This window comes from Pelodiscus sinensis, chromosome 25 (genome assembly GCF_049634645.1).
Source record: "Pelodiscus sinensis isolate JC-2024 chromosome 25, ASM4963464v1, whole genome shotgun sequence".
NCBI classification, from domain to species: domain Eukaryota; kingdom Metazoa; phylum Chordata; order Testudines; family Trionychidae; genus Pelodiscus; species Pelodiscus sinensis.
In genome coordinates this window covers 10177891-10463873 of record NC_134735.1, presented here as the reverse complement: position 1 = coordinate 10463873, position 285983 = coordinate 10177891, and the positions used below count along the sequence as shown (strand labels likewise).

Genomic DNA, 285983 nt, shown 5'->3' with positions numbered 1-285983 from the left:
CTGTGCCCTCCATCCATGTGTGTGTGTGGAAGGGAGGTTGTGGAATCTCCATCACTGGAGTTATTTCAGAGCAGGCTAGACGACATCTATCAGGGATGCTTGGTCCTGCCATGAGGGCAGGGGACTGGACTTGATGACCTCTCAAGGTCCCTTCCAGTTCTATTGTTTGATGAGTCTATGATTCTATCTTCCCGATAGCTCACTCCTGGAGAACCGCTTCCCTTTCCCTGTCACGGACCTTTCCTGTGCATCTGTGTCCCCTGCTCAGGGAATTTCAGATGCTCTGTCCCAGGGCACAGTCCTTGCTCATCCCTGCCCTGTTCTTTCTTTCCCAGGACACTGTGCCTGCTCCAAGTACACATGGACAATGGGGCAATTTCTGCCAAGGGCTCAGAAATCAGAACAAAAAGCCCCCAATGAAGGGGGAGAGCACAGTCTCTTCTCTCCTTCAATGGTCCCTCTCCCCCACCTCCCGCATGCCTCAGTTCAACACGCCGTGGGGTGCAAAGCAGGAGCAGGTAGCAGCTTCCTCTGCTGCTCCCTCCTTTCTCTCTCCTCTCCCAAAGCCACTTCTCCCCCATGGACTGGTGCTTTTGGCAGCTGCAAGTGGTGGAAACCAGAACTGCTGCAATCCCAAGACACCGGGAACTTCTCATGAGATGGTGAGAAATGAGAATCCCCCACCCCAGCAACCTACCCCCTGCGCAAATGCAGCAAACGTGCAGGACTCCTGAAAACATCCCAGAGCTGGCCACAGTCCGGAACCATTTGGTGCAGAAGTGTCAGCTACAAGGGCTCTGCACCAGGTACGTCCCTCTAGCCCTAGTGGATTTGCATGGATCAGTGCTGACCTGGGACTTCAGCGCTGTCCCCTTTGTGCGCGGGAGAAGGCCACGCAGAGCAAACGTTCAGACTGAGGGGCACGTGGTCTCACGTTTATTCCATGTTGTGGGTGACTGTCCTTCAACAGACACTAAACATCTTCAGTGGACTTCCCTCGCTGCCCCTCACACTGGTTTCGGCTGTAACGTTTGTCAACCTTCCTCATGGTTTACCTCGCTCTGAAGAAAGGAGATGCCAGGGTGTGGGGCCAAGAGCGGTGACTAATTGTATGCTGTCTCCTTATCATTGAATGGGGCTCTCTACAACCATAGATGCATATATCCCTGTGAAATTATATACAGGTTGAACCTCTCTGGTCCAGCACTTGCTCATCCGGCAACATCCATGGTCTGGCATGATTTTAGTGAGCCTCATGTCCACTTATCATGAATGTGGCCAAGTTTCCCGTGATCCCGTAAAGTTTGTTTAGAGCCACCAGTCCTGGCTCTCAGTGTTCTGTGCTGTTATTTCTCTCTAATTTACCCCTAAGTGTCTTCTAAGAGCCCAGTGAGCAGTGGAAGTGTTGGTGATGCTGCTGGACCATATTGACCTCCCATGGTTCAGCAAATTCTCAGGTTTGGCACCAGCCAGGTCCTGAGGATGCCAGACTAGAGAGGTTCAACCCAAACCTTGCTATGGATAGAAGGGGAAATTCACTCCAGTGAAGGCCAACCACAGGCCATTGCACCACTGTTGAAGCCTCATTTTGAGGACTAAACTGGACCTTAAGTGGCTGTCGGGGTCTTGTGCTGCCCCTTTGTCTGAGGGGAATTTGCCCAGAGTGAGCAAGACAGTTTGATTTTGATGACAGCCCCAGATTCCAAGAGCCTCAGTTGCCTGATTTTTTTTAATGCGTTTGCATTCTGGCGTCTGAGGAAGAAATGTTCTGCTCATTCACTGTGACATAAACTATTGTATTTTGGTTAAAATATTACAAAGCGACACTGCTGTGATGGAATGTGCAACATTATCTCTAATAAGCAATTATATTTCATAATACGAATTAACTGAAATCTTGCACTTAAAACTAAACAACTAATTACAGACCTTTTAGCTTAATAAAGACTGAGTGGGGGAAAGGAATAATATATACAGTAATTATTGAGTTAAGCAGAATGTAATGTGCATCCAGGGCTCATTTAGGACATTCTTAGTCAATACTTAATTACTGTTACTGCTCTCGGAAGTCTGCATTATAAATGCCCGTTGTGCTCGTCAAAAGCATCCTTGTAGCTTGCCTCACCTGCAGCTGTTGCGCTGTAAGTTACTGACTGTGATGATGCCTCAGACCCATTTGTCTGACAGATGCCAGGGTGGGAGGGGAAGTGTCACACTGGGGAGCGATGCACCGAGAGCCCCGCGCTGCCAGGTTCTCAGCCCCTCCTGAGAAATGCGGAGCCGCCCTCCTCTGCCGCTGCAGGTGCCGCATCTCTCGCTTTGCCAGGGTCAGGCAGCCATTTCATCCGCTGGCTGGCTCCGCGAGGGAAGCTCACCCTTCAGCAGAGCTCTGTTCAGCATGGTTGCAAACCCACCCCGGGCACAAGCCCAAAGCAACACCAAGTGGTTTGTTTGCCCTGCGTGGGGGAGCAGCCAGGCAGTTTGCGGGGGAGGGGGAGAGTACGTTTGAGCTGACAAAACAATTGTCCCCCAAGTGTAACAGCATCCGGGGAGATGCCAGGCAGCTCCCTGGGAAGCTACACCCCCCTCTGGTGTCCTCCTCAATGATATTAGGGACAGAACAGCGCCTGCTCTGCTGTCCACTCCGCTGGCTACGGTGCTGGAGAGCTGCTTGGGAACTGGGCTGTTTCCACTAGAGGTGAGCTTGGGGCAGCTTGCAGATTGGTTTCTGCTAGGGCTCCCTTGGGCTGTCCTTGGGCGATCCTGCCTGTCTGGAAATGCTTTGGGCATTTCCTGGCTCCTGTCGCTGAGCAAGGACTCCTTGTGCTTTCAGGGTGTGTGTGTGCAAAGTCTCCTCTGACAGGCGAGTCTCCCAGGAACAAAGGCAGTTTGATCTGCAGCCAGGGTCTAACATGCCTTGTAATTGGCAGCGTCCTACATTCAGACTAGACTTGGTGCCAGCAACTTCTCCTCTGCCGGGACTTACATGATACTTCACTCTGGAGCAGATTTTCGGTGCAATGCCCAGTGCTTCTGCCAAAGGAGTTGGCATGGTCTCAGCTGGAGCCCTAGGAGTGAGTGCAAGTGCTATGCCTTTGTCCTAGGTCTCCCTCTGGTTCTTAAACAGTGAGATGCAGTTGCCTATTAAATATGTCTACACGGGGAAGGTTTGGTAACAAAAGTGCTGTGAACATGCAAAAATTGCCAAAAGTGAAAACCGGTCAAACCATTTTTTTTTACCTCCCATTGTTGACATTTCATGTCCACGTGGCTAGCAGCCTGTCGACAGAGCAAAGCATTGCGGGTAAGCATCCCATAGTGCAGCATTGTGGGAAGGCCGAGCTGATCTCTACACTTCATGGGATTCCCTCGTAGCTCTGTGAGCTCTCTGTGCTGAGGAATGTCAAAGCAGCACCTCAGTGTCTCCACTCCTCCTCCTGCAGCCGCAGCCTGACAGCCACTGTGTTCCGAGTGCAGTGCAGAACAGGAGCATTCCAATGATTTGTTCTTTGTTCCCCAAACAGAGCAGCTCACTCAGCTGTCGGATACTTCCCGGAGCTTTGAAAGGGAAGACATGCCTGCAGGGCAGCAGAGTTCTCAAAATACTAAGCAGAGCCATCAGGACAGGCATTGTGGGTTATAGGTTGAAGCCAGTTCTCTTGACGAAACAAACATCAGAGTCCACACTGGCTCTTTGTCAACAAAAAAGGGAGGGGAAAAGAAAAAGTCTCTTGTGGGGTGGAAGTATTTGTTGCCAAAACTGGGTGTTTTCCCCAACAAAAGTTGCATTGTAGTGTAAATGTTCTCACTGTTCTGTCGCCAAAAGGCAGGTTTTGGTGACAAACCATGCCAGTGTAGACAAGCCCTTAGAGGATTTGATAGACGCATGGAAACTCTCTCTCTCTCGCTCTCTCTCTCATTGGCAGCAGAAACCCAAGAGACATGTCACAGAAGGGACACTGGTTATAAGCTTAGATGTCACATCAAGTTGTGAACACCATAGGCCTGGAACAAAATCCAAGTCCCCTTTTTATGGAGCTGAGGTGTAACTCTTCTCCCAGCCATGTGGGTGTGACAGGCACGCACTCAAAAGTCTTCTCACACATGACAGGGCTCCCTCCTAGCAGATCTATTGATCCCTAGCCTTTGCCCTGCTTCTGGTCATATGTTTACTGTATACACTGCAGTATAACTTCTTGGCATGTTTCTCTCCATCTCGTTTCTTCTGCCTTAGATAGTGGGGCCATAGCTGCAGCGAGGTACCCATAAGTTTGGAGGCAACTCCTAAGAATTCTACCCGGGTGACACCATGGTCACACAAGGACACTCTGAGAGAACCCATGGGCAGGGTGTTCCAGCTGTGCTGCAGGTGGATTTTGACACCTAACCATCTGGAAGGCTGGCTGTTGTATCCTTAGACAGCAAGTGTCTGGGTGCAATTTACAAAGCTTGTCCCTGATCACGGGTGCAAGTCTCCTCTGTGCAGCCAACCCGTCCATGGTCTGTTCTCCACTTCAGTCCAGCATAACCCTTGTGCAGTGCTGGCTTCTCCGCAAAGAACGGGTGCCAACTATGCATCCCGTGCTCTGGCAGCACGTTGGAAGAGCAGGGATGGACGGAGAGTGCCCCGGAAGTGCGTCACTTGGCTATTTATCCTTGTCCTGCCAAAACTTGTGTTAGTTACACAAGATTCCCGCTCAGCTGAAGGGGCTGCTTATCGCTTCCCAGCCGCGATCGGTGAAACGGTGACTTACAGCTGGTGGCAAATCCATTATGGATCCTCGCGGTGGGAAGGAAACAGCCCGAATGCTCCTGTCCAGACAGCAGGGGGGCTTTCCTCCTTATTGCAGCAGACCCTTATTCCCAAAAGCCCGGAGGTGCAGCGATCCTGTGCCGGGGGATGTCACGCTGACCCTTTGGCAGCAAAGGAAAAGTCTCCTTCCAAAGCAGGGAATCCCTGGAAAAAGGATGGTGTCCACCGTAATGGTGAAAGAACCCCCTGTTCCTTTGCAGTAAAACTGATGCGGTATCTGCCAAACACAGCAGCCTTCAGCCTTTCCCCAGGCACTGCTGGGACATGCAGCTGCCAGGGGAGGGCTAAGCTAGTGGCTGAGATTAGCAGACATATGTATATGCCAGACGGGCAGGTCATGAAACCCAAGCACTTCACCTAACAGTGGCCCCGCTCTTGATATGCCGAAAAGTACCTGCTGGATGTCTGAGGGTGCAGTTAATGTCCGGGGTGCTGGAAGCCAGATGAGCATAGCAGAGGTGATGGAGACATGTCTCTGCACTCCTGGACGTGCAAGCCCTCGGAGTTGAGTGGTCACCGTGCAAAGCCCATTCCTGGCTGCCCATCTGGATGGGGCTCTGGGAATCCTCTCCCACGCTGCGAGGGAAGGAATGTCAGGGCAAGAGGAGTACAGGACGAGCCTACATTACAGGAATGTCTCTGCCAATACCAGCCCCTGGCGCTCAAGGACCGGGGCTGCAGCATGCTAGGGGAACACACCCACCACACCTCGGGTGCCTTCAAAGAGAAAAACGCACATTTTTGCTTGAAAAAGACGAGTTCCTAATTATATTTCAGCACCTTGCTTGATATTTGATGGGGGCTTTACACAGTTTGGGGCTTTACGCTGCTCCCCATGCAACTGGTTTTGAAGAAGGAAGCAAGGCCCCTCTTAGGAAGAGAGGTGGCACCTCAAAGCGGGTATCTTTCCTTTCACTGAAGCGTTATGCTGCTTAGCAGCTGCTCTGTGGCTGGGATAATTATATCAAAGCCTGGGGTGTCATCAAGGGTCTCCAGCCATCTGCAAGTGAAGAGCCCTTGCTTTCAAATGATGAACATTGGCATCTGATATCCTCCCTGGGCCAAATGAATCCTGAAGGGCGTTGGAAGAATGAGCAGATTTCGTTTCCTCTCAGCCTGTCCCAGGTGACAGCAGAATCAAAGTGAAAAGGCATGCTCGTGTGCTGTTGATTTAGGCAATAACCCAGTGGTATTAACGGAGGGTTTATCACGCTGGGACCTGCACTGATTTGGAGAACACAATATCCCAGGTAACAAAGTCAGCCGCATTAAAAGCTTAGCAGCTTAAAAAGGTATTACAGCTCAACAAATTCTTCTGGAACTGGTTAGGGCTGTTCCACTCCTTCTGGAGAGCGGAGACGCTTCCAGAAACCATAATCCTTCCTTCGGATTTTGCTTTCTATGAAAGATTTGTTGACAGGAACCCAAACCTCTGCAGACAGGGCTTTCACATGCTGTTTCTCTCATCAGAACCAGGAGACGAGGAAATCTGAGCTCCGTCACCCCGGTCTGTCCTTGTCAGACTGAGACAGGTGCACCGCTGGGACCCAATGAGCTCAGGGAGCAAACTCTGCTGTTCATACAGACATGGGCGTGAGGCTGGGATCTGGAACCTGTGAGAAAGCCAAAGGACTTGAACCGTGTTGCCACTGCCAGAGGTAGGTGTGGTTTTATGTGGCGTAAACCGCCAGGGGTGGGGAGGCCCTGTGGGCTGACCCCCACTAGCGGTACTGAGGAGACTCTGTTGTCGTGTTACCTGGCAAGTGCTGGTTCCAGGTCAGAACACACCTGTTGTGTCAGGGAAGCCAATGTGATGAATCCTGTTATGGATTCCAGCGCAGGAGCCTCCTGCCGCTTCTTTTCTGTCACCAGCACTGGGTGTTTTTCCTGACAAAAGTCACATCACAGTGTAAACGCGCTCACTGTTGTGTCACCCAAAGGCAGGTTTTGGCGCCAAACTGTGCCCGTGTAGACAAGCCTTTAGGCTGAATTTTAGAAACTGGCCACACTGGTGGGAAGATAGCAGGAAGGCAGAAGATTTTGTTACCGTGCAGAAAACGTGGGGGAAGGGAGAGATGTCACTCCTGGGCACAGCCCTTCTGGGGACGAGGCCCTAGCCCGGGGCTGAGGGATGCCTACTGGGGATGGTGGGACTCTTGTGATCCCCTCCTGATACAGACATTCCTGGTGTGCGCCAGGTTCTCCCAGCAGCACCTGAAGGAGCTCACGCCTGGGTTATTTGGCAGGGCAGCCGTGTGGTGGGAGCCGTCAGGCAGGGGCGGAGGCCGGCTCGCAGTGCCAAGCAGCCATTCGTCACTGTCCGACTTCGCTTTGTATCCCCTCAGCCGAATAATAGAAACAAATGGACTTTATTTCGGGAGTTGATACTTGTGCATTTGTAACTCGGCGGAATGAGAAATCCCGGGGAACAGTGCAGAATGGAGCGTTCGCGGCCTCTGCCTCTGCTTTCCCCGGGTGGCAGGAGAAGCTGCCTCCTCTCATTTGATGGGAGTGTTTCTAGGGACCCGAGCGCCATGGTTCAGAACACTAAGGCATCAACCCTGGGCTATGAGCACTATGGCTACGTCTAGACTGGCATGATTTTCCGGAAATGCTTTTAATGGAAAAGTTTTCTGTTAAAAGCATTTTCGGAACAGAGCGTCTAGATTGGCACGGACGCTTTTCCGCAAAAGCACCTTTTTCGGAAAAGCGTCTGTGCCAATCTAGACGCACTTTTCCGCAAAAAAGCCCCGATCGCCATTTTCGTGATCGGGGCTTTTTTGCGGAAAACCAATCTGAGCTGTCTGCACTGGCCCTTTTGCGCAAAAGTTTTGCGCGAAAGGACTTTTGCCCAAACGGGAGCAGCATAGTATTTCCGCAAGAACATTGACAATCTTACATGAAATCGTCAGTGTTCTTGCGGAAATTCAAGCGGCCAGTGTAGACAGCTGGCAAGATTTTCCGGAAAAGCGGCTGATTTTCTGGAAAAACTGACCAGTCTAGACACAGCCTATATGTCTTGCACTCCCAATGGTGTCCAGGCACAGGCTCCCAATCCCTGCCCTGACTCATTCCATATCATCCTGCTGGTCTGTTGCTCTGACTATGTCACTGCCTTCTCCCCCCCCCCCACCCCGCACCCCGGTTTCAGTGCATCGAATTCAAGCTTGTCTTTGCCTCCAAGACCCTTCCCCCATCTGCCCTTCCTCGCTCATCTCAGACTGCATTGACCCAGCCTGCTTCGGCCAAAATCACGCGGCACATTCCTCCAATCTGGCTCCCTGCTCTGGTCTGGAAGGGTACGTCTAGACTACTGCGTTTTGTCGACGGAAGTTTTGTCGACAGATACTGTCGACAAAACTTCCGTCGACAACGAGCGTCCAGACACATTGAGTTCTGTCGACAAAGCAAGCTGCTTTGTCGACAGAACTCCGTAGTCTGGACGCAACGTTACAGGCAATAACACCTTCTGTCGACAGAGTTCTGTCGACAGAAGGTGTTATGCCTCGTAAAATGAGGTATACCAGCGTCGACAAAACTGCTGAGTTCTGTCGACGTTATGTCGACAGAACTCAGCGGTAGTGTAGACGCTGGTATAGTTTTGTCGACAAAACTAGGTAGTCTAGACACACCCGAAGAGTCCTGCCCTCTTTGCCTTCACATGCCTCATTGACTCAAGCTGTGAACAAGGAGCCAGCTCTCAAGCCCAGATGTTCCAGCCAGGCCCTGTTCAAAGTCACCTCCAGCCTGGGATGCTAATGCCCTCACTAAGGATGTTAAGTCTCAGGTAACTGACGAATCGAATAGTTGATGCATTTTGCATCAACTATTCGATTAGCTAATAGGGTGCCTCCACTTTTGAAGTGTAGCAACAACCCTATGGCTGTTGCTACACTTCAAAGGTACAAGCGCCGCGTGGAGCCTGGGGTCAGCTGGGGACTCCCCCGCTGACCCCAGCCTCCATGCAGCGCCGCCACTTGGAAATGCCCTGAGGAACCTGACGCCGGGCTCCCTGCGGTGTTTCAAAGTGGCCGCGTTGCATGGAGCCTGATCCTGGGCTCCATGCAGCACGGCCACTTTGAAATGCCACATGCAACCTGGGAACATGCCAGGCTTCAAGCGGTGCTGCCTCTTTGAAGTACTCCCTCTTCTTCCCCCCTCTTGCTGCTGCTATCTGATAAAGGCAGCAAGGGGGGGAGCAACTAGTAAACTATCCTGTTGACTTGTCTTTCACATCTCTAGCCCTCACTAGCACCTAGAACAGAGTGCTGCAGTGTGTTGAGAAAACAACAAGAAAGCTGGCAAACAATATCCCAGACGTCTTTGGCCTGGAGAGCCTTCTGGTCCTGAGGCTACGCAGTAATGGTGCTGTGTTGTGTAGCTGCTCAGAACGCCACACCTGTTTCCTCTGGGTAAGCCTCCAGCCAAGAGATTTGTTACACAGACAGATTTAGAGAACTCCCGTCTCCGAGATATAATTACCATGCTCTTTAATTCCCGGAAACGCAGAGGGAGATGGCAGCTCACAATTCATCTCTTTACTGGTGCTTGTGTTTATTTATAGGGGAAAAGGAAAAGTTTATTCTACAAGGGAGAAATCTCACACCGGTGACAGACAGTCGGTGTTCAGAATCCCTCTCCCAACACTGTTGTGTGGGACTGAAACCTGGACAACCTACAAACATCACTTGAAAATCCTGGAGAGGTATCACCAACGCTGCCTCCACCAGATCTTGAAGATCAGAAGGGAAGACAGGTGCACTAACAACAGTGTTCTGGAAGAGGCAAAGACCACTGGTCTTGAGACAATGATCCTCCATCAGCAACTTCGCTGGACTGGTCACGTTGTTCGGATGCCAGACCATTACGCTCCCAAAACAGGTCCTGTTTTCTGAGCTGAAAGAAGGACACCATAATGTGGGAGGACAACAGAAGCATTCTAAGGACTTGCTAACGCCATGTTTCTCAAACTGTGGATCCCAACCCCCTGGGGAGTCGCAAGCAACTTAGAGGGGGATCACGAGCAACTTAGAGGGGGGTCGCAGTATCACAAAGTTTGAGAACCCCTGTGCTAAAGGATAACTTAAAGAAATGCCACCCATTGGCACTTGGGAGAGACTTGCCCAGGATTGCTCAAAATGGAGACAAGTCCTACACGATGGCCCCCTGCATTTTGAACTTGCCCGCCGGCACGCTGAGGAGGAGAAGAGGCACAGGAAGGAGGGGAGACAGGCTTCTAGTCATGCCTCCTGCTGTACCTGGAAACATCTGTCCTCATTGTAATCGAGCTGGTGGTTCGAGGATCAGCCTTCTCAGCCACCTGACGGTCCACAGCTCCCATAGAAGATGAACCTACTCAGCAAGGAGTGATCGCCCATCCAAATCACCATTGACAATCAACTCTTCCCTCTGACCACTCAGGAATCAATGTTTCCTTGGGAAGACACAGTGGCTTCCCACCATTCAGACTTTGCTGGCGTTTCCTGGGCTGGTTATCTGCTTGCCAGGGCTGGAGTCCCTGCTGCTGTGCGCTTGGTGTCCAGGACTGACCTGCGTCCGATCAGGTAGCGTTTTACACACCATTTGCCCAAATTCAAACAATGACCCCGGGCGACAAGCTGGGAAGAATCCAGCCTAGGATCCCTGTCAGGAGGAGGAGCCGAATTTCAAGGAGTGAACTCTCAGTTGTGCATTTACATTTCCAAGCCTGCCCATCGGCTCCTTCATTTATTGCAAAAGCTTTCTCCTGCAAAATGCTTTTTGCGGGGTCTGTGCTCTGTCACTCCCTCCCACAAGGGGATATGCTCTCCGCAAAGCCCTGCCCCCGTGTATAGGGCATATGGATGTAGGGGCTTGCTTCCCAGATGGTGGCTTTTTGCGCGTCCACAAGGTGCAGTCAGCAGAGCCGTGGCAGGTTCCTGAGGCCTGGTCGGAGCCCCGTTCCCTCAGCTCTAAAAGGGATAAATTCACGCCTCTGTGCCCAGCAGGCTGGATGTGACAGGGAAGAAATGCTGCTGTCAGAGCCCTTGTCAGTCAGCAGGCCTGCTTCTGCTTCCAGAGGCAAAGTGTCTCGGAGTCCCCCCCAGAAGCCTTGCCTCTTCCAAACAAGAACCCTTCACGCAGGCCGGGGCCAGGCACAGGGCCTCTCTGAAGGTGAATCAGAGTCATCCAGGACCACCCCTCCCCCGTATAACCGAATAGCGAGAACAAACTCTGTCAAGCTCTGTGCCCAGAGGCGAGGGCAGCGCCTGCCGCTAACAGGAGGAGAGGGTCATCCCCGGTCTCCGCCACGGGGCTGCTTGTGTGGGGTTTACACTGGGTTATTTGGCTGGTTCGCCTGCAAAAAAGGCAGTGCGTTGGCTTCCTCCCCTGGAGCCATAGGACAGGTTCCCTAGAGCTGACCTGCAACGGGAAACCCTCTCTGGTTCCTTTCCTCCTCCTCCTCCTCGCTGACCTACACTGGCAGCTGGGAAAAGCCTGCCTGGTTCATTGGAAGCAAGGGGGTCTCAAGTCTTGTCTCCCCTGTGAGAACGAGAGGCTGGTTTCAGAGCCTTCATCTTTCCCCCATGAGCTCCCTTCCTCCTAAGGGCTCGGCTGTTGCAGCTGAGTGCCTGGGAATGAATCACAGTAACTGCAGCACAGGGGCACGGCCGTGCTGTGTTCCACCAGCCCAAGGCGCAGATGAGAACGGGTGTGTCAGGACTGAATCTCAGCCTCACATGGATCTTAGAGGTCTATAAAATCCTGACTGGTGTGGAGAGAGTGAATAAGGAAAAGTTATTTACTTGCTCCCATAACATAAGAACTAGGGAAATGAATAGGCAGCAGGTTTAAAACAAACAAAAGGAAGTATTTCTTTGTGCAGCGCACAGTCGACCTGTGGAACTCCTTGCCAGAGGATGTTATGAAGACCAGGACTTTAACAGGGTTCAAAGAAGAGCTAGATACATTCTTGGAGGTTAGGTCCATCAATGGCTATTAGCCAGGATGGGTAGAAAAGGTGTCCCTAGCTTCTGTCAGGGGCTGGAAATGAATGACAGGAGGGGCATCATTTGATGGTTATCTGTTCTGTTCCCTCCCTCTAGGGCACCTGGTGCTGGCCACCGTTGGCAGACAGGACACTGGGCTAGATGGACCTTTGGTCTGACCCAGTGTGGCTGCTGTTGTGTTCTGATGTTCCTACGTCCTGCAAAGATCAGGGCCACCTCCTAGCCCAGCTCACGAGGAGGTGGAATAGGGTTGGCTTGGGCTCTGTTGTTTCTGAGGCCTGTGCTGTGTGTTTGGGTGACTCGGAGCTGAGGGTTAGTTTGCATCAGTGGCTCCCTGGGAAAGGTGGGGACACTCAGAAGCCCCTGTAACCCTGGCAAAGAACTGCTCCCGGAGCCTGGGGGATAGGTGAGAAGCTGCTGGAATGCGCTTGACCCCTTCCTCCTGCCTCTGCCTCAATTAATTCCAAAACCTCCTCTAATGACACTTCAATCTGTGGCAAGTCCTCAGATTTGTCACCTACAAAGGACGGGTCAGGTTTGGGAATCTCCTTAACATCCTCAGCCGTGAAGACTGAAGCAAAGAATTCATTTAGTTTCTCTGCAATGACTTTATCGTCTTTAAGTGTCCTTTTGTATCTCGATCATCCAGGGGCCCCACTGGTTGTTTAGCCGGCTTCCTGCTTTTGATGTACTTAAAAAACGTTTTGTTATTACCTTTGGAGTTTTTGGCTAGCTGTTCTTCAAATTCCTTTTTGGCTTTTCTTATTACATTTTTACACTTAATTTGGCAGTGTTTATGCTCCGTTCTATGTACCTCACTAGGATGTGCTTTCTCCCTTATGATTCCCCACCCGGGGATAAAAGGCCCTTGGCTGATTTTCATGCCATCTCTCCCACTCCAGTGGAGTTCAATTGCGGAGAGGGGGGGAGATTTTTTTTAATCAAAGCTGATTGAGCTGCTTCCGGCCAAGTTTGTGATTAGTTTCCCAGCAAACATCTCAGTGGCCAGCCACTCTGGGGGCTCTGCTGTGCCTCCCCCCACTTTAGCAGGACATGCCAGGAACCAGGGGGAAGAATGCATGGCTTTGGCCTAACCCTTCATTCTGGTTCCAGATGCTCCGTCCTCTCCCTGGTTTTACTTGTCCATCCCAATGATGCCCCGGAGCCAGACCTCTCATCCCGTGTCCTGCCTGGCTCCCAAAGCCCTGGATGAATTCCCATCCTAGCCCCGGTCTGTGGTGGGGAATGGGAGGGAGGCACTTTACAGCACATCCAGAGGATGCTCATTCTTTCCCCATCCAGGGGCTGCTCTCAGGGTGATTTTATAGACATCCAGGTTCGGCTCCATGACTGCACTGGGGAACACGGAAGGGGAGGTGCAGAAGTGGCTCTGCTCCTCTGCCAGGATGGGCGTACATGGGTGTGAGGCCAGATTGGAAAATGTCTGCCCCCCCCACACACAGAGGGGTCACTGCGGTGAGCCATTTTGGCTCAGGATTTGGGGGGTGGCTTGGAATTAGCTAAATGAACTGGGGAGGGCAAATCAGCATGAGAAAAATAATACTACTAATAAAAACCCCTCTCCAAGCTGTGCCCATGCTTAGCTCCCACGGTGCATGAGTGTGGTTCTGGTTCCTGACCTGGCAGCAGGAATTAAAAACCTCCCAGCTAGTAGAGGTGCGCCCGGAACAGAGACACCCCTGAGCTTCTTGCTGCTTATCCACATGGACTGTCTGGGGCTCCCCATTGCTACCAGTGGAGCACAAGCCCTGGTATGACTGACACTTCCCGGGTCACTGTGGGGCCTTTGGAGTTCGTTGCAGGCCACTTGCTCCCTCCAGAATGCCTGGAGTGCAATGCGCCAGCCGGCATTGGCTTGGCCTTCCCCAGCCTGTAGGAATCCGCAGCTTTCCAGCACCAAACGAGCCCGGCCTGGTGTTTGTATCCTGCAGTCCCAGGGTAAACCGCAGCTTTGGAGTGTGCAGGAGAATCCGAGTCCTGAATGCGTCTGCAAGAGGGTGTGCCGTGCAGATGAAGGCAGGAACCCAAGGGGCAGGCGGCAGAACAAATGGAAACATTTTCTTGTTTCTAATCAAGCTTGGATTGTGCTAGGGGCTGAGGGCTCATCACAGAACAGGCCTGAGCCGGGAGAACAGCCCCTTCTGGATGCATTGGCCAGGCTCTGAAGGAGCTGGCTAGGCGGGGCTGAGGAATTACACACACTGGACCGGAGCAGCCTTGGAGCAGGAAAATGGTCGTTTTACAGAAAAATGGTTGTTTCTGCCGCAGAGCGGAGGATTTAATGCAAAGATTGATGCTGGGACTGTAGGAAGCATTGTGAGTTACACCCAGATTCACATTTTCAGTAGGGTTGCCAGGTGTCCGGTTTTTACCCAGACTGTCCATTATTTGGGTCCTCTGTCCGGTAAAAAAAAACAACAGAAAATACTGCACATGTGAAATGTCCGGTATTTCCTGTTTCCCTCGGACGGAAGCCTGGCAGGGACCACGTTCCCCTCCTGTGTCTGGTAGGGGCAGGGGAGTGAGGAGTGTGGCACCATTTAAAGGCGCAGCACTCTTTTTTTTTTTTGCTTAATTTCCCCCCCCCCCCCTTTTTTTTTCTCAACAGAATTTTTCCTGGTGTTTTTCTTTTGGGGGGAGGCAGGGTTTGGTATTTTTTGTTAAACCATCTGGCAACCCTAGATCTGAGCTACCTATCAGTCTCTTGTAAGAGGCTGTGTCCTCGCAGCCATCTTGGGCTGGGCAGAGGAGTGAGGGGCGGATGGTAATTGAGACATTCCCTTATCCTTCGGAGAACCAGCCAGCAAAGCCTTATTTATGTCACTGCATTAGGTTCCACTCCAGCTTAAATAGCCATTACCGAGCAGATCCAACCTGAAGCAGCCTCTTCCAGCTCTCTTCTGTCACTCTAATAGATATTAGCTTCCTACGGCCCCTCCCTGCAGTAGGGCTATTCTTTATTTTAATTACTTGGACGTATTCCCATTATGAGCCATTAGCTGTTATGCAGAGAGGTTTTGATCTCAGAGCCTCATCAATCCTGACATCGCAGATGCACGGAAGAGGAGAAGCCGTTTCGTAACCTGTGCAGCTGCTCAGAAGGGAGCTGGGACTCTGCAGGGACCCCACAAGCTGGTAACCCCAGGGCTCCAAGGCAGGAAAATCAATGTTGGGGCTTAGGGAGGGAGAATGGTGCCATTGATGTGCAGAGGCCCAGAGCTGGTTTTAGAAGTGCTTGACTCACGCAGCCAGAAAGGGGTGTCTGGTCCTAAAGCGAGATCCCATTTGGGAGCAATGTTTCTTGCGGGCTGGGTGATGCCCGTTACACCGAACAGGCGGGGAAGGGGAGAATTGCCTTTCCCAGGGGCTGCGCCCACCCGCTGTCACGCCGGGTTATATCTCAGTAGCTCCCTCTTCCTTTCTCTGTAGCATCTCGTCCTGGCGCTGGCTGGAGATAGGACACTGAGCTACCTGGGCACCACTCTGATCTGGCCTGGCAGTGCCTATGTGCTCTGGTGTGAAGTCACCACAGTGCCCCTCTAAGCAGCCAGGCATGGGGCCTGGGCCCAGTCCATCTTGGGAGAGCCCCTGGGGTCCGGATGAGGCTCTCACCTGCCTATCCATGCACAGAGACCTTCTCTCCTGCTCCAGGAGTGGTTAGAGGCCCAGCAGTGCAATGCTGGGAAGGAGGAGACCCCCAAAGGGAGGGGTTGGGGCTGTGGGCTCCTCATGGGGAGCTCACTTCAGGGCACAGGCGAGAATCAAGCGGAGCTGCTGGGGAATCAGCCAGCGAGAAACAACGCTCCCAAATGGGGCCTCGCTGTAGGAGCCAAGCCCCCTTTCTGCACTGACAGCGCGAGCTCCTGGCGCTGCTCCGCCCCTAACGGGCCTGGGAGGGTCTTTAATTAAAAGTCAGGGATATTAGAAAAGAGAAATCAATTCCTGTCACAATTAAGATTCGTTTTAAATAATCGCTGCATGTTTCAGGGAAGGATCCTCTCTGGACTCATTGACCTGTAATGTCATATGGGCCGCTGGCTCAGCCAGCCTTCGGTAAATATTTCATCTGAATTATGCATGTCAGCCGGCGTTCAGGAGGAAGGGCTCTCTTGCCATGAGGCATCAAGGCTCGGTGTGCCACGCCCGGGACTGAGGGGAATGAATTTCACAGTTTCTTGCTCAGATGCACAGCTGGGAGCAAGTCAGCCCGTCTGCCCAGGACTGGTTTCTATAGCACACGGGCCTGTCTCTGAGCCCTACGCTCTGAGCAGGGCTGTGTTCCCCACAGGGCTGCCAGAGCCAAGGTGGCAGAAATGGACCCATCATGTCCCTCGCCTACTGGGCTCTGCCTGGCCTTGCCGCATGGGGACTTGCGCTGCAAACTCCAGAGCTGCCCCTCCAGCTGACATTCTAAGCGGGACTTGCTTGAGATTTCAAGCCAACAAGATGACCTCCCAGAGCATCCTGTGACTGCGTGAGATGGGAACCTGCCCCCGAGTGGGGGATGAGAATCCCAGCAGCCTTTGAAAACAGACCCCACTCCCTTCTGAGCCCCGCCCGGCACGGGGGATGAGGCCAGATAATTCCAGCAAGCAACCCAGACAAGAAGGGCAGGAGACGAATCAGAGCCGGTGAATACAGGCTGCAGCTCCCATTCAGGCCTATCCAGCCCCCCAACCTCCAGAAGAAGCAACCGTCCCATTGTGTGAGCACAGGAGGAATTTATCAGCTGATGGTGAGGGGGTGCAGTCACAGAAGTCCCTATGGGGTTGTCCCCCAGTGAGCTGATCATGCCACTGCCATCTCCCTTCTTGCTTTCCGGAGCTCTCTGCCACCCTGTCCTGCTGGGCTAGATCCTCTGGTCTCCCCCAGCCAAGACACAGAATTGGGGTTACCACCCCCCTGCAGAGCAATGCAGACACCGAACCATTTCAGCTCTGGGAGGGCGCAGTTCTAGGGCTCAACATCCAGGAAACCAACCCCCCAAAGGGATCAAACTCCCAAATAAATCCACCTTTCTCTCTGTAAAAGCTTTTCATAGGGAAAGCTCATGAAGATGTCTGCCTTCTTTATCAATGAACGAGAGAGTGGTTGCTCCCAGAGGCAACAACGATTTACACTGGGCCTGATAATAAACACAAGTATTTTTATTAAGGACAAACAGTAGGATTGAAGTGGCTGCAAGTGAAAACAGACAGATCAAAATAAGTTACTAAATCAAAATGAATAGAGCACCCATGGCCTTGAGGGTCAGTCCAAGGATTCATACTAAAACCAACTGTGACTTTGCGAGTCCCTGCTCTGATTCATTGAGGGTCTTTGGCAGCATTACGTTCAGCCATTTAATCAGCAACGCCCTCACAGGGCAGGGTCTCTGGGGCTAACCGTAGAGACAGGATGGGGAGCTGGGTGAGTTCAAGGTAAGACAAGGAACCAGGCAAGCTCAGGATCGACTCATGCCAGTTCCATGGATCTTTCCTGCCACATCAAAATGGGCCAAATTCTTCCATCCCTAACTCCAGGGCTGTGTCTAGACTGGCCAGTTTTTCCGGAAAATCAGCTGCTTTTCCGGAAAAACTTGCCAGCTGTCTACACTGGCCGCTTGAATTTCCGCAAAAACACTTGACTTCCTACTGTAAGAAATCAGTGCTTTTTGCGGAAATACTATGCTGCTCCCGTTCAGGCAAAAGTCCCTTTTGTGCAAAAGTTTTGCGGAAAAGGGCCAGCAAAAATGGCGATCGGGGCTTTTTTGCGCAAAAGCGCGTCTAGATTGGCCACTGACGCTTTTCCGCAAAAAGTGCTTTTGCGGAAAAGCGTCCATGCCAATCTAGATGCTTTTTTCCAAAAATGCTTTTAACGGAAAACTTTTCCATTAAAAGCATTTCTGGAAAATCATGCCAGTCTAGACGTAGCCCAGGTGAGCCAGTGGTAGCTTGCAGGGAACACTGGTGCTGGCTGGCGGGTGGGGACAGGGAGCCAAGATGTGAGTGCGACATGCAGCAAGTCACTCCCCATATTCATGAGTTGGATTTTCTGCTGGGGAAGATAAAAGAGCCATGCTGGGGATCTGGCCTTGTGCCTCAGTTTAAAAGAGGGGTAGGACTATTCAGCCATTGCAGTGGGAATTCAGGAAGCTGTACTGATATTTGCAAAACTATGCAGATGCTTGGAAAAAAACCTCTACAGTGGGACAGAGCAGTTAGCACATTGTGATTAACAAATGGCTTCATCTCGGAGACATGTTTCCCTAACAGATGGTCACATTTCCAACATGTGCTGTGGTTAAGACTGGGCCCCCAAACCTTTACAGCATCGCTGCAAGATCTGCCCGAGGGAACCATTCACCAATAAACAAATATCTGCTACTGTAAGCGGGTTCTCCCCTCTCCAGTGAAGGCTGCAGGGAGATCTCCAGATCTCTCAGCTTTTCTGCCTAAGAGGCAAGGCTGGGAGCAACTATGTTTGAGTAATGAAAATATAAAATGATGAGGGGGTTTTACAAGATAAGAAATATCCTTGTTGGTCTCTCTGCCCTTTAAAAGTTCTTGAAAACTTGGGAGTATTGGAGGAAGGGAAATCGATTGTTTTAAGGTTTCTTTTGTACCTCCGGGCAGAAAGTAAATTCAAAGAGGCCCTGACACGAAAGGTCAAACTCTCTACTGAGGAGGCTGAAAATAAGATGTCACAAAGATAAATCAAAACCTGATACCTGGATTCCACAGCAAAGATGCCACAGGTGTTACCCAAGGGCTTGTAATTAGAATAACAGAGGTCAGAAGCTAAAATCCAATCTGCCTTGGAAATGGAATTAGGAGCAGCACCAAGGACCCTGGATAAACTCAGGATCAAAGGGCTACATTCTGCTCCCTTTTGCATTGGTTTACATGCACTGGAACTCCTGGGCTTGCACCAGTGTCAATCTGGAGTCACGGGGAGTAGGATCTCTCCCCAGGGAATACCTGGGCTGCCCAGGGAGTCCAGGCTCCATTCAGTTTTGTGCACCAGGTTAGTGGAACGAGGTTTATCTGCAGGCTGAGTGAACGTCCTGCCTGTGACCATCGGAGAGGAAGGGAACATGGTAGAACTCCAATAATGGAGCTCATGGGAGCTGCATCTGCTCATGCCAGGGCTGAGTTGGAACCTGCTTCCGGCAATGCAGGATTTGCAACCTTCAGAGGGAGCCAGCTCCAGTGGTAGGTACTAGAGGTGCCCCGAGCTAGAGGACAGCCACATAGCAAGAGGTTCTCTCTGGATGCCGGGAACCACAAAAGCAAAGTGGCGGTTGTGTTCCTTCTTGCATCTCTGAAGGCAGGAAGACAACCCATGGGTCTCGGTTAGGCCCAGCCCGTTCATCTCCGCTGCTGCCGCTAATGGAAAAGGATCCTCTGGCAATGTTTGACAAAGTCTCTGAGCAGCTTCCCCTGAATGTACGATGCTGGGCAGGAGGCATTGCTGACATCTCCAGCAGGAGACCAGCTGGAAACACCCGGGGCCAGAGACAACAGTGACTTTCTAAACAGAGTCTCCTGATCTTTCAACCTAGTCAGTCCGTTTGCTCTGTAGGTGGGGTAGGATTTAGGGCTCTTTTGACAGCGAGTTCTCTTCATGCATGTGGCAGAGCACTTATTCCAACTGCCCCTCCAGGACAGGGGCTCCTGAGCAGGAAGTGTTTGGCTTTTCCTTACTGGTCTCCCACGAAAGCCCCATTTCTACTCCCCCGTGTTGTGTCTGTGTCTCGCAACCGCTTCTCTCCTGGTGCTTCTAAGCCTGAAACCTGCATGGCTCCCGCCCGTGCTGAGGGCTGCCTGCTCCTGGTCTTATCTCAGCGTGGAGGAAAAGTCATGGCGTAGATGCGGGGGAAGAGCAATAGGAGCAAATGACGTGCCATCAAATCACATGCACTATGCAATGAACATGCTTGAAGTAAGGACACCTGGCTCTCACTAGTGCCTTCCGGCTGCCAGTCTCAAAGCACCTGCCCTGCTCCACAGTCGCTTTGCAGAAGAGAGAAATGAAGTGTCCTGGCCAAGATCACTGGCAGAAGGGGAAACAAGAGGGCCCCCTCCTGCAGCCCAGGCCCGTGCACTCCACATTGGACCATGCTGCCACTTTTGCTAAAGCTCGTTACATTTGTCTCCTAGTGGGAGCCTTTGAAATGCGCTGCCCCAGAGCCTGCAGCTCGGCAGCAGGACCGCTCTGCCAGGGCAGCTCTCTGGGAACGTCTCCTGACCAGCCAACTTTCAGAACCTGTGGCCAGCCTTGACCAAACAGCCAACCCGAACGCTGAGAGCACCTGCGCTCGCTCCCTCTTCCGGGCTGCCCAGGGCTCACCAAGCGGCTCTGAAGGGCCTCAGGACAGTTGGTGCCATTGCTATCCCCTCTCTCTGGCCATGTGTAATGAGCCCACCGCCTCCACACTCAGGAATAGTCTCTAGGAACACAGACAGCTGGATGCCGGGGCTGCTGTATGGGGCATGGGCAGCCTCCCTCATGGTGCAGCTTGTTTATCTGCACTCCCGGTAACTCCACTCTGGGGTCTACACTGGGCCTGGGAGGCACAAATTATCCTCAGCCGTGTGCCCAAGGGGCAGGGCATTTTGCTGTCCGGCTGAGAGCAGCATCAGCCTGCTGAGGCATCCCTCTCACCCTTCCCTTAGGAGAATATCCAGCAAGATTTGCTTGTTTGTGTGTGGGGGCTGGTGGGGGTTGTGTTCCTTCTTGTATCCCTGTCGCTCTGCCTCCTGTCCCATCTTCCTCTGGGGTCCATACAGGCCGCACCCTCTGGAAAAGCATCGGCAGCAGGGCAGGCCCTGTGCTAGGACGGGAGGGAAGCTGCAATGCCAAAGGCTGACTGTGCCAGGAGGAGAGTGCCAGAGGCACAACACAGATTTCCTGAGGCCTGAATCAGGGATGGGAAGTGTGCGAATGGAGCTAGGGAGGAGCCGTAGGGAGTAACATGCCCAGCTATTCATAATTTTGGAGCCAGGCTTAGTAACGGGCAAAGCCCAGCCTGGACCCCAGATCCCATCTCGACCGGAGGAAATAGTCACAGCTGTTCTGACCCGGGAAACGGCCACGAAATTCATAATTCCTGCTGCCAGTAGAGACGTCACGCCTCAGGCCGCTCGGCTTTGTTCTCTAGCGCTGGGACCCTGGGGCGTGGGACGCAGCAAGATTGGAAAGTGCACAGGGAGTGGAATTTCTGGCCACTTTGGATCCTGAGGTTCAGAGTCTGACCCCCTTGTGCAGCCACTGAGAAAGGTGATGGAGGCCCCAGGCCCTCCGTGCCCGAGCATTTCCTGTAGGCTCACTAACAATATTCTGACCCTCGCTGCGTCCTCTCGCCTCCTCGGAGAGGCTGGTGGATTGCAGAAAGGAAGAGACGTGCACCAGGTGATTTTGTCCCTTCCCTCCCTGGGAGAAGGATCCATCTCTGCAGCAAATCTGACATGAGCTGTCCAGGCATGTAGGGCTGGCCTGGCCTCCTTCCCTTGGTGAGTGTGGAGTTCCCCGTGTGGATTGCTTGCTAACCACAAAGTATCTTTCAAGGCAGGACCCCCGTGGGGGAGGTCGAGGTTGGATATTAGGAAAATCTATTTCCCTAGGAGGGTGGGGAAGCACTGGGATGGGTTCCCTAGGGAGGGGGTGGAATCTCCATCCCCAGAGGTTTTTAAGTCCTGGCTTGACAAAGCCCTGGCTGGGGTGATTGAGTTGGGGTTGGTCCTGCTTTGGGCAGGGGGTTGGACTCGATGACTCCTGAGGTCTCTTCCAGCCCTGGGATTCTATGACCCTGCCCAGATATTTCAAACTTACTAGCAACGTAATTCAGCCCATACAATGAGTCTCTGATGCTAAGAGCTTTCTCTGGTGCTGAGACGCCACCATAAAGTGCCTGCCATACCCCCAGGCCCCTGTGGGTGTCAGCAGTGAGGTGAGTGGCAATACGCAAGGGCAGAGCAGAGAGAGGGATGAATCTGCGTTATCTCCAGACGGGGTCACTACCCCACTCAGCTTGGGTCACTGGCAGCCCCAGCCTGGGTCTCCACACCCGCCAGCCCCCCTCAGAGCACTGCTAGCTCCCCTACTCTTCCCCTCTCATGCCCTCTGCCCAAAGCGTGCTGGGCAACTCACAGCCAGGCCACTAAAAGCAAGTCTGGGAGAGCAAAGGCAGCGTGGCTGGGAGTCAAACGAGGCTGTTGGGACCAGGACCTCACCCCAGCTGGGCAGCCCGGGGCACATGGCAGTCACCTTGCAGAGACGACATTCTGCATTAACAACGAGACGTCCTGTGGCACCTTGGAGACCAACAGACCCACTTCGTCAGCCCACCAAAGCTTATGCTCCAATTAATCTGTTAGTCTCTAAGGTGCCACAGGACTTCTCGTTGTTTATGCAGATTCAGGCTAACACGGCGACCCCTCGGATACATTCTGCATTGATCCTAATCCTCCCGTGAACGGCCTAAGCAAGGCTCAGACGCCGCATTCCCACTCTGATGTGTGACTAACTGGAGCAGCGTGTAATCTCCTCCTCCGCCTGTGCTGCCGTTCTGCAGTCTGTGATTAACACGTGGCTGCTCACGTGGCTGTTTACAGATACCCCCCTGCGGCTTTCTCTGCCTTCTCAGAGATCCGCCTAGCTAGGAAGGGTCATAGATGAGTCAGTCTGGGCCTGGGAAACACCCCACTTGACTAGAGGGTTGACACCAAGGGGTTCATAGGTGTTGAAAATGGGATCACACCTGATCCGAACCCACTCATAGCTGGGGAGTTGGGGTCCAGGCCTACGTCAGCAAAAGAGACACTGGAGTGGAACCCGCGCTTATCGTTAGCCCTAGTGCCTGCGTGTGGGACCCCATGTGACGTGCCAAGGGACAACCCGACCAGAATAACAACGACTCTTCTGTGCCTGTGTACAACTCAGTGAGGGTGAGAGACCCTACCAAAATAACTCAGCGTACTAGCAACAAATAACAACCCCAGTCCAGGGACTTGGACCTCCCAGCCCCTGGGAGCTGGTCAGTGGCAGATGGAGACTGTGGGCCGTAGCAGTGAAATATGTTGCTTATGGTCACACAGAGTCAAAGTCCCAGCTCCCTCCATAGGTCTGATCACCAGACAATGCTGCCTTCTCCTCGAGCAGTCACACAACACCTCCAAGTCTGCCGCTCACGCTCAGCGTCCGGACACGTCCCACCTCCCTCCAAAACCAGGTGTATGACCCAAGCTTCCACATCTCACGGTGATAGCTGCTAACCAGCCAGGAAGAATCTGGACTCTTCCGTGGCCGGTGTCCTTTGAAAGCCATGCTCCCTCCTGCTGGTCAAATCCAATCTAGCCCCGGCCGGCTTGCTCCTGGATATGCTCTAATCAGTCTGAATGGGTTTTGTTCAGCCTGTGCCAGGTAATTACTCTTGCTGCCATGGAAATTAGGGCTGGAAATATGATATGTCACATCGTCATTAGACTTGTCCCGGCCGCCCCGCTGCTGCCCGGGCTGAGCTGGCATTTCCATTACAGCCCGGCCTGGCCTTCATTACCTGGGTCGCTTGCAATCGCGTTAGGCCAGAGCTGTGCAGAGGAGGTGTCAGCTGCTGCGGGAGCATCCTCCTGCCAGGAAATGGAATCGTTAAGCCAAGACTTGGCGGCTGTTAGGAACTGGGAAATGCCGTCACTTAGCCCTCCTGCCACCTGTTCTCCGCCCAGCGGCGGTCAAGTAGCAGCTTCCTGTGTCTGAGGAGAGATACTGCGGTTGTGGGGGGGAGACGTGGTTTCAGAGGGGAGGTGTGACAGGGCGCTGAGACCCCGCACTGAGCCCAGGGGGGTGAGCGCCCTATTGACGCTGTCGGGGAGCGTCTAACGGCTGTGAGCCAGATGCTCCCGAGCCACGGCACAGCTGGGGAATGCCGCGGTGGCCGCCGGAAGGGGGAGGGGCGGATCAGCCAGCCGGCCGGCGCAGAGGGCGGGACGCACGCCGGCGTCCAGACGCGGTGGGAACTTTAAAACCCGCCGGGCAGCGGAGAGGGGGGGAGGCAGGCGAGGGAGAGTGGACCCGCCAGAAGGGGGGGTAGTTGCCCAGAGCTGCCTCCCCGGAGAGATTGGAAGCATCCGGTAAGATTTAGAGGAGAGGAGAAAGGAAGTAGCCCAGGGCAGGGCGGCGAATCAAGCCCGTAGGCTGGAGCGTTTAGGGACACAACCCCGTGAGCCGGACTGGGACTGCCGGGCAGTCTGAGTCCTTAGGGCCCTGGGCTGGGGCCTGCGAGTGAGGGCGGGCCCGGGCCTCCCTTTCTCCTCCTCCTCCAATGGGGATCAAGTGACTAAAGTGTCCAGCAAAAAGGGGCTGAGCAGCCCGACTTCAGAGGGCCAGACGTCCCAAGACTGGGTAAAGGGCAGGAAGCAATGGGGACGTCAGACCCACGCTCCCCCCCTCCCCCCCGGGGGGGCACGGTTACAGGAGGGAAGGGGACGGAGATTCCTGAGGCCTCAGAGGGTATCTACACTGCATTTAACCCCCAGCCCCACCTATGGCTGGCCTGTGGCAGCTGACTGGGGCTCAGGCAAGCGGCCGAACGATTGTGGGGTAGGTGTTTGGCCTGGGGGTAGAACCCAGCTCCAGCCTAACCTTGAATGTTGATATCATGTACAACCCTGCAGGCTGAGCTGTGTGAGCAGGGCGATCCCCCCGCTCCCGGCATAAAAAGGGTTAAAACATGGTCAGCTATGGGCCAACCACGAGAGGCCTTGTGGTAACCAATCAAAGCCCAGCAGGGCAGTATAAAAAAGATGGCTGGCTAGGCTGAGCACTTTCTCACGCCTGCCCTGGAGGGAGAAGGACCTAGCTGCCTGCTAGCTGAGGTACCATGGACAGGGCAGTGCTGGAGAAAGGCAGGGAGAGCCAGGGGAGTTCCAGCCTGAGTAGTTGCAGGCTGAGGCCCAGGGAGAGGGGCCTAAGGGCAGCAGGTCCACACCCCCTTGCCTATGAAGAGTGGCCTTGTCAGGGTGCAGTTTGCCCCTGAGGCAGGGGCTAGAGGATGACTGGCAGGAGGGTCACTGAGGCAAGATGGGTACAGGGTTCCCTGAGGGGGAGAACCCCAGAGTGTGTGTGTGGGGGGGGGGGGGGGGCAGTACCCAGAAGGGAGGGTGCTGTGGCTTGGGAGGGACATGGGTCCTAATATAAGGTGGTTGAACACAAATAGGTAAGAGTAGGTGAGACACCAGCCGGAAAGGGGCGCTCCAGGGCTGAACTGAGCTAATTCCCACACGACCAGCAGGAGGCGCCACGATGGTGAGACCGACAGGTTACAGGCCCAATGGGGGGAAAGACAGAAATGCAATTTTTCAAAGACTTGTTCATGTCCCCAGGGCTCCCCGTAACTGGTGTCCCGTCCGGGTGAGCCAGGGCTGCCAATGTATGTGTCCCCTGCCCCTCGCACTGCACTGGGGGATCTCACTCCCCTCTTTTCCTTGGGCAGCAGGAGCAGAGAAGGGGAAGAAGGGGGAGGGGAGAGATGCTCTGAGGTCCCGCTCCCACCAGCTGGGGCATTTCACAGGATTCTGAAGGCTCAATGAAGAGCAGAGGATTTCCCCTGAGCCTGAGTCACTCTCAGAATGAGGGTGACTGTTCGGTCTGATCCTGCCTCTTTCCCCAAGGGCTCCCTCTGTGGTCGGGGGGGGGGGGGGAGGGGGAGATGACTGGTGCCCCACGCCCCCTGGCCTGTGGTGTTTGCAAAGAAGGGTTTGAGCTAGTGAAAAACAACAACACTAAACTGATTTTTTTAGGGTACCAGATCCATCTGTTGCCAAGCTAGTGTTGGGTGAACCCACATGGGGGGGGGGGCTCAAACCCTGGCTCTAGAGACAAGTACTTTAGCCACTGTGCCACTGGAGAAACCTCCCAACCATCAGGGCTCCCTTTATTCTTCCTTTGTTCCCAGGGTGTAAGCTCCATCCCTCGGAAGCTTGGGGGTGACTGCCCCCCAGCGGATGGGGCTTGAGCCCTCAAGCCTGAACGCCTGTCTGCCCGCAGCCCAGACACTGGTGATCCAGGGCACTTTGCATAACGGTTGGACTTTCACCCCCTGGCCAAAGTTTCCCTCTCCTCACTGCTGAGGGGGCTGCATTTCACGGGCGACGCTTCACTGGACCTGCTTTGAGATCCCTTTGGAATGAGAAAGGCGTTTGAAAACATCTGAATCTGATTGAGAATTTTAACTCTCTCTGTTGATAGTGACCCTTCAGGGGGCGAAATCCTTATTTTTTTTCCTCTAAATAGGCAGCATTTTACCAAGCTGAAAGGGCCAGGGTCAATAAGATGCTTTATTACCTCAGAACGGCAAAACGGGCAAGAATAACTGATTTTATTTTTCTTTTAAGGAAAAACTCCCCTATTTCCCGAGAAGGCTCCTGGTGTGGGTGGCGTGCAGCTCTTCCGGGTACGTCTACACTGTAAGGTAAGCTGAGGGTTAGAATTCAAGTTTGCAGACCATGGAGCTATGTCTAGACTGCAGGCTTCTTTCGGAAGAAGCTTTTCCGAAAGGGTATGTCTACACTATCCCCCTCGTTCGAACTAGGGAGGCTAATGAGGGTGACTGAAATTGCAAATGAAGCACGGGATTTAAATATTCCGCGCTTCATTAGCATGTTCCTGGCCAGTCGCCATTTTGGAAATTGACTAGCCTGGAAGAACTGCCCACGTCTACACGCGTTAGAGAAGCGCGATTCCAAAATAAACCCCTTACTTTTTAATTACCAGCTAAACCTCCACGAGGTTTCCATTCAATGAGGTTTAACTGGTAATTCGAAGTCAGGGGTTTATGTCGGAATCACCCTTCTCTGTCGTGTGTAGACGTGGGCAGTTCTTCCGGGCTAGTCAATTTTCAAAATAGCGACCGGCCGGGAACATGCTAATGAAGCGCGGAATATTTAAATCCCACGCTTCATTTGCAATTTCAGTCACCCTCATTAGCCTCCCTAGTTCGAACGAGGGGGCTAGTGTAGACATACCCAAAGAGATCTTCCAGAAAAACTTCTTCCGAAAGAGACCGTCCACATAGCAAAAGTGCAACAAAAAAGCGCTCTGCTTTTCCGAAAGATAGCATCCACATTGATTGGCCGCTATCTCGCATTTCAGTTGTGATTACTGGGGATGGAGTGGCCACCAGGGCACCTGTGCTCTTTCCTGGAGGCTTCTTCTGTCAAGAAAAACTCTCTTCTGCATCCACACACGTCTTTTTCCTAAAGTTTTTTCGGAAAAAGGCTTCTTCCTTGTAGAATGAGGTTTACTGCCATTGGAAAAACCCCTATGTTCTTTTGACTTTCTGTTGAAAGAACACAATAGCAGTGTGGACATAAGTGTAGTTTTTCCAAAAAACCTGGGTTTTTTTTTCTGGAAAAACTCTGCAGTGTAGAGATACCGTGGGTTTGTTAATCTAGAAGATTTGAGCATCTACAGTTGTTTGTAACCCCAGGGTTAGGAATTGTTGATCTCTGGTTCCCAACCTCAGGTTCCATCGTCTACACTGCATTACAATGGATCAAGTCAAACCGCCCGTATCCTAGACCTTCTAGTGTAGGGGTGGGCAAATACCGGCCTGCGAGCTGAATCCAGTTCATCAGTGTTAGCCCCTGGTGGGACCCTACTGCTATATTTACCTGCGCCTCCACAGGTACCAGCGATTGCAGTGACCGGTGGCTGCAGATCACCGTTCCCGGCCAAAGGGAGCAGCTGGAAGTGGTGTCCTGGTCCACGCTGCTTCCCACTTCTCCCATTGGCCGGGAACGGCGATCTGTGGCCAATGGGAGCTGTGATCGCCAGTACCTGTGGAGGTGCAAGTACATATAAAGGCAGCAGCCAGCCGATGGGCTAACCTTGGCGAACTGCTGCTGTTTTTATTGCCCATCCCTGTCCTAGCGCCTTCCCCAATTCAGCCACTCCAGCCATTTGGTCACGGTGCGAGGGGTAAACTCAACTGTTCAGAAAGTTGGCCCATGGAATTGTGGGATACCTTTGGGCTTCCAGGGAATGAGTCCAGTGGGGCAGTGTCTACACTGCAAAGCAATAGGGCTGAGACCCTGCACCCTGGGACCATGCTGTGGGGGAGTGCGATTTGGGTGTACAGCGAAGAGGCGTTAGAGCCTCAGTTTGAATGGTGGGGGCACCCTGCAGTGCAGCCCTCCCCGCACAGCCAGCTGGCACGAGCAGCAGCTGCGGATGGGAAAGGGCTGTGTCTGCCGGTGTTATTCTCCCCCTAATTAGCATGCAGATTGGACACTCGCTAGCATTTCCTCCCGTTCTGTTTAGTTAAGCAATATTTTTGCAAAGCTCTGTGGCAAGCTCACCTGGGACGCAAACGCCCCATTATCATCAGAGCTTATTGCAGGCCTTCCAGAGCCCAGGGCTTTCCCCCAGTGCTCCTAATTGGCTCCACATTTTAAACGGCAGAAGCAGAACGGGGAGGACGAGGAGTCACGGCGAAGGATGTGGGGCAGAGGCTGAGCAGGGAGAAGCAGATCCAACAGCTACCATGGGTCCTGGGGCAAAGTGTGTGTGGGGGGGCGGGGCCTGAGGCAGGAGGGGCGGGGCCTGAGGCAGGAGGGCAAAGCTGAGGGAAGAAGGGTTGGCGCCTGATGCAGGGGGCAGGGCCGAGTGCAGAAGGGGCGGGGCCTGATGCAGGGGGTGGGGCCGAGGGCAGTCAGCTTTGTGTGCTGACCAGACTGTGGTGCGCTCCTCCCCCCCAGCCCTCATTCCTGCCTGGGGCAGCACTCCCATGGCAATTCAAAGGGACTTGGGGCCCCTTTGAATCTCCAGACCCTGGGACAACTGCCCCCTTTACACCTCCCTTCACCACCCGCAGGTCTGGACACGGCCAAAGAGCTGAATTCCCCCTTGCTCTGAAAGCAGACAGCTCTGGCCGTGGCTGCCATTGGGGCAGGAGCAGGGCGAAAGGACTGTGGGTGCCCTGCCGGAGGTGCTGGCTGACCTTCTCAATGGGAGCCCGAGGGCTTCGGGCACTCACTGCACCAGTGCTCGGTGCCCCTGTCTCAGCAAACAGTAGGGATCAGGTGGCCTGTCAGGCAGCCTCCATTGGCCTCCAGCAGGGGGTGCTGTGTGGAGTCTGCATGCAGCTGGGCTGGGCTGGCAGGGCTGTTTCTGCACTGGCTGTGCTTGTGGAGAAGGGGCTCTTCATGCCGGCCAGCGTCCCCAGCTCCTGCTCCCTGACAGCCTGCGGCGGCCAGTGTGGTCCCACCATTGCTCAGATGAGTAACCACGGGCCAGGGCCCTCTCCTCCCCAGGGGCTGACTGAGCTACCCTCCCGGACCCGCCCAGAGAGTGACGCAGGGGCTATGGAATGAGCCCCGCTCTCTCATGGCCATGCAGAGCACGGCCGCCAGGCTGCCCCCGCCCGCCCGGCAGAGACTTTGAAATGAAGGTGTAAATTCAAAAGGTGCTAGTTACACCATAGGTACCCCTGGGAGAGGCCCTTATTCTGGGGCCAGCAGGGCGCTTTCTGGTTCAGCTTCACTGGGTTCAAGCAAAGAGAAAAAACTCTCAGACCAGGTGGGGGACGAGGCTGCCACCCCCTTCCCACGCAGCCAAAGCCTTGATGGGTGGCACTTGGCCGCTCTGGCCTTCAGTGCCTGTTGCAAGGTTTGTCTAGTCAGCTGAAAGCTCCTGGAGGGGCCGAGATTTCCCCCATTTCCGTTTGCTTTGGTGCTCCCTGGCCAAACACCGAGGCGCTGCCGTGGACGGAAATGAAACACATGTGTAAATGCCTTGCTGAATTCGGACCACGGGCGTGTGTGCCCGCTGAGGGAGCTCGGCTCATGATGCCGCTCTGCCCCCTCTGACAAATCCAGGAATAACTAGAACAGTGACGGTTCTTGCAGATCGTGGGCAGCTGTGCTGATAGGCAGCTAATGACGGCTGGGCCGGTGGATACCTGTGATGGATGGACTTGCCTCTCCGCAGTGCTGACTGTGGCAGCAGCCCAGATACAGCCGCACTGAAAATGGCAGAGAGCAAGTGCAGACTGCAAACCGGGGTGTGTGTGTGTGTGTGAGAGAGAGAGAGAGAGAGAGAGAAATGCGAGGGTCATGCCTGGGACCTTAAACTAAAACTGCATTTCTGGGTGTAAGGTTCCCAGGGTGGTCTTAACGCTGTTCTTTTGCACGGGCGCACTCCAGTAGCACCTGGGGACCTTGGCAGAGGACAGGGCCTCTGGTGGAGCATGGAGAGAAAGGGCTCATGCTCTGAATTGACAAAGGAGGGAGAGGAAATAGAAGCGGGCATGTGGATGGGTTCACACAGCACGCCAAGGCAAAGCAGGGAATAGAATCCAGCTCGCTGGAGTCCTTCTTGCTGAACGACACTGTCTCTGGTTAATACGGGCAACGTTCTGGGCAAAGTGACCTGCTCATTCGTCTTCCAGAGAGCTGGGAAATGTGAGTGTTTCTGATCTCCAAGGATTTGACTCTGGGTTATGGATCCCTGCCGGGAGAGTCTGTCGGACCCATCCAGCCATTCTTGTTGCCTTGGTTCAATGTGCCTGGACTGAGTGGCTGTGAGGAACCGCTCCTGACCATGACAGCAGCAGATATTTCACACCGCAGAGGCTCAGGCCCTGAGGCTGTGTGGGGAATTAGTTAGGGCTCAGAGGGGGAAATCCATCCTTGGGCTGTTTCCTGCCAGGAACAGCAGAGTCAGCCTGGAAAGAGCAGTGACCCACCCCGGAGACATCCCAGGCAATGTTCCCGCTAATTTCTTCCATCCATGTGCAGAATCAATTTTCTTATGTGTACCGAGTCATGTGCAGATGTGAACGACCAGTAGAAACACAGGCTGCTAGCTCTGGGTGCTCTGCTAATCAGCTGGGGGGCTGCCCAAGTGCCCAGCTTACAGGGCTCAGAAATGAGAGCACGGATCATTTCACTCCCTCTGGGGATGCAGAACTTGCTGGACACTGGAGAGGAAGTAGGCAGGCGGCTAGTCTCTGTGGGACCTTCCTGCGGGGGGCAGGCAGGGCCCAAAAGAGGATTTTGCTTGCTTTAGAGCAGTGTTTCCCAATTTTTATTTGGCAATGGAACCCTTTTCAGTTTAAAAGAATTTCAAGGAACCCCAGAATTAGTAGAACAAAAAAAAAAAAAAGACCGTCTCTTTAAGAGGGGACGGGGGAGTACCGGCTGCTCACAGAACCCTTACTTTTGCTTCGCAGAACCCCAGGGTTCCATGGAGCACCAGTTGGGAAACACTGCTTTAGAGGTTTCCCAGCCAGCTGAAATACCCATGCACAGCCACTCTGTGTATAGAAACTCCACTGCCTCAAGATGCGAATGAGCATCCCGTTACATAGTGAACGCTGGGTAATTACTGAAGGGACTTAACTCAGTATGATACACTACGTTGGCACTTTATTTAGAGTCTGCCCAAAGAGCCAAGTCCTAGGGTGAGAATGGAGTTGGGAATTAGCCCCAGCTGGAATACATTGCTGATTATCTTTTGCAATGTCTGTTACCAGCGTTTAGCAATGAAAAATAAAAAAGGTTTATTCTGCATGACCTCCCCACAACCCTAGTCCTGGGATAAGGGTTGGGCTGTTTGTGCTGCTTGAGTAGGGGAGCTATCACCGGCGTGTCCTTCTTCGTTAGCATGGTCTGCAACTTGCCTCTGTGACTGTCTGAAACAGGAGACAAAGCAACGTTCACCCCAGGGAAATCCACTAGGGCTGTCTGCGCAGGGAGTGATTGTTGTTAGGGGATATTTGCTTTGGAGTTATTCGAGAGCTAATAAAGTTAGAACTCATGATCATTAATTGTAAATGGCGAGCTGATGCAAAGGATCAGCTGCAAAACACAGAAGCTCCTTCCCCAACAATAAACAGGGGAACCACCGGGAAAATCCAAAACATAAGAGGAACCTTTGCTGCAACATCCAAAGCCGACTAAGGGCATTAGGCACAAATCCTATGGCAATGTGTGTCCAAATCCCCTTGGCAGCAGGAACACTCTGCCCACCAGTGTGAGACTCAAGTGACAGATTATAAGACTGTGTCAAGGTCAGGGCCATGTTCAATGCCAGGTTTGGAGGGAGAGCGATTTCTGAAATTAGGGGAGCTATTTTTAACAAATCATTTCGTTTCCAAATGTCACCACTTTGGAGTCACGGCCCTCCAGATTGCAATCTTCTCAAATGGATTCAGAATTCACAATTTCTTGTTCAATATTTTCCACTAAAAACTTGTGGGCTGTAGCTCATTGGCGAGCAGTTCTCAATATGTCTTGATTTGACACATGTCACCTGGCATGTTTTTAGTCCCTGACGGATGAACAGAGCTTCCTAGCACCCATTTTCTGGTGTGAACGTTCTTGAGCATGAATTCCAATTTCCCTCTCTGTAAGCTAATCGCTTGGCACAGTGTGGGCAGGGTCAGGAACAGACCTACAGCATCATATTTTACAACAGTCACTTAACAGTCGGCGTCAGTGACATTTTGGCCAGGCTGTTCACTGATTAGACACATCGCTGAAAGCAAATGCAACAGAGCTGTGTGGCACGGACATACCCAGGCACGTCCTGCCAGGTGTATTCGACCTGTGTCCAGCTGTTTTCTCAATAGTACACCCAAGGAGGACTCAGTGGGCTTCAAACGACAGGTCGTGTTCTAGTACCGGGTGGTGGAATGTTGGGCACTGGGTCTCTTCCTGCAGGGTGACCAGTGGGGGTGCTAGGGCAGCTGCCTGCCTGTCCTGGCACTGCAGACTGTGCTGTACCCCAGAAGCGGCTGGCAGCAGGCCCAGCTCTTAGGTGAGGGCGGGGGACAGAAGAGCGCACAGGGCTCTGTGCACTGCCCTTGCCCTGAGCACTAGCTCCACCCTCCTATTGGCTAGAACCTGCCGCTGGCTGCTTCTGGGGCGTAACATGGTCTGCGGTGCCAGGAGAGGCAGGAAGCTGCCTTAGCCCCCACCCCACTGCACTGCTGACTGGGAGCCGCTCAAGTAAGCCCCTCCTGCCCCAGCCCTGACCCCCCCAAAGCTGAAGCCCCCTCTTGCACCCCAAAGCTCTCCTCCTCAGCCCCACCACGGAGTCCGCCCTCTAGCCACATTATGTCGGGTCACTGGCATCAACAATTTTCTTCAACGGGATCCTGAGGAGAAACGTTTGAAAGCCACTAGTCTAGCTAATTGGTAATTGTGAGATGTTTATATGGGACACTGCATCTCTTCGGCGTTATGGAATATGTTGTTACTGTGCTCCAGAGTCCCGACCGGTTGGGCGTGAAACCCACACCAAGCAGGAGACTTCCCCAATCGACGTGAGACCAAGCAGCACCCGTGGAGACAGCCTGTCATTCCTGTCAGGAGTAGAGGCTGGTTGGAGCTTTATAAAAGAGAGTTTCTGGAACGTTCTGGAGAGTTTCTGGAAAATGGGGCCCTCTCAGCCAGGAGACAGCAGAGAACAGCAGCAGGTTCGATCTAGGGGCTGCTTATTACAGGAAGGGGGATGTTCTGTCAGTATGAGCATCTCTTGAAAAGTTGGATCCCAGCCTTTTGGACTGGCCAAGAATGGCCTGAATTAACCACTGGATAAGAAATGCCATGAGGACGGAGAAGTCTCTTGTTCTTATGGACAGGCTGTAGCTTGCATGGGATGCTTTTCTTTTACCTGTAACCTTATGTCTTCACATCTTTACATTTACTTGTATTTGATTCTTTACTTCAAGTTCTGTTAAATACATGTCATAGAATCACAGAATAATAGAACTGGAAGGGACCTCGAGAGATCATCAAGTCTAGTCCCCTTCCCTCATGGCAGGACAAAGCACCATCTAGATCATCCCCGAAAGACATCTGTCTAACCTGCTCTTGAATATCTCCAGTGATGGAGATTCCACAACCTCTCTAGGCAATTTATTCCAGTGTTTAACCACCCTCACAGTTAGGAAGTTTTTAATAATGTCCAACCCAAACCTCCTCTGCTGCAGTTTAAGCCCATTGCTTCTTGTCCTATCCTCAGAGGCCAAGAGGAACAATTTTCCCCCTCCTCCCTGTGTCACCCTTTTAGATATCTGAAAATCGCTATCATGTCCCCTCTGTCTTCTCTTTTCCAAACTAAACAAACCCAATTCCTTCAGCTTTGCCTCATAGCTCATGTTTTCTAGACAGACTTTTAATCATTTTTGCTGTTTTTCTCTAGACCCTCTCCAATTTCTCCACATCTTTCTTGAAATGCGGTGCCCAGAACTGGGCACAGTACTCCAACTGAGGCCTAATCAGTGCAGAGTAGAGCAGAAGAATGACTTCTCGCATCTTGCTCAATCATGTCACTCTGGTTCTCCTAAGAATCTGTCTACATGCCTAGTGCTAAGGAAAGTGTTGACCTGAGATGGAACTGGGAACGAAGGCAGCAGATCGATGTGCATTACAGGGGTCCAAAAGATAGGGGACTGGGTGCCATGTAACAGAGTGGGGTGCTATTCTGTACTGGAAACAAGGGGGCTCAAAGGGCTGGGAGCAGGGTGCCTAGGTTGCCAGCAGGCAGTAATTCCCCCCAGAAAGACACCCTACTACAGGTCGAACCTCTAGTCTAGAACTCTCTCATCCAGAAATCATCCAGAAACATCTGTGGTCCAGAATGATTGTAGTTAGCCAGATGTCCACTTATTGTGCGTGTGGCCAAATTTCCCATAATCCCATGAACTTTGTTTACAGCCACCAGTCCTGGCGCTCAGTGTTCTGTGCTGTTACGTAGCTCTAATTTACCCCTCAGTGTCCTCTAACAGCCCAGCAAGCAGTGGAGATGATGGTAATGCTGCTAGACTATATTGATCTCCCATGGTCTGGAAAATTCTCTTGTTCAGAACCAATCAGGTCCCCGGGTACTGGACTGGAGAGGTTCAACTGTTCCACTTCCCTGGCATGTTCTAAGCCAGCTCTAGAGGCCTTCAGAGGGGCTAGTAGTTGAAGGGACTAACATAAGAAAGGGTATGTCTACACTACCACACTTGTTCGAACTAGGGTTTTAGTGTAGACATACCCATAGTGACTGGGAGTACATCTTGGCTTCAGATGAAGTGCCAGCACTGCAGATGGGCTGGGCTGAGCAGGTGCCAGATTATCCAAATAGCTGGTCCCAACCAGTGCGAGAGGCCCAGTGAAATAGACAGAATTGTTCAAGCTGCCATTTAATGTTTAGAAGCCGTCTGGTCTGTGCCATCTGGCCAAGACGTGGCCCAACTAGGGTTCCAACATGCTGCAACCACATCCCACACTCTGTCTTGTAGTGGGGACCTTGCATTGTAGACATTTCCCAGAGATGCTGTCTGGTAACTGGCTTTTTGATGGTACCATAAGGAGCCGTCCTGCAAAGAAACCATACGGTTCCATTCTGTAACACAGAAACAAAAACCAGGGACTGGGTATTCTGAGACGCACGTTAACATCTTCCGTCAGTCTTCAGTGGCCTTGACTCAGAACATTGACCTCACTTTTCATTATGGGAGCAGAGCAGAATGAGAATGACACAACTGGAGCCATAACAAGATGAAGTCTGAAAATAGATCTGGTTGGAAATTGTGGCCCAGGAGTCACAGAGCCTACAGTAAAACAAAAGCAAGCACCTTTGAACTTATTTCTCTCCCCACTGAAAATGCAAATCCTAATGACTGTGCTTCAAATGGAGCTGCTGCGAATCTCTCTAACTGGCTTTAATAAAACCAGCCAGAAACACAAGGGCTGTGTCTAGACTGGCAAGTTTTTCTGGAAAATCAGTCGCTTTTCCGGAAAAACTTGCCAGCTGTCTATATGCGCCGCTTGATTTTCTGGAAAAGCAATGACGATCTACTGTAAAATCATCAGTGCTTTTCCGGAAAAACTATGCTGCTCCTGTTCGGGCAAAAGTCTTTTTCCAAAAGACTTTTGCGCAAAAGGGCCAGTGTAGACAGCATAGCACTGTTTTCCGCAAAAAAGCCCCGATCGTGAAAATGGCGATCAGGGCTTTTATGCGGAAAACTGCGTTTAGATTGGCCACGGACACTTTTCCACAAAAAGTGCTTTTGCGGAAAAGCATCCTGCCAATCTAGATGCTTTTTTCTGAAAATGCTTTTAACGGAAAACTTTTCCGTTAAAAGCGTTTCCGGAAAACCATGCCAGTGTAGACATAGCCAAGGGGAACAAATCAAAGCCAGGCAAAACTCCTTTGTCCAATTACTTATAATTGGGTATCAGAATGATAGTAATGGTGATTTGCACCATTGTGCTTAAGGTCGGTCAGTGTTTCCATCCTAGACCTCTAGACTCAAAGGCTCAGACACACATTGTCAGTAACCCAAGTGAGGAAAACATTGATGCCCCTGGTTTAGAACTGAGCACAAAGAAGCCTGTAGCGGTGACTCAGGATCAGATGCTATTTTGCATGCGTGTGGGTAAAGGGTGAGATTGGGCAAGTGATTTCATGCAGCCACAAAGCCACTAAGGTTTACTATGCCCAGAAAAGCCTCAGAGGGGTTGCCGTGTTAGACTGTAACTTTAAAAACAACGAGCAGTCCCATGGCACTGTGAGACTAACCAATATATTAAATCACCCCGGCCAAAAATACAGCACCATGGATAGCACCAGAGCAGCGGCCACTTTTGCCCTGTAGTGGGGGACCGTTGATTGCGGTAGCGGCTGGGACGCGTACAGGAAAGTGCTCTGGGGAAAATCTGGGTCTTTTGTAAAATGCAATTTTCTATGACCATCCTTTGTCGGAAAATCGCAGCTTACCGTTTCCCTGTGGATGTGCTCCGAGTTCAGCATGCTGGCACACTGCATGGCTTTTATGTCACACCAGGGGCATGACTTAGGGCACGAGGTGGTGAAATGCTCGTGACTCTCACAGGCTGCCTTGCTGTGCTGAGCAATAGAACTTCTTTGGAATTGTCACCATGAAATGCGAACCAGCCCACGTCCCGCCGTGCTGGAACTGGGAGCAGTCAGCTTTACCATGCTGGGACAGCTGGAGCATCAGATCCGACTGCCGATGCCACACACCGCACGAGATAGTTCAAGACGCTAGTGGCTGGAGCTGTGAGTGTCCTCCTCCCTCTTTAATGATAAGCCTCTCTCCATGCTGAGCCCACTGCCTCTTCCCTGCCCACCTGCGCCTCAGCAGAGCACCTGCTAATTGGTGACAGATACAGGCTGCTCCAAAATCCAATCTCACAATATCTGAGCAGCCCCCTGTACAGTGGGCAAAACACGGACCAATCAGCAGGGGCCAAGAGGTGCTGGCTGGTGAAGTGGAGGGCTTCGACTCGTTGCACTTGGTGCAGTTGCCTGAAAAAGCTGAGAAGCTGCCGATGCTCAGTCCTGATGTCCTAAATACTTAGGCCCAATGTTCTCTCTAATTTTTCCATCCATGTGCAGAATAAATTTTGTTCTGTGCACCAAGGCATGTGTTGATGTGCACCACCAGTAGACACTCATGCTGCCGGCTGGGGGCACTCTGCTAATCAGCAATGCCACATTTGAATCTCTCCTGGGCGGCTGCCCAAGTGCTCAGCTTATAGGGATCTCTACTTTGGCAAAACTCCCTTTGCCTCCAGCAGCAGCATCCCCTGAACTTGGTCCTTCTGAGACTCTGGCTCACACCGAGTGGCTGGTCAGGGATTCCCAGACCAGAGACCCTGTGCTGAGGGCACCTAAGGTCCTTGCTGATTTCACAGCTATTGCCTGCTAGGGTGATTATGCCGGTGCGGCAGAGTCCTTACCTATTTCCTGATAGTGCATGTTGGTGCCTCAGGCTTTCAGCATCTCATTTCAAGCCTCCTTTTCACTCCAAGCACCCTTGAACTTGCCTGGCTAGAAACCCCCCCACAAAACCTAGTCTGGCTCTCGCCCATCATTGCAGAGCCCTGGAAAAGCTGTTCAAAGAGGCAACAATCTACTTCCCCTAGAAGTCTGCATCTCTGGTTTATTGGTTGGTTTCGATCCCCTTGATCACTCAGGTTTGCTGGTAACGCTAGAATATGATGGGTCCCTTGGAATGCATTCCTCTGTGGCAAGCAGCTGTTCTGTGTGTGCTCCTGCTCTGTGTGTGGTGCTGGGTCTTGGGCTGCTCAGCTCCTGGCCTGGGCATCAGCAGCAGGCAGGGTGTGGTCCTGCACTTGCTCAGCTGATGTGACCCCCCCAAAAGCTAGCAGCAGGGGCGGTGATGCTCATGCTTTGCAGAGGGTCTCAGCTCTCCCCATAACACAGTTACACTATCAGGCCAAACCTACCAATTTCCAATCCTCAAGGGCCAAAAGCCCACAGACTCCCTCCTCTGCAAACCAGCGGAAGAGACGAATAGGAACAGCCCCCCGCAGTCTGCTCCTCCTGCCCACTCTCGGGTGCAGCCAGTGGGCGGTGAAGGGAGCCATGTACCTCTTGATCCCTACTGGACAACCTGGCATACGATGCTCCTGAGTTGTGTTAATGTGCATGTGGTTCCATCCTGCTCTGAGATGCTCATGCCCCGCGAGGGGATCAGGAACGGCCTGTACAGGGCTGGCTGGCCAGCCCACAGCAGAGGTGTTCTGGTCACATCCAGCGTGTCCTCCCGGAAGCTGCTCAGACAGCAGCCCTCTACAGAGAGCAAGGAGGGAGGAGCATAAACAGCACCTCACCCTGTGCTGCTGCGCTGTGTCTCCAGGTATCCCCCTCGAAGCGGGTGTCAGAAACCTGCTGCCCCAGGAAAAAGCCCGTAGGAGGCGATTCCTGGAGCCCTACTCCAGACCTGCAGGGATCTGCAAGAAAATCTCTCAACTACAAAGGGACATCGACACGGTTTCTGGTTGCAAAGGCATGCTCTGGCTATCCCGGCGCTTGGCCCCATTCCCTGTTCCACACTACCCGGGGGCTGTGGCGTTGGGTAAATTGCTAAGCCTCCCTCCTTTGTAAACATCAGCTGCTGCCAAATGTGGGGAACTGTTCGGCGGCTGCACCTGCTGCTTGGTGGTGCTTGACATTTTCAGATGCATTAGCTGCTATGACTCTTGTTATAAGGAAGAGAAATCCAACCATCTACACAGGGCCGGCGCAAGGTGCATGCATGACTTCTCGTCCACATTTGCTGCACCTTGAGGCCTTTGGTGGGACTTGAGTGGTGCCTGGGCCACATGCTGTCCGTCTGCATGGGGGCGACTCTCCAAGGCTGCCCAGACGTCTCTGAGTGGCTGAGGAGGGACCTGGCTTTGCAGCGCCATGTGATGAGGGAAGGAGTTCTGCGAGCTCTAGAATGTGCTGCTCTAGAATGAGCTGGCGCAGTGGAGAGACACACCCTGTAGTGTCTCCCGTGTGTCCCCATCTGGCCCTGTCAGGGGCCTCCTCTGCCCCTCCGCAAACAGGCTGAGCTGCTGGACCAGGGAAGACTCCTTATTTCAACAGTACCTCACGCCCCTGCTGGCTTAGAGGCACCCATTTGGAAAGGGAGAACAGGGACGAGACAATTGTTAGCCACAGGGATCGGGCTGTTCCGAGCCGAAAGCTGTTGAGTTGGCTCTTTCTGGTTTCTAGCCGTGAATTCGCTGCAAAGCCAAGAGGAGCCTTTTGATAAACAGAACTCTACTTTCTTCATTGGCGGCCTGTCAGCCAGTCGCATGCCTCATTGTTTAGGAAGATGTGGATGACCCTGCTCAGCCATTTGCACGAATGGAGCCGAATCGCTTCTCCACCGAGTCACCAGGCAGTGGCCGTAGGAGGTGGGAGAAGAGAGCAGAGTAGGTGCACAGATACCACGGTGTGCCTAGCCCAGGGAGTTTCAAACTTTGGGTTGCAGCTTGTAAGGGAAAGCTGCCAGCTGGCTGCCGGACGCTTTGATTACCTGAGTGTCCACAGGTATGGCCGCTCTCAGCTCCCAATGGCCACAGTACACCGCCACCACCACCGTCTGCAGCTCCCATTGGCCAGGAATGGAGAACCACAGCCCCTGGGAGCTACCTGCGGCCATACTTGTGGATGCTCAGGTAAACAAAGCATCCTGTGGTCAGCTAGAGACTTTCCCTTAGGAGCTGCGTCCCGAAGTTTGAAACCCCCTGGGCTAGACAGAGAGACAGACACAGAGACCTAGTGGTGTCTGTCGCCCTCATCAACACACACAAACTGGTCATAGACTTGAGCTAATGTTCAGGCGAAACAACTACCTGACCGATGTGGGTATTAACACCCGACCTTTCCACCTCAGCCTCCCTGTGAGTTAAATGGGGACGAGCCCTTCCCTGCCTCACAGAGATGTGTATGCAGAGCAGGGGGTGCACTGGAGAGGAAGATGGCAACCTCTCAGTACTGCCCCCAGGCAGAGAGAGCAGGGCAGGGCTTAGGGAACCTGAATCACTGTCTCGGTTTGGTGCTACGAAAGGTCCTGCCTGCTATGGTGGTTACTTCATAGAAACTGAACCATCCAAAGGGTGAAGAGCATCTTCTCCGATCCCACCTGCCCTCTTTATTACCTACTCAAAAGACCAGGAAAACTAACTCTAGAAAGACCCCTCCCCGAAACAGCATCAAGCACCAGATACAAAAAAACAAACACGAGGGAAAACCTCCGGAAAACCTTCCGGCCAGTGAATCAACTGGACGGAGCACAGTCCTCCGGACGGGCCCAGAGACTGGCCCATGGGCCTCTGGGCCCAGAGACTGGCAGCTCTGCATCCCAGACTCAATGGCACCTTCGCACAGCTTTGGCGGATCAAGGATTGACAGGCAGCTTTTCCAGGATCCAACACATTCATTCGAAGCTCCTTTCCCCCCTTCCCTTTCAGATCTTCAAAGCCAAACAGGCGCTGTCATCTCAGAGGAAGGAAAGACTAAATGATTGTGATTGACGGCACCACGGCCGATTGCTGCCGAGGGGCGGGTTCGCCTCCCCCGCCCCGTCTCTGACCTTTGGAGGGCTGCAAAAAGCCGCAGTTCAGTTCTCACTGTTCCTCTCACCTCCTCGACATCTGTTTCCAGTGAAGAAAGAGACTTGCTAATTACTGAGTGTAAAAAAACTGGATCATCTCCCAGTGGCCAAGCTGAAAGCTACTCTTAGATGTAGGGTTGCAGGAGGAGAGCTGTCTCAGAGGGAACTTCTAAGTTGTACCGGATCAGTCCTGAAGCTTGCCCCACACATTCCTAGATGCAGTGCGTCTGAAAAGCAGCCACCATTTTTTTTTCATATGAAAACACCTTTGTTAAACTATGTTCCAGGTATTGGTTCCTGGCTGGCTTGGCTGGACAATGCCTTCTTTTCCTAACTGGAAAAGAGCCGTTCCAAATGCAAAACCAGGTCCAGATGCAGCAATTAACTCTGGTGATGCAAGCAAGGCAGTTTCCAATAACATACAAAGTAGGGGGTCATCAAATGAAATTAATAGATAGCAGGCTGAAAACAATCCAGAAGAAGTATTTCTTTACACAGCACACAGTCAACCTGTGGAACTCATTGCCAGAGGATGTTGTGAAGGCAGGGTAAAAAAAGAGCTAGATAAATTCATGGAGGTTAGGTGCATCATTGGCTATTAGCCTGGATGGGCAGGAATGGTGTCCCTCGCCTCTGTTTGTCAGAAGCTGGGAATGAGCAACAGAGATAGGTTCACTTGAATGTGTTCTATCCCTCTGGGGGCACCTAGCATTGGCCACCATAGGAAGACACAATCCTGGGCTAGATGGACCTTTGGTCTGACCCAGTCTGCCTGTTCTTATGTTATGTTCTTATTGTGGCACATAACAGCCAGGGCATCCCCGAGCCTAGCTGATGACGGGAATTAAAAAAAACAATTTGCATTAAATAACATTAGTGAACTAGGAGATAAATCCACCCATGCTTGGAAATGTGAGGTTCTGCCAGCAACAGCAGGGACATTCCACCCCACTGTGGCTTGGCAGTTCAGAACACTCTTCTGCCAGGTGGTCCCGAAATGCACCAGGAGTTCATCCAGCGGGGGAGAGAGCAGGTTCCCTAGAACAGTGGTTCTCAACCTGCGGCGCAGTCAGCCCACAGCTGCGGCCCATGAGACATCCTCCGGGCCATAGAGGTGGTATGTATGTTGTGTGGCTGCGGCCCTCATTACAGAGTTGCATGTGCAGCCACAGCAGTAAATAGGTTGGGAATTGCTGCTCTAAAAAGAGAGAGCAGCAAACACTGATTCCGAGAGGCAGCTCAGTGAATTCTCTGTGACCGGGAATCAATGCGGAGAGGTAGCATTGGGGCATGAAGATGCTGCCCTGACGAATGGTGCATAAAGGTAAAAGAGAGGGCAGAAACATTTAATGGTATCCAGTGTGATGAGCGGCACTTATTGGATTAATTGTTCTCATAACTCACACACAATAGGTTTTCTAATGGAAGAAAAGCTGTAATATACCGGTAATTGTCTAATAACAACGGTGATGCTACGTGTCATTCCTCATCCCTATAGCCAGGCTGACAGCTCGTCTCCCCACATGCACATGCCTCCATACACACACTCCCCAAGGACTTGTCTCCACTTATGGCTGTGCACATGTACCACTCTTGCAAGGTGTGCATTACATGGCTTCCCCACATGGAGGATAGCAGCCTTCCACTGCTGCCAGATGGCGGAGTCTCTCCTCTAATTGAACTGGGGGAGGTAGAATGCTGAATGCTGGAATTCCTGGTTCGGACATGGTGGGAATAGTTACGCCCCTGTGGAGTTTTCTCCCTTTCCTACAGCTCTCCTACCCCTCCCACAGTTGCCTTCCGCTCACTGCAGCCTTGATACCACTTTATGTTATCTGGGGTGCCTTATGGAGGGGAGGGAGCTGGAGAGAAGACCAGGACAATGGAGAGGAAATCCCATGGAGTGGAGGGCAGGGGTCCCTGCCAGCCAGTGTGTCCGGGCAGGAGTCATTGGAAGCAGGTGTGCATCTGTGAAAATGGCTGATGGCTGGTGTCACTAATGAGCTGCAGAAGCTGTCTCTGCAGTGTTAGAAGAGCGTTAGCTTTAGCAATCCAGCCTCTTGCAGCAAATCAGCCATTCCACCCACAGCTCCTCCACCAGCCCTGCCCCACCTGCTTCCCAAGGACTCAAGCCCTCTGCTGGAGCAGGTAGGCAGAGTACCAGGCAGGAGGCAGGGAAGGGACCACGCCTGCCCTGAAGACCGGCAATGTCCGGGCAAATAGACGATTCCCCCAAGCAACACCGCAGGCATCCCGTGGAATGTTCCTTAGCTTGATCCGTCGGTTCTGATCTTAGGAGCTGGTGGAGGGGCCTTCCTGTGCCAAAGAGCAAGAACCCAGGTAGGAACAAGTGATCCAGAAAACCAGGACTTGCCTATTGTGTGAACCACAGCATAGTTCAACAGGGTGACTGTGATTCTGTCTTGGCTGTGTTTCTGGGAGTACTGCTGTCAGACTTTTCTAGGCAGTTTGAAAGAATAGCTTAACTCTTGGAAATAGCTGGGCGAGAGTGTTTAATCCTGTGGGACTCACCCCTACGTTGGTGTGGGTCATGATTTTCTGGCCCCACTGAGGTCCCTGGACAGATGTGAATGCAGTTGGATGAGCAGCTGCTCTGAATTCTGGCCTGTGTCTCACGCCTGGGTTTACCTTTGCCAAAATTTCTGGTTTTCTCCCCTTGGCCTGTTCCCCTTTTATTCTTTGTGTATTTTTCAGAGAAACAGCAAGTCAAATCTCAACCTCTCTCTTTTTTCCAAAAGCCGACATTTCCATTTCCACGCACGCTCAGTTTTTCTCGGGTGCTCTCGAAACCAACAGCACTTAGTGTTTCTTTGATCGACCTCTATGTACCGGCACCAATCACAGGCATCGCAGTATTTACGGGCAAAGAAGGGTTTCCTTTGAAATGTTCAATGAGACCATCCTGTAATAGGGATGGAGTAAAATGTGACTCATCCCTGCATTAAACCTTTGCTTTGCTGCAGACCCTGGAGGCTTCCCTTGCATAACTCTAAAGCAGCTACTTCTCGTCTCCTGCTATTAGTGTCTGTTATTTGTTTAATGCCAGAGGAGTGCTGGGCACTCTACAGACATGCGGGAGAGAAGGTCTTTGCTCCACACAGCCCGTGTGCACCGAGAGGAGGTCAGCAGGGAGTCGCACAGACAAGCGGAGCAAGGAAGGGCCCTGCTAGTGCTGGGACTGTTTTTAATCTCATTTATTTCTTCTCCTGCCGGGAGCTGTAGGGTCTGTAATCTCCTCTCTTCACAGGTTTCTGGTCCTTGTATTTTATTCCTCTCCCTGGATCACAGCGACTGGATTATTTAAAAAAAATAAAACGACAGGATTTTAGCATCTGTAGCTGAGCATCTTCCTGGATTTTAAAGTCCTGGGTTTTGCCCCCTCCATTCCCGTGCATGTGGCCTGCCTTCCCTTCCCTTCCCTTCCCTTCCCTTCCCTTCCGGGTTTCCCCTCTGTTTAAAGTTCCACCCTTGGCTTCATCCCCTGCTGAAGGCTGTGGGGAGGAGGGTGCGGGGGGAGGTGCTGCCTGTGTGGGGAGCCATGGCTGAGGAGACTTGGGCATACTCCTCAGGTCTGGCAGAGCAGGTGGGGCAGGGCCCATGGAAGCTCCGAGGGAGAACACGGGGCCAAGCCCAGCTATGCAGGTCCCATCAATGGCTCGGTGCTTTCTTCTCACCCTTCTCCATGCAGGTAGAGGGTGGAGTGTGCAGAGCAGGCTAGTGGCACCAAGCCGAGCCTTCCCCTCCAGTCCAGATCGCCCGCCCTCATGTCCTGCGGTTTGTACCTTGGAGCAGGACACCGTTTGGTCCTGCCTTGGGGCACTGCCTGGAAAGGCCGCCACGGCTACCCAGGTCTGCCTCAAAAGCCAGGGACTGGCAGACCAATGCGCTTCCTGCACCTTCGGACCCTGCAGGTCCCAGAGCCTGTGTGGTATCTCCCGGGTTCTCGCCCCACCTGCTTCCTGCTCTGCTGCTTCCCAGTCGTTCCATGTCCTTCCTGTGCCAGCGCTCGCTTAAGGCCAGCGTTTGTCACCCCCACCGGTGCTGCATAGCACCTCACAGGGCCTGCAAGAGCCTGCTTTGATTTCCAGGGGCTCAGTCTTGCTCAGTCGAAGCGCAGCTGACAATGCACAACAGGAATAGGGTCCCAGAATTCCCATGGAGTCTCATTGGCTCATGGGTTCGGGAGCAGGCTGCTGTTGCCTCCCCGTGTGCCCACGTAAACCTACCACTTTGGGAAACAAGCGACTAACACCCTCCACTCTCCCAATCCGAGCATAACAAGCTAGCCTGGACCCGCACACCCCATATTCACATAGCACCACTCAGTGCATCTACCTGTGCAGGCTGGAAGCCAGGCGCACACCAGAGAGCTGCTAAAAGACCTGCTCCTGTGAAAAGCTCCTGTGCCGGAGTGACACTCACCTCCCGCGAGTGCTCCCCTCTGTCCGCGGGTGTGTGCCTGCACTCTCTTGTGCAGCTTAAAAGCCTCTATGGCAACTCAGCCCTCTGGCTGCACCACCCACCCTGCGTGCAAATCACAACCCCCTTCCGGGGTACACATCTAATGGGGGCCCGTCTCGGTGCCCTCTGTGGTGTTTCTCTGAATCTGTTCCTCACTCTGAGAGAGAGAGGTGCCCCTGGGGCTTCCCATCCTCCAGACAGTGTTTTTGTCCTGACCTCATGGGTGGCGGGTGAAGGCCCAGCTGGGGAAGGTAAGCCCCAACCCTGCCCCCAGCCTAATCCTTCCTGGCCACCTGGAGGATCAGGATTGCCATTCTGCAGCCACAAACTCAGCCCTTCCCGGTGGCCGGGCATGCAGACAGTTTTGGGAAGGCTGGGCCTTCCTTTGCCTACATTACTGGCTGCCCGTGCCCTTATCTCAGGGCTTTAATTCAGAGCCCCATCATAGTCCTGTCAATAGCTCTCCACACAGCGCTGTCTGCCGTGCTCCCTTTCTCTCAGCCAGACAGTCTCCCGGTCTGCACACCTTGAAGTCTCCAGAGACACTGACTGCTCCTTCCTAGCCCCTGATTGGCTGCCTCCTCCATTGCCACGCTAGCCTGCTTGGAAGACTTCTCTGTCATCACTCCAGGGACAAGGTGCTACAAGGGCACAAGCCTCCAGCTGGGGACTTAGAAGCCTGCTCCACCCCGTCACGGTGCCCTAGATCTTTGCTAGCGATGCTGGGGAAACAGGGAATGTGAAGGTCTTATCTGAAGGATCCATTCTCCACCCACAAGTCAGTTCATCTGCATAAAAGGCAGACTCCACCCTGGTTTGATTTGTGATCTTCTGGAGTCTAATCCTGACACCACAAGGTATCCTTAATCCTGCAATGAGGGGTATCTCCAGGGATTAGCTGTGTAGGTGGTGCCTCCTTCTTGCTATGGGCGCCACAAATGCTAGACTCCTTTGGTCACAATATTAGGTGCCTAAAGCAGTGTCTCTCCAGCTTTTGAGATGACTCTCCCCCTTTTAGGAGTCTGATTTGTCTTGCGTACCCCAAATTTCACCTGGCTTAAAAACAACTTGTTTACAAAATCAGACAAAATACAAAAGTGCCACAGCATGCTACCACTGAACCATTGCTGACTTCCTCACTTTTACCATATAATTATAAAAGAAAACAATTGGAATATAAATATTGTGCTTACATTTCCATGTATGGTATACAGAGCAGTATAAACCAGTCTGTGTATGAAACTGTAGTTTGTACTGACCTTGCTAGTATTTTTTTCTGTAGCCTGCTATAAAATTAGGCAAATATCTAGACAAGTTGATGGACTTCCTGGAAGACCTCTGCCTACCCCCAGGGCTATGTGTATCACTGGTTTAGAACCTCTGGCCTAGGGCGTACCTGCTGGGCTGATCATCTCTTGAGTGACAAGTTCTGACGGTTTTGTGTTAAGATCTAAATCAGTGTTACTCAATGTGGCTCATGGAGCCACTCTGAAAAACCTGCTAACTGGCTGCTCCAGTTCGTTTCCTTACCGGCTCTATAGCCACGGAGCCTCACAGCTCCCATTGGCTCTGGTTCACCATTTGCAGACACGCGGAGCTACAGGAAGCAGCGGCGTGGCTCATGCCACTTCCTGCAGCTCCCCTTGGTTGCAACCAATGGGAGTTGCGAGGCTCCGTGGCTGCAGAGCCAGTAAAGAAACAAACCGGAGCGGCCAGTTAGCAGGTTTCTCAGAGTGGATCTGCAGACCACTTTGAGAAACACTGATCTAAAGCAACAACTCTGTCATGGTTTAGGATCCACTCCCGATCGTTGCTAGGTTTTGTCATTGATGCACCGGGAGCGAGGGACGTGGCTGCAAGGGAAGCCCCAGTTGCTGAGGTGTCGAAAGTGCCGTTGTCAGGAGAAGCAGGCTCAGAGCCCCAAGTGGCACATTTCTGCCTAGCAATGTGATTTAGCAGAGCAGGGGTGCAGACCCAGGGCTCCTTTGCTTTTCATCCTGTATGTCCGAGGGGACAATAGCCTGGGGTCAATGGCTTGAACCCTGGGCCCTGGCATCTCAAGGGCTGAGCACGGACAGGGAGGAATGGAGAAGGAGCAAGCCTGGAGGAAGAATGTACAGTCAAATGTGGGATGGTGTAGATCACAGAGGTCTCCTTGGGTATGTCTAGACTACATGCCTCTGCTGACAGAGGCACGTAAATAGGCTACCCGACATAGTCAATGAAGAGGGAATTTAAATACCCTGGCTTCATTAAAATAAAAATGGCTGCCATGCTGTGCCGGCTCAGCTGATCGTTGGCACAGCGCGGCAGTCAAGACGCGGATGGGTCGACAAGGGAAGCCTTTGTCAATTGCTCCCTTATGCCTCGTGAAACAAGGTTTACAGGAGCAGTCGACAAAGGCTTCCCTTGTCGACCGATCCACGACTTGACTGCCGCGCTGTGCCGATGATCAACTGAGTCGGCACAGCGCAGTGGCCATTTTTATTTTAATGAAGCCAGGGATATTTAAATCCTCGCTTCATTGACTGTGTCGGGTAGCCTATTTTACATGCCTCTGTCAGCAGAGGCATGTAGTCTAGACATACCCCCTGAGACTATCACTCGGTGTGCTGATCATACTCCTGAGCCCACCTACCAGCTCCTTGGATGACCCACCACCCGGTCCTACTGAGCCAGAAGTTCTGGTCTCCCCCAGCAAAGGCACATAGTTGGGGTAACAGCCCACAGCAGAGCCACACAGACACTAAATCAGCTCAGCTCTGGGAGGGATCAGTTACAGGGACTTGTCAGCACTCAGGAGCACAGCCCCAAATAGCACCAACCCCCCAAATAAATCTCTGTGTTAATGTTTTACACTGAGCAAGCTCATAAAGATGTTTGCTCCCTTTGTCAACGAAAAAGAGATGTGAAGAGCTGTTGCTACCCACAGGTAACAATTATTTAGACTGGGGTTTGATGATAAACAAAAGTAATGCTATTAAGCATAAAAAGGAGGATGTAAATGGTTGCAAGAGACGACAGATGGATCAAAATAAGTGACTGTGATGAATATGAGGGGTACCACCCTTTTCTGGACATTCCAGCCATTCGGTTAATGAAATTGCCTATAAGGGCTGAAACCATAGACAGGGAGTCCTAAAGAGTCTCCAGGAGTGCTAGGGAAGCAGGAAGTGAGTTGGCAGGAAGCCAGGAGAGCCAATGGAAACAGAGTGTGGGCTTTTGAATTGATAGCAGAGACCTTCCTGTTCCAGTCTTTGTGTGATCAGAGGAAAACCTGAATTAAGTCAAGAATCAAGGCATGGAGAATCCAACAACATTTTTGCTAAGGAAGGACTCAATCTTGGAACAACAGGCAGGTGAGTAGAACAGGGAATGTTTAGTCAGATACCATCAGGTTATTCCTTTATTTTTGGGTTTGTTGGACTTCTCTGTGCTGAGCACATGTAACTACCCTCTTACCCTGTAACTTTCCAAACTGAAACCCAGGGAAGCAATTCTTTGTGTTTTAGTCTTTTTTCCAGTTGCTCTGTAACACCTAGCAACCAAGTGATGTTTCACCAAGTGTGTTTTCTTTGTTTTGTTAATAAAAGGCCATGATCTGATTCCTGCATCCTAGAAGGCAGGAGGTTCTATGTGCACATGCCTAGGACCACATTAAGAAAAGTTTGCTTTTTCAAGCTCTCTCAGAGGGAGGGTTAAAAGCTTGAGGGTATCCCAGAGGAAGGAATTTCCAAATGCACCTTCCTGGGTTCTCAAAGGAGTTTTTGCATTTGGGTGAAGGCTGCAATATCAAGCCAAGGCCAGGGAATATGTGACCTTGGGGAGTTTTTAATTAAAAGCCTTTCATGGCAGGGTATTTTAAAAGTCTCTTGTGGGCCCTCAACTTCTGCACAGAGTGCCAGAGTGGGGAACAGCATTGACAGTTACTAAGCTAAAATAAGCAAACCCTAATACACTAAGGCTACGTCTAGATTGCATCCCTTTTTCGTAAAAGGGATGCAAATTAGACGTATCGCAATTGCTAATGAAGCAGGGATTTAAATCTCCCCCGCTTCATTAGCATAAACATGGCTGCCGCTTTTTTTCGGCACGGAGCTTTGCCGGAAAAAAGCGCCAGTCTAGACACGGATCTTTCGGAAAATAAAGCCTTTTCCAAAAGATCCCTTATCCCCAGAGGATCTTTCAGAAAAGGCTTTATTTTCTGAAAGATCCACATCTAGACTGGAGCTTTTTTCTGGCAAAGCTCCGTGCCGAAAAAAAGCAGCAGCCATTTTTATGCTAATGAAGCGGGGGAGATTTAAATCCCCGCTTCATTAGCAATTGCGATACGTCTAATTTGCATCCCTTTTACGAAAAAGGGATGCAATCTAGACGTAGCCTAAGGGAAATTGTTAGAAAGCAGTCTGACTTCTAGAGAAGCCAAGCCTTAAAGAACCTCTCACCCAGCGAAATTAGCACCAAGGCCAATAGTTCTCTGTGGGCTACAAAGTAGCATATAGACATCTGATTTTGAGTTCAAGAGGCCAGGTGATGGAGAGGCCACCCTGTTCCTAGGTGAGTTGTTCTTTGAAGCGCCCTAATGTTCCAAGAGTAGGTGCTTGGTCCTTGCTCAAAATCGAATCTTCTTAAGGTGTGTGAATCCAGGAATCCAAAATCCAGAGGGTGGCAGTGGGCTGGCTGATTAGGGTCGATGAAGGAGCTTGAGGAAATTGGGCTAATAAAGCGGCTACATATAGTAACTTCCCTTCCCTGCTGCTGACTGACAGACCCCTCGTAGCTGGAGACACATGCACATCCGGGGGCTCGTGTCTCTTTGGCTCTGGGAATGCAGGAATTTGATAGACTTGATGATGTTCATTCAAGACACATCTACACAATAGGGCTAAACTCGAAATAAGCTACACAACCTGAGCTATGCTAGTTGTGAAGCTTGTGTCGAAATAGTTTATTTCAACTTTTGGTGCTCTTTACACAGCCGTTAGTTTGAGACAGAGCATTCTTCCCCCGGCTTCCCTTACTCCTCATACAATGAAAGTTACAGGAGTCGGAGTAAGCATTCCTCCAGCTCAACAGTATTTTGACATTGTCAAAATAACTGTTTGTGTGTAGTGTGGACATCCGTTATTCCAAAATAGCGCTGCTGTGTAGACATAGCCTCAGAAACTATTTCAATGTGTAGGAAATAATTCAGTCCCAAATTCAAATTCAATTCTTTCAGTAACTGGACATTAATTAGCACTAAATTACAACCGGGTTCCTCTGGAGTGCTAAATTACATTTCTGTTAGCCCCCAGTGATTTCCTCTTGAGTGCTATCATCACAGTGAACATCAGAGCTGTTATTAATGGCTGGCCAATTATCATTGCAGGGCCATGAAAGAGGGAAGGAGCTAAAACCCTCATTGAGGTAAATCCATTAGCATCAGCTGGCCTGTGTTCTCTGCAGAATCTTCAGAGGCCTCACAAGGGTGAAGAACACTATAGAAAGGGGGCAGGTTCCCAGCAGGGCACAGGCTGTGCAGTGTGAATGGGAGTAGAAGGTGGAAGGGAACCAGGAAGAAGGCTGGTAAAGTGTCCTGCCCATTTAGTTGATGGGGATAAGCAGTCACCATCTGTAAAGCCCGAGCCTGACCTATCACATTCCATTGCCTCATCCTGTCTGTCTGTCCCAGAGTAAGGATCGTGTCATTCACTAATCGAATAGTCGATGCTTTTTTGCATAGACTATTCTATTTGATTAGTTGATAGGGCGGCGCTGCCCCTTTGAAATGCAGTGGTGGCGTTTCAGAGGGGCAGTGCCGCACTGAGTCCGGAATCAGTTGGGGATTCCCAAGCTAACCCCGGGCTCCATGCGGCGATGCTGCTTTGAAACTCTATGGCGGTTTCAAAGGGGCGGCACCGCATGGAGCCCAGGATCAGCTGTGCAGCACTGCCCCTTTGAAATGCTGCCATGCTGTTTCAGAGCAGCAGCACCACACGGAGCCTGGGACCGCAGGTTCTGTGTGGTGCTGCCCCTTTGAAATACCACCATGGCATTTCAAAGTGGCAGCGCCACATGGAGCCCAGCTCTGAGTGGTGCTGCTGCTTTGAAGTACCCCCCCCCCCTTGTCCTCCTTGCTGCCTCTATGGGGGAGGGGGGAAGCGACTAGTTGACTATCCTGTAGACTATCCGATAAGCCTTTGCTTATTGGCTAGTCAACTAGTCCTTCACATCCCTATCCCAGAGGCTGTTTCCACACCCTATGCTTACAGTTTTTCCTCTGGGCCATTGTTAGCGAGCGACATTATTGTGCCACAAACCAGCCTTGCTGGGATGCGGGAAGCAAGGCTGTCCCATACCTCACCCCATTCCCTCAGCTCCTCCCCTCTCTTCCTTCCTCATCGCCCCACCCTTGTGTTTAGTGTTAATGCACTTAGATTACGCACCACTTGCCTGTGTGAGTCTCTGAGCAGGGCCCGCTCTAACCCTGAGGGAATTTCCAGGCCCCAGAGTGCTGGTGACCCCGCTTCCCTTCGTGTTGTAATGATACTGGCTGGCCAGCTCCAGTCAAAGCTGTAGCTAATTGCTAGCAACACATTCGTTTTCGCCTTCCCCGGTATTTACAGCCCCCGGCTGGTCCTGAGCCAGGGGCTGCTGCTGCTGGTCCATTTATGAGCCGGGACAGAGTTGGATTTGTCTTGCTCTGCTGCTATCTGAGCTCCATCAGATCTCCAGCGTCAGTAATTTATATTTCATTGTGTGACTCTGGCGGAAACCTCCTATCAGATAATTGATTCCCTTTGTTTATTCTTAATCCTTTAAAATCTCCTTTCTGATACTAATTACCTGTCCGGGTCTCTATTGTCCGGCCAGCTCCACTCAGCTCCGAGAGCTTAGGACTCATTCGCCAGCATCTCACACCCGCCCTTCCTCCCACCGCCTGTCCTCAGAAAGGCAGCACCATGGCAGCCCAGTGCGTGGGCCAGCAGCACAGCACTCTGCCAGAGAAGGAGCAGGTCACAGCACTTCAGGGACTCAGCAAATGGGCTCTGTAGAGAGGTGAGCGGGTTGGGCAGAGGCTGTGTCTCAGCCTGTGGGGCTGGGGACAAAAGGGACAGTTTGGCTTTTTCCTTCTCTCTGCCCTGCTGACACTGAGGTGAGTCCAGAGGAGTCTGGAGAGCCCTACAAGGCATGGAGCTGCTCAGCCCGGGTCAGGAAGCCTCATTGCTGGAGATGCTGCATAAGCACTGCCTAGAGTCCCAGGGAAGTCCCAGCGTCAATGCCCCTCTGACCGCGGGTTGCCGTCGTGCTGCATGTGATGCTGAGGGGGCTGCTGGAACGTGGTGCCAATGGGAAACCGCCCGAGGCCCGATATGGCTGCAGCAGGATTGGGCCAAGAAAAAACAAAGCCATGAGGAGGTCACTGAAGTGACAGAGAAACGTTTCTCGGTGGAGCACCGTGAGCGTGTGGGGGAGAATCTCACTGTGCTCCCCTGAAATGGACCAGGGCTGGCAGGGCACGGAAGGGCTCATTTCCGCAGGCTACCTAGCAAGGACTGCTGCGTTGCCCATCTCAGGCTGCTCTGCTCTTGTTAAGAGAGATGTGGCTCCAGGCTTGAGTTGCTCTGCAGACCTGAACTCTAACCTGCCTTTCTGGAACACTGCCTGTGTTCAGCGCGTTATCAGCTGGGCCGAGTCCCTCAGGGCACGGGAGCAGGGAGTCTAATTATTTTCTATAATAAATCTGAAGAATTAGATGCCCAGTCCGCACTAAGGCATCCCTAAAGTCCCTCCTTTGAAGAGATAATTACAGCAGACAGCTCAGGAGACATGGAGCTTTTTCATTTAGAGGGATTTTGGGATTGGAGTTTAAAGCAATAAGCAACAATAGAGCAGACAGAAAAGGAAGCTAAGCCCTGGGCCTGAGCAAGGCCACCAGGGACTCTTCCAATTCTGCGTTGGCTCAGACAGGCCTCTCCTCCTCCTCCACTCGAAACACGGGGCGAAAAAATGCAGCCAAGCCTCCCTACCCCCGTCCCTCTTTCTAGCATGCTCCTGGGAGTTGCAGTTGGAAAGCAAACGCAGTGAGCTAACACAATTAGCGACACACTGCTCCCAACCGGCGGTGCAGCTGAAAACCCGGAGTGTAGACATGACTTACACTCATGCAACATGTTTTGAAAGTGGAGTTAGCTGCCCCAGGGCAAGCCACGCAGCACCAGTGTGAACGTGTCCTCACCAGAGCCGTGCTGTGGTGCAGCTGAAGCCCAGCGCACATCAAGCTCCATGGGGAGTTTACTCTACGGGTATGTCTAGACTACATGGCTCCATCGACAGAGCCATGTAGATGCGTTTACTAGGCATAGGAAAATGAAGCGGTGATTTAAATAATTGCCGCTTCATTTACATCAAAATGACTGCTGCTCTGTGCCGATCAGCTGTTTGGTGGCACGGCGGGGCAGTCTGGACGCGCCGTGGTCGACAAGGGAAGCCTTTGTCGACCGCTCCGGTAAACCTCATTTCACGAGGCATACTGGAGCGGTTGACAAAGGCTTCCCTTATCGACCACGGTGCGTCCAGACTGCCCCGCTGTGCCGCAAAACAGCTGATCGGCACAGAGCAGCAGTCATTTTGATGTAAATGAAACGGCGATTATTTAAATCACCGCTTCATTTTCCTATGTCTAGTAAACTCATCTGCATGGCTCCGTCGATGGAGCCATGTAGTCTAGACATACCCTACCTGCAGAGCCCCTCCGGGAGGTGAGAAGCTGCAGTACATTGGCTGAAGAGAAGCCATGGCAGGGCCATCTGAGGGTATGACTACACTTGTACCTTCTTTCAAGAGAGAGATGCAAATGAAGAGATTTGAAATTGCAAATGAAGCCGGGATTTAAATATCCCATGCTTCATTTGCATATTTACGTTATGGCGCTATTTCGAAATTGCACTATTTTGAAATAACAGACGCTGTTAAGATGCAGTTATTTTGAGAGAAAACCCTTCTCTCAGAATAACTGGTAAACCTCATTGTATGAGAAATAAGGGTTATTTCGAGAGAAGGGTTTTCTCTCGAAATAACCGCGTCTTAACAGCGTCCATTATTTCGAAATAGCGCTATTTCGAAATAGTGCCATAGTGCAAATATGCAAATGAAGCATGGGATATTTTAAATCCCGGCTTCATTTGCATCCCTCTCTTGAAAGAGGGTGCAAGTGTACACACACCCGCAGTGCGCTGGAAAAGAGAAAGACAGAAATAAAGAAGGGGGTGGCAGGAGGCTGGTTTACCGCAGTGGTTCTCAGCCTTTTCCATACCAGGACTCCTCCATACCCTCGCCAGGACCTACCTTCCCTGTACCCACACAGGAAGGGCAGGGCACCCAACCCACTTGTCAGAGAGGGCTGAGCAGTTTATAACCCAACTGGACCTGAATGCCCTGGAGTTTTGTCATGATTCCAAGCTGAACACACGTGCAGTAGCTGCAGCACCCCAAAGACTCAGCTATGCCAAGGGGAGGCCTAGTGTCTCCATCAGCACAGGAGCAAAGCTACTAAGTCTTGGTATGGAGCCAACGGGAGGTCTGCTTCAGCCATATCATCCTTCAACTAGACCCAGCAGCCCGGAGGCATTGACACCCACAAGCAGGTGGAACAGTATCTGCTTTTCTTGTCAACGATTCCCCCCGGCACGTCATGCAGCAGCAAATCAGGTACTGGCAGGGGCGTCTCATAGACTCACAGACTGTGAAGTCACGAAGGACCATCATGATTATCTAGTCTGACCTCCTGGACATTACAGACCTCCTGAACCTCATCTCCCCACTCTGGTCATTGACCTCTCACCTCTGGCTGAGTTACTGAAGGTCTCAAATCAGTGGTGAAAGACTTCAAGTTACAGAGAAGCCGCAATTTACACTAGTCTGACCCTGCAAGTGACTCATGCCCCATGCAGTAGAGGAAAGTGAAACCCCCAGAGGCTCTCAGCCAATCTGACCTGGGGGAAATACCTTTCCCAACCCCAAATATGGTGATCAGTAAGACTCTGAGCATGTGGGCAAGGCTGCAAGGCAGGTACGCGGGAAAGAATTCTCTGAGGTAACTCAGGGTATGTCTAGACTGCATCCCTCTGTCGGCAGAGGGATGCAGATTAGGCAGGTTGACATTGCAAATGAGGCAGGGATTTAAATATCCCGTGCCTAATTTGCATAAAAATGGGCACCACGTTTTGCCGACTCAGCACTTTGAGGGCAAAAAGCACCAGTTTAGAGGGGGATCTGTCGAGAAAGAAAGCCTTTTTTGACAGATCCTGTAAATCTCCGTGCAGGAGGCATAATGGCTCAATGATCAGTTTACGAGGAGTACAGGTAGTTCGGAATAGGAAGCCTAGTCCGAACTACCTAGTCGGTGCCGCGTGTAGACGCGCGGCACGGAGTCCGCACTAGCGGACATTTAAAAATGGCGGCGCCCGGCGAGATGCAAATGAAGCCCGGGAAATTCAAATCCCGGGCTTCATTTGCAACTCTGGTTGCCTACATTACCACCCTAGTTTGAACTAGGGTGGTAGTGTAGACATACCCGGAGGTATTTATAGAGAGCAGGCATATTTCTCTTCAGTCTGTTTGTTTAGCTTAAACAAGTCAAGCTCCTCTCATAAGGTGGGTTTTCCATTCCTCGGATCATCCATCTTTCTTATGCATGAGAGTCACACTGGACTTGCCTACAGTTGGGACATTTCACTACAATCCCCCAGTGTCACTCACATGATCCAGTGCTCCCCACTGCTGCTCAGGCCAACACGGGGTCATGTCACCCAGCTCTGAGCAGGCCCAATGTGTGGGCAGACTATGGCAGCCATCCCACCCCCAGCCATGACTCACACTCAGCAGGGGACATATGGGTATGGTTTGTTCCTTGGCGTTTCTGTAGCATCTGTCAGAAGAATGACGTGTTCAGGGTTACACAACAAGTGAGCGGCGGAGGTGGGCATAGAAGCCAGGCAACTTGATACCCATCTCCAGCTGTAACAGCCACACTCCCTCACCCCGCGTGGAGTGACAAAGAACTGGGACCCTGGGGTTCTCCTGGCTCATTTCAAAGAGGGATGTTTAAATTCCTCCTGGGCAGCCGCTTCCAGAGATGGGCTGCGGGGACTCCTGTTTGCTGTTGCACTGCTAGCCAGACTGTCCTGGGGGGCCAGCCTGGAATTTAGGAACAAGTCCTGGAAGCTCATGGCCACATCCAGTTTGGGCCACACAGATAACTTGTTCCACTTGGCTAGTCATCGTGGTTCCTTCCTGAGACGGGACGGGGAGGGCCAGGATGCTAGGAGGAGAAAAAAACCTTTGAAAGTCTGATTAATGTGACACAGGCCCTTAGGGTCAACAGACCTGCTCTACTGAGATCCTTATTTTATCTATATCTCCTCTTTTATTTTGACATTTAAGGGGACGTTAGACTTCACTGGAGACAAATTGCTGCTTTGCCTCAGCCACTCGTATATTAGACCTTTTCCTGCTTGTGAATATGGGCCATGTGGCTGCCGGGAAGGGCCATATGTCAGATAAAGTGGAAAGAAAAGGAGTTAATTTATTGTGTTCTAGACAAAGCAGCAGGATGTTTTGCATATTAACAGGTAAGAGTCTAACTTCAGAACAAGAGCGTTTTCCTCTGTGAGATCTACTGGCCCTTAGGAGAAAGATTCCAGATGGGTTCGCTCACGCATGCCCCCTCCCTGTGACATGCTTTATCCTCCTCCGCGCTGCCCTAGACACTCACCTCCGTGGTGCTGTCGCCTTTCAGACCCCCTGACGCCAGGAACGGTGAGAAATTCAAGGCCGGTCTCTGGGTGACACAACCTGAGAGCACGGAGTTTGACTGAGGTTTTCCAAAGTGGCCGGGGATGGTTACACCGGACATTTATTTGTCTCGGTAACAACCCATCCTGTCCTGATTCAGCTCTCCTTCAGTGTCTCTCGCAGCTCCTGCACCCAAGTGAAGTCAGGATGGCCTTAGCGTTATGCACTTGTTGCATCCTCTGGCACTAGTGAATCGTATTGGGGTGGAGGATGGCACGGAGGCTCAGAAAGGGGCAGCTGGATACTTCTTTCCACCCCTCCTTGGAAAACACACCTGGAGGTAACACAGTGTGTATTTCCTTACGGGCAGCTCAAAAGGGCTTTTTTTGTGATTCCTGCTTATCCCTACATCCCCCTTTAAAATGCACCACAGTGTGACTGGAGACAAATACATCCAGATGGGACAGAGCCCAGCAGGACCTGTCACTAATGCAGCGGAACAATCCATCTGCCAGAGGTTATACAGCTGGTTTCCCTCCAGCCTGCCTTTCAAGGGCAGCAGATGAGAGCAACAGAGGTGACCTGGAGAGCAGGCTGTCTGTCTGACTCTCAGGCCCAGACACAAAGTGACAGGGGCAATAAAGCATGTTAGTTTTAAGCCCAGGATTGCCTGCCTGCTGGTTTGTAAGTAGGTGCTCTAGTGGGCCACAATGCTTCCTGGGAAACCTCCACATGGCAACAGCTGCAGGGAGGGTAAAATTTGAAAAGATCTGAGGCCAGGATACATTGCTTCTGGAATTCCTACTGTCAGCTTCTCTGCATACACAGATCCCAGACTGCACTGCCAGCGGGGATGCCAGGTGCATGAACACACAGAACCCCTCTCATGAGCAGCTGGGAAGCTGGAGCCACCAAGGTCCACCTGGCATGGTCCACCTTGTACCCAAGGTCACCAGAAGCCAGCCCGGACTCAGGAGAAGGCTCCCAAGTCTAGGCTTATCTTCTGCAAATGCGGCCAAGTTTTGGTTTGGTCTTCAGCCCTGAAACTTCAAGATGAGACTCAGCAAACCAACTTCCAGAAACATCCATGGTCTTCCAGGCATGGGCTGTTGCATAAAGTGTGATTGTTTCATTCATTATAAGCCTGCATCAAAGCCCAACAGTTATCCATAGGAAATTTCACCTATGGGCCCTTAGAACCATTCTTTCTTCAGAGGCAAAACCTCCTGTACGCTGGTCTGTGCATCATGGTCCAGCCTTGGGAATGGTTGGGCCAAACCCTTGATTTCTGAGAGCGCCTTGATAGGCCCATATCTCTGTTTTCACATTTGCCAGTGGACTTGCTATGGCTTCCCTTGCCACAGCTCAATTCTCTTGTTTAAACTGAGGTATGCCCATTGAAAAAGGGGCCCAATTATGTTTGTTAGATGTGATCGCCGTTTTGTTTGGTTATAACTCCAAGAGTCCGCCATGTTGGGCAAGGTTCTTGTTCCTCCCGGAGGAGAAAATTGGCATGACGGTTGGAAAGAGCAGGAAAGTGAAGGCAGGAGTTGCTAGGAGACAGGAACCTATAGAAAGGAACTCTTGCTCTCACTCAGGGGCTCTCCAGATTTCTTCTCAGAGGTGGGCTTGTGGTAACCACCTCCCCGAGGCAACCTGTTTCTCTGTCTCTCTGAATGGGTGCAGTAGCTGTCAGCCTGAGGCAGCTGCTCACCAGTTGGAGTGGAACATCTCGGTGTTTGTTATTTTCTTAGGGAGCACACACACTCACAGATCTATTCCACTGAGGTAGGGCTCACTTGACCACAGGACGGCACAAAGGGGATAGGGTGGGGACTAACTAGGGAATCCTGATCTACCACGGTTCCAGTTCAGCATCAGCATCCTGCAGGCAGTGATCGCTGGCAGTCCCCACACTGACACCCATGAGGCAAGGTAGAGAGTTCTCTGTTTACCTTGCTGCGTGTTTTATGTGTGATAGTTTCAGCCCTCGATTTCTTTTATCCTCCCTCCCCTTTCCTTCCTAACTTGGTTCCTTGTATTCGTCTGTCCCTTTCCCCCTAGTAAATAAAGATATTTTGGTTCAACACCCAGTATGACTTAGGCTACATCGAGAGTCTAGACTACAAGCCTCTTTCGAAAGAGAGCGTCTAGATTACAAGTGGATTTTTCGAAAACACAAGCCACTTTTTCGAAAGAGAGTCTACATGCTGTCTTTCAAAAAAGCACAGTTTGCATTCAATAGCGCCTTTTTTTGAAAGAGTACGTTTGAAAAAAGGCGTGATTCCTCATAGAATGAGGTTTACCCCGATTGAAAAAACTGCCGCGTTCTTTCAATTTACTTTCAAGAGAACACGGCTGCAGTCGAGGTGAAGTTTTTTCGAAAAAAAAGGCTACTTTTAAAAAAAAAAACCTGTAGTCTAGACACACCCATATTTTATTTACTGGATCGGCTCTGAGAGATGGGCTTAAAGAGGGAACCTTAGCAGGAGGCCTGTAAAACTTCTTGTCAGTCTCAGGCCCGGCCAAAGAGTTTGTGGGGCCCAAGGGAGCGTGGCTGAGCCACGTGGCTGCTCCCAGTCAGCGCAGTCAGTGAATGGCTGGGTGGGTAGGGCCCAAGGCAACCGCCTCGCTTGCCTTGCCCAAAGGCTGAGCCTGGTCAGTCTTCTGCTCAGAGCCTTGGTCTCATCTTTTTACATCCTCTGCTGTTTTAGAAGGACATAGCACAGAGTCGTGAACGTACCCATCACAGTGCAAATGGGCTGGGACATATTTTGCTATGAACATCGGCTAAGCTGCAGAAGGCCTGCTGTAAACTGAAGGTACCACGCAGGACAATTCATAGCACAGCACTCTCAGGACAGCAGGACCACGCAGTGGCCTGGCTGCGAGTCGGTACGCTCTGGCACAGGGAGAAGGCAAGCTAGCCGTATGTTCACATTGTGCTCTGTTGATTTATGGGAGCTGCTTCGCTCTGCGACATTCTGGTATGAATCATCTTTCCATTACAGAGAGAGAAGGTGGGGGAGGTGATATCTTTTATTGGACCAACTTCTGTTGGTGAGTGGGACCACTTGCGAGCTAGACAGAGCTCTTCTTTAGGTCTGGGCAGCGTGCGCAGAGAGTCCCAGCTAGATCCCAGGTGGAAAGGATTGTTCAGCATAGGGAGCTAATGGATATGTCAAGAGACCATTCAAGGTGAAGTGGTCCATTAACCTCTCTCTAGTAACAGGGGAGAAAGGAATTAAAAAGCAGGGTCGGGGAGGAGTTTAGTGGGCTTCAGATCATGGTGCTAAGATATAAATCCAGCATCTCTATTCAGCGTGTGATTGTTAGGGCCTAGCCAAGTTATGAATTTCAGCTCTCAGGCTTGTCTTTTGAAGGCATTGTGCAAGTTTCCTTTGAGGATAAGGGCAGAGAGGGCCGATGTGGAGTGATCACCTTAGGAGACATGTTCACTCACAGGGGAGAGGGTATTTACGTCTGCGTGAGTTCATTCAAGAGCATAATGATTCACCCTCTTGTTGTTATTGGGGCATTTTGTGCTGTGGACAGGCATGGGTAAAACCTATGCATTTTGAAAGGTGTTTTGTGGGGGGTCTAGACCATCTGTAGAGGCACATCTACTGGTTTTGCAAATGTTCTGACAGCATCTGGGACCCTTTTGATTAGGGTGTGTCCTGGTTTGTGGGGAGATTGCTTCTGATGATGGGCTTGGAAAGTTCAGGAGGGGTTGTTTGAAGGCCAGAAAAGGAGGTTCTGGACATATTCCTCTCAGGATGCATTCCCCAGAGCAGATGGGTGGTAACTGATGACAACCCATATGGGTTTCATTGTGGCGTGGTAGGGGACAATTAGAGGTGTGAAGGAAACACCTGTTCTATGGCTGGAGAGCTGTTAATGGGCTACTTCACCTTGAATGGTCCCTTGAAATGTGTGAATTATGTATGCGAAACAACCCTCTCCGCTTTGTACAGTATTAGCTGTGATGCTCTGAGACCAGGTAGTGATGGTGCTATAAAGGCCTTAACTTCCCCTATGTTGGTGGGAGAGCTTCTTTGCTCATGTAGCCCCCACCTCTCATGGGGGTGGTTTTATGAAGCCACAGGGAGAACTCTCTCCCATCTGCTTTAAGTGTTTTTCCCAAAAGTGCTACACTGGGGCAGTTGAGCTAATGTAAATGTGTAGCATAGACCTGCCCAGTGTACTTTTCTCAGACTATTCTCAGACCCTCTGCATTAGCTTGCAAGCCTTCTCTTCCATCAATGGACGTTGAACCAGTACAAGATGTTACCTCACCCTTGTTTCTCTAATTTCCTGGGACCAGCACAGCTACAAGCTATGAAGGGGAGATGTGCTAGAGGTCTATAAAATCATGACTGGTGTGGAGAACGTAAATAAGGAAAAGTTATTTACTTGTTCCCATAACATAAGAACTAGGAGTCACCAAATGTAGTTAATAGGTAGCAGGTTTAAAAGAAACAAAAGGAAGTATTCCTTCATACAATGCACAGTCAACCTGTGGAACTCCTTGCCAGAGGATGTTATGAAGATCAGGACATTAACAGGGTTCAGAAAAGAGATAGATAAATTCATGGAGGATAGGACTAGCAGTGGCTATTAGCCAGGATGGGTAGGAATGGTGTCCCTCGCTTCTGTTTGTCAGAAGCTGGGAATGGGTGACAGAGAAGGGATCACTTGATGATTCCCTGTTCTATTCATTCCCTCTGGGGCACCTGTCATTGGCCACTGTCGGAAGACCGGATACTGGGCTAGATGGACCTTTGGTCTGACCCAGCCTGGCCGTTCTTATGTTCACTGCATATCACAGCCAATGTCAACTGGAGGTAAGCAGAGAGATTGATGCTGTAGGACTAATGAAGAAAAGCTGTCTGGGAGCATATCCCGAGACTGGGCCCCCCTAAGCTGCAGAAGCATGTGCCTCCACTCTTCCCTTTTTCACCCACATTGCGTGGCACAGCATGGAAGTCAGGGTAGAATTTCTACTGTGTTCATGTTCTTATACTGTGCCTGTCACCATGGTATCTGGCTGCCCAGACTGATGCACGCGTCTAGTGGTGACTGCTACACTGAATGAAGTCTCTTCAGGAAGGTATGAACTTCATGGCTGGTGACCAGAGGATATGCAGAGTGAAGGGAGCATTTGCTTTGGTTTACACTGAGAGACGGACAAGGTCAGACTGGCCTCTCCCCTTCACGACGCATAGAACAAATGGATCCATTCTCTGTACAGAGTAAAAACATCCTCTAGAACTTGCCTTTGAGACACTGTGAAAGATGTAATTAGTGGAACAAAATACAGACTACGTGGTGTAGAAACTGTAGAAACCATTTCATATTTAGCTAGAAGCCATCTTGTATAACAGAAACCATTTCAGCTTTTCTCTCAAGCAGGTAGACCAGAGTGAACTTTCTGTCACCCCGTGAGAAGAGGCCTACAGGATGGGCTATTGGTATGTGTTAATTGGGTTGGTTGGGACAGGAGATGCACTCCCTCGTACCTGTCCGCCATCTTGTTGATAAGGCTTTGTTTTTCCAAGTTTAATTGAGGATTTCTGTAATTGGATGCCCTGACGTGAGACTGTTTGGCTAAGAGTATAAAGATACTAGGATTGATTGTATTAGCAGCCTTACTGGGCCTGGCTTTGCTGGGACCACGTTTGGCTCATGCTGTGCTTTATTAATTAATAAAGCTGTTTGTTAGCTGCCTAAACAGAGAGGAGCATTTTTTTGCTTCAGCAGTGGTGTGTTGTCCTTACGGTCTGTGCGGCGCACTGACAGCGCTACTGGGATTGGGATGGGGGGCAGCAGAAGGAAGCAGGGAGGCTTTCTAAATAAGAGGATTATTAATCAAATCAAGCTGTAATTTCCGAGTCATAAACTTGTGTCTGGTTTGAACTCGGTCCCCAGTCAGCTCTCCTGAGTTAGTGCTGGCCTCCCATTCGGTACTAAGATTGCTCTGAACTGATTCTCTCTTTCCCCAGATTTGACTAGTGAGTCTGAAAAGAAGGAGGGAAAACAAATAGAGATGCTAGGAAGGACACAGGCTCTCACGCACTGCAGAAATGGTTTCTACTGACCCCTCACCTAAGCCAGCTTGTGGTTGGTTGACTGACTCTGCCGGTTTCCCAGCCAGGATAAATGATAGCAGTGTCATTATTCTCTGCAAGCCAGCGTGCTGATCCTCAAACGGAGAAGGATAAAGGGAGTAGAGGTTGTCATTTTCTCTCTGTCCAGGGCTCCTGAGCTGTGCTAAGTGCCAGGAGCCTGCGCTTCAGATTCTAACAGCAGATTGCAAACTAACAGATTCCCGCCTGGCTGGCTCTAATTAATAGCATGTGATAATATGTCCCTGATTGAGTAGTGCTGGGTAGATCCTCGCCTCTTAATGAAAAGACGGATTTTATACAGATAACGAAAAAGAGGCATGTATGTTAAAGGAATACAATGGTTTTACACTGCCTATGTCTGTGGATTTTCTCACTTTATGACAAATGTGAGGCATGTTAAAAAAAACCCCACAAGACACTCACTATATTTCTGGTACATGGGTCCCTGTGGGCTGCCTAGAAATCCATTAGCAAGAAATGTAAAGATGCTTAAAGGCATTTACCCAGATTAGCTGGCTTTATTTAGTCAAGGATCTTTCCTATGATTACATTAAAAGCTGAAGAGCTGCTGCAAAAGATTTATCCTATGGAGATTCCAGAGTGCATGAAGAGCATACATCTGACAGCAAATTAGGTTGTTAAAAACAAATGGATTGTACTGATTGCTTTTATTTCCAGTTCAGCAACACAGAAGGTAGGAACAGTTAATCCTTGTTGCAAGTGATTTCCGTTTGGAGCCTGCCATCAGGAGACCTGCTGCCTTTATCTTGGGATTTATTAGCTAGTTTGACATTAACTTTTATTTTAGCCATGACTTCTGTCACTGAACTGTGAGAAAGGAATGCCAGTAATTAGCCCATGGTGGGTGCATTTACAGAGGAAGTACTGTACCACGTTGGAGACATATGGGTAGACCACTCAGAACATGCATTGGGGTTGTGGATATGAGAGATTTGCAGATGGCACAAGATACATAGACCGATTGTTTAAACCTCTGTTATTCCTCATCAAATTAACATATTTGCTTCATGCCAAAATGCCAAATGCATTAATAGATTATTTTTGTGCTCTGGCAGCTTCGTGGATGCCCTTCAAGCTAGATCTGCAACACCTCTGGCTACACCTGATCTGGGCCATGCTCACACAACCTTGACAGTGCCCGAATCTAGACCTGCTGTGCTTCCTGCTATTTTAGCACAAGGTCCCTGTCTCCATCTCTGCTAATGCACCTGACCCGGTTGCAGCATCCTCTGCTTTTCCAGACTCCAGCTCTTTGGGACAGAGACTGGGGAATCTGCCCTGGAGTCTGTTGATTGTGTGTGACGTACACAAAAGAGTACTAAGAAGATAATGTGACTAATTCATTTACACTTGTGAATAAAACCCTTTGCGTCCAGAAGGGAAAGTGCGACTGCAAACTTACCATAACATCAAGACTTCAGTTTCTCTGTAATCTCTCTTTCTTCAAAGGAATCATATGCCACCGCACATCAGACTCCATAGCCTCCTGGTTCTCTTATGGCTTATCCTAAACATTTGTCAGCCAAAAAAAAAAAGTTTGTTTTTTTGGCCCAGCTGTGGCCATTCTCTCACCAAGACATTCAGCTCTTTATCTCAGGAATTGATGGGCTGATCCATTGTCTCTAATACATCTATCGATTTTTGTTGTCATGGGGGTTATTTTCACGGACATTTCAAAACTACCTTTCTGTCTTCAGTTACAGCAGCTAATAACTGATCTCAGAGAATCAGGGTGGTGTTAGCCCCATATCTCTGCTATTCTGGAGTTTGAAGCAGGGATCACCAATGGCAACTCAAAACTCTTTCATTGCTGTTACCACAAGCTATCCCTATGCTGGGCAATAGGGATCAGAAAAGGGGCAGAAATATGTATGTATGACAGGAGTGGCCAGACAACCTAGGAATACTTTAGGAACCTTTTCCACCCAAACCTAAAAGGTTCTGTTTATATAAAGCATCTCTGTGCTCCTTTCATGCCAGCAGTACCTTTATTCCCTCCATCTGGCCAGAGAAAAATTCATGAGCTCAATTCCCCAGCACACCACGATGCTCCGGAAACATAATTAAACCACCTCTGGCTGTTCTAACATTAAGTCTTTACAGATGCCTGGAATAATGTTGCAGCCAAATGGAAAAGTTTTCACTTGGTTAGCACAATGGATGCATCACTGGGAAAAACAATACCCTGAGCATCAAATCCTCCCAACACTTTTGAAATACACTCCACTAGTTAGGCTGTGAAATGAAATAAATATGCACGGCTCCCCTGGGTCTTCTTGTTGTGAATGAAACTATCACAGTGGTCTGTATTGATTTGGTACATGACATTAATACCTTTCATTGTACCAGAAGCACAAGCCCGTGCATGAATATTAAGTGGCAAGCTGTTGTGCCCCAGAGGCTGCTAAGTGAGATCCTATATATTACACCATGTGAGTCATGTGTCGTATTAGAGCAATCTAGTTTTAAAGGGCATCTTTCAAGCACAAACTAGCTTTTCCCCACACTTGACTGATCACACAAATAACTACGATTAAAGGTCAAGTGCCTGGGTTTTTCTATTTTACTCCTTAAAAATTTATATGCGAAAGAAAACCTAGAAGTTAACATAGCATGAAATTGTTATGCAGTTATGAGTCTTTAACGACAACTAAACATCACTTTATTCCGGGGTGGCTTAAAATATCTCCTGTAGTGATGGGGTCACTTTTGCTGGTTTCCACTTGAGGAAGGCTGTAAATAAATACTGTCTTTTGCTCTCCTGGACAGCCGTGGGGTAGAGGGAGAACTCTGGGAATATGAACTCCGTGCCCTTCACCACCTGACAAAAGGCCTCACACCTTCACGCACACCTGGTTTTGTTTTGTTTTTTTAGGTCTTTTTGTTTTGCTCTTTGTCGTTCAGATCCTATGCATGCTCCTGGAGTGATGTAAATCACAGACAACACCAGATCTCTGCTCAAACAGTGGAAAGAAAATCAACAAGCTAACAGTGATTTTCTTGTGGCTTAACCTCAGCGCAGAACAAAAGTAGCAGCAATAGCTGCAGAGGGAAGGCGGGAGGTACCGTAACAGCTCATTTGGGCCTGCAATATCCTACAGGGCCATTTGTTACTCATACCAGAACTCCCCCTCCTCAGATCCATCAAAGTAACATTCAGCTCCACGTTGGAACAGAAAAGTTTAAGGATGGAGGGACTGGTAAGGGACTCTGGAGCACTGGAGATGGAGGCGAGAGCTGGCAGGTGTGGAAATCAAATGGAACATTAGAGAGATTTATACTCCTCGAATCTAATAGCTAATCCTCTTTGTGCTTGAAAAATGTTCCTTTATTTCAGTGGAATGGTCATGACAGCAGCGGACTCTTGTTCTTAGCTGATCAGGAGCCTCAGGCTGCTGGCAGATTTATACTGGATGCAACATGTCCAACACCCTTTAGTTTTTAATTTGTTTTGGAGTCTGAGGGTCTTATTGATCATGTTCCAGAAATACTGGACTTGCCGCTTTAACCCCGCAGACAGACTCCGTTCAGGATTCAGGCTCCACATGCTCTGTTCACACGAGTCGTCCCATTCATTTCAGGAACAGGATGGCCAGTAACGGAACCAGGAGGCATGTAGCTGCAAGCACCACATCCAATTCATCTAGCTCTAGGGAGCGTACTTTTGAGGCTGACTGGCAGCAGGCTTCCACATGAGTCTGACAGCAGCATCTAGACTTTAGTGGCAGGCATTTTAGAAATACTTGCACTGAGTTGTTGGCACAACATACTGCCCCCTTCTCTCTGCCTCTTCCTCATCACCTGTTGACTGGGGCACTTTTATTTTCTGAACCCCGTTTAGGCAAAGTTCTGCTGCTTCACCACCTGCCTCACATCTGGGCATTGCTTGAGCCAGGTCTCTAGGGGTAAGTCAACACTACCCCGCTAGTTCGAACTAGCGGGGGTAATGTAGTCATCCGCAGTTGCAAATGAAGCCCGGGATTTGAATTTCCCGGGCTTCATTTGCATGAAGCCGGCCGGCACCATTTTTAAATGCCGGCTAGTTTCAACCCCGTGCCGCGCGGCTTCACGCGGCACGGACTAGCTAGTTCGGATTAGGCTTCTAATTCGAACTAGCGGGGTAGTGTAGACATACCCTAAGTCCAAGACTCTGTCACAGACAAAGAGGTTTGATATAGTGCAGGGGTGGCCAACCTGCGGCTCATGAGCCGCATGCGGGTCTTCTCCCCCAAAAGCATGGCTCGCAAAGCTGCTTCTACACCTCCCCCCATGGCCCTCGCCCCCACCCCTGGCTCCCTCCTGGACCCTGATTCCCCTGGGCTCACTGGAGCAGTGCTTCAAACTGGCACCCAAGATGGCAGCCATGGATGGGAGCCTGATATGACCAAAAAGCCTAACCTTGTTTTTTTTTTTTTGGCTTGACAGTTCTGGTGCGGCTCTTCACATTTTTTCCACTGCTGTTTTGGCTCTCTTTGTTAAATGGGTTGGTCACCCCTAATGTAGTGAATCAGCACTGGCTTTCAGTCTTTGGTATCCAGAGGCAGAAGATGGTGGGGTGTCTCACTAGTGCTTCCCGCAACACCTGTCAAGACGGTCATTTCCTCTTGCTGTCTAAGGCTTTGTCCATACTACCAAGATTTGGTGCTAAAACCTGCCTTTTGTTGACAAACCAGTGAGGGTGTGTCTACACAGCAAAGTTACTTCGGAATAACGGCTGTATTTCCGAAATAACTATGCGAGCGTCTACACAGCAATTCCGTTATTTTGAAATAATTTCAAAATAATGGATGGCTCATTCTGACTTCTGTAAACCTCATTCTGCGAAGTATAACACCTATTCTGAAATAGTTATTTCAGAATAGGAGCTGTGTAGATGCTCCACTTCTGCTATTTCAAAATAGCCCCTCACCAGGACCATTCTAAGTTATTGCTCCTGGGGCTCTAAATCGAGATAGCATGTCTCTGTCAGACTAATTTTGAGGCTTCCCTGCAAGGTAGATGTGCCATTTAAAATATGCTATTTCAGAATAACTATTCTGGAATAGCTTATTCTGAAATAACTGTGCAGTGTAGACATAGCCTGAGAGTGTGACTTTTGTTGGGAAAAACACCCAGTTGTAGTGACAAAAAACTTCCATCATCTACCAGAGACTTTTCTCTTTTCCCCTCCCTTTATTGTTGACAAAGAAGCTCAGTGTGAACTCTGCTGTTTGTTTTGTTGCCAGAACTGGCTTCTGCCAGTATCCCACAATGCCTGTCCTGATGGCTCTGGCCAGTATTTGGATCTCTGCGGCCCTGCTGGCATGCAGCCCCCCCCCCCCCCCCTTTCAAAGCTCTAGGAAGTATCTGAGAGCTGAGTGAGCTGCTCTGTTTGGAGAATAAACAAAGAGCAAATTGTTGGAATGCTCCTGCTCGGCCCTACACTAGCACAGCGGCAGGTGGACTGCTTCTGCAGGGGGAGGGGAACAGATACTGCTGCGCTGCTTTGATATTCCCCAGCAGACAGTTCCCAGAGCTATTCATGATGCCCCTCCCAGAAGGTGTGGAAGTTGTGGGAATCCTAAGAAGCGCAGGGATCAGCTCTGCCTTTGCACAACACGGCACTGCGGGATGCTTATCCACAATGCTTTGCACTGTCAACCAGGTGCTAGCCATATGGCCATGAAATGTCAACAATGGGAGGCAGAAAAAAAGCAGTGTGATGGGTTTTCACTTTTGCCGACTTTTGCATGTCGATAGCACTTTCATCGCCAAAGCTTCCCAGTGTAGGCACAGCCTAAATCCCCACTTTGAAAGGACCCATCCAATGAGGGAAGATAAAGGCTGACAGTGTTCTATCTGCTAGCAGCAGGGCATCAGAGCAGCCGAGTTCAGCTGGCTCTCTAGCTACACATCTCGGCTTTGTGAAGGGCTGTTCAGGAGCAGCATGTCCCAGCCATTCTGCCTCACTCAAGAGCTCAACGTTTGCATCCCAAACTCGCTGTCGGGGTTACATTTGACTATGCAGATTCCCATGGAAGGAAGTAAATGTTGCCGAGTAATTAAGGACATAAACACCTTAACCTTTATATTAGACAGGTCTCAGATTAAAGGTTACTCGGTTTGAGAGGGTTTTAAATCAATCTAACATAAAACACAGCAATGGCAAACAAACAGCCTATAACCCCTGATGTGTGGGAGCTGCACTGAGAGTTCAATACAAGCCAACATCCCCATCAAAGCTATGCCCCCCAGAGAAGCCATCCCCTAGGAACAACCAGAGCTAGCACCCCACTTCCTTTCTATAATGTGCTAGGGCAACGGTCAGCAACCTTTTCAAACCAAAGAGCCAAACTACGTCAAAATTCAGAACAAGTGGTCAACAAAGAGCAGCATAAGAATGCCCATTTGCACGACTGGAAATATACAACTTACTATTATTGATAATTGACATGATGATTAATAACAGCATACATGAAACAATGTACTCACAGACTTTATTTAATGGGACTTCTGCTGCTGTCCCAGAGAGGCATAAGGATCTTGCAGCAACAGGGGTTTTTGCGCAAAACGGCCACGGCCACACTGCTTGTTTTTGCGCAAAAACGGACCGAAAGAGAGTATGCCATTGATGTGTGGGAAAATGCTAATCCACACATCATTTGCATGGGCTCTTGCAGCAAAAGACATAGTGTAGCCATAGCCTAGGAGGCAGAAAAAACAGTTTGACCAGTTTTCACTATTGGTGACTTTTGCATGTCGACAGCACTTTTGTCTCCAACTGTCCCAGTGCAGACATCGTCTCAGAGAGCGATAGGTAACTCTTTCCTTGCTAGCCCAGGACTGGCTCTCTACAGGCATACAGCATGTCCATGTAATACTTGTGTTGTATTTCAAATTTCCTTCCGCAGGACCCACTAGAAAGGTCACTCTCGATGTTAGCAGTGACCTTTCAGTAGAGAAGCCAGTTATGAGCAAACTTTACACTCAGATCTACATGTTTTTTCTTGCTTTTACATCATGACTTCACTTCACCTTAAGTATGTTGCAATTTAGTCTCAAATGTCCTCCGGGGGAAAAATCTCAATGTATACTGCAAAGAAATTAATGGGAAACAATGCAATGTGGTCTCAGTTTCTACAGGGCCTCTGAGATGGTGTGCTTCAGTGCTAGTGAGCCAGGAGGGGTCACTTACTCAAATAATCAGAAACTCTGCTGCTTCTTGTAGACAGCGGCGGATTTAGGGCAGGGCGAGCGTGGTGGCTGCCCCGGGCCCCGTGCTTCCCGAGGCCCCGCGCATGCGCCTTGGCATCACGGAGCATGCGCTGTGTCAAAGGGGGAGCCCCGCAAAATTTTGCTGCAGTGTGTGAATTTGCAACATGTTCATAGAAAATGTGTGCGTTTTCTTTTGGGATCAGGGGACAATGGAAAGATTTATCTTATTATTAGAGAAAAATACTAAGAAAAATAACCTTGAATGTCTTTGTGGGGGTGAGTGAAACTGGTTGTTTCTCACTTTTGAGACCTGAATCTCCCTTCCAGAAAATCCTAGTCACAGCCCTCTGGTCCTGGATAAGGGATTTTTCCAGACTAGGGGAGGTCATTTCAGGCCTCCAGATGCCTTGCTACCCACCTCCCCGGCCACCGCCAGTCCCTCTTCCTGGTTTCCTGGCTCCTCCCACCTGCCAGCTCCCAGTCCATCTGAGCCATGCGCCGGATCACTGCCCACCCCCTGCAGCCCAGATTAGCCACGTGACGGCTCGTATTCCACACCCCGCAGCCGAACTTTGCTGCACGCCGGCTCTTAGGCCCCCACCCTCCTGCAGCCTACTGTGATTCTCTGATCCTAGAAAATTTTTGGTTATGTCAGACCACAGACATTGCCAGACCAGAGAATCCTGACTTTTAAAGGAGTAACCTGTACTGTACTATTCCCTGGGCTCCTCCTTTGTGCCCTACAACCTCAGATATGCACCACACTGGTCCAGTCTATACAGTCAGTATGGATACCTTTTCTACTTGCACAGTCTTGGGGAGAATGCGAATTGGCCATAACCCAAAACACCTGTTTGAAATTCATGTCTCTGTGTCTTGCTCTATTAACTTACACACATAACTTACATACTTTTTTTTTTAAAACCACCGTTTGGGTTGAAAGAGGACTGATTTCAACTACAGAAAGTATGACATGAGGATTTGTCATGATAAGATTTTGCACATTTAGATGCTGATCCTGCGATGAGCTGTGTACTGTCAGACCTCAGAACTTGCACGAAGCTCTACTGACTTCAAATAAATATTCAAACACTCACCCTGCTTATTAGCAGTTACATAAAGAGCGCACCACATTTCCACACTAGCACTAACAACATAGCTTTCATTATGCATATTTATTAATAATATTAGGAATACAGTGTTCTGTAACTAGGGCTCAAGGCATATTTTAATATAGCTGCAATAACCGTATCAAATGAATCCAATTTATTATGACACGCAGAACTGAGTCTGACTGGTAACGGGCTGAGAAGCCAATCAAAATTCTGTCTGATATCTGGGGATTTTAGTGAGTTTGACTATAGGGTGATGCGAGAGCAGTGTTCTTTTTCTGGTTTACCATCAGAAAACTAAGAAACTTACTATTTATTAACAAATATAGCCTAACTTCTTATGGTTAATTTGATTTTCTAGACCTGCTCCTGTTTATTGTTCTAAAGCAGACACGGACAAAAGCGGAGCTACTCTGGGGTTTTGAATGAACGGAGAAAAGATTCAACTCTCCCCAGTTACTGGGTTTGATTTTACAAAATAAACCCTGACATGGCACTTTTTGTAGATTATCCATTTACTAATTTTTCATTAACTGCACTAGGGAGCTAAGCTCATTCAATGGAGAGGGCCAAATTACATTTTTAATTAGGGTAGATGCACTGTGACTACTAGGACTCACAATACTCTCCAGTGTATTTCCCATTGATATTGAGGGCAAACTATGACCCTGACATAGTAATTATATTTTTAGGATCGCTGATATTTCTGCCCTTAAGTGGCCACTTATGAGTGGGACTGAAGTAACTGTGTATATGAATTAGGCAGACAAGTCCCTTCTGCATGCACAGCTGTCCATCTCTTTTTCTAGGACACTTGGGTGTAGGTGTTAGATTTCAGAATCACCAACTCATCCACATGAATAGGAGGAGCTTCTAGCTTTTAGAGCAGTTGGACCTGCATGACTCTGAATTGTACATTGACACCTGCACCCTGCAACCTACACTGAGGGATTTAGACTTGGCTCTGAGCTCCAATGAGCCACTTGTCCTGCCTAGAATTTGGCAGTCTAGAGCTCACTGAATCCCCAAACCTATAGAGTGGCTGTACTGCACCACCCAGCACCTCTGAGCCACAGGGTTCCAAAATCCACTACAGATCCCGGAGCCCCTCAGTTTCCCCCTGCCCAATATCAGAGCCCTTGGCACTCTTAACTCTGCTAATCCCAGAGATCCCAGTTCACCGGTGCTCCCAGGTGCTCATTCCCAGAACCACCAATCCCAGAGCACCCCCAACTCCCTCAGATCTCACAATCCAGGAGCCCCCCTATCACAGAGCTCTCCCAACTTAATCCACACACCCCAGCACTCAACTATGCTAACAGCAGAGCTCCCTGTTTCCCTTTGAACCCTCAATCTAGGAACTCCCCCCAACCCCGAGAAAGGGCTAAGCAGTGAGGTAGTAAAGTTTGCAGATGATACAAAACTGTTTAGGATAGTCAAGACAGAAGCAGACTGTGAGGGACTCCAAGAAGATCTCACCAAACTGAGCGATTGGGCAACAAAATGGCAAATGAAATTTAATGTGGATAAGTGTAAAGTAATGCACATCGGGAAAAATAACCCAACTATACGTATAGTATGATGGGGGCTAATTTGGCTGTGACAAATAAGGAAAGAGATCTTGGAGTTATCATGGACAGTTCTCTGAAAACTTCCACACAGTGTGCAGCGGCGGTCAAAAAGGCAAATAGGATGCTAGGAATTATTAGGAAAGGGATAGAAAATAAGACCCAGAATAACTTACTGCCCCTGTATAAAACTATGGTACGTCCACATCTTGAATACTGTGTACAGATGTGGTCTCCTCACCTCAAAAAAGATATTTTGGCCTTGAAAAGGGTTCAGAAAAGGGCAACTAAAATGATTAGGGGTTTGGAACGGGTACCATATGAGGAGAGATTAAAGAGACTGGGACTTTTCAGTTTAGAAAAGAGGAGACTGAGGGGGGATATGATAGAGGTATATAAAATCATGAGTGGTGTGGAGAGGGTGAAAAAAGAAAAGTTATTTATTAGTTCCCTAAATAGAAGAACTAGAGGACACCAAATGAAATTAATGGGGAGCAGGTTTAAAACTAATAAAAGAAAGTTCTTCTTCACACAGCGTGTAGTCAACCTGTGGAACTCCTTGCCAGAGGAGGCTGTGAAGGCTAGGACTACAGGCAGTCCCCGACTTAGGCGGATCCGACTTATGTCAGATCCGCACTTATGAACGGGGCTTTTCTCACCCCGGAGCTCACGGGCGGCGGGTCCTCCGGGGAGAGAAAAGCTTCTCTCGGTCTCCCTGGTCTGCTGGGCTGGACCCCCCCAGCAGACCAGGGACACCCGAGCAAAGCCGCCGCCTGGGCAGCTTTGCTCGTTTGCCTGGGAGAAAAGCCGTCCAGGCAGCAGGACCCCCGCCGCCTGGGCGGCTTTGCTCCTGTCCCCCTGGTCTGCTGGGGGGGTCCAGCAAAGCTGCTAGACCCCCCCAGCAGACCAGGGACACCCGAGCAAAGCCGCTGCCTGGGCGTCTTTGCTCGTTTTCCCGGGAGCAAAGCCGCCCAGGCAGCGGGACCCCCGCCGCCTGGGTGGCTTTGCTCCTGTCCCCCTGGTCTGCTGGGGGGGTCCAGCGGCTTTGCTGGGCCCCCCCAGCAGACCAGGGAGACAGGAGCAAAGCCGCAGAGGCGGCATCCCGCCGCCTGTGCGGCTTTGCTCGGGGGCAAAGGAGCAAAGCCACACGGGCGGCGGGGTCCCTCCACCTGTGCGGCTTTGCTCAGGTCTCCCTGGTCTGCTGGGGGGGAGGGGGCGCAGCTAGTGCGCCCCCCCCAGCAGACCAGGCTTTTGTTGCGGGACGCCTCGGGTAGAGCAGCTGGGGTGCTGCCGGGTTGGTCCTGTGGGAACCTACCGGGCAGTGCCCCAGCTGTTCTGTCCGAGGCTCCAGATTCAGCAGCTGTTGAAACTGATCAGGCTGATTCCAGGAAGCTGGGGGCAGAGCAACTCTGCCTCCGGCTTCCTGTAGTCAGCCCCTGGTCAGTTTCAGTGGCAGCAGCTGAATCTGGAGCCAGTTCCAACTTACATACAAATTCAACTTAAGAACAAACCTATAGTCCCTATCTTGTACGTAACCCGGGGACTGCCTGTATAATAGAGTTTAAAGAGAAGCTAGATAATTTCATGGAGGTTAGGTCCATAAAAAGCTATTAGCCAGGGGATAAAATGGTGTCCTTGGCCTCTGTTTGTCAGAGGCTGGAGAGAGATGGCAGGAGACAAATCGCTTGATCATTGTCTTCAGTCCACCCTCTCTGGGGCACCTGGTGCTGGCCACTGTCGGCAGACAGGATACTGGGCTAGATGGACCTTTAATCTGACCCAGTACGGCCGTTCTTATGTTCTTATGTTATGTTCTAACTTCCAACTCCCTCAATCCAGGAGCCCCCCACAACTTCTCCCAATCCAGAAGCCCCCCCCCAAATCCAGCTCTCTCAATCCAGGAGCCCCCCACATCCTGCTCCCCCCATTGCAGGAGTCCCTAGCCCCTCCACCCAGCTCGCCTGCCCCGAGCAGCGCAGCTCTCGCCCCAAGGCCGGTCAATAGGGAAGGGCGAACCCCACCCATTGACAAACTTCAACATTACAAAGCGCACCCTGGGCTCCGCCCCTCGCCTGTTATTGGCTGGCACGGACACCCGCCCTAGGTGCTGATTCGCCCCCCGCTTGCTGAACGGCAGGCCCTCTCCCCGCCCCCTCCATGCCCTCTTCTCTGAATGGCTGCTGTGCTCGCCTGACCACGCCCCTCCCTGCTGAGTAGCTGCCCCATCCCCTTCGCGGCGCTCACTTATGGGCGGCTGCACCCTCACTCGCTTTGCCCCTGCCACCCGCCGCGAGTGGCTGCTCTCCATCCGCGCCCCGCCCTACCCGAGCGCTTGCCGCTGTGATTGGTCGGCGCGGGTTGTCGCCGCGCCCCTTTCCCTCGCGCTCCTCCCCTCGCAGCGAGTGGCCGCGCCTGCCCCCGCCCTCGGCCCCCATTGGCCCGGCGGCCAGGGGGCGGGGCGGGCTCTGAGGGAGCGGGCTCGGCGGCCGGGCGCGGGGCGGGCGGGGGAGCTGCCGGCATGAGGCAGGCGGCAGCGGCAGCCGGAGCCGCGCGGAGTCGGCAGCACCATGGAGACGGGCGGAGGCGGCTTCCTCGTGCGGCTGCTGCTGCTGCTGCTGCTGCTGCCCGGGGCCGCCGCCGAGGAGGGTGAGTCTGGCGGGGCGTTTGGGGGGGGGCAGTTGGGGGGGGCAAGGCGGGGCGTGTGGGGGGGCAGTTAGGGGGGGGCAAGGCGGGGCGTGTGTGGAGGGGCAGTTGGGGGGGCAAGGCGGGGCGTGTGGAGGGGCGTTTGGGGGGGGCAAGGCGGGGCGTGTGGGGGGCAGTTAGGGGGGGCAAGGCGGGGCGTGTGGGGGGGCCGTTAGGGGGGGCAAGGCGGGGCGTGTGGAGGGGCAGTTAGGGGGGGCAAGGCGGGGCGTGTGTGTGTGGGGGGCAATGCGATGTGTGGTGGGCACGGCAGGAGGTCTGGGTGGGGGGGGTATGGTGGGGTGGTCTGTAGGGGGCGGGAGGGTCTGGATGGGGGCAGGGCGGGGGGGTCTGGATGGGGGGCAGGGCAAGGTGTGGGGGTTGGTTGGGGGGCAAGGCATGGTGTGGGCTCAGTGTGTGGGAGCTGGTGGGACACCAGTGTGGGGGGGGGGCGTGGGGGGTCGGGGGAGGGGGCATCCTGGTGCTGAGGGGGTCAGCTGGCATGGGGGTGGGAGGGGGTTGGGAGCGGGGTGCCGGGGGATCAGGGGTGCAGAGGCAGATGGGGCACCATGATTGCGTGGACTCTGTTGGGACAGTGTCGGTGAGGGTGGGATGGGGCCGTGTTGGACTGAGCATTGGCAACGCGTAGGATGGTTTGGGTCGTGTTGGGAAGAGCAGGATGGGGCTAAGCAGGGCCAATCTGTGGGATGATTGGGACAGTGTGGGGGAGAGGGCGAGTAGGGGCAGCCTGCAGGCCACGTGAGGAAGGGGCATTGGGAGAGAGGGGTGCCACAGCAAATATCTATGTGGGTGGGGGATTGGTGAGAGGGTTCTGATTGTCACTGAGACGGGAGCTGGGCATTGAAGTGAGCATTTTATAGCTCTCTGTGCCCTATGTAGTTATCGCCCAGCCTCGCTAGGAGGGCCATTAGCCAAAACAGGGACATTGAAGAGTGGGGAATGGTTTGGAGATGAGGAGATGGAGATGTGGGAAATGCAACTGCATATAAATAGTTTTCCCCGCATGTTTATAAATAGTTGTCAACGTAAATTGCATTTCCTGCGTGTGTCTGTGAAGAGCAGCTAGTCCTCATCCTCCTTTCCCTTCCCCTGAACAGAGAGGAGGGTAGCTGGAGGCTGGGAACATGGGAGTGGAGTCGCAGGAAGCCTTCCCTTCTGTGGGGTGTCTGTCCTGGACTCATCCCATCCCCCTTGTCTCAGTGCCTCCTCCCTTTCTATCTTGTGCCTGGAGATCTCTTGCACAGGTAATTCTCTTTGGCACTTGCCTTCTTTACAAGAAGCCCCTGTTTTTTGTGCTAGTTCTGTGTGCTACCGTGTGAAGAGAAAAGGCAGAATGGGGAAAATAAGCAGATTGGGAAACATGTGCACCCTCCCAGCTGTTGACTTTTTGAGCAATCTGCCTCCAAGATCCAAAATCTCTGCAGCCTATTATTCTGGCCGTGTGAACTTCCCGTGATTCATAATTTATGGGAGAATAGATCAGTATCTAGAGAGAACATATATAATGCAAAATCATGGGAGATCTGTCGATTTGTGGTTGTAAAGACATGACTTTTAATATTGTATTTGTGCTATTCTGGGGACAATAGAGTATGTCAAGGTAGGTGAATTTCATTATGCTGTGCAGTTATAATTCCTATTTTAATTGACAGAATAACACAGAGACAGTCAAGGTGGGGGAGGTAATACCTTTTATTGGACCTACTTCTATTGGTGACAAAGATAAGGTTTTGAACTTACACAGAGCTTTTCCTCAGCTCTGGCTTGAAACACAGAATAACAGAGGCAGTTTAGATATTCTTTATGGCCAGAGAATGGAAAAGGTTACAGCGTAGGGTAATCAGTGAATTTTCAGTTCTTGTATACCTAGATCTATTAATGTTTAATTTATCCGAGAGAAGTATGTGGCTTAAAGATTGGGCAGTAGTTTTACCCTTTCCAAGAACAAACCATCAAAAGCTTTCATCCTTATATGATTAATTTTTACTGTGTTTGCTGGGTTATAATCCCATTGCTTAAGGAGAGTGTAGAAGGTGGACATCTGGTGATGTGAACAGAAGAATCACTCGTAACTAACTCTGAATTCCAAGACTCTGAATGGTTGGATAATCTAGTAAACTAAACTCTTCAGATTGTGTACCTTAGGCATAATAATCATTCAGGTGAACTAATAGGACATACTCATAAAGAGATTGGAAGTAGTGCTGTGACCAGTGCTGTGACCTGTAGTATTGGACTAAGTGAGAACACAATTTATGAATTGGGCCCTCTATGATAAAAGTTCGTAATTCAGGTAGCTAACGCAAGTTCTCCAATATGACAGGAGGTTTTTTCCCTCCTCTTTGCTATGCATATGTACAGTTGGAGAATCATTCTGTTTTGCTGTGGTATACAGAGGAATGTAGAATCCTGAAATTCTCCTCATCACGTGACTATAATACTCTCTAGAGTGGAAACTCTGGACTAAATTCCTTTTCCTTTCTTGAATTAATCCAGAGGAGATCTTGGTAATAAACTGTGGTCAGGTATAGCTGCTCATTTCCTGTATGTGTAGGTGCCACATTACTCCTATTGCATTAAACTGCATGACTCTGCTTTGTTTTATGTGACAAAGTGTGAACTGATGCTTTTGTTTCCACTGCCTGTGCAGGGTAGGTTCTTTGGAATTGTATACTTCAGAGCATACTTCATTTTGGATTTCCGGGAAGCCACCTGACTTTTGGCTTCCAAAACTGTCCCCTGGATTTTATGTGCAGTTCCCCATTTGATCACTTAGGGTATGTCTAGACTACATGCCTCTGCCGACAGAGGCACGTAAATTAGACATACCGACATAGTCAATGAAGCGGGGGAGAAACAGGGTTTCTCGAGGCATAAGGGGTCGGTCGACAGTGGCTTTCCCTGTCGACTGATCTGCGTCTTGACTGCCGCGCTGTGCCGACAATCAGCTGAGCCGGCACAGCGCGACAGCCATTTTTATTTTAATGAAGCGGGGGATATTTAAATCCCCGCTTCATTGACTGTGTTGGTGTGTCTAATTTACATGCCTCTGTCTGCAGAGGCATGTTATCTAGACATACCCCTAGTCAGCAATATATTTATCTGTAGACAGACACACAAATTTGTCAATACTGACTGCCTCCTCCAGGTGTTGAATAAATGATCAAGAGCAACGCTGCAGACAGTGGCTGTCACTGGAACTCTGCCGAGAGACTGAGTGTACCCATCACTGGGATGGGACTGTATCTGATTAAAAATACACAGCTGAGATTGGAAAGGAGGAAAGAAAGTGAACTCCTGCAGCTTTAGAACTGTGCTTGCTGTACGACATTTAGGCAGCAGCCTTCTCTCTAATCCCCCATTCCTCTGCCCTCACGTCTTCCCTGTCCTTGTCCATCTCAGGTGCTGTACTCTGCTCTTGTTCCTTATTGCTTCCTTTGAGTCTTCATCAGACTTTTAGGTCATGATGCTCCCTGTGCCTGAAAAGACTCCCCCCCCCCCATGCTTTTCATCATTGACCTCCCCTCCTGGCTGTCAGCTCCTCCTCCTAGCTCAGTATGTGCTTAAAAGCATCTGAACAGATCAGATTTGCTTACCTCAGTTCCGCCCCTTTAAACAGTGACGCTAATCCTTCCTTTCTCTTGTCTGCTTAGATGGTAAACTCTTCAGTGTTGGGGCTAGCCCACTCTGTGCTTGTGCCCTGCACTGCAGGGCCTCTCCCCGCTATGGTCATACTAATAACTGGCTTATATTTTAAGCTTCTTACCTTCTCCCTGTATCCATCACTGCTGTGTTCTGTATCTTCTTTAGAAAGAGAGTTCCTTGGGGCAGTGACCCTCTCCTGCAATGCAAAGCTCTGATGCTGCATTAATGGTTAACAATACAAATAACAGGATGCATGTGGAAGCTATATTGAAGCATAAGATTCTGTCTAAATGCTCTGATCACCTGGAAATGCTTGCTGGCAAGTTCCTTTTCTTTACACTTGGTTTCCACAGCAGCTATCTGAACTTGCCCTCTGGAGGTACTTAAAATGACCTAGGAGGAAAGCTGATATAGGCTGCTTTGTTCTATGCTCATGTCTGTCTCCCTCTGCCACTTTCTTGCTTTGCTTTCACACTCAAAACCATTGAATTCAATCTGTCTATAGCATATTGATCTGCTTTCAGCAACATGTTTCATCTCATATAAAGCAGGTGAATAAATGGCTAGGAATTCACATGCTTTTTCAAACGAGCCCAGTGAAGCTTAATTCAATTGCTTTTGAATTTCAGAAGAGATGTGGTTAAAATACATTAGGGTCCCTAGTATTGCTAAAATTCCCATTCACACGGTGAAGCTGGTGCTCAGTGTTGCACTGTGGTGTGAAGTGGCCCGGGCAGTAAAGTGGAGGTGGGCAATAAGACAGAGGCGGTTAGCCGCTGGTGGGCCTCTGCCGTTTTATTTACGTGTGGCTCCAGGGTTCCCAGCCAATGGGAGCTGCAGGAAGTGACACGGACTGGGACGCTGCTCCCCACAGCTTCCACTGGGTGGGAATTGGAGATTTTAATGAGTAATAGGTTAACTGGAAAGCCTCACCCTTAACAGGCAATGCTTACTGGTTACTGTTAACTGTTGGGGGCTGGAGCAGCCCCCCGGCTGCCCTGTTTAGCCAGTTAACTAATGAAATGGGATTTTACTTCCCTGCTGGGAACAGCAATTCACGGCCATATGGGAGCTGCAAGCATCTGTGCCCACAGATGCACCGGTAAAAACAGCAGCAGCATCCTGCAAGGGGCTAACCCTGGCATACAGCATCTGGCCCGTGGGCCAGTTATTGCCTGCTGCTGCCCTAGAGGATGTTGAATGATGTAGTCAGTATTCTGTCCAAGAAATGGCATTGCAAACTGTTTTTTTCCTCCATTCTGCCTCTTGCTTTCAGATTGTGTTGGACTCTGCTTTTCCCCTAACATGGAGATCTGTGCTTTCTACTGGCACAGTTGTACTGATGGGTAGTGTTTTGATTTATCACTCATTGATCTAACTAATCTGTCTTGCATGTGCCTGATGCTTTTACAAACTCCTGTGGGGGAGAGGAGCCAGAACTCCTCTGAATGACTGCACCATTCCCTTCACAGCAGAGGTCCTTGGTAGGAGAGGCTGGACAGCGAATCTTAAGATTTGCCCAGCATCTCCTAGGCAAGGTAACTTTTAGAACTAAGCTATTGCTGGAAGAGCTACCAGGCAACTATTTGGGTCAGAGAGCTGTTGCTTTTAAAGGCACGGCCTGATCCACTCTTGTAACTAAGAAGCAGTGGGATTTTCACATGCAGGAGCTGAATCCTAATCCGGGACTTGGTAGAAGTTTATCATACTGAGCAGCAGTCCCTGCACTCCTAAGAACATTTCTGCCTTGGGTTTCTCTGTTTCTTCTAGGACCATAAAGGATGGCATTTGCTGCAGCTGCTCTTGTTCTGTGGCTGAAACCAAGGTTGAATTTTGGTCTGACCCCCATTCTGTCCTGTGCAACAAACCTGGATCTTGGCTGCATGGTAGACCTGCTCACGGTGAATTCTGGGCAGGAAAACTCTTTTGTTGAAGTTAAAAAGTTCCTAGTGGTTACTTTGTGATGCAATGAATCTGTTCTCTTTCCTTTTGCCTCTTTCACTCTTCATCCAGGTCTCTTGTTGGCATTTAAATGCGTAAAATACTATATTGGTGCCCCAAATCTTACAGAACTCTCCTGGCCACCACATCCATCTGGGAGTGTGGTGACAGCATCAGTGTCTGAAAACATTCCACCAAGCAAGACTGAAGTACATGCTTGGAAACGTGCCGCAAGCCCAGTGGGATCTGATGGCAGTGTGGTGGCAAGGTTCATGTTTAAAATCAGGCTTTGTTAATATTGATCTGCAATTAAAATGACCCCCACCATAAAGCTGCAGCACTGGTTTTTGGACATAATCATTTGACTGAACAATTTGGCTCCTCAGGCTTTGAGAGCTTCTCTGCCTGTCTTCTCTCAGTATAGTTAGGGCAGGTGCAGTTCCTTGGAAGAAAGCAGTTTACTGGCCGCCAGCCTTGCATGTTTTTGGCTCTGCTTCACTCTAGTGACGCCCTCTGGCTGCTGCAGCTTTTTCATGCCAAGTAATCCTACTGATCGCACCTATTCATTTCCTGACACGGGTTGCATTAACTTTGCCTCTAATCTTTAGCTCCAATCTTTTCCTTTTCCTTTAGGTTCTTGTGGAATTTGGAACTTTCTGTGAAACAGTCTTGTTTATGCTTCTCAACCTTATAAGTAGGGAGACACAAGAATGAGTGTTGGAAGTGTGCTGAGGTTGTAGCCGTGTCAATCCCAGTATAGAAAAGAGACCAGGTGGGGGGGGGGGGGGGAGGGAGAGAGAGAGAGCGCTTACACATAGCTCTTCCTCTGGTCTGGGCAACTCACTACAGGCAGTCCCCGACTTACGCCGATCCGACTTATGTCGGATCCGCACTTACGAACGGGGCTTTCTCGCCCCGGAGGTCGAGGTGGCGGATTGCTACCTGCGAGCTCCGGGGCAAGAAAGCCCCGTTCGTAAGCTGCTCTGGTGCCCCTGGTCTGCTGGAGACCGTCTCCAGCAGACCAGGGGCACCAGGCGGGTTCCCGCGCTTCTGAGGCTTTGCCAGAGCAAAGCCTCAGAAGCGCGGGAACCCTCCGCTGCTGCCGCTTCAGTCCGGGTGCCTGTGGTCTGCTGGGGACCGTCCCCAGCAGACCACAGGCACTGGGACTGAAGCTGCAGCCACGGCGGGGTCCCGCACCTCTGAGATTTTGCCAGAGCAAAGCCTCAGAGGCGCCGCACCCCGCTGCCGCTGCGGCTCTGCTCCCCGTGTCCCTGGTCTGCTGGGGGAGGGGGGGCGCAGCTAGTGTGCCCCCCCTCCAGCAGACCAGGCTTTTGTTTTGGACCCTGGGGCAGAGCAGCTGGGGCGCTGCCGATTGGTCCTGCAGCGCCGCTCTGGGCACTACTGGACCAACCCGGCAGCACCCCAGCTGCTCTGCCCCAGGTCCTGATTCAGCCGCTGCTGGTCAGTTTCAGGAGTTGCTCTGCCCCGGGCTTCCTGGAATCAGCTGCTGATCAGTTTCAGCAGCAGCTGACTTGGGGACGCCTGGGGTTCTTAAGTTGATTCTGTATGTAAGTCAGAACTGGCGGTCAGTTTCAGCAGCGGCTGAATCTGGACGCCAGTTCCGACTTACATACAGATTCAACTTAAGAACAAACCTACAGTCCCTATCTTGTACGTAACCCGGGGACTGCCTGTACAGTACTGAATTGACCTTAATGCTTCTCTCTGGCTTTAGAGCAGGGGTGAGGATCCAAAGGCCCGTGGGCTGGATGTGGCCCCTGGCTTGCATGGATCTGGCCCTGAAGGTTCGGGGCTCCCCCCAGCATTGGGGAACCTGTGCTGGTGCTCCAGCCCCCTTGCCTCCCCTGCTACGGGGCTGGAGCACACACAGTCTACTAGCCTGGGCCCCCGTAGGTTCTGGTGTGTGAAGGGAATGTGAGGAGTGAATTTCTCCTTCTCAGTCGGGGCCCCACATTAGAGAGGGGTTTGGGATTTTTTAACTCCTCTGGAGAACTTGGGCACTGAGCCTAGTGAGGTTTGCTGCACTGTTTCAGCCTCCAGTGCTGCAGTGTGCCAGGCGCTGTGTGTGTTACACAGTGGTATCCCTGTACTTCTGCCCGTTGTTGGAAAGCTACTCAACTTTCACAGTGGCTCCACAAGGACCAGGAAGGGTTCTGCCCAACCTGCTTATTCAATTTCCAAGACACTTGCTTGTCTCTGTGGGTGCCCTCTGTAGCTTTCCAGGATGGGATGTACTTGGTGGGAATCAGTATTCACTTCTTGGTTTGCCTCATCTTTTTGTCACTCCTGAGAAGTCCAGGAGACAGAACCACTTGCTTTGAGAGGAAAAGAGCTTGAATGAACGTTGTTAGCAACGGATGAGTGGAATCCAACAGAATAAACTGGTTCTCAGTCTGTGGATGATGGTTATGAAGAGAGTTTATATGCCTGAGTCTTCAATATATGTGTTTCAACAAGAGCCTGCTTATTACCCAGACATACAAGGAAACTGCAGGCAGATGTCGGAGACACGGAGAGGCAGAAGAATGACGCTTAAGTGTCTAACTATAACGTGCAAGGATTTTATGGAATGCATGTAGCACGTCAATCATCAGCTTTCTAAGGACTGGTAGATATTCTCATCCTTCTAAAACTTAACTGTACAATAGCATCAATTCAGTCAGCCAAGACGGAGTTTAGGTGTGCAGTATATAATACTGGATAGAGCTCTCCAAATATGGTCAGAATTCGGTTGACCTTGATTATGAGTTTTGCTTATTTTTGAGAAGGATTGGCGCAGATATGTGCATGATATCCTAGGTATAAAACTGCCTGGCAGTCCAGAGACTGTCAGTGTTAACCCTTTACACTCTGTTGCAAGCCCACACCTTCAAGCATAGCTGTACTCAGCCTGGACCAACAGCTCCATCTCAGCCAACGCAAAGAGAATTTGTGTATGAATCCTGAGCTTCATGTCACCAGAGACCCTGGGGTCATTCCGATATGGGTGGTTTCATTATTCTGTTCGGATATCTTGCAGCCATTGCTGTTGCACTGTGATAAAGTGCCCTTTTCCAGCATGTGCAAACTATTCAGAGTAAGCTAGTAGGAGCAAACACAGTTACAGCCAGGCGTACGATTTAAAATAATAGACCATCATAAAAGTAGTTTATTGCACCAATATGGAGGTTTTCACACACTCTGATTTTTGCAGAGTAAGAGCTCTGGCTATTTGGCTTCACTGATTTAACAAATTAAATAGAGTCACCGTCCCGGGTGCTGCATCAGAGAGCAGGATTATTTTTATTCGATCTAATGCAGCTCGTAGGTCAACTGAAGTTCCCTCTTGGCAGGAGAGAGTTAGCATTGTATAGCCAGGAGCAGTAGTGGGGGTGAATCTGTGACCTCTTAACCCCCAAGCAAAACACAAGAAGGTGAAATCCTCTATTGCAACTAGCCCCATGAATGAGCCACCCACGCAATTGTCTCTGCTCCCAGGAGGCTGACTGGAAACTCAGGCAGTCAGGCCGACAGCTTGTCAGTGTAAACCTACTTTATTGGCCTTTTAATAAGATTATCCCAGTGCATTTACCTTAAAGCTGTCATTTAGATCAAGACCGGAGGGCACAGATCCACAGAAAAATCACAAAAGTGAGAAGCAAAGCAAAAAAATCCCAAATAAGCCCACCTCACTGAACCCACCTCACTGATGTGGCCCCTGATTGAGATACAGAAAGAAAGAAAGCCCACATTCCCCTCGCACACCAAAGCCTAGGGAGCCTGGGCTAGTAGTTTTGTGGGCCCTTTTCGGCTCTTGGGTAGAGCCAAAAATGAGGGGTGCAATGTGTGAGAGGGGGCTGCTGGGAAGTGGACTTGGGGTGTGGGGACTGGATGGGAGGGAGGGTGCAGGAGTCAGTTGGGGGTTCGTGGGTCTGGGAGGGTGGTAGAGTGCAGGAGCGTGATGCGGGGTGGAAGGGTTGGGTGGGAGATAGGGTGCAAGAGTGGAATGGGGGATGGCGGGGTCTAGGCGGGGGAGAGTTGCAGGAGCGGACTAGGGATTGAGAGGGGTCTGGGTGGGAGGTAGAATGCAGGAGTGAAGTGTGGATGCGGGACAGAAGGAGGGTGCAGGAGTGGGCTGGGGATGGGGGGTCTGGGCAGGAGGGGGAGTGTAGGAGCGTGGTGATGGTGTGGCATCTGGGCAATGAAGGGCGCTTACTTGGTGCAGCTCCTTGGGGACGCACGTAGTTCCATGTCTTCTGCCTCTCCCAGGCACTGCCACATGCTGCTCCTATTGGCTGCAATTTTGGCCAATCGGAGCAGTGGGGGAATAGCCTCCAGGCAGTGCTTTGCTGTCTTGCTGTTTTCCCAGCTGGAGAGAGGGGGAGTGGAGCTGCTTTCTCCCCATGCCAGGCAGAGCCGGAAGGTCAGATCTGGCTCTGGCTTGCAAGGCTTGGGGCTCTCCGCCTACCTCCCCTCCATAGTGGGGAGCCAGTGCTTGCACTCCAGCCCCACTGAGAGGGTGGGAGGGGCTGAAGCCCCAGCTCTTTCTTGCTGGGGTCAGAGCCCTGAGCCTCAGGGGCTGGATCCAGACAAGCCCCACCCCTGATTTAGATGCTTTGAGCCCCTAGGTTGACTCTCCCCAAACAGAATGCCTGTAGTTCCCACTAGAGCCAACCTCCCAGTGACCAAGGCAGGCGGAGCCCTGCAGTGTCCGATGTAAATAGGGCTCTGGGTGTACCTAGCACAACTGAACTCTGCCTTGGCTTACTGACTTGATGCTAATGTATGGTCATAGGAGTTGTGGAGAGATGAGATCTCTGGAGGAGGGCTCTGTCAACTGGCTGTGCTTCATTCAGTCCTTAAGACCCTTGCATGTCATAGGGAGACTGGAGTGTCCCTCTTCTGTCTGCATTTTTCTCTTCCACCTTTCAGTGTCTCCGATTCTGCCTGGAGATATATCTGGGTCATAAGGAGGCTCTTCTTCAAGCACTCATCTCTCCTCAGGAGGCTGCCTAACACGTTAGGGGGCTTGACAATAATCACTGAGAGATGGAGTTCATTTATTTGGTTGGATTCCTTGCTAATCATGTTCACTTCAGCTCCACTGCTCTGGAGAGGTGTGCTTCTGTTTCCTGGTCTCTGACAGTGTGAGATTCTAGTAGGGGGGAGCATTACCATTAAAATGTGCATATTAATGACAATCCAATAAGTTTGCAAGTATTCCACAACTCTGCTGCTCAATTAAAATAGGGAGTTGTTGCCATAGCAACTATTATGCTAGGGCATAGTCTTGTCTGCGCTAGGGATGTCAAATTTACGTTAATCAACTAATCGACTAGTCCATGGATTTTCCATCAATTAGTTGATAAGCTGGGGGAGCTGCAGCGAGGTTAACTCCCCCCCTTGGGAGCTAACTCCGCTGCAGCTCTGCCTTTTACATGTATTAAGAGCTGGCAGGCTCTTAAAAGGCTGAAGCGCAGCAGGGACAGCTGATTTCTGGCTGGCTCTGGGTCCCCCAGCTGCAGTTTAGCCTTTTAAATGTATTAAGACTCTGCTGGCTCTTAATACATTTAAAGGGCTGGTGTGCAGTGTAGGGGGGGACCCAGAACAAGCTGGGAATCAGCCGTCCCAGCTTGCACTGGGTCCTACCCCCCCCCCCCGCACACTATGCTTCACCCTATGATACTTGAATTAGCCAGCAGAGTGTGCTGAATGCCACTGCCATCAGCTGGCCAGCAGAGAGCCTTCAATCTTCTGCAGTGTTCTGAGTTCCTGTTGCCCTGTGGGGATGCTAGGAAAAAGGCATGAATATGTATATTTTTAACCTCTCTGCCAAATGCATGCAATGCGTGCTTCCCATGGGAGGGCTCAGTGACAAAGGCAGGTAATCTTGGTAGTGCAGACACCTGCATTTCACCAGAATCCATGTATGCTAACAAGCGATAATAAACTCTCCTGGAAATGAAAAATCCGAGATTCAGCATCAAACCATGTATACAGTGATTTTTTCCAAAATGCCCGTTAGTGTTTTTCCAAATATTCCAACACCAGCCATCTCTGTCTCACCCGGGTTATGGTCTGTAACAGGCTAGATGTGCGAAGAGTGGAGCTGCAGCCCAATGTGAGAGGCAGCATGGGCTGGATGAGCGTGGGATGCTGGCTTCTGGCACTCCCCGTCGGTCTCTTTGCTTGGCACACTTGAGTGCCAGTGTCTCGATGCCTGAGAGGGTATCAGGACCTAGCACGTATCTGGGATTTTGGAGAGTGAAAACTAGAGCATATTGTTTGAGAGAGGAAGGCCAGGCAAGCGGGGAGGGTGGGTCAAGGAGCAGCTAAAGCACCAATGTGGATGTTAGTGTCTGAGAGAGCTCCTGCTGGTTCCTGTCCCTAATTGCACGGGGCTCTTGGGACATGGAGTTGTAGTGTGCAAGAGAAGATGGATCCACAGAGCAATATATCCGGAGGGGCACCACAGAGATGACTGGGACTTAAATTGAGTGTGCTTGTTACTCCACTGCAACTCTGAACACTGTTTTGCACGTGCCCGTTTTCTTAGCTGCTGAGCTGTCATAGCGCTAAAGAGAAATTTGAAATCTCCATACTTTGCTGTCACATTGTGGTGCTGGCAATGAGCAAATGAGCGCTTTACCGCACTTTGCGAAATAGGCCTTTTATTGCCACTCCACCAGAAAACAATATTTGAACATCTCCTTAACTTTTTAAGGCCTCTCTTCTATGTGTTTTTATTCTCTTATCCAGATGTGCAGCTGTTTACTTAGCTTTTCTATTAAGCTTCAGTAGCAGACACATCTGTCCATTTGGTCTTTGGAGATAGCCTTTCCCCAGGGATTTCTCTACAAGGTGGATTTGATAAATATAATTAAAAAGGGGGGTAAACAATTAATTTTGTAAAATATCAATTGTTCCTTTGAGAGCTTCCTACCTCAATCATGGCATTCGGTTACTTGATTTCAGAACTGATCAACCAGTGGGTCCTTTGGAGAAGGGATTGCATAGTCCATTAACATTTCGGTTACAATACAACCAAATGGACTGCATGCGAATTTGCCTAGAAGGTGTGATGTTTCAAATATGGAATGCAGTAGCTTTGCCTGTTGGTGGAAGCATGTGGTGGAGGAAAAAGGGCATCTAGGTTCTGTTCCTGACTCTAGAACAGTGGTTCTCAAAGTGAGGTTCGAGGACCACCAGTCGTACACGACAGTCTTGCAGGTGGGCCCCGGTCTTGGGACTCGCCCCCCTCCTTTCCCCACTGTGGAGAATCTCCGCTGGTAATCCAGCCCTGCACCCTCCTACCCTGCAAGGCTAGAGCCCCAGTGTGGGCTCCCTGCTGAAGAGGAGGGGAGGAACCCTGAGCCTTGTGGGCTAGATCCAGAGTATGGGGGGAGGAAGTGACTCCATACGCTGCCGCTCTCCCTCCCTCTGGCGGGGGGAACAGCAGTGCAGGAAACCACTTGCCTGGAGGTTTTCCACACTGCTCTTATTGGCGGATTATGTGCATCTAGATCTTTCAATTAATACCCCCCCAGAATTGTGGGTCTGGTGAGACACCTAGAGTGTGACCTGATGGCATCTTTAAGCACAAAGGCCTCTGTGTGGAGATGGCAGAAGTGTCTAAAAAGATGATGTGAAAACTGAATCTCTTTCCCCCCCAGCCCCCCTCGCTTCCTTCCCTCCACTTCCACCAATGAGAAACCTCTGAGGAAGAAACTGGCTGCCAGTTACTTGCTGTTGTGGTCTGTTATTTACATTGTCTTTCATTTGTTGAGGGGTTTTATTCATCATTCTAGATCTTAAAATAACGAATACCCCACCCCTGGGCTATTTGGTGATTGTGTAAGTAGTCCATGAGTGTGGTGAATAATAATAATAATTCCTCTAAACCCAGTAGTGATCTGAAAATACAGGTGCTTCGTTTGAGCTATCACAGCCTGAAATGAAGGCTGCAGACCATGAAATGCAGGGAGGGAGGTTATTTGCCAGAAGTACAGGCTTTGTCAGAATTTGTTGCTGTAAATAATTTCAGCATAGTTGTAATCTGCTCTGCTATAATGTAGGAAAAGAGCATTAGCCGAACTGTGCCCAGTGGATTGTGGCCGGTTTGATTGGGCTTTGGGAATAAAATGTATGATCTGCATTGTAACCAATACCTCCTGCAAATGAATTCAGGGATGGAGGCAGCTGAGGTTTCTTTTCAGTTCACTCTGAACTTGAATACAGATTGTACTTCTTTTAAGTATTGCTCATTGTGCTGTCTCTCAATTTGCTGCTCAGTTACTGAGACGCCTAATGCTGCTAAGCACCGTTGGTGGTGATCAGCGGAATTTATGAAGTGGGACAATATGGTGGGTCTGGCAGGGGGCATAGCAAATGGCCGAATCAGCAGTAATATCATTTGATGGAAGAACTAGCATCTGCTAGGAATGCACAACAGAGGCTGACAATTTAGGATTTACAGATAGCTAAATGGAGAGGGCGTGGGGGAAATTCTGCGTTTGAATTAAAACTTCTTTGATTCTATGGAAACCAAAAGTAAAGATGAGACCAAGGGTCCATCCAGCCAGGCATCCTGTCTTCTGACAGCAGCCAATGCCAGGTGCCCCCAGAAGGAATGAACAGATCAGGTAATCATCAAGTGATCTCTCCCCCGTCGCCCATTCTCAGCTTCTGACAAACAGGCTAGGGACACAATTTCTATCCATCCTGTCTAAAATACATTGATGGACCTATCCTCCATTTATTTTTTAAAATCCTGTTAATGTCCTGGCCTTCACAACATCCTCTGGCAAGGAGTTTCACAGGTTGACTGTGTGTTGCGAGAAGAAGTACTTCCTTTTCTTTGTTTTAAACCTACTACCTATTAGTTTCATTTGGTGACCTCTATTTCTTATGTTATGGGAACAAGTAAGTAACTTTTCCTCATTTGCTTTCTCCATACCAGTCATGATTGTATAGATCTCTATCTTATCCCCCCTTTGCTCCCTCTTTTCTAAAAGTCCCAGTCTTTTTATCTCTCTTCATATGACGGCTGTTCCAAAATTGTTATAGTTTTTCTTGCCCTTTTATGAACTTTTTCCAATGCTATGATATCTTTTTTGAAATGAGTTGATCACATCTATACGCAGTATTGAATATGTGGGCGTGCTATGGTTTTATATAGAGGCAATCCGATATTCTCTTTTTTATTCTCTATCCCTTTTTTTTAATGATTCCTACCATTGTTTGTTTTTTGACTGTTGCTGCATATTGAGTGGATGTTTTCAGAGAACTATTCACGACTCCAAGATGTCTCTCTTGAGTCGTAATATCTAATTTAATCATTTTGTACATATATTTGGGATTATGTTTTCCAATATGGATTACTTTGCCTTTATCAACATTATAATCCATTTGCCGTTTTGTTGCCCAGTTACATAATTTTGTGAGAGCCTTTTGAAGCTCTTCAGTCTGCTTTGGTCTTAACTATCTTAAGCAGTGTAGGATCATCTGCAAATTTTGCCACCTCACTGTTTACCCCTTTTTCTGAGTAATTTATGAATATGTTGAATAAGATTGAATCCTGCAGGACACCAGTTACCTCTCTCCATTCTGAAAACTGACCATTTATCCCTACCCTTTACTTCCTATCTTTTTACTAGTTATCATTCCATGAGAGGACCCTCATGACAGCTTACTTATCCCATGCCTGTTTACTTTCCTTAAGCGCCTTTGGTGAGGGACCTTGTCAAAGGCTTTCTGGAAATCTAAATACACTATATCCACTGGATCCCCCTTATCCACATGTTTGTTGACACTCTCAAAAAATTCTAGCAGATTAGTAAGGCATGATTTACCTTTATAGAAAACATGTTGACTTTTCCCCCACAAATGATGTTCATCTATGTGTCCGACACTTCTGTTTTTTATTATAGTTTCAACTAATTTGCCTGGTACTGACATTAGACTTACCAGTCTGTAATTGCCAGGACCACCTCTGGAGCCCTTTTAAAGATTGGAGTCACATTTAGCTATCTTCCAGTCATTTGTTACAGAAGCTGATTTAAAGGATAGGTTACAAACCAGTTAGTAGTTCCACAATTTCACCTTTGATTTCTTTCAGAACTCTTGAGTGAATGCCAACGGGTCCTGGTGACTTGCTACTGTTTAGTTTATCAATTTGTTCCAAAACCTCTTCTAATGACAACTCAATCTGGGACACTATTTCCAAGCAGTCCACCTATCGTCACTTCTTGGACCAGATCCTGTGCTCCATTTAGGACTAAATCAAGAATTGCTTCTCCTCTTGTGGGTTCCAAAACCAGCTCCTCCAAGAAGCATTTAAAGTGTCAAGAAACTTTAATCTCTGCATCCTGTCCTGAAGTGATGTGTACCCAGTCAATATGTGGATAGTTGAAATCCTTCTCTAATCTCCCTTAGCATTTCACAGTCACTATCACTATCCTGGTCAGGTGGGTGGTAATATATCCCTACTACTATATTCATATTATTAGAGCTTGGAATTACTATCCATAAAGTTTCTATGGAACAGTTTAATTCATTTAAGATTATTACTTCATTTGAATCTGTTTTCTTTCACATATGATTCCATTTCCCCACCAGCACAACTTGTTCTGTCCTTCCGACATATTTTATACCCAGGTATTGCTGTGTTCCATTGATTATCCTCATTCCACCAAGTTTCTGTGATGCCTATTTTATCAATATCCTCATTACAAAGCACACTAGTTCACCCATCTTATTATTTAGACTTCAAGCGTTTGTATACAAGCACTTTAAAAACTTGTCACTATTTAGCTGTCTGCCATTATCTGATGTGATTGAATGGGACTCTTTTTCATGTGACTGTTTCTCATCAGACCTTACCCATGTGTTATCTTATCTTCCATTCTGTCCTCTATACTCAGGGCCAGCCCACAATATTTTGGCACCTGAGGCGGGGAGCTCAAATGACGCTCCCATGCCCCCTTTTCTCCTGCCTGCCTATTATATTTCTTTTGCCCTCCTTCCTTCAGCACAGCACTTCACCATCTCTGTGCATCTAGAGCAGAGAAAATACATATTCACAAGCAGCAGACACAATTTTCTACACTCTGGGTCCTAGTGGTGCTCCCTCACAGTCTGGCACCTGAGGCGGCCACCTCAGTTTGCCTCATGGTAAGGCCAGCCCTGTCTATACCAGGACATAGAGAATCTCCTTTTATAGACTCTCCCCTAAGGGATGTCTCAATCCATGTGCTTCTCCGCACTACAATGGTTTTGATTTTAAGTGCCATCAGTCTGGTTCCATTTTTGGTTTAGGTGGAGCCCATCCTTCCTGTATAGCCATTCTCTGCTATCAAGAGGCAAGCAGATCATGAGCTGTGTTCTATCTAAATCTCCTGGTTCCTGCCTCTTCCTCCATACTCTCCATTAGAGTGGCTTGGGAATCCCATATGAACTGGGGGAAATTTTATAACAAGCTCACAAGGGATCAGTAATGAAAGAAAACCACTTCAGTTATTGTCTGTTAACTGAATAAATAAACTACCTCTGTTTGCCTGTTACTAAAGACAGAGCTTCAAATTTCTGAGTTAGCAATTATCCTTAATATCTTCAGTTTAAATGTTGGACAGTCTTTATATTCCAAAGTGGGCCTTAAAAATGAACCTTTTTATTCTCATTGGTGATAGTCTCTTCCAATTAAATGCCCATGTGAAACACTTACACCAGTGGAATATTTATCACTGTGATAAAAACTCAGATGGTTCCAGCCTATTATTTTTGGCATGAGCCTGTAGCGATTAGCCTTTATATTCTGTTGGTTTTAGAGCAAATCCCACTACTGAGAAATGGTGTTTTGATGACTTCCAAAGGGGTGACTGAGTTTGATCCTATGTCTCTGCCAAGATACTTGATTCATTTTTATACTGGAATAAATGAATGACTTGGTATAGCCCTGGCATGGAAATTACAGCTATTGAGAGTAAAAAAGAGCTGTTGTGTCATCTTGACCATTCCAAGATCTGTCCCCAGACCTGGTGGTGACAATCGTGCATTTGGAAAAGGCAGCACCATTTCCCAGTGTCAGAGAAACTGACTTTACCTGACCCCTTCTGAGTAACTTGGATCAGAAAATGGAGAAATTTCCAGCAATTCTGCAGTTGTAAATGTTTTTATGTTTGTAAAGTGGAACAAGGCGCTTTGCTCCAAGGCACAGGGTGGGCTAACCTGTTGTAATCCAAGGCATTGAAGTCAATTTTAATGTGGTTGACATGGGATAAGTACAAAAAAATCACTCGTCGTAATGTCATGGTATTTCTTCACCAGATAGTCACGTGAGTCGTGTCCTTTTGCTAATATTTTGGTTGTAGTACAAAGAGCTGTGTTGCAAGACAGTGCACAGAGCCCAATGCTTAGCTGTCTTTAGCTAGACAGAGACTTTTGACCAGTACCCATCACCATGGTATCTGAGAGTTTTAATCCTCTGGGATAAAATCTGTACTGCTCTGAAGTTAGTGGGGGATTTGCAATTGACCACTGAGATGCAATTGTGTGCTATAATGTGTACCCTGGAATTCTTCTCTTGCCACCGTAAAATAGACCTCCCTGCCAGGTACAATCACTGAGTCACTGGGGTGGCCTGCTGACCCTTAGTGAGACAGCTCCAGCCCAGCTGGTTAGTCAGAGGTACTCAGGCAAGATTTCTGAAATGCTCTTTAATTAGAGTAAAGATTCCCTATTAGCAGAACTAAGTTCTTTGAATGTAACAGTTCTCAATTCACATGTTTGTAACAAAATACTGGACAGAATATTCCCCACTTTCTCACTCCCACCTGCCCCCTGTTTAGGATTCTATGATTACCCTGGGATTGATGCTGACTTTCCAGATCCCCAAAGCAACATGTCCTTGGGCAGTTTTGCTGGTGTTTCTGGCATAGTAGAAGTGGGCAAATGCAGAACTTGGGTCTCAGCTGGTCAGGGAAGGCAAAAGGGCCTTTGAAATGGTTTACAGATGTGACCTTGCCATTAGATGTATAGTGCCAGCTGGTGACAACCTGGGATTTTTAACTGTTGCAGGGTCTCCTTTCAAGCAGGGCAGAGTGTTGTTCCTTTGAAACTACTCAGTAGGGTATACATCTGAGGCCGGGGGTGCTCTTTTAACAGTGAGAAGTGGTATGAATACCGTTTCAAAACGCTCGAGCCAGTTGGTCATTTTGGAGGCTGGCTGTTTGGTGTAGTTTGCCAGGGTGGCTGACATGGGGGTGAGTTTTATAAATTCACCTTTTAACACATCTGTCTCCCATGCAGTTGTTTTGCTGGATTCTAAGGAGTCGCAAGCCGAGTTGGGCTGGACATCGCATCCGTCAAATGGGGTAAGTGACAATGTCCACAGATGTGCTCTGTCGCTGTCTGTCTATTGGTACTCTCCCTCTACGCATGCCATGAATCTCTTCTGGCTCTGCCCAGTGATTCTGCGCTGTCTGCATTGATGGGAGTGGCTTTGTGGCTGGCTGCAGCAGCTGAGTAACATCTCTTATGGAAGTGCATTCGTTGGGGGCACCCTTTCAAAGGGGCACTCTTGGTCCGTATGATCTCCTCAGGGGTTTCAAATGCCATGTACGTGCCGAGGGCCTTTACTTTTCGCTGTTGCTCATCTTGACGCATATCTGCCTTCAGCCTAGCATTAGACTGATGGGCAGACAAGATTCTTCTTCAAATCTAGATCCCAGAGGTGAGCTGCGAAGCAGCGACGTGTCTCCATGATGTGAACAGCAGGCTTGACAAGCTGACACAATGCCGCCTTGTCATGAACAGCGATGTTTGTCAGTCCCAGACAGCCGGGGAGAGGAGTGAGCGATTGTATTGATTATGTCAGAGGAACACTGCAAATTGAGCATAGCTCATGAAAATGTGGTTTACATTCTTGTACTAAGGAAATGAACTCAAGTCAATTAAAGCTTTTATCTGTAGTTCACTTTCCAGGCTAGTTTCCTTAAGGATTCATTATGTTTCCTGACGAACAAAAAGGCAGGATATCAGGACATTTTGGGCCGGGGGAAAGCTTGACCTCATATGTATGTATATGTAACTCCTCCATGATTTGTAGTTTGTCTAAGTGAATGGCTAGGCTGCTGCCTGTCTGTAGCAGTGTTCACTTTTATCCGAGAGGGAAAATCAGTGAAATCAGATGTTTCCAGCTGCTCTTAACTCCCTCTTCAGAAGTGACACTGCATGTTTGGACCTTGACTCAGCTGCACTGGAATGTGTCCGTGGCTGGGAAGAAACTCCATTATGGGGATTCTTTGGTAATCTCACTACAAACTCTGCCACCCGTGTAAGGACCCGTGTACACCTCTCAGATCACTTCTCAGGGCTCTGATGATCTGATCACCATCTCATCAATCAACACTTCCCTGGCTGCTTCAGGGAAATGCCACTTCACTTAAACTTGGGTGAGTTCATTCCTTGAGAGTATTAGTGTCTTCGACCTGCTTTCAGGTCAGGAGATGGTCCCTGGTTGGTTTGAGGCACCTGGGCTCCTTCATTCCCAGCCATATGTAGTTTCTTTTGATGGTCTGGATCTACTCGGTAGTGTGAGCTGCTTCTGTGTGACAGTGCAAATTCTAGCTATCTGGGAAGGTAAAGCCAGGAGAGACCGTTGGCCTTGGGCACTTCATCCCTCACTCTGACCTGAGTTGCTCAGCATTGCCAAAGCCATTCCAGAAAGAGCGGTGGAGTCCTTCCTTCTCCTGCCCACCAAATGACAGACAAGGCGGGTCTGATATTTCCTCTTTTCTTACTCTCTTCCCCTCTCCTCCACTGATCTCTAATTAGGAGGTGGGTAGTTTCCCCACTGGAAAACTAATTGCTGTTCCTCTGTATTAAAAGGGAGCCTGTGACCTAAAGCTAGTGGAATTGCAGAGAGCCTGGCAGTCCCAACCTTCAGAACAGTTAAGGAGGTGCTTGGGGAGAAGAGGTCAGTCAAATGGCTTTGGAAGCTGGCCCTGATAAAACACTTAATTATGATATGGGTAACTAATAAAGGAAAAGCCATTGCTAGCCCCATGGGAGTGAACTGGGGTATTGTGTGTCTTGACGCTCGCTTTGCAGACAAGACTTCCCTGGCTGTTACAAATTAGGTCTTGTTTTAAACATTAAATCCCGTGCCCATCTTCTGTTACTGGCTGCATTTCTTCCTCCTACATATTGAGATGCTGGAAAGCACTATGGAGTGTTGATGCTGGGATTTATGTATTCTGTGGGCTTTGGGTTTTTTTTAATGCCTTTCTAGAATGATACACGCGTTAGGGAGGGTTAGTGGCTCTATTCATAATGAAAGGGGTTTTACTTGGAAGACTGGTTCTCACTAAATAGCAGTTACCAGACATGTGTGTTCTCTTTGTAGTGGGAAGAAATTAGTGGAGTGGATGAAAACTACAAGCCAATTCGTACCTACCAGGTGTGCAACGTCATGGAGTCGAATCAAAACAACTGGCTGCAGACAGGCTGGATTGCCAGGCGCAGTGGCCAAAGAATCTTCATTGAGCTGAAATTCACCCTGAGGGACTGTAACAGCATCCCTGGGGTGGTGGGCACATGCAAGGAGACCTTCAACCTCTATTACATTGAGTCGGATTCTGATCTGGGCCGCAGCATCCATGAGAACAAGCATACAAAAATCGACACCATTGCTGCCGATGAGAGCTTCACGCAGGGGGACTTGGGCGAGCGCAAAATGAAGCTGAACACGGAGCTGAGGGAGATTGGGCACCTGAGCAAGAGAGGCTTCCACCTGGGCTTTCAGGATGTGGGTGCTTGTGTGGCTTTGGTTTCCGTGCGGGTTTATTACAAAAAGTGCCTCTCCACGGTGCAGAACTTGGCGGTGTTTCCGGACACTGTGGCAGAAGCAGCATTTGCAACCCTGGTGGAAGTTAAGGGCACCTGTGTCAATCATTCCGAAGTAGACCTGGATAATCCTCCCAGGATGCATTGCAGTGCGGAGGGGGAGTGGCTGGTCCCCATTGGGAAATGTACATGTAGTGCTGGCTTTCAAGAGAAAGATGGTGTCTGTGAAGGTAAAAATGGCCATTTGTGCTCTTTCTACTTCAGGCCCCAATTAGTCCATCTAATTGTTACTGTGCCCATCACCCTGGTATCAGTGCACATTGTAAACAAATTTAATTTCATTTTGTCAATCTTGTGTTGTGGTTATTTTTTATTTAGCTTGTTACAATTTATTAATCCAATAAGCAGAGCTTAATATAGGGACTGGTGAAGAGGTTATATGTTTTTTGTGGTGGTGGTTATTGCACTGTATTGATTGATTCAGCAGCATCTTTGACTAAATAGACATGCCAAAGGCTCAGAATAGTTTCAGGTATTTTGCATAACTTTGTACATACCATAAAATGACTCTAGAACATTAATATCCCCATTGTCATGCTTTACACTCAATAATTCAGTGACTTTATAACTTGCAAGGTTACACTTAATGACAGCTGTAAAAATGGATATAACCCCTACTTAACTATTGTCACTTTAATGAGTCTGATGCTGAAATTCACTTCAGTCTTTCTCTTGTAAAATGAAGGTGAGAGAGAAACTCATCATTACCAAGGGGCTGAATGAGCCTGGGGGCTGGTGTAGTCCTTGGAATAAGTGTTTGGGAATGCTTTTGGAATGAAAGAGGATTATTTTCTTAATGTCTTTTCCTTAGTACTTGGTCAGTACCTAATATCAGCTGGCATTATAGCAAATGCTTCTGTAAATCAAGTTAGAAATGTCAGGGTAGCTAAGATCCATCTCTTCAAACAATTTCAAGAGCAGAATGCTTTGAGAGAAGCGTTATCTTTGCAAAAGCTAGGAAGTTCTTGTTACCCTTTTGTCATAGATCTAGTCAAGTATTGTGGGGTTACATCCCCCTCCAGGAAGCCATTCAATATACTGTGGTCCCCCTGAACCCTCCCATTGAACCCGTCTGGGTTCCCTCATCCTGTCCTTACTATGCCGGGTCTTCAGGCTGCCTTCAGCATGCACCCAGCTGTAGAATCACACAGACCCTGCATCCAGCTCTGAGGGATTGGGGGATGTTGGAGACTCAGCTCAGGGATTGCCCAAGACTCAAGTGTATACAACTTCTGGAGTGTAAAGCCAGAATTACATTGTCTTGTGCTATATAGAGATCTGTACGGCATAAGCTCATGACATTTGCTCCCTCCCTCATTGTGGAGGAAGATATGCACAGCTCCTTCCCCAGTTATGAATTATAAAACAAAATGGTTGTAGAATAAACAAATCAAGTTTATTATCTGCAAAAAGTAGATTTTAAGTGATTGATTATAAGGGATCACAAACGGAACAAAGTAGATTACCAAGCAAATAAAACAAACTTTATATGCTAAATTAACTAGCTAATAAAAGCAAATTCTGATCCTAAATGTTGTTTTATGAAGGTTACAGAGTTTCTTGAATGTAAACTGCATGCTTGTGGCTTAAATCTCCAGGTATTTCTTTCACAGGCTAGATTTTTCACTCCAGGGCTCAGCCTCCTCCCCCACATCCTCCCTGCTCAGTTCCTTTGTTTTTTCAGCAATCTCCTTTCTTGGCAGTAGAGAAGAACGAAGATTAACTCACTCCGCATTATCTTATCCCCAGTCTTAAATGGGATTTGCATGTGGTGGGAATCTTTGTTTCCCAGTTTGATCTTCATCCCCTCCTGATGGAAAAATACCAGCAGTTCAAGATGGTGTTCGGTACCAGGTGACGTGATTACCTGCAGTGTCAAAGCAGCTTCTCAAGAAGGTGGGAGGTTAGCATCTTCAAAGTCCCATTGTCCTTCCTCAGAGACCATCCTGGCTGATTGCCTGCTGTCTGGTGGGTGTTCCTCAGTTAAAAACACAGTTGTAATTGTTACATAGTCAATATTCCTCACTTCAGATGCAGAAATGATACATGCATACAAACAGGGTAATCACATTCAGCAAATCACAACCTTTCCAATGATACCTTACGTGACCCTCTTGCATAAAATACATCTTAGTTATGTCATATTAATATTATGACATTGTTATAATAGGAAAATGGGGTGTAGCACACATGTCCCTTCTTGGGCACTCCCCAGATTGCTGGGAGGGGAACCTACTACTAGATCCTGAGTGCTTGAGGCCTAACGAGTCCAGGTACTGCCCTTAGTGTGAGGTCCCAGCATGCAGAGCCTCAGTCAAGCAGTCCCTCTTGAGAGCTGAGTCCTCCATATCCAACAGTCCAGCCCTTGTCATCAATGCTGACTCTTCGCACCCATATCCTCCCATAGGTTAAACACACTCTGTACCAGAACTCCCATCTGTATGAGTATGCTGGGTCCACAGGTTAACATTTCAAGTGCCTGAGATGGCTGAAACACAATGCACATACAGACTTTGCATAGGACTTTAACATGATTCTGCTTTGCTTAATTATACAAGAACTACACCGATCTACCCGAAAATAATAAACTCTCCATGCTTTTGGCTGCCTTAGTTTTGTCCCCATTCCAGACCATTGTTTGGCCTGGGGTCAGTCTTCCCTGGGAGTCTCTTGGGTCCTTTTGCAGCGTATGTTTGTTTTCTTCACCATGGAGCCTCTCTCTGCTTCTATCTAGCCAGATTGGCTGGCTTTAAGTCATAGAATCATAGGTCTGGAAGAGAGCTCAGGAGGTTTGACTTTGGTTGGTCAGGATCTTTGAGTTTGGTTGGTCCCATAGCTCACCTATAATGGAACAAGCAAGCCTCATAAGCAAAGGCTGAAGGAACTGGCTATAGTTAGTTTGGAAAAGAGATTAAGGGAGGGGATACGATTGCTGTCTTTAGGTGCTTGAAAGGCTGCTATAAAAAGGATGGAGAAAAGTTGTTCTCTGTTGCCACAGAGGGCAGGGCAAGAGCCAACGGGTTCAAACTCCAGCATGGCAGATTTAGATTAAATCTCAGGAAAATCTTCTTAAGTGTAAGAACAGAAGACCAATGGAAGACACCCCGAGGGTGCATCTACACTGTAGTGTTTTTTTAGAAAACCCGCTGTTTTTCCAGAAAAACAATACTTGTGTTCACACTGCTATTGAGTTCTTTCAACAGAAAGTCGAAAGAACGGAGAGGTTTTACTGACAGCGGTACACTTCATTGTTTGAGGAAGAAGCCTTTTTCCGAGAGAACTTTTTCAGAAAAAGGCATGTGTGGATGCAGAAGAGGGAGCTCTTTCGAAAGAAGAGGCCTCCAGGAAATAACACAGGTGCCTAGGTGGCCAATCCGTCCAGACTAATCACAACTTAAATGTGAGAGAGCGTCCGCATTGATTGGACACTATCTTTCGAAAAAGCACATCGCTTTGTTGTTGCGCTTTTGCTGTGTGGACGCTCTTTTTTTGAAATAAGCTTTTCCGGAAGATCTCTTCCGGAAAAGCTTCTTCTAAAAGAAGCTTGAAGTCTAGACGTAGTCTTAGGGAGGTGGTGGAAAACTTCTTTACTGGAGAATTTCAAAAGGAGGCTGGATAGCCATCTGTCTTTGTTGGATTAGCTGCAACAAATCCTGCATGTTGCAAACACTAGATCAGTGTTTCTCAACCAGTGGTATGAGTACCCTTGGGGTACTCGAGAGAAGTCGGGGGGGGGGTACGTCAACACAACTGAAATTTGGAGAAAACTGAATTTTTGTTTTAAGTTTTACAGAGTTTTATTATTTTTGTATTTTTTTACATCCAAAAATGTCATCACCCGGCTGGCTACGATTGTTTAAACAAATGTGTTGCAATGGTAGAAAAAAAATTGTGTGTGTCTGAAAACTGTAGATACTGGGGGTACTTATACATTTGTTGGGTTTTTTTGGTAAAAAGGGGTACTTTATAAAAAAAAAAAAAGTTGAGCAACACTGGACTAGATGACCCTTGTGGTCTGTTCTGATCTTGTGATTCTGTGCTTCTAAAACTGACGTTCTCTTTAAGTCTGCAGTGGCTCTGTAGCTATTACTCACATGTTTCGCTCTGTTTCTGGAAGGCTACACAGGGCTTCAGAAATCGCACTCAGGGAAGAGGCAAGAGGAAGGAGAGGAGGAGAGAGAGAGAGGACGTAAATATGTCCCGAAGTGCTAAGCTGTAGTAGAAATGTACCCATGCGTTAGAACGAGCTCTCCCTAAGGATAACAGTTAAGTTGTCAAATGAATACTTGGCGCCATGCAAACCTTAAATTTCCTTTCCAGGAAGCAGTGTGCCAGCCATCTAACTCTGCTCCCTCCTCCTCCGGAAGGCAGGAAAGCCTTTAATGGTGCTCTTGGTAGTAGTTATTCACTTAATGCCTTCTTTAAGAAGACCATAATAAAACTATTGAATTGAAATCTTGGTATTGTTCATTGCTTCAGTGCTTGTGTGGCAACTTGCCATGCTCTTCCCATCTGTTTGGAGTGGGGAATTTACATAGCAAGTCCCAGAAGGCTTTTGCTAATGTTTCAGGTTTCTCTGTGTTGAGTTTAAATAATTCATATTCTCTTAGGAAAAATATTTGAAGTAATTTAATGGACATAATTAGGCTTTTTTTCCCCCCCGTTCACAGAAAGCAGGTCATTAGTCACTCTCTGCGGAGCTGTGTCTGATGTCTGGTCAAATATCAGAAAATAATTTTAAAAGTGGAGATTTCTTTAAGTCTTGCATTAGCATAGTGCTAAGTGAATAACACTGAAAGATTTACGATAAAAGTATCCAAGGCAGCAGGAATTCTTTGGCAAGGACAAACATTTTTTTAGCTTCACTTGAAGGCAAAGAAACATCAGTAGCTTTTGGGAGATGTTAAAATCGACTGGCTGTGCAGCAAATCGGACTGTATTGCTCTGCTCCGAAGTTCTGTTCTGAGAAGGGCCCTACTCTAGTTTCAAGTTTTCCAGGGCCTCCTGCCAGGTTCTCGCGCTCGCTGTCTCTAACAGCTGGGCTGTGTCTACACTGGTAAGTTTTTCCGGAAAATCATCTGATTTTGCGGAAAAACTTGCCAGCTGTCTACACTGGCCGCTTGAATTTCTGGAAAAGCACTGACGATCTAATGTAAAATCATCAGTGCTTGTCCGGAAAAACTATGCCGCTCCCATTCGGGCAAAAGTCTTTTTCCGAAAGACTTTTGCCTGAAAGGGCCAGTGTAGACAGCATAGTTCTGTTTTCCGCAAAAAAGCCCCGATCGCGAAAATGGCGATCGGGGCTTTTTTGCGGAAAAGTGCGTCTAGATTGGCCACAGATGCTTTTCCGCAAAACGTGCTTTTCCGGAAAAGCATCCTGCCAATCTAGACGCGCTTTTCCGAAAATGCTTTTAACGGAAAACTTTTCTGTTAAAAGCATTTCCGGAAAATCATGCCAGTGTAGACGTAGCCCTGTGGTTTTGCCTGTTAATGAGAGAGAAGCAATTCCAGCCCATCTGATGGCAGGTCAGCCCAAGCAGGCATGCTCCTGGGGCACAGCCGCTCTGCCTTGGGAAAGCAGGAGTTGCTTTTGGACCTATACCAGAAGTCCTTTCCCAGGATATCGTGGTGGTTGCAAGCTGCAGTGCTGATGTGAGGGCTGTGGGTAAAGACGGCGGCCTGGGGGGAAGAGTGTGCCATGCAGTCTCTCACGCACTGAGCTGGTCTGCTAGAGTGTTTGCCAGTTTTTCGTCTTCTCCCAAGGAGAGGGCATTATGTGAATCTGCTGGACTAGCCCTCTTCTGTCTGTTGAACATCCCACCTCCCCGCTTTTCCCTCCGGGGCCATGGAAATGTGTGACGTGGCTGATTTGTGATGAATTGCTCTGAGGCGCCGTTTGTCTGAGGGTGTTGTTGTCTGAGTTGGTGCCATGTCTGTGAGCCAGGCCCTCGCTCTGTGAGGTGACATGTATAGAATCTTAATCCTAATGGGCTTCTCTGGTTCGTTCTTTGCTGGCAGCCAGAAGTACCTGTGTCAGGGCTGTTCCCCACTCTGGCACTCCGAGTGCAGAAGGTGGGGGACCGCAAGAGACCTTAAATACCTTGCCTCTGTAGGTGCTGCTTACCAAAGCTCCCCAGAGTCACAGATTCACTGACTTTTGGGGGAGGGTAGCTGCCACCAGCAAGTGAAACGAATCAAAACCCCTCTCTTCTTGAATCCAGGAAGAATCCACTTGGACTTCTTCCAGAGAGGTACCCCCCAAGCTCCTTTGCCACAAGAGAACTTGAAAAACAAAGAGAAAGCAAACTGCAGTCTCTGGTAGCTGACCTCTTAGCCTTAGGCATGCATGCACACACAGAGACCAACCTCCTGCTTCTTTCCAGGACACAAGAATCAAATCTTTGCCTTAAAAAAGGTGATTTTTATTGGCAAAACCGAAAGCTCTACTTGAGAGAGCATACTTGGATGCTCAGTGTAACAGAGCAACGGAGTAAAACAAATTAAAACACAGAGAACATCTCTGGGTACGTGTGGAGGGGAGGCATAGAGTCACACAGAGAAGTTTAACCAAACTACCCTGATGGTGACTGAAATACACCTTTTCCCTCTACGCATGATCCATGCTGCTCTGTACCTCAAGGCCCACTCCACTGCATGTCCAATATTTTTCTATAGTCATGGTCATTCTGATAACTGCATCTGCTCCCTCCAGCCCTTAACTTAGAAGACACACAAAGGAAGAGCAGACCAGGTATCTACATCCAATTCAGATTTCAGCACTGGAGCCCATTGGTTCTTCTGGTCCCCTGCCAACACCCTTGCTCGCTATTTGTGTTTAACCCCTTAGTCACCGAGTGCTGGCCAGCACTCCTCCTATCCATCCGGGACATTTCCCAATTAAAACTGGGATAAGCCCAGGGACAGACTTTCTTTTGTCATGGAGTGCCTGGCATTTAGGAGCTCCTTGGCCACTCCCTGTTTCTTTTGAGACCTTGTTTGACACCTTCTGACTGTATCTAGTGATTGGGATTTGCTGGAAACAAAGAGCATGTCTGGGAGTACCGGTCACCTGGCATTGTGTCTACAGTGAGCTCCCTGGGGCTGGGGGGAGCAGCGTGTGTTCCAAGCAGGAGAGGGAGAATTGTGCTCACAGGGCTACTGCACTATCATGCAGACTGCCCAGCTGAGCTTGTGACCTGCTTCTAGGGGCTGTAGTGAGAAGATGCCACGCTGAGAGAGCCGTTCAGGCAAGAGGCTATAAACGTACCCACAATGTGACTGCTGAGGGCGTAGTTCTGTGTGCTTTGCTGGCCCTGGGCAGCTGACAGACTTGCTGAGCGTGTGTGTGTGTGTGTGTGTGTGTGTGTGTGTGTGGAGGGGGGTCCTGTCTCCCACAAGGGACGGGGTCTCGGTGGAAGGGGTGGGGCTAGGAGCTAGCCTCTACCTGCCAGCCTTTCAGCATCACCTGGAGCTTGCTGCCTGGGATGCTAACCATGGCTGCTGCCTAATGGAGAGGGCAGCAGGAGTCCGTCAGCTCCTTGTTACTTCCTCGCTGCACTTCCCAGGACAGCTGCTGATCACTGTGAATGGAGCTATACGGTGATAAAAAGCCATGGCGTGCCAGCCCCATCCAGCCTGCTGTGAGCACTGGCAGCCCGAGTGACCTCGCATTGTACCTGCTGATGCCAGCCTGGATCTGGCCCATGTCTTCTGAAACATGTGGAGGCATCTGGGGCTTAGACAGAGCAATGAAAGTATTGGAGCAGCACTGCCAGAGTTAACATCTCTGTAGCAGCCTTAAAGCCAGCTTCCCAGCAGCGGCAGTCTGTCAGTCAGGACCTGCTCCCTCCCCCTCCCCCCCGCCTTTGCTCCTCTCCCCCTACCTAAACCAGGCCCTAAAGTTTCTTCTAATTGCTTCCTTTTCCAAATGGCTCTTGCCTGCCCTGACTCTGATGCTGTCATGAACAGCACGTGCACCTACACTGCGCCCTGCGGGAAGAGTGTAGAGTGAGGCAGTTGTAGCAATGAGGAAATGACACCGCAGCCAAAGCTGGCTGTGCCTGAAAGTGTGTGTTGCCCTTCACAGATGAAAGTGCCAGGGCTGAGTCTTCACTAACAGTGGCACTGGCTCTGCTCTGGATTGGCCTTTAAAAACGAGCCCTTGAAGACTCATGAGTTAACTCCAGACCCAGGTACCTTTCCCAATAAATCAAAATTTCATTTGAAAAATCTGCCCCGTGCTCCAAATCACCACACAAACGAAAGGCAGATTAGATTGTTTTAGATTCATAACTGCTGGGTGCACAGAGCTCATGGACAGGCATGTTTGATTAACTCTACATCAGAAGAAAAAATAAATGGGGGTAGGGAATGAGAAATATACAAACAGGCCGCCCCCCACGGACAGTAACATCCTTTGTGGTTCTGTTAGGTGATCTTTAAACCTAAGCCACAATGACCCAGTTTGCAAGCATGTTGTGCTACATTCAAATCAGTGTCATGTTAACACCAAACGAGGGTTGGGGTCTGTAGAAGGGTATCAAGCCTTCTGGTCAGTTTTATTTCCTAGCTTGCTGATCTGTACCTTTTTAATTGGGTGCTGTAAAACTGGGCATTAAAGTTGTCTCTGGCAACACAGAAGGGATAAATGAGAGTTGGATAAAATGAATGGGGCAAAGGCATGGGCTTTGGGTGGGGAGGGTGCAGAGCTTAACTTGATGTGGTAGAGAAGGAAGTTCTTTTAAGACATGCTTTTCTCAGTGGGGAAGACTGATTTCTGCCTCTTCTTGAATTTGTAAGGCTTTGTTCTAATTAGATTATACTTATCTGCGGGTTGAACCTCTCTAGTTCAGCACCCTTGGGAGCTGACCGATGCCAAACCAGAGAATTTGCCAGACTACGGGAGGTCAATCCTGTTTAGCAGCATTTCCAACACTTTACTGCTTACTGGGCTTTTAGAAGACATTGAGGGGTAAATCAGAATGAAATATCAGCACAGAACATTGAGCCCCAGGACTGGTGGTTGTAAAGAAACTTTATGGGACTGTGGAAAACTTGGCCACGCCCATGGTAAGTGGACATCCGGCTCACTAAAATCATGCTGGACCATGAATGTTTCTGGACTAGAGAGGTTCAACCTGTACTGAAGTCATCGTCCTGAGGCAGCATTCATGTCTTAGCACAGTAATCAGCAGAGATTAAAAAGAAACTAATAGGATGTATAGCATATGCACTGATCACTGCAATAAATCCAGATAGTTTTGCTGTTTATCTTTCTGTACAGCTCCTTTCATCCTAAGGGATCCCAAGGCATGTGGCAAACTTTGTACCTTGCTGCACCCTATGCTCGCCTGCCCCTCTCTCGCTGGCCACTTTCGCTTTCATGGCCAGAGAGTGTGAGAGCGTGATGACATACATCATTCTGTCACCTGGCAGAAAAAAAGTGTGTGTGTGTGTGTGTGTGTGTGTGTGTGTATAGATAGATATAGATACACATACATACATATACACACACACACACACACACACAGTGAAACCTTTGTTATCCAGCACTCTGTTAATCAAAATACTTTAACATTGCCCCCAGCCACAGTACTGTCACATCTTCAGGCACACAGGTCTGGCTTGGTTTACCATGATTGGCTTGACAATTTTTTATTTACGAAGTACTAATCATCTTTAACTCAAAATAGAAATGTGAGACCAACTGCCTCACACTACAAAACTACCAATATTAAAAACTTGAATTTTGCTGCTATTGTCATTGGTTTTTCCTGTGTTGATAAGACCCTCTGATATCCAGCACGCATGGGGATTAGGGCGTTCCAGTTTGTGTGTGTGGGGGGGGGGAGGGGTTAGGGGCGCGCTACCTTCTCAAATAAGATGAGGTTTTGTCACCACAAATACATTGAAGATATTCTTCTACTTTAAGGTATCTCTGCATCTGGATGCTGCTCTCTGCTTATCTTGCTTTTGAAATCTAGCTCTGGTGATGGTATAGTGAGTAAATTAAAGGGTTTATTACACTGTCCACTGCTACCTTTTCCCTCACAGGCTCCGCAGTAGCTATGTCCTTTTACCCCAAATATCATGAGTCTCGTGCTTTGGCCCCTATGTGTAATTAACTTTCCAGTGTATCTCATATCTTTCATGTATCTGAAGCTCTAATGTAGAGACTGTGCCTGACGTTTGTTGTAAAATTGTCTCTTTCTGATTTGTCTTCTACATCCTTCTCTTAATATCTGCAAGGAGAATTTCAACAAAGCCCAAGGTTAATATTTACCAGCTAGATTTCTTGCAAATGAGACAACTTCAACCAGAGGGTGAATTAATATGATGGAGACCAGTTTCCAAAAATAGCTGTCTGCCACTTTTCTCTTTGATAGAAACATAAATTTGTGCTGTAGCTGAGTTTTCTTTTCCATTTATTTCTGCCCAGTTTTGACAGCCATGGTGGGAGCTGGCTGCACGTTAGTATTCTGCTGGGCTTGCAGCAGGCTCTGGAGAAACAGCCTTTTTGTATGTAGTTCTTGCTTTACCTCCATCACCTGCCAGTCAGCATCTTTTTTTGTTTTTCCCTAGTGGGCTATGATCTAATTAGCAGGCAATTCCACAGGCTTTAGGACGCCTTCCTTGTGGGGATAATGGCACTGAAGCCAATTTTAGGAGGGATGTGGAATTTTTACTGCTTTGTCAGGATTTAAAAAAATCCTGTTAAGAGTGAATTTAGGTGCTGGTGCAAAGGGTCAGCTTGACAGCTTGGGAGACTAATAGTCTCTTGCTGCAGAAATCATGCTCTGAAATGTCCCTGGCCTCTGTTTGCCAGAAGCTGGGAATGGGCGATGGGATGGATCACTGGATGGGTCCTAGGGATGTTAACAAGTGGTTAATTAAGTCACCTTGTTACAGCTGAAAAATCTCAGCAATTATACCATTACACGCTGTGGGCTCTGCAGTACCTGCGCACCAGCTCCCGCCTGCTCCCAGGGAGTGGCTGCCACCCTGTGCTTCTGGATCTGTATCAGAGGCAGCAATGCAGGGTGGCAGCCAGCTCCCCGGGACCGGGAACCTGTGTGTAACCATTAACAGTAACCCATAAACCTAGGTTTATTGGTTCTACTATTACATCCCTAATGGTTACCTTTTCTCTTAATTCCCTCTGGAGGCCCTGGCATTGGCCACTATTGGAAGACAGGATCCTGGGCTAGATGGGCGTTTGGTCTGACCACTAGAGCTGTATTATGTGTGGAACAGGTACAGGCAGGGCAGTGGTACTACCTGCTCCTAATCCCTTGATCTGCCTCAGTGTTAACCTGCGTATCACTGACATTCAGCCATATCTTCTACCTGCTATAGGAGCCAGTGAGATGACAAAAGGGGCAGTCTACATCCCAAGCCACCTGTGCAAAGAAGCTACCTGTGAGACGTGAATGTCAGGGAAGTTTTGGGCGGAAGGAAAGACAGAATAGAATATGCCAGGATGTGACCTATATTATTAAATGCAGCAATACTTCTTTCTCCAAGTGCCTCCATCACTAATCCTCTTCCCCTTCCTTATCCGTAGTGCACTGAAAGCAAACCTGAGACTGCCTGTGGCCAGACCAATCCCCCATTTACACTCTGCATTTGCTGCTTCTATAGCTGTCCTCTTCCTTCTTTAGATTTAGTCATTCCTAGTGCCAGATCACTAGGTCTTTTCCTTAAGCAGTGCTGACGAGAACTCAACTAAAATCAAATCTTCAAGTCACGTTAATTAGTCAGAGGGTATGTCTACACTTGCACCCACTTTCGAGAGACGGATGCAAATGAAGACATTCAAAATTGCAAATGAAGCCGGGATTTAAATATCCTGTGCTTTATTTCCATAATCGCGTTATGGCGCTATTTCGAAATAACAGACACTGTTAAAATGTGGTTATTTCGAGAGAAAACCCTTCTCTCAAAATAACTGATAATCCTCATTGTATGAGGAATAAGGGTTATTTGGAGAGAAGGGTTTTCTCTCCAAATAACCACATCTTAGCGTCTGTTATTTCAAAATAGAGCTATTTCGAAATAGCTCTATAACGTGATTATGCAAATGAAGTGCAGGATATTTAAATCCAGGCTTCATTTGCATTTTTGAATGGCTTCATTTGCATCCCTCTCTCGAAAGAAGATGCAAGTGTAAACATACCCAGAGTCTTGACATTAAGGCCGAGCCTACCCTTAGAAAGCATGGCTAGGACATAGATGGGTGTCTGTGAATGCTGGGAAGAGCAAACACCGTCATGCTGTACAGAAATGACTTTAATATTAATGTAACAAAGAAGCAGGACATTGACTGTCTTTGCGCTCTGCACGCTGAGGTTCGGTGCTGAGTACCCGAACCTGCTAAATTTTAATCCGACTTTCTAACTGATTTCCACAAGGGAATAGAGCCTGGGGTTAGCCCAGTGCTTGGGAACCCCGCTAATACGATGCCAGTTAGAAATGGCCATGCACACTTAATAAGATAGGGCACCAACCTGCTGGGGTGACGAGTTAGTATTATACTTTCTCTAGGAGGTTTATCCGGCATTACTCGGGTCCTTAACTAAGTTTTGTCTTTCTTTGTTTAGATCATTGCTCTGGGGTGGGGCGGGAATGAGATGGTTCAGTATGCTGGCTGCCCTGGGGAGAGAGAACTACCCCAGCCCTCTCGCACCGCAGGAACTTGGGGCCAGGGGGAAAGAGCTTGTTCATGGCCACTGCAGCTGGCACAGCTGGGGTGACCTCCATCTGGGGGAGACACAGACGAACAGATACATAAACAAACTTTTTGAAATATGCGGTAGATAGCTGTCCCTTTCTCTACCCTACCCCCTGCTGGCCCAGTAGGGTTTTAGCTGTACCGGTTCCCATCTCTGACTCTTTGCTGCCTCCCTGTGGTCATTCTACAGTATAACTGTCCCTCCTACCAGAGCCCTCCCTTTCCATTTTATGAAAAACACTCGAATTCCAGGCACATCCCACTGTCCTGGCATAACCAAACCCTGCCCTTGTTTTAAGTTAGGATAAGAGAAAGCTGCACTCCAAGGGTGTGTCTAGACTACAGAGTTTTGTCGACAAAAGTGGACTTTTGTTGACAAAACTATACCTGCGTCTACACTACTGCTGAGTTCTGTCGACATAACGTCGACAGAACTCAGCAGTTTTGTCGACGCTGGTAAACCTCATTTTACGAGGCATAACGCCTTCTGTCGACAGAGTTCTGTTGACAGAAGGTGTTATTGCATGTAAACTGTCCTTTGCGTCTACACTACCATGTCGACAAAGCAGCTTGCTTTGTCGACAGAACTGAATGTAGTCTAGACACTCTTTGTCGACAGAAGCTTTGTCGACAGTATCTGTCGACAAAACTTCTGTCGACAAAAGCCTATAGTCTAGACGTACCCCAAATGTGTGGTCCTAGCTCTTACCATTTGGAGGAGTTCTTGAGCAAATGGACTCTCAGACCAGCACGCTTCTAAAATATATAATAAGACGAGGGTCTTTGCACGGATCATGTATACCTTTCTAAAATGCACTCTTGTATGTCCTGGGCTTGGAGCCCCTGGTACTTGCAAAGGATTTTAGGGACTGGGGGCTTAACTAGTGAGCCACTCACCTAATCTCGCGAGAGAGCCCTCTGATTTTCCCTTTGCTTGTTTAACGTATTGAATGAATTACTGTGCTAACTGCAGCCATGCTTACTACAATGGAGCAGGCTCTAGAGACACACTGTCAAACGTGTGATGGTCATGAGCTCTGTGCTGCGCTTATAGGAGTTAATGCGGAGGAGGAAAACGTACATAAACGCTCTCCTAATTGTTCAGGGTGATGGTAGCACTAAGCGCTGCGTGTGGGCCTGCTTTGGTGTTGAGGGATATGCTTGTCCCACAAGTCATATTGGCAACTTCCTGGCCGCAGTAGCTCATTATCTAAACTGTTGTGGGGTAACCGGTGTGAAACAAATTCTCTTCTCAAGTTGCCGATTGGATTTTTGAGCAGCACATCGGACTTGACGCAGACATTAATTCACAGACATTAATTCAGTGTGTGAGTAATTGCAGAGGTTGCTTACTCGCTAATAAAGCTACAGCAAAGAATGGCCCCAGTATCTACTTAGCCAGGAACTTGGGCTGGAACAAAAATCTCTTAAATATGGATTTTTTTCACCTCTCTGTTAAGACTTGTTTGCATTATTTGGGGGGAGGAGAGTCTTGTGGTTCCCCCTACTAGATAGTGGCCATTAACGCTGTCCCACCCATATTTGATTTCTGTAGAGTGGCTGAATCTCAATCACCAACCAGTGGGAAGATAAGCGTGATCAGGGACATACTGGGTCTAATCCTTTCAGAATGGGGGTGGAGCATAACTAACCACACTTGTCTAAGGCCTTGTCTACATGATGAGATTAGATCAGGTTGTTTTTTTTAGCATCCGATTGTGTAAAGTCCAAGGTGCAGGTCCCCACTGTGTGCAAGAGTTTGCTGTAGTACACCTCCAGTAGGGTGGCGACTGTCGACTTGGACGATTATGCACTGCGGATAGCTATGCCACAGTTTCTGCTGCCCCTTTGAGTTCTGTGTTGGGCTCCCAGTGCCTGATGGGAAACAAATAGTGCAGTGAATGGTTTGGGGTACATGTTGTGAGCCTCCCATGGTGCACTTTTCTCCTCCCCTTCTTGAAAGCAAGAGGAAACAGTTTTTCTACACCTTTTTCCTTGGCGATCCATGCAGAAACCATAGCAGCACAAGCATGGACCCCATTCAGCTGCGAAGTGCTGTGGTAAGCATTGCAAACACCTTGCCCATTGTGTTGCAATATGCCCTGAGCTTAGCCAGGGACTGCTGGAGCAAGAGAGACTATCAGGCGGGTGCGACCACAGACACGTATGAAACCTTGAGTGGAGCAATCGACAGACAGCAGCAGCAGTCAATCCCGTTGCCACAGTGGAACGCCGGTTCTGGTGTCGTGAGACGAGCACAGACTGGTGAGACTGCAGAGTGACGCAGCTTTGGGACGATGACGCAGTGGCATGTGTAAGGCTACTTTCATGGAACTTTGCAAATTGCTTTCCCCTGCCCTGACACGCAGCAATACCAGAATGAGCCCGGCTCTGACAGTGGAGAAGTGAGTGGCAATAGCCCTGTGGAAACTTGCAATGCCAGACAGCTACGGGTCCGTTGGGAATTAGTTTGGAGTGGGGACATCTACAGCAGCGGCTGCTGTGATCCAAGTAGTCAAGGCGATCAAAACCCTTCTGCTGTGGAGGGTAGTAACTCTTGGAAATTTGGAGGACCTAGTGGGGGGCTTTGCCGCAATGGGGTTCCCTAACTGTGGTGGGGTGATAGATTGAACACACATCCCTATTGTGGCACCTCACCACTTTTCCAAGGCACACACAAACCACTAGGAGTTCTTCTCAATGGTGTTGCAGGCACTTGGGTGATCACAAGGGCCGTTTCACTGATGTCAACGTGGGATGGTCGTGAAAAGTGCATGACGTGCTCATCTTTCGGATCTCCGGTCTCTTCAGAAAGCTACAAGATGGAACTTTCTTCCCACACCAGAAAAATAACATCAGAGCAATTGCAATGCCAATAGTGATCCTTGGAGACCCAGCCTATCCCTGGCTTTTGTGGCTCATGAAGCCATACACAGACAGTTTGGACCACAGTAAGGAACAGTTCAACTACAGGCTAAGCAAGTGCAGAATGGTGGTTGAATATGGTTTTGGACATTTAAAGGGAGAGTTTCATCGTTTTTAGGACTTGACAAACGGCGGTGAAAACCTCTTGCCAGCCCCATACTGCGCATGCACGAGACCTGCATTGTGCTGCGCGCGCTGCCGGTAAACGGGGCGCACGGCTGAAATCTACTCGCCATGGGCGAGTAGGTTCTATAGTTTGTCGAGCCCTGATCATTTGACTAGGTTAGACCTCAGTGAAAACCTCATTCCCATTGTTGTGGCAGTCTGCTGTGCACATCATAATATCTGTGAAAGTAAGGGGGAAAAATTTGCCGAGGTTGGTGGTAGGTGGCCAAGGCAGAGCACCTAGCCTCTAATTATGAGCAGCCGAATACCAGGGCAATAAGGAGAACACATTGAGGGGCACTGCAAATCAGAAAGGCTTTGAAAACTGGTTTTGTGAATGACCAGACCGCAGTTTCTCATGTTGCTCTTAATGAGGTGCTCCCTGCATTGAACGTGCTGGCCTGTCACCCCTATTCTCTGCCCCATGTAACACAAGCAATAAAGATTCAGTTGTTGAAAAACCATGCATTTTTCTTTAGGGAACACGGGGAGCAGAGATAGAAAAAGAGTTCAGGGTGGGAACTCTGAATCACAGGTAAGGGAACAACAGCCTTCTGTTCTGAGACACATCCCTGGGAGTCGAGTGGATGACTGCTCTTGAATCCTCCCTCCCCCGCGGATTCTAGGGTGCCCAAGAGGGGAGACTATAGGACTTGGTGAATAGGGCAGGCAGATCAGCATGGAAAGGGTTCTTGTGCTCCATATGCTTCTTCCGTGTTTCTACCAGTTGCATCAACAGCCGTTTGCTGCCACGTGAGCATCAAGATCTCCTCCTGGGTCTTGGCTTCGAATTCCCTGCACGCTCTCCTCATGCTCCGTTCACGTGTCCTGCATCATCGTTCTCCTACATGCATTTAATGGTGCCCTCTCGATGGAGGTGGATTGCATTTGCTCATTGAACATGTCATCCCAATTAGTTTTTTCCCACCTTCAGATCTGTGCTAGCCAAACAGCTGAGGGGACGGGGGAGTGGGCCACAGACTCACTGTTGCACCCACTGTCATGAAAAAAGGGAAGGGCAGACTTTAGAGACTATGCATTGTAGAACACAGAAGCGAATCTCTTACCATGGAAGAACGTCTGTCCAACTCAAGAGGGATGTGTTATGTACCAGGCCAAAGTTATGTTTTTAAGTGCCTACGAGGCAGCATGTACAACACGCAGATCTTAAGAGAGCAGCCGGACTTGGTTTGGTGGCAGGCACGGTAAGAAACAGGTTGGGGCTTTTACGCTTTTGTTTTGAAAGCATGCGCGGTACAGTGGCTGCAAACTGTGGGACCAATGGGTAGGCCAGTGTCTGCATTTGCAAAGTGCCATGGTCATGAGGGGGTGTGCCTGGAGGGGGGCCCAGATGTGATGCCAGGGCAGGGGCTCACACAGCCACCATGTGTTTGGCACTCCCCATTTGCCAGGGGAGCGCAACTTTCCCTTTCCACTGGAGCCTGCCGGTAGGAAGGGGGGCTGGGCATGGTGGCAGGGCAGGAGCTCACGCGGTCAGCAAGCCATGTGTCTTGGGGATGAGCAAGCAGAGGTGCATAGCTTCCCCTGTTTCATCCAGGTTGCCATGGGCGACACCCGTCTTCTCCCAATCGCCTGGACCGTATGCTGCAATGCTTTGTGGTTCAGTGATGCCAGACCACTTACTGCTGGCTTGGCGTGGAATGGTGGCCTTCCATGGAGGATGGAATAAGGCCTTCCCAGAAATCTTGTGAGAAGGGTGAAAGAGGCCTAAGAAAGCTATTCAGTGGTAACTACCCTAGTCCCTGCTGAATGATGCCTTCATAATTGAGGCCATGCAATGTCTGGAGGAGGGGGGCAGCCTGGGTTTTCTTTAATGTCACACTCTGCTCAGATTGTGTCATGACTGTGTCTATAGTCCCCTTTCCTGGGCTGTAACCCTGCAAAATCAGTTGTCGAGCAGAGCATGAGAGGGTCTGTATTCCCTATTGCACCTCACTGCAAAGCGGCTGTGTAATGGGGTCCACCCTTCATGCAGGCACCTCTTGGTGGCTGAGGGGAATCTTACAATCTCTATTCACCTGTCTGCGGGCGAAACAACATCCAGCTGGCCAGAGATCAGGCCTCTTCTTTTACCTACCCCCCTGCGTGTGGTTTTTAGGGGGTCCTGGGAGGGGAAGGTTGGACCCAGGCTCGCCCAAGCCTCTGGGTCCCCTGCCCAGGAACCCTATAAGTAGCAGTTACCTGCTGAGTTTCAAGTAATTAGTTGCTGTCACATCCCTGGGCCACTTCCCTGGAATGCTGTTCCATCCAGCCCTTCTCTAGAGCCTTGTCATTGAGTTCTCCTTGACCGGGGTTCTGCAGAGTTCTCTTTGGCGTCTTGGTTAGCTTTTAGCTGCAGGACCTGGCTCCAACCAGGTACGATGCCCGTCTCCCGCTCAGAGCTGTCTAGAGTGCTGGTGTTCCCTAATCAGCCCTGAGGTCTGCCTGGGTCAAGCTCCAGGAAGGAGCTGACCGGCCCTGGCCTTGCAGCTTCTTTTATATCAGCCTGCTGTACCCTGATTGGCTGCAGTGGAGACTGCCACTCTGTTCTGCTTGGAGGACCTTTCTACTGCTCCTGTTGCTGGCCAGGGTGCTGACAGGCCTCCAGCAGGGATGTTGGGCTTTGTCCACCCCATCACACTCTGCAACAGCAGGACTGCGTTTGAACACTCTTCTCCCTACAGAAGAGTGAACTCCTCAACCTGCTGTTGGCTTTCGAAGAGCACGTTGCCCCTGAGAAGGGCTGCACAATGTTCTAGTGTCCCTGCTGATCCCTGAAGCCAATGTTTCACCCCATTGTCTTTTGAGCATGTACTGGGGTATTTGTACCCAGTGTGTCGCTTTCCTGGGTGTCTCCCTCCCACGGTCCCCCCCCCCCCCATTGAATTAGATTAATACAGTCCTGCAGGAAATTCTAATAAACTGGTAAACTTTAACTTCCCCTTGCTTACCATGTCCCATTCAGTGTTCACATTATTATTTCCTTGCATCATTCTTAGAGGACAATTCCAAGACCATTGCGTGCACAGACAGAAGTGACATTCAAGAGCTTCTAATTTGTTCCTGTCTAATGCAATAGCACCTTTAGAAACAGCCGGAAGCAAGGACAGTCTGAACCATCTCTCCAACCCCACCAGCATGGGCTCTGAGGGACCTCTGTCTTGTGCTGCAGTTACTTCTGCGTAGCAATCTGTTTACATTTATCGCCTGGCTTGCTGCATCAAGTGTGAACTCAGCAGAGAGAACAGTCAAGGTTAAGGCAGAAAAGTCCATCTTGAAACGTTGAAAGGAACAAAAAATGTTTAAATGAGGATTCTAGAAAGGGCCTTTTCACTGGCCCTGCAGTTGGAGGTTCGACCGTGGTCAATGACCATTAGCCTTACACTCGATCTTGGAGGGATGAACTTCTGTGGCCCTCAGCTCTTCTTTGCTGTATTAAATGTTGAGGAGTCTGTGTGCCAGGCTACATCTCATGTCCTGTGCTCCAGGCCTCTGTGAGCAAACTGTATTTCTGCAAGAAGTCAAGATTTTCCTAATGACCATGTTATTTCTTCAGGTTGGGTATCTCCTGACTCTCTTACATTCCCTCTGGTCTTGCTCAAGCAGCTTCTGCTGTGAAGGTGAGCTGATAGTGGGAGAACTTAATGTACAAAATGAGACTGACAGCAGACAACGAAGCAAAACTTCCTGCAGAGCCAAGTTTGTTTCCAGGCTGGGGATTGCTGTGTACAGCCCAAACTGCTGTAAGTGCCATGCTGCTCACTAGATTTGAGTCCCCATAGACTGGTCACCTAGCCCCAAACTCTCCCCCATTCCCCGTCGAGACACATGGGTCAGCCACTCTTCTGTTTCTGCATTGCTAGAATGAAATGATGCATCTCCCGTCAGTTCAGAAACATTCCAGCTAGCTTAAGGTGCCTGAGAGGTGGAGGCAGGGTCTAAGTGGCTGGGAAGGGAATGCAATGGGATCTAGTGGGGCTGCTGATGCAGAACAGTCACCATTTTGCCCTGCAGATGTTTGCAGCAAAGACCAGTTTTTCCTAAATTCTATACCTGGAAAATGAAAGCCGGGACCTGTATTAGGAGAGGATTCCGCCCGGTCACGTCACTCTCGCTTTAATGCCCATCAGTTTGGACCGGTTTTTCATGTTCGTGTGTGTGGAAATTGCTGTCTTCTTCAAGGTCTGTGTGACTGGCGACTCCTGGCATTGGCCACTGTTGGAAGACAGGACACTGGGCTAGATGGACCATTGGTCTGACCCAATATGGCCACGCTTAGGACTAAGGTAAAGCCCTTAGATCAGGGGTGGGCAATAATTTTTTACTGGGGGCCACTTCAGAAATTTTTGAAGTGGCCCCAGGCCAGTCCGGAAGGGGCGGGACCTCAGGAAAAAGGGGCGGGGCCATGATAATTCCCTGCTTCTCCACCCAAAGACCATGATTGGTCTGGCGGTTGGGGAGCATGTGAAGTCTTTGCCTCCTCCCCTCCCCCACAGGTTCTTCCTAGGCCAGTGATCACCAACCAGGAGATCGGGATCTACTGGTAGATCTTGGAGCCTCTGACACGTGATCCTGACTGGTTTGGCCAAGTGGCTATCAAGTGCAGCACTTCAGTTGCCTCCCTCTTCACTGCTGCGCATCTCCTGCCCTTTGCCTTGGAGCTGTGTCCCCCCCATCCCCGGGAGCCTCCTGCTTGCTGTGCAGGGGGTGGGGAGAGGAGGGTGCTGATGTCAAGGTGCCCCCTTTCCCACTCTGTATCCTGTCTCCACAGAGCAGAGAGGGGGCACAGCAGGGCTTGAGATGGAGGCAGTTTGCTGGCTGCTTTTGAGAGTGGGGCAGGGCCAGGGCAGGGGTGAGCCTGCCTTAGCCCCACTGCACCACCACCCAGGAGCCACCTGAGGTAAGCAGGGCCCAGCTGGAGCCCACATCCCAAACCCCTCCCCAAGTCATGAACCCCCTCCTGCACCCCAAGCCTCTGCCCTAGCCCCGAGCACCCCTGCACCCAAATGCCCTACCAGAGCCTGCATCTAGAACTCCCTCCGGCACCCCAACTGCCTGCCCCAAGCTCAGCTCAGAGCCCCTCTCACACTCCAGATCCCTTAGCCCAAGACCAGAGCCTGCACCCCAACCCGCCGCCCCAGCCTGGTGAAAGTGAGGGAGGCTGGAGTGAGCAGGGGCGGGGCCTCAGGGAAGGGACACAAAGGAGGCGGGGCCAGGGTATTTGGGTTTCAGGTAGATCTTGGATTGCACTTAAATTCAAAAAGCGATCTAGTGCTTAAAAAGGTTGGAGACCCCTGCCCTAGGTGTCCATGCCCCTGGCGGTGGGAGGAGATTTCGCGTGCTCCCCATTCAGCCCCCAGGCCATCAAGGCTTGGGGCGGGGGAGTGGACGAAGTCTCTTTCTGCCCTGCTAGGAGCGTGTGGCACCTCTAATCACCGTGTGCACCTGGTAGTGTGGGGGCAGGTGGAGGACAGTTTGTGCTCTTCCCCCCTCCCTCTGGCCTCCACAGCCGGATCAACCCACTTAGTGGGCCTGCCCTTTTGCCCACCTCTGCCTTAGCTGTTCAGGAGTTAGGAGGCTGCTCTTCCAGCTGAGAAGCTCCCAGTCCCTCGGCTCTGGGGAAGGGGCAATCAGTAACCTGCAGACCTGCTGTGTGTCCCCGGAAAGCTTTCTTGGTGGCTGAGATGAGCCTTGTACTTTGCAGTGTGATTTTTGGAGCTATCTCCCTTCCAGCCCCTTCCAGGTTCTGCGGGCTCCGTGGGTGGTGTTGGCACTTCTCGATGAGAGACAAAGCCCAGGGTCATTGTCACTCCCCTGATAAGCCACGGGACAGGTGCCACGGGCACTTGCTCAGAGCTGTGTAATGGGGACAAACCACGTTGTTGCTCGGTTATGTAATCGGATCCAGCAGCGGGCTGCTGGGAAGCGGAGGAAGCTGCAATGTACCAGTGCTGTGCGATTAGGCCAGGGCATATTATTAATAGCTGGAATTGGCAGTTGACGCTAACCGTGTGCACAGTATAATTATGTTTCCTGGCAGCAAAGAACTGTTGTTTGTAATGATGAGGCAAGATATATGGTGGCAAAGCTTGGGTTATGAGCAGGGCTCACTGCCCATTCTTGACATATTCCTAACACTGAATGTCCAGAGACACAAGGTGGGAGAGATGATACCTTTTATTGGATCAACTTCTGCTGGTGAGGGGGACTAGCTTGCGCACTATAGAGATTGCCTTCAGGACCTGAAGCTGAGCTCTGTGTAAAGCTCAAAATCTCTCTCGCCAAGAGAAGTTAGTCTAGGAAAAGCTGTTATCTCTCCCCCCTTCTCTCTCTGCTAGACTGGCACCAACACAGCTGCAAGAACATTATACCGTCAATGTTCCCTCTATCTTTTCCCATCCATGTGCAGAATAAATTTTATGTGCACCACCAATAAAAGCACATGCTGCTGGCACTGGGCGCTCTGCTAATCAGCTGGGCAGCATCTGAATCCCTCCTGGGTAGGGTTACCAGATGGTTTGAAAAAAATACTGGACACACTTGATCTAAGATTGGGGGTGGGGGTGGGGGACCGGCCGGGAGGGGAGCAGTGCTGGCTGGGAGCGGGTTGGGGGGAGCGGGACTGGCCGGGGGAGATCGGGGGGGGACGACTGGCCAGCGGGGAGCAGGTCTGGCTGGGGGAGATCAGGGGGGACCGGCTGGTGGGGAGCAGGGCTGGTTGGGAAGGGGTTGGGGGGACTGGGACCAGCCGGGGGAGATCAGAGGAGGGGGAGGAACCGGTCGGTGGGTAGCGGGGCTGGCCGGGAGGCTGGCGGGGAGCAGGGCTGACCCAGGCACACGCAGATCCCCGCCCCCTCCCCCCGTACCGTGTAGTTGTGTACTGCCTGGCTGGTAGACACGCTCACACTGCGAGAGCACATCTACCAGCCAGGCAGTACGCAACTACGTACTGATACTCATGATAATAATAAAAACGTAATTAGAAAATACCGGACATTTTTATGTCCGGTATTTTCTCAATTTGTTTCCCGGACAGAAAGCTCAAATACCAGACTGTCGGTTCAAAACCAGACACCTGACAACCCTACTTCTGAGTGGCTGCCCGAGTGCTCAGCCTACAGGGAACACTGTATGCTGTTGCCTGAGAGAGCAAACACAACAAGGAAACCTTCAGCCTGCCTGCACTCCAGGGTTATGTCTAGACTGGCAGGATATTTCGCAAATGCTTTTAACGGAAAAGTTTTTCTGTTAAAAGCATTTGCGGAAAAGAGCATCTAGATTGGCACGAACACTTTTCCACAAAAGCACTTTTTGTGGAAAAGCGTCCGTGCCAATCTAGACGCGGTTTTGCGCAAGAAAGCCCCGATCGCCATTTTCACCATTGGGGCTTTTTTGCGCAAAACAGTTTTCAGCTGCCTACACTGGCCCTTTTGCGCAAAAGCATTTCCGGAAAAGGGCTTTTGCTCGAACGGGAGCAGCATAGCATTTCTGCAAGAACACTGACAATCTTACATGAGATCGTCAGTGTTCTTGTGGCAATTCAAGCGGCCAGTGTAGACAGCTGGCAAGATTTTCTGCAAAAGCAGCTGCTTTTGTGGAAAAACTTGCCAGTCTAGACACAGCCCGGGTGTTTCCTGCTCTTCCTTTGGCATGGTTCACGGCCCAGCTATTTCTCAGATGCTGCCATCCTCCCTCAACCTTTGGCGAAATACCTTTTGTTGCTGAACACTCACCATCTCTGTCCAGTGATCATCCTTTTGTCAGACCCAAGGACTTTGATCTGCAAATATTTCCCCTTTCCACACCCTACTTCTGCCAGTTAAGATTCTGCTGCAGCACAGGCTTGGAAAGGTGGTCTGCAAAGGAAAATTAAATTAGGATACAATCTTTCTTGCACTGATATACGAAGAAGGCCTGCATCCTCTAGTTTGTTTTTACCACAGAAATCTCAGCAAAGAAGCCTTTTCTTTCCTGATTTTGGCTTTTCGCGCCCCTTAGCTGAAGGGGCTGGCGTGCAGAGCACTTAACAAAAAGCTTTCCTCAGTAGGACTTCTCTGCACTTCAAATTGGTTGCAGGTCAACTTGAATCATTGCTTTTAAAGGCCACGCAGTTGGTGCAAATCTGGCCTTTTAACACGCATTATTGATTGACATGTATTTAGTGTAGATGCACAATGAGTTATTCCCCAGCAACAACAAAATAGCTTCAACTAAACAGAGAAACAAATTGTATTCGCAAGGTTTAATTAGGACTTGCATACAGAGGTGATTGAGATTTTTTGGCTGTAATTTTTTTCTTGTCAAAAAGAGAGGATTTGTTGAGCTCCAACAAGAAAAATCTCACTTTGGACTGCATTATTAGGCATTGGTTGAAATGAAATTTAAAACTTTTTAATTTTAGTTTTCATCTTTCTTCCCTCCTTTGCATTTTGTGTTTTCCTTTTGCCACTGAGTACAGTAAGATGTATCATGCCCAGGGCATCTGTGGGGTTTTATTTGATCATTTCATAACTTTGCAAGTCTTTCAATGTTGGGAAGGTTTTGAAGAATGGCAAAGTAAGTGTTTCAATTTTCTCCTTTTGCTTTTCTCTAACTTGCCCAAAGCTTGAGAAGACTTGAAAAGATGCAGAATGTTAATGGGAAAGCGAATGAAAGGCAAAACCCCACCCTTTGTCTTATTCATTCTGTTGTATTCCATGCAAAAAAAAAATGAAGAGAGAAATACAAACTTCTGATTTTTTTCTGGTTTTGAAAACTGCTTTGAAACAGCAGGGTTGATGTGAATCAAAACAAAATTTCCTTCCAAAACACTCAATTTTTGAGTAATGAAGTTTTTCATTTTGAAACTTTCAGTGGAGGAGAGGAAAGAAACAGGAGTGTTGTGTGCAAGAATGAGAAGTCATTCTTCTGCTTGACTCTGCACTGATCAGGCCTCAGTTGGAGTATTGTTTCTAGTTCTGGGCACCACATTTCAACAAAGATGTGGAGAAATTGGAGAAGGTCCAAAGAAGAGCAACCAAAAAGATGAAAGGTCTAGAAAACATGAGCTACGAGGGAAGACTGAAAGAATTGGGCTTGGTTAGTTTAGAAAAGAGAAAACTGAGAGGGGACAATAGCGGTTGTCAAGAATCTAAAAGGATGTTATAAGGAGGAGGGAGAAAAATGGTTCTCCTTGGCCTCTGATGATTGGACAAGAAGCAATGGGCTTAAACTGCAGCAAGGGAGGTTTAGGTTGGACATTAGGAAAAACTTAACTGTCAGATTGGTTGACGACTGGAATAAATTGCCCAGGGAGGTTGTGGAATCTCCATCACTGGAGATATTTAAGACTAGGTTATACACACACCTGTGAGGGATGATCAGATGGTGCTTGGTCCTGCCATGAGAGTAGGGGATTGGACTCAATGACCTCTTAAGGTTCCTTCCGGTTTTATGATTCTATGAAACAGGGTTTCCAACTAGCACTATGTAAAGTTATCCAGTCTCCTGGCCTTGTTAGTTTTCCAGTCATCAATGGAGACTTCTAAGACAGGTTCAACAAGACCCGACTGTGTTACTCTTAAAAAGCATCAGTGTCCCCCCTTTGTTTGAGAGGGGGAGATTAAAACTTTCAGGGCCTGCTAATGTAGAGAAGTAAGGAAGGGCACAATGTTTTCCTGCCACATGGAGACTCAACAGAAATGGAAGCTGCAGCTGCAGGAACTGTACTGAGCGTCAGTCCTTGTGCGAGAATCTTGATACAGTGAGTGCTTCACTGCGAGGCGAATTTGGAAAGGTTCATGGGTACTGTAATTGCTTACTCCCAGAGGTCAGACGGGTAGCCTGCATGAGATGAGGTAGCAGCAAGTAAATCAGAATGCTGTCCCCTCCAGGACCTTAAACCCAAGGCTTGATTTAGTGTCTCCTGCCAGATGCTGGAGGTTGTTTCTTCATACAGAAGAAACGCAAACATCAGCTTTATTAAAGGCAATTGCTGGCACTGAGTGAGTTATTGGCAATGGCTCTCCCGTATTGGCACTGAAATGCGTACTGCACTTGTGTCCTTGTAAATCCTAAGGGTTATTTGTTTGCATTGCTCATCAACAGTTCTCTGTTGTTTAGACCGCGCTGTCCTCAGTATTCATCCTGTGTTCGAATGTCGGAATTACTGGCCTGGGCAGCAAATAAGACTGCATCAGAGCTAATGTGAGAGAGGCAGCTGGGGGCATTCTGGAGCTGTAGAAATAGAATATATTATTGAATATGTTTTTATGAAACGGGCGGGCTTGCTCACGAGTGTTTAGAGAGAGACTCTTATCTTTACTAAGCAGGGAAAGCGCTTGGGGCATCTTTCCATCTGGCAGGGACAGCGTGGCTGAATAGTCCTTACTCAGACGGGAAGTCTGGCGCGACACCTGTCTTTTGTTCTGTGTTTGTACAGCACCTAAGACAATAGGGCCTGGTCCGTGGTTGGGTTCCTTGGCCCTGTGACAATACTACTACAGGTTGATCCTCTCTCGTATGGCAGTCTCTAGTCCAGCAACATCCGTGGTCCAGAATGATTGTAGTTAGCCGGATGGCCACTTATGGTTGCGACTAAGTTTCCTGTGGTCCCATAAAGTTTGTTTACAGCTGCCTGTTAGTGTTAGTGTTCTGGGCTGTTATTTTGCTCTAAATTACCCCTAAAAGTCTTCTAAGAGCCCAGTTAGCAGTGGGAGTGTTGGTCATGCTGCTAGACAGTATTGACCGCATGTGGTTCGGCAAATTCTCTGGTTTGGCACCGGTCAGGTCCCGAGGGTGTCGGACTAGAGATATTCAACCTGTACTACTACTAATACCTAAATCTCGGAGTGCTGTGTGCTATGCTGGGAACAGAGGCACTTACCTTAGCCAGGTAAGAGAGCAGAATTCAAAAAGGCAGAAGGCAGGCTGAACTTAGGTTGGTTGGGAGCCCTGTGCAGGTTGGGGATGTTAAATATTGGTTAATTGAATAATCAATTAACCTTATGAATTCTTAGCAGTCAGCTATTCTATAGTCCCCAGGCAGCCCCTGTCCAGGGGGGTGGGATCTGAGTTCCCGAAGCTGGCACGAGCCAGAACTGCCTGCCTGCTTGGCTCCTAACACACTTTAAATGCAGAGCCACAGCTGGGGTAGGTCCCGGACCCAGTGCAAGCCGGGACTGAGCTGGGCTGCTGGCCAGCCTGCTAAAAAATGTACCGGCAAGGGGTCGGGGGAAAATGCGTGTAGTCTATAGCATTCACCTATAAGCTTTTGCTTATTGGTTAATCGACTACACTATTACATCCCTTGTGCAGGGCACATCTCCCTTCCCCCTCAAACAATTTGGAAGTTGGGCAACTCTTCTAATCAATGCTGGCTGGTGTTTTAGCTGTCGGAATAGAAACCCAAATCTAACAGGAAGAGAGATGCTTCTTACTGTGAAAGGACAAAAGGAACAACGGGATCTCTTTACAAGCTGGCAGGCTTGAAGCCCTCCTGTGACTCTGGAGTGGAAGTGACATGGGAATGGGTCTGGTCACTAGTTCTTAACCTAGAGTAATTCTGCCTGGGAAGGGTGTGGTGTTTGTAGTCCAATGTGGCCATGTGCTGTCTGCCCATGACTTTTCTTCCTGATAGAGAATGTGGGATTGCCACAGCCTTGGTGAGGTCAGAGGGGTCATGGGTTCATGCAAGTTTTATGTAATCCAAGGTTGTAATGTTGACAAATGCAAAGTCAGGCACATTGGAAAAAATAATCCCAACTACACATACAAAATGATGGGGACTCATTTAGCTATAATCACTCAAGAGAGAGATCTTGGAGTCACTGTGGATAGTCTCTGAAAACATCCACTCCATGTGCAGCGGCAGTCAGAAAAGCAAACAGAATATTGAGAATCATTTAAAAGCGGTAGAGAGTAAGACAGAGACTATCTTATTGCCTCTATATAAATCCATGGTCTGTCCGCATCTTGAATACTGCGTACAGATGGGGTCATCTCATCTCAAAAAAGATTGGAAAAGGTTCAGAAAAAGGCAATAAAAATGATTAGGGGTTTGGAACGGGTGCCATATGAAGAGAGATTAAAAAGACTGGGACTTTTCATCTTAGGAAAAAGGAGACTAAGAGGGGATATGATACAGGTCTATAAAATCATGACTACTATGGAGAAAGTGAATACGGAAAAGTTATTTACTTGTTCCCAAAACAAAAACTAGGGGTCACCAAATGAAATTAGTAGGTAGCAGGTTTAAAACAAACAAAAGGACGTTTTTCTTCACGCAGTGCAGTCAACCTGTAGAACTCCTTGCCAAAGGATGTTGTGAAGACCAGGACTTTAACAGGGTTCAAGAAAGAACTACATAAATTCATGGAGGTTAGGTCCATCAATACTTATTACATGGGTAGGAATGGTGTCCCTAGCCTCTGTTTATTAGGGGCTGGAAATGGATGATGGGATGGATCACTTGATTACCTGCTTCAGTTCATTCTCTCTGGGATATCTGGCACTGGCCACTGTCAGAAGACAGGATACTGAGCTAGATGGACCTTTGGTCTCACCCAGTATGGCCATCCTTATGTAAGGTATATGTCTGATATATATTCCTCCCATATGCCCACGGCTTCCAGCTACTGCACATGGTGAGGACCTAATCCAGCAAAGCTCCTAATCACATGTCAAACGCATCGGTGTTCTCACAAACGGGGATCTTACCTCCCTGTGTCAAAGCATGGGGTGCATGCATAGATCTTTTTGAAGGCGGTATATTTGTGTCACACTTCTAATGCGAAAATCCTCTAATTTTCAACAGAAACGTTGTTTCCCATTGCAAGAGGCTGCAGTAATGCAATAGGTCAGAGAGCGTGGGCAGCGGGTATAGGAGGCAGGGGAAGGCAATGCCAAATTTCCCAGCTGGCCTGACCCACGCTGCCCCATTCAGTGCAACTCCCCCAATCTCCTGGGGCTGGCTAGGCTTCACCCTGCCAAGGGTGGGGTCTTGCCACCAGTCCTCCTGGAGCAAGGGAGACTGGGACCGGGTACTGCATGTGCTCTGGGGCTAGCGGGCCAGTCACCATCTGCCGACCATGCTCCGGGGAAGGTTGGAGTGACACACCTCCTGCTGGGGAGCCATAGCCTGCTCCTACCAGGGGGAGGAGGGAGGAGGCTTGGCTCTCACAGGGGCCATGGGCAGCAGAGACAGGGCTGAGGTCTTGCCTCCTCCAGCCCTACCTTCCCCCTCCCACTCCTGTCAGGAAATGATGTTTTAGTTGAAAATTAAAGATTTGTTTTAATTTAAAATGGGGTTCAGTGCAAAAGGCCTTCTGAAATCTCAAATCTGCTTTTCCCTTGCAAGTCAATACGAGATCCTATATGAACAGCACTTGGTTGTTTAATTTGTTGGGGTTTTTTTTATGCATTAGCTTACAGTCTTGAAAGTTGGGGGAGTTCTTCTCTCAAATGCTAGCGGGTGGTGTAGCCATTGGAATAGAAATCCAAATCAAACCCAGTGAGGTTCCTAAGTGTATTTTGTCTTTGGCTGATGCCTGAGTATTATGCATAATCAACTACCCACCATTTAAAGGCTTATTTTTCTCTTGACTTGCTAGTGACTTGTGCCAAACTCCCAGGCTTTGTTTAATTCCATGATTTAGCCAGTACCCCTCTCGCAATACACAGCTTTGCATTGTTTCCTTGGCAGGATAGAATTCGGTACAGTTAAAGGGATATTGTTTATATAGACGTTGATTTAGTAATGCTTGAAAAGGATTTTTTTTTTGGCTTGAAAATAAAGCCCCCTGAGTCCACATAACCTGAGAGCTTTTATATCGATTCCAACATCCTTTTTGCTCGATGGCTTTGTTTTGGCATCTTTAACAGCTTGGACAGTAAAAGCAGGCAGGTCACTTTCCCTATCCAGGTTCTGCATACGAGCCCGATGTGGCGACGGTGGTTTTGCAACCCAAACAAAGTCATTCTTTACGCTGCATTGGGAACTTCTGTTCTTGCTGGGTTTTGCACAGCCCTCCTTCATCTGTTTAATAACTTACATTTTGAGTCTACTCCTACCCTGTAGTGGGTGCCTCTCTTTCCCCCGCACACTTCCTCCTGTGTGTTTCCTTATGAGAGATTTCTGCTGTACATTCCTTTTTGGAGTGCTTATTAAGCTCGGAGATTTTATTGTCCTGCGTATTTCATTGCTGTGTTAGTGTGTCTGAAATAATTAGGGCCGTGGAAATCAAGGCAGAGCTAGATACAAATTGCCCAATGACAATTTTAGAATAAACTGCGCAGCACATTTATGAGGCTCACAGCTTGTTCGCTATTCCCGTTACGCTTTAGGTTATAAGTGTTTGGCTCCTAGGTGGGCATATTGATCTGCTGAAAGGCAAGGCCAGTCATGAGCATCTGGTAGCCTTGGCAGGGGAAAGGTTGCCTTCCCAAATCGCCAGTCATGGCCCCGCCCACAGTCCGCCCCCAAAACGCCTGCTGTAGGTGTTGCTGCCCCCAGGGCCTGCCCTCCCCAATGCTCTGGGGGCAGGGCAGGGGGCAGCTGTGTGGCTCCCTCTCTCCCTCCCTCCCCAGTGCTCAGTGGACTGGCCAGCATGTGCCCCTTCCCATCTTGTCTCCTCCCCGCAGTAGGGAAGGAGGGCGTGTTCAGAGTGCTGCCCTGCCTCCTCCCCTCCCCGTGGTCCCTAGCAGAGAGAGCAGGGCTATAGGTGGGGCTGAGGGGTCACCCATGAGGCCAGTGATAAATTAACTCTCAGCCAGGGTCGCTGATTCCAGGTTATCTGGAGTAGGCTGGGGATATTCCTGTGCAACATAGGGACTGACCCGTGGGGAATGACATTACGAAATTGAAACAGACTACTGTTGGCCTCTGTTGATGTCTCTGCTTTTATGTGGCCTTGGGGAAAGCTTGACATCAAGAGAAATGTTTATAAGGGTTTTGTTCAGTACTGCTGATTGCGCTGGATTCAAGGGACTATTTTTGTGGACTTCACATCGTGGGAAGTTTTAGTGCTGCCTGACTGAATTCTCTCTGGGTGGTCAGTGATGGGTCGGGACCCTTGGGACTGATGTCACCTCAGGTGCTTAGACACCACTCTGCCAGCCTGGGACTCCCTTTTTCTTGGTCTTGTTCAGCCAGGCTCTCCAGCAAGGCCACCCTCGGCTGAAGATAGAGATGCTGAGTCCTCCCAGAGTTGATCTCAGGATACGGGATTTACTCCAACATCCAGCTATTTCCCCCGCTTCTGATACAAACCCAAAGTTATATGAAGTGTGCTTCTTTCTTTGGTGTGAAGGAACATCTGCACAGCCCCTCATCTGCATCCCCTCAGTCAGAAATTACATACACTGGGTTATATTCTAATCTATATTCTGCTACGAAAAGGTGCATTTTAAGTAGTTAAAGAGGTAACAGAACAAAGTACTGTAGATTACAAAATAATACAAAGCATGCAGTCTAATCTAGATCCTGGTTACAAATTATAATTGTTCACCTTGGATATTATTTCCGGTAAAGTCCTCCACAGGTCAGGTGTCCCTTCGCCTGGGTCCCGTGGTTCTTCCCTCCACCTGTCCCCCTCTCCCTCTCCCAATCAGTTACAGCCCCTTCATTTTCAAGTGTCTCTTTGGGGTGGGGAGGCAGAGGTGTAGCAAGCTGAAGACAAGCATTGTTTTCTTGGAAAACCTTCGCTTGACATTCTCCCCCCGTCCCTGGGTCTCCAGTTCAGCAGACCAAGGAGTTGGTTAATATCAGGTGCCCAGATCACCTGACTTTGTAGCACCCCAGAATCTATGAGTCTGTAACTGTATCTGCAGGAAGGCTCAGCCTATTCACAATCCATTATCTTTGCTGATAGACCATCAAACCTGCCTGGCTTTTCCATTGTAGTCCCTGAAGTGGGGAGTGACCCAAAGCAGAAAATATGAAATACAGAGATGCAGGTTAATATTCTTAACTTCCTCTACCCCCATACTACAGGGATATGAATGTGATATTCATATTCAGTAAATCATAACCTTTCCAGTGATATCTTATGAGCCATCATGCATGAAGCGTATCTGTTATGACATATTCATAGCCTAAACATATTTTCGCAATGCATATGGAATGCCTTGCCACATTTAATTTTCCTTTAGATGAAATCAATGAATTTCATTTCTCCTAGTCAGAGTTTATTGATATTGCAAGAGGTGCATAGAATTCTGGCATCTGGACTAGGGATGTAAAAGGTTAACCAGTTAACTGGTTACCTGGTAAGCACCAGCATTTTTATTGGAGTAACTGGTTAACCAGCGACTCAGCTCGGCCTGGCCAGAGCAGCCGCACTGCGGTGGGCCGGAGCAGCCCCCCATCCGTGCCATGCCGCAGGTGGGGGTTCCTCCAACGAGGCCAGACCCAATGCTCACAGACTCACTGCTCCAGCCCACTTCAAATGTGATTTTACATCCCAAACGTGGACATGGTTTATTTCTTTTGAGTTGTTAAATTTATTTAACAAGGGCAAAAAATATACAGTAGTGTTGTCCTGAGGGTTTCAAAGATACCGAGAGCACACTAGACTGTGGACTTTGAAAAGTATTGTTGAAAACCTTTTCTCTCTCTCACACACACATTTTAGCAAAGAAAAACCACCTTTGATTCTCTTCCTGTTCCAAAGTGGCACAGTCTGAAAGATCCATTTTAGCAGCAAGGTGCCGAGCTAACTGGCGTTTCAAAGGGAAGCCCGTGACTTTCCCTTGATAACTGATCCACTGCTAGTATTGATCTCTCTTTCACACTGACTTTGTCCCTCTTCTGCAGACACGGAGATTGTACAAGATTTCTTTTTCTTCCGCGCAGCGGGGCTCCGTACCAGTATTCCTCACCGTCTGCAAAATATTGATTACAGTTTTTGCAATAAGACAAGGCAAGATTGCAAACCCAGCATGTAGGGGGGAGACAGGAGAGCTCCTCTGTTAAGACAAAGACAGGGTGTTGACTCGGCTTTTTCCTTCGCGCAGGAGCTGTACCACTTGTCTTAGGCGTTCTCATCCATTCCAAGGTCATAAGGGACCATTGTGGCCCTAGTCTGAATTTCTGTATCACAGTGGGAAAGGAGAGCCTGCAGAGCAGGGGTGAGGACCCCCCGAATGAGGAGAAAGACACTCCCCACGTTCCCCTCCCACACCAGAGTCTAAGGCAGTGGTCACCAACAGGGCCGGATTAAGTCTGTTAGAGGCCCTAAGCACTGAAAAGACTATGGTGTCCCCCCCAATGTAATTCAAAATAAAAACAATACTATACCGTAAAATAAAATTGTATTTTTCGAAATGACACAAAACTGACATGTCTTCTGAAATTAAAATTGCTTCTTTCTAGATTTTCTGATTGCAAAATTCTGGAGACGTTCATTGAAGCTGACTTGACGAAGCACGAACGCTTCCATACTCAATAGGGAAAGTGAATCGAGTCCGTCCTGACACATTGTTGTTCTCTGAGGGTTTTATATTCTTTTCAGCTGAGAAAAAGAGCCTTCTGCGGAGTTCTGACTTTTCCCACGATGACAACTTCCATGCTTTTTTTGATATATCAATTTTTTTCCAAAAAAAATCTCATTTTTGTTTGGTGCCCCTGCTTTGCTGGTGCCCTAAGCACGTGCTTAGTCTGCCTACTGGGTAATCCAGCCCTGAGGGGCGCTGATGTCAAGGTGCCCCTCTCCCACTCTGTATCCTGTCTCCACAGAGCAGAGAGGGGGCACAGCAGGGCTTGGGATGGAGGGAGTTTGCTGGCTGCTTTTGAGAGTGGGGCAGGGCCAAGGTAGGGGTGAGCCTGCCTTAGCCCCACTGCACCACCACCCAGGAGCCACCTGAGGTAAGCAGGGCCCAACTGGAGCCCACATCCCAAACCCCTACCCCAGTCATGAACCCCCTCCAGTACCCCAAGCCTCTACCCTAGCCCTGAGCACCCCTGCATCCAAATACCCTACCAGAACCTGCACCTAGAACCCCCTCCGACACCCCAACTGCCTGCCCCAAGCTCAGCTCAGAGCCCCTCTCACACTCCAGATCCCTTGATGTGCGACCACAGCCTGCACCCCAACCCACTGCCCAAGCCAGGTGAAAGCGAGGGAGGCTGGGGGAGGAAGGGAGGATGGAGTGAGCAGGGGCAGGGTCTCGGGGAAGGGACACAAAGGAGGCGGGGCAGGGTATCTGGGTTTCAGGTAGATCTTGGATTGCACTTAAATTCAAAAAGTGGTCTCGTGCTTAAAACAGTTGGAGACCCCTGGTCTGGGGGGGTCCCAAGCTAGTAGATTTTGTGAGCTCCAGCCCCATAGTGGGATAGCAGGGGGGCTGGAGCACCAGCACGGACTCCGCATTGCAGAGGGGGCCGAGCCTCGGGGGCCAGATCCAAGGAAGCTGAGGGCTGCATCCGGTCCCCGGGCCTGAGGTTCCCCACCCCTGCTGTAAAATTTCCCTATCCTTGCCCTTCCCACCCTCCTCGAGGGCATCCCACATTAGGGGCTGGAGCAGGGTAACGCCAACAGGCAGAGCTGAACGTGGGACCTCTGGAGCACAGTGCATGAGCAAAAAGCCAGCGGGCTAGTAGCTAAGGCTGTAGAACAGACTCCTTAGTCTCTCTGCAAGTGGTCATGGTGCAGCTACATGGGACAGTGCCCTACGCCCAGCCAGTGGGTGGATTACCGCAACACTTAAATAATATGCCTATCTGAGCAGAAGAAATTGCTCTGTAGAGGCTGGAATTGGGCACTTGTGCTACTGCCTCTCTCTCGTCTCCTCTTCCTTGCAGTTGCCGGGTGTTGATTGTGAGGTGATACGAGGACTGGTAGGGCTTCATGAGAGGTGCTCATGTTAACGAAGAGCAGCTCAGCTTTGACCTGTGGTCTGGGGCAAAAGGCTGGACAGGAAACAAGACGATTCTTTTTCCAAAGGGACCTGAAATTTGCTCTCGGACAGGCAGTGTGGCAGCAGTTCAGTTCCAAAGGCGCTCTTCTTCAAAGGGGTTGAGCCTTATTTTAAAGTCAGACCTGCTGCAGTCATTGACCGAGTGCAATAGTTTTAAGCAGTGTTTCTTAAACTTTTTAAGACCAAGGAACACCAAAACAATATTTTTTTTTTTATGAGGAACACCAAATATTTTTGGTTGAGCACAAAAAAAAAAAAAAAAAAAAGGTTGCTTGCCCCTTTAAGGGTGGCCATTTTGAATTCTGTTCTCCGTGGGACACCTCCGACTGCCTCGCTGCAGAACACAGTGTAAGAAACACTGGTTTTAAGGAACCCAATAGCTTTTTTTGGACACTTTCAAGTGGGGTATACTCCATTTAGCTCCGTCCATGCAAGCCACACTAATGGCTCAGTGCTGGGCTGGCTGTACTGGTGTGGTGCTAGTCAGTGCTTGCCGCACATGAGCTATTTCTTAGCCCGCATCAGGCCTGGGATTTGGAGTGAGATCTGTCAAATTTCAGCATGAGTCTGCGTGGAGATCAATGACATAAGGCTTTTGTTCCAGTTTCCCTCCAGGTAAATTTCCAGTAATGATGGCAGATGTGACACATTTATATCATCTGTGTGTCTCTCCAGAGAAGCATCCCGCACTCTCTGCTGGTATTTCTCATCTTGATGCAATTGATGTGTGTAGCCCAGGAGTAGAATACAAGAGAACGCAGCTCTGATGAAAACACGCTTCTGCAATCTCTTCCACCCAAAAGTATTTCTCTCTGAAGAATACGTTTTTCTCTTCCTAGATTAGGTGTAGCGAGCGAGGGTTCTCATGTGCTCTGGGACTAGGGCGGGTTGCGTCCTGAGCTGCTGGATGGTTTGCTAAGCAGCAGGATTGTGTTTTCTGTATTGAAGCTTTTTCTTGCAGTGCAGGTTGAGCCTGGGGGGAGGGATGGCTCAGTGGCTTGAGCATTGGCTTACTAAACCTATGGTTGTGAGTTCAATCCTTGCGGAGGCCATTTAGGGATTTAAGAATTTGTCAGGGATGGTACTTGGTCCTGCTGTGAAGGCAGGGGACCGGACTCGATGACCTTTCAAGGTCCCTTCCAGTTCTAGGAGATAGGCAAGCTCCACTAATTTAACCTTTGTGGTCTGGGACTCTGGTCTGGCAACTTCTGGACCAGAGAGCCCCAGCAGCTGAGAGCTAAGCTGGCCAGCGGGGCTGCTGGAGCTTGTGGGTCTTGGAGCTGACTGGGCTGCGGGAGCTCGTGGGGCTGCTGCAGCTGAGGGGATGGGCAGGGGCAGAGGTGCCAGATGGCTGGGGAGGGGAGGCTGCTTTTCCCTCCTCCAGGCCTCTCCTGGTCCAGCAAACTCCCTTGGCCAGGACTGGTCAGGTCCTGAGGGTGCCAGACCAGGCAGGTCCAACCTGGCCCAGAAAATACAAGATTTGCAAGAACAGACCAGGGCACTGCCCTGAAATCTGCCTCATCACTGGGCATCCTCAGGGGCGGCTCCTTCTGCTGCATGGGGTTGTGATTACAGTCTGCTAGGGCCTGAATCTGTACCTCAGTAGGTGTGTGGTGCGGGAGTGGCATGCTGCGTGGGAGCGGTCTGTGCATGCTGTTTGGGAGAGGCTGGGGTTGCGGCTGTTGCCCTCTTCCTCAGGGTTTCTGTCACCGTGCTGCTCGGAGCCGCTGTCTGCCTGTGAGTGTGGTCCTTACTTCCATCGCTCTGCTTATGCGCCATGAGGAGAGGGTGGAGCGGAGCCTGGGCCACTGCCGCTAGTTTGGAGCTGCCTGGCGGGGTGCGTTCCGGGCTCTGTGGTGCCCCCTCCTGAGTGCGCAGCGTTCGTTCGAATCCCCCCAAAGCCACAGGCTGCAGGGTGAAGCTGAGGCTGTTTGCAGTGTGGTGCGGGGGTCTGCAGCGTGAGGCCAGGCTGGGTTCCGTCCTGTTCAGAAACACATCCAGGACCTCGCAGGGGAACTTCCTTCCTTGTGGGCAATGAAACAAACGTCTTTAGACTCCTCTGCTCTCTGCGGCCTCCCAAGAATCCGCGCAGGGCTCTGCAGAGCGGTGCCTGGCTGCTCCTGCCTGGAGCTCAGCCACACTCTCCCTCCCTAGCTCTCAGCTGAGGGATCTCTCCAGGGCTCCCAGCGGGTCCCTGCCTCGCCATGAGGCCAGAGCTGGGAAGGGGCTGTTGTACAGCTAGCTTCAGATGGCCATTGAAATCAGACTGGGTGATTGCTCCCTGCAGGCTCCGTGGGGGCTGGAATCTGTCTCAGATCTCACAAAGAAGAGGGTGAAATCCTAGAGCCACAAGCTAGGCTCTACATTCTCTGCTTCACACTGGCAAAATATTCTGCACTGGTTATCACAATTCATTAGTCCGGGCTCCCTTTTCCCTCTTGAAATGCCTCCTTTCCTTGACCTTCTCTGTGCTGCAGGTCGTGGCCAGACACCAGGGGTGGAAGGCTTCGAACCGTCTGCACTAGGGGGGAAGATAGATGCGCTCGAGCGAAATGCTGCAAGTGAAAGCTAATGGAACCTGTGAGAGAGGCCAGCATACACATGGCAACTGCATTTTGCAGGTCAGCTGGCAAAACTTCCCCCCCGGGGCCAGGCCAGTGAAGGGACGTGGCAGTCTGCTGGCATGTGCTGCCTTTGTCACTAACAGCTATGTCTTGTGGTAATGCAGAGAAACCTGAATGGGGTGTAGCTTCAGGGGAAGGATCTGGTGCTTTCAGGGGTCATGGCTGCTCTGTCCCTCAGGAGGATGTTCCCATCTGGCAGCAAGCTGGCAAAGGCAAACTCTGAGCCTCCGGGGGTTCAGCAGTCAAGGCTGTCCAGTTATTCAGACTGGCTGAGGTTTGCCAGTTCTATGGGTCACATTGGCGTGCTAGTGCTGGTGAGTGTGTGGTGGGGGACACGGATAGGAAGTGAGCACTGCTACCTGCTCCAACAGCTTCTGTGGGAAGGAGAGAGGTCGTATGTGGCCTGCTCCCTCCACGTTTCCTTTGGCAGAGGCAGGGTAGTTCTGCCCCTCTTTGGGGCAAGGGGCTGGTCATGAAACTGCCTCTGGCCCCTTGGGAGCACCTCCGCGTTGGGCTTCAGAGAACGCGGTTGGCCTGTTTCCCATGTCAGAGTTCACTGCCCAGGGCCGAGCCCCCATGGGTGGTGCCCTGACTTCCTTAATGAGATGTAAATATAATCGGAAGGGTGGGAACGGAACTACATGAAAACTGCAGCACCTTGGAGCTCCAGTCCTGCCCGCGCTGGCGGAGTGCAGTAAAACCTCTGCTGTGCTCCCAGGACAGAGGAGGGACCTTGGGGCTGTGTTCAGGCATTCGTTCCTGGAAGAACTTGGACTTACATTAACCTGAATTTAAGATAGCAAAGGGCAGCTTTCCAGGGGTGCTGAGTATGAATGGCCCAGGCACTCAGCCTCCCTCAGTCGAGCCCTTCATGCCTCAAGCTAGGACTCCAAAGTACAAAAATGGGGGATTTTCCCCAGATCCAGATGATCGCCTAGTGGGAATGTGCCTTTATTAGCAACAACAATGTCCTCTGATCTACCTGTCTTGAGATTTGGGGGGAATTTCTCCCTAGTGTTAGTAGCCTGATAATCCATCTCCTCCTCTTCCCCCCCCCCCCCCGCCATGGGACTTGGGGATCTCTGACATGCCTAGCTGAGCCCTTGTAGCTCTAAGCTACCTTTTCATCGTTGTGTGTAAAGAAGCACTGTCCTCCCCGAGCGTTTGATGCATTGTTTGCAACATACCAGTGAGTTAAGTTTAATAGTGGCAATAAAATAAATGGGACTGGGAGGCCGGGGGTCAGCCTACTAGAGGGAGGTGGCGGTGGCGGCGAAAATCCACAGTAAGAACTTTGGAAGAGAAATTGCAGCGAGAGCCGTGTTGTACTTCATACCACTGAAGGCGAGATAAGTGAGACTGATGTTTATACAGTGCTTTGAATATCCAGTTTGCAGTAAAAGGCTCACAGGGGTAGCCATGTTCATCTGTAACGTTAAAAACAACGCGCAGACCTGTGGCACCTTAAAGACTAACCAAAATACATCTAGTGTCAGGAGCTTCTGTGGGCAAACCCCACTTCCTCAGATGAGCAGAGTTAGCAATAAACTTGTGCAGTTAGGAGGCCTTCTCTAATGTGAGGAAAGGGGTTGGTGTGCCGCTGTAGCTGGGCTTTCTTGCTACTTTAATCACACAGTGGGATACATGGAAGAAACATCTGTGCGGTCCACATGCAGGGCTCTGGATAGGGACCTGCCATTCCCAAGAGGTACACGCTTATTTTCCACCCTCTGCCCTACACTGTAGTGCAGTGTTGCTGTTCTCTGCCAAGCAGCTGCTGCCTTGCACCCCAGAAGTGGCTGCATGTTTCAGTGCTGGATGGTGGGGTTCTGGCATGTGTAAAATACATAAGACTATCCATGAAGCGCTGTTTGGTCCTTTGTACTGAAAAGCCGCAAAGTGTCTGTGCTGATTGTGCCGTGGTTTAGAGGAACGGCTTTGTCCCCGACAGGACGGCCAAGTACCTGCTCACCACAGACTGAAAGGGAGTTTGTGGAATTGCTCCTGCAGGGAACTGGGCTGTTTGGATGACGAGGCACCTTACGGCTCAAAATGTTGCTGGATGGCATGAGAGATGGAATTGGATCATCACTACGGAAAATGAAGGCTGGCTCTTTTCTAGGCTGTTTTAATGGCTGCTCCGTATATGTGGTTTGTCTCTCATCGGCGCCCTTTGTAGGGGAAGAAATGATAAATGTATCCTTGGCTTGCTCAGGTGGCCTGCTGGTCACCCCCGTACCCCTCTTACCTACTGATGTCTCAGTGGTTCACCCACCTTTTTTTTTCTCTCTGCTCATGAAAGATTTCATCCTGGCATTGCATGTAGTGACAGCAAAATCTGTGATCTTATTTAATGGACTCCTGAGAATTTGCCCTTTTGTCTCTAGTGTTGTTTCCTTTTTTTTGTTGTTTGTTTGTTTTCAGCTGAGTGAGGGGAGTGAGTTCTTGTAAGACCCCTCAGCTTCTCAGTGTAGCAGAAGGGTGGAAGTCCGTTAGCACCGGAATGATTTCTCTGCCGTTGGGGAGAACAAGGCCAACTTGCCAGAAAGATCTTTGTCGGTCTCTGAAAAAGATGTGTAAAATACATAAGACAATCCGGCTGTGTCTAGACTGGCAAGTTTTTCCGGAAAATCATCTGCTTTTCCGGAAAAACTTGCCAGCTGTCTACACTGGCTGCTTGAATTTCCGGAAAAACACTGACGATCTCATGTAAAATCATCAGTGCTTTTCCGGAAATACTATGCTGCTCCCGTTTGGGCAAAAGTCTTTTTCCGAAAGACTTTTGCCCAAAAGGGCCAGTGTAGACAGCATAGTGCTGTTTTCCGCAAAAAAATCCCAATTACGAAAATGTCGATCGGGGCTTTTTTGTGGAAAACCACGTCTAGATTGGCCACGGACGCTTTTCTGCAAAAATGCTTTTTCAGAAAAGCGCCCTGCCAATCTAGACGCGCTTTTCCGAAAAAGTTTTTAACGGAAAACTTTTCAGTTAAAACCATTTTCGGAAATTCATGCCAGTGTAGACATAGCCTCCATGTTTGACCCAGTCTAGGCAGACCTCCTGGGAGAAGGGACCTCACTGGAGGTGTTCACTGCTATCTCTTAATCACCTCCCACTGTGTTCCTGCAGGAGCTGCGGGAACCCTCCCCTCTGGAGTTGCATACAAGCCCTGGCCTGGTGTGATACACAATACAGTTAATACAATATGGTCCCCAAAGATATTGCATGGGATTGTAATAGCTGTTACAGCCCACAGGGCAGCAAGGCACCAAGCAGGGTCTTATGAAATGCTGGGTAAAATCCAGTTTGCTAAGGCCAACAGATTTTCTGCTCTCCCCTTCTGCTATCTCCTCTTTCTGAGGGCTCGTCTGCCCACCATAGAAAAGCATTTGGGTTCCAGACATCTGCCCCACTGCTCTTCCCCCACCTGGCCCCTCGGAAGCCATAGGCCGAAGCTGGAACGCATCTTCTCAAAGACAAGGGGCAGAATGTGGGTCCGGCAGACTTCAGCTCGACTTTCATTTCCCCCAAACTGCTCCAGCATCTGTCTGACTCTGACTGCACTTGGGCAGGAAGGTGTTGACTTAGCAGCCCGTTAGAGAATTCCCTGTCATCTCCAGCTCAGGGGCTTTGCTTTGTGGACTCCTACTTAGAAAAGAACTTAGAAAAGAAGCAACAAAGGGGGGATACGATAGAGGTCTATACAATCATGACAAATGTGGAGAGAGTGAATAAGGAAAAGTTACTTGCCTGTTCTCATAACATAAGAACTAGGGGTTACCAAATGAAATTAATAGATAGCAGGTTTAAAACAAACAAAAGGAAGTTTTTCTTCACAAAGTGCAGAGTAAATCTGTGGAACTCCTTGCCAGAGGATGTTGTGAAGGCCAGGACATTAACAGGGTTCAAAAAAGAACTAGATAAATTTATGGAGGATAGGTTCATCAATGCTTATTAGCCAGGATGGATAGAAATGGTGTCCCTAGCCTCTGTTTGTCAGATGCTGGGAATGGGTGACCGGGGAGGGATCACTTGATGATTCCCTATTCTGTTCACTCCCTCTGGGGCACCTGGTGTTGACCACTGTCGGCAGACAGGATACTGGGCTAGATGGACCTTTGGTCTGACCCAGTCTGGCTATTCTTATATTCTCTTGTGACAAACCCACCCACGTTTAGTGTGACATGGACTTGCACATAAAGAAAACTACTATTCTGAAGTGCAGTGTATAAATATTTGGGGGTGGGGGAGCAAACCTTAGCTCTCATACTGCATCAGCTGGTTCGGCCTTTCTCTCTTCTTGTAGGAACCAGAATGCCAAGGCTTGGGCATTCCCGATCATCAAAGGTGAGGGAAAATGATCCCGAAAAAAAGAGAGAGAATTGGCAAAGTGAGACTCACGGAAGGAAATGCACTAAAGCTGCAGTCCTCTCTCTCTCTGCTCAACAACAGCTAAGTGTGGAGGGGGGAAGAAGAGCTTTTATGGTAGAGCATCAACATGCCAGTCTCCGTACTCTGCCTGTTTGCTTCTCTCACAACAGTGTCTGTGTCCTTCCACACCACTCTTACGGTACGTCTACACTGCGCGGCTATTTCAAAATAAACTATTCCAAAATAGCTTATTTCAAAATAGCATGTCTACACTGCAGGGAAGCCTCAAAATTAGTCCAAGGCAGACTTCTCTAATGTGGACATGCTACCTCAATGTAGAGCTCCAGGAGGCACTGGGGAGAAATAACTTAGAATGGCCCTGGTGAGGGACTATTTTGAAATAGCAGCAGTGGAGTGTCTACACACTCCTTATTTTGAAATAGCTACTTCAGAATTGGCGTTATTCCTCGTAGAATGAGGTTTACAGCTTTCGGAATAAGCCGTCTGTTATTTCGAAATAATTTTGAAATAACAGAATGGCTGTGTAGATGCTCACACTATTATTTCGAAATAGCGCTAGTTATCTCAAAATAACAATGTAGATGCACCCTTAGGCCCTTCCTGAGCTAGTCTGCAAAGCCTTGGCATTCAAATCCTTCCTGAAAGCTACTCCTACCTCAGCCCTCCCTAGCAACCTGCCAAGTGGGCATAGATAGGTAGTAGAGCCGCAGGCACTAAAGTGTACATGCAAAATTAAAGTGGAGAACTAAGACGTGTGCCAGGCAGTACCATGTCCTCTCTGCTCCCCGCTTTCTCTTTCTCTTTGGAAGCTTTGCAGGACAGGAGTTTTGACATCCTATGTCTGCCCGAAGTCTGGCATGTTTCGGATGCCACCACACTACAGTTATTCATTTTCACGCATGTATCTGTCTGATACAACTTGTCAGAAGAGAGACATCTTGCGGGTGGAGAGGGAGGATCCCATGATCCTTAGTTGTCTCCAGAGCAGTTCCAGGTGGCAGTTCCTTGGATTTTCCATTGTCCCTTCACTCTCATCAGTCTTGCCTCACCTGATCAGACGTGTAGTCCATCTAGTGCCTTGGCCTGCCTGCCAGGAATGGCCAGTGGCTCCTGGTTTGTGGGAGGAGGCTGTCTCTAGAAAGAGCTTGGAGAATTGACTGTGCCATCTAGACTTGCTCCCGGGGTGGTGTGACTGGGTTCTTCCCACTTGAGCTTGTGTGCTGCCCTACTTGTGCCCACCCGTCAGTTCCCTTTGCACAATGATTTTAGGTGAGTGTTAACTGGCGGGAACAGGGGGGGAGGCTGCTAAAGGACAGAGCCCTGATGTTTGTCCATCCTGGATCAATGGCACCTGTTGCTGCTGAGCTGGCTGGAGTTCTGCTGACTATGGAACTTTACAAACCTCATTGCGGGGAGCCACACACAGCGAAATATTGATTTTTATTTCTCCTGTTTGGTGAAGAGCAAATGAATTCCAGCTCCTGTTACTTGTGGCTATTGGATTAATAGGAGGCAGCGCTCCTCCAAGCAGGGGCAATGGTGTTATTTCTCTTTGTATGAAGAGCTGTCTGCTTGAAACATCATTTTCTCTAGACGACAGAGTTGAAATTTGCAGCAAGTGCTCTTGCCTTAGGGGAAATGATGTAACCGTTTTACCGCCGTGCGACAGGAGCTGGATTTGGAATAGGGACTTTGAAGGTGCTCAGTGGGTGTGATTCATCATGAGGCCTCAACGCCGCAGCACAATTAGTCTCCTGAAAGCCTGTTCTCTCCCGTTCTAAACACCCATCCTATGCTGCTGATGGATTCTGAGGAGAAAATTTGTTAGTCCTAAACTCTGCCCTGTCTGTCACTCACGGAAACAAGGAACTGTCTCCTGAAATGCTGTGTACTGCTGTTTTTGGCCACTGCACTTCAAAAGAGAGAGAGAAGCATAGAGGAGAAAAGGTCTGTCAGTCGCTCTGTGCCTACCCCGTGGGGTGTTAATTTGTGTGTCATACCTAGAACTTTGGTTGAGCCCTTTTATATGAGCAGAGAGTTGAAGGGGCTAGTTTCTGAGAAGAGGTTAAGAGAAATGTAGAATGTACAATCCATTCTTTTGCCCCGACCTTCAGTGTTTTGCCTGCAAGAAACACCCACCACTAAGGGTATGACTACACTACAGAGTTTTTTCGGAAAAAATGGCTGTTTTTCCGAAAAAACTTCAATTACGTCCACACTGCAATTGTATCCTTTCAAAGGAAAATCAAAAGAACAGAGGGGTTTTCCTGACATTGGTAAACCTATTTCTACAAGGAAGAAGCCTTTTTCCGAAAGAGCTCTTTCTAAAAAAGGTGTGTGTGGAGGAGGAAGAGGGAGTTCTTTCGCAAAAAGAGGAAAAAGCACAGGTGGCCATTCTGCCCATAGTAATCACAGCTTACATGTGAGAGAGCATCCATTCAGTCCGGACGCTATCTTTCAAAAAAGCAGATCGCTTTTTCGTTGCACTTTGGCACTGTGGATGCTGTCTTTTGGAAGAAGTTTTTTTGGAAGATCTCTTACGGAAAAGCTTTTTCCAAAAGAAGCTGGCAGTCTAGACATAGCCTAAGCGATCATCCAAGTTTTGCTGACAGCAGATTATCAGCAAGCCTCAGAATGAGCCTGCAACTGTCCCTTCTCCCCCCCCCCCGCCCACCTAATGGAGTGTGTGTAGCACCTGGAATGGATAGAAGAGGTTAGTCCACATTGACTTGCATTCCCCCTCTCTGTCTGCATGCAGTTGACCAAGGGAGGCTGGGTTCATGGTCCTATGGCTGGGACACTGTGAGGGGACGGAAGGTTCCAGGTTTAATCTGTGAGGCTGTGTACATGTGACCAATAGCAGTCCATAAGGGTATGTCTACACTACCACCCTAGTTCGAACTAGGGTGGTAATGTAGGCAACCGGAGTTGCAAATGAAGCCCGGGATTTGAATTGCGCCGCCATTTTTAAATGCCGGCTAGTTCGGACTCTACGAGGAGTACAGATAGTTCAGAATAGGAAGCCTAATCCGACCTACCTAGTCCGTGCCGCGTGTAGCCGCGGGCACGGAGTCCGAACTAGCCGGCATTTAAAAATGGCGGCGCCCGGCAACATTCAAATCCCGGGCTTCATTTGCAACGCCAGTTGCCTACATTAACCACCCTAGTTCGAACTAGGGTGGTAGTGTAGACATACCCGAACATACTGGTCTAAATCACTAGGTTTGTATCCAGGTCCTCCTTTACGGCCTTTTTAGGAATGTGTGCTATTAAACACCTCAGCACAGACACGTCACTCACATAAAAAGTGCCCAAACTTTGTCAAATACGATTTCTGACAAAAATGGAAAGGAATTGATTTCAGAAGACTACTGAGTTGTAGTGTTAATTATAAATGATCGTATAGGCGTCTGGGGGAGAAACTGCAAGCATTATTGATTCGTGCTGGCAAGCCTACAACACTTCCACTATCGTATGAATTAAACGACATGAAAAAGTTCAATAGTGCTAATGCATACTGTGTCCTTGCAGGGGTGTTGCCTCTTTGTTCACCCACAAACCCTCCAGGCATCCCTAAAGCAAAGTAAGTTAAGACAATGAGAAAAATACAGGCCTGTCAAAAACATTTAAAAGTTAAATGCTTAAGAGGTAAATGGAAAACAGAGGTAAAAAATAATACTGAACCGCAGAAGAGCTATTTCAAGGGAAATGAAGAGATCCAGAGAGGGGGGTTCTGATCTTGCAATGCCAGCTCTCTTGAAGAAACAAACTCATGATCAACATTTGGCTGCAAAGTCACAATGAACGTGGGAAAACTGCCCAGGAGGCAATTGGATTTGTCGTAAGAGCTCAAGTAAAGTTGAAAGCCAGTGTGGCAGTGGCCCCAGAAGTTATTAAGGAGGGGCAGTGTAGATGCTCCTTCTTGCGCAAGAGCCTCTTCTGAAAAAAATGGTGGCTCATTAGGTATGCAAATGAGGCTCAGCGATATTCCATGCTTAGCCTCATTTGCATATTACTCGCGCAAGAAGCCGTGAGTGTAGACATAGCCCCAGTGTGAACCTGGGAGAGGAGAGCGGTGCACCCACTCCGCTCCAGCTAGCCAAGCCCCATCTGGGAAGGGTTCTGACTTTGCAGCTTTATTTTACCTGGTAAACAAGTAAATGTGCCAGCTATAACAAGAAAAAGGCAGCAGTTCTGCAGAAAAGGACCTGGGGGTTACAGTGGATGAGAAGCTGGATATGAGTCAACAGGGTCCCTTGTAGCCAAGAAGGCTAATGGCATATTAGGTTGCATTAGGAGGAGCACTGCCAGCAGATGTAGGGAAGTGATTATTCCCCTTTGTTCGACACTGGTGAGGCCACATCTGGAGTATTGTGTCCAGTTCTGGGCCCCTCAGTACAGAAAGGATATGGACACATCGGAGAGGGTCCAGCAGAGGGCAACCAGAATGATTAGGGGGCTGGAGCACATGATGTGTGAGGAGAGGCTGAGGGATTTGGGCTTATTTAGTCTGTAGAAGAGAAGAGCGAGGGGGGATTTGATAGCAGCCTTCAACTTCCTGAAGGGAGGTTCCAAAAAGGATGAAGAGAGGTTGTTTTCAGAGGTGACAGATGACAGAATGAGGAGCAATGGTCTTAAGTTACAACAGGGGAGGTCTATGTTGGATATTAGGAAAGGGGTGGGGCACATGCCTGCAGGGCAGTAGAGATCTTAAAACACTGAGCAGAGCCATCTGGGCAGGCAATGTGGGATACTAGCAGAAGCCAGTTCTGTTGACAAACACAACAGCAGAGTTTACACTGGCTCTTTTGTTGACAATAAAGGAAAGGGAAAAGAAAAACATCTCTCCTGGTACTGGAAGTTTTTTGTTGTCGAAACTGGGCACTTTTGGTGACAAAAGTCCCATTGCTGTGTGTACGCTCTCACTGGTTTGTCACCAAGAGGCAGGTTTTGATGACAAAACTTTGTAGTGTGAACAAAACTTCAGTCAGTAGCTCATGCTACAGAACTTGCATAGATGAGCTGGAATCCTGTCTGTAGGCCGGGGTGGGCAATAATGTTTTGCCAGGGGCCACTTCGGAAATTTTTTAAGTGGCCCCAGGCCACACAGGAAGGGGCGGGGCCAGGCCAATATATTTCCAGGTTCTTCACCCCCAGACAACAGTTTGGTCTGGGGGTAAGGGGAGTGCCTTTGCCCCCCTTCTACATTGCTCCAAGGTGCCCTGGCATGGGAGGAGACTTCCCTCGCTCCCCTGCCCCTAGTTCAATTAGGGTCCGGGGGCGAGGGAGCGCACAAAGCCTCCTCTGCTCTCCTCCCCTCCCCTGCAAGCCGCGTGCGGCGCTTCAAAGCGCCAAGTGCTCCTGGCAGGGCTGGATCCAGCCCACGGAGACCCTTTTGCCCACACCTGCTGTAGGCCATGTGGGTCACTCTCTGCTCTGTGGTCCTGGTCTTGCTGTACAGACACCACAGAAGGGGCCTCCAGAAAGCTGGGTTCAAACCCTGGTTCTGCTGCTCTTCCTCTGTGACCTTCAGTCAGCCCTGTACGTTGTCCTTCCATTTCCCTATCTTTAAAACCCTACCTTACAAGGACACAGGAGAAATTCATTGTTTGAGGCTCTCAGTTGCTATAGTGTGCTGTGGAATGGAGAGGATGGGGCAGTTCTGTCGGGCAGGGACAGACGCAGACACAGATGTCCCACCCTAGTCTGAGCAGCCTTGGGCTGCGCGTCTGACCCCTGCATCCCTACTAGAACCCGCGCTTCTTCCAGAAAAGGTCAGGCATGAACACTGATGTCACTTCCTCCTCGTGACACAGCCCCCTCCACTCTTCCCTGCACAGAAAGGCAGGAGCTGGGTTTGTAAGAGCGAACCTCCCCACGGGCGCATCGTGCCAGGTTATCTATCGGCCAACCTACAGCACAAATCTCTGCTGCTCATTTTGCTACTATTTTGAGCACACACGGTGTTTTAACAAGATGGGAACACGTATTCTCGCTGTCACAGCAATGAATAAAGGATGCATAGTAAGCAAGTGGTCCCTTGCAGGGGCATTGGGAATGGGGCTAGGAGGAAACAGGCAGTTTGGTTCATTTGGCACCTCTAATTTGGTCACACAGTGCTACGTTGTTGGATCATTGCCCATATGTAACATGTCAATTGTAGAAGCACCTGGAGGGTCAGGAGGGGGGGTGCAAATGACAATAACAATTGTAACCGAGGGTATGGCCTCATGTGAAATACTTTGTGCATCATTGGTCACCTCTCCTCAGGAAGGATTCCACAGAATTCGGGAGGTGCGAGGTGAAGGAGAGATCAGAGAACGGTTCAAAAAATGGTTAGGAGGCCTGGGAGAACACTCCTAGAAAAAGACATTGAAAAGTTTTGGGTTGTTTTCCTTAGAAAGGAGATAAGAGGGGACTTGATAAAAGCCCAGGGTATACTGAATGGCCTAGAGAAGATTTGGGGATTTTTATTTTCCCTAACACAACAAGGGAGCTGTCAAGGAAATTCTTCTTCTTCATCATCTTCATCATGGCAGATGCCACCTGGCAAATTACATGGCCACCCTGCAAATTGAGTACCACTCTCTTGCAGGAACAACTCCAGTACAAGGGAAAACATCTGTGAGCTTTCAGCAAGGTTTGCGTAAAACGGAGATTGCCAAAAACATATGGTATTCTGCTCTCTGAAATGGACCCCAGCTCAGAGAATCAGAGCAGGATCCAAGGCCGCTAATATTCATATTCTCAGAGTCCTAGTTTGGCTTCCTCACGATGATTAAAGGCCTGTGATTTGTCGTGAAGTGGGCAAGGCCTGGAGACCCACGGAAGCTGTGGCTGGCAACTGCAGGCTGCGGATCTTGGTTTCCTATGTCTGTGCATCCTCCTGCAGCTCCCTCAGTGTTCTTGTGAGAGCCAGGAAGGGTGAGCAATAAGGAGCGAGCAGCCTGCTTCAGCGACAGCGTTTCTCCTGAGTGCTCTAGTTATGCTCCGAAGCATTCTGAGCGGAGCCGACTGGACCAGAGACTCGGCTTGCATCCCAGATTGACATCGTGTTGACAGCAGCTGGGCAGCCATTTGATTTTTGTGCAGCTGTGCCAGCACACAGGACAAGACTCTTACTTGGGCTGGGTTTTCAGAGACAAGAGCCTGTTCACTGCCCTTGTTTTCATGTGGGGCCAATACCCCCCCCCCCAACAGCTCTTCTGCTGAGAAGTGGCAGCAGCCCAGGGCAGCACCTACCATGCCAACATTATGCAACGCTTTGGTGGCTGCCGGCAGCTTAAGAGAAGCTGTCTCTTCGCGCCTGACAAAGAACAGTCAGCCACTCTGCCTGAGCTCCAGACATCTGGGAATGGGGCACATTTGCTCTGGGAAAGAGCAGGGCTGGAAGCCTCTCCTGAGTGCAGCGGGACATGCAGTCTAGGCTCTTGTTGTTACGGGGTGCACACGAGAAAGCTTGTTGGCAAAGCCTGCTCTGTTCTGTCCTCGATGCTCTTGGTTCGCTTTGCCGGCTTGCAGGAGGGCTAGTGGACATGTGCTTTGACTTGACACTGGAAGTCTGTGGTTCGTGGATGTGCTTCTCTTCTTCCCTCAGTACCTAGAACGGAGACAGGACGTTTCAGGGAACAGGGCTCATAACAAATTTGGGTTTGGGGCAACTCCGGAAAGGCTATTTATTTAATATTAAAAAACCCACCATTCTTTCCTCTCACTTGCATGAGAGATCTCAACTCTGCCAGCCAGCAATCCATACGTGTGGCAGGCTCCGGGGAGCACAGCGAAAAGAACTTGGCTGTCCAGGAAGAGGCAGGATTAGTAAGGTGTTTCGTGCCCCACTTTGATTTACCCGGACTTGCAGAGTGACATGAATACCCAAAAAGACTTTGCAAGAGCTGAAAATCTGCCTTTCACTTTGTGTCGCTTGAGCATTCCAGTGTCCTAGGAATAAATCCCATTCCAGTGTCCTAGGAATAAATCCCATTCCGGTGTCCTAGGAATAAATCCCATTCCGGTGTCCTAGGAATAAATGGCATAGCCCTGGTACTTTGTCCTCAGATCGCAATTGTAGCTACCAGTATTATATCCTGGTAAAAATGAATGAACCGCAGTGCCCTGGAACCAAGGCGTAGGCTCAGTGGTGAGCAACTCAGGAAGGGTAAGACGAGGGTGTTTTGTAGACCTGTTCAGCTAGTAAGGGGCTGGTGTAGGCAGAGCAGGCAGGAGAGGAAGGAGAAGCCAAGCAAGGCGAGGTGCCCGAAGTTACGTTCAGCTAATATGTTCAGTTTGAATTCCAGCTGAGTCAGCATCGTTGCAGCCCCTGCTAAAGAGAGAAGAGCTGCCCCACAGAGCCCAGGGGTCCTGGTTGGGCCATTGCTCCATAGCAGTGAGGGAAGCACAAATATCCAAGTCTGTCTGTCCGGTCGCTCCATGACTCTCTCTCATTTGATTTCCGGCTTCTTTCCTTCCCACAGCTTGTAGGGTCACCATTGAAACGAACGTAAGCTCATTTGTAGAGCACTAAGTCCCTTTTCCTCTGCCGTCACATGCTGCTCCTCTGTCTTTTGAGGGACTTTCCTCCAGCAGGGCCGGTAGATCTCTGCTATCCATTTGGCCTGCAGCACCGGTTCCTGGAATATGCCGATGCTGCTGATGCTCTCTCTCGGCTCTTTACTGCTTGTGGTACAGAAGCAACCTGGGCCCTACCCCAGTGTAAATTACTTTGTTTGTTTGTTTGTTTGTTTGTTTGAACCTCACAGGCACTGTATGGCGAGAACACAGGAACCAAAGTCGAGTATAAGGCTCTGTGTGATTATAAAAGCTTGTGTATAAAGTTGAATAGGTTATAAATTCCCAAGTGAGTCCTCCTGGGTTTGGAAAAGGCGTTTTGCACTTGGGCGGTGGCCGCATATCGCTCATGGTCAGGGAATCTGTGACCTTGGGGGTTTTTTAAGCAGAAGCCTATAGAGACAAGGTATTTTTAAAGTCTCTTGTGGGCCCCCACCTTTTGCACTAGGCGTGCCAGAGCGGGGACGAGCTTTAACAGCCACTCCTGCCATGTGTAAATACTCTCGTGACACTGTTGGCTCTTTCCTGTTTCAGTGCTTCCCTCCCCTTCGGACGGTTGCTAAATCCTGCTGCTGCGCCTGTATCCTCTCTGAAACTTTCCCCGTCCCTCCTGACTCCTGTACCCTGGGCCGTGCATTATTCAGTGCCTCCTTGTCCTTCCGGAGGGCACCCCCACCCCACCATGGCTCTCCTGCTGCCGCTCCGACTTGCTGTCGCTAAAACGTGGCCCCGGCCCCCAACCCTTTCCTTGAATCTGTGGAAAGATTTCTAAACACTGAGGCCCACTTTGCCTGGGGTCTCGGGAAAGGGGGAAGGCTGCTAACGAACAACCGCTCCCTGTGCTTGTGCTGCCAGAGCTTGGCTTGCCCTAACTGTCTGTCTGTCTCTTCGCAGCTTGCCCTCCTGGATTTTATAAGCTGTCCCCCCGCCTCCTGCTCTGCTCTCCTTGTCCCGAGCACAGCTTCACGCAGCAAGAAGCCTCCACCTTCTGCCCGTGCCAGAGGAACTATTCCCGGGCCCCGTCAGACCCACCGTCTGCCGCCTGCACCCGTACGTCTCTCCCAAGCAACCTCCGTGGTTCGGTAAATGGCAGGGAAAGGAAGGAGCCGGCCAGAGCTGCTGCATGTGCATGTGTACTGTCCTTGGGGCTGGCTGGGCCCGTGTCAGCCCAAGGCGTCTCACCAACGCTGGGCAGGCTGCCCCTCCCTCCACCGGCACCCAGGGCTGTTTCCCAGAGCTTTAGCATCATTATGAATTATGATGTGTATTTCAGTAGCACCACAAGAAGACAGATAGGAAAAGCCAGGCCCTGCCGCAGGGAGCTCACAGTCTGACATGCCGAGGCCTGAAATCTGAGGCTGTAAAGGATTGGGCATCACCCCAGTTACACTGGGGCATATGTGTATAGACCTGATCTAGCAGGGCACTAGATACAGACATTAGAAATGTTTCATAGAAGGGAAACTAAAATGATTAGGGGGTTGGAACAAGTCCCATATGAGGAAAGATTAAAGAGACTGGGACTTTTCAGCTTGGAAAAGAGGAGACTAAGGGGGGATAGGATAGAGGTCTATAAAATCATGAGTGGTGTGGAGAAAGTGAATAAGGAAAAGTTATTTACTTGTTCCCATAATATAAGAACTAGGGGCCACCAAATGAAACTAATGGGCAGCAGGTTTAAAACAAATAAAAGGAAGTTCTTCTTCACACAGCGCACAGTCAACCTGTGGAACTCCTTGCCTGAGGACGTTGCGAAGGCTAGGACTATAACAGGGTTTAAGGAGAACTAGATATGTTCATGGAGGTTAAGTCCATAAATGTCTATTAGCCAGGATGGGTAAGGAATGGTGTCCCCGGCCTCTGTCAGAGGGTGGAGATGGATGGCAGGAGAGAGATGGCTTGATCATTACCTGTTCAATTCACTCCCTCTGGGACACCTGGCATTGGCCACTGTCGCCAGAGAGGGTACGGGGCTAGATGGACCTTTGGTCTGACCCAGTATGGCCATTCTTATGTTCTTATGGCACACACGTTTTAATTAAACGCTCTCTAGTTAATTCAACTTGATTTAATAGATACCATGGTGCTGGGTACTTTGGGACGGCTTCTTGAAAAGGAAGCTGCCTCTGGGGTTTGACTGAGTGAGATGTGCCTTATACTTGGCCTCTATTGCAGAGCTCTAAGCGGTTTCACTGTGTGAAACAAGCAAAGCCAAGTGTCAAGCTTGGAGCAGGGTGGGTAGCTGGCATGTGTAAAGTGTTATCGGGTATCAGACATTCCGGGTGTGTCTGCCCGGCAATAAAGTTTGTCCCCGTAATCTGGGCTGAAATAACAAAGGCACGACATCTTGGCTCTTCACTCAAGCTAGCAGCTTGTGCTCAATCCGCAGGGCTCCCTAGAGGCGTTCATGTACACTGCTAATGGGAGTTAGAAAAGAAGCTGCTGCCTTTTCACTGCTACGTCAGCCTGAGTTGGCCGGTGCGGATTAGCTAACCTGAGTTAAGAGCTCACCTTTTCCTTCAGTGCAGACGGCAGCGAATCCCATTCTGCAGTGCTCACAACTTGCCTTCAACTGTTGAAGCATCTCAGAGGGGTCGCTGAGTTAGTCTGCAACTTTAAAAACAAGGGGAAGTCTTGTGGCACCTAAGGGTATGTCTACACTACCCCACTAGTTCGAACTAGCGGGGTAATGTAGGCATACTGCACTTGCAAATGAAGCCCGGGATTTGAATTTCCCGGGCTTCATTTGCATAAGCGGGGAGCTGCCATTTTTAAAACCCCACTGGTTCGAACCCCGTGCAGCACGGCTACACGGGGCACGAACTAGGTAGTTTGAAGTAGGCTTCCTAGTTCGAACTACCGTTACTCCTCGTGAAATGAGGAGTAATGGTAGTTCGAACTAGGAAGCCTAGTTTGAACTACCTAGTTCGTGCCGCGTGTAGCCGCGCGGCACGGGGCTCGAACCAGCGGGGTTTTAAAAATGGCAGCTCCCCGCATATGCAAATGAAGCCCGGGAAATTCAAATCCCGGGCTTTATTTGCAAGTGCGGTATGCCTACATTACCCCGCTAGTTCGAACTAGCGGGGTAGTGTAGACATACCCTTCGAGACTAACAAAAATATGTATCTAGTGTCATGAGTGTGGGCAAAACCCACTTCTTCAGATGATGAGCTGGAGAGGAAGAGCAGAAATCAAGTATTTTATAACAGGAAAAAAAAAAGTACCTGTCAATTGTAAGACCGGACTGGCACTAATGAGACTAATTATATTAGCATTGGTCCTACAATTGACAGGTACCTTTTTTTTTTCAGTTATAAAACACGTGGTTTCTGTTATTCCTTTCCAGCTCATCATCTGAGGAAGTGGGTTTTGCCCACAAACACTCAAGAAACTATACTCATGAGAGCTACAAGTCAAACATGAAGGCGGCTTCTTTTTCTGTGCCACAGGACTACTTGTTGTTTTTAAAATGCTGCTTCAGCATGGCCTCTCTCCGTGTCACCTCTGCAGTAGATAGTCCATGTGACTGAGGTTGCGTGACTTCTTGTGTTACTGGAGGGGTATTAGGATTGCCCTACAAATAGGTGCTCTTTGATCCAGCTTGTACTGGTGCCTGCTGTAATTTCTGGTGAATTCTCAGGGCGTTGGGGTTATAAATGTGATGGTCTCCCACTGCTGGTGATACCCCAGGGCCTGTGCAGTGATCCCCTCACTCTTCTGTTCACAGGTCCACCGTCTGCACCAAGGAATCTCATCTACAGCCTGAGGCAGTCCACGCTGGTGCTGGAATGGAGCGCGCCAGCCGACTCGGGTGGCCGGAACGACATCACGTACAACCTCCTTTGTGACCGCTGCTCGGTGGCTCTCCGGCGGCAGTGTGAGCAGTGCGGCAGCAGCGTTGGCTTTGTGCCCCAGCAGACGGGACTGGTGGACAGGACCGTTACCCTGGTCAACCTGCTGCCACATGTTAACTACACGATCCGGGTGGCCGCTGTCAATGGGGTCTCTGATTTCAGTGCCTTGTCAAAGCCGCAGTACGCGGAAGTGAACATCTCCACCAGCCTCACAGGTATGTGCTGCTCCTGGCTATGCTTGTTGCTTTGCTCCCCCTTGGTCCCATCCTGTTAGCCTCGGAGACTGGCACTTTGTGAGGGGTAGAAAGAGATTGGTGTAGAAAGCGTCTGCTGCCATCCCTCCACTGAATGACCCCTGCAGGGAGCAGCCTCTGAACCGGCCCCTCAGCAAACTGCCACTCCATGTGCACCATGAATATGGTTCCAATCTTAGCCCTCGGTTGCAAAGCCCACAGCTGCTGGCTTTATCTCCCCATGGTTTCTATGAGCTGCACCCAACTACTGGTGGGATGGCTGGCTACACAAAACCAGGAAATCAACTAGAAACCTGTGCATGGCTCTCTAGGCAGCTGTTCTTTAATACAGGCAACTAGGGAAACCAGCTGTGCCTGCCTTTTTATGGGCTAAGCAAAACGCGTGGGAGCTGCATGGCTGTGTGCAGTGCTGCTCTCTGGTCAGTGAGGTGTGGTATTGTCGAGCAGGTGTGACAGACCCAGACCAGCTGGCTGCCGCACTCAAATGGAGGGAAAGTGTGCTGGGCTCTGGGTAAATAGTTTCCTCTTCCTGGAGTCAAAAGGGTTGAGCCTAATGCAGCATAATCAGGCAGGCACCTGGAGCTGACTGAGAAAGGAGCAGGCTAATCAGGGCACCTGCAACCCATTGAGGCCTGCTGGGGCTTGATTACAAGGCCTTCCTGGAGGGAGGGCAGAGACCCAAGGTTTGACAGTGAGAAGGTGCAGTGGGTGAGAGCTGAGGGCTGTGAGTAAGGCAGAGTGCTGTGGAGAAGCAGAACAGACTTGCTCAGGTACCAGAAGAAAGGTGCTAGAAGGGATCATTTGGGGAAGTGGCCCGAGGAAGAAGCTGCCAGACTGGGAGTAGAACAAATCCTGTCTGTTGCGAGGGTCCTGAGTTGGAGCCCGGTGCAGTGGGTGGGCCCCAACCCTCCCCAGGGCAGTGGGTGGGCCCCAACCGTTCCCAGGGCACTACAGTCTCCCTGAGAGGGCAGACCAGGACTACGGAAGTGTCTCACCCCAACTGTGGACTAGCCTGTGAGGAGTGCGGCTCAGTAGGCTGTGAGCCTTGCCTCTAGAAGAGGCTTGTGGAGGATCACAGCAAGCCTCTGAGGCAAACACGGGTTAGGCCTCAGTTGGAGTCTTGTGTCCAGTTCTGGGCACCGCATTTGAGGAAAGAGGTGGAGAAATTGGAGAGGGTCCAGAGAAGAGCAACAAGAATGATTAAAGGTCTAGAGAACATGACCTATGAGGGAAGGCTGAAAGAATTGGGTTTGTTTAGTTCAGAAAAGAGAAGATTGAGGGGGGACATGGTAGCAGTTTTCAGGTATCTAAAAGGGTGTCATGAAGAGGAGGGAGAAAACTTTTGTTCAACTTGGCCTCTGGGGATAGAACAAGAAGCAATGGGCTTAAACTGCAGCAAGGGAGGTTTAGGTTGGACATTAGGAAAAATCTCCTAACTGTCGGTGGTCAAACACTGGAATAAATTGGCCAGGGAGGTTGTGGAATCTCCGTCTGTGGAGATATTTAAGAGTAGGTTAGATAAATGTCTATCAGGGATGATCTAGACAGTACTGGGTCCTGCCGTGAGGGCAGGGGACTGGACTCGATGACCTCTCAAGGTCCCTTCCAGTCCTAGTGTTCTATGATTCTATGCCAGAAGAGCAGGATCCCCGGGGAATGGCCAGAGCTCTGCCACACAGGACAGGACAGTGACACAGCCCTAGAATAAAGTTCATTGCCTTGAAGTTCCTCCCATTTTTGTTAACTTTGTTCTCCTGGGAAGGTTTCTGAGCTGCACGGAGCCCCAGGACCCCAGGTAGGAACAATCAGATTAGCACTGTGCATTGGCCATCGGGCGAGGGCCACATTCACCGCTGGGCTAATATGCTCCTCTGGAAGCGAGTGACAATCACAGAGCCCTCAGGGGCTGGGATGCAGGGGTGTGTCTGGGGCAGCTGTTCCTGGAGTGCCAGAAATTCTCTGAGGACAAAGCATGGGGGTGCCACGTTCCTTGGCAGAGCTCTTTGGTTGGCTGACGTCACCTCAGCCCGTGTGCAAGACAAGAGCATCTGCCCCTGGAACTGGCGAGTCCAGAACTGCCGCTATTGCGGTGCCCTGTGTGGAGCCTTTGGGGTCTGGGCTGGTGTGAGCCGGGGGAGCAGCAGTTCCTATAATCTCTGGAAGAATTGCTGACCAGTGGCCACTCCCTGAGAGTGCTGGGCCTCCATCGGGGAGACTGGGGGACAGAGTGCACAGGACTGAATAACGTCACAGTTCCCTGTATCCCAAAATGTGCTGCACGTCCATATTCCTGGCCTAGTCCATTTCCTGGCCCCTTTACCAGGAAGCTAGAGACCCTCTCATCAGTCTCTCAGCTGTCGTGCTCCGTTAGGAATTTGTCAAAGATGGCTGAGCGAGCCTAAGGGGCTTGGGCCCCTCACCTGGTTTTTTGGGAGCGTTGGCTGCCGGGAGACGCGATCCCCGTGTGATTGCTCAAGTGCAGCACGTGCTTGGGCAGCAGACTTTCCCTATGTGAGGATATGGCAATGTCCTCAGGCCTCCCTCCTACACCCCACTGGCCGGATGCTCAGGGTCACGCGGCTACAACAGCACTGATTGCGGCTATCAGCTTTATTGCCATGGCTACCTGCCTCTGCAGCATGAGCCCCCAGCTCTCTTTGTACTGGGGTATTTCAAAGCTACAGGCCACTGGGATATTCACAGTTAGCTCCTGAATTCCCAGGAGCCTGTGAGTCCATTGTGGGATTAAGTTACAGTTTGAATTTATGGATCAAAAAGTGTCCTCAGGGACACACGTTCATGCAACCCAGCCCCAAGAAGCTCCTGAAGAGGGCGAGTTAGCAGCCAGCTACCCCATCAGAATAGGAAAGCATTAGAATAGCTGGGTCCATTGTTTTCCCCAGGCACAATTTCCCATTGCAAATGTCGTCCTCCCTCTTAGGGACTCTCACCTTTAAATTCCGGACTGGTGCAGAACGGAGAAGCCTTTCTGTCTGCCTGCCAGAGCCCTTCCCTAGTGGAAAGTGGCTTGTTCCCCTTTCTCCCAACTCAGCAAGCCCTCTCCACGATTAAACCTCCCCCAGGCAAGCCTGCAACGGCTGGTTGTGCCTTTGTGTCTCCCTTTGGTGGGATTCATTAGCATTGAAAATCCCTTCCCCCGCCACCGGTAATGGAGATGAAAGGTCTCCACAGCCGTCTCCATCGGAATCGGCCAACAATTTAATCTTGAGAGATTAAACTTTGATCTTGTTATGAATAATTTCCCCACCGTTGGATCAACTGTTTTTGCTCGCGTGGCTGCTTTTCAGTAATTCAGTCATTTCTATGACTGTGCTGCCTCGAGGCAATGCCTTAGATCTGTCCTTCGCCCCGGGCATTGTTCTCCAGAGAGACCTCCTCTGGTCAGAGGAGAGTCCTAGCTTGGTAAAAAGCTTTTAGCTCCTGAGAGCATGTTAACCCCCTAGGTCCATGTCAGGCAGTCTGATGGTGTGATCTGGAAGTGGAAAAAGGCAGATTAGCTCCCTGGGAAATTCTGTGGCTTCAGGGGAGCTTGTATGGGGAGCTCTGGCAGGTGAGGGTGTGAGGAAGTGTGTTGGAGCCACTCACAGGTCACATTCTTGCTGCCCCTGGAAAAAGACTCTTTCCTGGCGTGGCAGCAAACAGGCAAAATGCGTTTCCATATTGCTTTGATATCTCCACAGGTGGGGAAGGACAAGAGGGCTGGTTGGCAAGTATCCAGAACCAATGTGTGTTAGACACGGGGCCTAGGTGAACCTGTTGGCTAATGGGGATGATAAAACAGAGAGAGGTTTTCTCTTGAGCAGCAACTCTCAACCTTTCCAGACACGTGTTGCCCTTTCAGGAGTCTGATTTGTCTGGTGTACTCCAAGTTCCACCTCACAGAAAAACAGCCTGCTTGTAAACTTGGACACAAAATGCAAACGTGTCACAGCACGCTGTCTCTGGACCATTTGCATACTTTCTCCCTTTTACCATATCACTGTAATGTGAATCCATTGGACTATAATATGGCTATGTCTACACTACGAGTTTTCTCAGCCAAAAATATGCTAATGAGGGACTCATTTGCATGAGTCATGATCTCATTTGCATATTTTCTGCCTATCTGTTTTTGCACAAAAACAAGAGGTGTGGGGGTTTTTCTTTTTGTGCAAAAACCCCTTTTTCCGCAAGATCCTTAGCAAAAAGAAAATGTCCACATTGGTTGTTTTTGTGCAAAAACCCCAGCACAAAAACGGATCGGCAGAAAATATGCAAATGAGATTGACTCATGCAAATGAGTCCCTCATTAGCATATTTTTTGCTAAGAAAACTTGTAGTGTAGACGTAGCCATATTCTGATTGCGGTAAGTGTATAGTGGATGGAGCAGTACAAATACGACATTTTCGTTTGCACTGATTTCGCTGGTACTTTTTATGCTGCCTATTGTAAAACTAGGCAATTGTCTAGATGAGCTGATGGACTTTCTGGAAGACCTCCACGTAGCTCGAGGGGTCTGCCTACCCCTGCTTGAGAATCACTGCTTGAGAGGAGTTCACGCAAAGGTCTCCCATCACAGGGCTATAGGAAGACAAATGCTCTCAAGAGCTGCACCCTGAACTAGAGAGCTGTTAGTAATATTATGGCATGTCTGATGAGGCTAGGACAATGCTAGGACAGTGAGATAGAAGCAAGAGGCCACCCAAGAGATTACTATACACCCCACATGTGCCTATTTAACATGTCCCTTCTCCTTGGTAAATGGGAATCCTGGGAGGGCGTTAGAAACCGCTGAACACATTCTCCCAACGAAACGGAAATGCAAACAAAGAAAGTGGCATCAGCAATCTTGTAAACTGTTCCAAATCAATGTCTCTTGTCAAGCCCGCAGAGATTCCGGATGTAGATGGCAATGCAGAATTAGCTAGCCAGTTGAGATCCCTGCACCACTGCCGCAAGTTTCCTGAAACAGATTAATTTGTGCTGCTGAGCCTGGCTGCTACCTAGGTGGCGAGAATCGGTTGAATTGCTAGGCTGGTCTTTTTCTGTTTGGTCTTTTGGGGATTGTGTTGAGTTGCAGGAGACCCAGTTTCGCTGGTTTGATGCTGTGTAAAAATGACTTTGATAATTAACTCGTGCCCACCAGCCAAGAAGGAAAGGAAGGCAGCTCCCACATCACCGGTGGCTTATGAGTCTGGCTTGCCTGCAATATTCCTGCAAGACAAAAAGACCAACCTTCCTGGGTGAAACCCCTGCACCTGCGTGTGTGCCCTGCTCGGAGGGGTCAGATGGGAAGGGCAGCGAAACTCATTTTTGAATTTGCAATCCAAAGCCTGGGCATTACGGTCCCCGTGCCCTGGGCCTCCGCTTTGTTTAACGAGCTGTCGCGCGCAATTTTCTGTAAGCCTTGATGTTCTCACAGGAGAGCAGCTCTGTGCCCCCCAGCCAATGCACTGCAGAGCACAAGCCCTTTCTGTGAATGCTCTCCTGGTGATCCGAGTAGTCCCGATGTCCTCTGCAAACATGCCTAGTTCAGGTTGCTCCTTTTGTGTGTGTGTGGGGGGGGAGGGAGGTGCTTCCAGAGTCCCTCGCTTCCCTTAGCTGCCAGTGGAACATCCCTTGCCTATGGGAAAGAAGCTTCAAAGGGGAGCCAAGTTAGTCTGTAACTGGAAAAAATTAAAAAACAACAAATAATCTTGCAGCACCTTAGAGACCAACAAAACATGGAGATGGTGTCATGAGCTTTGGTGAGCACAGCCCATTTCTTAGATGAATGGAGTTATTAAAGGTCCAGTTTCTAAATAAACAGGGGATGGGAAGGGAGAGAAGAAAAACGAAGGAAGACAAAAAGAAAAAAGGGGAAAGAAATAGTCAGTGTCCATGCTACATGAAGCTGATAGAGAAGGCACTAATTGTTCGTAAGTACCCTTGTTTAGGTCATTAGGATGTAGTTGGGATTTATGCCATTAGTTGGGAGTGGTCCTGCCTTAGGCAGGGGGCTGGACTTGATGACCTCGTGAGGTCTCTTCCAGCTCTATGATTCTATGATGTAGAATGTAGCAGGGATGTGAAGGACTAGTCGACTAACCGATAAGCAAATGCTTATCAGATAGCCAACAGGATAGTCAACTAGTCACTTCCCTTACCTTTCTGCCTTTATCAGATAGAGGCAGCAAGTGGGGTGGGGGAGAGAAGAGCAGGGTACTTTAAAGCAGCAGCACCACATGGAGCCTGGGGTCAGCTGGGGAGTCCCCAGCTGATCCCGGGCTCCTTGTGGCATTTCAAAGCAGCAGCGCTGCACAGGGCCCGGGGCCAGTGGGGGAGTCCCCTTTGGCGCTTTCATCTTTGACGTATGGCAACAGCCCTAGGCTGCTACACTTCAAAGGTGGAGGTGCCCTATCGACTAACTGAATAGTCGATGCAAAAATGCATCGACGATTCGATTAGTCAATTCCCCGATAAATAACATCCTTAGAATGTAGCGAGCCATCCAGCCAATGTCTTTATTCACACCTTCGTTATAGGTATCAACCTTGTAAATGAAATTAAGCTCTGCAGCTTCCCTTTCAAGCTGGGTTTTGAAATTGACTTGTAATAATTTGGAAACTTTGAGATCCATGAGTGTGTGCCCAGGCAAGTTAAAATGTTTCCCAGCAGGTTTCTGTGTGTTGCCTTTTCGGATATCTGATTTGTGTCCATTCATTCTTTCTCATAGAGACTTTGGCCAATATATACAGCAGAGGGGCATTGCTGGCACTTGATGGCATAGATCACATTAGTGGATGTGTAGTTAAATGAGCCGCTGATGTAGTGGTTTATGTGGTTAGGTCCTGTGATGGTGTCACTTGTATAGATGTGTGGACAGAGTTGGCACTGGGGTTGATCACAGGGGTGAGTTCCTGGATGAGTATGATGGAGGTGTGCTGCATGGTTGTTGGAAAGAATTTGTTTGAGGTTAGCGGGTTGTCTGTAGGCGAGGATTGGCCTGTCCCCCAAGGCTTGTGAGAGTGGGGGATAAGTTGTAGATTGCTGATAATGCATTGGAGGGGTTTAAGTTGGGGGCTGTAGGTGATAAGTGGTGTCCAGCTGTTTTCTTTTCTTGGCCTGTCTTGAAGTAGTTGATGTCTGGGTACTCATCTGGCTCTGTCGATCTGTTTTTTCACTTCTCAGGGTGGGTATTTCAGTTTTAAGAATGCTCTGTATTCGTCCTGTAGGTGTTTGTCTCTGTCTGTGGGATTGGAGCAAATCCGGTTGTATCTTAGGGCCTGGCTATAAACAATTGACTGTGAAATGTGTCTTGGATGGAAGCTAGAGGCATGTAGGTAAGTGTAACAGTCGATAGGTTTCCAGTATAAGGAGGTGGAAATGTGGCTGTCATGTAATTGTACTGTAGTGTCAAGGAAATGGATCTCTCATGTGGACTGGTCCAGGCTGAAGTTACAAGAAAGACAGTGACCAGAGGACAGCTCCTGGGTGGTTTATATTAGCTGCTGAATGACAGCGGCTCCTTCCTGCCTGGGGAGAAGTGGGTTTTGGGTTTTTTTTTTACAAGGGCTTTTAAGCTACTGGGAGGATCCTGTCAAGATGCAACAGAAAAGAGCAGTCACGGGGGCTTTGGGATATCGGCTGTTCCTAAGAGACAGGGTTAGAGAATCACTAAACTCCTGCTGATTTCAGAGCAGCTGGGATGTTGGAGAAGCGTGTTGGACTGAGCCAGGCACAGGGCAGCTGTTGAGGGGTGAGGGAGGGAATAAACCGGTGCCCCTTTCAGTCCAGCTTTCTCTCTGGCCTCCGGCCTGCCTCCTTTCTGGGAGTTCTGCCCTCAGCCTGACTACCTGTGAGGCTCTGCGTTTGGAGAGCGTGAGGAACCAGGAGGCCGTGTGCTTTGCTCGTGTGTGGAATCAGCCTCTTCCAGCCGGGGACTCTTGGGGTGGCGGCAGTGCTGGGGTCCCAGAGCTGTCGGTGCACGTGGCTCTGCAAAGTTCTTTCCCGCATCCCAGTTGATGCAGAGTTGCGAGTCCCTTCTAAATGCCTGGAGCACCCATGAGAACGCCAAGCCTGAGCATTTCCCGGCTCCTTCGTCCTGCCGTTCCCCACACTGGACCTCTGGTAGGTCGCATCTGCCACTGGACACCCACAGGAATGGATGGGGAGTGAGGGATGGAACACTGGAAAACTGGCCCAAAGACACAGATGCCAAACACCCAGCTGTCAGGAAGTGCCAGGCAGAAGGGGGATGGGAAATCGGCCGCAGCCAAACACCTTAGACCAGGGCTACTCAGCACACAGCCCATGGGCCACACGCAGCTCACGGCCTGTTTGTTTGCAGCCCGCGGTGCGGTTTGGGTTTACATGGGGCTCAACATGCGGCCCCTGGGTGGGAGCCAAAACGAAAGAGGAGTCAATAGAATGGTCTTCTGTTGAGATGCGTTTTAGTAGTTAAATTCCTGGACTGTCATTGCTCATTAAAAGTGCTGTCAGACGGGTGGAAATCGGGTAACTATTGCATTTTATTAATATCAGCAGAACTGCCTTAAATGGAGCCTGTGTGTTGTGTAGTCTTGCCCGTCAGTGTGAAAGAAGCTATTTCCATATATTTGCATATATATTTGCATGTACATGCGACCGCACTTAAGTTGCAGCCCTCGGCATGTGCAGCGAGTATCATTGTGGCCTCCGGGGCTTCCAAAGTTGAGTAGCTCTGCCTTAGACCCTAGCTGTGAAGGCCTGATCGTTGTCCAGGTCGGAAGCTGAACCAAGCCCATCCTTTGAGCAGTGATGGGCCCGGGATGGTGGTTGCTGGGTTCCTGGCTCCCAGCGAGGCAAGGGAAGGAAGAGCCACGCCTGTGGGGTCACTTGCTCTCCGGAGAAGACTTTGCTTGATGTTTTTTGTGAATCTGTCAAAGGAGGGCTGAGCCAGCCAGCGCTGCACCTTTCAGATGCTGCCCGTGGTGGTCTCTACTCCTCCAGCCATCTCAGTAAGCCGTCGATAGCACTAGCTTCCCTGGGAGAGAGGCGGATGTTACAGGCTCGGCAAGCCCCGAGCTTTCAGATGGCTCCAGGCTGCAGCCAGTTGGCCATGCAGGTGGAAAGCCTCCTGGCTCAGAGCATGGAAAGAACCGGAGGACCCCAGGACATTGTTTCACTTGCTCTCGGAGCACAGACGTATGTCCGGGAGGCTCACTGAGCTAAGGAAGAGGCTGTTCTCTTTTTGGCATGAGCCCTGTACGTTAGGGTTTCGCAGGAGTCATCTGAGCAGGCATGTCTCCTGCTGCGTCCTGGGCTGCTGGAGCTGCTCCGATTCCCCACTCCTGACAGCATAGTGCGGATGTGCCCAGCGTGTGTGGAAAGACAGATGTCAGGACAGACTGAAAGATGCAGAGGCAGAGACCTGGCTGGTGACTACGACGTGGCCACATCAAGGGACCGGTTCTGCACGGCAGCAGCAAAGCTCCGGCTGCCAATACGGAGCCAGAGGAAAGGACTTGATTGAGTTGCCGGGTGCCTGTAAACAGAGCTTTGACTAAAGCTGGCAGCTGTAACCACTCCCCGCCCCTTTCAGTGCATGCAAGAGGTTTCATTAACACGTCCCCATTGGGTCCGCAGGGGGGAAAGGATGCAATTTAGTCCCCAGGAGACAAAATGAATACTGTGTTTTTTCTAATCCGGCCCAGCGTGGGGCTAAGTAACAATGTTTGAGGAGAGAATGGAGCCGCGTACCTGCCGGGGAGCAGTGCATTAACCATGCAAAAGTGCGCTGCAGGACAACGCCCTTCACCTTCCCTGGCAATTCGGTGCAAATGAATAGTGAGGCCAGCGCTGAAATACATTCTCATTTCTGTGTCTGTGGGGGTGTGATTTGTGCCCAATTAGGGCCTGGCAGGGAAGACTTTATATGGCCACACACTGCGCCTGGCCTCTCTGCCTGGTGTGAGTGGTTGCCAGAGAACCAGACTTCTTGTGGCCTGTTGCACAAGCAAGCAGGTTAGGACCCATGGGGTCAGTCTCCTGCAGAAACAGCCCTGGAGTTCTTCCCTGTTCGCTCAGAGGAGAGGGGTCTTGGTGTTTAGCCTCTGTTCTCAGCGAGCCAATCCACGGAGCTTCATTTACAGCTTCGTTGCGGCATGAACTCTCCTATGCTGCTTTCAGTTGGTCGAGGGAATGGCTTATTTGCCAGGACTCCCTGTAAGCTGGGCCCTTGGGCGGCCACCCAATAGACATTCAGATCCCTCCCAGCGGATTAGCAGCGCACCCACAGCCGGTGTTTCTACCTCACATGCCTCCGTGCACATAACAAAATGTATTCTGCACATGCATGGAAATAATTAGAGAGGATATTGGTCCTGGGTGCTCCCTGGCCTTGCCGAGCGGGGGAATGGGGTTGGGCTGGGTCTGGGGGCCAGAGTTCTCTCTAATTGTTTCCATCCATGGGAAGAATAATTTTTGTTCTGCGCACCGAGGCATGTGCAGATGTGCACTACCAATAGAAACACAGGCTGTCGGCTGCGGCGCTTTGCTAATCGGGCGGGGCAGCACCTGAATCTCTCCTGAGCAGCCGCCCAAGTGCTCAGTTGCGAGGAAACACTGTTCATTACCCCAGACCGACCGTTCTGTGGAACATGTGAATTATTGTGCTGGATTCCCTGACGTGCTCCCCACTTGTCCCCAGCTGCAGCAGGAAAGTGCTGGCGTCTCCAAGCTCTCGGGCCAGTTCTACTGCGTGCTCCTTTGCCATCTCCCTCCGGCTCTCAGACTCCCTTTGAGCCTGTATGGCTGCTGGCCGTATGCTCCCCTTTGTCACAGTCCAGCTGGATGTGCCAACAGCGGCAGGAGCAGCAGCTGGACTATATTAATGAGGGAAACTCCCTCCTGGATTTGAGTAAACCTGAGGTTTGGAAGGATGATGACACAGCTCTCTCTTGGCCAGCCAATAACGACTCAGAGTGACAATTATTAATGAGGAAATTCAAAGAGCCTCATTATTACAGAACCGAGAGAAACAGCGGGCAAGAAGCTGGAGCCCACATTACAGCACCAGGCCAGCAAATAAAAGGGAACAACCGTTACCTGCCGAATTCTCCACAGGCCTTGGCTTCTAGCCAGCGGACACAGCTGAGATGCCTGGTCAGAAGTCTCAGTTGAGTCCTGGCTCCCTGGTGCTCCACCATATGCCTGCACTGGTAGTTGTTGCTAGGTAAGTAGATTCCGGCACTGCTCCCTTTAATGAGTAGCTTTTTGTGAATAAAACAAATTTTGCAAGCTTTATTTTTACTAGTTCAAGACAAGCCTTGTCCCTTGTCTAGCTTCTCACCCTGGGTGTGTCTAGACTACAGGGTTTTGTCGACAAAAGTGGCCTTTGGTCGACAAAACTATACCTGCATCTACATTACCGTCATGTTCTGTTGACAATAAGTTGACAGAACGTGGCAGTTTTGTCGACGGCGGTAAACCTCATTTTATGAGGAATAAAGCCTTCTTTTGAAAGTGCTCTTTCGGAAAAAGGCACTACTGCATGCAAACTGCTTTATCGAACGAGAGCGTCTACCCTCTCTTTTGAAAAAGCAGCTTGCTTTTTTGACAGAACTGGTTGTATTCTAGACGCTCTTTTTTGACAGAGGCTTTGTTGACAGTATCTGTTGACAAAGCCTCTGTTGAAAAAGGCATGCAGTCTAGACGTAGCCTCTGGCTCTTCTGGAAGGAACAAAATCTCCTGAATAGCTCAGAGAGGAGGGAAAGGGAGCCAGGACTTCTGGGGTCTTTTCCTGGCTCGGCCACAGGCTTCCTGTGTGACCATGGATGAGTCTCTTTGTCTCTTCCCCTCTCTGCCTCAACATCCCAGTCTGTGAAAGTGGCTGGCATGAGTGTCCCCATTGCCCCAGGGGTGGGCAATAATTTTTGAAGGGGGGGGCCTCTTCAAGAATTTGGCAACTGGTCAAGGGCAGCACTCTTCCACGATATTAATGGAAGAGTTGGGGAGCCTGGGATGGCAGTTGGGTGCAGAAGGGAACTTGGCGTAAGGAATTGGGGTGGGAGGGGATGTGGAGTCTGGGGGAGAGTTTGGGCAAAGGAGAGGTTTGTGATATTGGTCAGGGGCCTGGGTTGCAGGAGAGGGCTCAGGGGTTTGGGCTGTGACGTAGGGCAGGAGGAGGTTGTGATCTGGGGCAGGAGATTGGGGTGCAGGGTCTGGGAGGAGGTATGGGTACAGAAGCAGAGGAGCAGAGGGTTTGGGTTACATGAGGTAGGAATGCAGGAGATTGGGGTGCAGAGTCTGGGAGGGGAAAGGGATGCAGGAAGAGGATGAGGGTTGGGAGGAGGGAGGAACTAGGGTACCAGATGCAGGCTCTGGCCAGGAAACACTTACCTGGGTGACTCCCAGCCAGCAGCCCAGCAGTTTTCCTCATCCAGGAAACTGGCCAATGGGAGCGGCGAGATTATGCTGGGAGTATGGGCAGCATGTGAAGCCTCTCCTGCCCCCTTCCCCTGAGCTCGTAGCATTCAGAAATGCACATGGCCTCACAGCCGGCTTTTCTAAGTGGTACGTAAGGGCAGGGAGCCTGGCTGAGGCTGCCGCTGGGCCATACGCCAGATCTGGCGGCTTGGCAGGCCGGATCCAGCCCATGGGCCATATTTTTCCTGCCCTTGTACTAATGCCTGTCAAGCCCTCATTTGCAGAGCGCTCACTGTTCTCACAGAGGTCAATGCCCCCTGCTCTCAGCATCTATTTTCAAATCCCTTATGGCGCGAGAAGTGGGACTATTCCTGGTAAAGCCACTTGCTCTGCCCCGATAGCTGGTCTGCGGGCATCCCTGGGCAAACTACCAGGCAAGCGAGTCAGGGACACTCAGCACTAGATTTATGGCTCACAGAGTCCATTTAATGTCACAGCCTGGTGTTCTCTGCAACCAATTCACACAAATTAACAGGTGTGAATTAGTGTTCTTGGCTTAAACTTCTGCTGTGTGCCCCTGTGGTCCTGGAGGCCTTGCCTTGGTTCTCTCCTGGTTGCTGAACACAATCGGACCTTGGGTACAGTGTGTGCAATGCCATAGTGCTGATTTTGTAAAGCAATTCACGGGATAGGCGTGAACAGCTCCCAGCATCAGACATCCCGGAGCCATCTCTGCTTTGGCATGTCTCTGTGGCTGCTGGGCTCTGTCCAAGAGAAGAGAAAGCAGATGCATTTCCACAATGTCAACTCTAGTGTTGACTCCAGCGTTCGCCCTCTTCCCTCCTGCTTCTGCTTTGGGGCCCTCACTCTACTTTCTTTGGATGGCTTTGGTGTGTGACTTTTCAGTTGCATGCAGGATGTGATGTGCTTTGCAGCTCTGTTCTCCGGGGGTGCTGAGTTCTGTGTCTTTGGGCTAGAAGTCTCTCCCACATAGGCCTGCACAAGGGGTGTGCCGGGTGTGCCCAAGCACACCTTAATGGCTCAAAAAAAAAGTGGCTTTGTGTTTTAATTTAATCGCATGATACATTCTTTTAAGTAAAGTTTAGATGTTAATTTAAAAATAATTAAATTTAGTTAAGTTTTATTTTCTTTAGTTTGTTTGATGAATAAAAATAATGTCCTTTATGATTGAGTATTCAATCAATGTTCACCTTTAAAAAAAAATTCCCTGGGTGCACACCCTAATGAAATGTGCTGCACACACCTATGCTCTCCCATACTACCTTTCCCCCCCAGCATGTGTCCCTTAGCTTTTGCCTATTAAATGTGTTCTCCCTGCATGCCAAATGTCAATTGAGACAGACAGAAAATGTCTGTGGAAAATCAGATCTAAAGATTTCTTGGAGAGTCCCTCTCAGTTCCTTAGTCATTAAATTACATATTCAGAATTCTTAAATTCACAGATACCTTCAAATGCCATTCATTTTCCTTCTGGGAAGTTCCCATCTAATTACAGCAATAACCGTTCATACACTTTGAGGCTACGTCTAGACTGGCATGATTTTCTGAAAATGCTTTTAATGGAAAAGTTTTCCGTTAAAAGCATTTTCGGAAAAATCGCATCTAGATTGGCAGGATGCTTTTCTGCAAAAGCACTTTTGGCCAATCTAGATGCGGTTTTCCACAAAAAAGCCCCGATCTCCATTTTCGCAATTGGGACTTTTTTGTGGAAAACAGAACTATGCTGTCTACACTGGCTCTTTTGCGCAAAAGTCTTTTGGAAAAAGACTTTTGCCCGAATGGGAGCAGCATAGTATTTCCGGAAAAGTACTGATGATTTTACAGGAGATTGTCAGTGCTTTTCCGGAAATTCAAGCGGCCAGTGTAGACAGCTGGCAAGTTCTTCCGCAAAATCATCTGATTTTGTGGAAAAACTTGTCAGTCTAGACACAGCCTTACATTTTAAAAATCCCTCCGTGGAGTACCAGGATTTTTGATATTGTTACCAACTGGGTAGAATTTTCAGGAACGACTTGCTGAAGTTCTCTAATAACATGATGGCTCATGTCACATTAAACCAAAATCCACCCAACTGGGACACCTGTTAAATGTGTATCTGTAAAGCTCTGCTTTGCCAGACAGCTGTTCTGAGAACTTCAGTCTGGGGCTGCAGTATCTAAGCAATGGTGTTCTGTACCTAGGCAAAAAGCAGATTAAGGACGGAGGTCTGTTAGCTGTCTTTGGCCATTGATGCCCAGGAATTGCCGCACATGAGCGGGTAGGTTTGAAATGAATTCGTGTGTGTCTACACTGAAATGCCCACGGCTGGTCCGTGTTAGCTGAGTTGGGCGACGGGGCTGTACAATTGTGGGTTAGAGGTCTGGGGCTTTGTAAGGAGAGAGAGTCCCAGAGGCCAGATTCCAGCATGAGCCCAAACCAAATGTCTACACCAATGGCGGGCAACTTATGGCCTATGGGCCAAACGTGGCCCATCGGGGTTCTAGGAGACGTTTTGTTACCATTGCCCATGTGCGAAGTTGCCGGATTCCACTAGTTTTTTTCCTACTGGAATTTCTAAAGTAACACACAGGTGAAGCCAGGCCCCATGAGGTACATGGCGTGTGCTGACTCTACACCACATTGCCTGGGAGAGCCGTCTGCTCCCTCTGCATCCAATCACAGCGTTGCGATGGTTCAACCGGTAGCAAAACTGCCCCCTCTTGGGAGACCATCTTGGTTACAACAACCTTGTGGCCTCACTGACATGAAGGAGGGTCGCTCGTGAGGCCCAATCGCTAGCCAAGATGGCTAGTCTACCTGCCATTTGACAGTCCGGCACCCTGAGCCCCAGTCAGCTGCCATGGGCCCATCACAGGTGTCTAATTGCAGTATAGATAGAGATCCCCTAAACTCACATGACTCAGAAAAACAGAACCCTCCTGAGTCTGGATTTTTTCCGTTTCAGAATGCCTGGCATGTTAGCCAGTTAGGCTGTTTCAGCCTCTCCCAATGTCTCACTGAGTTCCTAATGATAAATATCATGGAGGGAAGGAGCGAGAAGAGGAGGGAATCTCTTTTATTGCCCCATTTAAGCTATCTCCCCTTCCCCTCACTGGAATTCTTGAATTATAAATTACACAGCCTCAGGAGGAGTAGCTTTCTCCCACAGCTGTCATGTTAGCGATGGGCTCTTTATGTCTATGCTAGGCAGCTTGTAGTGACAAGGCGGTGTTAACACTGCCTTGTCACTAAACATCAGCTGTATGTCCACACTTTTGCCGACAAAATACTTCCACTCCCTGCGAGGGGGTTTCGCTTTGTTGGCAGGAGAGCGCTGCTGTCGACAATCACACTTTTGCTTGCCACCACAACACTTTGGTGTTTGCGGGGTGGGTTAAGCACCCACGAATGACACAAGTTTTGTTGATCCAGTGCAAGCGTAGACAGACCCTGAGTGTTGACATGATGCATGAGAGCCTTTAGAAGAGCAACATTTTAGATGTCGTGCTCCTAACTGGTTTCATTTTCTGCTTCCATGGGGTTGCCCTGGGCAGTCTCTGGCTGCATCGGCCTCACATCACACTCCAAGCCTTTGCAAGTGTGTTCCTCTTGCTGTTGTTTGCGTTAGATCTTTGTTCTACGCAGAATAAAACACTGGATATTTCCCTGCTCCTGGGGGAATTGCATGATGCCCACAGTTTTCAGGGGAAGATGCTAAATTATTGCAGAATTAAAGGACACAGGGTGGCTACGGGAGGCAGCTGAGCTGGAAACTGAAAGATTCTCTCTCCAAATAAAGATGACTTAGGGAACTTGGAAGAGAGATCCCAAAGGTCTTTCTTCTGCAAGGCAGTCATCCACATGGCTCTTTCCCTGGGACGCGGACTAGTTTGCCTCTCTCTTTGTCTCCCTGTTCCAGGGGTGAGTATTAAGTGCCTGCAGGCCGGTGGGCCATCAGATGCTTTATTTACCCGCTGCTTGCATCTCCCATTGGCCGTGGATCACAGTCCTCAGCCAATGGGAGCTGCAGGAATCAGTGTCTTGGTTCACGCCATTTCCTGCAGCTCTGATTGGACAGCAATGGCATTCCATGGCCAACAAGAGCAGAAAGCAGCAGACACACAGGTAAACAGAGCGCCCATCCGCCAGCTGGGGTCTACCCTATCAAACCGGGTCCTGGCTGCGGGCCGCTTATCGTGAACTCCTGCCTTAGTCTCTCCTTTCTGAGCCTCCGTTTCCACTCCACAGTGAACTCCCAGGAACACCACAAAAGAGTTGCCCTTGCACAAAGAGGAGACCGAAGCCCCAGAGATAGTTCTGATTTCTTGTGGATCACTTCTGAATGTCTTTGCTACTTCCCTCTCTGAACTCTCTTGGGAATGAATTGGCCCCTTGGGCAGACAGGAGGCAGGGAGCCTTCCCCATGAATTTAGGGCACCTCTAGACATCTGCGAGAAACCATATTCCAGATGCAGTTTTCTCAGCAGAAGGCTGTAGTGAGCATTCCTATTTTGATGCCTTTTCTGCTGGTGTGTTTGTGAATTAAGAGGAACAAAGCCACACACAATGAGCTGGAGTTTATAAAATCAGGCAGAATGGTGAATAATTTAATGTTTGCTTTTCAGAACAGAGGCAATGCTCGGGGGGTTCAAATATTAATAAGAAACACTTTAGTCACAACATGAGTTACTCAATAGCCGTATGATTTTTAATCCCTTTTCAATACAGCCGTGGCTTTACTTTTTAGCTGGTATCTAGCATATGACACGAACAAAGAAACTCCTCGCGCTGGTTTGCAAAAGATCACCGAGTTGCCAGAAAAAAACCCCTATGATTAGCAATGAATAGGGTTCATTAGCCGCATCATTGATTAGAGGCAGTGCAGAGGTGGAATTGTGTGGGTGGCTGTAGTTGTTAACAAAGGCAATATGACTTTTCCTAGCCTGAGGGGAGGAGAAGACCCTGTTGATGTTGTTGGTCACGGCTAAGAATAAATCCTAAAGTTCAATACACAGAAAATCTCTCTTTATTGGGATGTTTGCAAAGATAAAAAGGCCAGGCCCTCGGCCCCCTGGATAAGTTATGAGAACAACAGTGAAGGTCAAAGAGTTCCAGTCTCCAGAAGCCAACAAAACTTGACCTCTTACAAAGCACAAGGAGACTCTGTCCTGTGACTAAAGGTTAATGTGCCGTTTAACACTGAAATAATCCCTTAGACCAGCGGTGGGCAGCCTGTGGCCGATTGCATGCGGCCCATTGGGGGTCTATGTGTGACCCACGAGACCTTTTGTTTACTGTTGCGCACGCGCAGGGTTGAGAGATTGTGATGGCTTTTGTCCACAGAGTTGTTTTCCTATTGAGATTACTAAAATGACACCCACGTCAAGCCAGGGCATGTGAAGTGAGGGGCGTGCATTAAACTTCATCCTAGTTACCTCAGACCATTTCTCCAGTTTGTCCAGATCATTTTGAATTATGACCCTATCCTCCAAAGCATTTACAACCCCTCCCAGTTTGGTATCATCTGCCAACTTTATAAGTGTATTATCTATGTCATCATCTGTCCTAAAATATTTGCCCCCCCCCCCCCGGTTCTCTTTGCAGCAACAAAAGTTTCTCTCCTCCACCCTCATCCCTTAGGTTGTGTCTATATGGGGAAGGTTTGGCAACAAAAGTGCTGTGAGGTGCTGTAAATTTGCTCGACCCTCCTTACATATGGATAATTCAGTATCCTCAGAAAGGTCAGTGCCCGGAGCTACCGTATTTACTTGGAGAATTAGTTCTTAAAATGTCAAATGCTGACATGGAGTCAGATTGGAAGTAAATGGCAAGTGACCTGTGCAGAGAGAGAGAGAGAGTGTGTGTGTGTGTGTGTGTGTGTGTGTGTGTGTGTGTGTGCATGCGCGCGCACATGTATGCATGGTGTGTGTGTGTGTGTGTGTGTGTGTGTGTGTGTGTGTGTGCATGCGCGCGCACATGTATGCATGGCTGGGCTTGCTGCAGCTGGTGGCGGGTGTTGAGCTGCTCTGGCCTGTGACAGCTGTTTTCATTAGAGACTGAAAGGACCAGGAGCCTGTTGATATAAATAATTTATCAGCAGGACTTTTCTCAGCAGAGATTAATGAGCTCCGTAATAAATACATCATTTCACAGCTACTTAAAGTTTACTTTGCAGGGACTTATTCCTCCCCTTCCCCCCGCCCCCGCACTCGCCATTCCCTGTAGGAGGGCCAGGCTCTAGCAAGCTTCCAACATCTGGGGGAGAGAGAAAACAACAAAGAACTAAGTGATGGGCAACCTAGGCTTGTGACTGGGCTGCACGGTGGCCTCCTTTGTCTCAGCGGGCTGCGAGATGAGCTTCCAGGATAAGGCGTTTTTACTACCTGCGCTTGCGTCCCCAACATTCGCAGGGTGCGTGGATTGAGCCGTAGCAGTGCTTTGATTGGCTGCAGAGGGAACATGCGAGATGCACACGACCCTGTGCAATCGGCATGCACCTCCCTTCACTTGCCCTGGTTTTACGTGCGTGTCACTTTAGTGATACTGGTAGGAAAAAGCTGACGGGGGCAGAAACTAGCAGAATCTGGCAACCCTGCGCATGGGCCACAAAACAGACTGTCTCGTGGGACTCACACAGAACCCCGATGAGCCACATTTAGGCTGCAGGCTGCCCACCGCTGAACTAGATCGTTCCCCCATGCAGCTTTTCCTCAGTGAGGTTCCTGTCAGGCTGTCGGCTCAGCACTGCCGACCCTGGGGCCGGCTAACGGAGAGACTTTGAGAGACTCTTGCTCTGATTTTTAAGAAAAAATGCCGGGTTTTAATGATTAGGAATTGGTAGGATATAAACGGGGGAGCCCAAACTGACCCTGCATCCCTGCAAACCAACCTGGGAAGACAGAATCCATTAAAAGAGGGGCCCCTTTTACATCTCTTTCTGACTTGCCCCCAGCCCCTACTCCCTGTCAGTCGTGGGAGTGGGAGGAGGCACTGACGGTGAGGAAAAAGGAACAGGGTCCCTGATTCTGTTTCAGCCTCGTAAGAAAGGGGGCAGGTGCAAGCAATGTCCCCAGTGGGGAATGTGTTGAGAATCAGCCACCAGCCGACCCAAAGTTCCTCAAAGATGCTCCTTGCAGAGAATGGATCTGTCCGTGGTTAACTCTCTTCCCTGCTCTGGCCTTTGCAGCTCAAAGGGCTGAAATGTGATGCTCTGGCCCTCAGACGTCTGAGTCACTCCCAGGACCCAGACCTCAGACTGAACAGCCAGTGGCTAGAGAAAGGCAGGAGGCCTTAGCAGCCCAACCAGCTGCAGTGAATTGCAAATGAGACGTTCTAGCAGGCAGGGGCGGCCAACCTGGCCCTACCACACTCCGCCCCCAGAAGGCTTACTGTAGGCATATTGGAGGTGGATCATTACTGCCCCCGAGCACCTGCTCCAGGACAGGGGTAGCTTAAGCCGCACACCCTCCATCCTCATCAGAGAGGCTGGGGCCATGCGCCCTCTGCCCTCCCTGTGCTCCTGAGCCATAGGACTCCCACCCTTCCTGTGGTTCTCCTGGGGCGGAGGGAGGGGCAGCCTTGGCTCCCATGGGAGCAGGGTCTGGGCAGAAGGGGCAGGGCTGGGGCCTTGCCTCCCCCAGCCCTAACTTCACCCACCACCTGTGGTAGCAGGGCAGGAGAAACATGCCAAGGGCAGGACATGTTTTGACTCTTCTGTCCAAGCAGTCGATGTGTTGCCTCAAGAGAGAGACGGGACAGGCCTTAACTGGCAGGGTCAACTGCAGGGGAGAGTTGGGGTTTCTCATTAAACTGGGGGCCTCAGTGGACATTTGTGTCCAGTCTGCTAGAGACAAATTTCTGCTGCTGAATTATTCAGCAAAGTGATTGGCATCTCCTGGGCTTCTCCAGCCCAATCAGCCCATTCCTTGTTCCTTGTAGATCAGCAAAATATGCATCAGTGGGGAGGAGAGTTGGACGTGTGCGCCCCATGGGTGGCCCTTCTCTGACCCTGTGACGCTCTGATAGATCAGCCTGTGTCCCACTAGCAGGTGTTGGGAGCAGCAAGGGGAGGCGGGCAACTCCTTCCCTCCTCCCTGTCTCGGGCACTGGTGGCAAAGGCTGTGCGCCCAACGATAGCACAGGTTGGCTGCTCACACTTACCAGCTGGTTTCAGCGCCACACAGATCCATTTGCTTTGGCTCCCAGGTGGGTTACCAGGAGCGTGGGAGGAGAACTAACAGCAATGTGGGAGGAAGAGTGGGCACTTGGTTTTGGAACCCTGAGCTGCGGGATTTCGTTACCTGTCAGCCATCTCATCAACTCGCGTTTCATCTTGCGACACTGAGGCTATGTCTAGACTCTATGGCTCTGTCGACGGAGCCATGTAAAATAGTTTATTCGGCATAGTCAAAGAAGCGGGGATTTAAATAATCCCCATTTCATTAAAATAAAAATGGCCGTCGCGCTGTGCCGACGATGAGCTGATCCGGCACAGTGTGGCAGTCTAGACACGGCACGGTTGACAAGGGAAGCCTTTGTTGACCGCTCCGGTAAACCTTGTTTCACGAGGCATACCGGAGCGGTCAACAAAGGCTTCCCTTGATGACCGCGCCACATCTAGACTGCCGCGCTGTGCCGGATCAGCTGATAGTCGGCACAGCGCGGCGGCCATTTTTATTTTAATGAAGCGGGGATTATTTAAATCCCCGCTTCTTTGACTATGACGAATAAACTATTTTACATGGCTCCATCGACAGAGCCATGTAGTCTAGACGGAGCCTGAGTTTGAAACAAACCCACAGTTTTTATTCCCTGCTTGGTTTTGTTCCTTTTAAACCTGAATTAGGCACACCCAAGCAGATGAATTCCAACTGGCTCTGTGTTCCCACGGGCTGAGACAGTTCTAGCTAGCACTGGAGGCCTGCCTCTCTCTCCTCCTCGGAAAGGGTGTTGAACCGCGCACTGACCCTGGTGAAAGGAAAGTCTCTTTTTTGCCCTGCCAATGGTTTCTGCTAGAGCCTGATATAGGCTTACCTGACTGATTGGCACTCCTGTTGCTGGCTCCTTTTTTAAAGTGAATTCAATACTCTGCTCTTTGGAGCGACAGCCGACCAGTGTACAGGGTCTTGGCTTTCCTCTGAACCTGTGCAATAATCAAGTGGCCACAATTTACATGAGATTATCTTTATTTTCACTTAGGCCTTTTCTACACTGGCACATTTTTGTCACCAAAAATTGCCTTTTGTTGACAAAACAGAGGGAGCCCTACAATGCAACTATTCTCGGGGGGAAACCATCCAGTTTTGGTGACAAAAAACTTGCAGCCCTGCAAGAGATTTGTTGTCTTTTCCCCTCCCTTTATGGTCAACAAAGAGCCTGTGTGGGCTCTGTTAGTTTGTTTTGTGGAGAGAACTGGCTTCCACCAGTATCCCGCAATGCCTGCCCTGTTGGCTCTGCTCAGTGTTCTGTGATTTCTGCTGCCCTGCAGGCATGTGCTCTTCCCCTTTCAAAGCTCCAGGAAGTGTCTGACAGCTGAGTGAGCTGCTCTGTTTGGGGAGCAAACAAAGAACAAATCATTGCAATGCTCTGCCCTGCATTAGGAACACAGCAGCAGGCAGACTGCTTCAGGGGGTGGGCTGAAGAGACTGATGTGCTGCTTTAACATTCCTCAGCACGGAGAGCTCACAGAGCTCAGCTGCCAAGGAATCCCAAGAAGCACAGGGATCAGCTCTGGCTTCCCACCACACTGCACTGTGGGATGCTTACCCACAATGCTTTGCTCTGTCTGTCTCAGGGAGCTAGCAATGTGGCCATGAAATGTCAACAGTGGGAGGCAGAAAAACTGGTTTGGCTGGTTTTCACTTTTGCACGTCGATAGCACTTTTGTCCCCAAACCTTCCCAGTGTAGACACAGCCTAAGTCTGATTGTCACATGGGACCATCTGGCTACACACCAAGCCTGTCTTTCACCTCACTGGAGGAGTAGTTCTGTGCTCCGGGGTGATGTCTGGAGAGAAGCTGTCTGCGTGTTAAACCCTCGCCCTGTGTCCAACGTGCAGTGAATGCCGGGCCACACTATGCCGAGCTACGTCCAGGCAGAGGTTTGATTTCTCTTCATTATGTGACAGACTGGAGGGGCCTGACCTCGGATTCAGCTCAGATTTCGTCCGCTAGCAAAATCTGACTAACAGGAGCCTGGGTATTTAGTTCTACTTCTCATGGAGTCTGAAGCATTCCAACTGTCTGCCCAGGGGGCCAGTTACTGCCCATTAACAGTACAACAGGAGGCTAATAGGGCAGTAAACAGCTGAACTCTGGTCTCCTTCATCTACTCTACATTCTCAAAGCATCCCTCCGTATCTCAGCAAAAGGCTTGCAGGGAAGAGATGCGGACGGATGTAGCTGGCAGCTTGCCAGAGAGTTTGCTCTAAGGTTGGCAGTAACCTGTAGCTGCTGATGGTCCGGGCATTGGTGAGTTTTATGCTTGTTTCCCAAAAGACTGGAGCATTCTTCATGAATCTCAAAAGCCAGGTCATTGCTGATCTTGGTAAATGGCAAGGCACCTGCTCTTGCCTGCGCCCCCCTGGCAGTAACATAGCCCTGTCTGTCACCCCACAGGATAGGGTGCATCTCCCCAGGACATACTGCTAGCACAGATGGTTCCAGGAAATCCAGTAGCAGCCTTGCTCCATACAGTCCATGGGATATTGCAAGGCCTACCCTTTTGGAAAAGAGCCCTGGGTCTCCCAGCAGATCCAGCCTTGCTGATTTGGGCTCAGATCCCATCTCTAACAACCAGCTTCTGGCCAGGACAGTCCCATCCAGGAAACAGAACGACGAGTTAAATTACAGTCTGTGTTTTGTGGGCCAGATTTTAAAGGGAAAAGATCTAAAATAACTCACAAAGTAGGTGGGGCTACTGCAGAACAGGGATTTAAGGCAGTGGAGGGCAACCTGCAGCACCATCGGGGTTCTATGCGCGACCCGTGAGACATTGTGTGTACTGTTGCGCACGCGCAGGGTTGCCGGATTCCGCTTGTTTCCATCTGCGTCGGTTTTTTCCTACTGATATCACTAAAGTGTAAAGCCAGGGCCTGTGAAGGGAGGTGTGCACTGATTGCACCCAACCTTGGGAGAGCCGTGTGCTCCCTCTGCATCCAATCCACCTGTTGCTACAGCTCAGTCGGCCCACCCTATGAATTCTAGCTACGCAAGCACCATCAGTAAAACTGCCCTGTCCCAGGAGACCGTTGATGACAACAATCTTGCAGCCCACTGAGATGATGAGCCACGCATGCGGCCCACTCACTAGCCTAGGTTGCCCGTCGCTGATTGAGCAAAACAAAGTACTTTCAGGAGTTTGTAGAAAGGGGCTTTTGGTATCTTTTTTGAATATGCAAATATGGGCTCGTGACTCTGGATACACCTTGTTCCTGGATGCACTGCCCTGTTCCCTGTGTCATTCCAGTGCTGAAAAATGCCATTTGTGGAGTGGTTTTCTGATAGTCCAGTGTCCTCTAGAAAGAGGAGGGTTATTTTCACCTGTGACCACACAGACGTAGAACACGATCCGACTGTAGCAAGAGTATGTGTTGTTAACCCAATCCCCACTCGGTCTCCCTGCTGTAGATGACTAAACAACCCAGTACATTTATCTGCTGGCAAAAAATGGTGCTTACTAAACCCAATGGGCTCCGGCCAAATTCTCCTCCTAGCTCCGCACTCCGAATGCTGTTCCGACACCCGGCTTACCATTCGCTTGCAGAATTCCTGGTGACAGCAACAGTGGGAAGGTAATGCTGGATCTAAGACTCAGAGCTGGGAGGAGACCCAGTCCCAGTATGGAAGTTCGTGCAAGTCCAGAGAGCTAAACCGGCTGGCTGGAGACCTCCTTAGTGCTATTGGGGGAAATCTGGCTTTGGGTTCTTGAGCTTCACATTTGTCAAGGTCCTTTTTTAAGCAAACAGGTTGTTTGCATTGCCTGGACTAACTGACCGGACCCGTTGGGTTAAGCTACAAAGCGATTAAACACGGCAGCAAAGAGGATCCCAGAGCATTGTAGTCTTCATGTTGAAAACCAGGTGCCTAAAAGTTGAAGCAGTTCCCTTCTGTTTTAATGCAAAAGATTTCTGGCTGCAACAAAGCTATTTAAACAATTGGAATGGTACCCTTTGGACTTGCCTTAGGCTCACCTTTCCGCCGCTTGCCAGGTGCCCCTGACTATCTCGGAACTTTTAACCCAAATGAAACAGAGCAATGAAATTAATAAGGAACAATTAAGGGATTATAAATTCAACCCCAGGTCCCCCCTTCCACCTTCCAATGTATTTTTGCCTATTTCATCATCCCTTACTCAGGGATGGGCACGTAGCAGCCTATGAGTGTGGTTCACCAGGGCTAGTCCCTGGCAGGCTGCCGGTGCTTTATTTAACTCAGCATCTGCAGGTATGGCTGCTCGCAGCTCCCATTGGCCACTGAGGATGGCTGTTCCTGGCCCATGGGAGGTGCAGGAAGCAGCATGGATCAGGACACCACTTCCTGCAGCTCCCGTTAGCCAGGAAGAAGACCTGCGAGCATCTGTGCCTGCAGACGCCCAGGTAAACAAAGTGCAAGCTGCCCTCTGGGGCTAACCCTGGCAAACTGCATCTGGCCCTTGGGCCACTTCTTGCCTTCCTGCTCTTGCTGCACTCAACACCCTGGTTTTAGGGCAGAAGAGTCGGATTCTTTTTCTGCCCTTCTAGCCCCTCGTCTGAGCAGAGAGAGAAAACCACCGCGGTTCTGTGCCCAGCGTGTGTGTTGTGCAGATGCTGACTAATGTGGAGTGAAACCTATTGTAGATTCATAGAGCCCTACGACTGGAAGAGACCTCAGGAGGTCTTTGAGTCCAGCCCCCTGCCCAAAGCAGGACTAACCACAGCTAAACCAACCCAGCCAAGGCTTTGTCAAGCCAAGACTTAAAAACCTCTAGGGATGGAGATTCCACCACCTCCCTAGGGAACCCATCCCAGTGCTTCACCACCCTCCTAGGGAAATAGTTTTTCCTAATATCCAACCTAGACCTCCCCCGCTGTAACTTGACACCATTGCTCCTTGTTCTGCGGTCCATCATTACTGAGAACAGCCTCTCTCCATCCTCTTTGGAACCTCCCTTCGGGTAGTTGAAGGCTGCTGTCAAATCCCCCCTCACTCTTCTCTTTTGCAGACTAAATAAGCCCAAATCCCTCAGCCTCTCCTCGTAGGTCATGTGCTCCAGCCCCCTCATCATTTTGGTTGCCCTCCGCTGGACCCGCTCCAATGTGTCCACATCCTTTCTGTAGTGGGAGGCCCAGAACTGGCTGCGATACAAAGGGTTTGTCCTAGAAACCCTGTGCCTGCCCAAAAGCTGACTGCCCTGTGTGATACTGATAGCGAAGGTATTTCTGAAAGGCATCCATGAGTGATCTGTAACTGGGGCACATTTGCATTTTGCCACCGTCACCAGGCTGATAAAACTGTTCCTCCGGGACCCGATCCTGCCACAGCTCTGCGCATGGAAGACACCACGGCTTGTGTGCGCCTGGCACGACTGTGTGCTCAGGCTCTGTAATGGGGTGCTGGTTTTTGGGGTGAATGGCAGGCAGCCCAGCCTCCTGGGGCGATGGTCTTAGTGATCTGCTTGTGTCTTCTTTCTGCTTTTTCAGCGCCAGCTCGTGTCACAGACATCCGCACCGATAAAATTGAACAGAAGAGCATTTCCTTGTCATGGCAGGAGCCGGGCTTCCCAAGTGCCAGAAACACTGAGTACGAAATCAAGTACTACGAAAAGGTAGATCCATTTGGAGACTTGTCTCCCATCTTTTCAGTGACTTGCCAAAGCCTCCAAATTAGAGGTTCCCCAGCTTGCCAACCAGATTTGTGATCCAGAGAGTTGTCGCTACCAATGCATGTCTCCCCTGCAACATTTGCTGTGAACCACTTGCTTTGTAACGCCTCAGTAATGAAAAATGCAGGAGAGAGAGTGGAGCAAATCATCGCGAAGGCTTCACTGACATGAGTTTGGGATGCTCCTACTTACAAATTCCACGTTCCCCAAATCACCATTATGCAGTCTGGTTGTACACGCGTTCAATGATTTGAGCTATATTTAGAGCTTATTTTAATTGTTTTTTCCTGTCTCCACCTGTGAAGCCAGGTTGCCTCAGCACTTGAGTCCTAATATACAGCACTCCAGGGAGAAAGAGCCGAGCTAACCATTTTTAGAGGTTTATAACAGCTTTTTTCTTAAGTGCATTAGAATTGTGAGACTTGGGAGCTTGCAGCCAGCTAAGATGTAAGTGCTTAGTCCCTTTGGATCAGGAGCATTTCCAGAACCTCAAAAGGAGAAGGCTTCTATTTCTAGCACTGATGAATCACAAAATGCTGAACCTTAAAACTTCAGTGAGTTAACACGGAGAGTCCTGGATTTTAGAGCAATGATTTGTGAATGAAATTCCACACTGAAGGCAGAATGAAGCAAACGGTTTTGTGAGTGTCTTTTAAATTAAGAAATGGCCACTGTTTGGTAGCTGCTGGAAGGTGTAAGAATATCAGAAGTAAAACCAGTAATGGATATGTAGCCGTGTTTGGGCAGGGAGCTGGGGATTATGTGCAAAGACAAATTAAATGCAGTTGATCGCATAATTCTGTACATTACCCTGTTGGTGTAAGCAGCTGCTCATTAGGGTTACGTCTACCCTGTACACTTATTTCGAAATAAGCTTATTAGTTATTCCAAAATAGCACATCTACACTGCAGGGAAGCCTCAAAATTAGTCCAAGGCAGGCTTCCCTAATGTAGATGTACTATCTCGATTTAGAGCACCAGGAGGCAGTGGGGAGAAACAACTTAAAATGACTCTGGTGAGGGGCTATTTCAAATTAGCGGCAGTGGAGCATCTACATACGTCGTATTTTGAAATAGCTATTTCCGAATAGGCGTTATTCCTCATAGAACGAGGACTACAGATTTCAGAATAAGCCGTCGGTTATTTCAAAATTATTTTAAAATAAGGGAATGGCTGTGTAGGAAATTTCTTACTGCCAAGCAAAACATGCAGTGATGTGCTGAAATTCTTTCCCTTGAAACAAGGGAGTTTGAAATGGATTCATAAATAGGGTTGCCAGGTGTCTGGTTTTGAACTGGACAGTCCAGTATTTGAGCTTTCTGTTTGGGAAACAAATTGAGGAAAATATAAATGTCTGGAATTTTCTAAATAAGACTAGCTAATTAGCTCGTCATAAGACGGGATTTTCAGGTCTCTCCTCCACGTCGGTCTCTCCTGAGCCTCCAGTCTCTCGCTCCGTCTCTCTCTCTCTCTCTCTCTCGCTCCTCCTCCTACTGCCTCCTCCTCTCTCTCTCAGCTCTCCTCCGCCTCCTGCCTCTCTCTGTCTCTCTCTTTCTCTTCTCCCCCTCCTGCCTCTCACTCTTCCTCCGCTGTCCTCTGTCTCCGTCAGGGATGCACGCTCGTCCAGGCCCCGCCCCTTGGGCTTGTACCTCACCGCCCCGCCACCCTTCGCCTCCCGTCGTGGAACTCGGCAAGGGGGGCAAGGTGGTGATGTTCACGGCTGGGGGCAAGGCCTGGAGCTGCTGTCACACCACATGTCACTGCCCCGCCCCCCTTCACCTCTCGCCGTGGCGCTCGGCTGAATTCTACACCACTCAGCCGGGCTGCCGTGGGGGAGCAAGCGGAGCAAGAGGTCATTTGGGCTCCCCCCGACGGCCCGGATGAGTGGCACAGAACTCAGCTGAGTGCCACAGCAGGAATCAAAGGGGGGGGGCCGGGGTGTTGACATGCAGGGTTGCCAGGTGTCCAGTTTTCTACCGGACAGTCCGGTTTTCGCAATGTCCAGTATTTTCTGGTTCTCTGGCTGGGCACTAGACAAAAGCCTGGTGGGGGCGGGGGAGTGGCTGGGCGGCGGAGCGCGATCGGCACTGGGAGCCTCTAGTTGCCTCTGGGAAGCAGGGGAAGCTCTGTCCCTGCTCCTGAGGGCTGTTCCCGCGCGTGCTGGAGCCACCACTGGACTTGCTTCTCTGGGACCATGAGCAGGGCGGGCAGCACCCTGGGATTTGCACGTGCCCGGGTGAGTCTGGCTCCCCGCCGGCCGATTCCCTCTCCCCGCCCCCCACCAGCCAGTTCCTCCTCCCAATTTCCCATGGTCAGCCTCGCTGCCCCCAACCCGACCAGCTTTGCTTACCGCGGGCCACCCCACCCCCATTCTCCCCTGGCCAGCTACGCTGCCTCTGACCTCCTGCCCCGAGCTCTGCTTCCTGCTCTCCCCCCCTCCCAGCCAGCCCTGCTCCTCTCCCGGATGGTTCCTCCCTCCTCCCGCCCCCGATCAAGTGTGTCCAGGTATTTTTTTATCCTACCTGGTAAACCTAGTGATGTACACGGCGAGGGGGTGGGACTGTGTATGTCACCGCCCTGCCCCCCTTCCCCTCCCACCGTGGCGCTCGGCTGAGTTCTGCAGCGCTCAGCCGGGCCACCGCGGAGGAGCAAGCGGCACAAGCTCCCCTGGCCCAGAAGTCAGCCAAGCGCCACGGCGGGAGGCAACAGCGCCCCCCAGAAGCAAGACGTAACACTACAGCATTACAGAGTCACAGACATTGGGCTACTATATATCTGATGTGATGTAATGTAGATGATGTAATGTCAAGCGTGTCCGGTATTTTTGTTGAAACCATCTGGCAACCCTATCATCATAATAACTTGATCTTGAATATTTGAGAGTTTCCAAGAAAGGACACTGTTGTGAGGTCAGGTGTTGGAATCGAATCCACTAATTTCTTAGCAAAAGAACTAGCACCATGAGATTTGGAGCAGAGGTGAGCTTGGGTGGTGTGTTTTTCTCTATAGTTTAGCAATTGCTCTTCTGTAAACAAAGCAATATTTGAGCTGACTCCAAAAAAATGGCTTGGTACCAAATCCTTGTATTTAAACTCAGTTTTTTCCTGATTCTCCACGCACAGGGCTCTGAGGAAAAAACCATCTCAGATAAACTGCATGTTGCACAACAACATATACAGAACCCAGAGAAATATAATGAGCTATATCCAGGCTGTGACATTCATGCTAGAAAGTAGGGGTTGAACAGTTTATTAAGGTTAGTTATTCAGAATAAATAATTTAACCTAGGGTTGAACTCAGCTAACCCTCTGACATCTGTATTATTTCTGGAACCCACAGACCACAGTAAACCCTGGCCTAAAATAACTTCTACATGAGCTTTGGGTGAAACGAGACTAATCTGTTTGCCAAGCAATTTGTTCCAAAATGTCATTGTTACTTCCCATAACAGCAGAAATCTATTAATAATCATCATCTAATGTCCCAGCTTTAATATTTTCCCACATCTCACTCATGCTTGGGAACTCCTCTTCCTCCTGTCTTGGAATAGTGAACAAGGCAGTGAAAATCCTTCTATTTTCACCTTCCTACCTCCTGTTGCTATTACTTGATTTACAGTGCCCAAAAGTACAGGAGGCACCTCACAGACAACCCCTAAGCTCAGTCCTTGCTCCAGGCTGCTCCAGTATAATTGACGGGCTGCAGTACACACACCTAACGGGCAAGGGCAAGGAAAGACACAGGCTCTGGACAGAAGCGTTGGAACAGTTTGGGTCCTAGAGGTGCTGAGAGCCATGGAACCTGCATAGCCGTGATTCCCAAACTTACTTTTCTCGTGACCCAGTTGAAAAAAATCATTGCTGCCGGTGACCCAACATAATTTTACTGGAGTGTGGGCTCTGGGGTGGGGCTGAGGAGGGAGGTTTGGGGCAGAGGAGGGGGCTCCAGCTTGGGGGGGGTGTCAGGATTAGGGCAGGAGGGGCTTACCTCGAGCAACTCCCGGTCAGCAATGCAGCAGGGGGGCTAAGGCAGCTTCCTGCCTCTCCTGGCATTGCAGACCATCCTGCGCCCCAGAAGCAGCCAGCAGCAGGTTCCCAGCCCATGGGAGTGTGGAACTAGCGCTCGGGGCAGAGGCAGTATGCGGAGCCCTGTGTGCTCTCTCCACCCCCCCATCTAGGAGCTGGGCCTGCTGCTGACTGCTTCTGAGGCGCTGCACAGTCTGTGGGGCCAAGACAGACAGGGAGTTGCCTCAACACCCCTACTGAGCCCCCTGCAGCAACCAGACCCAGCGCCCGACATTCCACCGCCCAGTGCTGGGGCGCGACCCGTCGTTTGAAACCCCCTGCTAGCTGTGATGGAAACCACTTCAAGCCAGGGGCTGCAGCACCCCTCGTTCCAGCCTCTGTGGGATGCTGCGACTGTCTAGCTGATTGGAGTGGTTTCTGGCAGACGCTCCTTCCCGTACGAGTGACCAGACTGGGTGACTCCTCAGAGCGAGGAATGCAGCGGAGCGCTCAGACCTGCCCTTCTGGAGGCCTAGTGCCTTGGGAAGAGTCACGTCCCAGCTTCTCCATTCGGGACTGCCACACAGAGACGCAACGTCAGCCTCCCTCTCTGACGTCCGCTCGACAGGGCCTACCCCCCTCTGCCTCTCGGAGTCCTATCAAGGCAGAAATCCGGAGCTAGCCGGGTGGCTGACTCACATTGGTGGGACGGGGCTCCCTAGGGAAGGGGCCTGCCAGCTTGAGAGACCACCCCCTGCTGCTGCCAAGAGCAGCCTTCACCCCAGAAGAGCTCTGCCCTTTGCATGCCAGGCTGTTCTGTGCTCTGCAGCAGGGCTGCTTCCCGCCAACCTGCCGGGGAAGGGCCTGTGGGTTTAATAGTGTCTCCCTGTCATGTCACTGTCTGGTAATAAAGAAATCAAGTCAGACTGTTTGCCAACACCCAGCGTGCTGCCTTCTCATTAGCCATAATGAGAACAATTAGCTCTCCCCGCGGCTTTCCCTCCGGCCAAAGAGCAGCGCTCGCGGCACACAGCGGAGGGGAATGCGGGAGTTTGCGACGTGACCTCCGGCCTGGGCCGAGGGGCAGCAGCTCCGGTCCAGCCCAGCTAAGGTGTGTCTACCTGGACGGGTCTTTGCTGTAGCTGGTGCCGTGGCTGAGAGATTCCCCGTGGGGCCATCTGCTGGAGCAGTTTGAAACGCCGTCTTCTTGCTAGGGAAGGTGGCTTGTGTGCCTGGCTCTAGTCTGCGCAATGGGGAGGACAGCTTAGTGCTAGCCATCCCCACCGGCTGCCAGCTGCCGGCCAGCTGGAGTGGGGGGAGATTCTCGCATGGGGATGGTGAGCTGATGCCCAGAGGCCTGGCTGGTCTGGGTCACCAAGGTCTCTGTAGCCCACCAGCCTTCAGCACTGTCCTTACTTTGCTGAGAGGGCCCTCTCCTGGGGGCCTGGGTGGGCAGGTGATCAGGTTCCAGCTGGCAAAACCTGCCTCCTCCTGAGCAGGGGAGTACGTAGCAGCTCTGCAGGGAGGCTGATTCTGTTGGGCGCTGTCTACACTCCGTCCCGCACACCTCCCCCCTCCTCCTGGCTTTCTGCCTATTGCCTATTACGCTGGGCTCAGACCCTCCATGGAGGTAGCAGGGAAGGGGGCTGGGCGTGAACGCTCCCTGGGGGGGAAGGAGGTGTGAAAGGTTTAAAGACACGAGTGAGAGAGGGCAGCTCTTTTATAACCCCCTTTTCCCCAGACGCTCGCCTGTCTCCTGGGTTCTGGTCCAGCTGCAGCCAGAGCTCTCTGGGGGCACGGCCCCAGGTTGGTGCCTTCCACTGAGAACCTGCTCAGTCCCCTCCCCCCTCCCAGCCACCTCTCACCCGAGGCTGAAGGGCCCGTCTCCTCTCCTTGGAAGTGCTTGCAGCATCCCCCCTGGGGACAGGCAGCAGCTCATGTTTAGTTTAAATCAACCCCTTTGAAGGGAACCCAATGGCAGATTCTCACGCGCTGGCTGGTCTGAGCTGGTAAGGCCTCTGTGCTCCAGAAGGAGGATAAAGGGAGGCTGATAAAGGAGGACAAAGAGAGGTCTGGCTAACCTGCCTCTGCTCCTGCTCAGCCTGCCCCTTCCCCTGATTCCTCAAAGCCCCCATCGCTATGTCCAGGTACTCAGCATGACAAGACTTGGCCCTCAGGCAACCCCCTCCCCCCCAGCCAGCCATGGTGCATTTGGGGGTCATTTAGCACCTTCCAGATTGTCCCTCCAGTCTGGCCCTCCGATATCCCTTTGGGACGCCGGCATCTTTGTCCAGCCGTGCCAGTGACTTCCCAGGCCTGCTTGCAGGCCATGCGGTTGCACACCCTGGTCCCCTGGATGCGCTGGGCTCTGGCACTGTATTCAACACTTCCCCTAGGAACACGCATTGCAGCATCTCTGAACGTCCGACTGTAGCCGGACAGGGCTGCCTGGGGTACAGTCACAGCCTGCCCAGCGGCCTGTCCTCTGGAGAGGGTAACTCAGGCAGAGTGAGGTGGTGGCAGGAGTGCGCTGGCTGGTGTCTGAGGGCGAGCTGGTATGTCTGTGCACCCAGCGCCCTTTGCTGGCTGCAGTGCCAGGCCTGCTCAGCCGTCTATTTTCAGCCCTATCCAGGGGGGGCCAAGTTTTGCTGCAGGGTGATTATTGATATTAGTCACACCCTCTATGCAGCGCTGGGCTCAGACCCTCCGTGGGGGTAGCAGGGGAGGGGGCTGGGCGTGCACTCTCCTTGGGGGAAGGAGGTGTGAAAGAAGATTTAAAGGCACGAGTGAGAGAGGGCAGCTCTTTTATAAACCCTTTTCCCTGGACGCTCGCCTGTCGCCTCCCTTAGTTCTAGCTGTGTTGTATTTGCCTTCCTTGTAACTTTTCAGGGTAATTTCTATTAATGAGGCCTCTCGAAAATGTTTTATTTTCACTGATGGTTGAACATTTGGCTGCTGGGGCCCAGGGGCACTGCAACCGACAGCTGCTCCACGGATCAGCTAGAGGACAGCTGTCAGTCTAGTTAAATCTCCCCTGTTTCCTTATTTCCTAGGATCAAAGAGATCAAAGTTACTCGACCGTGAAAACCACCTCGACAGCCGTGACAGTCAGTAACCTCAGGCCTGGCACGCTCTACGTCTTCCAAGTCCGGACGGCATCAGCCCAGGGTTATGGAAACTACAGTCCTGGCATCGAAGTGGAAACCTTGGGGGAACGTAAGTGCTAGGCGGGCCGGTGGTGTGCGTGTTGAACACCGAGCATACGGGAGGGGGGGAGCAACCCTTCTGCTTGTGGTTTGTGCTGCCGACTCAGCTGACTTAAGCAGTAGAGGCTGTTCTGGATGGGGGCCTGTCCCCGAAGGAGGGCGCCAATCCCTCTGTTGAGCGGGTGCCTATTCCTTCACTCCGAGGAGCCTGTTTCTTTCCAGTGTCTGAGATTTATGCAGTGCTAATGAGAGCTGCTGGCTTGACAGCCTTGCAGGCTGATGCCCTTGGACTGTCCACAGAGTAAGTGCAGTAAGGACAGGGGCCCCCATGCTGCTTCTGTCCGGCCTCCTCGGCAGTAGGAGGGGAGAAATTGGCTGAGCATCTCTGGGGCTTCTCCTGAGGCTGACGAGGGGGATGCTCGGTTGTGACGTGGCGTTTTTGTGACGACACCTGGAGAGATCCCCCCTCCCCCAGTTCTCTTACACGGGGGCTGCCGCACCACTGTCAGATGGGAATGACAGTCGGTCACAGCCAGCTGAACTGTGACGGGCACATTGTCTGTCTTTCATTCCTCTGAGCCGGGCTGTCTTCGTGGAATGCCACTGAAGGGAGCGTTCGATTGCACTGTCGTCCTGTGGAAACCAAACCAGGGTCCTGCAGATCAATTCACATGGAAGCAGAGCTGGTCCCGATCCGTGTCCAGATCCGAGCTGGTCGTTGTACCTCAGTCGGGCTTGCTCCAAGCTGCATTTAGGGTGTCTATCACATTGCTGACTCGTGGAATCAACTTCACTGGATTTTGTTGCGGCCTTTATGTTTTACAGTTTCCATTCCAAACTGTTGTCAAGAACATCTTATTTCACTGTCTCACGGCAGGGTGGGGACAGCGGTAGGTAGCCGGCTCAGTATGAACTTCTGCAGATTGTGTTTAACAGGGCTTTAAATTGCCTCCATTTACCACACGGAGACATTTTCACAACAGATTGAATCCAATGAAAACGGCCTCTCGAATGGGGCTGTCTCGGAGCTCTGTTCAACCAGCACAGGAGAGGAAAGTATCGAACTACAGATTAAACCTCTCAGGTCCATGACTCTCTGCTCTGGCCACATCCGTGCTGCAGCAGGACCACGGGTATGGCTGGATTAGAGAGCCCCGGCTGGCCAGTTTCAGGGGCTGGGCTGGTGGTGGGGAATGCAGCCCCAGCCAAGCCGTCAGAGCAGGGAGCACAGCCAGGGACAGAGACAGCAGGGCCTGGTGCCCCCCGTGCGATATGGAAGACAGCCCCTAGCTCAGTGAGAGCACAGCCCCATCAGGGGTGGGGACAGCAGGGCCAACAGCCAGGAGGGGAGCCTTGACTTGCCCTGATCTGGCAAAATCTGTGGTTTGGGACCACTCAGGCCCCATGGGTGCCAGACCAGGGAGGTCCTACCTGTAGTGTGTCTCCCCTCAAAACAGGGCTATTTTCTTAGTGCCAGCTAACAACAGAAGGATGAGTCCACCACGGCTAAGAGCTAAAGGTTCCTCTACTCCCTTCTGTTGACGCTGGTTTTCCCCTCCACTTGTGCTGGCTCTGGCACCAGAGCAGCCTCAGCACATGAACTGTAGACATAATGATACCAAACAGCTCGGCGCCCCCAGGAGAAAGTTTCTCTCCATCTTTGCTAGAGGAACCCAAGCTGGCTTAGCAGGAGGAAGGGCCGAGCTTGGAGAAAGGGAGGCCGGGAGCATGGCACGACTTCGTCTTCCGGCTTAGGTCCAGAGGCATGTGCTTTGGAAACAAGCCGCCGCTCTCCTTGTGAAATTAAGAGTTAAAAATCCAGCCCTACGAAAACAGCATGTTGAGCTCCCCTTGCTGCTTTGACGCTAGCTATGGTGACTCGTTGCTCCCAGGCCTGGCCTGCCATCAGGCAGTCTGTGGGCTGCTAACAAGGGATCAGCATGAAAGTCGCTTCTTAGCATGTAAAATGCATCCTGGTGGAAATCTCTTCTGCGCGGCAGCCAGCAGGGCGAGGTTGCGGCGTCTGCAAACTGCCGTTTAGGGCAGTGGGCTCTCAACCTTTCCATCCTATTGCACCCTGTTGAGGAGGCTGGTTGGTTTTGCATCGCCCTGAGTTTCATCTCCTTGCTTACAAAATCAGACATTAAAAATATGGATGTGCCAACAGGGGTGGGGAACCTAAGGCCTGGGGGCTGGGGGCTGGGTGCCTGGAACTGGCCTCTGAGGGTTAAGGCTTCCCCGCATTATTGGGGAATCCACACTGGTGCTCCAGCCTTCCCCCTCCCCCTTGCCACTTCACTGCGGGGCTGGAGCACACAAAATCTACCACCTGGGCTTCCCTGCTTTGGTGCGTGAGGAAAATGTGGGGAGTGTCTTTCTACTTCTCAGTCGAGGGCCACATCAGCGAGGGTGTGAGGTTTTTTTCTTGTGTGTGTGTGTGTGTGTGTGTGTGTGTGTGTGGCCCCCAATTGATTGTGCTGTGGGTGAGCAGCCCCCGACCCAAAAAAGGTTCCCCTCCCCCATAAGACTGAACAGTGGCTGACTTTCTCATTTTGTCCGCCTGAAATTGTACTTGGCGCTGACTTCGCTAGTGCTTTTTCTGCACCCTGGTGTAAAGCGAGGCAGATCCCTAGATGAGCTGACGATGGACCCGTTGGAAAACTCCTGCATGTCCCATGGGCTACGTGTCCCCCTGGGGTGCCCCTGTGATGCACCTGCATTTTTTGGTTGAGCAACAACAACAAAAAAAGGACCAAAAGTTGTTGAGTAAAAAAAACCCAAACCCCTCACGAAACGCAGTGGGGAAGAATGTCCCAAGTGGCCTTCCGTCTGAGAAAAACAGGGTCTTTTTTACCAGGCTCATGCTGCAAATACCGGACTGTCCAGTCCAATACCGGACACCTGGCAACCCTACTAACGGAGGCTGTAAGAGGGGACCTGCTTTGTCCCCTTTCTTGGTTCTTTATGATGCAGAAAAAGCCTGACAGGTTTTCATCCTGGTGTTTTGCCCTAGAAATACCCAGAGTTTTGTTCCCTTCTCCGGTTGCGTTTACGATGAGCCCCTAGTGTTTAAGCAGCCGGTGATGCAGGAAGTGCTGTCGGGTGCCCTGGAGCTTGGTGCCCTGGCACGCTAGGTGTGGGCACATGTTGCCAGGGCCCTGCCCTGGGCGCTAGATTCCCTGATCCCGTTGGGGAAGGGATGCAGCACCAGCCAGGGCCCTGCAGGCGGCTCTGGAGTTGTGTGCAGAAGGGAATCCAGGCCTAACCTCTCTCCCGCTTCCCTCCGTGGCAGTGACGGTGGTGTCGAGGGAGCAGAACCCTGTCGTCATCATCGTGGTGGTCGCCATCGCTGGGCTGATCGTGCTGGTTTCCATGGTGATCGGCGTGATGATCTGGAGGAGGTGAGCAGCCTTGACACCTCTGCTGTTGTGCACAGGGTTAGAGACCCAAGGGTTTCCCGGGGCGGCTTGCTGGCTCGCTGCAGTTGCTACTCCTAATGAAGCAGCTGGGGCCTGGGGGGCAAGGGAAAAAGACACGTCTCTGTAGCAGCCACGTTCTGCCCTGTGGATTGCATGTGTGACGACCTTAGGGTCAAAGCCACTCATAGGAGGCCTGCGCAAGGCTTAGAGCTGGACCTCTGCACAGGGATGGCCTTCACCTTCCTGTGCCAGGCTTGGACTAGTCAGTATCTGTGCCTGGCACCCGGTGGGGATACAGGGCTTGGGAACCGAAAAGTGCTTTGGCCATTCCCGTGTGATCTGTGCGCACAGCCCGGAGCAGCGAGTGGCATTCAAGCTCCCCTGGGAGCTGGCTGGCCAGCGGTCAAACCCATCCTGCGTCTGACATGGCCCAGGCTGTGCTGTGATTTTGCCATGCTGGAGATCAATCTTCTGGTGTTTGATTTAGTGGGTCTAGTTAAGACCCACTAAGTCGAACACGGATGGCAGCTCTGGTTGGCGCCGATACTTTTGGCAGTTGCAAGGAGTAAGGGAAAGTTGACGGGAGTGTTTGCTTGTCGGCCTCCCTCTGTGAAGAGGGTGCCAAGCTCGACTTAAGGTAAGCCGACTCCAGCTATGGAATGTACGTAGCTGGAGTTGCATACCTTAACCCGACTTTCCATGTCTAGTGTGGATGTGGCCTGAGTCATTTTACTGAGGTCAGAGGGGCTACGGGTACGCACAGTGGGGGAAGCTGAAACTGAGCTGGGTCTGCAGCCAGCGATCTAATGACGTGACTGGGAAAATGAACCTGGAGGGCGAAATCTGAGAGAATTTGCGTGCTGTTGTTGATAACAACTAAACCCCCAGGATTCTCTGCATTGCTTTCAATGTGCCCACCGTGCTGGCCAGCCCTGGGGACCTTCAGAGAGAGCAGCAAGAGTCTCTGCAGATTCGGCTACTGTCCCCGGCTAAGTCTTGGAACTGCAGCCGTCTTACACCCTCTGTGGTTTGGGCACTGAAGGGCGTGCGTAGCCAGTGGGCTCCATTGGGACACCTCCACGCAGGGTGAAGCGCTTCACTTTTCCAGCTAGTAAATCAAGGATAGAAATTCCTTAAAGTTAGTTTATCATTTTTAGAATCTCTGTTTCTGGCAATCTGCTGAATCGGGGCTTTTCGACAGCTCAGGGTATCGATTTGGCTGGGTCTTGCCCTGACGTGTACGGCTGGGTGAGACCCAGGCAGCTGGAGTTCCAAACTGCATGGGAAAGTACACGAAGCGGATAATTGTGCTATCTTCGGAGCCACTCCCGCTGGTCTCCGTTCCTCCTGCCAGGGCTGCTGGCACAAGGGAAAGGGTTCGGAGCGGCGTTTGCTTTCATCTGACAGATGGTTCCGTGTAACGAGCTGTAATTTTTAACTTAAAAGATTAAATTGAGCCCCAAATGAGCGCAATTGAAAGGGAGAGGGTAATAAAACATTGTAAGTGCAGACTCGTGTGTTGTGTGACGCCAGGCCAGGGGTGGGAACAGCCCCTTCGCTCGCTTCCAAGAAGTGCACCTCCTGGGCAACCCCAGGCCCCTTGCTGCCGCAGCAAAGGGGGCTCCGGAATAGCTGGGCTCCAAGAGCCAGGCTCACGCTGGCTGCCGCAGTTCAGCTCGGAGGGCGGGAAGGCTTGATTCATGGGTTGCCTGGGCAGGCGGCTCTGATGCAAGACTCTGGGGTCGCTACTTTGGAGGGAAGTCCCTTCCTGATGTAAAGCCCCTCCCACCGGCGTGGGGCAGGTATCGGCGGGTGGGGGGGCGGAGTTTGAAGTTGCTGGAGGAGCCGCAGGGCGTGGCATTGGCTGTGCTTTCAGTTTATTCACCAAATGGACCTCCTGGAGACAGAGGCCACCTGACGCCTGGCAAAGCCTCCGACTCCTGCTCGGTCCTCACTGGGGTCCGGTTGCCTGAGACGCCGGCAGGGCAGCATCAGCCCCAGGCGGAAACAGCTTTGCCATGGGCAGCGGGGGGTTGCGGCTGGTGCCGGGCGTTCCTGTGGGATGCAGATGTCTGTACGAATAGGAGTCCCTGCAGGTCCCAGTGGGAGCAGGCTGTTGCGCTGATAGCGTCATGCCTGAAACCCTGATGTCTTAGTGGCTTGCTGCACGGGGGAGAGTCCGTCCATCCAGGGTGCTTGACCCGCGTCCTCACTAAAACAGCAAGTGGAGGCTGAGATTACAGGTGTGCGGGCAAAGGCGCTTCTCTGCCCTGTCGCAGGATGTGCCCATCTGAGTGAGCCACAGGACTGAGCTGGCAAAAGGGCTCAGTGTGCCAGGCTAGCGGGCACAACGACCGGCGTATGGAGCCCGGGGTGCACTTACTGCAGACTGGAAAGGACCCGAAGATGCTGCTCTGTCACCATCCCTGGGACGGGACTTCGGGACTTGTCTTGATGCTGCTGCTGCTTGGGATTCGACCTGCCTCTTGCTGGCTGCCACCCCCGCCCAAGATCCGCCTGTGCCCACTCTGCGTGGCTTGCCCCCAGTCACTTGCTGCTGGGCTGCAGAGTCACCCCTATGCTCTTCCACTCCCACAGCTGGAGCTGCAGCTCCACATTCAGTCCCTGCTTCAGCAAGTCTCTCCTGCTGGGGTCAGGACACAGAGAGCCAAGGGGCTAAAGGGGCAGGTTTGTTTGGCCCTGGCAGTACAATATAAGAACTAGGGGTCACTAAATGACATGAATAGGCAGCAGGTTTAAAACAAACCAAAGTAAGTTTTTCTTCACTCAGCGCACAGTCAACCTGTGGAACTCCTTGCCAGAGGATGTGGTGAAGACTAGGACTTTAACAGGGTTCAAAAAAGAGCTAGATAGATTCACGGAGGTTAGGTCCATCAATGGCTATTAGGAATGGTGTCCCTACCCTCTGTGTCTGGAAATGGGTGACAGGGGAGGGATCACATGAGGATTATCTGTTGTGTTCCCTCCCTCTGGGGCTACTGTTGGCAGACAGGATACTGGGCTAGATGCACCATTGGTCTGTCCCAGTCTGGCTGTTCTTACTTATGGCAGCTGGCTCCTTGGGCTGGTGCATACTGGGGGGCTGAACGGTGCTCACAGGCACTGTCACGTGGGGCTTTGTATCCAGGGGAGAGTCGCACCCCAGGGCCTAACGTGAACATTTGCGTCTCGTTGCAGACAGTGTGGGTACAGCAAAGCCAGCCAGGACGGAGACGAGGAGCTGTACTTCCATTGTAAGTGCCACCCGGCCCCCGCGCTGGGTCAGATCGCGTGGGGTGTGCGGGGTTGATGGTTGTTCATAACCCTGCTCTCTGCTGCGCGGCCGGAATCCTGCCTTTGGATGAGCTGTCATCCTGTCTTATCCCGGAGAAGCCTCGCTCAGCACAGCACGGCTCTCCGGAGACAGCTGGCTTGACAGCTTCATAAGCCGGTGGCCGTCCTTCCTGCACACGGCGCGCGGGCTGCTCGGGGAGGTCGCCGGCATGTCACAGGAAATGGAGATGCTTTCAGCTTTCTCGAGGGCGTATGAATTATTCTGTCAGCTCTTCACATACAGCGCCGGGGGAGCGGGCGTTTGTTTGCTGGGGCCTCTCTTGGTTCTCAGGCAGGGATAATTTTGCAGACACCAGTTGTCAAAGGCAATGCAGATGTCAGAGCTGAGGAGTTTATTTGATTCCTGGCATATGCCGGTGAAGCACACGCCTCCTCCGCTGCTCCCTGCCGCAGAGCCCGGACGCTTGTCACACAAGGCTTTGCGGCGGTCGCTGCAGGGGAAGAGGGGGTGCTGCGGCCGCGGTTTCTTGGGCTACCTGTCAGTGAGGCGGGAGGAGGGGGTTGCTCCTGGTGCCCTGCTCCGAAGCTTGGGGGCGATCGTTCCCAGGCAGAAGGCCGTAGGACCCGCATGCATTCTGTGTGCTCCGTGGAATTGTGTTCAGCAGACGGGGGAATGGCCTTTGCTGCCGGTTCAGCCCCCCCGGGAGCACCACTTGCAGCACACAGCCCCTGCCTGTTGGGAACGTGCAGAAACGCAGCCAATTCTTGGCCCCGCTGGGTGGAGCAAGGCTGAACCCTGAGAGCAGGGCACCCGGCACTGTGGAGCTGGGAGCAGATGCTCCAGGAGCAGCTGAGCCACCATGCTCCTGTCCGGGCATTTAAAATGAAGGATTACAGGGGACCCCGGGAGTGGCAGCGCCAGTCCCCACCAATGATTCTGCTAATTATTTCCATCCATGGGCGGAATGAATTTTGTTCTGTGCACTGCGGCATGTGCGGATGGGCACCACCAGTAGAAACACTTGCTGCCAGCTGTGGGCGCTCTGCTAATCAGCTGGGCGGTATTGGAATATCTGCTGGGTGACCGCCCAAGCGCACAGCTTGCGAGGAAGACTGGGCCCCACTAGGGATGTAAGCGACCGAGTAGCCAACTCCCTGATAAGCCTAGGCTTATTGGATAGTCAAGTCACCCCCCCCCCACCCTCTGCCTCTGTATCAGAGGCAGCAAGTGGGAGAGAAGCAAGAGCCGGTGCTGGCGGAGGACCAGCTTTTGATCTCGGCGGGGGACAGGGGAGGCAGAGGTGTAGCAGGGGACCCGGTGCAAGCCAGGACTGCTTGCTACGCCTCTGCTTTTTAAATGTAGTAACATCCTGGCACCTCTTACTACATTTAAAAAGCAGAGCTGCCGCAAAGCCCCTTATTGACTAATCCCATCAACAGCGCGATTCGCTTACTAACCACCATTTAACATCCCTAGTCCCCACTGGGAACGGAAACTGCCATTTAAAAAGGAAACCGGTTAAACCCTGTGTTTAACCAGTTAACCATGGAGCCGCCAGCCACCGACCCGCAGCACGATGCAACGGGCCTGGCCAGGCTGGAGCAGCCCCGGCCCGTGGTGCAGCAGGCTTACCTGGCCCGCCACACTGCGGGCTGCTCTGGCGAGGGCAGGCCAACCCTGCGATGCCACAGGCAGGGGCTGCTCCAGTTAACCAGTTACTGGTAAGGTGCTTACCGGGTAACCAGTTAACCAGTTACCCCTTTACCTCTCTAGTCCCCACCTGGGCAGTGCGACGTTCTTTGTACCCGAGTGGCTCTCAGTGCACGTAGTTCTCCCGGACGCGGTGCCCGGCATTACCGTTTAGCAGACGGTGGTGGCCTGTGGGGGAGGCTTTCCAATCCGTGCTGCTGTCCAACGCAGCTGCCGGTTATAACGAGCCCTGCTGAAGGGCTCGGCCACAGAGACGGCTCAGGTAGGCGAGGATCCACCTGGAGGCCGTCGTCCCTGTTTGGGCAGGGCTGTGTAAGAACAGGCAGCGGCAACGGTTCCCTTTTCTCCCGGGAGGAGCTTGGGAGCAAACTGCCAGGCTATGTCTACACTCGCGGCTTCTTGCACGCGTCATATGCAAATGAGGCTAAGCGTGGAATATTGTCGAGCCTCATTTGCATACCTAATGAGCCACCATTTTTTTCAGAAGAGGCTCTTGCACCAGAAGGAGTGTCTACACTGCCCCTTCTTGCACAAGAAAAACCCTCTTGTGCAATGCCGTTCTTCCTGAAAAGTAATAGGTGTAACGGCGTTGCGCAAGAGGGTTTTTCTTGCTCAAGAAGGGGCAGTGTAGACGCTCCTTCTTGCGCAAGAGCCTCTTCTGAAAAAAATGGTGGCTCATTAGGTATGCAAATGAGGCTCGGCGATATTCCACGCTTAGCTTCATTTGCATATTACCCGCGCAAGAAGCCGCGAGTGTAGACACAGCCTTAGAGCCCCGCCTCTCAGAGGGGTTAGCTAGTGCAGCGCGTCATGCCAGGAGGCTCCTGCTGAGGTAGATCAGGGGAGAGGCAGCGTCTTTGTTCCATCAGTCCTGGAAGCAAAGCTCCTCCTGCACTCAGCTCCCGAGAGCATCCCAGCCGTGCTTCCGGGCACGTCCTAATGGCAGCTCTGACCAGCCCTCCCTGCATGGCGCAAACCTGCCGGTGGCCGCCGGGGCTGCCTCTCTAGAGGGGGTCCGTGGTAGCGCGGGCAGGAGAGGAGCTCGGAGGGTGGGAGCAGCGAGGCCGGGACTGGTTCAGAACGGCGCTGTGTCGATGTGCCGGTAGCCTCAGCGGGGAGGAAGGCCTGGTCCCTGGCCGTGGGGATTGTTTCCATAGACAACAGTGACATCGGCCTCCCTCACTTCATTGCATGTCGTTGCTAGCGCAGAGTTGGGCTGGGAATGGTTAAGCAGTTTACCCTTAAATGCATGAAGCTTACCGGTCCCGGTTAACCGGTGGGGCTGGGGCAGCTTCCCGCCGGCCGTGGGCAGGGGGCTGCTCCAGCGGCAGGTGTCGGGGGCTGGGAGGGGAGGTTTAACCAGTTAACCAATGAAATGGCATTTTACATCCCCAGTGCGGAGAGGCGAGGACGGTCCATTTGCCCATGGTCGTTTTGGGCGGTGACTGAGGGCAAGGGCCTTGCGAAGGTCTCCCCAGTGCCGGCGGGGCTGGGAACAGCCATGTGTGTACTGTAGGCTGCTTGCCCCTTGCTACTCAGACAGGAGACCGTCTCGACAAGGGGCCCCAAACAGCCCTGCTGGAGGATCGAGGTTGCAAGGCCCCAGGGACGTTATTGTCGTCTCGGTCTTCGTTAAGCTGATCTTTAAACAGCAAAGATGTTAGTGGAATTAACTCCAGATGGAGGCTGTTGCTCCAGGTCCGAGCCCAGCTCTTGTGGCTGCAGAGGCTGGTGCCTGGCGCGCTGGGTGCTACCGAATGTTTGGTGTCTGTGTTTGCTGAGTGCTCAGCTGCAGGAGTTGGATGGGCTGGAGACGAGGAGGGTGGTCTGGAGGGGGTGGGGGCTGGAGGAGGTTGTTTTGCAGAGCTGGCTGGGAAACCAAAGGGCAGAGCTCCTGTGGCCTACCCTCTGCCCCCTTCCTCTCCTGTCCCCAGCTCAGCGGGATCCTGGCTGGGCAAATGCTGTGCAGAGGTAACACACGGTATCTTCTCACCCACGCTCTGCTTATTCCCCCTCTTCACTGCAGTTAAGATCCCAACCCGGAGGACGTACATTGACCCCGACACCTGCGAGGATCCTATGCAGGCCGTACACCTCTTTGCCAAAGAGCTCGACAACTCCAGTATCAAAATCGAGCGGATCATTGGAACAGGCAAGTGTTCTCGTTCGAGAGGCTCCTGGGGCGCTCGGCAGAGAGGCATCCCCGCCGGGCTGAGCACGTCTGTGCCCCAGGGACACACTGATCCGTGTGAAGAGGTGGCACCATCCTCGGCGCATCGGATGGGCGCTGGGTGTGGATCTGCAGCCTCATAGCAGCTGGATTTGAATTCCTCTTTCACAGGTTGGCGAGGGCTACTTCCCAGCGGGGTTCCCAGGGCTCTAGGAGGCTAAGGCAGGATTTCCAAGTCACAACCTGCCTCCCAGCTCCACTCTTCCTCAGCCTTTGCCCTTGGGCACTGGTCCTCAGCCAGACCACCCCTCCAGGAGCTACAGGGAGTGCAATGAGAGCTCACTACCCCACCGGCAGGTGCTGCTGGGCTGGCATGCTCGGTGACATTGTTCACCCCACAAAAACCCTTCCACAGTCTCAGGCGAGTGTGGCCCAGCTCCGTATCACCCCTGGCTCGGTCTGGCCTCGGGCTTTGCCAGGCACAGAGCCCCCATGCAGCTCCTGCCATTAGCAGGGACGTGAGCAAAACTGTAAATCCAATCGGTGAGCAGTGCGTGGTGACAGCCGCCAAGAGGTTTCTGTCTGGAAAAGCAGAACCGTGTGGCCCATGGGCTAAGCTCTCCGGCCATTGTCTGGCCCCCTCCTAGGGAGCCAGGAGGGGGGCGAGTACAGAACAGATCCAGAAGCTGGGCAATATCCAAGCCCCTGCCTCTTCCACTCTGGGACCAGAGTTCCTCCTCCTAGGGGTGTAAAATCCCAGTTAAACGTTAGGTCGACGTAATGTTCAACCGATAACCGACCACATGGGATCCGGGCTGGGGGCCGCTCCAGCCTGGCTGGCTAGCCCCCAGCCCATGGGGCTCTTGCCTCCAGCCCCGTGCTGGGGCTGCCTGCTGGCTCCTAGTCCCCTCGTGAAGTCTGGGGTTGCTGCTGGCTCCCAGCTCTCAGCCCCTTCTGGAGCAGCCCCTGACCAAGGAGGGCCCCCTGTGGGGCTGGAGCAACCCCCTGCCCAGGCCAGGTGGGGAGCTGCTCCAGCCTATGTCAGTTAACCAGAACCATTGAGCATTACCCTTTTAGGGTAACCGGTTAACCTTTCGCATCCCTACCTCCCACTGCCCAAGAGGAGCAAGAGACAGCGTGTTATCCATATTTTGGCTTGCAAATACTTAGGAGGTGCCAGACACTGCCAGGATAGGGCTGTATAAGCACTTGGGGAGTAGAGAGATTGTGCAGCACTCGTGCCTTGTCTAGATGACAAAACAACCCACCAAAGTGTTGCAGCTAAACTGTCCGCCCGGAGGCTGCGGCTGTGACCGTAGGGCCTGAGCCGGGGGGGGGGGGGGGGGTGGGAAAGGCTGGCTGAGGTGTGGATCTGGCCCGCTGGTCCCAAGTCTGACACTTTGCAGTCAGGGCCGCGTTGGGGCTTTGCTCCGTGCGGCTGTAAGGCGCTGAGCCCAGAAGTGCCGCTTCTCCACCGCACGCAGCTGGTGCGATTTAGGCAAGTCACTCGCGAACAGGCACTGTCAGAAACCAGCGGGGTCGCCCACAGGGGTGCGAGGACCTGTTAACGCAGGCTTTTCACCCAGAGCTTTTCCCTGCCGACGCGTTCCAAGATGCTCCTCACCCCCTGCAGGAGACTGAGCCATTTTGGCCTGTTCACAGCAGCTCCTTAGCCTGCCTGTTTGGCTCTGGAAGAGGACCCCTGGCATTATTGCCAGTGTGGAAATACAACCCTCAGTTTTCTTTCCATGGGGAGGTTTCCTCTGGTGCTGCCTCTGGTGCAGCTGGGAGACAGCTACCTGGTTCTGACTGAGGTGGAGACATTTGGATGGTGGCCATGGCAGGACCTGACCAAGTGTAACAAAGGGCAGGAGGTGTAAGCCCCTCGTTTCCCCCCGTAGCCCTCATGGCCCTGTCTCCCATGATCCTAGGGAATGGGAGACACGCACATACTCACGGTGCATCCCACTGGGGCTGTGCTGGTGGCCGCGGGATGAGTTCAACTCGGCTCATCCCATTGGAGCGGAGGGTCCCGGGCCTGGGAGTAAAATGGAGCGAGGTGCCCTCTGAGAACGGAGTGCCGCCCTGCAGCAGCTGTCACGTACGCCAGTGATGGTAAAGGAGGGAGGCCCAAGATCCCTGGGAATCACTGAGAGGATGGTGCCTTTCACCAGCTCCCTTGAAACCAGCAGGCTGAGGGCCGCGGTGCTCTGTGCAGGGGGACCCCAGCAGGCCCCAGGGTAGGAACGAATCACAGCCAGTGTGGGCAGTCCAGCTCTTTCTAGGATGCTGGGAGCCTCGTTGGGGCTCTTAAAGCCATTTAGGGTGTGTCTAAACTACATGGCTCCGTCGACGGAGCCATGTAGATGAGGCTGATCGGCAAAGGGGAATGAAGCCGCGATTTAAATAATCGCAGCTTCATTTAAATTTAAACAGCTGCCGCGCTCTGCCGACCAGCTGATGATCAGCTGTTTGTCGGCAAATCGGGGCAATCTAGACGCTCCCCTGTTGACATGAAAGCTCTTTGTTGACCTTCCCCTTATGCCTCGTGGGATGAGATTTACCGAGGAGGTTGACAAAGAGCTTTCATGTTGACAGGTGAGCGTCTAGACTGCCCCGATCTGCCGACAAACTGCTGATCATCAGCTGGTCGGCAGAGCGCGGCAGCTGTTTAAATTTAAATGAAGCCGCGATTTTTTAAATTGGGGCTTCATTCCCCTCTGCCGATCAGCCTCATCTACATGGCTCCGTCGATGGAGCTGTGTCGTTTAGACACCCCCCCCACAGATTTCCTGCTCCTGGCTTACTTCGGGGTTTTCAGGTCTCCCTGTGAACCTGGCTGGTTTTGTAGGCTTGGAGCAGAGGGTGGTGGGTTAGTCTTTTGTGCTTGAGCTTGATTTTCATGTCCCTGTTTATTTTCCTCCGGCGATGTGTACGGTGATGTGAGCAGCCTCTCACAGAGAACGCCGACAACGATCTGCTTCTTAGCAGGTTGACAGTGGCATAAAAACGATTTATGATTATGAAGTTTTTTAACGATGTATTGATTTCCGGCGACTTTATGGCCAAAAACACCAAAGCAAATTAAAATCCATGCAGGTTTAATTCAGCGGAGGTGAACCTCAGGCCCAGGGGGGTCCCCAGCTTGGCCTGGATCTGGCCCCTGAGACTCAGCATTGGGGAGCCCTTGTTGGTGCACCAGACTCCCTGCCACCCACCACAGGGCTGGAGCACACAAAACCTACCCCCTAGGCTCTGGTGTGCAAGAGGAATAAGGGGAGTGTCTTTCTCCTTCTCAGCCAGGGGCTTCTCACATTGCTTCTCACTTGTGTGCGGCCCCCAGCTGATTTTTCTGTGGGTCAGCGGCCCCTGACCCAAAAACAGGTTCTGCCCCCCTGCTTTAATTGGTAATGCAAGCTAGATCTGTGGAGGCCATGGTGTTCTGGGTGTCATTTTCCCAAAGAGAAGATCATTAAAAAAAACCCACAACAATTATTGGGGTAGGTTGGGGGGGGGGGGGGTAGTTTAGCCAGCAGCTTAAATGTTAACAGGGAAACAAAATGCGATTGTTAGACAGTGGAATCTTAGCAGCTGCCTGGCAGAGAAACAGGCCCAACGATTCTGAACTTCTTTTAGCGAAAAAGAAATCCAACTAGGGTAGGTGTTTAAAGAGGAGGAATGTAAAATGGTTTGTATTAGTGACTGTGTGGATTCCTGTCTCTCCGCTTAATAAAGCTCTTCAAATCTATTGGGTTTTCCCTGTCACTCCAAAGTTCTCCTGTTCTCTTTAGAATCTGTTCCTTTGTGCTCCCGCGTTTGTGACTACAAGGAGCAGAAAGTTCTGTCTCAAGAAGCCCTGACTTTTCATGCAGGCTGGAGACTGGCTGGAGAACGGACAGGTGGGGTGGCTGGGGAGAGGACAGAGCTGGATCCCAGTGAGGACTGTCTTGGTCTCTGGGAGATAATCTCCCGTTCATGGAAATCCTCCAGAAGTGCAGTGTGTGCTTGGCTGCTGCGCCAGGGGAGCTGCTAGTTCCAAGATCGGCGTGTTCACAGCTAGTCCAGACGCCCCCCAGAAGTGGGGGAAGATGCTAAACGGGGGCTAGGTTGAGAATTTTTAAAGGGACATTAATTCACCCTTTTGTGTTGTGGGTGATTTTCCCCCGGAGCGTTTCTAGGGGGATAGATCCCTGCTACGGGAGGGCAGAGCCCATCTGTCTGGTGAGCCAGGCACTCAGACACCCTGTCCACACGCACTGGACCTGCATCTGTGCTCCCAGATCACAGTGTTTGCGGGTCCAGAGACAAAAGTCCTGTTGGAAGGAAGTGCGACCAGAAGGGGACCTGGCTTTCTAGAAGAGCAGCACTACCCGTTGGTCTGTGTCAGACACTCTGGCCCTGCAGCAGATGGGTGTGGCCCCGTTCTGCACACCAATAGGGAAGGATTTGAAATAGCCATGAATAAAATCAGCCGTAGAAACAGCTCCCCTTTTCATGGCCAGTGAACGGCCGAGGGAGCAGCTAGCCGAGCTCAGAGAGGAACGGCAGCATGAAAACAGCCCTACGCAGCGTGCTTGGGGGATTTTACCTCTTTCAAATGCCCACGCCCGGGGCCATCGAACGTCTGCGCTCCTGCCACTGGTGATGCTAACTCCTGTCTCTCCCATGGCGCAGGAGAGTTTGGAGAAATCTGCCGGGGCTGCTTGAAACTTCCCAGCAAGAGAGAGCTCCCAGTTGCCATCCAGACCCTCCGAGCTGGCTGCTCCGACAAGCAGAAGCGCGTCTTCCTGGCAGAGGCCAGCACCATGGGCCAGTTTGACCACTCCAACGTCATCCGCCTGGAGGGCGTCATCACCAGAGGTAAGGCTGACGGACCCGGGCGTGGTGGTGCGCAAGCTCCTCACGTTCCACACGGACCAGGCTCTCCCCGCTCTGCGCTAGGCCTGGTGCTTCTGGCGTGGGCAGCACTGGTTTGACCTATGCTGGGTTCAAGCAAGGCGTGTGCATGAGCCTTCCCCTTCCGTAGGGTAGGTGTGTTATCCACTTCAACCCCAAACGGCCTAGGGTCCTAGGTCTCTGAGACACAGCCCCACAGGACTTCCTTTCTGTTCCAAATGGGGCAGATTTGGGTTATTTTTAATGACTGGGCCCATTAATCTAGGCCGATACTCGCCAAACCCCTTGTGACTTTGATTTTGAATCCATTCCTGGGGCATGGGAAGCCAGATGCACCAGGCTCACAGATCCCTATCCCCACCCTCTCGCTTTCAGCTTGAAAAGTTTGGGATTCCTGCTCCCTGCCTCAGAGAGAGGGGCTACCCCCGGCAATTCCTGGCAGTGTGGTGCTGACTAGTGGTGAGAGAATCCCACGCTTCGCTCGCTTTCCTGGCCCTTTTAAGAGGTGTAGTTCTGAGAGTGAATGCCATAAAGTAGGGTGACTAGTCACTGTAACATGGCCCCCTTCAACCAGGGCCCCCGCCACCCTCCGCAGAAGGCAGATGTGTATTGTTAGCCCAGTATGTTGGGGAAAGTGAGGCACAGGAGGTGACAGGACTTGACAACATAGACCATGCCTGCACTAGACTTTTCTGACAGCTATTTCCCACACTCGCTGGCACCAGCTGATCACCACTGTGACAGCAACGCTGGGAGAACTTGGCTGCTGGTGCTGGTATCCCCGTAATAGCTAACCCTGGGCAGAGCAGGTCTGCGTGATCTGCCGGTGAGCATGCTAGAGTTTTGGCTACAGCTAGCGGTAGTAACGATAGGAACCATTGAGGACAAAATAGAGCCACGAACCAGAACCATAGTGGAGCCCAAGTGCCCAGACACCAGTGAGGCTCACTAGGATGGTAATATTCAGGACTGGAGAGATGTGAGGTCATGATGAGACTGGATAAGAACATAAGAACGGCCAGGCTGGGTCAGACCAAAGGTCCATCTAGCCCAGTGTCCTGTCTGCCAACATTGGCCAATGCCAAGTGCCCCAGAGGGAGGGAACAGAACAGGTAACCATCAAGTGATCCCTCCTCTGTCACCCATTCCCAGTTTCTGACAAACAGAGGCAGGGACACCATTCCTACAGCAGAAAGGGATCTAGGGGCTCTAGTGGACTACAAGCTGAATATGAGCCAGCAGTGTGACGCTGTTGCAAAAAAAGTAAACGTGATTCTAGGATGCATTAACAGGTGTGTTGCGAGCAAGACACGAGAAGTCATTCTTCCGCTCTACTCTGCACTGGTTAGGCCTCACTTGGAGTATTGTGTCCAGTTCTGGGCACCGCATTTCAAGAAAGATGTGGAGAAATTGGAGAGGGTCCAGAGAAGAGCAACGAGAATGATTAAAGGTCTAGAGAACATGACCTATGAAGGAAGGCTGAAAGAATTGGGTTTGTTTAGTTTAGAAAAGAGAAGATTGAGGGGGGACATGGTAGCAGTTTTCAGGTATCTAAAAGGTGTCATAAGGAGGAGGGAGAAAACTTGTTCATCTTGGCCTCTGAGGATAGAACAAGAAGCAATGGGCTTAAACTGCAGCAAGGGAGGTTTAGGTTGGACATTAGGAAAAAGTTCCTAACTGTCAGGGTGGTGAAAGACTGGAATAAATTGCCCAGGGAGTTTGTGGAATCTCCATCTCTGGAGATATTTAAGAGTAGGTTAGATAAATGTCTATCAGGGATGGTCTAGACAGTATTTGGTCCTGCCATGAGGGCAGGGAACTGGACTCAACAACCTCTCGAGGTCCCTTCCAGTCCTGGTATTCTATGATTCTGTACCCACCTTCGCTAATAAATACGGTTGGACCCATCCTCCATGAATGTATCTAGCTCTTTTTTGAACCCTGTTAAAGTCCTGATCTCCACAACATCCTCTAGCAATGCTCGGTGCACACACAGGCCTGCTGTGGAAAACAATCAAATCCGCACCCAGCTGTAACGCCATGTTTGCTCCAATGCAATTCCAAGCGCCCGTGTCACTCGGCGCGTTTAAATGGGCTGATATTGATGCAAGTTGGGCAGTGTGGGGGAGCTGCGTGCAGACAGCCGCTCTGCGATTGCACGGCACTTACGCCGATCAATAGCTACACGGCGAATCCAGCATCGCTCCACGGTTATTGGTGCCCAGCGAAACGAAGCGCAGCGCTCCCTGATCTGATTTGTGTGGCAACAAGGCTGACTCATTTGCTTGGTAATTTAAAAGCGATAGAAAACGATTGTCCTGTCTGAAAGCAGGAAGAATGCTGATTGTTTTCTTAATTACCCACCATGGAATTTGGGTCATTAAGGCAGGAGTCTCGCCTGCCCTGCCTTCCAACTAATCCGGTAATATGCTTGAGCCGGCGTTTCGCAATGTGATTATCGGGTGGTGGAGGCGCTGTACAATGGCCCTCAGGAAGCCAAACATTTGCTCGTGGTTTTGTATTATTTGATGGTTCTGAGGTTTGTAATAGAATTTTTACAGCTCGATTAATAAAGCCAAACAGGGTGAGCAGCAAAACCCAACGCCTGTCACAAAATCAAATGAAAATGGAGGGGTTTTGTGTGTCAGCCAAATGGATGACTGCATGGTTGCTCTCTGTCCCTGGCAGCGTGCGTGTTCTCTATGGAGGTGAGAAAGTTGTAGTTAAATAGAAATCCACGTAAATATGGAGAAACACGAGCACGTGCGTTGTTACTTGTGCTATTCATAACACAAGGCATCAGCTTCTGCTTTAATGTAGGGCCCGATCCAGCCACCCTCACTCGCACTGAGTAATGCCTTTCTCCTCCGTGGCACTTCTCAAAGTGTTCGAAGCGGCAGTATTTAATATCCCTGTCAGAGCAGCATGGAGAGGCCCCAAAGATTAGAAACAGGGCTCCTTATGCTGATGGTGCACTCTTCAGGGTGAGATCCATGTCTCCCTGAATATGTGAGAGCAGACTGAACTTCAGGATTGGCATTGAAGAAACGAGAATCAATTCAAGCCACTTGTGTACGGTACAGATGCTCAGAAACCCATCCTCTGATGGTCAAGTGCTTAAATACCCCTAATTATATCTACTCCGTTTCCTACCTTTTACTGATTTTGTTGTCAAAACACAAGAGCTGTGTCTACACTGGGCCACTTATTCTGGAAAAGCAGCCGCTTTTCCGGAATAACTTGCCAGCTGTCTACACTGGCTGCTTGCTTTTCCGGAAAAGCACTGATGATCTACTGTAAAATTGTCAGTGTTTTTCCGGAAAAACTATGCTGCTCCCATTTGAGCAAAAGTCCTTTTCCAGAAAAACTGTTCCGGAAAAAGGCCAGTGTAGACAGCACAGTAGTCTTTTCCGCAAAAAAGCCCCGATCGCGAAAATGACGATCGGGGCTTTTTTCCGGAAAAGCGCGTCTACATTGGCCACTGACACTTTTCCGGAAAAAGTGCTTTTCCAGAAAAGCATCCTGCCAATGTAGACGCACTTTTTCCAGAAATACTTATAACGGAAAACTGTTCCGTTTTAAGCATTTCCGGAAAAGGGTGCCAGTGTAGATGTAGCCAAGGTGTACACTTGCTTGGTGGGTGTGTGAATCATGGCATTTAAATGAGCAGCTCCACCAGTGATGGTTGGTAATCAGAAACACTAATTAGTTACATTCGTTAGATGTTGGTAATGGAGAATTGCAAATCTCTCGCCTTTAGCAAACTCACCCTCCTCTCTGCTAATGGCCCATTTTCTGTGTAAGGTCCTTCGTTTTCAGGTTGGCAGATGTGATCTTGTTTCCAAGTAAATGACACATTGAGCTTTGACTCTAGAGTCATCTCGGGGTCTGAGAGCCTCCAAAATGGGAGCTTTATGTTCCCATTGTTACCATCACAGCTGCTTGAAAGTCATTTCACCATGTAGGGATGGCAGAGTAAAGCCAGACTTCTTCACCCCGATTGGCTGTTCTGGTAGCAGAAAGTTGAAGTCCGTGGATGTGACATGTGAAGGATGGCCGGGAGCTTGTTGCAAGGGAGAAAAGACATGTGGACGTGTCTCATTTAACTATCTGATGACACCTGAAGGAGGCCTGCACTAATGCTATTTATTTATTTTACTGATTAGATTTCTTTCTCTGCTTTCCCGCTGAAAAATCTCAGGAGTATTAGGTCACGCCTGTCTTGTTTTTTGGAGGTTCCACTGGAGGATCTAGTGACCCGAAGCAGGACCTTTTGCAAATTCGTAGCATTTCTAGCCAAAAGGGACCATTTCATCATCTAGTCTGACATCACAGGGCGGAATATTTGCCCAGTAGCCGCTGTGCTGACAACTTCCAGAAAGGCATCCAGTCTTGATTTGGAGATAAGAGATGGAGAAGCCACCGTTTCTCTTACTAGTTTGTTCCTATGGTTGATCGGCCTCACTGTTAAAAACACCTGTCTGAGTTCTAATTTCAAGTACTGGTAGTCAGCCACTTGGTTCTTGTTCTGCCTTCTTTCACTAGATGAAAGAGTCCTTCGGTACCTGTTCTTTTCTCCCTGGAAAGTCCTTGTATGCAGAAATCAAGTATCTTCTCAATCATCTTGTGGGTAAGCTAAAGAGATTGAGTTCTTTTTGGTCTCTTTCAGGCATTTTCTCTAGCCCATACAAATGTGGTAGCTCTTTTCTGCATTCTTGCCTCTTTTTCAGCATCTGTTTTTAAAATGTGGATGCCAGAACTTGGAGACACTATGCCAGTATTGCTCTCATCAGTGCCAGACCCAGCGGTAAAATCACCTCTCTGATCCTTCTCCCATTCCAGCCAAGGATTGCATTAGCCCGGTTTGCCCGGGCACTGCACTAGGAGCTCTTGCTGTGTCGCTTGTCCCCTACGGCCCTAAATCCTCTCCAGAATCCTTGTTTTCAGGGCACTAAACCCTATTCTTCAGAGATGGGCTGCATGCCTGCTTCTCAGAGGGATAACTGTGCATTTGGCTGCATTAAAACACCATCTTTAGCTGCCAGTGGACTGGAAAGTACTTTGTGATATGAACGCGTGATCCACAGCTTTTCAAACTATAGAACAGGACTCTTTTCTGAACACTTCTCCCTCTACTGAATCCAACTTACAATTTTATCTTCTACACCAGGCCTGCACAACATAGGGCCCGAGGGCCACATGCGGCCCGCAGGGGCTCACTGTGCAGCCTGTGCCGACTACGGGCAGCACGGCCCCATCCGATCCGCCGGCTGGGCGGAGAAGCGGAGTGCCGCCGGGGAGGGGGAAGTGCGGTGATTCTCGCTGCCGGGCTGTCTGCATGCAGCTCCGGTTCGAGGAGGCAGGGCACGAGCCAGAGAGCGGGACGCCGGCAGACGCCAGGACAGTCGTGACGTCATGGCCGGCGACTGCCAGATTCAAAAAGGCTCCGGCAGCCCCACAACCTGGAAGGCAGAAGCCAGGTAGGGGAAGGGAAGGGACTTGTGTTTAGGGGAAGGGGGCAGGTCAGGAGAAGGGGGAAGGCACCAAGGGGCAGGGTGCAGGAGAGACAAATGCCAGGGGGCCAAGTGGAGACACACGTGGGTTTTTTTGTTTTTGCTTGACAAAAATGTTTAGCCCGCGTGTTCGGTAGTTTTTGGGAGAGCATCCCTACTTGCAGCCAGCAGCTGTTTCCTTTGGAGTAATATGGCCCTTGCCGCTTTCCGAGTTGTGCAGACCTGTTCTACGCTTAGCAATAGGCCAGAATCATTACTAGGATTGCTTAAGTCCCTGAAACACTTATAAAACTCCTCCTTATTGACCTGAGCTTTGCCTGCATGGATCCTCCCTGGTGTCCTTCGTTTTTCTTACTGATTTCCTACACTTCGCAAACTTCTCATTCATATTGATTCCTTCCTCTTTCCCCCGGGTTCCTTTTGGTACATGTTGCTATTTTATTTCTAATCGTGGCCTGCACTTCCACCTCTGAGCCAAGGTGGGCTTTCACCCTCAGCTGTTCTCTTTCTTGACAGTGAAATTGTGGCTTTTGGCCAGCTAATAAACTCTTCTTAAAGAAAAAATTCAGTGTTACTGGTTGGGACTGTCCGCTGTTTGCCCATATTGAATGAAATCGGAGCCTTATCATTGGTCCCCAGTCCAGGGATTGATTCATCGTCATCCATCATTGCAAGGTCCAAAATAGAAGTACCTTGCCATGGGTTCAGGACGCTTAATGGGTTAACTGGTTAAACGTAGTGTTTAACTAGTTAACCGATTAAAGGGGAGGTGTGTGGGGGCGCTCTAGTGTGGAGTGGCCCCCTTGCCAGCTGGAGCAGCCTGGGCCCCTGCCCCCACCGGTTAACCAGAACCGCTAAGGTGAGGCTTACCATAAAACCCTATTATGGGTGCAGCATCTTTGGAGTGATCTTTCCCTGCTGCCTGTTTGAGACCTCCAGCCTATGACCCCCAGTGCCAACGTGCACTCCCCGTTAGCTATGCCCTCTTGTCTCCGGGTGCAGGGCTGTGTGGGATTTTTCCTCTCTGGTGCCCATGGAGACTGTCTGTCTTTGTGCCACTCGGCCCTCTGGTCAAGGCCAGGGGCTGTCCAAATCCCAAAGAATCAACCTGCCCTCTCACCCGGGGATTCTACTGCCTGTCCCTGGCTCTGGTATCAAGTGCTGTCCTGTTCATCCCAAGGCCAGTAGCCTCCGGCCGTCTCTGGCGCATTGGCCAGTCACAGGAGCCAGTCAACTCTCTGCGGCTTCTCTCCTTTGGCTGCAGGCTCTCAGATGATGTATAAGGCCCTGTCTGTTGTCACCGGATCATTCCTTAGTCCTGACTTGTCTCTCTGAGGGGTAACTCCTTAATTACCACCACCAGTGACTGTGACCGGGCATTTAACCCTTTCTCATCTGAGTTGGGGGTTGAAGCCCCCTTCCCAAACCAATTTTTCTTTCTGTACACTGTTGACAGGTGCTTCAAAAGCAGCTCCGCCTGCTCTCTGGTTTGAGTTGATGTCTACTCATCAGTACCCCCTCCTGGAGTTTGTCACTTAACACACTGAGCCATATACATCCACAGTCCTGAGACTGTGGTCTCAGTCACTCTGAAAATGGTCCTGTCTATTATATAGAGTGTTGCCTCCTGAGGATGGTATAACCAGTGATGTTAACGTTCCAGTCCTGGACAGTCCAACCATGCAATAATACCAATTCTATTGAGTTTCTTTTCATCCAGTTCCTCTCGCTTGTTACCCGGAATCCCAGCGTCAGTTATGCAGCAACTGACAATTTTCTTCTCTTCGCTTTCTTTAGGACAAGAAGCAATGGGCTTAAACTGCAGCAGGGGAGGTTTAGGTTGAACATCTGGAAAAACTTCCTAGCGGTCAGGGTGGTTAAACACTGCAATAAGTTGCCTAGAGAGGTTGTGGAATCTCCATCTCTGGAGATATTTAAGAGCAGGTTAGATAGACATCTATCGGATGGTCTAGACCAGGGGTTCCCAACCTGGGGTACGGGTACCCCCAGGGGATAGGAGAAGTTTGTCAAGGGGGTATGGGGAATATTTGGTAAATAACTAGATTATCCTAATTGAAATATTCCAAAAGTAGTAGTAGCAAAATGCAGGACAATGTAGCACTTTAAAGACTAACAAGATGGTTTATTAGATGATGAGCTTTCGTGGGCCAGACCCACTTCCTCAGATCAAATAGTGGAAGAAAATAGTCACAACCATATATACCAAAGGATACAATTAAAAAAAATGAACACATATGAAAAGGACAAATCACATTTCAGAACAGGAGGGGGATGCAGGGAGTGGGGAAAGGAAGGAAGGTAAGTGTCTGTGAATTGATGATATTAGAGGTGGGGAGAGTGGGATGTTTGTGAGCTAATGGTATTAGAGGTGATAATTGGGGAAGCTATCTTGGTAATGGGTAAGATAGTTTGAGTGTTTGTTCATTCCTTCTTGGAGAGTGTCGAATTTTAACATGAATGACAGTTCAGAGGATTCCCTTTCAAGTGCAGATGTAAAAGGTCTTTGTAGCAGAATGCAGGTGGTTAAGTCATTGAGAGAGTGTCCTTTCTGGTTAAAATGGCAAGAAACTGTTTTTTCTTTGTGATCTTGTCTGAAATCTGTTTGTGATTTGTCCTTTTCATATGTGTTCATTTTTTTAAATTGTATCCTTTGGTATATATGGTTGTGACTATTTTCTTCCACTATTTGATCTGAGGAAGTGGGTCTGGCCCACGAAAGCTCATCATCTAATAAACCATTTTGTTAGTCTTTAAAGTGCTACATTGTCCTGCATTTTGCTTCAGCTACCCCAGACTAACACGGCTACATTTCTATCACTATTCTACACAAAAGTAGTAGTGTTAGTGAAAAAAGTTGGGGATTCTAGAGTCTAGAATTTATTTCCTTTCATATTGAATAGGGGGTGTGGGAAGGTTTACTAAAAGCCAAGTGGGTACAGGGACTGAAAAAAGTTGGAAACCCCTGGTCTAGATGGTACTGAGTCCTGCCATGAGGGCAGGGGACTGGACTTGATGACCTCTCGAGGTTCCTTTTAGTTCTAATGTTCTGTGATTCTTTGCCAAGTGGGTTCAAATTGTTTGGGACCAGTTAAGTTTGGGTTTCTTCTGCATATGTCTTCTGGGCCCCCCTCCCCTTCTCTTGTTAGGGCTGATCTAGTCAGTGTGCACCCGAGAGGATTAGTCTCCCTCCCTTGTGAGATGCAGACTCTTTCCTGCTGGACGGTGGCCCCATGTGCCACAAAACCAAACCTTCTCCCCTTTGGCAGCAGGAGGTGGCACTGCTGAATTTTTGAGAGAGTGTTTCTCCCCACTGTTCATCCGACATTTGACTTGGAGGGTTTTTTTTAAATTGGTTCTAAAGGGTGACTAGAAATCTCTTCCCCTCCTTTGCTCGGGATTCCCTTCCTTTGAACGTGGCTGTCTGACTGATTCTCTATGCACGGAGATGCCCATGAAAGGCAGAGCAGCCAAGACCCAAATCTCTCATGAGTAAAAGCCGGCAGAAAATAATTGTAAAGGATTTAAGGGTTAAGGGCTCAGCATCTTTGGATCTGGAGGCTTTGCTGAGTATATGATCTGTGCTGGATAAAAACCAAGGGTAGCTAACTACTCCTTTTCTGTCTGTGCTCCCAGGAAATACCATGATGACTGTGATGGAATATATGGGGAACGGGGTGCTGGATTCATTTCTCAGGGTGAGTGTCCATGGGTATTGGTTACCCCCGGGAACCTTGGCTAGCAGTGCAGCCGTTTTCCTAGCTAACCACTGTCACAACATGACCTGTTTTGTGACACAAGCCATAAGAATGGCCAGACTGGGTCAGACCTAAATTCCATCTAGCCCACTATCCTGTCTGCCGACAGTGGCTGATGCTATGTGCCCCCAGAGTAAATGAACAACACAGGAAATCATCAAGTGATCCCTCCTGTCACCCATTCCCAGCTTCTGACAAACAGAGGCTAGGGCACTGTTCCCACCCATCCTGGCTAATAGCTATTGATGAATGTCTCCTCTATGAATTTATCTAGCTCTTTTTTTAACCCTGGTCTTCACAACATCCCCTGGCAAGGAGTTCCACAGATTGACTGTGCATTGTGTGATGAAACACCTCCTTTTGTTTGTTTTAAACCTGCTACCTATTAATTGCATTTGGTGACTCCCAGTTCTTGTGTTATGTCAACAAGCAAATGATTTTTCCTTATTCACTTTCTCCGCACCAGTCATGATTTTATAGAGCTCTATCATATGCACCCTTAGTCTCCACTTTGCTAAGCTGAGCCCAAGTGGGACCTCCATGAAGTTCAGCCTCCCTTTCTCCTGTCTTGCAGAAACATGAGGGCCAGTTCACGGCCACTCAGCTGACTGGTATGTTACATGGGATCGCCTCCGGCATGAAGTACCTGACCGAGATGGGTTATATCCATAAAAGCCTTGCTGCCCACAGAGTCCTTGTGAATAGCAACCTGGTGTGCAAAATATCAGGCTTCCGACAGTCCCAAGACGATAAAATGGAGACCATCTTCACCACCATGGTAAGCTGCGGGGCACTAGCAAGGATGGGGAGCTGCTGACAGTGCAATACCTGTGCCGTGACAGAGCTGGGGGGGGGGGGCAGAGTCTTTCTAATACTCACCATCTGCGGACTGGGGGGACAGAAAGGGAACAGAAAGCGCCCCTGGCAGCCAGGGAGGCCTGGGGGGAGGGGGGAAAAAAGGCCTGTGCCAGAGGGACCCTCCACCCTGAGCCTCTCCTCATGTCCAGGCCCTCACTCTGAAACCTTTGCCCACCTCCAGCCTGCTGCACTGCCCCCATATCTCCAAGGCCCTACCCTGCGACCTCACCCCCACCAGCTTCCTGCCCTGAAGGACCCAGGCAATGCCGGGAAGTCTGCTAGTGTCGTTTAAAATAAGAAAATGACACTAAGTGGCAACTGGCAATTTTACGTGTCTCTTACCGCACCTTTCTGTGCTGTATACTCGAGTGACAGATTCCAAACCTAGCTAACTAATTAAGCAAGCCATACGTTCTAGCTAAGCTAAACCGTTTTTCTAGCAACATCCAACACAGCAAACCGCCTCGGAATTTACCTGTCAAATCCCACTTCTACTAAAAGGCACAGAGAGAGTCTTGAAGAATGGTGCATTGCAAAGTGAATTTTTTACGTTACTAACCAGCTGATCCACTCGGCCATACTCACGTCATTTCCCCCCAATAAGCAATTTTCCTTATGACATTTCATTCTTGCAACTGGGCCTTGCAGCTTCTTGCACTGCTGACACGTGACTCATTTTCCTTTTTTTTTACTCAGAGAATGAATTTCTTCAAAATATTCCCAGACAGGGTCACTCTTACGCCCATATTCCATGACAGTTTTTCTGTGGCAAAAGCATAGGGGAATGTAGAAAGCCATGTGTGTGCTGAATAACGTCTTCCCACTTTCTTTCCAGTCTATTCCAGCACTTTTCTGTGCTGTCTTTTCCTATATATTGTCTCTCTAGCTACGCCTAGACTGCAGACTTCTTTCAGAAGAAGCCTTTCCAGAAGAGATCTTCTGAAAAAACTTCTTTTGAAAGAGAGCATCCACACAGCAAAAGCTCAACGAAAAAATGATCTGCTTTTTCGAAAGATAGCATCCCCATTCATTGGGCGCTATCTCACATTTCAGTTGTGATTACTGTGGACGGAGTGGCCACCAGGGCACCTGTGCTTTTTCCTGGAGGCCTCTTCTTTTGAAAAAACACTCTCTTCCGCGTCCACACACACCTTTTTCTGAAAAAGGCTTCTTCCTCGTAGAATGAGGTTTACTGCTATCGGAAAAAACCCTCCGTTCTTTTGACTTTCTGTCAAAAGAACACAATAGCAGTGTGGCTGTAAGGTTGTTTTTCTGGAAAAAATGCAGTATAGACATACCCTCTGTCTTAACTAATTCCTCTGCTGTGCTTGGCCACGGTCCACCACCATATAAGCACAAAACACAAACAGTTCTGTCCAGCCAGTGACTCTTAGCACATGTGACTTTGTGATCTGCTGAGAAACAGAAATTGAAAGCCCAGAACATTCAGGAAGCAAGTGCTGGTTCTCATGTTTGTGATGAGATTGAATTGTAGCTGTTATTTTTAAAGGAGAAATTTCGTTTTTTATGAATGATTAAAAAAAATCACATTTAAAATTTAAACAAATATGACTTTTTTTTTTAAATCATCCATTTTGATCCACCTGTCAGAACAGGAGCACAGTTTTGTCAAGGTGGGGAGTGTCTTGTTGAACTCCCCTGCTCCTGAAAGAGAGAGCCAACATCTTCCTCCCAGCACCCAGGGCTCGCTTTCACCAGGACCCTGTCTGGTTCAATGTCACAGGGCTGGTGAGAAGGTTTCCTTTAGCTTTGACATCTGGCCCCAGCATTTCCCAAAGCCAAAAGCCACCCTTGGGTATAATGGGCACGGTCTTACACTGAATCTTTGCAAAACTGGATCTCACCTGGTTTGGATGCAAAGCCACAACCTGGAAAACCTAAAACGAGGCCCAGCATCATCCAAGAGTCTCACAGGCCTGATCTGAATTTTGAGTAGGGATCAAAATCTAAAGCCAGCAGAGTTTCACAGCACTACTTAATACCAGAGTCAGCGAACCTGACGTGGAAGCTGTAGGTTTTCTGCTTGCTTGGTCTCTCCCTGATATAGGAGTCCAATATTTGCGTGTTAACAGTTTTCTTTTCAGTGGGAGATTAAAGTAAACGGCAGTGAAATGCTAAGTTAAATGCTCTATGAATCTGAATCAGTGCAACACAAATTCTTCTCCTCTTATCACCATTGTGTGTGTACACACACGGGAAGTTGTCAGCAGCTCACGCAGCCTGAGGGTTAGTCATGTGTGTTTTATCACTTGTAATAAAATTCACGGTTTTCAATTAAGAATTTAAGACCTGCCTGATTCGCGCACGTGCCTCCTCCGTGTTCCCTGCCTATCTGCTCCCTGAACACTCCCCCTCAGAGCCGGAAAGCTGTGGTGCATGAGACCCCATCGCTGTCCCCCAGAAACACGCCCACGCCCCGAACACGGCAATGCAGAAGGGGGAACTGTCCTGCAGACAAACGGAGTCTCATTCCGAGCATGCTCAGTCATGGAGTCACGCTCCATCATGGCTGTCTCGTGCTGCTCTCACTCATTCATTCCCAGTCCAATGCAGTGCCTTTCGCTGGCCAGTGAAGAAATCAACGTACGGCGTGTTTAACTGAAAAGCAATAAAATATGTTTCGTTTGATGCCCTGCAGCCAGCCTCCCCGAGCCTTATATCACCACATGAACCACGGCGTTAGTATTTAAAACCCAATGGATTCTTCCATCCAAAGGACACATCATGTCGCAGGCAGTATTTTGGTAGCACGGACGGAGAGCGGCTGCTGCTGGCGTTTGCTGGCTTCAGCCAGCTTTGGGACTGAGGGAGTGACTTTCCCAGAGAGAGTGGGTACAGCTGCCTGCCTGCCTTGCTGGTTACTCACCTCACTCGCCAGCTCTGGCATTTGGAAAGAGGCTTGAAAGACCCTTGGCGGGGCCCAGCGTCGGATGCTAGTGGAGTGTCTGGTGAATCCCCCTGACCTGCTAAATGCAGAACCATAGAATCCTAGAGCTGGAAGAGACCTCAGGAGTCATCAAGTCCAGCCCCCTGCCCAAGGCAGGACCAATCCCAACTAAACCAACCCAGTCGGGGCTCTGTCAAGCCAAGACTTAAAAACCTCTAGGGATGGAGATTCCACCCTCTCCCTAGGGAGCCCATCCCAGTGCTTCACCACCCTCCTAGGGAAATAGTTTTTTTTCTAATGTCCAACCTAGACCTCCCCCACTGTAACTTGAGACCATTGCTCCTTGTCCTGCCGCCCATCACTACTGAGAACAGCCTCTCTCCATCCTCTTTGGAACCTCCCTTCAGGAAGTTGAAGGCTGCTACCAAATCCCCCCTCACTCTTCTCTCTGCAGACTAAACAAATCCAACATGTAGGCCGGGGTGAGCCTGCTTGAGAGTCGCTGAGGACTGAAAGGGAAAGCGTGTCATCTGGTGCAATAGTTGTGCACCCGAGTCCCAAATGTCATGGAGGGAAACCTCGTTGGTGCGAACGAGAGACTGGGAGATGAATATGCCCCAGCTGAGGAAAGGCTGGTGAGGAGACCCATGGGAACGCCAGGCTCCCCTCTCCCCAATGAGCAGGGATCATTTCGGTCCCTAGCAGTTCATTGGCATGAACCGAAAGGAGCCCAATGCTGGTAGAGCAGAAGGCGGCTGCAGAGGCCTTTGCTAATTACCAGAGAGGTGAAGTGGGAGAGAGGAGCGGCTTGTTGCACGGTTCTGAGGGTGTGTTTGTTCAATATGTATGGATAAAATAGCAGCTCCTTTAGGAGCCTGTACCTCTTTCATTAATATTTCAGGACACCAGTGCCCTGCATTGGTGGATTGTGGGGCTCAGTTTCCCCCTCAGATTAAAATTGCACATGGTGCCGAGATCTGTGGTCACTGGCTGCTCTCTGACGCGTGCGGCTCTGAGGCGTGAGCGAGCCAGTGTGCATGTGGCCCTCACCCATCTGCTGCTGAGAGCCTCGTGTCTTCCTTTCTTCTGCATGGCCAGAGCGGAAAGAGCCCGTTGCTGTGGTCAGCCCCCGAAGCCATCCAGTACCATCGCTTCAGTTCTGCCAGCGACGTGTGGAGCTTCGGCATCGTCATGTGGGAAGTGATGTCTTACGGGGAGAGGCCCTACTGGGATATGTCCAGCCAGGATGTGAGTCACTTTGCAGCCCCCTCATGCGGACCGCAAGCAGAGAGCGGCCCTTGATCCGTGACCATGTGTCAAGGAAGGGCATTCTCGGATAGCATGAATGGCAAGCCACGTATGGCGCTTGCCTGCATCCGTATTTGCATCTTGGGTTAACGTGCTGCACGGGGATACTTGGGCATATAAGAGCAGAGCTGTGCAAAGAACCAGAAACATTTAAAACAGCTATTTAGGGTTCAACGAGATTTTTTTTCTTCAGCCTGAAACAAAACTTTGCAGTTATTTTTTGACTTTTTTTTTTTTACCCTTTTAACATTTGTAATGATATTAAAAGAAATAATGTTTGGGAGTTTTTTCAGGGTTTTAAAAACATTTTTTGGACCAAAGCAAATAATTTGGCAATTTTAGTAGGAATTCGTTAAATATTCCAGTTGACCCAAATTGCCGATTTTTGGTGAAAACATTTCCCCTGAAAAATTTCGCTCTGCTCTCAAAAAACAATGGGAGCATTGTAACGTGGGTGGCTTTGACGGACAGGGACCGCGGTGCTGCTTTGCTCTGATGCCTTTTTACTGCTCTTTCCCTGCCCGCCTGTGGCATTTCAGGTGATAAAGGCCATTGAGGATGGGTTCCGGCTGCCTCCCCCGATGAATTGCCAGCCCCCCCTGCACCAGCTCATGCTGGATTGCTGGCAGAAGGATCGCAACGAGAGGCCCAAGTTCTCCCACATCCACAACATCCTCAGCAAGATGCTTCAAAACCCGGAGCCACTGAAATGTGCCTCTTCCACTTGCACCAGGTGAAAATCTGCCCTTGTCATTGATCTTTCTCTTTACTTCCAGAGTTCGGGAGTGGTCCCCTCTGTAGGCAACCCACCGGCCATGCAGCTAGCTGCAGGGCGGCCCCCGTCACACGGCAGCAAATCCAGAGCCACAACATCGAAGCCACTGCAGTAATCCCCAGATGGGCACGACTCTAGCTGGGATCAGGCTCTCTGAGTCCAGTCTGCCTCAGGGCATCTGGACTGCTGGATGGATTCCTGGACTGCTGAGGCTGCCTTTTCCCCAGGAAGCTCACAGAGCATTGCGTGGAGCTCAGCGGGCTGACGCCAGGAATACGCACCTGCCAAGGCTTGAGTCTAGCTAGCTGCCCCGGGGGCATGGCTACACTGCACCTGGACACCTGCCCCTCTGGCTAAGAGGCTGCTTCATGGTAGTGTAGACCTTTAGGGTGTTGGGCTGCAGCCTGAGCCCTGGGACCTCCCCGCACCTTGCAGGGCCCTAGAGCCGGGGCTGCAGCCCAATCCCGAACGTTGAGAGAGCAAAGAAACAGCCCCTTCGCCCACCCCACCTCTAAGAGAGCCACGTGGCCACGGTTCTACCCTCCCACTTCTCTGGGCACACAGAGCCCTAGGGGCAGCAGAACCAATGCACAGGGTGGGTGGCAGGATTCCCAGAGGGCATCCAAAGAGTCTGTGCCCCCCACCACCCATAGATCCGTGCGGCGCCCTGTGTGCCAGCGCAGAGAGAGGCGTGGGAAGCAGGGCCCAGCGAACGCACTATTGGGAGGGGCCCCTGTCCGCACCACCCAGGTGGTCTGATGTTTTCTCCCACGCTGCCTGTGCTGCCGAACCAAACCTCTCACCACCTCTCCGCCTCCAGCTCACTCAGCACTGACATGTCAGCACCACGCTCTGCACCCGTGTTCCTCATAAGCCGGGCGCTTGTGTGGCCGCTCGGGAGAGATTCCAGTGCCACCCAGCTGTCTAGCAGAGCACCCACAGCTAAGTTTGTGTTTCTCCGGGTGATGCACATTCACATGTGCCTCAGTGCATGTAACAAAATTTATTCCACGCAGAAAAAATCAGTGCATGGTTGGAAAAGATTAGAGGGAACATGCTTCTCCACAGCCCCAGTGGATCAGGGTCTGGGAGCTCTGGTTGGAAGGAGGATTCTGTGACTGACGAGGAACTGAAAGCAGAGAAGGGAGCACGGGTTTAAGAGCACTTGTCAGCTGAGCGGATCAAAGCCAGACACAGCTTCTGACAGGACTGCAAACCATTCTGTCATGCCGCACCCACAGCGATTGGGTAGGGCTAGGGAGCCCAGTAGCCACCGTCCCATAGCTCTCCCCTTCCTTACAGTGCTCACTTTAGGGTCTAGCATTCAGCTTCCATGTGTGGCCTAAATCGTTCCCCGAGAACTTGCATGGGCCACGCTAGCGTTCAGGCCTGCGTGGGAGGTAGCTGCCAGACTCAGTCCCCTTCCTCCGATGGGCTCTCACGGCTCATGCGCTGTTTGAGTTGGCAGGCCTCGCAACACATCCATCCCTCTGGCGGAACGCACCTTCTCAGCCTTCCCATCGTTCAGCTCCGTGGGCGAGTGGCTGGAAGCCATAGAGATGGGCCGGTACAAGGATAACTTCGCCGCGGCGGGGTACTGCTACCTGGAATCCGTGGCAAGGATGACCGTCCAGTAAGTGAAGAGGGTCCGCTCTGCCCTACCAGGCAGTCACTGTGACATGTGAGCCAGCTAGAGGCATGCATGTGGTGCCCGCTGCCTCCGCCCCAGAACACATGCCAGGAGAGGTTGGCACTGCATGGCTGTGTCTACACTGGCATGAATTTCTGGAAATGCTTAAAACGTAATACTATTCCGTTTTCAGTTTTTCCGGAAAAGGAGCGTCTACATTGGCAGGCTGCTTTTCCGGAAAAGCCCTTTTTCCGGAAAAGCGTCTGTGGCCAATGTAGACGCGCTTTTCCAGAAAAGAGCCCCGATCGCCATTTTCGCGATCGGAGCTTTTTTCCGGAAAAGACTACTGGGCTGTCTACACTGGCCCTTTTCCGGAACAGTGTTCCGGAATAAGGACTGATGCCCGAGCGGGAGCAGAATAGTTTTTCCGGAATAGTGGCTGATTTTGTACAGTAGAGCATCGTTGCTTTTCCGGAAATTCAAGGGCCAGTGTAGACAGCTCGCAGCTTATTCCGGAAAAGCGGCTGATTTTCCGGAATAAGTGGCCCAGTGTAGACACAGCCCATGTGTTTGAGCGTGTCTCTGTCCTTTGACCTGATTAGCTTTTAAAGCTGGAAAACTTGAGGCCAGTTATAATATTTGTGGGTGAGTGGTTGGCCAGCTGTCACCCCTGGCACAACTCAGATCTTCCCTGGAGAGTATAAAATGACACTCCTATTTTCTATTTCAATAACACTGCCCCCAAGTGCACTCCTAGGGTGTGTCTAGACTACAGGGTTTGTCGACAAAAGTGGACTTTTGTCAACAAAACTATAACTGTGTCTACACTGCCTCTGAGTTCTGTCGACATAACGTCAACAAAACTCAGCAGTTTGGTCGACGGTGGTAAACCTCATTCTATGAGGAATCACGCGACTTGCTTTGTCAACAGAACTGGCTGTAGTCTTGATGCTCTTTGTCAACAGTATCTGTCCACAAAACTTCTGTCGACAAAAGCCTGTAGTCTAGACGTAGCCCTAGTCTCACCGGGACACTTGTCCTCCAGCCTGCTCCCTTTGGGTTTGGCTTCTCTCATCCTGACCCTTGTCACCGTCAGGCCCAGCCAAAGAGTTTGCGGGGCCCAAGGCGACATGCTGAGAGCGGGGCCTAACCGGTGGATGGTCTAGTTTGTCAGACTCAGCTGAGGGGTTGCAGAGTCCAGGCCAGGCAGCCCTGCCAGCTGTCACTCACAACCGAGAACAAGTTTGAGCACATTTTTGGTTATTTTTGTTTACCAACATTTTGCTTTCAAATGTGCGAAAACAGAATTTTTAGGAGTAGTGAAGGGCCCCGGCAGGGCTATGTGCGACTAATTCCAAAAAAATGTATTATGGCCTGTTGAATTGTAACCCACAGAACTTGTTAGAACCGTTAAATACACTGCGGGGCAGAGCCGGAGCCGTGCACCGTGCCCAGGAGCAACACGGGGTCTGGGTTGGCACCACCCCCACCCTGTTCAGACGGGTCTGGGCTCTGGCTATGCCCTGCCCCGCAGAACTCCCAGGGCCAGGCCTGGGGCTCTCAGGGGTTGGGGCTAATCTAACCCTAAACATGAGCCCGGCAGGATGCGGGCAGGGGCCAGTCCTGGCTTTGTCTTTCCCTGGCTCCCCAGTGGCTGGTTCCACAGGGGCCTGGAAGCAGGTTGGCTGCAGGGCGCAGCCGAACCGTGGGCACCTCGGGCTCTCTGTCACTTACTGTGCCCCCACCTGCCTCACCTCGCGGTTCTGCTTCAGCTGAGCTGCACTGCCACAGCTCCCACAGCTCCGCCAGTTCCAGGACACAGTGCAGAGTGGGTCCCGGGCTCTGCAGGGGTCTCGCTGCCACCCTCGGTCCCACCTCCAGGCTCCCTGGGGCTCGGGGCTGCCCAGGTCGCAGAGCGCTGGGGAAGAGGCTTGGGGAGTGCACACAGACACGGTGCAGGGCACCTGCCCAGAGCCTGCCAGGTTGGGGCACCTTGGTCCACGCAGCCATTGGGGGCCTGAATTTCAGTTCAGGGCCCTGGAGGCACGGGGCCCGAGTCAACCGCCTTGCTCGCCTTGCCCTAAGGCCGGACCTGTACCCCGCGTCCACACTTGCCTTTTGATCTAAAATCTGCCTTGGTGGGTGGCCTCCGGGCTCGGACGCTGCGCACTCACCTCTGCGGCGGGGTTTCTTTTCCAGAGATGTCCTGAGCCTGGGAATCACCTCGGTGGACCATCAGAAAACCATCCTGAGCGGGATCCAGACCCTGCGCGCCCAAGTGATCCAGATGCACGGCCGAGGCGTGCAGGTGTGACTCCCGCAGCAGCAGGCACGTTCACAGCACGGCCTGAAACCTCCCTGGGGACGGAGGGGCAGCAGGGCCAGGAGCTGGCCCCTCAACCGGACCAAATCTTTGAGCCTTTCCCATGAGCAGCCGTGGGAGCGGGATGTAGGTAGGACAGGGCTGCTGCAAGCCGGTCACTCCAGAGGAGCGAGGGAGTCCAGGAGTTGGCGTTTCCTGTCCTGGGGTTCTCCAAACCGCAGCGTTAGTGCCGTGTGCTTGGCGGCTTGTGTTATTCCCCAGCCATGTGTTGTCGGATAAGAGTCCAACGACAGTGATGCTGTTTCATAGGGTACCTAGGTTAACAGGGTGGACTGAACACTTGTGTGCTGGTTTTAAACTGGATTTGACAGTGTTTTAGTATCTAGCATTCCAGTCAATCCATAGGTATTTTTGATACAAGCAGATGTGTTTTACTGACCCCTTCTGTTTTCTAGAGTCCACAGCACAGTGCGCGCTAATGGCCCAGCTTTGGAAGGTGGCTTGGCCTGTCCATTCCAGAGGAGACTTTGAACTCCCCCTTTTTCCCCACGTGGGCCATTTCGTTCCAAGCGTTACCTCGTTAAGTCGCAAAACGTGTGTGAAAAAGTAACGAATTCAAACCAAAGTGGCAGGGAAAAGTCCCCAGATCCCAGAAACGGGACAGAGAAAACTAGAGCCAGTCTGGAGAAATGTGGGGTAGCTGTCCTTGGACTGGACTGTCCATCCCCACTCCTGGGACATGCCCCCAACCACCGAAAGAACAACTCTGGTTCCAGGTGAGTAGCTTCCATTTCTGCCCTGTGGACTGCTTTTCCCAGCGGACTCCCGGAAACCATGTTCTGAAGCAGGAATAGAAATGGCTTGTCCACGTCACCCTGTTAAATGGTAGCATCACATCACGAATCGGTATCACCAGGTCAGAGCAAGAAGGTGCTTTCCAAAGCTTGTCACTGGGTGTAAGACACATGGAGCTGTAGCACCAGGAAGCGTAGGGCCATGCGCGCTAGTTTATGATGAAAATACTTTGCACTGCCTGGGAGCTGGTTTGATTCACTAGCCAGGTGGTCAGTTTGCGATAATTTCAATGGAAGTGTTGCCAGATTAGCAACAGGAAGGAAATTCTGGGCAAGTGGTAGAATCGGGTATTAGACCTGAATCGGTTGTCATCAGGCCCTGTGTCCCAGATGGCACATGCTTCACTGTACAAGTTGGTTAATTAAATGGGGTTTTGCAGCTTGGGTTGGGTTGAATGTAGAGTTTTGTAGGCCTTTGATGATCATCTGTAAGTATCACAAGTGAATTATTGATGATGAAAGACAAAGATTTACAAAGGGAATTAATGCAATGGAAAATATTCAATGCACAATTAGAAGACTGTTTGCATTGTGAATCAGACGTGCCTACTACACTGCACAGTAGGGAAAGAAAACTAAATGAAAACTAAATACAGGCCCTTAACCCCTCATATCCCAAGTGTTGGCACAGTATTTACCCCTGCATGGGCATCCTCCTTTCTGCTCTCAGAGAGCTGAGGTAACAAAGAGGCAGCTGTATGTTTTAATTTCTCTCCCTGATGTGGTGACCTTTGCAAAGCCCGTAACATTGGGGCTGTTACTCTTTTATTCAGAAAAGTTTAATCAAAGGTGGGTTTTATTAAGTTGTCCACACCCATACTCCCGCTAATCTTTTCCATCTGTGTTTTTTCCATCCATGTGTGGAATAATTGTATGTGCACCGAGGATGTGTGAATGTGCACTACCAGTAGAAGCAAAACCTAGCTGTGGGAGCTCTGCTAATCAGCTGGGCAGCATTTGACTCTCTTGAGCAGCTGCACAAACACACAGCTTACAGTCCATGCTTGAGTAAAATTCTGCTTTGGCTCAGGGACCGTGATTGGTTCAGGAGCACTGGAGACCAATGGTCTGTTGGCAGGAGTTAGTTTTATTCAGATCCATGTTTGTTACATTCTCAAAGCAAAGGGGAAATTGTGCTTCAGAGGCGAGTTTCCAGAACATTTCATGCGCACTGTCCGTAAGAGGGACATTCATGACTCGCTGCTGATGGCTACATGGGACTTGGCTGGCTTGCTTTCTCTGCTGTTCTGTACTGCCCCTTTGCTTCAACAGGCTGGATTTATAGCTGTTTAGCTCCCCAGACGGACAGTTGTATGGCCCTGGGCATAGGTGTACAAACAGCATTCATCATGTCACCCCATTAGGCTCCCAGAGATGGTACCAAGAGGGCTGTATTTAAAATACAACAGAAGCCCCAGCTAAAGCTCTTTGCAGTGTTCCTGCCCATAGAGAAGCTTTCGGGCAACGTTACAGTGAAACATCACATACTCTCCTGTCAAAGGATCCTGCAGTTCAGATGATGTGAACTGACCTGCAGGCTTCTGAAACAAGTTTAAGCGATTCCTGGTAGTAAAGGGAAGGAGCAATGTGAGTACAGGGCTGGATTAAGGGGCGGGGGGCTAGCCGGGCAGCTGCCCAGGGCGCCAACCTATGCGGGGGGGGGGGGGCTGATGGCAGCTGTAAGGGGTGCCACGCGCCCGATTGCAGCTGTAAGGTGTGCAGTGCGCCAGGGGGTGGGGCTACGCATGCGCCGTGTGCCCGGAGGTGGAGCCGCGCATGCGTCGCACACCCGCTGCCCAGGGCGCAGGAATTGCTCTAGCCGGCTCTGCGTGAGTAACCTGAGCACAAATAATGTGCAAAGCTAAAGATGAGAAATATTGCCCTGTGGAGCATTGGGCCTGTCACTTGTGCTACACATGTACACAGCATGCCGAAATCAACATGCCTTTCAACACGCCAGATCTTGGGGAAAATTCTGGGGAACTCTCCCTGAGATAAATAAACCCTTTTCTCCTTGCCACTTCTTCAGTTCAAACACCACACACAAAACCCCACTGTTCCTAATGTCACCTGATTCATTTTTAATGGAAAGAATTTGTCTTCAGGATTCACCCAGTTCCAGCCCAGTTGCTTCCTACTCAGACAGATAATACTTGTGAACTGAAACCTTCATGTGGTAGAAAGGCCAGATCCTACGGATCAAGTGCAATTTGTACGCTCTTTGGCTACGTCTAGACTACATCCCTTTTTCGTAAAAGGGATGCAAATTAGACGTATCGCAATTGCTAATGAAGCGGGGGAGATTTAAATCCCCGCTTCATTAGAAATTGCGATACGTCTCATTTACATCCCTTCTACGAAAAAGGGATGTAGTCTAGACGTAGCCTTTATGTTTACATTTGATCTATAGAGAAAGTGTACTATGGTCCTCTAGATAAGAAATTGAACCAACTTGATTCCCAGTCATTTCATCACATTTGAAATCCTTCTTTGGGTCCCCAGTATCTGTAGCTTCTTAGCTGTGATAATTTGTTAGGGTCTTCTGCTTCTGGGCTCTGGATGGCATGCGGAGAGGCTGGGGAGATCACTGGTAGAGTAAATGAATCCTGCTCTGGGGCTATGTCTAGATGACATGGCTCCGTCGACATAAGCAAAGAAGCGGGGATTTAAATAATCCCCGCTTCACTAAAATAAACATGGCCGCCACGCTGTGCCGACGATTAGCTGATCCGGCACAGCGCGGCAGTCTACATGCTCCGCCGTCGACACGGGAAGCCTTTGTCGACCGTTCTGGCAAACCTCGTTTCATGAGGCATACTGGAGCGGTCGACAAAGGCTTCCCTTGTCGATGGTGGCACGTCTAGACTGCCACGCTGTGCCGGATCAGCTGGTCGTTGGCACAGCGCGGCGGCCATGTTTATTTTAATGAAGCGGGGATTATTTAAATCCCCGCTTCTTTGCCTATGCCAAATAAACTATTTTACAAGGCTCCATGTAGTCTAGACATAGCCTGGGATCCCCTCTTTCAGTAGATGCTGAAAAATTGGAAAGAGCCCAGAGTAGGGCTACAGAAAGGAAGTAAATTCTAGAAAAACAACAAGAGTCTAAAGGAGCTAGCTCAACCTGTTTAGCATATCGAAGAAAATGTTAAGAGGTAATTTGTTCATGGTCTGTGAGTCTCTACACAAGGGAATAGGGACCTGAGAACTCGAATCTAGCAGACAAAGGCTAGACACTGAAGTCAGCAATACTAAAATGGAAATCAATTGCAGATTTTTAGCAGTGACTATAATCAGTCATAGGAACAGATTGCTAAGAGAGGTGGTGAATTCTGCATCCCTTGGAGTCTTTAAATCAGGGGTGGGGAACCTAAGGCCCAGGGGCCAGATGAGGAGATCCCCGGCTTGCTGGATCCAGCCCCTGGGGCTCAGGGCCCCTGCCCCCTAAAATTGGGGAGCCTGCACTGGCATTCCAGCCCCTGCTGCCCCCTGCCCAATGGATTGTTCTGAGTCAGTGGCCTCCGACCTGAGAGAGGTTCCCCACCCCTGCTTAAGTGGAGTTGCACTGAAGCATAAATTGTTGGGTTGGATGCAGGAAGGGCGGAGTGAGGTTCTGAGGCCTGTGTTCTGCAGAAGGCCGGACTAGATGAACAGAATGTTCCCTTTGGCCTCCGGGATGAACCAGGGGTTTTATTCCCCTTGTTATGTTGCTTGTGAGTTCTACTGTCCTAGAGTAACCCCGCGTATGTGCCTCAGTTTCCCTGTGCACTGCACAATACCTAGATGGTGATAGGAATGTTGGGTGTGACCTCCCCGGAGGGAGGCTGCCCCAGCCTCCAGCACAAACACAGTGGCCGACGCCCTTCGTAACCTGAGCCTGGGAAGGAGTGCAACCAGGTGACACCTTTTGCCTGGGGAGTAGGACAAAGGCTGGAGGAAGAGCCTAGCTGCAGGGACTGGGACTATGAGGTGGAAGTGGGGCAGGCTTGGGAGGCAGTGGGAGGGCCAGGGTCCTGTCTCTGGGCTCCTCTCTCCCAAGGATGGATTGTATTGACTGCATCTGGGCAGGAGCAGCCTGAGGCCAGCTGCGGTAGCTGGCGCCCCAGGCGGAAGGCGTGATTGGCGCCCCCGCCTGCACGGCCGTCAATGGCCGTGACCTAATCACAGAGCGCCCCAGCACCCTGTGACATCATCAGGTGTCCGGACTGGCGGCGCCCTAGGCAACTGCCTAGTTTTCCTAGGTTCACGGGCTGCCCCTGCATCTGGGACACTGATGCAAAAAAAGCATGTGTGATTCTGGGCTGCATTAACAGGAGTGTTGTGAGCTAACACGCGAAGTCATTCTTCCACTCTACCGTGCGCTGATTAGGCCTCACTTGGAGTATTGTGTCCAGTTCTGGGCCCTACATTTCAAGAAAGATGTGGAGAAATTGGAGAAGGTCTAGAGAAGAGCAACAAAAATGAGTAAAGGTCTAGAAAACATGAGGGAAGGCTGAAAGAACTGGGCTTGTTTAGTTTGGAAAGGAGAAGACTGAGAGGGGACATGATAGCAGTTTTCAAGTATTTAAAAGGGTGACGAGGAGGAGGGAGAAAAATTGTTCTCCTTTGCCTCTGAGGATAGGGCGAGAAGCAATGGGCTTAAATTGCAGCAAGGGAGGTTTTGGTTAGAAAAACTTCTTAACTGTCAGGGTGGTTAAACGCTGGAATAAGTTGCCTAAGGAGCTTGTGGAATCTCCATCTCAGGAGATATTTAAGAGCAGGTTAGACAGACACCTGTCAGGGATGATCTAGATCATGGGTTCCCAAACTGAGGGGTGTGCCCCCCCTGGGGCAGCGTGAAGAAATTCCAGGGGTGGGGCATGAAGTGAACCAGCCTCCCCCCCCCCCCATCAAGTTTTGCTGCCCCGGTTAGCTCCCTTTTTTTTTTCCTCAAAGTTTTGCTGCTTTTTTGGGGTGGGGGGGCGTGAAGGTTTTCCAAAAATCAAAAAGGGGTGTGATGCCGAAAAGTTTGGGAACCCCTGATCTAGATAGTGCTTGGTCCTGCCATGAGGGCAGGGGGCTGGACTTGATGACCTCTTGAGGTCCCATTCAGTTCTAGGATTCTATCTGCTTACTGTGCTAACAAGTCTGTTCTACGCTGCGTCCCTGTTCCATCTGCTGGCTGTGAGTCACGTCTGACAGCAGATGGAGTGCAGGGCCCAGTGGCTCCCCGCCACCTCGGTGACAGCCTTAAAATCCTTCATTCTCTAACACAAATCAGGGGCTTGAAGTTGAAGCTAAACAAATTCCGACTGGAAGCAAATGTTTAACCGTGAGAGCAATTAACCAATGGAACAGCTGATCGAGGCTCCAGTGGATTCTCCAACCCTGATCATTTCTACAGCCAGAGGATGTTTTTCTAAAAGCTCTTCTGGGGGGGTTTTGGGCAGGTCTCTGGCCGGTGCTACGCAGGAGGTCAGGCAAGGTGATTACAGTATTCCAGTCCCGCCTTGGAATCTAAGACGGTTATTAGCAGCCCGTGGAGCCAGAGGTCTTGTGTTTTGGAACATGTAATCATTCCATTGGCTAGCCACGGAGCCGCGTGTACAGCGGGCTGGCTCCCCTGAGCCAGATGTGCCCCGTGTCGTCTGCCACATGTGTGGACTGACCGACTGACTGGCAGACGACCTAGGCTTTGCAGTGGAGGTTCGAAGGCTGGGAAGTCCGGCTAGTATTTCAACAGCTGCTTGCCAGGTGCTAAAGTTTCTTGAGTCCTCGCAGAACTGAGCCTGAACTCAGAAGACTGAGCATCGTTCCCTGCTGCCTTAAAGAAGTTCTGGCACCCCGAAGGTTGTTTTAAAAAATGGCAACTCCACTAACCTCAGCTCTGTTCTCTCACCCGTCACTGCAGAGGCTCCTGGAACCCATTAGCCAGTAGGTAGGGGACACTAAGCCAATGAAGGAGGAATTGATTAATTCAGAGCCATCCCGACCTGGCACTATGAAAGTGACTGTGTTAAGTGTGCGGACTAGTGTCTTGTGAAGCACTTGGCAGCTGAAACATGCTCTGGAAGCACAAAGAGGGAGGAGATGGATGTCCAAGCCCAGGTGTTTCAATGTTAGTGAGTGGACTGAGCAGAAGCAACAGCTGGCTAGAAAGAGAGATCAGCTGTGTGTGTGTGTGTCTTGAGAGTCAGTACATCCTGAGAGTCAGTGCATGGCTGCCTTCTTATCCCAAGCTTCTTAAAGGACCTCCTGTCTTGTCAGTTAGCTGTGTACGGAGGGGCAACTCACAGCTCCATTGACTTCACCAGAGGGGGGACAATTTACGGCAGCCGAGGCCTGTTCCTACTCTCTGGAACACACAGTTTTATGTTGCTGAAGAAAATTCTCTTCCTGAAAAGGGAAGACCCGAGCCAAGGTATTTGTCCAGCATTAGTGACCAGGGATTCAGGGTGTACCAAAGTGACCAATAGGCATATTTTGGGATGTTTTCGTGCTTCCAAATTACCTTCTCAATTAGAATCAGAATTGCAAACACTCTTCTCTCATGTTAGTTTCATTCTACCTGTTTGCAAAGAGAATCTGTCTGTTTAATTTTTGTGCTGACTTAACTTTGGTGAGGGGTTCCAGCCTGGTCCTTGGAAAGGGCTCTCTGTTTCTCATAGACCCAAAGCCAAATGCTCTGTACAGTGTCTGTGGCAATAGAAACAGGACATAACATTGCTCTTTCATCCAAGAGATGAAAGGGCAAAAATCCATCTAAGGGAACCTTGCCCTTGACAATCTGAATGGTAAACTTCTTCACTTGGGCTCCCTCTTCATCAAGGGCAGCTACTGTCAATGGGAGAGGCTATAAACCAGGGTTTCTTAAACTTTTTAAGACCAAGGAACACCAAACAATTTTTTTTATGAGGAACACCAAGGATTTTTTGTTGAGCAAAAAAAAAGGGGGGGGGGATGCCTGTCCTTTTAAGGGTGGCCATTTTGAATTCTGAACACAGTTTAAAAAACATTGCTATAAACCATTGTTCTGTTTTCAATACTAACTTCCCTCCCATTGGCCCCTAATCTTTAGGGATGTGATCAATGCCTTATAATTAATTAGCAACACTGTTTGTCAGCTGCTTGACCAAGGGAATTTATTCATTTTCTCTTTCAACCTTGACACAGTGAGAACCGGCTTCCCTCTCCTGTTAGTTCCGGCACTACCCTGATCACTTGGGTTGTAATGAAGGTTTAATGTTACTGCCACAATATTCTTCCTCTTTTCTGTGGAGGTATTATTATAATATCACGTGTTTACAGGAGATGGAAGAGCATTTTTGGTAATGGGCAGCAGGCTTTACTGCCGCTAATAAATGCAGTTGCAATAGAATTAGAGTGTAGACATCAGTGAAGCCAAGGCATGAATGAATGGCACCGGGCACCCGTGTGTGTGGCAGAATCCCCACCCAGGTAGGGTTGTGCTCTGGTCTCCCTTTTGCTGCACCAGCCGTGGTGAAAGCCATTGAACCCAAATCAGAATTCCTTAACTTGGCTCATTAACCAAAGGAACATCCCTGCTACAAGCCAGTCCACATCTCTGCCACCTCTTTAAATACAAGGTAACGGCCCTCTTCTGACTGTCCAGGGACCTAAGGGAGGGTGCTTCTCCTCAGCCGTGGCTCTGGCGGCAACCATGAAACAAACAGAACAGCCGTTAGATCCCTGCTGTCCTTCTTCAGAACAAAGTGACCCAAAGAACTCGACAGGCAAAGGCTCCGTGACCTCGACAGGCACCAGGCCTGGATCGACATCTGCTTTGCAAAGAGACATGATGACCAGCGAGCACCGACCTTTGCCTGCAGGAGAGTGCTGGAAATCCCCAGGTCATCCCCCCTTCCCTGAGCGAGGACTCGTCCGGTTGGTGAGTGCTCGTCTGTCCAATAGGGCATGCCACCAGGAGGGGAGGGGGGATTTTCTGCGCCCGTTGTGCCTGCATAACTTGTGTTTTCCCATGCCAGAGGTACGCTGCTGCCTGAGTAACTAGAAATGACTCTGGACCAATGTTCCCTCCATTTTCCCATCCATTTGTGGAATACATTTTGTTATGTGCACCAAGGCATGTGCAGATGTGCATCACCTATAGAAACACAGGCTGCTGCCTGGGTGCTTTGCTAATCAGCAGGGCGGCATTTGAGTCTCTCCTGGACACTCAGCTTATAGGGAACACTGCTGTGGACTTAGGTCAATTATATTTTTGGGGCGAACATTTGGGCATGAGCAGCAGCTTCAATCCCCCTTCAGAGGCTTATCGGCCCTGGCTTCCTCTGTCCCCAAACACTCCAAGTTTTCTCTTTTTTGGAAGACGGGACTTGGGGAAGGGGAAGTCCATCTGCCAGGCTCCCCGTTCAAATTCGCTCAAAGCTTCTGCGGAGCCTCTGCACTAATCTGCTAACAATGCTGCGCCAACGGCTTTCCTTTGGATGATTACGATCGGAACCAAAGTACCAGCGCACAAAGGACTCGACAGGCAAAGCTGCGAATGCCCAGCGATGCTATCGGCAGGGCTTAATTCTGTCAACTTACAAGGGATAAACTGTGATTCACATCTCCGCTGACAGCTCAACATGAAGCCGGTGTTCTCACACTTGGAGTTTTCTTTCTATCGATTAGTCTCCAGCTCCTTTCCGGCGAGGGTTCTGTACACTGCCAGGCTCATGGGCTGCGGGTTCTTCTCAAGAGGTGGGGGCAGCAGACCCAAGCGTGTCATCCCCATCTCATGCAAGGTGTCCGGGCATATTCCTGGCTTCCGCAGACTCATTTTTCCACTCTGGCCCCTGGTGGCACAGCTGACACCTTGAGCCGCTAGCCAGAGAGCAATATTTAAGGGCTGTTCTAGTGTTCCATATAATCCCCAACTAATACCTCTCCATTGGAAATACTATTCTGGCAGGGTACAAGGCAGTTTGCCTGCAGCTCTTTGGCTGTCCCTGCAGCAGGGAATAATTGTAAAGATTCTTTGCTGCTCAGCTCCACACCAGCCTTACCCGGCATTGGGAGGCCATGTGTGGTCAGGCCAGTCGGAGCTGGTCTCCTTATCTTTTCTCCCTCTGTTTGTTAAAGTCCTTGTTACATCTTGTCTTCAAGCAGGCCGGCCCTGCCCTGAAGGGGTGTGCTCTTCACAATGTGATCTGATCAGTGTCTCTGGGCACTGCCACAATACCCAGAACATCACACCGAGAGGGGCTGGGCCCCCAGGGCCAGGCATGCTGCGGTTTCCCCACTGGGGGATAGGGCGGGGAGGCTTAAAGTAGAAAAACTAACATCATATTCAACAGAGTATGAATATACTATGGGTTGAGGGTGCAGCTTGGAATGAGGGTATTCCAAAGTGCTGAACGAAAAAGCACTCAGGACAAATTAGCTCCATTCTTTAATTGAACGGGAGTACGTGTGTTCAAACTAGCCAGGTAGTAAATACCCTCCCCTCCCCAAAACCAAAACTGGAATCAAGTTGGTTCAGCTGTTTAGGTTTTTTGATAGTCATTAACCGTGTGTTATATATTGTAAATACATACTGGAAAAGTCAATATATATTTTTATAAGTTACAGACAAATGTAATATAAGGCCACCAGGGACACTGTACATTTCACTGTTTGAATTCTAGTCAGGTGTCTCCAGGAATCACCATTGTTTTGGAATAACAATAATATACTTAATAAAGCTCTATTGACATTTTTGTTAATTTTGTATGTATTGACTCATGTTTGCAGGGTGCAATAAAGAGATACGATATGCCTAAGGGAAACCCGGTGCTAGTTGTGTCCTGGCTTGTCTGTGTGGGTTTATTTCGGGTGTTCCAGTGAAATGCAGCAATTAGCACACATGGCAATTATCAGCCAATTAGTAGCTTAAACTCTGGCAAGGTGTGAAATAATGTGCTAATGGGTTATTAAGTAGTTTGCAATTGAACAGAAACCTTTCCTCCTTGTGCAGAGGCAGTGGGTAAGACAGAAACTAGCCCAGTGATATTTTTTGCCCTAGAATCTCTCTCACGGGCATGTCTACATTACTGGAAAGCTGTGGCAGTCAATCTTCTGGCATTCACAGTTTAGTGGGTCTAGTGGGGACACACTAAATCAAATGCTGGGGATGTCCCCATTGATGCTGGTATTCCTTGCTGTCAAAAGGAGTAAGGCCATGACTAAGCTTACACTCTGGCAATTGATCTTCTGGCATTTGATTTAGCAGGTCTACTTAAGACCCACTGAATTGAACACTGAAGGCTCCTCTGGTCAGCACCATTATTCCTTGCAGTCGTAAGGCGTAAGGGAAACCGGCAGGAACATTTGCTCCTGTTGACCTCCAACTGTGAAGATGGTGCCACGCTCGGCTTAAGGTACGTCGACACCAGCTATGTTATGTATGTAGCTGGATTTGCATACTTTAAGCTGACCTTCCAAATCTAGTGCAGACCTGGTCTTAGGGAAGTCAGTGGGAGCATTTCTCCCATCTACCTCCCGCAGTGAGGATGGCACTAAGCTTGGCTTAAGGAACGTTGGCTCCAGCTATGTTATTTACGTAGCTGGAATTGTGCACCTTAAGCTGATTTCCCCCATAGCTCAGACCTACCCTAAGTAAGATGTTCTACCTCAGCAATCCGCCCTGGATACTTTCTCGGCTGAAGGGTTGTCTCCATCTGCCTGTTTCCAGAAGTTGTTCAGGAAGAAAAGGCTCCCTCCACGTTATTCCAAGGAGCTGGTGACCTTGGAGCTCTCAGCAGTGTCGTTTCTCACTGTCAATACAGATGCAAGCTGTCAGGCTATTATGCATGTCGCTGCAGCGAGGGGAGGGGGAAGGCTGCGTGGGGTAGAGGGAAAACCACGGAATAGGTGCTGTGCATAAGGCCGGTAATTGTTTTATGGAGTAAATGAAAGCTGGGTACAGCCTGCACGCTAACTGCAAATGCAGCACAGAACCAGGCCTTTCAAAAGAACCAGTTCAGTGTGACTCTTCATCAGCCCCCATTTCCTCTCTTAAGGGGCTTGAATAGTAATGTCAATCTACATAAACAAAAAACCCCTTTCAGCATCCTGACAGCAGCAACAGCTGCGAGGAGGAAGCTGAACGGAAGCGAAAATGGGTGAACTCCTCTGTGCTCCCCACAGTCTGTCAATTAATTCAGCCAGCCTCCACCAGGAGCTGCCTCAGCAAATCACAAGGGCACTGTAAAGAAATCATCAGAGGCTTCAGCAAGTCAAGGAGATACAGCACTTGCCTCGCCGGCTGAGAAATAAGGCCCTAGTTCCACCAGCCCGTAAGCCCCTCCTTAGTTCTGCTGAGGTGAGGAGGAAAGTCTCAGGCTTGCTTGTTTGCTCCTTCCTGGTTGAGATGAAGCCTCTCCGCCCGTTCTCCACTTCTCTGTGCCAAGGGGCTCGCTGGTCTCCTCTCTGCAATCCCGCAGAAAGCACGGGTCCACGTGCAGCTGGGGAGGAGTGAGCGAGCATAGAATCATAGAGCTGGAAGAGGCCTTGGGAGGTCATCGAGTCCAGCCCCCTGCCCAAGGCAGGACCAATCCCAACTAAATCAACCCAGCCAGGGCTTTGTCAAGCTAAGACTTAAAAACATCTAGGGATGGAGATTCCACCCCCTCCCTAGGGAACCCATCCCAGCGCTTCACCACCCCCCTAGGGAAATAGGTTTTCCAAATATCCAACCTAGACCTCCCCCACTGCAACTTGAGACCATTGCCCTTTGTTCTGCCATCTGTAACTACTGAGAACAGCCTCTCTCCATCCTCTTTGGAACCTCCCTTCACGAAGTTGAAGGCTGCTACCAAATCCCCCCTCACTCTTCTCTTCTGCAGACTAAACAGACCCAAATCCTTCAGTCTCTCCTTATAGGTCATGTGCTCCAGCCCCCTCATCATTTTGGTCACCCTCCAGTGCGTCCACACCCTTTCTATAGCGGGGGGCGCAGAACTGGACACAGCACTCCAGATGTGGCCTCACCAGAGCCGAATAAAGGGGAAGAATCGCTTTTCTACATCTGCTGGCAGAGTACAGATCCTGCATCCTTGCCTAAGTACTCGGCCGTGTCGTTTTTTTGTGCCGGTGTCACTCTAGTGACACGCACAGAAAGCCAGGGCCCGGGAAGGGAGGTGCGGCCTGATGGCCGTGTGTTCCCTCTTCATCCAAAGCGCTGCTCCAGGTCAGTCGGCACACCTTGCGCATTCTAGGTACGCAAGCACTCTCAGCCAAACTGCCCTATCCGGAGGGAGGGTCTTGGTTACAACAATCTTGCGGCCCCCTGAGGTGCAGGGCCACTCAGGCAGCCCGCTCACTAGCCTCAGTTGCCCACTGCTGCTATATATGGTGGGGAGGTGGCCCACATAAGAGCTTGAGCGCTGCATATGCAGCCAGCCATGGTAACTAGATTGAGAGCCGCTGCCCCAGGGGCTGTCCGCCTCTGGAAGGGGCAGGCTGGACGTGGGGGCAGGGTAACCGCTGGGTGCCAAGCTCCCTTGAATCAGATCCTTTCAATGTGGATTCAGGAGAGTCGTTTTTTCAGGCCTGGCCTGCCCAGGTGGATGCCTGCAGGCCTCATAAATCACGGGGGGGGGGGGGGGCGAGGGGAGGATGTGCTTTTGCTACCACCACCCCCCAGCCGCTCTGAGGGAGCTCACCAGCTGCACACTGTAGAGGCTGCCTTTGTAAATCAAGCCATTAATATGTGAAATCTTGTCCTACTGAGACAAACCCTCCGCTGGCTGCGTGCAGCAGAGCGCGGAGATAATGGAAGTCATTAGCACTGCCTCCTTGCGCGAGAGAGAGAGGCAAGGTGAGCCGGGAGGCGCTGGGGCTAATGGGAGGCAAACCCCAAGGTTCCCAAAAAAACCTGCTCGATGACACAATCCGGCCTCTGCCCAGCCACACAAACCGGCGTCTGACCAGCGCCGCCCCGAGGAGCAGCCTAAAAACACTGAACGGCTGCTGGTTTGCCTGCCCCGGCACGAGGACGGACTGTGTAAATCCACCTGGCTTCAGTGGTTCTCATGTGATGTCTGCCCCCGCACTGAGTACTTGAATGCTTCATGCGGCCACCTTGCATCAGGCACTTCCATTGGTACAATGACTATGGGAAAACGGGAGCCCTTGGCCACTGCTCTTGTCCCCACTAGGCACCCAAAACCTGGGGACTTGTCATAAGAGCTGCGAGCTGGTTGTCCATACTGTACAGCCTGGCTCACAAACCAGGCCCTGCCGGTCTGGGGTTCTGAGGGTCCCTTCCCTTTAATGGAGTGGGGCAGGAATTCTGCTAGAGTTAGGTTGGAATTAACTGCTGAATAAGTATCTTCTTCCCGTTTGTTTTGAAAATCGCTGTGCCCCAGGAGCATCTGGGCTAGGGTAAATGACCCCAGTTTGCCATTGTTTGAGGCAGGGATGCCCAAGATATAGCCCTCCTACAATCTGTGTGATTTCAAGATCACAAACGGGCCTGGGTTTGACCTTCCACCACCCAGGTGACGCCGTGGGACATGCCATTGCTTCCATGGTGAGCTGAGGCACCGAGAGATCAAGGGACTTGCCCAAGGTCATCCAGAGAGTTGGTAGCAGAGCTGGGACACAAGCCCTAATTTCCTGAGGCCAAGTCTGGAGCTTTAAACCTGCAAGCCCAGCCCCCATTTTTGCCCGACAAAGTTTGTCTCTAACTTAGTCTTTCATGTAGAGAAAAGAAAAAAGGAAAATGGCCAAGAATCGAGTTGTTATAGCCCAGCACCTATCTAATTAGCTGGCATTAATGAATGGTACGAAATGGGCTCCTTTACCTCTGCCATTCAGGAAACAGTTCCACAGCTGTTGGATCTCCACCTCAGCGAGCCATGCTTGAGCGATTCCATGAATTGGCGACAGTGCGGCTGGTTTTCTGGCTTATTGGATTAAGCTGTTGTATCAAGCAGTGTCAATGTCTCTCCGCTCTGCTTGTGTTGGAAGCTTTCTCCTCAGAGCTCATCACGGTTTTATAACTGCCCCCACTGCAGGGTGTGACGTCTGCCCCAGCTGGCCCTTTAAGGGGTTCAAACCCCGCCCTGGGAGAGGGCTGGAGCCAGCAAGTGAGTCAGAAACAGCCAATTGGGGCCCAGCTGGGGCTGTATAAATAAGGGCTCCTGGAGGGGCAGAGAGAGACTCATTTTTGTTCCAGTTGGGGGAGCAGGAGGGACCTGGCTGCCAGGAAAGCTAGAGGTTTCCTGACTTAGAGCAGGGCTGGGGAAAGGCAAGCTCCCCGGCTGCAGGGCCTGAAACAAGGCCTGAGGGTGCTAAGGGACACAGCCAGGGCAGCAGAAGGCAGCAGGTCCACACCCCCTTGCCTATGAAGAGTGGCCATTACAGGTTGCAGTTTCCCCCTGAGACAGGAGCGAGATGACAACTGGCAGTGGGTTACTGAGGCAAGGTGGGTATAGGGATTTGGAGGTTCCCTGAGCGGGAGGACCCTGTGGCAGGGCAGTACCCAAAGAGGAGGGCGCCACTGGCCAGAAGGGGGCGCTCCAGGGCTGAAGTGCTAATTCCCAACATGACCAGCAGGAGGCACCACAGCGGTGAGTGGTGCCCTGTGACACGGGGATTGGTTGTAGACTGACGGGGGAGGCCAAAGGGGGCAGTTGCCCGGGGCCTGGCCATTCGAAGGGGGCAGGCCCACGGCTCCTGGCCACCACTGCTGCTACTGTGGCAGCCACAGCCAAAACCCCAAGTCCTTAAAATTGCCGCAGTATGCACTCCATGCAGCTTGAGGGCTGGAGGGGGGGAGAGCACCACATGGGCTGGCTGCCTGGCCCCCTTCCAGGAGCATGAAGCCAGCTCCTCCCCACTTGCCCAGGGGCCTGTGGAGACTGTCTGCTCTGGGGATGTGAACAACTAGGGATGCTCATTGGATAGTGCACAGGGTAGTTGATAGTTGCTCCTCTCCCCCCACTTGCTGCCTCTGTCAGAAAGAGGCAGCAGGAGGGAAGAGGAGGGAGTTCTTCAAATCAGCAGCGCTGTGTGGAACCAGAGGCCAGATCCCGGGCCCCCGCTTTGAAATGCCGCATACAGCCTGGGGTCCCCAGCTGGAGACTCCTCCGCTGACCCTGGGCTCCATGCGGCACTGCTGCTTTGAAACGCCATGTGGAGCACAGGACCAGTGAGTCTCCCGTTGGCCCCATGCTCCCTGCAATGTGTTCGCCTTTGAAGTGTAGCAACAGCCCTGAACTTCAGATGGAAGCGCCCTTATCGACTAATCGGATAGTCGATGCAAATCGCATCGACTATTTGATTAGCCAAGTAATCAAAATTTTACATCCCTAGTCTGCTCCCTTGATTACATACACAGACACTGACTCTGGTGCTCTTCCTTCCCACCCCAGAGGCAGCTGCTGCTAGCTGGTCTGCAGTTATTTTCTGTCTAGCCCACCCAACCACCTGTATCACCTTACTTCTAGCACCTGCAAAGCCCCAGACGAAAATATTGCAGCCCCAGACCTCATCATGCACATGCCTTGCATAGTCAACAAGGTTCTTGGCATGGTACCTCTCTCAGGAGGAAATTACCCTCTGAAAAATGTCAGCAACACACACAGCAAACATCTTAGCTAATTGTGGCTGTCCGGCCTATCAAACTGTCTGCCTGGATTAACACTGCGATGTTAGTGTTTGCTTTTGATAGCCTGGCTAGATCCTCCCAGAAAGATCGATCTGGTCCTTCACTGAGATTTGACACTACCTCCTTCTCCTCTGTTTACAAAATTCTGTCTGTCTCCTCTCTCTCCCGCCTACTCTGCCCTAGTGCTGTCTGAATCTAGAAGGGAAGTCCTCACTGTTTTACTGCCTGGATGGAAACTCTGCACTAGTTAGGCCTCAGCTGGAATACTGTGTCCAGTTCTGGGCGCCACATTTCAAGAAAGATGTGGAGAAATTGGAAAGGGTACAGAGAAGAGCGACAAGAATGATTAAAGGTCTAGAGAACATGACCTATGAAGCCAGGCTTCATGAACTGGGCTTGTTTAGTTTGGAAAAAAGAAGATTAAGGGGGGACATGATAGCGATTTTCAAATATCTAAAAGGGTGTCACAAGGAGGAAGGAGAAAATTTGTTCCCCTTGGTTTCTGAGGACAGGACAAGGAGTAATGGGCTTAAAGTGCAGCAAGGGAGGTTTAGATTGGACATTAGGAAAAAATTCATAACTGTCAGGGTGGTCAAATATTGGAATAAATTGCCAAGGGAGGTGGTGGAATCTCCCTCTCTGGAGATATTTAAGAACAGGTTAGATAGACACCTGTCAGGGATGGTGTAGACGGAGCTTGGTCCTGCCTTGAGGGCGGGGGGCTGGACTCGATGACCTCTTGAGGTCCCTTCCAGTCCTATTATTCTATGAAACCGATTCAGAGAATCACTACTCCCCTGGGGATAGTAATATGGGGCGTGAGACAGAATGGAGGAGGGGGAATCCAATGCAGCCAATCACCAAGCAGGTTTATCAATTCAAGGTAATCTATCACCATTTCCTAAGTTGGTCTCAAGGTGAAAGTCTGAGCAAAGACAGCTGAGTTTGCCATTACTGGGAGAACCACATGGGGAGCTGCCCACCTGGTGCGAAGGTTGCGGATCTCTCGAGACAAGACAGACTTGTGTTTAGTGCTGGGGAGGATCCGGTGGTTGTGGTACATGTAGGTAACAATGACTTAGAGAAGGGTAGGAGAGAGCTCCTGGAGGCCAAATTTAGGCTGCTAGGGAAGAGGTTGAAATCCAGGATCTCAATGGTAGCGTTCTTGGAAATGCTTCCAGTTCCATGCGCAGGGCCAAATAGGCAGGCAGAACTGCACGGTTTCAATGCATGGATGAGACGATGGTGTAGGGAGGAGGGGTTGAGATTTATGAGGAACTGGGGAAACTTTTGGGAAAGGCGGAGCCTATACAGGAAGGATGGGCTCTCCCTAAACCAAAATGGAACCAGATTATTGGCACTTAACCTTAAAAAGGTCATCAAGCAGTTTTTAAACTGAGGGCTGGAGGAAAGTCAGCAGCCACAGAGGAGTATAACGATTGGATAGGGACAGGGGAGGGTCTATTAATAGAGCTTCTCTATGTCTTAGTAAAGAGGAGAGGAAGGAAGATGATACACAATGGGTAAGCTCAGATGAGAAACTGTCAAATGAAAAAGAGTCCCATTCAATCACATCAGGTAATGGCAGACAGCTAAATAGTGACAAGTTTTTAAAGTGCTTGTATACAAACACTAGGGCTGTGTCTAGACTGGCAAGTTTTTCCGCAAAATCATCTGCTTTTGCGGAAAAACTTGCCAGCTGTCTACACTGGCCGCTTGAATTTCCGCAAGACCACTGACGCTCTCATGTAAGATCGTCAGTGTTCTTGCAGAAATACTGTGCTGCTCCCATTCGGGCAAAAGCCCTCTTGCACAAATCATTTGCACAAGAAGGCCAGTGTAAACTGCATAGTACTGTTTTGCGCAAAAAAGGCCCGATGGCTAAAATAGTGATCGGGGCTTTTTTGTGCAAAACTGCGTCTAGATTGGCCACCGACACTTTTCTGCAAAAAGTGCTTTTGCGGAAAAGCGTCCTGCCAATCTAGATGTGATTTTCCGAAAATGCTTTTAACAGAAAAGTTTTCTGTTAAAACCATTTCCGGAAAATCATGCCAGTGTAGACGTAGCCTAGAAGTCTAAATAATAAGATGGGTGAACTAGAGTGCCCCGTATTGAATACGGATATTGATATAATAGGCACTTTTCATCAACTTGGTGGAATGAGGATAATCAATAGGACACAGTAATACCAGGATACAAAATATATTATAAGGACAAAACAGGTCGTGCTGGTAGGTAAGTGGCACTATGTGCGAAAGAAAACGTAGATTCAAATGAAGTGTAAATTTTAAATGACCCAAACTGTTCCATACAATCTCTGTGGATAGTAATTCCATGCTCTATTAATAAGAATATAGCAGTAGGGATATATTACTGACCACCCGACTAGCATGGTGATAGTGACTGTGAAATGCTAAAGGAGATTAGAGAGGCTATAAAAATGAAAAAAAAACCTCGGTAATAATAATGGGGGATTTCAACTATCCCCATATTGACTGGCTACATGTCACTTCAGGACGGGATGCAGAGATCTATTTGATCTGAGGAAGTGGGTCTGGCCCACGAAAGCTCATCATCTAATAAACCATCTTGTTAGTCTTTAAAGTGCTACATTGTCCTGCATAAAGTTTTTTGACACCTTAAATGAGTGCTTCTTGAAGCAGCTGGTTCTGGAACCCACAATTCTTGATTTAGTCCTAAATGGAGCTCAGGATCTGGTCCAAGAAAGAATATAAGTGGAATGCTTGGAAATAATGACCATAATATAATAAAATGTAACATCCCTGTGGTGGAAAAACATCACAACAGCCCGATACTGTGGCATTTAATTTCAGAAAGGGAAACTACACAAAAAGGAGGAGATTAGTTAAACAAAATTTAAAAGGTGCAGGACCAAAAGTGAAACCCCTGCAAACTCCATGGAAGCTTTTCAAAGATACCATAATAGAGGCTCTTAAATGTATACCCCCAAATTAAAAAACACCATTAGAGAACCAAAAAACCCCACCCCCTTGGCTTAACAGCCGAGTAAAAGAAGCAGCGAGAGATAAAAAGTCATCATTTAAAAAGTGGAAGTTAAATCCTAGTGAAGAAAATAAAAAGGAGCATAAACTCTGGCAAATGAAATACAAAAATGTAATTAGGAAGGCCAAAAAGAAATTTGAAGGACAGCTAGCCAAAAACTCAAAAAGTAATAGCGACAAAAAAAAATTAAGTAGATCATTAGCAGGAAGCCTGCTAAACAACCAATGGTGCTACCATAGGTGCCAACAAAGCACTCAAGGATGATAAGGTCATTGTGGAGAAACTAAACAAATTCTTTGTATTGGTTTTCACAGCTGAAGGCGTGAGGGAGATTCCCAAACATGAGCCATTCTTTGTAGGTGACAAATCTGAGGAACTGTCCCAGACTGAGGAGGTTTTGGAACAAATTGGTAAGCAGTTATAAGGCCCCAGGACCAAGAGTTCTGAAGGAACCCAAATGTGAAATTGTGGACCTACTTAACCTATCCTTTAAATCGTCTTTTGTACCAAACGACTGAAGGGTAGCTAATGTGTGTCCAGTTTTTTAAAAGGGCACTAAAGGTTGGTAAGCCCAATTTCAGTACTGGGCAAATTAGTTGAAACTAGAATAAAGAACAGAATTGTCAGACATGTAGATGAATGTAATTTGTTGGGGGAAAAGTCACCATGGTTTCAGTAAAGGGAAATCATGCCTTCCAAATCTACTAGAATGTCAACAAGCATGTGGACAAGGGGGATCCAGTGGATATAATATACTTAGACTTCCAGAAAGCCTTTGACAAGGTCCCTCACCAAAGGCTCTTACGTTAAGTAAGCTGTCATGGGAAAAAGGAAAGGTCCTCTCATGGACTGATAACTGGTTAATATACATGAAACAAAAGACAGGAGGAGTAAGTGGTTAGTTTTCAGAATGGAAAAAAGGTAACTAGTGATTTACTTATTCAACATATTCATAAAAGATCTGGAGAAAGGGGTAAATAGCGAGGTGGCAAATTTTGCAGATGATAAAAAACTACCCAGGATAGTTAAGTCCAAAGCAGACGGTGAAGAGATTCAAAAGGATCTCACACAACTTGGTGACTGGGAAAGAAGATGTCAGATGAATTTTAATCTTGATAAATGCAAAATAATGCATATGGGAAACATAATCCTAACTATACATACAAAATGATGGGGAATAAATTAGCTGATACCACTCAAGAGAGAGATCTTGGAGTCATTGTGGATAATTCTCTGTAAACATCCACTCAATGTGCAGCAGCCGTCAACACCTCCCTTCCCCCCCGAATGTTAGGAATAATTAAAAAAGGAATAGAGAATACAACAAAGAATATCTTATTGCCTCTATCTAAATCTATGGTACACCCTCATCTTGTATACTGCATACAGATGTGGACACTGTATCTCAAAAAAGATATCTTGGCACTGAAAAAGTTCAGAAAAGGGCAACAAAAATGATTAGGGGCATGGAATGGCTGCCATGTGAGAAGAAATTAGTAAGACTGGGGCTTTGCAGCTTGGAAAAGAGACGACTAAGGGGGGATATGATAGAGGGGAAAATCATGACTGGTGTGGAGAAAGTGAATGAGGAAAAGTTATTTACAGTAGAGTCTGGATTATCCAACCTTCAGTAATTCGACATTCCACTTTATCTGAACCTGTAGCTACCAGGGACGAAGCGGCACCAGCAGGAGCGGCATCAGCGGCTCCAGGAGAGCCACGGGGCAGCGAGCGGGGCCGGGCGCCCAGGAGCTGCAGGGAGGGAAGGGGCCAGGACCAGGGCCAGGCAGGGATGGGGACCAAGTGGCGCCAACTACAGTATAGTCCCTAACATCCGACATTTTCGGTAATCCGACCACCTGTTGGTCCCATTTAGGTCGGATAATCGGGACTCTGCTGTACTTGTTCCCATAACATAAGAACTAGGGGTCACCAAATGAAATGAATAGGTAGAAGGTTTAAAACAAACAAAAATAAGTATTTTTTCATGTAATTCAGTCAACCTATGGAACTCCTTGCCAGAGGATGTTGTGAAATGGGCAATTAACAGTCACAGGACAAAGGGGTTCATAGGTTACACATTGTAAGGAACCATAAAACTAATGTTTCTGGGGAGCCAAACTGGGATTTTTGGCATCTAGCAGAGTTACGAATGTCAGCTCCTAGGCTCGCCTTGGGAAAGTGTGGTGCAGGATCCCTCTGAGGACCAGAGATCTGATGCAGCAGGATTGTTTTGTGAATAAAGTCACCACAGGAAACAGGGTGAGTTTGTCTTTTATCATTTGCCTGCATAAGTTCATTCCAGAGCGCCGTGACTGTCTGGCTTCTCCCACGCCGTTGTTGTGGGGGCATCAAGGGCATTGGATGTGACCCACTACCTGCGACAGCGTTGTGCAGGACCTTGGCTCTGGAGAGCAGTGTGCAGGGAGCTGGGGGGACATCGACCGACACAGCCCTGGAGCTATGGCTGCAGATTTTGCAACTCTTGTTCTGGCAGGGTCTGGTGCCCCTTTGAGTCGGTGGCTCTGTGGGGAGTTTGTTTCTGAGGCAGAGCTGGGGCAGTTTGACGGCCAGACGAGGGAGTTCAGGAAATATTTTTTTTTCAGGATGAAGTCCCCTTTGCGCATGGATTTAATGGGTAGTAAACACGCCCAGTGTAGCCAGCAGGAACTCGGCAAGGCGCTTCACTATTCCAGTGAGGAGAGGGTTAGAAAGAGCTCAGCTAAATCGGTCAGAGAGAGCCAAGTGCCCAGAGACTACGGCGATGGGCCTGGAGCAGGCAGCTCGCCCTGTCACACAGTGCTACGCCCTCCATCATCTCTGCTGAATGCCCTGGGCCGAGGCTCCCGCTGGGCCAGCGCCGTTAGCATGACAAGCAGGGAATAGCTGGTTCTGCTCCCCTGCATTTGCTATGTCCCTCACATTGGCAAGAGCCGTGCGAACGCCCTGCACCGCGAGCAGCAGCGAAGGGCTGTAGTGGGGCTCCCCACCCCCAGCTCTCTGGCATGGAGGAGTTCCCCGTCAATCACCGCCTGTGCTTGCTGAGCCTCACCTACCCCGGACCAGCGGCACGCGCATTGGGGAGGGATGCGGGGGGAGTCGCCGTTGGCATGTGGGGATTAGAGCGAGGATTTGCACTTCCCTGCTTAAGCTGATTTTACCAACCCCGCTGCTTCAGGGAACGGAGCTTAACCCTGATTAGCAGCGCCAGCACTTGGCCGGGTGACTGGGGAAGAGAGAGTGTGATGCTCTGAGCAGGCCTGCTGTGGTGATGCTGTTCTGGACAGAACCGGGCCGGGAAAACCAGCCGCTTGGCAGGAACCCGGCCCTGGATGGAGGAGGCCACGTCTCAGGAGACAGCCAAGCAGGAGGGGAGAGGGACTCTCGTCAGCGCAAAGCACTGAGCTCTGGCAGCCGCCCGTGAGCGCGAACGGCCTCTTGCACCTCCTTGCTCTGCTGTCACAATAGCGATCCCGATCCGAATGTGGGTGAGACCAGGCCCAGGTGAGTAGCTGCCCCCCACCCCGGCTCCCACACTGTCCTTTGCCCTGGATGCCACATCCCCGGTGAAGCTCAACTCCGACGTGGGCCCACAATTTGGGCTGCTCGCCAGGCCTGGTCTCACCCAGATTCTGCAGCAACTTTTCCCCCGCCCCCTTCCCGGGGCTGCCCACAACCCCAGTGTGGCTGGAGCAGCAGGTGCGAGCGCCCTTGGCGGGGAGAGGGAGGAGAGAGGAAGTGCTCATTAGCATATATCGTGCTCTCGGTTGCATATCCTCCTCTGATCCTTTTTGTGGAAGAGGATATGCAACTGGCGCTCATTTGCATATCTTCTTCCAAGTCTTTTTGCAGAAGAGGTTTTGCCGCTAAAAAGCCTCGTGTAGATGGGGCCATTTGTCAGGAAAAAAAAACCCTTTTTCTCAAGATCCTGTAAACCTCATATTTTGAGGAATAAGGAAGCTTGCTCAAAAAGGGTTTTTTCCGACAAATCGCCTCATCGACATGGGGCTTTTGAATGGCAAAACCTCTTCCCCAAAAAGGATCGGAAGAGGATATGCAAATGAGAGCATGAGATATGCAAATGACATGCTCATTAGCATATCTTCTGCCAAAAAAACCCTGCCGCGTAGACGTAGCCTAGGGGACCCCGCCACGTGCATGCTCAGCTCTCCAAGGAGCAGCTTGTGTGTTTGTTTTCACATCCGTCTTCTCCAGGCACTTGTTCCTGTTCTTGGGGCTTAGTGCAGCCACGCCTCCGTCACCGCTAGACCATCCACATACAGACAGCGCCCCCCTCGAGTTGAGCCCCCATCCACCCTGGAGCAAAGCTGTCCCCCTCCCTGTGCTGTTGAGTGTGTAGGACCGTGAGAGGCCACGGCACCCTCCTGTCCTGCTGGGCCTAGTGGAGCCAGGTAGATCAGCCTGCTGAGAAACCAGCCTCTTGTGTCTGCCAGCACCGAGGTGGGTGACCAGAGCTCCCCTGTGAAGCGCGCGGGGCTGGAGGGGAGCAGCGGACACTGACCGTCAGACGATGCGGAACTGGAGTCCCAGCACGTCCCCCCGCCACCGCGCTCAGGAATCCTTTCCCACTTGCTTCACGGCAGAAGCGTCGCAGGCTCGACGCAGGGAAGGCCTCGCTCCTGTCCACCAGGCAAAGCGAGCGAACCAGGAACAAAGCCACTCCTAGCAGCCATAGCTTGTGTCCAGCGACCCAGATCACAGGGCAGGTTACACCGGAGAGCAGCTGCTGGCCACAGGCACTGCTCAACTAGCCCTGACATCTCCCCTTCCCCCCACTGCCATTGCAGACGGTAAACTCCCAAGGGTCTATACCGGGGTGTAGCCACGGGCAGGCCTGAGAGGGGCGTGGCCCACCAAATTGGCATCTAGGGCCCCCTCATAGCCCTCCAGGGCTTTCTTCATGTCCTGCTCTGCCGGTCCACTCAGTGCTCCATCCCAGGAGTGGGGTCAGGACATGGAGGCTTACATCACTCTGCCATATGCTGCCTCCAGGTAGTGGGGGCAGGGCGCTGGAGCTTAAACTCCACCCCCCACCATTGCCCACCCACCCAAAATTCGGGCCCCTGCTCCAGCCAACCCAATCCCTTGTCTCCCCCCATGGCCAGGAACAGCTGCATCAGGAGGAGGGATGTAAAAGCGCAATAGTTGCAGGTCTGCCCCAGAAAAAAATTCCTTCCTGACCCCAGTAGCTAGAGGTTGGCTCGTGCCCTGAAGCAGGGGGGTTAATAGCTCTTCCGTATAATTTTCCTGAACTTGTGGTGGTTTATGAACTACATAACCCAGCATGCAAAGAAACCAGGTGAGACTCCGGAGGCCCTGTGGTTCAAGGAGGGAGCAGTGACATGGAGAAGTTCTGCTGTGCTTAAGCCTTCTGCAGGTCTTACCTGGGTCAGGAACCAAAGTCTGGCCTCTTTCTGGCATCTCTGTGTGGCACACCCTTTGGCATCCTCTCAGCTCTGTGCCTCTGCTGGCGGGGGAGCTTTTCTTCCCCATTCCCTGAGTCCCAGCAGCTCCTAGCCAGGAGATAAATGGAACACAGAAGAGCCATCGCCTCTAATTTGCTGCTAACGCCTCTCTTAGCCCTTCCCTGACAGGCGTCACTGTAATTGGAATCTATATTTCTCTGGCGATGAGGTGAGGGATCAATAAGCCGTTATGGTAGAGATGACAGGAAGAGACAAGGTGGGCCACAGATTAGTCTGGGGAAGAACTTGGCTGTTTACAGGGGCTACCTGCTCTGAGATGATTTTTTAAATACACATATTGGCTACGTCTACACTGGTATGATTTTCCGGAAATGCTTTTAACAGAAAAGTTTTTCCGTTAAAAGCATTTTCGGAAAAGCGCATCTAGATTGGCAGGATGTTTTTCCGGAAAAGCACATTTTGCGGAAAAGCGTCCATGGCCAATCTAGACGCAGTTTTTCCGCAAAAAAGCCCCGATCGTCATTTTCGCGATCGGGGCTTTTTTGCGGAAAACACTACTGTGCTGTCTACACTGGCCCTTTTCCGGAACCGTTTACCGGAAAAAGACTTTTGCCCAAACGGGAGCAGCATAGTATTTCCGGAAAAGCACTGATGATTTTACCTTAGATCGTCAGTGCTTTTCTGGAAATTCAAGCAGCCAGTGTAGACATCTGGCAAGTTTTTCCGGAAAAGTGGCTGATTTTACTCATAGACTCTAAGGTCAGAAGGGACCATTATGATCATCTAGTCTGACCCCCTGCACAGTGCAGGCCACAGAATCTCACCCACCCCTCCTAGAATAATCCTCTCACCTATATCTCCGATATTGAAGCCTTCCGGAATAACTTGCCAGTGTAGACACAGCCATTGAGTGTTACTGATCAAAACCCGTCCTGTGCCCAGGTTCTCCTTCCAGATGTGCTGTTCTGCTAGCCCCAGACTGGGTAAGATGCGGCCCGGGGGCTGGATCCGGCCTACCTAACACTTTCCATCTGGCCACTTTCAATTTATATCCTGCTGTCCATGCCACTGAATTTCCAGGCGGTGGCTCAGGCAGCAGGATCCTATTTAAACATCTTATGGCTCATGGCTGAGGCGCTACCCTGGCAGGAGTTGGAGCCGTGGGCGGCTGCCAGGCAACGCAGGAGCGTCAGGGCCAGGACCCAGGAGCTCTTTGCTGTGTTTTTAATTCAAAGTTTCCAGCCCCAGACAGCTCTGGAGGGAAGCTAGTCCCCAGCTCCGCCCCTTCTGCCCCAGGCCCCGCCCCTTCTGCCCCAGGCCCCGCCCCTTCTGGAGGGAGGTGGAGCCAGCCCGTGACTATGTACCAAAATTCATTAAGTGCCCCCCCCTGTGAAAATGATTGCCTATCCCTGTGCTAGCCTGTATCAACACAACTGTTTTCTGTGTTTCAAGGAAAACAAAAGGCAGACCCAGATTTCCCGCCTTAGTGGGGGAGGGGGGAGGGTGTCAGAAATGGAAGCCATTGGACAAGCAGCTTCCTTGTCTCTTTAATGGAGATTTGCTTAAAAAAAAACCAATGGCATCCAATGACAATCTGCTCATCTTAACAAGAAGAGTAGTTTGCTGGGAGGGTGGTTCAGTGCCCGCCCCCGCACCAAGCTTTACTGAACGATCCGTGTGCTCTCTGGACCGCGCAGAGAGGCTGGAGGAGGAGGTCTCTCTCTGGGGGAGTGGGCTGTGCTGCAGGAGCAGAAATGGAGGTTCCCTGCAGCAAGGGGAGTAGGGGGTGAAATAGACATTTGTCCTCACTTCCATCCGGAGCAAACGCTGGGAAGCCCTCCTTTGTAGGCAAGTGGTTCAGCTGTGGAAGGACGAGTTCCAGTCCAAATACAGAGAGACGCAGGCTGGGCTGGGATTCTGGTGAAGTGGGGAGGTCAAGAATCAGCTCCGCCACAGACTTCCTGTGTGATCTTGGGCAAGTCCCTTAACCTCTATGGACCTTGGTTCCCCTCATACAGCTTCTGATACATCAGCTCCTTGAGCACACGCTGAAGGTCGGCCAGACTGTAACTGGTTCATGGTCACACACAGCCGCTTGACTAAATTGAGTTCTGGTGTCCACAGGAGGACCAGATCCTTAACTAGAGAAGCCAGTTTTGCTGTACTGACATCATAGCATTGGCGGTGCTACTGGTCTGCACATGCTGAGGAACTGGACTGTTGTTTGTAGGCCTGGCAACAGAAGGGAGTTTAGCATTTCTCTCCCTGGTGATGGAATTATTAGGGTTGCTTTTATTAAATAATGAGTATTGTGTGCGGTATAGTGGTGCTTAGAGGCCCAAGCTAAGTTCAGAGCCCCATCGTGGTGGGAAGGGTCCAGACAGACCCAGTCCCACCCACAGATAAAAGCTGGGAGGGGACGGAATGTGACTAGAATACGTACAGTGTAAACGTGTGTCCTCTCGTTCTTCCTTCTGTGGCTGTTTTATTCATTCCACATGCAGCACTTGGTTTCCTCGCTCGGGCTCCTTGGCAAACCCTGGAACTGACAGAAAACCAGGACAACCAGGTTTCTTGACCACCTTAAAGATCCAGTAGAACGGTCCTCAGGAAAATGGCAGCCAGTGAGGAAGAGAAATGCTATTGGTGCAGCCTCTGATCAGCCTAGAAATTTCCCGGGCAAATGCAAATACTCTGAGCATGAGAATACAGCAGCAAGGAGAAAGACCCGCTAAACGGAGGGCTTCCATTGCACCGTGGGCTTCCATCGCACCGTGGTGATGTACCATGTGCAGTGTGGTACCCCCTGGAGCCCCAGCTCCATTGCTGTAGGGCGGCACACAGGGGTAATGGCTGTACCCAGGATGTGTTCTGTCTGCTGGATTGGCCCGTATGCTCTCTGCTGCTATTGTTGCTCCAGTCCCGGCAGTGTGGCTCAGTTACCCCTGCGGGGGGCATGGACGGGGGGTATAAGAGGCAGGGGAAGGCCTGCCCACACTCTGCCCCCAGAATGCCTACAACTTGAGCACGGCGCCCACTGGGAGCAGAGTGTTGCTGCCCTCCGGGCTTCGGCCTCGCTGAGGCTGCAGACGCTGGGGCAGTGCGCACCCTCCCCATGCTCCAGGGCCAGGGAGGTTGGAGCCACGCACTACCAGCCCTCCCCATGGTGCTAGGCCAGGAGTTGGAGGTGTGCACCACTAGCTTTCCCCATGATGCTCTGGGGCCACGGAGGCTCCCATGAGGGGTGTGTGGAGAATTGCCCCTGTGGTGGGTGGGAGGTTGGCTCCTGTGGGGGGGGGGGGCTAGAATCTTGCCCCTGTGGTGGGGGGGGAGGCTTGGCTCCTGTGGAGGGTCAGGGCCTCAGGAAAAAGGGGTGGGGCTAGAGTCTTGCTCCCGTGGTGGGGAGGGCTTGGCTCCCATGTGCGTGGCTTGGGCTTGCCTCTACTTTCAACCACCACCCATAGCTGGGGGAACATTCACGTATAAACAAGAGCAGGGTCCAGCGCTTTCCTGTCAGCTTCCCAGAGCCGTGGAAGCCTCCGCACACAGGCCCGGCTCTCCCGCACTGCTGAGGAAAAGAGAGCAGGGTGGGGCGGGGAGGAGGGTACAGCTGCTCCTGATCGTGATCCTGATCCCTACACAACACCACTCCCAGGGCCTTCAGGAGGACGGGAAATGGGCTTTCTCCTCCTGTCCGCCCTGTGAATTCCCACATGCTGAGGGCAGGCTGAGCCCTTGGCCTGCTGGAGCGGCCCTTGGAAATCTGCAATGGTGAATGTGGACAGACTGGCCCTGGGGCAGGGATGGGGGCTGGTCTGATCATGCCCCCACAGGACAACACAGGGAGGGCTGACTGAATTTTACAATGTACTCAAGGATTCTGAGCCCACCCTGCAGCCACTGTGAAGGGTTGAGCTTGCCTTTTTGGGAAGAGCTGTTGCCATGGTTCCTGGGGTGCACCACCATTGGGGGCTCCCTCAGTCCCTGGGGGACACGCTCCCCACCAAGGTCACCCGAGTTGGTGCCTGAGGAGCGGCGCCATGACAGGCCAAGACAGCAGGAGGAGGAGGCCAGGCCATAGTAACGAGCGCCCGGGTCTGGAAGGAGCGTAACACTGAAATCAGAGCCGTTGCTAATTATCGTGAAGATCCCGCAGCATCCATCATCCTAATCAGCGATTTGTCAATGCGGGTGTCGCGGAAACGGCTGCGTCTCTCCTCGACGCATTAATCTCCCAGCCACTCGGCGCTAATGAAGCGAGGGCTTCGCGAGCTGGAGCCTCGCCAGCTGCTTTGCAGCCCCACGCCGGCTCTCTGGCGCTGGGCTCGGCGGGAGCAGCTCCGTCGTCGTCGCTTTCTTTCCGGCGTCGCGCTTTCTGCTTCCGCTGTGACTCCGCGAAGCGCGGCCAGGCTGTCTGTACAGCCCCACGCCTGGTCGATGCCCAGCCCTGCAGCGGGCAGGCTCCCAGCCCAAAGATCAACCCCAAGGCATGATGGGAACCCGGCGGAGGGTTAAAAAAATGTTACCCCTGCAGGTCTTACTGCAGATGGGTCCTCTCTGAGCCCCTGGACTTGGCCCAACAAAGCAAGGTCCCTGAAGAAGTGAAAGGGGGGAGTCACTGCTGCCACGTTCCCCATGAGCACACAGTTCGCTCCCCCCAAAGCTCCATGCTGTTAGTATCAGGGCCATGTAGCTGCTGTTTCCTGCCCCGCAAGCATTGGCCACGGCCTGCCTCTCTGGGGGGCCCTGGCTTTGCTGGAGGAAGCGGCCAGTGAATGCCACATCGGATGCGACTCTTTGGGGCTCGTGTGATGTCTGCACCGTCCGTCCCAGGGCAAATGGCCTTTGCCGGGAGCTGGCGCATGGGGCATCTGCGCTCTCCAGCCTTCCAGGGCAGAGGCAGCCTCTGGTGTCTTGTCATTTACCATTGACGGTTGCCAACAAAGCCGCCTGCCTGGCGGCAGGAGATGCCCTTCAAGCCGCGTAACTGCACAATTAGGAAGGTGGTTTTATCGCAGCGAGCTTGACAAGCACCTTCCACGTCCAACAAAGGCGAGCCGTTATCACCGCCGTGCAGCCGCCAGGGCCGGGCGGCGAGGGGGTGTGAACCAAAGCCAGCAGCAGAGGGGGAACGAAGCTGCATGTGCTGGCACCGGAGGAGGGAGGGCGGGTTACGCAGCTGGAGGGCTCGGTGGCATGGGCAGCTTGGGGATCTCGTCTGTTTCATCCCCAAATGAGGCCGAGAACGATTACAACAAGCTGCTGCATAATGAGCCTGGTGCACACACGTGCTGGGGTGGGGCTGGGGCTGGCGCCGGGTGAAGCAGCAGGCAGCTGGCACGGGCACTGAGCTGTAATGAAGACGCGGGGGGACGCCAGCAATATATCTCCAGCGACAAGGGGAGCAGAGAAGAGGCGCAGCCAGTTATTTATAGGCTCCAATAAAGGAAGAGCGAAGACAGTGCGTTGCACCACCTTTTTTAAGGGCCGTGTCTAATTCACAGGCCTTAATGAAAAATGAGACTCTGATGTATTAACGAGCCCAGGATTTTAGGGCTCCGTCCTGCCCGATGCGCAGTGCAACACAGCACAGCCGGTGCCAGAGATTAAATAGCAGGACACTGACCCAACCTCCCTCTTGGATTAAAGTGTTTGGGGGGAGCAGCAGTAGGGAAGACGCTGGCCTTGCAGGCTTTACTGCCCACTGTGCTCTTCAGGGCCGCGTCCCGCCGTTTGCATTTCAGCCCCTTCTCTCGGCGGGCCGCGCGGTGCGGATGGGAGGGGTGCCGTTTCCCCAGCTCCTCGTGTCCAGCCCCCTCGTGGCTGGTTTGTTTTCAGGCTCAGCCATTGTCCCGAAGGCAAAAGGAGGCCGTGGGCTGCATGCCAGCTGGGGGTGCCAAGAGCTTGCTAATGCGCCGGCTGGCTTGGAGTCTGTGTTCATAGCAGCGTTCGTCACCTCCTCTCTGTCTTCTTGCCTCTGCAGCCCGCTCTGTCTCTACTCTAAAGACCTGGGCCCTCCCCACACATTGTCTGGTTGCAGCAGCAGAAGAGGGGGTCTATTTCTAGCCTCTCCTTGTGCACTAGAATAAAACCACTGGTGTACGGCAGACTGACCTGCAAGCAAAGGCATTGCCCAATGGGGAGCAGCAGTGGAAAAATTACACCCCCTACAGCCGTGTTGCTCCCTGGTTGCTCCATGGACCGGTACCAGCCTGAGAGCTCCCTGACACTGGTTAGGAAGGCAGCAAGCTGGTCTCTGGTACCCAGAAAGGCTGAGGCATATCGCACGAGGGTGAGGCCATTCAGAGACTCCAGCTGGCAGCCCCAGGCAAGCAGTGAGAGGCAGAGAGAGCTGAACTCCCAACCCACGGGCCCACTCAGCACCATTTCAGGCTGCATTTCATAGCACCTCCCTAAAACGAAACTTTCTAGCATTTAAAAATGACAAGGAGTCCTGCGGCACCTCGCAGCAGGTTTAAAACGAATAAAAGAAAGTTCTTCTTCACACAGCGTGTAGTCAACCTGTGGAACTCCTTGCCAGAGGAGGCTGTGAAGGCTAGGACTATAATAAAGTTTAAAGAGAAGCTAGATAATTTCATGGAGGTTAGGTCCATAAAAGGCTATTAGCCAGGGGATAAAATGGTGTCCCTGGCCTCTGTTTGTCAGAGGTTGGAGAGGGATGGCAGGAGACAAATCGCTTGATCATTGTCTTTGGTCCATCCTCTCTGGGGCAGCTGGTGCTGGCCACTGTTGGCAGACAGGCTACTGGGCTAGAAGGACCTTTGGTCTGACCCAGTACGGCCGTTCTTATGTTCTTACCTTAGAGACGAGCAAAAATAGATGTAAGTATCATGAGCTTTGGTGGGCAAAACCCACTTCCTAATCCTCAGATGAGTTGAACTTGAGTGGAGATAAAAAGGGGAACCCTCAGAATAAGAAAGGAGAGGGAGAAAAAAAGGACCTGTTAATTGTAGTCCTGGTGCTAATTGAGGGGGCTGGAAGTGTCCCACACTTAGCTTTTGCTGTCAGTCAGGTGTTGAGTGTAAGGAAAGTGGCTGTTATAATATGTTAACCAGTTCGAGTCTTTGCTCAGGCCAAGGGAGACTGCGTCGAAGGTGCATATGAAAGTCAATTCCGCATGCTCTCGCTGTGATTGGCCGGCGAAATTCCTTTGCAGAAGAATGGCTACTTTTAAGTCCATTAGTGTGTGCCCAAGCAGGTTAAAATGTTCCCTGACAGCAGGGGCGGGGAACATTTTTTCAATCGGGGGCCTCTGACCCACAGAAAAATCAGCTGGAGTTGCACACAAGTGAGAAGAAAAAAAAAAAAAAAACCCCAAACCAACCAACCAACTATAAAACCCAAACCCCACGTCACTGAGGTGTGGCCCTCGACTGAGACGGACACTCCGTATATTCCTCCTCGCACCCCAGAGCCTAAGGGGGGCCTGTCTTGTAGATTTTGTGTGCTCTAGCCCTGCGGTGGGGCAGTGGGGGAGGGGGACTGGAGCACTTGTGCGTGGGGGAGCCCTGAGCCTCGGTGGCCAGAACCAGGCAAGCCCATTGGGCATCAGTCTGGCTCCAGGCTAGAGTGGTGCCCCTGGCTAGGCCCAGTCTGTGCGGCCCTCCTCCCGAGGGGTTGTTATGAAGGCCCAGAGTATAACTGGGGTCAAAATAGAAGTGGGCCAGTTCCTGGCGAAAGGGTCCAACAATGCAGCCAAGATGGTTCTGGTTACAACCTCATGCGCCAGGCGTCCTGAAACTGCTTCACACCAGAGATGTAAAATCCAGTTTAGTTAGTTGAATCATTTATACGTTAAGTTTAACCAGTTATGCGATTAAACGGGCGGGGGGGCAGGGCTGGGCTGGAGTAGCTGCAGGGGCCTGTGGGGCTGGAGCAGCCACCTGCCTGCAGGGGTTGGGGGGCTGCTTCAGCCCCACTGGTTAACCGTAACCGGTAAGCCTCACCCTTCACCGTTCACCTGACTACTACACCCCCACCCCAGTCACCACAGAGCATTAAAAACGCTGACTCGGGGTTGCAAAGCTGAGAGGAAATGAGCAGTAAAAGGCTGTTTTTCAGCGAGGCAGCTTAATTAAGACACCAGTCTCAGGCCTGAGCGTTCAGTGCGGCTCCAGTGAGGGGAAAGTAGAGAAGTGCAGCTCACGCGCCGCATGGGGCTGGCTGGGTTGCCATTCTTCTCAGCATGCGCCTAAGATAAACCTCCTCGCCCTGCGGTTTTATGGCCAGGCAGCACACCGCCAAGTGCGATGACAGTCCCTGGAAGGCATAACAGGAGAGCAGTTCACGGCTTTATGTACAACCATAAAGGTCTCCATTAAGTTGCACAGTATTTAAATTCCATAAGGGACTTGCCCTAACACAGCAGTCTACTGGCGGAGTCACAAATCGCAGCTCCGGCGGTGCGGAGTCACCTCTGCACGAGCCTGCACATTTCCAGGGTGAATTTACAACCAGGCATGCCGGGTTCTGCTTGGAACACTCATCTGCGTTAATGACGCCCCGGCGTGCGGCGGCTGCTTACCACATCGCAGCAGTGGGTGTGCAGTGGCGGGGTTACACACGCCACAGCTAGGCAGAACCTCAGACAGACAGCAAGGTTGGGCCACGCTGTGACCTCAGCTCTGTCTCCGTCCCAAGCAGGTTGCTCAGAGGCAGGGTTGCCAACTGGCGGGAAATTTACAGACAGTCTGTAAAAAATTAGCCAAAATTGGACATGTCAGTAAAGCCCATAAAAAATGTAGGTGTCTGTAAATTTCGTAAAAGTGCGATAACGTTTCAAAACCCAGCAATTATTCTATAGCAATTACATTTCTTCTGTGCTGCTTCAGCCATTTTACTGCGGAGCAGCAGAAATTGGATGTTTTAGTTGTTTATTTAGCTCAATGACTAGCTAAATGAAAGTGAGTTAAATAGCATATTGTTCTTGTGATGTATGAATGACAACGATTACTTTTCACGTCTGGCCATTTCTGTCGTCTTAATATAATATAAAATTATATCCATAAAAAAATGTGTCTGTTCATAAATGTTTCCCATTTTGTCCGTATATGAAATTTCTGTGGGGTGGCAACCCTGCTCAGATGGGTGATGGGTGACCCAGGAATCTCCCAAACGCTGGGCTCTGTTCTCAGGGCTGTGAATGAGGCAGCCTTGCAGCATGCACCCCATAGTATCACCCCCAGCACAGTGCATGCATATCCCCTTTGGGAGCTCAACCCCCCACCCCCAAGCACAGTGCATGCATATCCCCTTTGGGAGCTCAACCCCCCACCCCCAAGCACAGTGCATGCATATCCCCTTTGGGGGCTCATTTCCCCCCCAGCACAGTTCATGCATATCCCCTTTGGGGGCTCATTTCCCCCCCAGCACAGTTCATGCATATCCCCCTTTGGGGGTTCACCCCCCCAGCACAGTGCATGCACATCCCCTTTGAGGGCTCACCCCCAGGCCAGTACATACATATCCCCCTTTGGGGGTTCACCCCCCCAGCACAGTGCATTCATATCCCCTTTGGGGGTTCACCCCCCCAGCACAGTGCATGCATATCCCCCTTTGGGGGCTCATTCCCCCCCCCAGCACAGTGCATGCATATCCCCTTTGGGGGCTCACCCCCAGGCCAGTACATACATATCCCCCTTTGAGGGTTTAGCCCCCCCGGCACAATGCATGTCTATCTCCATTTGGGGGCTCACCCCCAATACAGTGCATGCATATCCCCTTTGGAGCTCACCTCTCTCAGCACAGCTGGGCAGTACCTGATGAGCGACACACATCTGTCTCGGGGTAATGGCTTCCAAAGAGCCAGGGCCAAGAGGCACAAAGATGGAAAGAGCAGCTGGCGTTGCATGGCCAGGGCTGCGAGGTGCTCATGCCCAGCATGTCCTGTGGGGCAGGAATGAGATTCAGTCACGGGGGGGGAGGGGGGGGGGTTAGTCTGTTAAATATTTTTAAGCAAAGCCTGTTACACCTCAGGAGGAAGTGAGATTGATGGGGCAATGAAAGGGCTTTTGGTGAGATTTAGGGGCCCTGAAGGCCACAGCAATTGCGCCTCTGAACAAATAGCAGTTGGAGGCTGTAAATACAAACCTGCGTGGGGAAGTGGTATGTAAACGGGCAGGACTGTACCTCTCCAGAAGAGAACAGACTCTGGGACCCCGATTGCATCCATTGGGCCTGTTTCTGGACACAGTTTAATTAAGTGAAGCGATAAGGCAGTTTCTGCAGGGAGACGTCGAATTTATTACAAGGGCTCACGTGAATTATTCCCTCTGTGAGATCTTGGAACCAGGCGCGCTGAAGCGATTTATTTCCGTGTGTGTGTGTGTGTGTGTGTGTGTGCGCGCGCGTGCACGCGCACACGCTTGGGGTGAGTGCCGCACAGGCACTGATGCGGCTGCCTTTGTTATCGCATTCAGAAGTCGATGTGCCTGTATTGTGCAGACAGGCTGCAATCGAAATGTGGGGCCCTGACCTACCAGCTCTCCTGACTGTGTCGTGTGGGTCGGGGGCAGGGATGTTAATGGTTAACCGGTAGGACTGGAGGGGGCAAAGGACTGCTCCAGCCCCACTGGGCCCGCCACGGGCAGGGAGCCCTCCAGCCCGGCCACCCCCTTTTAAATCCCCCGCGGATTTCCCTACGACGACTAGTGAAATTTACATGCCCCTTCCGGAAAAGGGGCCAGTGTAGACGTAGCCATGATGATTTCCAGCTTTGCCACGGGCACCATCTGTGGCCCAGGGGGCTGGTGACGTAGACCTCAGATCTGCCAAACTCCTAGTCCAGCCAGAATAATTCCTTGTCCTGTTTTCCATCATACCCTATGGCCAGGCAGCACTAACATCTGGAATGCAGGAAGCCCCGCCAGCATGGCATTGTCAGCTGGTCACTTCAAACAGCAGCTCTGGTTTGGGCATTCCCTCACAGGTCAGGTATGCACCAGGAATAAAAATCTCGCAGAACTGGTTCAGTGCTGGTGTCCTGTTGGGAGAGGAAAGCACCCGAGCCAGGTCAGACATGGGATTTTTGCCCCAGCCACATGAGACGCCTGAGACCTTATCTTTAGCATCCAGGGAAATCTTATTCCCACCATTGCCGGTGAGGGAGGTTCATGCTGGAATTGACCAGAATGTAGCTGTGTAGTCCGGACATCTCGCTGATTGCATTAGAAACACGTGGCAAAATGTCTCGCCTGCCATTTGGGAAGCTCCCTTTGCTCTCCACTGTCTATCAGTCAAGAAATGCTCTCGTTATAACAGCATTGGGTGAGACAAGAAGAAAGCAGCCCCGCTCAACTGCCCAAGAGAGATCCAGGGTGCGCAAGGGTAGGGCTTGAATCTGTCTTCTTCATACGCACCATCAATAGCTTCAGCCCCCAGCCGAAGGCCCCTGCATTATCACATAGTGAGGGTATGTCTACACTACCCCGCTAGTTCGAACTAGCGGGGTAATGTATGCATACCGCACTTGCTAATGAAGCCCGGGATTTGAATTTCCCGGGCTTCATTAGCATAAAGCCGGCGCCGCCATTTTTAAAAGCCGGCTAGTGCGAACCCCGTGCTGCGCGGCTACACGCGGCACGGGCTAGATAGTTTGAACTACGTAGCCATTCCGAACTATCTGTACTCCTCGTTCCACGCCAGGCAATGGCAGAGTGGCACGCCGGGCCACAGGACCACCTCATCACTGTATAGCAGGGAGAAATTTGGCCCTTTAGCCTGACCTTTCGGCGGAGCAGATTATTGATACAGAACCGTTTTCCAATTTCCTTAACATTTCCATCTTCTGTTCAGATACATGACGGGATTTTTCGGGTCCTCAGTTTTATGTCTAAATTGGCTATTTCTGAATCTTATTTTCTAAAGCACTGTGTGAACCGCTGTAACTGTCTGCAAAGACTGAAGCTTTTCCATGGGCCTGTTACATTTTCATCTTTCAGGTGTATTAATTGGTTGCCTGGTAAGACTGGGGTGGAATCTCAGCTCTTTAATTTGTTTTCAGAGGCTGATGCATTGTGTGACGGTATAAAGCAGAGTCATACATTAAACCGCTCCCTTGTCTTGCCTGGAAACGTGATGTGTCAAATGTCACATCCCATGCTGTCAAAATGTGAGGCGCCGATAATGCATCAAACTTCTGAAAATAAACGTTCTTCTCCACGCAGACAGCACTGTCAATTTACACTCACAACGGCCATGGGATGCAAATGGCTTTTGCCAGCGACTTGCAGAAATGGATGGTTTTAAGTGACTATTTATATTTTGGGTAGGGATGCTGCAGGGAGGGAAAGACATTGCGACCCAAGTACATGCCACAGACACAATGGAAAAACACACACACACCATTTTGCTGGTGTACCTGTCACTACACTAGCTGTGCTACTCTGGGCCCTCTGCCTCAACACAAGGCAGCTTAAAATAACAAGCTCTTAATATTGTACATTAAAGTATAACCAGTAAAAGAAGAGTCAAAAATTTATGCCTGAGCTGGTGAAAATCAGTGTGGCTCCAGTAACTTCAACAGAGACAAGCAGAGGTGAAAGTAAGTGGGGAGCTCTGGCGCGTGGCTCTGACAAGAGTTGGCTGAGCTGCGGCAAAAGTCATCAGGGAGCTATTGAAAGAAATTTTAAAGTTTACTTTCACTGCTGGAGACAAGCCAATTTACAGCAGCAGAGACTCTGGCCCTACATACAAGTAACACGGCTGAATACACGTGGCAAGAGAAATGATGGGTCTTGTTCTCATAAGCCAGCAAGAGATGTGACCTGAACAGAGGGCACCTGCTCACGTATGTTCAGTCCTGAGGAGCACATACCTCCTGGCTTCCAGACCCCTTCGCTTTAGCCTGCTGGCTTCCTCAGCATTAACCTTATGCAGGGAAACAGATGAAATGTATAAATACAAACGGAAGCCCCAGAGACACAAAATGCCAGCGCCTGAGTCACAGACAGGGCAATTCAAGAGGAGGTGACTTGGACACAGACGTGGGAAGAGAATTCTGTGTGCGTGGATAGCACAGTACAGCTACCAGGTAAAATCCCTGCATTGTAACTATAAACCATAGTTGAAGTGGGAGAGTAAATTGTTCAAGGTATTTTAACCATGAACAAAGAACTAAATGAGGCTTTAGTGCCTCTGACTGTTGTTCTCTCCTGTAAAACAGGATAATTAACGAGGGGCGATTCTGAGGAACAATTTAGCAGCACGTGAAGAGCGAATACTTTTGGACGAAGATTTATTTCTCAGCAGTCCCCACCCAACCAAGCCAGCAGGAAGTCCATGTGCACGAAGGAGACAGTTCAGCTCACTGTGAGAACGCCCTTGTTGCAGCTGAGACTGGCTCAGGCTTGTGGGGCAGTGGAAACATTCAGACAAATGCTGTAACCAGGGCCCTGAGCCCCGCTACCACTGGGGGACCGGGGAGGGGAGGCTGAAGGATTACGGTACACCACGCCCAACGAGACTGTGTCAGCTGACTTGGGCCATCTGTGGGCCTATTATTGCAGTGTAGCTGAGCCCAGAAAGAGCACCCCCTCCCCCTGCCACCTGGAGAATGACTTAGTCATTTCCAAGCCAGCCCACATTCCGGAGCATGAGCAATTGACACCAAAGGCCGGCATCACCCGGCTCGCTACGGAGGAAAGGGCAGGAGGGCAGAGTTTAACAGCAGCTTCATTTTCCGCATGGTAGCCGGGCCAGCAGTGTCAAAGGGCTTCTTCAGTTTACGTGCAGCCGAGGAGGGGAGAGGGCAGTTTTGAGGGGGGGGAGTGGCTGGAATATATCTGTAGACACCAACAAGAGTTTGAGCAGACCAGAGGCAGAGCTTGCTGGGGGGGCTCGCCAAGACGGGAATAAACTCCTGCAGGAAGGAGGGATGATCCCAAACCTGCTGCTGCAAGGGCTGGACTCCAACTGGCCATCTCCAATGAACCCTGAGCACGGAGTGATAACAACCCTACCAAAACAAGCCATCCTGGAGCACACACAGCTCTTACCAGGGCAGGCAAGAGACAGAACAAACCCCCGAAGTACAGATAATAGACAAGTTGCTTTGTGTGCGGGTTGAACCGCTCTAGTTCTGCCCTCTCTGGTCTGGCAACATCCGTGGTCCAGCATGATTTTAGTGAGCCGGATGTCCACTTACCATGGGTGCGGCCAAGTTCTCGCGGTCCCATAAAGTTTGTTTACAGCTACCCATCCTGGCTCTCAGTGTTCTGTGCTGTTATTTAGCTCTAATCGACCCCTAAGAGCCCAATAAACAGTGGCAGTGTTGGTGATGCTGCTAGACAATATTGACCTCCCATGGTTCAGCAAATTCTCTGGTTCGACACCGGTCAGGTTCCGAGGGTGCTGGATTAGAGAGGTTCAACCCGTACAATACTGTGGGGTGATGGAGGGAGACGAACCTGAACCGCCCAGCCCGGACTGGGCAGGCTGAATTTTCTTGGCATTAAACTTGTTCAATGCCAGGCGAGTGATGCTGCTCAATAGCGAGAGAAGCTCTTCTCCTGGCATTTGCCGGAGTACCTGGGAACACTCGGCTGGTCCTATTGGCTGCCCTTGGCTAGCTGCTTCTCCCTCTCCCGCTCACCGACCCTCCCAGCTTAGACACATTCCCTGGCAATGCTCTGTGAAGGGAGGGGAGTGGGCATTACAGCAGGGCATGGGATAATGCCAGCCAGAGCCTTGGACCTGCCAAAGGAAGAGGAACTTGTTCTCCATTCATGTTCACACAGACGCACACCAAAGCCAAGCAGTAAGCCCACCTTCCCAAGTATTAATTTTCTGGGTAGGCCTTGATGGTGGCTGCAAGCAGACCTCAGACTTCACCAGGCCTCACCCACCACCAGGACAAGGCGGGGCTGACACAGGCCTGGGCCAACAGGCAGGAGCTTGGGGGGCAGAGCTCCTTGGGTCTGCCAGGCAGGTGTGGCGGCTGCCACCATGCCAGGGAAGGCGACTGGATGGGAGAGCAGCCATGAGAGCAGCTTGGCCTCCGGGAAGCAGGACTGGCTAGCAGCTGTGGAGAACTGGCGTCTAGTCTGAGCTCTGCCATGGGCTCCCCGTGCGACCACAGCCTCTGTGGACGGGGCGAAACGCTTTCCTCCAGGCCCACCTTGTCTACCCCTCCCCTTAGCCCACCGGGGCTTTGGGGCAGGGACTGGCTGGGAGTCGGTGTCTGCGCAGGGCCCAGTGGGATGCCGCCCTCATGCCACAAAGGAAATTGCCAGTGGGAGGCACTAGGACAAGACAGCTGATGGCCTCTCCCTCGTCTTGTGTGGCAAGGCGACACCTCTTGGCAGGTCTTTTCCTGCCAAGAACAGACAAGACTCACCAGGGCGGGTGGTGTAATAGCCTGGCCTGCGTCATGCATGGCCCAGAATCCCTCCGGGGCAGCCCATCCCCAAGCATCAGGCCCTGCTTGGCACATCCAGCCCAGGATACGCTGCCAGCCCCTGCAGATGGAACTGAGCTGCTTCCTCGGCAGGCAGCTTCCGCTGCCCCTCTGTGGCCAGACCACTCAGTGTTTGCTGGAGGCTGGTTTGCCAGGCACGTTCCTCCCCCACTGCAGCCCGGCCAGGCTGGACCTGCTCACGCCACATGCTCGTCAGGGAGACGGTTGTAGCCTTTTTCCATGATGCGCCTTTGGTAGGGAGCCGCACAGGAGCTGGTCTGGTACCCGCCTCGTGGGTCTCAGCTGGATGGGTCCTGAGACAGACACCACCAGAGGTGAGCAGTGTACGTCCCTGCTTTGAAATCCGCTCAGATGCTTGCAAGGGATTGTGGGTGTGAACCTGCTCCGTCACGTCTCTGCGGCCCGCGCTGCGGCACGGCTCGCTCACAGGACCAGGGAGCTCGGTTACAGCCCGTTCCCTCGGTGGATGAGGTATGAAATGAGCTCGGCAGTGGCTGTACAGCTTGGAGACACCCTGCCGGCTTTGCTGGGAGAAGCAGAGCACAGGGCCAGCCACTGGGCTGTGGCTCTGTGAGCCCCAGAGAAACAGGGAGAATGCAAAATTCTGTGCTACTCCTGGAAAGGATGTTGCTCTCTGAGCCCAGGAAGCAGCAGCACTGAATGTCGGCGGGACCCAAACACCGCACGGCCCTGCCCTATCAGTCTTTGGCGTTCTAATCTAGACCTTCATACCCGGGACAAGGCCCCAGGGACCTTCCCAGCTGTTTGCAGCTGCTGAGTGATGTTATGGCTCTACCAGGCTGCTCACAAGCAATTTCACTTTCACCAGTGGCCAGGCCAGCCAGGTGTGTATTAACATTTCAGCCCTTGCTACACTGGGACAAAGAGAAGAGAGGCACTTGTACTGTGGGACTGGAGGGAGCTCGTATGTGATGTGCAGGGAGGGTGTATGTATCTCAGGGGAGGGAAGCGTGTCTATAACTCTCTTAAAATAACCCCCAGCATCTCTTTGACAGGCAGCGGAGATGGAGTTTGACTGATACCTGGGGGCGGAAGCCCAATCAAAGCGATAAACAGTTAAAGCCACACAACACCCCGCTGAAAACAGGCATTGATTTCTGGTTTGCTTGCTCTCTGCTATAGGCCGAGTTTGTTAGTGTCATTCCTCCCTCCCCCATGAAAGGCGGGTGGTGGTGCATGTGTGTGTGTGTTGATTCAGAGGAGTTTACATTACTTTCCTATGCCCATGTTGTCGCTGAATTATTTGATCTGGGAGTAACCGATGGCCTGTTTATTTAATCGTGGTTTTAAAACGTGCCCAGAATGTTGGCTGAGTGCCATGTTAGTGCACGGTAAGAAAAATCAAAATTAATTAATTTGGGCCGAGATTACTAATGTGACCTCAGAGGAAAATAACTTCCTAGAACTGAATGGCTCAGGTTTCCATGAGTTGAAGCTATGAAAGCAAATAGAGAATGCACCAGCCAAAGAGAATCGCTCCATTGGGCCCGGGTGTATTTGCAAGAATACAAATGTGTTTTGTAGCATTGGTGATGGTGTAGTCTATTGGTGTAGTCTATTGGTGATGACTCATTCAGCAGTTCATATTAGTCGCATCATAACACAAAGGAGAAATTTTCTTGGGTCCTGTTTCTCATCGAAGCAGCCTTGATCATGGAATAAACATAGACACTGCCATTTCAGCCCTGGGAGATTCATGGACTAAACATCAGCAAAGGCGCAGTCTATCTGTTTGACATTTATTGGTGGTGTCAGAGTGGAAAAGAATGTGTTTTGATGTGGGTCGGCAGTGGATTAGTTCATGTTGGCTTTTAAGCTCGTGCCAAAGGATGAAAAAGGATAAAGAGAGATGTGTAGGCGCAGATCAAAATTTTGTCAGTCTTCTCTTGTCAGGGAGTAACACGGAATAAAAAGGAAAAAAATCACAGGGAAAGTCTGAGAGCTTTGAGTATGATACACGGGAAGGAGGACTTCACTGACGATGATAGATCCGCCGTAGAACTGCCATGCATCCTGCACTGAGGGATTACTATATATTCTTTTCTGCGTTCATTCTAAACACAGGAGCATTGGTTACAAGACCAATGCATGCTGGGTTTTAGTTGAAAGCCACAAACTATCATTTTGGAGTGAGAAGTTTTGTGTCTTGTCCATCCTGCAGTGAGGAATATTGCATGAGGATAGAAGGGTTAATCAGAGATGTCTGATCTGTCCAGGGTGCTGATTTTTCAGCCTTCTCTGCAGGGAACGTGCTCAGACTGGCTCAGCCCTCCGCACGTGCAGAAAATAAAAAGAGATGGCACGCGAATCACAGCAGGTAAAAGAGCCCAAAGTGCTGTGTCCCCTAGGTGGATTTTGTTGCATGACCTTTCGATTGGACACTCATGCGATCAACTATCGCTGGTAAAGTTCATTTCAGCTGAGTGCTGGCTGGCTGTGTCTAGCTGGTGTCTCCAAGCTCATGGAGGATGTTGCAGTCCTGTCTGGATGTGTGACCAAAGGGGAAGTCCTGGTTCTAGTCTGTGTGGAAGACTGAGTTTGAACATGGAGCCAACTTTGCATTGGCCGAACAGTCTTGTCTGGGACAGAGTTTCTGGTTTATACCCACTGAGAACGTGGTCAGAAATGTTTCACCACCTGCAGCGCCACCTCTGCTTAATATCCTTTTTCTTGCCACTTGATAACAGCAAAGGATCCACTTACAGCCTCACGTGTATGGGGCAGGCACAGAGCCTGCCCCAGAGAGCCTGGAGCCAGCCTCCCAAGGCCTGTGGGAACTTAACTGCTGTCAGGCTAGGTAGGGACGCAATTAGAACATAAGAATGGTCATATTGAGTCATATTGGCCCATCCTTTTAATAGGGGTCACCAAATGACATGAATAGGCAGCAGGTTTAAAACAAACAAAAGGAAGTTTTTCTTCATGCAGCACACAGTCAACCTGTGGAACTCCTTGCCAGAGGATGTTGTGAATATCAGGACTTTAACAGTGTCCAAAAAAGAACTAGATAAATTCATGGAGGTTAGGTCCATCGAAACTTATTAGCCAGGATGGACAGAAATGGTTCCCTAGCCTCTGTTTGACAGGGGCTGGAAATGGATGACAGGAGAGGGATCACTTGATGATTGCCTCTTCTGTTCATTCCTTCTGGGCCATCTGGCATTGGCCACTGTCAGAAGACAGGATACTGGGATAACAGACCTTTGGTCTGAGCCACTTTGTCTGTTTTTATGTACATATGCCTTCACAACATCCTCTGGCAAGGGGTTCCACAGGTTGACTGTGCATTTTATGAAGAAAAACATCTTTTTGTTTGTTTAAAATCTGCTTCCTATTGATTTCATTTGGTTACCCTTCATTCTTTAAACTTTATCCATCTCCTCCACAAGCACAGGGAAGGCAGCAGGGGGAGACTTCAGCCAGAGCAGAGCCCACTGCGCTAGATTCATACAGACCCGCATGTGTAAGAAATGGCAGTCACTGGCCCAGACAGCTCACAGTGTCTCTAGGCTGTCACAGCTACCACCATGGCAAGGCTGGGCTGGTTGGGAGTGGGGGTTAGGTACCACCTGCAGACTGCTGCACCCAATCAAGCTTTGCAAGGGAGCATGAGGATTTCAGCCCCGCATTTCGCACTGAACCACCTGAGGGTCAGCGTCCTGCCTCCAGCAGCCCCCGCGATGAGCAGACAGCCCTGCAACAGAGACTCGCCAGAACCCCATTTCCATATTACAGCCACACACATGCCACCAACTGGCTTTCATTCCATCGGGGTGGTTTATAATGATAGCCTGCAGAAGGTGTCAAGTATCAGAGGGGTAGCCGTGTTAGTCTGAATCTGCAAAAGCGGCGAGGAGTCCTGTGGCACCTTATAGACTAACTGAAGTGTAGGAGCATAAGCTTTCGTGGGCAAAGACCCACTTCGTCAGATGCAGAAGGTGGGTTCCCATAACCTCTGCCTTCCCCACAGATACATCCATGACATCACCCCTACCAGGCAACACTTGTGTCAAGGACCCTGTTGGGATATTTTAGAGTTAATGGTGTCTTGGGGCGGCTTTCAATGTTGCCTGGAATCTGGTCTGGCTAGGCCTACAAAACTTTCCTTGCTAAATTTTCTCAGTGTATGAGGCCTGCACATTCCCTCCTTGCTGCTTGTAGGAAAGATAAGTAAGGCCTGCTTTTTCCCTCCCCGCTGCACGTAGGAAAACAGAGAAGGCCATTTTCTCTCTCCTTGCTGCTGACGAGCTAGACAGAAGTATCGTTAAGCTAAGCTGCAACTTGGTGAGCACGCCCATTGTCAACAGTGCCTCGCTGTGTCCCTGGCTTGTTCTCACTTGCTGTAAAATGTATTATCAGGGTCACAGCTTCTTTCCCCCTCCCTGTAAGCTGCTGATTAAGACATTAGGTACTGCTGATTCAACTAAAAGCCAGCAAACAGGGGCGGGTATAATTGTATTCATCACTTGCTTATTAATATTCATTGCATGGGAGTTTATGGAATAAGGGTTTATGGAAAGTAGTGACAGACCTGTGAATTGACATACTAAAATGGATAAAGGAGTGTAACTGCGGCCAAATTTTTGCCACTCAGAATGTGTGTTGGGGGTCTGAGGTAAACTCGCATGGGCAACATAGCGGCACATTTACTCCACCCTATCTTGAGTCTCCTGTGCATTGTGCTTCTTCTTCCAACAGACCTCTGCAAGATGACTAGGGAGGTGTATAAATTATTACTTGAGCATGCAGGAGTGTAACCAGGAAGGCCAAAGTGCAATTGGAATTCAACTATCTGAGGGTATGTCTACACTACCCCGCTAGTTCAAACTAGCGGGGTAATGTAGGCATACCGCAATTGCAAATGAAGCCCGGGATTTGAATTCCCAGGCTTCATTTGCATAAGCGGGGCGCCGCCATTTTTAAATCCCCTCTCGTTCGAACCCCGTGCCGCGCGGCTACACGCGGCATGAACTAGGTAGTTCGAACTAGGCTTCCTAGTTCGAACTACCGTTACTCCTCGTGGAATGAGGAGTAACAGTAGTTCGAACTAGGAAGCCTAGTTCGAACTACCTAGTTCGTGCCCCATGTAGCCGCGCTGCACGGGGTTCGAACGAGAGGGGATTTAAAAATGGCGGCGCCCCGCTTATGCAAATGAAGCCCGGGAAATTCAAATCCCGGGCTTCATTTGCAATTGCGGTATGCCTACATTACCCCGCTAGTTCGAACTAGGAGGGTAGTGTAGACATACCCGGAAGGAGGGTTCCAAAGAGGATGGAGAGAGGCTGTTCACAGTAGTGACGGGTGACAGAACAAGGAGCAATGGTCTCAAGTTGCAGTGGGGGAGGTCTAGGCTGGATATTAGGAAAAACTATTTCCCTAAAAAGGTGGGGAAGCACTGGAATGGGCTTCCTCCGTCTCTACAGGTTTTTAAGGCCTGGCTTGACAAAGCCCTGGCTGGGATGATTTAGTGATGGTTGGTCCAGCTTTTGGCAGGGGGTTGGATTTGATGACCTCTTGGGGTCTCTTCCAACCCTAGGATTCTATGATTCTAAATGTCCAGCACATGTTGTGTTATACACCTCAGGCCTCCGTGCCCGGATCTCACAGCTGGGTGGTCTCTTTATTGTTCCTGACGGTCACAAGCCAAGCACTGCCTTCAGGGGCCGGCTGGCAGTAATACCTGAGACCACAGGCAGCAGCAAAACTCAGTGACCTGATTCCCTCAGCCCCGAGAGAAACTCCGCCTGTGCGCACTCACATACAGGAGTGGCCCTGCCTCCCACGTCATGTTGTCCCATAAAGTACTGAACGGGCAGCCAGCCTGTAGAGACAACATACATCAGCTCCACCCCATCACGGATTCCTCCTGTTGTTAGAGACCCCAACTGATCATGCTTCGTGCAAACCAAGCAATCGCTCAGCCTCTATGGGGAGAGCGCCCAAGTCCCGCCCATGAGGAGAGGAAATAGGCTGCTCACGGTTTTTAAAGGGAAATATGGACAATTCCTGCCCCCACCCCCGTTTTTCCATCAGCTCTAGCTACAAAGAACAGAGTCCTGGGAGGCCGGTGGCCGAGAACAGGTGGAATGGTTCTGTGCGGTACTCAGTCACGGCAAACTTCCCGACTGCCCTGGGGCAGGTGACTCTGCTGCTGGGAGGTGGATTGATCAGGTCACAGCAGCAGCTCCACACGGAGGGAGATCCTCCGGGCATTTCCTCAATTTATTTTCAGAAGCCCTGGCTAACTTACAACAGCTACAGGGAAGTGAATTAGGCATGGCGAGCAAGCGAGCGATCCAGCCCTCGTTCACCAGCCATGTGAAAGGCCCCTCTGGACAGATGGCACAAGGCTCTGGCACCAGGAACCCTCCACAACAAGGGTGAGAAGGGCAGTGGGAAGAGCAGGTCTCATGCAGAACGGCACATGCCCGACCTCACACTGAGCACCTCACACTCATCCTCCACCCATTGCAGGTTGGAAGCATTTAGCCTGTCACCCTGGGAGGAGCAGGCACAGAAACCAGAGCTCCCAAGACTCAGCCTAGCTGATACCCTTCATGGGGTGACATGGTCCTCCCGGTATTATATAAACAACAAAAAGTCTGGTGGCACTTAATGCCCTAATAAATCTGTTAGTCTTTTAACTTTCATGGGATACAACTCACTTCCTCAGATGCTAAAGAGAAAGGAAAAGAAAAAAGGCAGGGGTACAGAGAGGGGAGTGTGACATCACTGCTAATGACATCCGAGTGGACGTGGCTCACCTCCAATGGTGATGAGGAGAAGGTGAGAGTCCCTAGTGTGATATGAGAGCGATTCCCTGGGTCTATTTAAACCTTGGTTTAGGGTGTCAAATTTGCATTTGAATTCTAGCTCAGCACTTTCCGGCTGCAGTCTGTTTTTGAAGGGTTTTTTGCCTGAGAACGGCAACTTGCACGTCAGAAATTGTGTATCCAGGGAAGTTAAAATGTTTAAACCATCCACCGGTTTTTGGCTGTTGCCATTCTTAATGTCCGATTTGTGTCCATTTGTGGTTTTTTTGTGTTCATACAGATTGCATTGTCTGTGGCAGAGGGGCATTGTAGGCACATGATGGCATGTATCACATTAGTAAAATTGTACCTTGCATGGGACTATTAGCCCTGTCCATCTCTCCATCCCTTCCTTTTTTTTCGTTTGTTTTCTCTTCAGTGTCTGAGGAAGTGAGCTGCATCTCACGAAAGCTAATGCCCTGATCAATTTGTTCAAGTGCCACCGGACGCCTTGTTATTTTTGCTGAAACAGACTAACACGGCTCCCCCTCGGAAACCGTCGTTGTTTGTTATTCGTGACAATTTTGTAATGGAATGTTGTCGAGAGGCTTGCTACTGCAGTTCTCCATGTGCCAAGCCTGAGTCCATCCCGACACACGAGTTCCGTCCATCCTGCGTGAGCGAGGAAGGTGGCTTGGAGGCAGGGGAGTAACCTGTGGCTGAGAACACAGCCCGGCCCTATTAGTCCAGTCTGTATGGGACTGAAACAGGCCTTGTTCAGCCACGGGGGGCATGGGTGTGGGGGCTTGGGCTGCTGTCAATGATGCTCCAGGCAGGACTTTAGTGCACCCGGCCACCTCGCAGCAGATACCAGGCAAAGGTCCTGGCCATCTCAGATGGGAAGTGGGGAAGAGGAAGGCAGGGGAATGGGAAACTGATGCACCAATTGTAGCAGGGCCAGAACTCTGCAAACCTCCCTGTTCCTATAATTTATTTTTCCCTTCCACATTCATTTCCCAACAGCTGTTCAGCTATTCTGAGCCATCCCAAACCCCCGGGTGCATAAATCACCAAATGCAGATAAGCAGGTGGACAAAGTGGCTGTGATTAGAAGTCAGTGTCTGAGGGCTGGGGAGACGTAGGGGCGATTTAGGCACTGTAATTGATTGGAGGAAAATTTCAAACCACTCATTTGTTTCCATTAGGCTTCTGCAGACGTCTTCATCACCGTGTCCCCTGTGTAGGACGACATCTGTCCTCAGGAATGCTTTAATGGCATGTCCCTCGCTTGCCGCTGCACGTAGCTGCTGCATTCTGGCTCCGTTCGATCAGCCACCCCTTGCCTGAGGTGTTGTTATGTTTTCAAATAGCATCAGCTAGAACGCTCCAGGCACTGGCTAGTCCAGGAGATAGTAAAACTGAAAACTCCTTCAGGCGGGGTGTGTAATGGAGGCGCATTCCCACCCTCACCACCCTGGCTTTCAATCTGACACAGCGGACATGCCCCTCCTGGGCACTGACAGAACACAATGAGCTTGTGTCCCATGTCTTGGACCTGTTGGCTGCTTAGGAAGAAGAGCTTTGCTACAGTAAACTCGGTTTTCAGGGATACTGACATCGCGAACAGCGCGGCGAGATTCACAAGAACAGCCAGACTGGGTCAGACCAAAGGTCCATCTAGCCCAGTGTCCTGTGCTCCGACAGTGGCCAAAGCCAGGTACCCCAGAGAGAATGAACAAAACAGGTGATCATCAAGAGATCCATCGCATCATCCCTTCCCAGCTTCTGACCCACACAAAGGCTCATAGCCATTGATAGACCTAGTCTCCATGGACTTATCAAATTCTTTTCTGAACCCTGTTAAAGGCTTGGTCTTCACAACATCCTCTGGCAAGGAGTTCCATAGGTTGACCATGCGCTGCGTGAAGAAAAAATTCCTTTTGTTTGTTTTAAACCTGCTCATTTCATTTGGTGCCCCCGAGTTCTTGTGTTAAAGTGAACAGCTAGGGAACTAGCCAGGATCAAAGCTTTGATTTCCAGGTGCCAGGAGAAAGCAGCAGCACCACGGCCTGGTCTCCGCAGCCACAGCAGGAACTTGGGGAGAATGTCCCCGGAGCAGCCAAGGGTGAAGTCTCTGCCCATCCTTGGAGAAAGAGCCCAGCTCTCGGTGAACCCCAGCACAAAGAGAGAGGGAAGGGTCGGCAGGTTCCTAGGCCTGAAGTTCTGAAACAAGCTCCCCTGAGGCCAGCCACCAGCCCAGTGCTCCTGTTGAATCGGAATGACCAATACCCGATCGGGGAACAGATGCCACATGACGGGGTGATCAATCACAGCACCTGGGTATGCAACAGCCAAGGCAGCAGGGTTCACCCATCTGCCCACTCCGCCGGTAAGAATCATTCCCTACAGCAACCAGAGGGGACGACAGTTCTGATTTGTGGCTCTCATTCACATGCAGTGAATTTTTGAAGGTCAGATATTATATGTTGCATTTAAAAGAGGGCTAGTTCCTGGGGAATGCACGTCTTAACCACGCCCCAGAGGGTTGGTATTTAGTCTTCAGAACAAGGACTGCCTTCTACTCTGTGTTTGCCCAATGCCCAGCGCATCAGGGCCCCATTTTCGGTCGGTCTCTAAACACTACGGCTATGTCTACACTGGCGTGTTCTCACGCAAAAGCTCTTTTGTGGAAGAGTTCTTCTGCAAAAACACTTCCAGAAGAGAGCATCTACACTGCTTTTGCGCAAGAGCATCCATGCCAGTGTAGACACTCTCTTGCGCAAGAAAGCTCCGATGGCCATTTTAACCATAGGCCTTTCTTGCGCAAGAAATTCATGTTGCCTGTCTACACTGGCCTCTTGCGCAAGAACAGTTGCACAAAAGGGCTTATTCCTGAGCGGGAGCATCAGAGTTCTGGCACAAGAAGCCCTGATTTCATACATTAGAACGTCAGTTTATTTGCACAAGAACACACGGCCAGTGTAGACAGGCAGCAAGTTTTTGCTCAAGAGCGGCCGCTTTGGCGCAAGATCGCTCCAGTGTAGACACAGCCTGCCTTACTAACACAGGATTAATATGAACCAGCACATCCCTGCGCCCCACCAGCAGCTTCAAGAGCGTGACAAAGAATGAAAATGGAGCCAAAGGTTAGGGAGAACGATCTGTGAGGGGACAGACAATTGCGATAAACCCAGGGGCCCGGTCAGGTTACGCTAAAGGAAAGGGAAGGGTAGGAAGGGGACCAAATCCAGAGCAAGCCCCCAGAATGGACTGTGTATTTGTTCTAAACAGCACATGATTTAACCCCACACTTTGGTTACCAGGAAGAGAAACATGGGTTGGAGGTTTGTTCATAGCACCACACTCGACAGCACTTTGATCACTAGTCAGCACTGCCCAGGCCTCTCAGAAGGCCTAGGCTCAATGCAGCAGAAGGTGCAGCGCCAGCGCGGTGGGGAGTCTATGACACATTGTACTGGAAGATCAGGACAGGAATGAGGTGCACTGGCCAAGCTGCGAGGGGGAAGTGTGGGCAGCCGCTCCCTGTGTTCTGCCTCGCTCTGACCAGCACAACCAGTCCCTGTTTGTACCGACACTGTCTATTAACAAGCAACTCACTGCCTAACACTGTGCTGGTTTCAGCTGCCTGCGGGAGAGGGAAGAGCGGATACTTTGTGGCCGCATTCTCAGCTCCCCAGGCCTGCAGTGACACCATGGCCTGGAGACAGACCGGGACTTTAGTGAGCTCAGCCTACACCAGGCAGTTCCTCACTATTAAGCGGGCAACGCCCCTGCTAGGCCTTTTACCTGCTGGAGATCATGTCAGGGGAAGTGTGACCCCAGAACCTAGCGTGAATGGTACGGCCCCCAGCATCATCCCTGCCAACCCACCCAGCACAACCCTAGTTGAGACCAGGTGTGACCTGGCAGCATGGTTGTGTGTGTGTGTGTCCTGGCAGCGTGGGGTGTGTGTGTGTGTGTGTCTGTTCTTGTCCCAAAAATGTAACACTAGATAATTAGTTTCCTCTGTTTACCTACGGCGGCACTCTGCTAGCATAATTTAGTGTCTATTCCACAAGGCATGATGGCCAGCATCAAAAGAAAAACTAGTTTGATCTAATGAAAGAGAATAAAATATAAAGAGGCAGAAGCAAAGGTCATCAAATTTCAATGGCACTTGCGGATGCCTTCCTTGCTAACGCAGGATAAAAGTAATACTTAACCCATGTTCTGAAGACGCCAGTTTGCCCCTCAAGAAATCGGAGCATGCATCTATTAGTGCTTATGACATCTAATGGCTTCATCACATGGAGACAAACTGCTTAGAGATACGGGAAATGAGCAGAGGCAAAATGCGACCAGAGGCATGTCCGGCTCCAGGGGTGCCAGCGAAGCAGTTGCAGGATGGCCCATCCAACGACCGCGGCAAGGCACGTAACATGAAGCCATTCGCCTGGGTCAGCATGGGCACCCAGGCGCAGGGAGGGCCTTGAATTGGAATATGGGGAGCAGCTGATGCTGGGTGACCTGCCCCCATTTTATTCCAGAAGCGAACAAGTGCACCCAACTCCAATTCCTTCTCTCCAGAGCTGCCAGACATGGAGCTTGGAAAAGAGCAACGGTGGCAGCTCGGGGAGCCGGATTCCTTGGCCTTCCACTGAGCTGCTCCTGAAGGGCTCCCTTTGTCTGTATGAAGGCCGGCCAGTTCGCACTGCGGGGGGAGACAGTTTGTCTCTGAAGGGCAGAGCATGAGGGCCGTGGATATTGTGCGTGGGCTTGGCTGTGGCCTCGTTCCCATGTACAATCTGGAATGGCCCTGACAGGAGAGAGGTTGGCTCAGCCCCCGTCAGAGTGTGGCAGGATGGTGCCAGAACGACTGGCCCCACAGTCTCCTGCCAGCTATCAGAGTGGGTTGGATCAGGAAGGACAAAGCCCGTCACTGCTGGAGGGTTTGAAGGATGCTCCCTTAGAAGTACCAGTGGGACGCAGACTCTCGGACACACAGGTGATGATGGCTGGAGAGACGAGGTTGCCTTTAAGGCAGGCTCATGCACCCAGGCTATTGGACACGCCCCTTGGTGCTTCGTTTGAGGGCTAAACGAGCCACACGTTGCTCACGAGGGGGAGAAGACACAGGTGCACAGAACCCACCAAGAGCTGAGCAGCTGGTGCACACAGGGTGGAGTAGCCAGGTCCCAGAGCCGGGGAATCGCGGGGCAGGAAAGGCAGGGGCCTGTCCCCTGAGGGGGAGAGCTCAGGGGGAGCCGAGAGGGGTAGGTGCGGCTACCCCTGTGATTGTGACAAGGGCATTTTACCAGGGGCAAAGACAAGTCCATGTTGCTCTGCACTGGGAACGGGGGTGGGGGGACACAAATTCCCCTCCCAGCGTGTTCAGGATGCCCAGGGAAGGGCCTGGCACCTCTGCTGAGTGAGAAATGGGGTGGAGGCAGCAAGACGGAAGCAGAAATCGCTCGTTCGACTGAGCCTCCTGCCATTCAGTCTGCATTGTGCGTTGTGCTCCGCTGCCAGATGCTGGGCAAGCCCCCTCCCCCGACTGAAATAACAACAAACTCCAGATCCACGGTTCCCATCATCAGCACCCCCGCTGTGAAAATACTTCCAGCACCTCTGCCTCCTCCTCCAGCCCGGGTGCTGGAAGTGGAAGGGGGAAAGAGGCCATGGCCCTCCCACCCTTCACTATGGGCCTGGCCCCCAGCCCTCCTCTTCCCACCGACGCCCTGCCCCCGGCTGCAGCCCGGCCCGAGTAAGAGCAGCCCAGGAAGCCTGGGTAGTTGTGGGGAGTCGTGGACCCTCCATCTGCCTGACGTGGGGGGCCTGAGCTTAGCCCCCAGCCTGTGTTCCCATTCCCTGACCCCACCCCCACCCCGGGCAGATGGAGGGTCTGTGGTTCCCTACAGCTGCCTGGGCATCTCTTACACCAATACAGTTGCAGTTCGTTGGCCTTTGAGGCCCTGCCCTCTGGCCAGGCCAGAAACTGGAGCCGGTTGGGGTAAGAGCCACATGGGCAGCTGTGGGGAGTGGCAGACCCTCCGTCTGCTCTGAGTGCAGGTCCCCGGGGACAATGGGGCAGGCCGGTGTCTACTTTCAGTCCCTCTTATGAAGGTCTTGTTCTTCATGTGGCAATGAGTTCCACAGTCTAATTAGGAGGCGGTGGAGGAGTCTTCTAGGGGGAAGAGGAGGTGCAGGGGCATGGCCACAGCAGGGGCGGGGTCTTATACGCCCTCCCACCCACACACATTTTTAGGAAGAATCCGTTGCCCCCGCCTGCAGCCAGTGGTCACAGGGCTCAACGTGTCTGTGGCCACCCATGACACTTGCCGCTCAGGGTCCCATAACCGCCAACAGCAGCCTGAGCACAGCTGGCTTTGTGCAATAGTGGAACCCTCCTGGGGTTTAAACAAGGGCCCTGCAGCCCCCACCCGCCCCCATAGCTCACGCCACGCCCCACCCCACCCAGCTCCCTGCTTTGCACCCCAGACTTTCATTTCTCGTGCTCTCCTGCGCGGCGCAGGGAGTCTCAGTCACTCCCTGCCCATTTCCTTGCTTCGTTTTTACTAAGCTGTTCTCAGTCTTAATTGAGTTTTTTGGGGTGGGGTTTGTTTTGGAGACAGGCGTTTTATCATGGTGCACAGACAATAGTCATCGCCCCGCAACACACACACACACACACACACACACACTTCTGTTCGGGGTGAACGGTAGAAGAACTTTATCTAGTCACACTTTTATGTGAGTGCCACGCTCCAGCGCTCTATCGACTGACCCCCCTGAACTCCCCCTCGCTGTATCTCCGCGCTTCAGGCGGGCCAGGAAGAATTGTTGCAGTACAGCCGGAGGAGGTTAACAGCTTGCCGAGGGCATGCACCGTGGTTGCTGGAGTCTAACTGATCCAGGAACAAGGAAGCATTTAACCTCGGGGCAGAGTTTATACCAGGCCCCAATTTACGACGAGTCAATACATCAAAACGATCCCGTCTGCAGGCATTGGTTCTTGTCGCCAGGCGTCCAGCGTTCACCCTCCCCGGAAAGGAAAAGCCGCCAGCGCCCTGGGAAAGGGAAGGCTAGGAGGTGCCTCCCATTACCCAGCAGCCACAAGATGAGTGATGCACGGCCCCCAGGTTTTGTCCCTAGACGTGGAAGGTGAAGAATGCAAAGCGGGGAGGGAAGAGTTACCCTCCTGGGCAGTGTTAGGCTCAATACATTAACCATTGGGCATCTCCTCAATGCATAAGCTCCCCCCCCACACACACACACACATGCCCTGACAGGCAAGAAGCCACCTCTTCTCTTCCCCAACCATAGGCAGCACCAGAATCCCAGACCCTTCTCCCCCCTCCCATGCCTCACTGGCCCACCTCATGCCCCTGCACACCTGGTTCACTCTCTCGCTCGGCCTGTGGTCTCCTCTGGGCTTTTACTCCCAGCACTGCTCCCCTTGCAGACCCTTGGTTCTCTGGTCAGGCTGCCGGAATCCTGCACCCATCTTTGGACTTCTCCCTTTGCCTTCCCACTTCCCCACCCCTCTGGTGTGAGCAGAGAACAGGCGATCCCCGATGTCCGGAGATGTAAATAACTGGACACCTGTTGGGGTTTGCTTCCGCAAGCACGAATCCACTTTCCTTCCTTTTCTTCCCTCGTTCGCTTACCCTCCCCCGTTCCCTGTTCCTGTTTGTCTCCCCGTATGTCATATTTTCGGGAACGCCTTAACCACGTTACAGAAATGTAACTAACCAATCCTAACATGATTATCTCACCAAGTATCCCACCACCTTAATTGGTTTACAGCCAGCAAAATTAACTGTATGGGAGACAGAAAAGAAAAGCACCAGAGACCCTACAGATTGGGGCATAATACTGAAGCAATAAAGAAATGAGGATTTCACAACCCCAACTATTGATAAGTGGGTCCTTGCCAGATGGAGAGCTCTCAGCCTGAGTTTTCTTTAAATCCCCTCGGCTCTTCCCTTTATCTGGAGGCGACAGATTGGATCACCTGTCCGACAGCCCCAAGCGGCCTCCTTTCAATGCGACTGGTTGGAATGTGTCAAGATGCGACTGCATTTTCCAGTGTATGGATGCCCCTGCTGCTTAGCCAAATGCCTTAGCACAAGAACTAGGCCTCAGACCATCACACACAGATAGACTGTGATTTTGGCTCTCTGCTTCTATCCCCTTGTCATTAGCAAAATGGTAAGAATGCACCGAAATTCGTAAAGTATAGGCCTTTACAGGAAGTCCTATTTATATTGGGGCGGGGAAACAATGGCCCGGGGGCTGGATCTGGCCCCCAGCTTGCCTGAATCCAGCCCCTGAGACTCGGGGTTCCCTCCCTGCATTAGGGAGCTGGTGCTCCCGCCCTGCGCCCCTCCCCCCAGACCCTGCACTCTCTGCCCACTCCTGCACCCTCCCACCCAGACCCCACATCCCAAGGTTGCTTCCTGGCAGCCCCCTCCCACGCACTGAATTTCCAGGCTGTCTCTAGACTGCACCCCTTTTCCGTAAAAGGGATGCAAATTAGACACAGCGCAATTGCAAATGAAGCGGGGATTTAAATCTTCCTCGCTTCATTTGCATAAACATGGCTGCCGCTTTTTTCCGGCTCGGGGCTTTGCCGGCAAAAAGCGCCAGTCTAGATGGGGATCTTTCGGAAAATAAAGCCTTTTCCAAAAGATCCCTTATTCTTCTTAAAATCAGGAATAAGGGATCTTTTGGAAAAGGCTTTATTTTCTGAAAGATCCCCGTCTAGACTGGCGCTTTATGCCGGCAAAGCCCCGAGCCGGAAAAAAACTGTGGCTGTTTGGTGGCGCAGACTGAAGAAATGGATACAGGAAACGGGCAGGACCCTCAGCCACATGCAAGAGGCCACGGGCAGGCACCATCTTCCTGTCTGCATGGCAAATCCCAATCAGGGACAACAGAGGAGTTAAGCCTGCTCCATCCTGCCAGGAAGAGTGCTCTCGGTGTAGGTGACACCACACAGGTCTGAAGCTCCACCCATTGACCGAGAGGTGCATCATGTTCAAAGCTCTTCTTAGGTCTAGTATTCAGGTGAAGTGCATCTTACTTTACTGGGCCCCTCTATGAAACTCTTTCATGCCTCTCCAGGGCTACCATATTTCCAGCTCCTAAGAAAGGACACTGCCAGAGGGAAGGAGAGGAAGTACAGAAGTAAGGGTGGCCATACTGCATCATGGCACCCTTATGCCTGCACTGCTGCTGGAGGGGTGATGCCTTCAGAGCTTGGGGCCTGGCCAACAGCTGCTGTGTTCACAACCCCCTAACAAAAGCCTTGAGACCCCCTTGTGGCTTGGGACCCCCCAGCCTGAGAAATGCTGCTGAAATGCGTGAGCTAAATGAAGATCCAGGGACAGTTGCAAGGCTATGGGTTCACAGTAACAAGTAGTCAAGAGTCAGGCCTTGTCTACACTGGCACGTTTTGTCACCAAAACCTGCCTTTTGGTGACAAAACAGTGAGAGCATTTACACTGCAGTGCTACTTTTGTCTGGAGAAACACCCAGTTCTGGCGACAAAAAATTTCCATTCCCTACAAGAGATTTTTGTCTTTTCCCCTCCCTTTATTGTTAACAAAGAGCCAGTGTGGACTTTGCTGTTTGTTTTGTGCAGTGAACTAGCTTCCACAGTATCCCACAATGCCTGCCCTGATGGCTCTGCTCAGTGTTCTGTGATCTCTGCTGCCCTGCAGACATGTGCACCCTCTCCTTTCAAAGTGCCAGGAAGTGTCTGACAGCTGAGTGAGCTGTTCTGTTTGGGGAACAAATCATTGGAATGCTCCTGTTCTGCCCTGCTAGGAACACAGGCTGCTGCTGCGGGGAGGGCTGGAGAGACTGCTGTGCTGCTTTGACGTTCGTCAGCACAGAGAGCTCACAAAGTTAAGAAGGAATCCCGTGAAGCACAGGGATCAGCTCTGCCTTCCCACTACACTTACCCACACTGCTTTGCTGTATCTTTCGACAGGATGCTAACTATGTGACCATGAAATGTCGACAACGGGAGGCAGAAATACCAATTTGACCGGTTTTCACTTTTGCGACAGCACTTTTGTCGCCAAACCTTCCCAGTGTAGACACAGCCTCGGTGAATTGTTTTCTCAACAGCTATTCCAGTTTTCCCTTTTATAGAGGCACATCAGGAGAGGCAGAGCTGCTCCTCCCAATCCTCTTGTCTCTGTTTGGCTTTATTCTGCAGGTCACCAGGGCATAGATGGAGATACCTGGTTTTACATGTTTTAGTGCAAGTTTCCCTTCCCTAGAAGGCATCAGCTTCCTCTCTGCTCACAGGCAGTTTCCAGGTGTTTACACGTCTCGCCTATTGGCCAGCGTTGCTAGCATGCCTAATAGCAAGTAAAATAAACACTGGGCTGTATGCCAGGAATGCAGAGAAGGGCCTCACGGTATCCCCAGGAGTAAGATACATTTGACTATAAGAAATGAGATCAAAAGCCCATTTTTAGGAGATTTATTGCACCTCCCGGTTTCTTTTAGCTCAGCCCAGCAGTTTTAGATCCCGCGGGAGATGGAATTGTTGGCAGAGAGCATTCCATTAGTTTTGCAGCTTCAAAAGGTATTTTATGTTGGCAATGCCATTTTTGCACACATCTCTGCATAAACCTGGGCCTGGACATTAAAGCAGATGACGTGCCGCCAAACCCGTTTTTGTGCTGCGGCGGGTAGAGGAAGGAACAAGCGGTTGAATCTGGAGGCTCGTGATGAAATTGAAAATTGCCAAAGCCTAAAGAGCTCAGGAAGTTGCTTCGGTGTGAGGACTGCAGACCCGGTGCAGTCTGCAACATCTGTCGGGTCCCAAGAGCTCTGTGCTGTCGCTGCATGGAGCTGTCTGCTTGGCAAAGAAAGCAAATAAATCTAGCAGGAGCAGCATCTAGGGACCAAGGACAAAGAGACACACAGAGCCCAGACTCCCCGTGTCAGCTGTTTGAATGTCACACATTACCCCTGTCATTAGCCTGCACAGAAAAGAGGGAGAGCAAGGATTTATATTCTACAGAATACACTCTGGGAGGTTAGTTGCACCATAAAGTGACTGAGTTCTGAACAAACAGGATTCTGTATGGCTCCATGGGTTTTTTTTTAAACGCTTTTACAATTCTGCTTTAATATGACTGATTTTCTTTTACTGGACCAGCTGACTGACATTCTCCCAGGGAGCTCTGTGGTTCCCGTCTGTTGTGTGTGGTGAGGGGGTGTGTCATTTCATTCCACATGCGGCAAGCCCCGAACCAAGTCCTTACAGAGAGGAAAGAGGTTTGGAACTTGAAAGGGGCGAGTATTCGGCAGGGCAGTGAGACAACCAGAAAGGGCAACAAAAATGATGAGGGGGCTGGAGCACATGACCTACAAGGGGAGGCTGAGGGAGTTGGGCTTATTTAGACTACAGAAGAGAAGAGGGAGGGGGCTTAGGGTTAGGGTTAGCAGCCTTCAACTATCTGAAGGGAGGGTCCAAAGAGGATGGAGAGAGGCTGTTCTCAGTGGTGGCAGATGACAGAACAAGGAGCAATGGTCTCAAGTTGCAATGGGGGAGGTCTAAGTTGGATCTTAGGAAAAACTATTTCCCTAGGAGGGTGGGGAAGCACTGGGATGGGTTCCATAGGGAGGGGGTGGAATTTCCACCTCTACAGGTTAAGTCCCGGCCTGACAAAGCCCTGGCTGGAATGATTGAGTTGGGGTGGGTCCTGTTTTGGGCAGAGGGTTGGACTTGATGACCACCTGAGGGCTCTTCCAGGCCATCAGAGGAGAAGACTGGTTGATTGCCAGTCATGTTTATACAGCATCTCTTTCTGCCTGTTATAAACCAGGCTGCTAATTGCAGCTCCCTCTGGGGAGGAGTAGGACAGCAAGAAACAAAGAGGAGTTAGGAATGGGAGTTTGTCCCCACATAAGAACAAGGCAGCAGAAGATGTAGGATTTAACCTGCTGGGGATGAATGTGAGATGCTGCAGAGCAGTGGAAGGATGGGCGGAGGGGGATGCTGGCCTAGCTAGGCTGACAGGAAGCAGAGGCAATGTATACACTATGCTGCTCGAGGTAGTCATGCTAGATGCCCAGCACAATTTCCCTGCTCCCTCCTAGTCTGACTGTGAGTGACCCTTCCCCCCACAGCAGCTGGGCCAGGAGCAGAGGGAGAGCTCTGTGCCTGGGGAGGGGACCCCCCCAACTAGACTTTCTTCAATCCCCCCCCCCACACACACACACACACAGTTGCTATTACCCTGAATCTGAGCGGTCTGCTAGCCAATTGCAATCATATTAGGTGCATTCAGCCACTGCAAATTAATAAACTAGAACACCACATAGTTAAGGGTTAACTGGACAGCAGGCGCTTAGATGCAAGGTCAAAACTGGCTGGCAGCTCCTGCTAATCAGAAAGGGAGGAATGGAGAGAAAAGTAAATAGAAGGAAAGAAGATAAGTTGATGGAAACCTTGAGTCTAGATGCCTCTTGTATTAGACGTTTATTGAAAGTTAGGAAAGTGCCGATAGTGTAGGGGTCATTATGACCTATGGGTTTTGTAGAAGTTTCTTATAAAAGACTAGCTAATACCATGCCCTTAGGAGTCCTCTGAAGCCTTGTTGGGAGATGTTTTGTCCTCATGCTTTTTCTCCCTGGCAGGTGAGCAACTGGCTACTCTGAACTTGTTAGTTATTCAATACCATGCCACATTTTAGGTAAATAGCTGGGATGGTCTGAATTGATTGCTTATGTCTCCGTGTGCTTAAATTGAACAAATTGCAGCTTTATAGAGAGCGTGCTTACCTGCATTAATTATTTCTCAGACAGCATTGCTGTATTCCCATTGGTTTATTCCTGACCCCACCTGGAGTGAAATATCTCAGAGGGGGAGCCGTTTAACAAGCAGTCCTGTGGCACCGTAGAGACTAACAAAAATATATTGGCTTATGAGCTTTCGTAGATAAGACCCACTTCATCAGATGAGCTAGAGTGGAAATAACAGAATCCAAGATATATAAAAGCAAAAGCAGTACTTGTCAATTGTAGGACCTCTGTTAATGAAGCTAATTAAGTGGGCTGGATGTGTCCCGTGCCTAGCTTTTCATGTAAAAATGCAGATGACAAAGCCAGAGGAAATTGGCTTTGTAGTGCATTAACCAGTTAATGTCTTTTATTTAAGGTCCTTTTATCTAAGGTCCTTCGCTGGCCTCCTCTGGACCATGCCCCCAGCACTGGAGCACAGAGGAAGCCACCCCAAGTGCCAGGACAAAGCGCAACACCCCTTCCACCCGCTACATCTGCTCCTGGAGTGGTTTACTGTGAGGAGTCTGGCATCCCCACTGACCACTGGCTGGTAGTTATGTAAAGCGATGGCCTTTGGACTGAGCACGCATTCCCGCTGTGGCTGTTCTTTCTGCATTTGTCACAAGGTAAGATCTGCTCATGGTGATGCTCAGGTATCACCTGTGCCCCGGCAGTTCCCCCAAGCCCTAGAACTGGCTCCTTAAGGCTGCCCACACATACTGGGTACATCCACCACTGGAGCTGAGGGGCTGAGCAGACAGGCCCACGCTTGTTTGGTCAGAGCTAGAGCCCTGGAAATAGTGTCGCTGCGGCGTAGGGAGGGGCAGCCCACCCCATCTGAAATGCTAGGCTGGTCTTCTAGGCAGCTGGCCCCTCCCACTGCTCATGCTGCTGGGGCAACCCTCTATTTTCAGTGCACCAGCTCGATCAGTCCTGGCGTGAGTTTGTCTCCTCAAGCTGGGAACCACCCCCAGGTGCCTGTGTGGCCAGGCCCAGTGAGTCAGAGTCCCTGCCCCGGCAGCCTCCAGCCCCAAGGCACCAGCCAGGTGAGGTGTGGGACAGGAGAAAGGAAGAACGCGAGGGGAGAAGGTGTGGAGCTGGGACACATGCCGTGATCTACCCCTGGACACACTGGAACTCTGGCAGAGCCAGGCAGCTAACCTGGTTCCTACGTCCCAGCTCTGCGCTTCCACTGCAGTGAAACGCCTAAAAATCCAGAGGAGAAAAATTACATCGTGACAACTTGGGTTTTCCTCTGGCTGGGGCCCTGTTGCCTGACCTGCGCTTCATCCCCCAGGCCTCTCCTGTACCAGCTGTCAGGTGAAACCGACTTTCTGGGCTCTGGCACGTCCGTTTGATGGGTCACAGTAAAACGTGCAAAACTCATTCATCCCCCTGCCAACCTTCCCTCTATTTTTTTCCAACCATGTGCAGAATAAATTTTGTTATGTGCACTGAAGCATGTGCGCTTCTCTTACTGGTAGAAACACATGCTGCTGGCTGGGGGTGCTCTGCTAATCAGCTGGACAGCATTTGAATCTCCCCTGGGTGGCCACCCAAAGGGCTCAGTTTACAGTGAACATTGGCCCCTGCCTACTCCTTTCCCTGCCTCTCCGTGGGAGCCTGAAAAAGAGGGTCCCTGTTGTGTGGTGTGTGTGGGAGCGACTGTGCAAGCTATTCAGCTGAATCAGTCAGAGAGATGGATACTAATAAGACAACAGAACGGCGGCGGGGCCGGCTTCACAGCACGGCGCACCCGGCGGAAGAACGAAATCATTCCTGTCCCACCGAACAGCAATTGGGGCTTTTACTCTTTCTGTTCCTCTTGCTGGGCCTAGAATTCAGCACCAGGCTCTGGTATATTCAGCCTGGTGCCTGCCTCACTCCACAGGACATCCTAGGCCTCTGCTCTGTCCCACTGCCCCCGCACAGCACAGGGACCCGGAATACCTGCTGCCCGCCACCTCTTGCCTGCCACAGGGGCCCTGTACTAGAGCTCCTGTACAGCCCAGCACAGGGGCTCTCTTGGATGTTGTGGGGCATTCTCAGCTCTTGAGATTTTCATGGAGGGGCTTGGAAGGTGGGGTTTCATCCCCTCTTGCATCCTTGCTCACAGTATTGTCTGCAGGACAGCAGGAGTCAGGGAAAGAACCCATAATGACCCCCCATCACAGGACCTAACCACATCAGCGATACCATCAAAGGCTGATTCACATGCACATCTACTAATGTGATATTTGCCCTCAAGTGCCAATAATGTACATGCCATGTGCATCGGACCAACCAGACTGTCTCGATGCAAAAGAATAAATGGTCACAAATCAGGCATTAAGAATGACACCCTCCAAGAGCCAGTAAGGAAGCATTTTAACCTCCCGGCACACACAGTTTCGGACTTGCAAGCTGCTGTTCTCAGACAGAAAAGCTTCTGAAACAGACTGCAAGGGGAAACTGCTGAGCTGGAATTCATGTGGAAATGTGACACCCTGAACAAAAGTCTAAATAAACACAAGGAATAGTTCTCCTATTACAAGAGGTAATTTCCCATTCAGGTACTCTCATCTTCTCACCACTGTTGGAAGGAAGCCACATCCACTCTGATTTAATTAGCATTGAGCGGGAAAAGGCCCATATCTGTATCCTTTTTTTCTCCTTTCTTTCCCTCTTGTTCTTTCTTTTTCTCCTCAGCATCTGAGGCAGCGAGTTGCAGCTCACAAAAGCTTCTGCCCCAATACATTTGTTAAAGTGCTACCAGACCTGCTTGTTTTTGCTGAAACAGACTAACATGGCTACCTCTCAAACGGGTTTCTGCTTGCTTGTGTGTGAGCAGGGACACGGGGGAGGGGGCTCAGGGACCACGTGTGGGTTGCAGTTCAGATCTGGCACCTACAAGGAAGCAAACATTCTGCTATCCAAACTGCTGGGGCCCGTAGACCTGGGCAGAATTGCTTGGCACTGCCAAAATGGGCAGAGGTTTAGGACAGGACCCAACTGGCCTCACTTGTCAGTACCAGAGGCCCAAACACCTGCTCTCAGCTGGGCCCAGCTGAGACCCTAAACAACCGGCGCCGCTGCTCAGGCTGCTGCCATCACACAGATAGGTCTAGTGCACTGTCCAGGCTGAAAATTGCCCCTCCCCACTCCTGCCTACATGTATCCTTAGGTCACAGTGGGCTGAGTTTCATTTCTTTGTTTGCCCCGTAACTTACTGAGATTGGAATCCAACCACACAGCCTGAAAAAATCATCTGGGGCAGCGCTGGGCGGCTTTGCCTTTCTTAGAAATGTGCCAGTTTCCAATGTCTCCCCTGACCTGGCTGCGGTTTGGATGCTTCCTGCAGCGAGCATGAGGCCTCCAGTTCTGGCTGGGAAGCACCAAACCCAAGCGGAGGGGGATACGACATTGCACTCCCCACTTTGATGCACTTTTGTTCTTAAGGCTTGACTAGCCCGCCCCCCTCCCCCGCAAGATGTCCACGTTTTGCTGCTGTTTCTGTAATAATGGAGAAAACGGCCTCCCTCCCAGCTCAGCGGCTCTGTGAATTCACTGTCCTTCCTGGCTGGCTGTCCCTTGTGCAGCCTAAAGGGGAAGAAGAGTCCTGAAGAAAAAGGATTTAAACAAACAAAGGTTCATCCTCTGCTGCTTCTTCATGGGGCAGATAATGGAAATAACGACTGGTGCAAACTGCGGGCACCCTGGGGATGTGGGGTCAAGAAAGATGGGATTACCTTTGGGGATTTTTGTTAAGCAGTGATGTCATAATGATGTGATGTCATCAGTTCCACCACTTCCATCACAATGGATCTGCACGAGGAAAGAGCCCTTTAAGCACAGGATCCTTCTGTAGGGGCTTTGGGTTCAGTAACTCTGGCAATGGGGTTTCCGCCACTAAGATAGGTACATGTACACATGAAAATGCACATGCGTGTGCACACGTGTGCATGTACTCATCCCACCCTCATCCACCCCTGCTTTATATTTTTGCACTTCTATGAAACAGCCCGACTAAATGGTTTTAATTGCTTAATAAATAGTACCCAGGTTTTCCCCCAAGTGTCTATGCTGTGAACTCGGTCCAAGCATCTGTGGCCAAGTTACTAACTTTTACAATGAAGATGCTGTAGCGCTGGGAATTTACTGCCTGCACAAGAAAGGTTCCCGGCCACTGGGACAGAGATTTATTTACAGCCCTGCCAAGGGGACTCACATTTGTTCTCCGGTCCCTGGCACGCCTGCCCAGTGATTGCAAGTGGAGGCTGTCGGGGTCTGTCTGGCTCATCCCAACCAAAGGGCAGGAACTCCCTCCATCCAGCAGCCATGAGATTGCTGGGAAGAAGTGCACCATTCAGCTCTCATCCATAGCTTTGGGCTAGCTGGCTCAGGACCGGCTCCAGCCAGTGATGTACTCCCAGGTGGCTTGCACGGCTAAATCCTGCATTCCCATTCGGGGGACAGACACCATGGCTGTGTCTAGACTGCATCCCTTTTCCATAAAAGGGATGCAAATTAGACACATCGCAATTGCAAATGAAGCGGGGATTTAAATCTCCCCCGCTTCATTTGCATAAACATGGCTGCCGCTTTTTTCCGACTCGGGGCTTTGCCAGCAAAAAGCGCCAGTCTAGATGGGGATCTTTCGGAAAATAAAGCCTTTTCTGAAAGATCCCTTATTCCTCTTAAAAAAAGCGGCAGCCATGTTTATGCAAATGAAGCGGGGGAGATTTAAATCCCCGCTTCATTTGCAATTGCGATGTGTCTAATTTGCATCCCTTTTACGGAAAAGGGATGCAGTCTAGACACAGCCCATCTCTCCTCTCACAGGAAAAGGTGTTACTGGAAGAATTGGTTTCTCTGACAAGCAACATGAAAAGAAACACAAACAGCGACTGGCTACAGCCCCATTTTGGTCTAGTCCCAGACTCCAGTGATTCTGTGGAAGCATATGGGGTGTGAAGGTGACCATTATCTGGGTCACTTGAAGTCTAGGAAGACCTCCCAAGGGGAGGCTGCCTCTCCAGTGGAGACATTAATAGCTTCTTCAGGATGGGAAGTGTCCGCGGTTTCGCGCTATAATTAATTGTACAGCAGATGACACATGCATTCAGTTTTCTAGCCAGCTGTCGGATGCAGCCCCACTGGTGTGCAGGCCTCTCTCCACGTCCAGAGAGAAATCAGATTCCTGCAAATGTCTTAGTCTAAAAATTCACACTGAAAAACGACCTCTGGGGCTCTGAATAAAGAGGAACAGATGTGCTGACATGGCCAAAATGCTGACCAGGAAAAGCTGGGGTCTCGTTAAAAAGCCATCATCGGGTACGAGAGGCAAATGTCCATCTGCGCCAGGAACGGGAAGTTTTGGGGCTGAGGAGAAGAGCTGAGGGTCGCTAGCTAGCATGGCCAACCTGTGGCACTAGTCAGCTGGCCTGTCCTCTGCCCTGTACATCTAGGAGGGGACGTGCAGCGGCTTTCACTTGCCTGGCCAAAAGGTTCTGTGTTGGCCCCTTTCTCATCTCCCGCAGGCGCTCCAGTGTAGGCTGGGCTGGCCTGGGGGAGATCTCCCTGAAGCGAGCTGGAGCCCCGTCCCCTGTTCATCGCGCTGCTGTTTGCTCCCCAGAATCCAGAAAGCTCCTTGACCTATAACCATGCTGGTGTAGGGCCAGGGTTCTACACAGCTCCAGCATCCATGTCACCATGGCAACCGGCTGGAGCACCCCACATGGAGGCTTTTTTCAGCATCACTGCCCCTGGGAGGAGCCTTCCTCCCCTTGCTGGGGGCACCAACAGCAGCTGGGAAATCTCTTCAGGTGACCTGCTGGCTTGAGGCCCACCCCCGGCCAGGCACTGTCTCCCTTCTCAGGAGTCTTCTGTGCCCATGGAGGGCCAGGGTTCAATGTGAGGGCGCCAGCCATGGTCCAGCACAGCCGTACACTGCTGAGAGCCATGCTGCGGCTGTATGTGGCTCCGCAGGGATGTCCGGGCGAGATTCAGCCCTCAACACCCATTCCCTAGGAGTGAGGGGGGTTCCCTACCATCTCTGGGAGGATGGTCGCTGGGCAGGCCTCTCACCCTTATGGCCTCTGGCAAATCAAGTAGGCCCAGTGCTTCAAGGGTATTGAAGTGCCTAAAGCCCACTGACATCCATGGGAGTTAGGAGCTGACTCTGTGGCCCTGAGATCCTATCTGTTAAACGGGCGAAACAGCTCTGTCCTGCCTGCTGTGGGGGGCTCTGATACCATGGTGTCACGTTGCTGAATTGGAGGGAAGCAGCCAGATCGCTGCTGCACCCCTAAGTGGGGGTGTTGGCCCCAGAAATTGGTATGGGGGGAGCCATGTGGGGTATTGAATGGGAGATTATTGTTTGTTGATCTTATGTACGCTAT

At 50.7% G+C, this 285983-nt stretch overlaps 1 protein-coding gene and 1 long non-coding RNA gene across 2 annotated transcripts in view; both read left to right on the top strand.

Annotated features, from left to right (window-relative positions):
* Positions 1-75291: 75291 nt before the first annotated feature.
* EPHA10 (EPH receptor A10) lies at positions 75292-222744 on the top strand. The gene is made up of 17 exons (XM_075908666.1): positions 75292-75670; positions 94616-94680; positions 96714-97383; positions 148404-148559; positions 151237-151578; positions 177686-177810; positions 184926-185088; positions 188371-188479; positions 191696-191751; positions 195529-195654; positions 200347-200532; positions 209736-209797; positions 210432-210635; positions 214722-214871; positions 215471-215664; positions 217175-217339; positions 219536-222744. The coding sequence occupies exons 1-17, from the start codon at positions 75592-75594 to the stop codon at positions 219648-219650; spliced, it is 2967 nt and encodes a 988-aa protein (XP_075764781.1). The 5' UTR covers positions 75292-75591; the 3' UTR covers positions 219651-222744.
* A 62550-nt stretch (positions 222745-285294) lies between these two features.
* The window catches only part of LOC142819953 (uncharacterized), a 12156-nt gene continuing 11467 nt past the window's right edge, over positions 285295-285983 (top strand). Inside the window, exon 1 of the long non-coding RNA XR_012897642.1 lies at positions 285295-285407. This is a non-coding gene — a long non-coding RNA (uncharacterized LOC142819953). The remainder of the gene's footprint in view (positions 285408-285983) is intronic.

What these genes read in the sequence shown, in the direction of transcription:
- EPHA10 (XM_075908666.1), top strand. Translation starts at nt 75,592, where the DNA reads ATGGAGACGGGCGGAGGCGGCTTCCTCGTGCGGCTGCTGCTGCTGCTG. An exon ending in GGCGTGATGATCTGGAGGAG is followed by an intron (nt 188,480 to 191,695) that starts GTGAGCAGCCTT and finishes GTCTCGTTGCAG; the next exon opens with ACAGTGTGGGTACAGCAAAG. An exon ending in CGAGGAGCTGTACTTCCATT is followed by an intron (nt 191,752 to 195,528) that starts GTAAGTGCCACC and finishes TCTTCACTGCAG; the next exon opens with TTAAGATCCCAACCCGGAGG.